This window comes from Dendrobates tinctorius, unplaced genomic scaffold (genome assembly GCF_039654945.1).
Source record: "Dendrobates tinctorius isolate UK_male_01 unplaced genomic scaffold, ASM3965494v1 ptg000021l, whole genome shotgun sequence".
Classification (NCBI taxonomy): domain Eukaryota; kingdom Metazoa; phylum Chordata; class Amphibia; order Anura; family Dendrobatidae; genus Dendrobates; species Dendrobates tinctorius.
This window is the reverse complement of record NW_027361689.1, coordinates 41,919,783-42,152,511: the sequence shown is the minus strand read 5'-3', so window position 1 is coordinate 42,152,511 and position 232,729 is coordinate 41,919,783. Positions and strand designations below refer to the sequence as shown.

Below are 232,729 nucleotides of genomic sequence, written 5' to 3'. Positions count from 1 at the left end.
TTTACGGCCAGAAGTTCCCGATTCCCCACATCACAGTTTTTCTCCGCAGGGGAGAACTTCTTTGAGAAAAAGGCGCAAGGTCTTAAATTGGTCAAAGTGGCGGGTCCCTGGGACAATACCGCCCCCACCCCCACCTCTGAGGCGTCTACCTCAACAATAAATGGTTCAGAGGGGTCCGGTTGGATAAGAACTGGGGCCGACATGAAACATTTTTTCAAAAACTGAAATGCCGCTACCGCTGCGGTTGACCAATTCTTGATATCGGCCCCCTTTTGAGTCATGTCTGTGAGGGGTTTAACCACCTGTGAGAACCCCCTTATAAATTTCCGATAATAATTAGCGAACCCTAGGAAACGTTGCAGACCCTTCAAATCACACGGTTGAACCCACTCGAGAATGGCCTGCACCTTATTAGGATCCATGCGATACCCTTCAGCAGACACGATGAACCCCAGAAAGGACAGTTCCTGAACAAAAAAATAAACATTTTTCAAGTTTAGCAAACAGACAGTTCTCCCTGAGCCTTTGAAGAACTGCCCGAACATGACCAATGTGAGTCTGTTTATCAGGTGAGTAGATTAAAATGTCATCCAAATACACCACCATAAAACGTCCAATCAAATCGGAGAACACATGATTTATGAAATTTTGGAAGACCGCTGGAGCGTTGGTCAGGCCGAAGGGCATGACCAAATTGTCAAACAACCCTTCAGTAGTGAGAAAAGCGGTCTTCCATTCATCTCCGTCCCGGACTCTGATAAGGTTATACGCTCCCTGTAGATCTAATTTCGAAAACCACTTAGCTCCGGACAACTGATTGTATAAATCAGGAATAAGTGGAAGGGGATAAGTATTCCTCACAGTTATTTTATTTAGCTCACGAAAATCGAGGCATGGGCGCAAACCACCGTCTTTTTTTTTTTTACAAAAAAGAACCCTGCCGCCACAGGAGAAACAGAAGGACGAATATGTCCCTTACGGAGGCTCTCGGAAATATATTCCTTCATCGCAGCCCGTTCCGGACCCGAGAGGTTATACAGGCGGGCTTTGGGCAATTTAGCACCTGGAACCAGGTCAATGGCACAATCAAATGGGCGGTGTGGTGGTAAAACCTCAGCCTCTTTTTCGGAGAAAACGTCAGTATAATCTATCAGGCACTCCGGAATGCCTTCTAGACCCACGGACGACACAGACACAGAAACAAGACATTTCTCAGAGCAATAGGGACCCCATTTAACAATCTCCCGAGATTCCCAATTAATCACAGGATTATGCAGCTGTAACCAGGGGAACCCCAACACCAGTCCCGCAGGCAGGTTGTTCATTACAAAACATGAAATACGTTCCTGGTGTAAGGAACTCACTTTAAGGAGAAACTCTTCAGTACAAAACACAATGTCATTCTTAACCAGTGGTGTTTTGTCAATAGCAACAAGGTGAATCGGAGTTTCCAACCTAACTGTCCCTAACTTACACCTGGCCACCAAGTCAGAGTCAATAAAGTTCAATGATGAACCGCAATCCACGAAGGCAGAAGTAGATGTGGAGACACCGTCACAACAAAGTTCCACTTGAAATGACATTTTAGAAAATGCAGAAAAGGGTACCTGAGAGCCTGGGTGACCTCCACGATAATCACCCGGGCTCAGTCGCTTGCTGGTTAGTGGCCGGGAGGGGCAATCCTTTTTCCAATGTCCAGACTCGCCACTGTGAACACAGCATTTTCTCACGTGCCGTTGTCTCCTTTCTTCCTCCTTAAGGTTGATGGTTCCCATCGCCGTGATTTTCAATGAAGAACTGGCTCCCCTTCCTTGAGAGAATAATGATGTCTCGGTTTGTATCACTCCCCTTGCCCGTAACCTGCGATCCATTCGGACGGCCTGTGTCATAGCTTCCTCCAGGGCATCAGGTGGGGGGTGGAGAGCCAAGGCGTCTTTCAGATGCTCAGACAGGCCTCTACGGAACAACCCCCGGAGAGCGGCGTCGTTCCAGCAGACCTCAGCAGCCCAGCGTCTGAACTCTGAGCAAAACCACTCAGCTGAGTGTTTCCCCTGACAAACATTCATCAGCCTGTCCTCAGCTATACGCACCCGATCAGGCTCATCATAAATATGCCCCAGGGCCTCAAAAAATGCATCCACAGTCATACGCTCAGGGGCCGTGGTAGGAAGGGAGAAAGCCCAAGCTTGGGGGGCTCCCCTTAACAGAGACATAATGACCCCCACTCTCTGACTTTCATCCCCAGAAGAGTGTGGTCTTAAGGAAAAAAAAAAAGCTTACAGCCTTCCTTGAAAACTCTGAAGTCATTTTTATCTCCAGAAAAGGTATCTGGTAACTTCACTGGAGACTCAGGGGAAATTAATGTAACATCCCGAGCCCCCAATGAAAGAACCCCCTGCACAGTGTCGGCGATCAGCTGCTGAGACTGAGCCAGGACTCTTTGTTCTCCAAAGAGTTTGAGACATCTGCGTCAGATGCTTAACCTGCTCAGAAAGAGGGTGCACAGGATCCATCACACACACAGGTGAATGGGAGCAGAGAAAAAAAAAAATGGTATGGGTCAGTTATAATGTCAGAGACACCGCACTGCACTTGCTCAGAGCCAGTGCGTGTGTCCTGAGAACAGAAACAGTGCTAAAAGATACCTGTAGAGACGGGCAGCAAAGGTGACCATGCGTGCTTCTGGCTAATAGTGTCAGGGTCCAGTCAGCGCTGGAAGGTAAAGAAGCATAGGACCTGCGGACACTGAAACTGAATAGTCTGCACGGACCTATGGTCATGTGACTGCAAGGAGGCGGGGCTTAGCGTCCTGTATTCAGATAGGACAGGGCACCATACAACAACTCAGAGTCAGGCAAAACTGTGGTCACAGCAGTACGGGCAAACGAGGTACAGGAGGGACAAACAGACGGGTAGTCAGACAGAGCCAAAGGTCATACACAAGAGGGCGACGTGGTACCAAGGGGACGAGCAGAGAGAAATCGGGTCACAAGCAGAGAGTCATACATGAGAGGTAGCGCAGTACAAGAGGGTCAGGCAGAACTCGTAACAGGGACAGAACCAGATCACAACCGAACAAGCAAGCAAGATATCAGGCACAAGGCACACGTATACAAGAGGTCACTTAACTCAGCCGAGGGCAGGAGTATAGCTGACACCGGACCCAGGTCCAGTGAGCACTAAATAGCCTCCTGCTGCCAGAGAGAGGCAGCACAATTAACCCATAGTCTAACCAGGACGGGTCAAAGCGAAATCCCGTCCTGGATCATGACACTTTTCACCCTCAATTCTTATTTTTCCAAGGGTAACAGGTCCCTAAAAGTTATTTTGCAATTTGTCCTGAGTACACTAATACCCCACATGTGGGGGTAAACCACTATTTGGGCGCATGGCAGAGCTCGGAAGGGAAGCAGCGCCATTTGACGTTTTTGGCTGGAATTGAGATCAGACACCATGTCGCGTTTGGAAAGCCCCTGATGTACCAAAACAGTGAAAACCCCCCACAAATGACCCCATTTTGGAAACTAGACCCCCTAAGGAACTTATCTAGATATGTGGTGAGCACTTTGAACCCCCCAGTGCTTCACAGAAGTTTATAACGCCCGGGAGTGAAAATAAAAAAATCGTATTTTTTCCACAAACATGATCTTTTAGTCACCAATTTTTTTATTTTCCCAAGGGTAACAGGAGAAATTGAACCCCAAAAGTTGTTGTCCAATTTGTCCCGAGTATGCTGATACCCCATATGTGGGAGAAAACTACTGTATGGGCACATGTCAGGGCTTGGAAGGGAAGGAGCACCATTTGACTTTTTCAACGCAGAATTGGCTGGAATTGAGATCAGACGCCATGTTGCGTTTGGAGAGCCCCTGATGTGCCCAAACAGTGGAAACCCCCCAATTATAACTCCAACCCTAACCCCAACACACCCCTAACCCTAATCTCAGCCCTAGCCCTAACGGGAAAATGGAAATAAATACATTTTTTAAATTTTATTATTTTTCCCTAACTAAGGGGGTGATGACGGGGGGCGGTTTTTATGTTTGGCAGCTGTCGCACGCTAAAAGACGCTTTTTATTGTAAAAATAGTTTTTGCATCACCACATATTGAGAGCAATAATTTTTTCATATTTTGACCCACCGAGTCATGTGAGGTCTTATTTTTTGCGGGACGAGTTGACGTTTTCATTGGTACCATTTTCGGGCACGTGACATCTTTTGATCACTTTTTATTCTGATTTTTGGGACGCAGAATGAACAAAAACCAGCGTTTCATGAATTTCTTTTGGGGGGGTGCGTTTACACCGTTCCGCGTGCGGTGAAATTGATAAGACTTTTTTTCTTCGGGTCAGTACGGTTACAGCGATACCTCATTTAGGTCTTTTTTTTAATGTTTTGCTGGTTTTATGCAATGCAAACAATTTTATATAAAAAAATAATTATTTTTGCATCGCTTTATTCTGTGAGCTATAACTTTTTAATTTTTTTGCTGATGATGCTATATGGCGGCTTGTTTTTTTGCGGGACTAGATGTCGTTTTCAGCGGTACCGTTATTGCACTTTTTGTTCGGCGGTATGATAATAAATAATTATTTTTTGCTTCGTTTTTTATTTTTATTTTTTAAGCGGTTCGCTAAAGGGGTTAACTAATGGGACATTTTTATAGGGCGGATCGTTACGGACGCGGCGATACCAAATATGTGTACTTTTGTTGTTTTTTTTTTTTATTTCCAAAAAATGAATTTATTTGGGAATATTTTTTTCTTTTAATTTATTTAGCGATTTTTTAAAAATTATTTTTACACTTTTTCTTAACTTTATTACATTGTCCCAGGGGGGACATCACTGTCCTGTGACAGATCAGCGATCTGTCACATCACTGTGACAGATCAGCGATCTGTCACAGGCACTGTATAAGGCTTCCTCGTGCCTGCGCTTTGCAGGCACTGAGGAAGCCAGCTCCCTGCAGGCCCCCGAAGGTCCCCGTCGCCATCTTGGATCCGGGGACCTGCAGGGATGGAGCCCCCCGCAGCAGCGCTGCACATTGCGCTGCGGTGAGGGGCTCAGGGAAGCACGGAGGGAGCCCCCTCATGTTTGATCGCGGTGTGCAAGGGGTTAACGTGTTGGGGGCGGTCCGTGACCGCCCCTGACATATTGTGCCGGGTGTCATCTTTATTTCACTCCCAATCCATTCGAAGCCATCGTTCTCCTGTAAAAAAATCCAAAATAAAAAACAACAATCTCCCATACCTGTCCACCGTACAGTCATGTCCCACGCTGCAATCCATCTCAAGGGGTTAAATAGTTTACAACCGGGAGTGGTGCTAATGCGACTGGCCCGGCTGTAAGCCACGGAGGAATGAAGGAAAAGCTGCCTGAGCAGCCTCCACGCCTGACAGAACATGAACTCATTAGCGTGGGAAAGTTTCTGAATATTTTCCCGTGCTGTTAATTTACCGCGGGTCAGGTGGGGAGTCTGCGCAGCCTCAGTGACTACTAAGGGGGTCAGATCGGGAGACCTTGGGTGTCATTCAACTGGCCCACGACGACCAATCCACTTTCCAGGAAACTGTTCATGTAGGAATGCTCGGACCTGACACCCATAATTGAGGGTAAGGTGTGATATATGGTGTGCAAAAATAGTGGGGCCATTCTTCATCAATGGAAACCTCAATGCCACTGGATATCTGAAACTGCTACATGATGATGTGTTGCCCTCTTTATGCACTCAAGATGGCACGTTCCCTGAGATTTTCCAGCAAGATGGTGCACCACCACATTATGGGTCTCAGGTCCGAGCATTCCTACAAGGAATCTGACCCCCTTAGACTAGCATTTCTTCTGCGGTGTTGCTATCAGTGTGTCAAGATGGGAGAAGTGGGTTGCATTGACAATCCAACACAATGACCCTCTTCCCATTGGAAAAAATAAAGGTGGATTAAAAATGGCCGACTTCAAAATAGCCGCGAGGGTCACCACCTATCTTGAAAAGTTTCCCCCCTCCCATATAATAATGTGCCACAAACAGGAAGTTGATATCACCAACCATTCCCATTTTATTTAGGTGTATCCATATAAATGGCCCACCCTGCATACATAGTGAGTGCAGATACCAGTGCATCACTCCATTTGCCTCACATCAGGGGATGACTCTGTAGGGGCGCTGGAAGGGCTCATTCTCACCTCCGATTTTTTTCAACGTATGTTATTATTCTAGTCAGACTATGAAGGGGTTGTCCAGTCCAAAATGATAAGTCTGCAGTCTCTCTGTGTGACTGCAGACTTATGAATCCCCCCAGTGCGTGCACTGTGCTCTGCGAGGATTCGCCGGTTTCTGAGCCAGGATCGGAGAGTATGTATGTGTTATACCTACTCCTGGCCATGGCCCATCTAGTGGGCATGGCTTCATTCAATACACTTGTATAGTCGGAGGCTGCACTCACTGGCTGGGAGTATGTATAACTCATACATTCCCTTCTGGTCCTGGCTCAGAAACCGCTAAATCACACAGAGTGACTGCAGACTTATCAATTTGGACCGGCCAACCCCTTTAATCAGTGTGGTACGAGGGTCATACATGGAGAAATAAATCAAAATGTTTCTCCTTTCTGACAGTCCGTGACAATCAGACACACTTGGATGCCAGCCGAGTGCAGTGCCATTTTTTTTACGGACCCATAGACTTGCATTGCTGATTTTGCTACCACACTTGGATCAAAAATCAAACACATCTCTGTGATTTTCCATTTACCTCTTGGTCTGTGAAAAATCATGGGCATGTGAACGGCCCCATAGACCATCACAGGTACGAGTGATCAGCCATCTGAATGAGGCCTAAGGCTGGAGTCACACTAACCTGCGTAAAATACGGTCAGTATTTTACCTGCGTAATACGGATGACAGACCCCTAAACAGTGCTCCGTATGTCATCCGTAATCAAGGTGTGGTCGCGTATTTTGCGCATATCAGCATCCGTATGTAATCCGTATGGCGAGATTTTCTCGCAGGCTTGCAAAATGGACATATAATGGAGCCCTATGACAGTTTTAATAAAGAAATGAAAGAATAGATATAGACACATAGAATGCATATATATATATATATATATATATATATATATATATATATACACACACACACACACACACACACACACACACACACACACACACACTCTCACTGGCCACTTTATTAGGTACACCTGTCCAACTGTGTGTTAAGACTTAATTTCTAATCAGCCAATCACATGGTGGCAACTCAGTGCATTTAGGCATGTAGACATGGTCAAGACAATCTCCTGCAGTTCAAACCGAGCATCAGTATGGGGAAGAAAGGTGATTTGAGTGCCTTTGAACGTGGCATGATTGTTGGTGCCAGAAGGGCTGGTCTGAGAATTTCAGAAACTGCTGATCTACTGGGATTTTCACGCACAACCATCTCTAGGGTTTACAGAGAATGGTCCGAAAAAGAAAAAAAATCCAGTGAGCGGCAGTTCTGTGGCCGGAAATGCCATGTTGATGCCAGAGGTCAGAGGAGAATGGGCAGACTGGTTCGAGCTGATAGAAAGGCAACAGTGACTCAAATTGCCACCCGTTACAACCAAGGTAGGCAGAAGAGCATCTCTGAACGCACAGTGCGTCGAACTTTGAGGCAGATGGGCTACAGCAGCAGAAGACCACACTGGGTACCACTCCTCTCAGCTAAGAACAGGAAACTGAGGCTACAATTTGCACAAGCTCATCGAAATTGGACAGTAGAAGATTGGAAAAACGTTGCCTGGTCTGATGAGTCTCGATTTCTGCTGCGACATTCGGATGGTAGGGTCAGAATTTGGCGTAAACATGAAAGCATGGATCCATCCTGCCTTGTATCAACGGTTCAGGCTGGTGGTGGTGGTGTCATGGTGTGGGGAATTTTTTCTTGGCACTCTTTGGGCCCCTTGGTACCAATTGAGCATCGTTGCAACGCCACAGCCTACCTGAGTATTGTTGCTGACCATGTCCATCCCTTTATGACCACAATGTACCCAACATCTGATGGCTACTTTCAGCAGGATAATGCGCCATGTCATAAAGCTCGAATCATCTCAGATTGGTTTCTTGAACATGACAATGAGTTTACTGTACTCAAATGGCCTCCTCAGTCACCAGATCTCAATCCAATAGAGCATCTTTGGGATGTGGTGGAACGGGAGATTCGCATCAGGGATGTGCAGCCGACAAATCTGCGCCAACTGTGTGATGCCATCATGTCAATATGGTCCAAAATCTCTGAGGAATGCTTCCAGCACCTTGTTGAATCTCTGCCACGAAGAATTGAGGCAGTTCTGAAGGCAAAAGGGGGTCCAACCCCTTACTAGCATGGTGTACCTAATAAAGTGGCCAGTGAGTGTATATATATTGTAAGGATTCGGACTCGCTTAGGTGCGGCGGGAGTCAAACATGAGGCACGTTCCTTTAAAATTTCACATGGTTTATTACTCCATAAACCAGAGACAGCACATAAACAGTCCTTAGCTGGGCTGTGTTCCCTCAGGTCCTGTGCACACAGGTCAGGGCAATGTCCAGAGCAGCGCTCTATCTGCAGCCGCAGACACAGGAAGGCTTCTCCTTCCTTGGAACACAGACCACTCTCTGTAGTGTCGCACCTGGACACATGGAAGTCTGTCCACACTCTGCCAGACTTCCTCACAGTCTCTCTCACATGTGCCAAACACCTTAATTACATAGCCCTGTAACCACACCCATAGGTGAGGTATGGACCACATGAGCTGGTCACATGGTCAGGACTTCACCACAGGTCCTGAACATACACATCTTCAGGCAAAACGGAGTACATTCCGCACCCAGTGCACTAAATGACATCTTTAGTGCTCATGTACACTATAGGCAAAATACTCCGGGTTGCATCGCAGGGAGCATCCCTCCATGTGACATATCTCCCATTAACCACGCGATCACCTGTCACACCACATATCCCCCTCCTCTGCCTAAAGCCGTGGGGCTTGGCACTTTCTATTACTCGACCAGAGATCCTTCTCGGTCGTCTCTGCCAGTCAAATCGTCTATCAAAGTCAGGCCCTGCTAGTGAACTCTTCAGTAGGCGTCCCTTATCCGACTCTGTCTTGTTCTTTGATAAAGATGGGCCCACGTCAGACCACCCGCATCCCTGGCGGTCAGTATGGTGTTGCGACTCCCTTGCCCCCATACCTCTTGTCTGGACTGACTCTTTGTCACCACGTCTTCTACAGGGTCTCCTGCCTAGGTCACTCAGCTCTGAGCTAACTGAGGCATCACTACTTCCTCTTCCATCAGGCCACCTACTGTCCTCTCTCTGCTGGCCATTTCTCCTAAGGTCTATAAGGTCCCGAGAGCAGCCCTTCCATTTATCTCTATGTACTCTCTTATCTCCATCTTTAGGACTTCCAGTCTTAAGTGAACCTCTTTGTCTTTCTATACCACGAGTTGAAGGAGGCGGCCATCTTCTTTCCATTTCCTCCAGCTCTCTACTGATCTGCTTCCTCTCAAGTCTTAGCTGCTCTACTTCTTTCAGGTATGACACGCGATACTCCAGGAGCATCCGGATATTCACAAGGCTCTCCATGGACCCAACAATGAGGAATGGAACCATCCCATCTTCATCCTTGTCCTGGGCTTCGTCATCAGCCGGAATCCTCACTCTCATCACGCCAGACCTGTTCACCATGTCCTGCATCACTTTCCCAAACCTTCCGATGACTTTCCTCACCAGACCTCCGGGCACTTGAATGATGTCTTCTGCAATGCCCTGCTGACTTTGAACTTTCCTCGCACACTCTAGACATCGAGCGGCTTCTTTTTTTCCCCAACAGGATCATCTGCCTTGTGCGGAGGCATTGTAGATGCATATCCCTCAGGATAGTAACCCGCTTCCTTGTGACTTCCTTAGATGACAGTATGACCAGCTGCTTCGTCTCTGGTGCCCAGATCACACTACATGCTTCTATAGCCTTCCTAAAGGCCTCATGCACACCTTCCTCAGCACAGGCTTCCTGCATGTCTTCTGGTACTTCAATTACAACCTTGAAGGTCGTGGACTTGCTCTCATCCTGAACAGATGGCTCTGGGTTCCCTACGGACACTTCCCTCAAGATATCTGTCACGATTGGATGACTGTCTTGTGCAGCCCTTGGCTCACCATCTTCCTGAGATTTACAGTCTTCAGGACCCTTTTCCAAGATGGGCTTTGGCAGTTCTGCCTTGCTATCAGGCGGGCACGGCTGCTGTACGTCTTTGCCAATCCACTTCTCCCGTAGAAGACCTTTTCCTACTCCACTGAGTTCTTGCAGAACTTTATCTCGCTCCTCTGCCAGGTAGCGACGCTCATCCTCTCTCCTGAGAATCTCCTGTTGATACTTCTCTTGGGCCTCTCTGAGCACCTCCATATCTTCCAACAGGGTCTTGTTCATGGTTTTACACGCTGACAGGTGACCTCTGAGCTCAGAGACTTCCTTCTCCAGCTCATCCACTCTGTGCTCAGTCACTTGTCTCAGTGCTTTGCCTGCCAAGAGCTCGGACTCTAGGTGGTGCAACCGCTCCACCTGCGCGGAGTTGGCGACTTCCAGACTCGCCACCTTCAGACACACCCTCGCCAGCTGCTGACACATCTCTTCGCGCCCTTGCTCCAAGTCTCGTAGGTGCGCTTCTACCTGGGGCAAACTGTCATTACACTGGATTCGTGCTTCTGTCTGACAAACACTGTCTTCAGCCCTAGTGGTTGCTACTGGCAATAACATATTACAGTCACGCCTGGTACCTGTGTCACACCCCACCGCATGGGAAATGTTCATGTTGCTCTCTGTTCGGGTGTTAGGTCCACTCTTTTTAATTACCACACCACTATCAGTCTCTCTCTGGTACCCGTCAGGTGACATCATGTACGTAAGTGGGGCCGACGCACTGTTCTCTCTGGTCATGTTTAACTTAGGCCTGTCAACTTTAGGAGGCGGACTTTTCACACCATTACCTCCCATACACATTATATCAACAGACACTTCTCCTTTTGTCCACCAGTCCCACAGGGCTTCTAAGTCCCGCCCTATTACCATAGTATACTGTAAGTCTGGGTCTACTGTCACTACATGGTACGTGGAACTCTCAGTCGTGTCAATGTAGAGGTATGCTGTCAAAAGTTCTTTATCGTCCCCACCAAAGCCATTCACTCTCGTCACCGTCCCAGGCGACACAGAACGTCCAGGAGTGGTTTTTAGCAGATACCGGACTCCCAGGGTCTAACAATCCCATCACCCGTTCTCCATCCAGCCAGAAGGGGCACTGTAGTGTCGGTTCACTGACCGAACTACTCACAATCGTCTCATCTCCCAGCCCACCATCCGTCATATCACGAGACGTCAAGTCCTTAAGTTGGGCAGTTGTACTTTTTCTTCTGGTCAGTTCTACCTCTGACCTGTCCATGTCAGGAGCCATCACTATCTCAGTGTCCGCTGGCCCCACAGTCGAAGCATCTCCATCGTCCGACAAAACATCATCAAACAGAACAAAGTCCCGGCCCCTCTCCCAGGCATAGACTAAGTCCCGTGGTATCCCTCCACCTTGGCACTCACCACCCTTGGTCCCCTCAAACACTACTCTGTCTACTGCGTAGTTCACCGTGACCCCGTGTTTACAGCGAACCCTGACGTTTTTCTCCGACAGAGAGAAAGTGAGAGGAGTTCCTGTCAGAGTCACCTGATTCTCTGATTCCAGCCGACCAAAGGCTCCTTCCCGGTGCAGCATCACTGTACACATCTGTGGCCCGTCATTACTACCTGGAAAGGATATTCCACATTCTGAAAAAGACCTGCACATACACTGCGGTACTCCAGACGTACCTACTGAGTCACCCAGTGCTGTCACTTCTTCAAACTTGGCCCCTTTCTGGACCACCACCCCGCTTTGGGTTGCCGCCCCCTCCCGGGACTCCACCCCATTTTGGGTTACCACCCCAATTTGGGCCACCGCCCCCTTTTGGGACTCCACCCCTTTACGGGCTACCTCCCCGATTTGGGCCACCGCCCCCTTTTGGGACTCCACCCCTTTTCGGGATCTCCCCATGTCTGTCCTGCAGAACCTCTTAGGCCACAGTTCACACAGTACAGTTTTTTTTTTTCCTTCAGGCTGGTACTGGCCCTTTAAGCACGACACCACTTCTTTCTGGCACTGCCTCAGCTCCTGCCGTCGCTCACAAGCAGCTGCTGGTGTCTCTGCAGCTCCTGCTGCGTCGTCTTCGTGGACCCGCCGATCCACCGGAAGCCACTTGTTGCCCTCAAAAGGAAGAAAAAACCACAAAAGCGCGCCCATAGGGCCTTACCAGTGCAGGTATAATGGGTATAACAACATAATACAGGGTACTCACCCTTTATAGTTGTGTAAAGCCACAACTACTGTATCCGCTTAGATATATGTAATAAAGCTGCAGCAGGATGGTGTAGACAGACAGCGTCTGCTACCAATGCTCAAATAGGAGATTCCAAAAAGAAAAAACATCAGGTCCCCGCGCTGCGAGACCTTCGTGACGCCCTCACCACAGCAAGCACTTTCGGGGTTTTTTTTTTTTTTTTCAGAGAAACGAGGAGAAAAAAAACAAAACACATGCACAGTCTCTCACTGACTCTGGTCAGTGCAACACGGATTCCTGTCCGTTACCTGCTGGTGTCAGCCACACAGGTTCTCGGGTACCTCTTCTCCTCATAGGCATCCCACAAATCTCCATACAGTCATTTCCTCTGACCTCGGTCAGTATTACTCACGATTTTCCATACCGTCTGTGCTCCTGGGAATCGCTGCCCGCAGTCTGTCACCAATTGTAAGGATTCGGACTCGCTTAGGTGCGGCGGGAGTCAAACATGAGGCACGTTCCTTTAAAATTTCACATGGTTTATTACTCCATAAACCAGAGACAGCACATAAACAGTCCTTAGCTGGGCTGTGTTCCCTCAGGTCCTGTGCACACAGGTCAGGGCAATGTCCAGAGCAGCGCTCTATCTGCAGCCGCAGACACAGGAAGGCTTCTCCTTCCTTGGAACACAGACCACTCTCTGTAGTGTCGCACCTGGACACATGGAAGTCTGTCCACACTCTGCCAGACTTCCTCACAGTCTCTCTCACATGTGCCAAACACCTTAATTACATAGCCCTGTAACCACACCCATAGGTGAGGTATGGACCACATGAGCTGGTCACATGGCCAGAACTTCACCACAGGTCCTGAACATACACATCTTCAGGCAAAACGGAGTACATTCCGCACCCAGTGCACTAAATGACATCTTTAGTGCTCATGTACACTATAGGCAAAATACTCCGGGTTGCATCGCAGGGAGCATCCCTCCATGTGACATATCTCCCATTAACCACGCGATCACCTGTCACACCACAATATATATATGTATTCTATGTGTCTATATCTATTCTTTCATTTCTTTATTAAACCTGTCAGTGTGAGTTTACTGTATCGTGCACTGAATTGCCGGCTTTGCTAAAAGACACCGGGTGCGTATTTCTCGCAGGTCACACGTGTGGTCCGTGTGTAATCCGTATTTTTTGCGCACCCATAGACTTGCATTGGCGTATTACGGCCGTAGTACGCTGACAATCGCAGCATGCTGCGAGTGGCACGGAGCGTAGGATACGGATGAGAAATATACGGCTGGTGCGAGGGACCCCATAGAGAATCATTGGTCCGTGTCTAATGCGTGCTTTTTGCGCCTCTCACGCACCCGTATTCCTCGCCAGTGTGACTCCGGCCTAAGGCTTTCTGTCGGAATCCCGGTTGTGGAGGATTCCAGTGGCACCATCAGCAGAGAGAACCGGGTAGGTGTGAACACAGCCTGAAGCACCATGATGGCTGTGATCTTCTAGGTTCCCACCATCACTGCCATTAACGGGATGGAAGGGGACGGAAGGGTTTTGGTTGGGTCGCGTTCACACATTCATTATTTGGTCAGTATTTTAGCTCAGTATTTGTAGCCAACTCCGGGAGAGGAACAATCAGAGGAAAAGTCTAATAGAAACTCGTCACCACTTCTGGTCTTACAAATACTGAGGTAAAATACTGACCGAATACTGAATGTGTGAACGTGGCCTTACTGGAAAAAATGGTAGCAAACCTTCAGCTGTGAGAAACATTCATTGAGGGTAAGCAGGGGAGAAATGAACATGTCAAAGGGGTTGCTGGTGATACCTTACTGATCACTGGGGTCCGGCTGCTGGGACTCCCACCGATCGGCAAGGCAGGGGACTTTTTTACCAACAGAGCAATTTTCCCCACATGGAAACTTAGGCCTGGATCACACTTCCGTTTTTTGAAATCCGCCTAAATCCGTCGTTTTACGTTAAAAACCGGATCCGTCATTTTTTTTGAGGATCCGTTTTTTTGTCCCATAGACTTCCATTAGCGGCTACCGCGGATCCGTCAAAAAAACGGATTCGTTTGTGGCAAAACGGAAACGGATCCGTTTCTTCACACTTTGACGGATGCATGCGGATGCCAAAAAACGGATGTGTGAAACAGGGCTTATGAAAATTTGTAAACACTTTGTGTGCACCGGAGAACAGCTGATGGCAGTGCCAGGCTCAGCCCCTGGGGATGCGCTGCTGCAGGAGGACACAGGCGCTGACCCTAGGGTCCACAAACTAGTACCTGGACCCCTCCACTTTTTGCAGGAGGATCAGTCTAAGGCTGTGTGCCCACGTTGCGTTTGTTAAGTGTTTCTGCAGCACTTTTAGACGCGCGTTTCTGCTGCGGAAACGCTTAAGAAAAGCATCTAATGTAACAGAATGGAAAACGCACATGTTGTGCTAATGGTGCGTTTTTTTCCGCTGCGGAAACGCTTAGCGGAAAAAAACGCAGCATGTTCATTTAATGTGCGGAATCGCATGCGATTCCGCATACATACACTGTAATTGCAAAAACGCATGTCAAAACGCGCATGCATTTTCCCTGGCAAGGGCATGCGTTTCTGCTCAGGAAAAAAACGCTTGAAAAACGCTATGTGGGCACAATGCCTTATATTGATTAGTCCTTACAAATTGTTCAGCTCTGCAGCCAATCAGTGGTTGCAGCACTGACATGTCCTCGCTGCAGCCAGTCAGGAGCCACTGATTAGCTGCAGCGCTCAGGTGACATAACACTCTCACAGGAGTGCTGGCAGACGCTGCACCGACATCACTAGCAGCTGCGGGGCAGGAGGTGAGTAGAAGGTGGCTTTTTTGTATTTTCTATGGGGTTGCACAATCCCTTTAAGTCTTTGGTCCCCAGTATAAATCTCCTCTGCAGGAGAGTAGCCCAGGATAACCCCGTCCTGGAGTGTTCCGGTGGTATCTTGCACTGTAACCTTAGCTATGCTGTGTGGCCGCTTCTCTCCAGTCTCACAACCTTTGCCGCTTATCTCAAGGAAACTGGGTCCGGTGAAAATAAATGGGGTGGCTGGCACTACGGACATTTTTTTTTCTTAGTTAAAGGCATGGATTTGCTGCTAAAAATCATAATTATAGTAAAAATGTTGCCCCATTTGCCTCCTATTGCCGCAGTGCTGCAGACAGGGCCAGTTTTAGACAAAGTGGGGCCCTAGGAAAAAGTTTAAAGTGGGGCCCCAAATGCTAACATTGTAAAATCATACATTTAGGTTACATTACATGAGCAGGATGTGGATACAGGTGGCAGAGGGGCCTGTGCTGGCACTGTGGCCCCCATATTCAGGGGCCTTATATCAGCCAACGGGTCTGCCACTATTAGCATTACACAGGAGCGTTGCTAGGGTCAGAAAAGATTGGGGGGGCCCAAGCCCCAAGACAAAGAGTTGTCCCCCAACCCCCTCTTAATTTTTTTTTTAACACTGCAGATAACACAGCAGGGCTCCCAACTGTCCTGGATCCAGCGGGACAGTCCCGATTTTGACACTCCCACCCGCTATCCCGGCCGGGATTGTAGTTTTCCCGCACTGCGAATCAGCCCCCACGCCCACCTGTCATTTCAGAAGGGGCTGTGTACCGATCGCCATACAATTCCCTCTATGCACAGCACACTCCAGAACAGAAGCCCTCCCGGCTCACGTGACCAGTCACATGACTGTGACCTCATCCTATGTAACACCAGAAAGAGCAGTGATAACTCTCTGAGAACAGATATTGTAGTAGATGTCACCTGCAGTCCTATGTAACACCAGAGATAGTCTTACTCTGAAACGCTATGGCTCTGTTCACATACATTTTTTTCAGTAGCCAAAATCTGTTCTATTGGCAGTAAAAATGTTGTGTTCAAAACACCTGTTTTTCAGCTTGTTTTCTGGTGTTCTTTACACTTTTTTCAGCTTTTTTAAAGTGAGGATGTTTGCTTTGTCTACAGTATGTTTAAGGCCACGTTCACATGTTGAGTATTCGGTCAGTATTTCACATCAGCATGTGTAAGTCAAAACCAGGAGGGTGAGAAATCCAGAAGTGGTGACGTGTTCCTATTATATTTTTCCTCTGATTGTTCCACTGCTGTTTCTGCATTACAAATCCTGATGTGAAGTCCTGACCAAATCCTGAACATGTAAACGACACCTAATAGTTTAATTCAGCAAGACCACTTAAAAAATTGCAGCGAAAATTGCTGTGGCAATAGCTGCAGCTTTCTTTCTTATATTCTTTCATTGCTTTCTACGGGTGAAAACACACTGAAAGAAGTGATGCCGCAGATTTTAAAAAGCGCCACAGTCCTGAAATTCAGTCAGAAGAAAAACAAGCGCATGCAGGAGATTTCGGAAATCTCATATGTTCTGCTGGCACTTTAAAAAGCCGCTTTTGGCGACGTTCATAGGCAGAATTTCTGCAGCTTTTTCTTCTGCAAATAAGAAGTTTACAGCAGTTTACAGCACAAGCAAAGACTGAGATTTTCAGCGATCTCCTCGCACCCTTTTATTGTCTCCTGACTGTATTTCACAACGGCAGCGTGTTTTTAAATCTGCAGCCTGTCATTTCTTTCAGCAATTTTTTTCACCCGTAGAAAGCGATGAAAAAGTTTTAGAAAAGCTGCAAATGTCGCAATGTTGTTTTTCACTGTTTTTGGTGAATAAAACAAACTTTATTAAACATGTAATGTAGACAAAATGCATATTGTAAAAAAACCAAACAGCAAAAGCTCTAAGGCTGGTTTCACATTCGCGTTAAAACAATGCTGCGCCCTGCGTCGTTAAGCCCCGCCCCGATCCGGCTCCCTGCCCGCCCCATCCGGGATTACCGCCTACTTTCGCATTTGCACGCATGCGATCGGCGCACCCTATCTTTAGCATAGGGTGCGCAGATCATGCGCTGCCAGTGTGAAAGTAGCGTGCTGCGCACTTTTGACGGTGCGCCGTGCGCGCCGAAATGCAGCATGTTGCATTTCGGCGCGCACGGCGCACCGTCAAAAGTGCGTCAAAAGTGCGCAGCACCAAAAACGCTGATTCCTATGCACACCTGTACTATATGTGTATGGTTTACCCTTATTATGTCACAGGGGAATTCATTTATTTCTATATCACAAATCCCCGGATTCAGCAGACAATATCCCTGTCTTGTGTCATCCAGACAGCAGTGACAGGAGGTCGCCCTGTCACATTACAAGCAGGGATTAGTGATCAGAGCTGATGCTGATCGCTGCTGTATGTGGCTGTGAATCCTGATCCTACAGCGATCAGCACAAAGCTCCGGACCACAGAGAGGAAATCACTGCTCTCTGACCTGTTATTGCTGCTATTACCAGGTTCTGTGGCTTCACTTAGGCATATCCATTCTCAGGACAGTGCTAGGAGCAGCCATGATCAGGACTCGGGAGGAGACACACAGAGCTTCAGGCATCTTCCTGCGCTGTCACTGTGCTGTAATCGGCCACTCCCCCTCTCAACTTTTAACCTGACAGCAGGGAGACAGAGACAGGGGGGCTCAAGGGGCTTTGTGAGATAGACGCTCTGGACTACAGAGCAATGCACAGCATTATTCACTGCTGTACACCCTCTGGGCACTTCATAAATGGGCTGCAGATGCTGGGGGCCCCCTTTGTAGGTGGGGGCCCCAGGCATCTGCCTGGTGCAAACGCTGGCCCTGGCTGCAGAACGAGGTAACTGGGCTCCATCAGTGAGCTGAGTCTGAGTCACACTTTGTAACACTTCTTTCTTTGTCTCTAGCGTCTTTGCTGGTTTCTGGCCACAGATGACAACAAACTTGAACGTGTCGGGAATCAAGGAGCCTGTAAAAGCCGAAATAGGGCAAACTTGTTAATAAAACTCAAGTGTAAAAATGATTTTATTTTCCACCAAATAAATTTATTTTTTTGTTTAAAATAGAAGAATAAAAAAACTCCCCACCTGCCCCAGTGGTGGCTGATAGGAACTGAAGGAGTTAAATTGAGTTCTGTCTATGTTGTATTTTCTTATTTAGACTCATCTTACCTGTTCCCTTGAGAACTAAAACCAGATAACAGATGAATTCCTGTTTTTCAGCCTACGTGGCTTCCTCTGTCTTGTTGAAACCAGTTGTGAAATTGTTTTATACTACGCATGTCTGTAAATGTTTAACTTCTTTGCTATAAAGAATGGAAACCTAACTGATAAGCCAGAGGCGTCTCAGCAGGCTTCCCGAGTTGTACAATACAGCGTAAGTCTGTGTTATTCTTCTCGACGGAGCAATCAATTAGAGACATATGGTGTCTCACACCCAAGAACATCGGTCCTTCAGGTGAAAGAGGTACTCTGAGGGATCCCGACAGTTTCCTGGCGCCCGAACAGGGACCTGATATAGGCACCTCTCCAAGACTACCCGATCTACAGACCATTCCAGTTACTGATGAAATTGTGAACAGCAGACCTAAACACCTGGCCAGGTAAGAGATAAATTCTTCTCTTCTCTGCTCTTCATAATCTATCATTGTAACTAAGGTCCGTATAAAGGGGAATCTAGTAGAGGAGGGGGCCGTAGGATCAGGTCTATATAAGAACTTTGAGGAAATCGGGTGTGATACGCATATGTAATTTTTGCTCGAATGAGAGGTCATTGCAGATTCTGTCTGTGTACTGCTATCTTCAGGAGAAGAACTGATGCAAATCATAACGGGTATGGTGATTGGACATTTGCAGGAACAACCCCAGACACCAATATAAGAAAGTTTCATTATGCCAAAAAGGGAGATCAGTGGTGGATACTGTTAGCATTGAATACACATATCCCATTGAGTAATACGTTGAGAGGTCAGACATTACGGAATATAAGGCTAGGTGAACAGTTCATATTACAAAGCCCAGACGGACAAGTTTTCCACAATAGAAGATTCCGTGTTAGGAATCAGGGAGGTTGTTGAGTGGCTGCTCTGAGTTGAAGGATTGTGGAAAGTAGAAAATAAGCTGCACAGCAGGTATTCGTTCAAAGAGTGGTGATATTGCCTAACTGGGTCATGTGACAGCGTCCTTTCGGGGAGGTCACCGCCTAAGCTTAAATCAACACCCTTTACGAATAAACCTTGTGACAGATAAGAGTGTGATTGAATGAGCACAGGATAACAATATAAGCCTGTGACAAGATATGACTGAAGAAACCCAGTGAATGGATGTCCTGTTCACATCCCTGTGTATCGTGGGAGTGCTTCTGTTTGCAGTGTATATAGCGTATAAGTATACGAAACATATAATACAAAGAGGAACAGAAACTCCATTCAGTCTGTTAGCACCTTAGGAAGAAGGTAACGAGGTATAGTAGAGCTGAGTCTTGAGCTTACCCAATACACCACCTAAGGCAGGGGACTGACAGAAGGGATAAGTGATACGGGACAAGAAAATGGGAAACAGTCAGGGGAAAACAGTGGTAGAAGGAAAATTGTTAAGTGAGATAATAAAGGACAGATGTGGAAGTAGTGCAGCAAAGGACCTAAAAGCAGTATTAAGAGAGTTTAAGTTAAAAGGTAAAGAAGCTCTAGATAAAGAAAAGTGGAAGGAGATAAAAGACATAAAATCAGGAAGAATTGCAGACAATGAGTGGGGGGAACAAGTGGAGGCATGCATTAAAGTATCACAGGTTGCTAAGCGAGAGAACTGGGCATATAATGAGAAAACAAAACGATGGATTCGTCCCAAAGAATTTAGCCCTGTGTCAGAGAAGCAGGAACCACCACCATATCCTGCCCCAGCCCGTATAACAACCCCACCTGCAGCACCGGTTATATCACTGCCCACCGGACTGTGCCCTGATGTACAATCACCATTACCTAGCAATGGCGATCTAGGATGGACTTGTAATAATTGTGGTCAACAAAATCCAGACTGGAGAGAGACGTGTCTAGCCTGTGGAGCACCCCGTTACCATCACCCTAGCAGATTAGCCCCCGTTAGGACCCAAACACGCCCTTTCAGGGAAGGTAGAAAGAATGAATGGGACACTAAAATTAAAAATACAGAAAACCATGGAACAGACCCATAGACCATGGCCAGAGTGTCTTCCGTTAGCATTATTCTCAGTAAGGTACACACCCACGGGGAAAACTAAACTGTCACCCTTCGAGATATTGTTTGGAAGACCACCAAACACAGGGTTGTACTACCCACAGGTCTTAACACTCAATGTGGATAATTTGACAAGTTATGTAATCCAGTTGCAAAAGCATTTAACTCAAATGCATTCTCTAGTTTTCTCTTCCATTCCAGATCCAGATAGTGTGGAAGGAACTCACTGTCTACAACCCGGTGATTACGTATATGTCAAGAAACACTCCAGAAAGACCCTTGAACCCCGATATCAAGGACCTTACCAAGTACTCCTAACAACGCCTACTTCTGTTAAGTTGGAAGGACGACCAACCTGGATCCACGCATCGCATTGCAAACTAGCCACAGGAGTTAACAAAGCATAAGAGTGCATAATGTTTTGGTTTGGTTTTGTTGCATTATCTGTAATAATGGTAGCTGCGTGGGACAGTCTAAATTCTCCAATGTCCTTGAATAATAAGTTTATACAACATCATAAAAAATTACTGAATGATTGGTCAAATGACACTCAGTCTCCAGCAGATTGCTGGATCTGCACACATTCACCAGTATCAGCCACTAGTATTCCGTTCCTTGTTATTCCTGTGCCACCCAAGGAATTATTTGCCTGGACCAGTTGTTCTGATACACTTGCTAATAATGCCACAAATAATGTGAAGTTATGGAACACAACGGTTGGTATACCCATTGTGGGATGGGTAGGATATCCCTGGTGGCAAGGTAACCTTTCAGGAAGTAGTACTCACCTTCAATATCTGGCATATAAGGGGGGGGCTTGGGTACCTAGGAATAGAACCCGGTTAACCTACTTGGGACAAGTTCCAACGTATGGTTTACAAGTTAGCTTTAATGTAACTTCCCATTCTACTGATGCCTTCAAACCAATGTTGCTAGAAAGAAAGTTACATAATATGTCATGGGAGTACTCCAATTTATTTCCCCAGGGCACTAACGAAACTTGTATTAATATTCCTGGTAATATGCCTTGTAACGAGTCCTCGGAATATAAGAAGGGAACCTCCCCTTGTGGAAACCCTGATGCAGGTTATTGTAGTCCTTTAGGACAATTTTCACCTTGGTGCATGCTCCAGAATGCATCTGCGTTCATAGATTTAGTTCATAGACTGGTACTACAACATTCAGCCCTATGGGACCTACCTAGTGACATGTACTGGGTATGTGGAGACAATGCATATAAATGGTTGCCAGTAGGGGTAAAAGGTGCTTGTACTCTGGGTCGTTTGACTCCAGCTACCTTTGTTATTCCGAATGACCAGTTGAGTACTCAGAGCATACCTAAACACACGTTGTACAAAAGAGCTGCTGACAATACACCTCGCCTCTCTGGAAGACCACACATAGTGCAGATGAGTGTGGCCAATAAAATTGTTAGCTCTATCTTTATCTACCCTATGATCACTCAAATGTGGGATAAATTAGTCAGGGCTACAGATTATTTAGATGACCAAATATGGGATATATTGGATATACTGAACACCACTGTTGCTGTTCAAAATCAGCTTATCATAGTCACTAATCAGCATACCATAGTACTAGATTATTTAACTGCAGCACAAGGAGGTATGTGTCAAGTCATCGGACCGGCTTGCTGTCATTATATAGATCCTGACAAAACTTTAAGATTAAAACTAAAATTAGAGGATGTTCAAAGACTCGGAGATCAGTATGATGAAGACAATGATCGCAATAAAGATAGTTGGTGGTCAGATACCTTCTCCTTTTTGAATCCAGCCAATTGGTTTAAAGGTATAGGGGGTTGGATAGCTGGAATTATATTAAGCCTACTACATATCTTTGTTTGTCTTTTCGTAATAAATGTATTTTTAAAATTCGTTTTTTGGTGTTTAACTGTGAGTAAGAAAAGATACAGAAACAGATGAGAAAGATGAATTAATGACAGAACCCTTACCAAAGTTGATAATTGTTTCCTTTAAGTCTTAGGTTGACATCTCATTTCTGACATGAAGGAGCGTACTCTTGTGATGACAGACGTGGCCTTAGTAACTGGGGGATGGAGAGGGTAAAAGAAGATATCTGTCTCCCTCGGGCAACCCGTCGGCCTGGGATAGTACCTGGTGAATAGGACACTATCAGCTGTCATTACAGGATCCAGTGTTCCAGATTGTGAAGAATGAAGATGTCAAAGGGGGGACTGATAGGAACTGAAGGAGTTAAATTGAGTTCTGTCTATGTTGTATTTTCTTGTTTAGACTCATCTTACCTGTTCCCTTGAGAACTAAAACCAGATAACAGATGAATTCCTGTTTTTCAGCCTACGTGGCTTCCTCTGTCTTGTTGAAACCAGTTGTGAAATTGTTTTATACTACGCATGTCTGTAAATGTTTAACTTCTTTGCTATAAAGAATGGAAACCTAACTGATAAGCCAGAGGCGTCTCAGCAGGCTTCCCGAGTTGTACAATACAGCGTAAGTCTGTGTTATTCTTCTCGACGGAGCAATCAATTAGAGACATATGGTGTCTCACACCCAAGAACATTGGTCCTTCAGGTGAAAGAGGTACTCTGAGGGATCCCGACAGTGGCCAACATCTCCTTACACCTTATCTAAAATAAATGGGAGAAAATACACTGTTTGCCCGAAACAAAAATGGCGACCTCTGGTGTCACGTGACCTAAGGACCCAGAGATCATAGAGTTAACCCTAAGTTTGGCGCCCCCTGGTGACTGGTGGAAGCAGCTGCGGCGGCTGTGAGTCTGACTGAGCAGAGAAAGGGAAATGGCGGCCGGCGGCGGCGGCTTACCCTGATCCGGAGGGACGAGTGTGCGGAGCTGCCGGGCGGTACATGCCGGAGGACGAGCCGCGGACAGGAGCAGGGACAGGGGCGACAGCCGGAGCCTGAGAGCCCCAACCGGCCGCCGCCAACAACATGGTGAAGACTCGGCTCAGCTCCCGGCAGGGCCCGGACGGGAAGTTCATCTCATCCCGGACCCGCTCCGGACAGAGGCGGCTCACCGGCAGGACACAGCCGGCCGAGGTGAGAGGAGGAGGCGGCGGAGGAGGAGGCAGACGGCGGCCATTGTGTCTGAGCCTGTCTGCTGCTGCTGAGAGGAGAAGCTGCACACTGTGTGGAGAGAGAGATGACACTGTGTGTATATATGCTGCACACTGTGGAGAGAGAGATGACACTGTGTGTATATATGCTGCACGCTGTGGAGAGAGAGATGACACTGTGTGTATATATGCTGCACACTGTGGAGAGAGAGATGACACTGTGTGTATATATGCTGCACACTGTGTGGAGAGATGACACTGTGTGTATATATGCTGCACGCTGTGGAGAGAGAGATGACACTGTGTGTATATATGCTGCACGCTGTGGAGAGAGAGATGACACTGTGTATATATATGCTGCACACTGTGTGGAGAGAGAAATGACACTGTGTGTATATATGCTGCACGCTGTGGAGAGAGAGATGACACTGTGTGTATATATATGCTGCACACTGTGTGGAGAGAGAGATGACACTGTGTGTATATATGCTGCACGCTGTGGAGAGAGAGATGACACTGTGTGTATATATGCTGCACGCTGTGGAGAGAGAGATGACACTGTGTGTATATATATGCTGCACACTGTGTGGAGAGAGAGATGACACTGTGTGTATATATGCTGCACGCTGTGGAGAGAGAGATGACACTGTGTGTGTATATATATGCTGCACACTGTGTGGAGAGATGACACTGTGTGTATATATGCTGCACGCTGTGGAGAGAGAGATGACACTGTGTGTATATATGCTGCACGCTGTGGAGAGAGAGATGACACTGTGTGTATATATGCTGCACTCTGTGGAGAGAGAGATGACACTGTGTGTATATATGCTGCACGCTGTGGAGAGAGAGATGACACTGTGTGTATATATGCTGCACGCTGTGGAGAGAGAGATGACACTGTGTGTGTATATATGCTGCACGCTGTGGAGAGAGAGATGACACTGTGTGTATATATGCTGCACACTGTGGAGAGAGAGATGACACTGTGTGTGTATATATGCTGCACGCTGTGGAGAGAGAGATGACACTGTGTGTATATATGCTGCACGCTGTGGAGAGAGAGATGACACTGTGTGTATATATGCTGCACTCTGTGTGGAGAGAGAGATGACACTGTGTGTATATATGCTGCACACTGTGGAGAGAGAGATGACACTGTGTGTATATATGCTGCACACTGTGGAGAGAGAGATGACACTGTGTGTATATATGCTGCACACTGTGGAGAGAGAGATGACACTGTGTGTATATATGCTGCACACTGTGGAGAGAGAGATGACACTGTGTGTATATATGCTGCACGCTGTGGAGAGAGAGATGACACTGTGTGTATATATGCTGCACGCTGTGGAGAGAGAGATGACACTGTGTGTATATATGCTGCACGCTGTGGAGAGAGATATGACACTGTGTATATATGCTGCACACTGTGTGGAGAGATGACACTGTGTGTATATATGCTGCACACTGTGGAGAGAGAGATGACACTGTGTGTATATATGCTGCACACTGTGGAGAGAGAGATGACACTGTGTGTATATATGCTGCACACTGTGGAGAGAGAGATGACACTGTGTGTATATATGCTGCACACTGTGGAGAGAGAGATGACACTGTGTGTATATATGCTGCACACTGTGGAGAGAGAGATGACACTGTGTGTATATATGCTGCACACTGTGGAGAGAGAGATGACACTGTGTGTATATATGCTGCACACTGTGGAGAGAGAGAGATGACACTGTGTGTATATATGCTGCACACTGTGGAGAGAGAGATGACACTGTGTGTATATATGCTGCACACTGTGGAGAGAGAGATGACACTGTGTGTATATATGCTGCACACTGTGGAGAGAGAGATGACACTGTGTGTATATATGCTGCACACTGTGGAGAGAGAGATGACACTGTGTGTGTATATGCTGCACACTGTGGAGAGAGAGAGATGACACTGTGTGTATATTTGCTGCACACTGTGGAGAGAGAGAGATGACACTGTGTGTATATATGCTGCACACTGTGGAGAGAGATGACACTGTGTGTATATATGCTGCACACTGTGGAGAGAGAGATGACACTGTGTGTATATATGCTGCACACTGTGGAGAGAGATGACACTGTGTGTATATATGCTGCACACTGTGGAGAGAGATGACACTGTGTGTATATATGCTGCACACTGTGGAGAGAGAGATGACACTGTGTGTATATATGCTGCACACTGTGGAGAGAGAGATGACACTGTGTGTATATATGCTGCACACTGTGGAGAGAGAGAGATGACACTGTGTGTATATATGCTGCACACTGTGGAGAGAAAGATGACACTGTGTGTATATATGCTGCACGCTGTGGAGAGAGAGATGACACTGTGTGTATATATGCTGCACACTGTGGAGAGAGAGATGACACTGTGTGTATATGCTGCACACTGTGGAGAGAGAGATGACACTGTGTATATATATGCTGCACACTGTGGAGAGAGAGATGACACTGTGTGTATATATGCTGCACACTGTGGAGAGAGAGATGACACTGTGTGTATATATGCTGCACACTGTGGAGAGAGAGATGACACTGTGTATATATATGCTGCACACTGTGTGGAGAGATGACACTGTGTGTATATATAATGCACACTGTGGAGAGAGAGAGATGACACTGTGTATATATATGCTGCACACTGTGTGGAGAGATGACACTGTGTGTGTATATATATGCTGCACACTGTGTGGAGAGATGACACTGTGTGTGTATATATATGCTGCACACTGTGTGGAGAGATGACACTGTGTGTGTATATATATATGCTGCACACTGTGTGGAGAGAGAGATGACACTGTGTATATATGCTGCACACTGTGTGGAGAGATGACACTGTGTGTATATATATGCTGCACACTGTGAGGAGAGATGACACTGTGTGTATATATGCTGCACACTGTGTGGAGAGAGAGAGATGACACTGTGTGTATATATGCTGCACACTGTGTGGAGAGAGAGAGATGACACTGTGTATATATGCTGCACACTGTGTGGAGAGAGAGATGACACTGTGTATATATATGCTGCACACTGTGTGGAGAGATGACACTGTGTATATATATGTTGCACACTGTGGAGAGATGACACTGTAGATATATGCTGCACACTGGAGAGAGAGAGATGACACTGTGTATATATGCTGCACACTGTGTGGAGAGATGACACTGTGTATATATGCTGCACACTGTGTGGAGAGATGACACTGTGTGTATATACATGCTGCACACTGTGTGGAGAGATGACACTGTGTGTATATATATGCTGCACACTGTGTGGAGAGATGACACTGTGTGTATATATATGCTGCACACTGTGTGGAGAGATGACACTGTGTGTGTATATATATGCTGCACACTGTGTGGAGAGATGACACTGTGTGTGTATATATATGCTGCACACTGTGTGGAGAGATGACACTGTATATATATGCTGCACACTGTGTGGAGAGAGATGACACTGTGTGTAGATATATGCTGCACATGGTGGAGAGATGACACTGTGTATATATGCTGCACACTGTGTGGAGAGAGAGATGACACTGTATATATAGAGAGTACACTGTGTGGAGAGAGAGATATCACACTGTGTATATATACAGTTGTGGCCAAAAGTATTGACACCCCTGCAATTCTGTCAGATAATACTCAGTTTCTTCCTGAAAATGATTGCAAACACAAATTCTTTGGTATTATCTTCATTTAATTTGTCTTAAATGAAAAAACACAAAAGAGAATGAAGCAAAAAGCAAAACATTGATCATTTCACACAAAACTCCAAAAGTGGGCCAGACAAAAGTATTGGCACCTTCAGCCTAATAGTTGGTTGCACAACCTTTAGCCAAAATAACTGCGACCAACCGCTTCCGGTAACCATCAATGAGTTTCTTACAATGCTCTGCTGGAATTTTAAACCATTCTTCTTTGGCAAACTGCTCCAGGTCCCTGATATTTGAAGGGTGCCTTCTCCAAACTGCCATTTTTAGATCTCTCCACAGGTGTTCTATAGGATTCAGGTCTGGACTCATTGCTGGCCACCTTAGAAGACTCCAGTGCTTTCTGTCAAACCATTTTCTAGTGCTTTTTGAAGTGTGTTTTGGGTCATTGTCCTGCTTGGAAGACCCATGACCTCTGAGGGAGACCCAGCTTTCTCACACTGGGCCCTACATTATGCTGCAAAATTTGTTGGTAGTCTTCAGACTTCATAATGCCATGCACACAGTCAAGCAGTCCAGTGCCAGAGGCAATAAAGCAACCCCAAAACATCAGGGAACCTCCGCCATGTTTGACTGTAGGGACAGTGTTCTTTTCTTTGAATGCCTCTTTTTTTCTCCTGTAAACTCTATGTTGATGCCTTTGCCCAAAAAGCTCTACTTTTGTCTCATCTGACCACAGAACATTCTTCCAAAACGTTTTAGGCTTTTTCAGGTAAGTTTTGGCAAACTCCAGCCTGGCTTTTTTATGTCTCAGGGTAAGAAGTGGGGTCTTCCTGGGTCTCCTACCATACAGTCCCTTTTCATTCAGGCACCGACGGATAGTACGGGTTGACACTGTTGTACCCTCGGACTGCAGGGCAGCTTGAACTTGTTAGTCGAGGTTCTTTATCCAACATCCGCACAATCTTGCGTTGAAATCTCTTGTCAATTTTTCTTTCCCGTCCACATCTAGGGAGGTTAGCCACAGTGCCATGGGCTTTAAACTTCTTGGTGACACTGCACACGGTAGACACAGGAACATTCAGGTCTTTGGAGATGGACTTGTAGCCTTGAGATTGCTCATGCTTCCTCACAATTTGGTTTCTCAAGTCCTCAGACAGTTCTTTGGTCTTCTTTCTTTTCTCCATGCTCAATGTGGTACACACAAGGACACAGGACCGAGGTTGAGTCAACTTTAATCCATGTCAACTGGCTGCAAGTGTGATTTCGTTATTGCCAACACCTGTTAGGTGCCACAGGTAAGTTACAGGTGCTATTAATTACACAAATTAGAGAAGCATCACAGGATTTTTCGAACAGTGCCAATACTTTTGTCCACCCTCTTTTTTATGTTTGGTGTGGAATTATATCCAATTTGGCTTTAGGACAATTCTTTTTGTGTTTTTTTGTTTAAGACAAATTAAATAAAGATAATAATACCAAAGAATTTGTGTTTGCAATCATTTTCAGGAAGAAACTGCGTATTATCTGACAGAATTGCTGGGGTGTCAATACTTTTGGCCACAACTGTATAAGCGCTGCACACTGTGTGGAGAAATATTACACTGCGTTTATCTAATATATAAAGCTCAAGTGTGTGTGTGTGTGGCCGGGATTGGCATCCGTACCGTCGCAGCTACAGCCACAAAATTTGGCACAGCCACACGTCTGGACCCCGAGAGCGTACTAGGCTATGTTGTGAGGCGACATTTTAACCCTGCGCGTTCCAATTCACCAAACAATTTTGCCCCTATCTACATAATGGGGAAAAAGTGTGTGTGTGTGTATCAAGCCACGCCCCTCATTATGATGTCATAATGGTTGCCATGGTGACACTGGTGTCATAATAGGTTGCAAGCCTCGCCGCTCATTATGATGTCATAATGATTGACTATGGGATGGAGGATGTGTGATGGGTATATGGGCACTGGACTATGGGATGGAGGATATGTATGACGGGTATATCGGCACCGGACTATGGGATGGAGGATATGTATGACGGGTATATCGGCACCGGACTATGGGATGGAGGATGTGTGATGGGTATATGGGCACTGGACTATGGGATGGAGGATGTGTGATGGGTATATGGGCACTGGACTATGGGATGGAGGATATGTATGACGGGTATATGGGCACGGGACTATGGGATGGAGGATGTGTGATGGGTATATGGGCACGGGACTATGGGATGGAGGATATGTATGACGGGTATATGGGCACGGGACTATGGGATGGAGGATGTGTGATGGGTATATGGGCACGGGACTATGGGATGGCGGATATGTGTGATGGGTATATGGGCACGGGACTATGGGATGGCGGATATGTATGATGGGTATATGGGCATGGGACTATGGGATGGCGGATATGTATGATGGGTATATGGGCACGGGACTATGGGATGGCGAATATGTATGATGGGTATATGGGCATGGGACTATGGGATGGAGGATGCGTGATGGGTATATGGGCATGGGACGGATGGAGGATGTGTGATGGGTATATGGGCACTCGACTATGGGATGGAGGATGTGTGATTGGTATATGGGCACTCGACTATGGGATGGAGGATAATTATAATTTTCTATAACTAACCACAGTTAGTTAATATGCCCGGGCAGCGCCGGGCTCTTCAACTTATATATATATATATATATATATATATATATACACTGCACACTGTGTGGAGTGAGATACCACACTGTATATATAGAGAGTACACTGTGTGTAGATATATATGCTGCACACTGTGTGGAGAGATGGCACACTGTGTATATATATGCTGCACACTGTGTTGGGAGATGGCACACTGTGTTTATATATGCTGCACACTGTGTTGGGAGATGGCACACTGTGTATATATATGCTGCACACTGTGTGGAGAGAGATATCACACTGTGTGTATATATATATATATATATATATATATATATATTAATATTACACGGGGTGTAGAGAGATTACACTGTGTATATATATATTACACTGTGGGCTGGTAGATTATTACACCACAGACTGTTATATACAGTCATGGCCAGAAGTTTTGTCGCCTTTAAATTGTTCCAGAAAATTACCACAATTCCATATTTTTTGTCGTGCACTTTATGGATTGGAGCAACACAAAAAAGATAAAAAGGCAAACGGGACATAATTTCCCACAAAAGGCCAGAAGAAATTGCTGGTGCCCTCCACTTCATATCAGGTTGCACGCCCTTTGGAATAAATAACCACAACCAGTCGCTTCCTGTAATCATCCATTAGCTTCTTACTCCTCTGAGCTGGGATTTTGGGTCACTCTACTTTCACAAACTTCTCCAGGTCTCTAATATGTGATGGCGCCTTCTCCCAGCAGCAATTTTACAATCTCTTCACATGTGATCGATGACATTTAGATCTGGACTGCTGACCACTTCCGAACTCTCCAGCACTTTGTTTCCATCCATTTCTGGGGGGCTTCTTGAAGTGTTTGGGGTTATTGTCCTGTTGGACCTAGGACTCATGACATAGGATGCACCACCCAGCTTTCTGACACTGGGCACTACATTGTGACCCAAAATCATTTGGTAATCTTAAGGTTTCTTGATGCTTTGTACCCGGTCAAGGCACCCAGTGCCAGAGGCAGAAAAGCAACTTTGAACCTCCACCAGTTTTGACTGTAGGTACTGTGTTCTTTTCTTTTTGGGCCGCGTTCTGTTTTCAGTAAACAGAATGATGTGCTTCCACAAGACACTTTCCCAGAAGGATTTTGGCTTACTCACATACATTTTGGCAAACTGCAGTCTAACCTTGTGTCTCTGTGTCAGCAGTGGGGTTCTCCTGGGTCTCCTGTCATAGCATTTCATTCACATATCAATGGACAGTTTGTGCTGACACTGATGCACCCTGATCCTGCAGGACAGCTTAAATTTCTTTGGAGCTTGATCAGGGCTGCTTATCCACAATCCTGCATTACAATCTTTCATCATTTTTTCTTTGCCATCCAAGTCCAGGTTGATTAGCTACAGCACCATGGGTTGTAAACTTCATGATTGTTTCGCGAATGTGGACAAAGGAACATCAAGATCTATGGAGATGGACTTGTAACCTTGAGATTGTTGATATTTTTCCGCAATTTTGGTTCTCAAGTCCCCAGACAGTTCTCTTCTCTTTCTGTTCTCCGTGCTTAGTGTGGCACACAGACACACAGTGCAAAGATTGAGTCAATATCTCCCTTTTTATCTGGTTTCAGGTGTGATTTTCATATTGCTCACACCTGTTACTTGCCACAAGTGAGTATGAACAACCATCACATGCTTGAAACACAGTTGTTTACTCATAGTTTTGGAAAGGTGCCAACAATTTTGTCCATACCGTTTTTGGTGCTGTGTGTGATTATGTCCAATTTGCCTTTTTCCTCTGTTTTTTTTTGTGTTGTTCCAATACACACAAAGGAAGTAAACGTGTGTATAACAAAACATGAGTAATTGCAATCATTTTTTGGGACTAACACTTCATTTTCTGGAACAATTTCAAGGGTGCCAACACTTTTGGCCATGCCTGTATATATTATGACACTACAGACTGTTATATCCATTACCGCAGGGATGGTCGGTATATAAGATGTCATCTTGCCATGTGTAATGTCGTGTGATAGCTCGCACTATTGCAGTACAGGCTGTTCATACTGTATTACGCTGGGTTGTGACGTTACTGTACGATGTGTTGTGTGATGCCCTGTAGTGTTCGCTGTTTGGAGGACTGCTCTAGAGGTGCCATACATTTTCCAACGTTCTTAAACATTGTAATTGAATTTGATGAAAATATCTGGAAATCCCAAACTGCGCCCACAAAGGCGAATATAAGAGAAAAACAGGCGACGGACGTTAGGGTGCAAACTGCAAGAAGGAAAAGCAGTAAGGCTGGTCTCACATTAGCGTTTTTTTGTGCAGCGCATCTTGCGCGTGTGCATGGTCTTGCGTTTGCACGCGTTCGTATACGTTTTCATGCGCATGTGTTTTTTCAAGGTATGCGCCAGACGCAACCTGTTGCATTTTTGGGTCCGCCGGAAGGCGTAAAAAAAAATGCTTGCGCATGGAATGCGACAAAATAACACATTACAGTCTATGGGAACGCAGGCGTGCGCATGGACATGCGTTAGTCTGCGTTTTCGTGCGCATGCATTTTTGGCATAAACATGTGTAGACACTGGTTTTAACCCCTAGAGAATGAATGCGCATAACAAACGCAAACGCGTGCAAATACGCATGATGCGTTTTTGCATGCGTATCTACTTGCGCACGATACGTAGCGCACAAAGACGCAAATGTGAAACTAGCCTAACTGAGCTGTGGATGGAAAGGTGGCACGAACGGGTGTTGTTGCCGGGCACAGAGGTGGCAAGAAGGGGCGTTGTTGCCGGGCACAGAGGTGGCACGAAGGGGCGTTGTTGCTGGGCACAGAGGTGGCATGGAGGGGCATTGTTGTCGGGCACAGAGGTGGCATGGAGGGGCGTTGTTGCTGGGCACAGAGGTGGCATGGAGGGGCGTTGTTGCTGGGCACAGAGGTGGCATGGAGGGGCATTGTTGCTGGGCACAGAGGTGGCATGGAGGGGAGTTGTTGCTGGGCACAGAGGTGGCATGGAGGGGCGTTGTTGTCTGGCATGGAGGGGCGTTGTTGTCGGGCACAGAGGTGGCATGGAGGGGCGTTGTTGCTGGGCACAGTGGTGGCATGGAGGGGCGTTGTTGGGCACAGAGGTGGCATGGAGGGGCGTTGTTGTCGGGCACAGAGGTGGCATGGAGGGGCGTTGTTGTCGGGCACAGAGGTGGCATGGAGGGGCGTTGTTGCTGGGCACAGAGGTGGCATGGAGGGGCGTTGCTGGGCACAGAGGTGGCATGGAGGGGCGTTGCTGGGCACAGAGGTGGCATGGAGGGGCGTTGTTGCTGGGCACAGAGGTGGCATGGAGGGGCGTTGTTGCTGGGCACAGAGGTGGCATGGAGGGGCGTTGTTGCTGGGCACAGAGGTGGCATGGAGGGGCGTTGTTGCTGGGCACAGAGGTGGCATGGAGGGGCGTTGTTGCTGGGCACAGAGGTGGCATGGAGGGGCGTTGTTGCTGGGCACAGAGGTGGCATGGAGGGGCGTTGTTGTCGGGCACAGAGGTGGCATGGAGGGGTGTTGCTGGGCACAGAGGTGGCATGAAGGGGTGTTGTTGCTGGGCACAGAGGTGGCATGGAGGGGTGTTGCTGGGCACAGAGGTGGCATGGAGGGGTGTTGCTGGGCACAGAGGTGGCATGGAGGGGTGTTGGGCATAGAGGTGGCATGGAGGGGCGTTGTTGTCGGGCACAGAGGTGGCATGGAGGGGCGTTGTTGTCGGACACAGAGGTGGCATGGAGGGGCGTTGTTGTCGGGCACAGATGTGGCATGGAGGGGCGTTGTTGCTGGGCACAGAGGTGGCATGGAGGGGCGTTGTTGCTGGGCACAGAGGTGGCATGGAGGGGCGTTGTTGCTGAGGGCCGAGCGGAGAGACTTTGTCACTGAGCGCTGGGTATAGAGGTGGCGCGGAGGCGACATGTCGCTGAGTGTCGGGTGCATGGGGGGGGACTTGTTGCTGAACGCAGAGGTGGTGTGGAGGGCAGCTGTCGCTGAGCACCGGGTGCGGAGGTGGCATGAAGGGGACTTGTTGCTGAGTGTGGAGGAAACTGTTGCTGGGTGCGGTGGTGGGCTGTCGCTGGGTGCGATGGTGTGGGGGCTGTCGCTGGGTGCGGTGGTGTGGGAGCTGTCACTCAGCACCAGGGAGACCTGTTGAGCCAGGTGGCACAGTTGAATGTTCTTATTTTTTTCCTGTGCCTTTTTATACAGGACATCAGGTAAAAACTAACCCATTTCTGTAGCGCACGGAGGACACTTTCCGCTCCACTACACCAGGTAGAGCAGAGTTGAGCGTGTCCAATGGCAAAGTGCAATGTTTTGCACTTTCTTCATCATGACAGCGTCTCCTCTGCTACATCTGCCTCTACACTTGGCTTTTCTTTATGACTTGCTGACCACTCTGATCAGTTGCTGCGGCTTTGGGTGTTGGGTGATGCAGCCGCTGATCTGTCTCCATTACGTCTGTGTTCTTTCTGGGTTCCGCAGGGCTTTGTGCCCATTGTGCTGTGGGTGTAGTGCGGGCTCAGCAGGTGCTTGTCTAGATTGTGAAAAAGAACAAAAGTTTTCTCGGAGCGGAGCGCCCTCTCTGGTGGATGACTCCTGCATCTGTCAGGCTGTCACTCCTGGTGTAACATGTTGCTGCAGCTCCTGGAGCCTCCCTGTAGTTACTGTACTCTCTGCAGGACGTACTGACACATACTTTTCCTTTTTTCTCTCGTGTTCTTGCTTTTCATCCTGCGTTAGGGTGTGGGCAGACGCTGCGGAATCCGCTGCGGATTAAGCCGCACGGATTTTGCAAAAACCGCGGATAAACCGCAGGTCAAAAGACCTGCGGATTATCTGCGGTTTTGACTGCGGTTTGGTCCTGCGGATTCACCATCTCCACAATGGTGGAGATAGGAACCCGCTGCGGATTCCGCAGAAAGAATTGACATGTCACTTCTTTCTGCGGTTTCAAAACCGCAGTAAATCCGCGCGGATTTTTCCGCAACGTCTACACAGCGTCCGCGGATCAGCAGAGCTGTGTGTGTGTAGTATCTGGCGGCCGTCTGGTTACATTCCCTGCTCTCCCAGTACAAGTTCATTTGGGGCCGCACAGAACTCTCTGCTACCTCCTCCATGTAAACAAAGAAGCAGCTGGTGCGCAGAGCAGCCTGCAGTCATGTGAGCTGCCTGCACATACTGTATGTGTTGCCTGGCATATGAGAGGGGCCCCCCCATCCCTGGCACATGAGAGGGCCCCCCCATCCCTGGCACATGAGAGGGGCCCACCCCCATCCCTGGCACATGAGAGGGGCCCCCCCATCCCTGGCACATGAGGGGGGCCCCCCCATCCCTGGCACATGAGAGGGCCCCCCCATCCCTGGCACATGAGAGGGCCCCCCCCATCCCTGGAACATGAGAGGGCCCCCCCCCCCATCCCTGGCACATGAGAGGGCCCCCCCCCCCATCCCTGGCACATGAGAGGGCCCCCCCCCCCCATCCCTGGCACATGAGAGGGCCCCCCCCCCATCCCTGGCACATGAGAGGGCCCCCCCCCCCCATCCCTGGCACATGAGAGGGCCCCCCCCCATCCCTGGCACATGAGAGGGCCCCCCCCCCATCCCTGGCACATGAGAGGGGCCCCCCCCATCCCTGGCACATGAGAGGGCCCCCCCTCCCTGGCACATGAGAGTTGGCCCCCCCCTCCCTGGCACATGAGAGTTGGCCCCCCCTCCCTGGCACATGAGAGTTGGCCCCCCCATCCCTGGCACATGAGAGGGGGCCCCCCCCATCCCTGGCACATGAGAGGGGGCCCCCCCCATCCCTGGCACATGAGAGGGGGCCCCCCCCATCCCTGGCACATGAGAGGGGGCCCCCCCCATCCCTGGCACATGAGAGGGGGCCCCCCCCATCCCTGGCACATGAGAGGGGGCCCCCCCCTTCCCTGGCACATGAGAGGGGGCCCCCCTTCCCTGGCACATGAGAGGGGGCCCCCCCCTTCCCTGGCACATGAGAGGGGGCCCCCCCCTTCCCTGGCACATGAGAGGGGGCCCCCCCCTTCCCTGGCACATGAGAGGGGGCCCCCCCCTTCCCTGGCACATGAGAGGGGGCCCCCCCCTTCCCTGGCACATGAGAGGGGGCCCCCCCCTTCCCTGGCACATGAGAGGGGGCCCCCCCCTTCCCTGGCACATGAGAGGGGGGCCCCCCCCTTCCCTGGCACATGAGAGGGGGGCCCCCCCCTTCCCTGGCACATGAGAGGGGGGCCCCCCCCTTCCCTGGCACATGAGAGGGGGGCCCCCCCCTTCCCTGGCACATGAGAGGGGGGCCCCCCCCTTCCCTGGCACATGAGAGGGGGGCCCCCCTCCCTGGCACGAGAACCACCCCCCCTAACATCCCCGGCTCACGAGAGGTGCCCCCACATCCCCGGCTCACGAGAGGTGCCCCCACATCCCCGGCTCACGAGAGGTGCCCCCACATCCCCGGCTCACGAGAGGTGCCCCCACATCCCCGGTTCACGAGAAGCGCCCCCCCCATCCCTGACAAATTAGAGGCGACCCCCCCCCCCCCCCCCCCATCCCTGGCGCAAATCTCCATTGCAAATTCTTCCATGGTTTTTACAGCAGTTTTTGACCCATTCCTATGAATGGGACATAAACTCCTGCATATTTTACTCAGCTCTTTTCTTGCCAACACTTGTGTTTCTCCAACAGGAAAATCTGCAGATACGCTCAGCGCATGTGCCCACCTGCAGATACGCTCAGCGCATGTGCCCACCTGCAGATACTGAACGCTCAGCGCATGTGCCCACCTGCAGATACTGAACGCTCAGCGCATGTGCCCACCTGCAGATACTGAACGCTCAGCGCGTGTGCCCACCTGCAGATACTGAACGCTCAGCGCATGTGCCCACCTGCAGATACTGAACGCTCAGCGCATGTGCCCACCTGCAGATACTGAACGCTCAGCGCATGTGCCCACCTGCAGATACTGAACGCTCAGCGCATGTGCCCACCTGCAGATACTGAACGCTCAGCGCATGTGCCCACCTGCAGATACTGAACGCTCAGCGCATGTGCCCACCTGCAGATACTGAACGCTCAGCGCATGTGCCCACCTGCAGATACTGAACGCTCAGCGCATGTGCCCACCTGCAGATACTGAACGCTCAGCGCATGTGCCCACCTGCAGATACTGAACGCTCAGCGCATGTGCCCACCTGCAGATACTGAACGCTCAGCGCATGTGCCCACCTGCAGGTACTGAACGCTCAGCGCATGTGCCCACCTGCAGGTACTGAACGCTCAGCGCATGTGCCCACCTGCAGGTACTGAACGCTCAGCGCATGTGCCCACCTGCAGGTACTGAACGCTCAGCGCATGTGCCCACCTGCAGGTACTGAACGCTCAGCGCATGTGCCCACCTGCAGGTACTGAACGCTCAGCGCATGTGCCCACCTGCAGATACTGAACGCTCAGCGCATGTGCCCACCTGCAGATACTGAACGCTCAGCGCATGTGCCCACCTGCAGATACTGAACGCTCAGCGCATGTGCCCACCTGCAGATACTGAACGCTCAGCGCATGTGCCCACCTGCAGATACTGAACGCTCAGCGCATGTGCCCACCTGCAGATACTGAACGCTCAGCGCATGTGCCCGCCTGCAGATACTGAACGCTCAGCGCATGTGCCCGCCTGCAGATACTGAACGCTCAGCGCATGTGCCCGCCTGCAGATACTGAACGCTCAGCGCATGTGCCCGCCTGCAGATACTGAACGCTCAGCGCATGTGCCCGCCTGCAGATACTGAACGCTCAGCGCATGTGCCCGCCTGCAGATACTGAACGCTCAGCGCATGTGCCCGCCTGCAGATACTGAACGCTCAGCGCATGTGCCCGCCTGCAGATACTGAACGCTCAGCGCATGTGCCCGCCTGCAGATACTGAACGCTCAGCGCATGTGCCCGCCTGCAGATACTGAACGCTCAGCGCATGTGCCCGCCTGCAGATACTGGACGCTCAGCGCATGTGCCCGCCTGCAGATACTGGACGCTCAGCGCATGTGCCCGCCTGCAGATACTGGACGCTCAGCGCATGTGCCCGCCTGCAGATACTGGACGCTCAGCGTATGTGCGTGCGCATCTTCAGATACTGAACGCTCAGCGTATGTGCACGCGTTGAGTATTTGCAGCAGATTTGTCTGCTCTAAAAAAAAAACTTGTTTTGTAGTGTGCAATGTGTATGTCTTTTATGCATTTATTTGGGAGAAAAAAATGCTGAAAAAAAATTGACAGGTTGCAGATTTGATCAAGTCTATTGATAGTTAAAACATGTAAGGAAAAAGCGCATGCGTAAGATTTCAGGAATCTCACTCATTTTGCTGGAGCTGTAAAATGACAGGGGTTTTATGCACTGAATGAAAGCTGCAATTAATCGTGTGCACATGTCCTAAAGGTGACGGCCCATGCGGACGGCCATAAACTCTCTGTCCGATAGCGCGGTCATCTGCACCTGCCCTAGTGGAAAGAAGAGAGAGAGAGACAAAAACTGCAACTAGATAGTCACCTGGGAACAGATCTGTGTTGCATGGTGCTGATAAGCGGTCTGAATGTGGCACAGGCAGCGTAAATGAACGACCCCATCACTTACTGTTGATGTATAGCAGGTCAGGCAGCTATTAGGGATCTATTGGGAAATTCCCCCTCCCCCCCCCCCCCCGTGTTAGCACTATATTATTGACTTTATGAGGTTAATACCAGTTTACATTTAGGCATTTGCACTTTAGGCTGTAGTGATTTTATATCTATCGTAGAGATGTTATTTCTACTACCTTCCCACCTCTGTGTATATATCTAAGGCCCGGTTTACATATTTGTTTGTTTGTACCTCCCCCTGAATTGAATCCTGTACTGTATGTTTTTATGAATTTTGTGTGAAGTTTTCTACATATGAATAAAATATTGATTTATTTTTTCATCTACATATACTCTTTTTGGGTCTACACTCTGTTGTTTTGTATACTTGTCATGATCCCAGTGCAGGTTTTTGAGCTGCACGTCAGGGGTTACTGTTTGGAGCTCAGTGCAGGTTTTGACCTGCACACCTGAGGTTAATGATTGTGGCCTCTCTATGGTTCTGGGTGAGCTTCTTAAACCCCTGGGAAGCTCCAATCCCTGTCAGTTATACTTTTGCCTTTGGCCGAGTGTGGTGACCTCTGTGTGCCTGGGCCTGTTCGTTGTTATAGCTTGTTTATATAGTTCTGACCCGGTTCTGTTCCCCGTTGTGAGTTTGCCTGTTGATTCTGTACTTCACTACTCTCCCTGTGTATGACTCATTGCCTGTGATCTGACTACTCTCTGCTCGCCCCTCTTGTACCTTGCAGCTATCTCTGTGTATGACTCATTGGCTACGTCCTGACTATCCTCCCTGTCTATGCCCCTTGGTAACTTTGTCTCGCTGTTACCCTGCTAGGAGTTCTTGTGCAGCTCCTAGCTCTCTGGAGTTTAGGCCATGCCCCAGCAGTCACGTGATTCAGGTCCTGCTGTTCTGAAGTACACACCTACTCGGCTGCTGCCCGCTCCACAGGTATCTTTGAGCGCAGTTCGCTTTACTCAGGACACGCGCACTGGCTCAGTGAGCAAGTGCAGTGCAGTGTTCTTGACATTATAACTGACCATGAACTTTTTTTTTTTTCTCCTCACTTCTGCAGCATGGACCCAATGCATGCCTTATCTGAGCAGGTGAAATGTTTGACTCAGTCGCTGCAGAAGCTAAGTATGGAACACCAGGCTCTGGCCCAGTCCCAGCGGCAGGTTGCGGACTCGGTTCAGGGGGTGCTTTCCGCAGGCTTTCAGCAGGTGGGGAATAGAGATGTCATTTTAGTCCCACCCGAATCCCCGGTTAAATTGCCAGATACGTTTTCTGGTAACAAAGATGAATTCAGAGCATTTAAGGAGGGCTGTAAGCTCTTTTTCTCCTTGAGACCCCGCTCCTCTGGGGATGAGAAACAGAGGGTGGGGGTGGTTATGTCCCTGCTCAGGGGGTCCCCACAAGCCTGGGCATTTTTGCTTTCCTCTTCTGCCTGTGAGAGAATGTCTGTGGATGCGTTTTTTGAAGCCTTGGGGCTTATTTATGATGAGCCTGATAGTGCGTTTGGCTGAGGACAAGGTGCTGAGTGTCTGTCAGGGGGAGCACTCGGCCGAGTGGTTCTGTACTGAATTCAGACGTTGGGCAGCCGAGATTTCTTGGAGTGATGCCACCCTTCGGGGGCTGTTCCGTAGAGGCCTGTGTGAACGGCTGAAGGATGCCCTGGCACTCCATCCTCCACCTGACTCCCTAGAGGATGCCATGACCCAAGCAGTTCGCATGGATCGCAGACTGCGGGCTAGAGGCGTTATGCAACTGGAAACACCATTATTCTTCAGTGGAGATAAGACCCGGACTCTTCCTGTGGCTATGGAGGTGAGCGCTGTCACCTGTGAGGAAAAGGAAAGAAGACGCCGCCGGGAGAAGCAGTTGTGCTTCTATTGTGGGGAATCTGGACACTGGAAGAAGGGCTGCCCCTCCTGTCCGTCATCCTCCAAGATGGCGGGAAACGACTTGGTCTGGGTAGTAGTCGAGGAGGCTACCCAGACCTTCAGGTACAATTTTCCTCACGTGCAAAAATGGTGCTGCAGATGGAACTGGAACTTGGTAATGGTCCGGTTCAAACTACTGCTTTTGTTGACTGTGGTTCTGCCGTGAACCTGATTGATACCAAAATTATGACTCTTAATAAGATAGGGACAGTCGGGTTTCAGGATCCTGTTAAACTTGTGGCAATTGACTCGTCCCCTCTTACCCAGGACGGTATCTGTTGCAGGTCTGAATTTTTTTCTCTAAAAGTGGGTTCCACTCATGTAGAAAAACTAAGTTGTCTTGTGCTAGATAACTTGCCTGCAGGACTGGTACTGGGGATGCCTTGGCTTCAAGCCATAATCCTACCATTGATTGGGTGACAGGGGAGATCACTCAGTGGGGATGTAAAGATAAATGTGGTAACCTGGGACATCTTGTTAACGCTGTTAAATCCGTATCTGTGTCGTCTGTCGGTCTGGAAGGTATTCCGGAGTACCTGAAGGATTTCAAAGACGTTTTTTCCGAAAGTGAGGCTGAGGTCCTGCCACCACATAGACCCTATGATTGTGCCATTGATTTAGTACCCGGAGCCAAGTTACCTAAGGCTCGATTGTTCAATTTGTCTGGCCCTGAGCGCCAAGCCGTGAAAGAGTACATAGCTGAGAGTCTCCGCAAAGGGCATATCTGGCTTTCAGTGTCACCTGTGGCAGCAGGATTCTTCTTTGTGAGGAAGAAAGATGGTGGTTTGAGGCCGTGCCTCGACTTTCGGGAACTGAACAAGGTAACGGTTAGGAACACTTACCCGCTTCCCCTCATCCCAGACTTATGTAACCAGTTAGCTGGGGCCCAATGGTTCTCCAAGTTAGATCTCCGGGGGGCCTACAATCTGATAAGGGTTTGGTAAGGGGACGAGTGGAAAACTGCGTTCCTCACATCAGAAGGACTCTTTGAAAACCTGGTAATGCCGTTTGGGTTAACTAATACACCCGCTATTTTCTAGAATTTCATCAATGTTTTGTTTTCTGACCTGATAGGCCGTTTTGTTATTATTTATTTGGATGGCATTTTGGTGTATTCCCCGGACAGCCAATCTCACTTGCAACATCTACAGACAGTTCTCCAGAGACTCAGGGAGAACCAATTGTACGCTAAATTGGAAAAATGTTCGTTTTTTGTACAGGAACTGTCTTTTTTGGGGTTGATTGTGTCCTGTGAGGGGTTTCGTATGGATCCTAAGAAGGTGCTGGCGATCACTGACTTGGTTCAGCCTCGAGATCTTAAGGGGCTCCAGCGTTTCTTAGGATTTGCAAACTATTATCGGAGATTCATTAAAGGTTTCTTACAAGTGGTTAAACCACTCACGGATCTTACCCAGAAGGGCGCTGATGTAAAAAATTGGTCTGTACTCGCTAAGGAGTCCTTCTCAGCTATTAAGATATGTTTCATGTCCGCCCCGGTGTTGGTACAACCAAACCCGTCCAAACCATTCATTGTGGAGGTGGATGCTTCTGAAGTGGGGGTGGGGGCTGTGCTGTCCCAGGGTCCGGCCACCTTTACCAATCTCAAACCCTGTGTCTTCTTCTCCAAGAAGTTCTCTTCAGCCGAGAGAAACTATGACGTAGGCAATAGAGAACTTCTTGCGGTAAGCTGGCGTTTGAGGAATGGAGGCACTTTTTGGAAGGGGCGGCTCACCCTATCACGGTTGTCACGGATCACAAAAATTTGGCATACTTTGAATCTGCTAAGAGGCTTACTCCAAGACAAGCCCGTTGGTCACTTTTTTTTTTTTTTTTTTCACAATTTCAATTCTCCATTAATTTTCGACCGGGGTCCAAAAATGTTAAAGCGGATGTCCTGTCCAGAAGTTTTAACCCGGTGTCTCCCCCCGAGCAGCCATCCTCCATTCTTCCCCCAGGGGTGGTAGTGGTGGGGGTCTCATCTGAGTTGGAACAAGAAATTCTAAGGGCTCAGGCCCTAACTCTGGCAACCAGGCCAGGGGATAAATTGTTTGTTCCAGATTTATTGCGGCCTAGATTTCTGCAGGAGTTTCATGAGTCTAGGTTGAGTGCTCATCCAGGTATCACGGCCACTAGAGAGGCAGTAGCCAGGGGTTTTCGGTGGCCTTCTCTAAGGTCCGATGTCAAGAAATTTTGTTTCTGCTTGTGGTTTGTGTGCCCGTTCCAAAAAGCTCGCATAACCGGCCGGCTGGGGAACGCATACCTTTTACCGGTTCCTGATAGGCCATGGACTCATCTTTCCATGGATTTTATTACCGGCCTTCCAAATTTCAGGGGCAATACCGTGATTTGGGTGGTGGTGGATAGGTTTTCTAAACAGGCCCATTTCATTCCATTGGTAGCATTACCCTCAGCAGAAACAGTGTCAAGGTTGTTTGTGTAGCATGTGGTCCGATTGCATGGGGTACCCCTGAATGTTGTGTCTGACAGAGGTGTGCAGTTTGTGGCCAGATTTTGGAGGGCGTTCTGTATGAAATTGGGCATCTCACTCTCCTTCTCGTCGGCATATCACCCGGAGAGTAATGGTCAGACAGAACGCACCAATCAATCCCTGGAACAAATTCTCAGGTGTCTGACCTCCGCCAGACAGGAGGATTGGTGTAATGCGTTACCGTTGGCTGAATTCGCTTTTAACAACCGGGTGAGTCAGTCCACCAACATGTCCCCATTCCTGACTAACTATGGGTTCAATCCGCATTTTGGGGAGTTTTCACGGGTGGATTCCGGTTGTCCAGGGGTAGAGGAGTCCGTTCAACGGTTAAAAAACCTCTGGGCTGAAGTCCAGCGTTATATCTCTCGGGCCCAGTGGAGGTACAAATATTTTGCTGACAAAAAGAGAGCCTCGGGAGACGTTTCAGGTGGGAGAGAAGGTTTGGCTTTCCACACGTAACATCAACTTGAAGGTACCATCAGCTAAATTGGGACCAAAGTTCATTGGTCTGTACGAGATTATGGAGATAGTCAACCCAGTGGCATATAGGTTGCGTCTCCCCGCCTCCTTAAAAATATCCATTGTGTTCCATAAATCTCTGTTGAAATCCGTAGGGTCTGTCAAAGAGGACTCCGAGCCTGTTGTTCCTCCAGTGCTGGTGGAGGGTCAATTGGAGTATGAGGTAGGACATATTGTGGACTCTCGGCGGGTGTTCCGCTCTTAGCAGTACCTGGTCCACTGGAAGGGATATGGACCAGAGGAGCGCTCATGGGTCCCTGCTCGCTCTGTACATGCAGATCGCCTGGTTCGGGCTTTCCATGCCAAGTACCCGGGGAAGCCTGTGGGTCCAGAGGCCCCCCATTGAGAGGGGGGTACTGTCATGATCCCAGTGCAGGTTTTTGAGCTGCACGTCAGGGGTTAATGTCTGGAGCTCAGTGCAGGTTTTGACCTGCACACCTGGGGTTAATGATTGTGGCGCCTCTATGGTTCTGGGAGAGCTTCTTAAACCCCTGGGAAGCTCCAATCCCTGTCAGTTATACTTTTGCCTTTGGCCGAGTGTGGTGACCTCTGTGTGCCTGGGCCTGTTCGTTGTTATAGCTTGTTTATATGGTTCTGACCCGGTTCTGTTCCCTGTTGTGAGTTTGCCTGTTGATTCTGTACTTTGCTACAATGTGTATGACTCATTGCCTGTGATCTGACTACTCTCTGCTCGCCCCTCTTGTACCTTGCAGCTATCTCTGTGTATGACTCATTGGCTACGTCCTGACTATCCTCCCTGTCTATGCCCCTTGGTAACTTTGTCTCGCAGTTACCCTGCTAGGAGTTCTCGCTCTCTGGAGTTTAGGCTACGCCCCCAGCAGTCACGTGCTTCAGGTCCTGCTGTTCTGAAGTACACACCTACTGCTGCCCGCTCCACAGGTATCTTTGAGCACAGTTCGCTTTACTCAGGACACGCGCACTGGCTCAGTGAGCAAGTGCAGTGTGGTGTTCTTGACAATACTATTATTCAGTGAGTGTTCCAATTTGGAAATTTCCCTGGTCCCTTCATGACTTTAAATGAGGACCGATTATGATACAGTGATGTATTCTGTTCTAATTTGTATATGTGAAATTGAAGGATGCCTGAACTACTCAGTGGCCCTGACCATTCAATGGCTCAAACCAACATCTGAAAGTAAACATTCCTCATTCCCTGACCAATGTGTGAAGAATGTGACACGTTGTATCAGTCAAATCTTCAGTGCTGTCCAATGAAAAGAGAATAAAAGATTTATAAAATTACCAGGGGTGTACTCGCTTTTAGGATACATCGTACGTTGGAAAGTGAGTCGTGGGGACCAAAATTTTAGATAATTGTAAGTAGGATAAGTAATGAGGAAAGTAAGGTGGAAAGAAGGAAAGCAAGGGGGAGGAAGACATTGGAAGATGTGCTAAGCTGTGGTGGTCTTTTCTGAATCGGTTTGTCCGATCGTAGATTCCATACGGTGGATACGGTGGATTGTAACCATTTCAGCAAACAACTCTTCCAGAGAGGGGGGTATGTCGACCTCCAGCGACATGAAATTATTGTTTTGGCAACCTGTCTTAACAGGGATTTTTTTTTAATAGGCGTATTTGGACGTAGGGAACATGTATAATGGTAGTGCTACCGGAGAAGGGGGAATTGCCACCTCTGTTACTTCAAGAACTCCTTCCCAGGCTCTTAAGAGTGGACATGACCACTAGATATACATCATTATAGCATGCCACCATGGTGGATTCTGCCTGAATAAGATACTGTGTGCACACAACCTTAAAGTTGTATTTGAATGAACATAGGAAATAACTAAATCGCATCAATCTTTGTTGACCGCCCTTTGCCTTCATCACTTCTAGGTACGTGCAGGCAGTTTTTGAAGGAACACAGCAGGAAGTTGTTACAACCATCTTGGAGAACTGACCTCAGATCTTCTTGTATTTGAGGCTTATGCAGATACTTCTATCTCTCCGTGTAGTCTCCAGCTGGACAATGTGAGATCTGGGATCAGTGTGGGGTCCATATCATCACTCCTTGTTCTTCTTTACCCTCAAGATGGTTCTTAATGACATTGGTTGTATGTTTGGGGTCTTTGGCCCACTGCAGAATTACTTGGGAGAAAATCTGATTCCTTCCTGTGTTTCTCAGTATGGAAGACCCCATTATAGAGGACCTGCCACCATGAAAATACAGTCCAGCCTTCAGGCACCAAGTGATCAAGAGCACCTGCTGCCATTTTTCTGCACCCCAGTTCTATGTTTTTATGTGTAGTTTAGTCACTTGTCCTTGTTTTCATCTGGAAGGTATTGTTTTTGGCCACATTTCTTACATGAAGACCACTTCTGGACAGACTTCTTCGAACAGTATATGAGTGTAGCTTGGTCCCACTGGTTGTTGCCAATTCTTAGCTGATATCACTGCTGGAAATCTTCCGATTTGAAGGGAAGTAATCTTAAGGTGTCTTACATTTGCTGCGCTCAGTTTCCGACCACTGCATCTTCAGTCCTCAACGTTGCCCATTAGTTCATGCGTTTTCAAAAAAAGCTTGAACATCACACTCTAAACCACTGTCCGCTGTGAAATCTTTGCTTGGGAGACACCTCACTGAGGTAGTACAACTACCTTATGTCTTTTTGCTGTGCTCACTATTGCCATGGTGTATGACTTGTGACCCAAAACTGTCTTCCACAACCTCACCTTCATTTCTGTTAATGACCGTGTTACATCCTGTTTATGAAAATCGTGATCATTATCAAGTCTGGAATAAATGGTTTCTCGCACACCGGACTATAAGGGTATGTTTTCATGGTCAGGATTGGCTCAGGATTTGACGCAGGTGAAATCTGCACCAAATCTGCATCTGAGGTCACCTGCGTTTTGGATGCGTTTTTGCATTTTTTCCGCTTGCGTTTTGTCATTGAAATAAAGGTAATTGAAAGTTGGTTTCTGGGAAGGAAAAAAGTGATTTCCTATTTGCAGATACAGTATATTGGGGGTAAACGCTGCGGGTTGGACGCTGCGTAGATCTGCAGCGTCCAGCTGTTACAGCATATCGGATGGGATTTCAAGAAATCCCATGTCCACTATGCGTTCAAAGATGCAGGCGGCAGACCTGTGTAAACGGACATGCGGCGCGTCTTTCCAGAACGCATTTCAGTCCCTACAGCGTAAATTTCCCATAGACTATCTTTAGATGCGGTAAAATTGCATCTAATTACCTGTGTATTGTCCGGTGATATCAAGCCCTCGGCTTAGTATTGGAGAGGCGTCTATAAAGACACCTATCCATTACTAATCCTCTAGTTGTTACATGTTAAATAAAGACACAACCAGAATAAAGTATTTTATGGAAATAAAACACAACACCGTTCTCCCTTTTTATTATACACCTAATCCATGTGACGCCCTTGATCTCCTGAAAAAAAATAAACCAACACAAATACTTCCTGTCCGACATAGTCCTAAATAACGAGTGTCCCACGCCGACTCTAGCTCTGCTACATCTGGATGTCTGGCTCAGCCTGACATCCAGACACAGCGGAGCTTGTAGATGACCACCGGAGATAACTCGGTCTCCGGTGCTCACCTGCACTACAGTTCTCGCAGTCAGCTGACCGTGAGAACCAGCCTAGTGACCAGAGATATCACCGGTGGTCACATGCAGGGGAGTTCTCGCGGTCAGCTCAGTCATCGCGAGTACTGCATTGGACGCAAACTTAATGCTGGCCCTTTTGGCACCTAACCCACGGCGGTGCGGATATGAGATTACACCAGTAAGCCTCGTTCACATTTCAGGACTACGTACATAGTACCCACCTGTAAGGTTCCTGATATAAATGCCAATGTGGATTGTGCGCCTGATTATGATGCAGCGGTGCCTGAGCTCGGCCTTGTGTGGAGCCTTACAGCAGATTTCCATTGCTGATCAGTGTCCCGGAGCTCCAGAGATCTCCTGTAATCTACCGTATGTGAATCTGTCAGTACATGTCGAAACATACACTGCACAAATGCGTGCCCACGTGTCCGGATCTGCTGGCCAATTCCTTCTGTTCAGCCTCCGCTACTTTCAACAAAGAATTGTTGTCCTGTCCCAAAACTTCAGATGGCCAGTGACCCTTTATGGAGGAGAGGGGCACGGGAAATTACACGCAACATCAAGCAATTACAGTTCTTTTACACGGGCCAATGATCTGCAGAACTGACGCTTCCTACCAGTCGTTGCCCATTGTCTGGCCATATTTTTACGCAGTCGTAAATAATAATAAAAAAAAATCCAGTTATTGGCACACATTCCTGTTTAGACGCCGGGTATGTGCTGCCGGTAAGAGGATTTTTTATTTGATGATGCATACTGCATGGGGGCGATCGCTTGTTCTGAGTCGCTCTTTTGCCAATACTGGCTGTACGTTGCGTCATGATTACTGTGGGGGAGTTTAAGAAGCACCAGTCGAATTTCTTTATAGACGACTGTCCCACCCTACAGGCAGAATATCAGCCCATACATTCAGATGTCTTTTTTTAATATTTGTAACTTTTTTTTTTCTGTTGTGCAAAAATTTTACCATTTCTTTTTCATCCTTTTTTGAGCTGTCCATTTTATGCTTTTTTTTTTTTTGCTTTTTTTTTTTTTTTTTACGTTGTGATATTAGATTTTTTGTTGTATGTTTTAAATCCACAAGCTGTCGATTCCTGTTGCAGAAACACGTCTTTTTGGTTTGTATTTTGCCTGTTCATTTCAATGAGGAACCTTAATTTGCCAGGCAGTCTTTCTTTCGTTTCGTTTTTTAGACGTAGTGTGACCTCAGCCTTAGGGTCCAGACGTGGGAGAAATTTTCTACTAATGATCTTCAAATTGATATTAAAATTTACACATTTTCCAGTTTAAACCATTCTTTCTTTAAGAAGGGGAAAAATTCCTAGGCTGGAAAAAAACAAAAATGTTTCTCACCCTCCCCTGGTCTAGCTTAGAATCTCCACTGCTTCTCTCAGTGTCTGTTATTTATTGCCAATCACTGCGCTCGGCGACTCTGCTCGAGTTGACGACACGTACCGCTGAGAGGTGCTGAACTCACTAGCTGCAGTGCTGTCGATGTGAGCTTTTATATTTCATAGTGTACAGCTGGTTACCATGGAGCCTTTTTTATTTTATTTTTTGTCTTTACAGAAGGATGCCTGCAGTGACGCCAGCTTGAGTGACAGCCAGTTACCCCCTCCTGCCAAGCGGGCTTGTAACCATGCCGAGCCTGTCCGGAAGGAGAGCCCTAAACCCCGTGCCGCCGCCAAACAACGGGAGGGATGGAGTATGTCAACCAGGAGATCCAGGTAACTGCCACCAGCTGCCTCTTCACACTTGTCACAGATCCTGGCAGTGCAGGAGGTATTGGAGCAGCTGACAAAGTTCTGGTAATTGACAAATATATTAAGGGTTTTCTCATATTCAGTGATCAGGAGTGCACCGTTTCCCTGGCTCCTGGCTTCCTGCTTGCCATGGAGTGGTGCTCCTGATGACTGACAGGTTGGAGTATGCTGTGCTGCTCATGTGACCAGTGTCCTTTCTCATCCAGCGATCAGAGGCAGCGTTACCTCTGCAGCATGTACGGAGCGCAGGGCACTGATTCTGGCCAGAGCTAGCAACACGACCAACCTCAGAGCAGCACTCTTTGCTTAAGAGACCGGCAACCTCTGATAGGACTGCAGCATCGTCCGATACCCTACACAACGATCAGTAAACTATTAAATTACAAATCCCTCTGTGCTTGATAAGCGAGAGGGTTGTTAGGAAGAAGTAAATTGCAAAGTTGTATGTTTTTTTTTTTTCATAAACATTTTGTAATTTTACACATTTAAGGCTAGTTTCACACTTGCTTTTTTTTGCAGCGCGTTTTTCCCGCAAAAAAACGCATTGAAAAAACGCATACAAAAGCATACAACTGCTGCGTTTTTTTCAAGCATTTTTATGAGCATGCATGAAAAAAACGCAGCGTTTTTATGCGTTTGTATGCGTTTTTAGTGCGTTTTTACCGCGTTTGCGGTTTTTTCCAACATTTTTAGGTGGCCCCTCACACTACCCAAACCATGACTTTACTAACCCTAACCCTGACCCTGACCCTAACCCTAACCCTGACCCTAACCCTAACCCTTAACCAAATCATACTTAACCCTGACCCTGACCCTGACCCTAACCCTGACCCTAACCCTGACCCTAACCCTTAACAAAACCATACTTAACCCTAACCCTGACCCTAACCCTAACCCTAACCCTTAACCAAACCATACTTAACCCTAATCCTGACCCTAACCCTGACCCTAATCCTTAACAAAACCATACTTAACCCTAACCCTGACCCTAACCCTAACCCTAACCCTGACCCTAACCCTTAACAAAACCATACTTAACCCTAATCCTGACCCTAACCCTGACCCTAACCCTTAACCAAACCATACTTAACCCTAACCCTGACCCAAACCTCAACCCTAACCCTGACCCTAACCCTAACCCTAAACCCCCTTAACTAACCCTAACTCTAACCCAAACCCCTAAATTCCATGGTTAAAAAAAAACAACGCATATGCAAAAAAACGCATACATGAGCATGCCAGTGCGCACATATGCGCATCCATAGGCTATAATGGCCATTTTTAGCGCAAAACGTGCGCATATGTGCGCATGCGCTTTTTTGCAGGGCCAAAAAATGCAACATGATGCGTCTGGAAAATACAAACGCACACCCCAAAAAAACGCAGCGCATGAAAATCGCATACATGCGCTTACAAGCGCGCAGGTATGCGCACCCATGTTAAATATAGGGGAAAAAACGCATGCGCACATATGCGTTTTTTTCCAGCGCTAAAAAACGCAAATGTGAAACCAGCCTTAGATGATACGAATGACGCATTTTATTGCCCAACTTGACAGCTTTTTATATACTAATAATTGAAAGGTTTTGCATTTCGGATCAAAATTCTTTTAAAGAATGTGATATATATTTTGCATTTAAAGTGAACCTGTCAGCAGTTTTGGCCGATATAAGATGCGGCCACCTCCTTTCAGGGCTGATCTACAACATTCTGTAATACTGTAGATAAGCCCCTGATCCGATCTGCAAGATAAGAAAAATAAACCGGTGTCACATGTCCAGGTTCGGCGCCTCCCACCTACTGCATGCTTCATCGCACCCCGGCATCGCACTTCTGCGCAGGTGTACTTATCTTTCCTGTTGAGGACAGACCAAAGTACTGCAGTGCACAAACGCTGGGCATCTCTGACCTTTCCCAGCGCCTGCGCACTGCAGTACTCTGCTCTGCCCTCAACAGGGCAGAGAAGTACACCTGCGCAGGAGCGCGATGCCGGGGAGCGATGAAGCAAGCAGGAGGGCGGCATCGCAAGAAGATGGGAGGCCCCGGACCTGTGACACCCATCGGACCGGACCTCCCCCTGTTGAGTATAATAAAACTTAATTTTCTTATCTTTCAGGTCAGATCGGGGGCTTATCTACAGCATTATAGAATACTGTAGATAAGCCCTGAAAGCCAGCGGCCGCATCTTATATCAGCCAAAACTGCTGACAAGTTCACTTTAAATGCAAAATATATATCACAGATAGATATATCCATACAGGTGCACCAGTAGCACGTACTGTTCAGTCTGGTGTAGGCGTAGAAACAGGTTGGATACATTGGTTAGTTAAGTTCTCAAATTGCTTTAATAATTTGTTGAATCGACATTAAAAAAGCCAGTTTGAGATTGCCTTGCTTTTTCTATCTGCTGTCATTATCCTACAATTAGAGCTTTTATCTTTCATCGTGTACAGCTGGTTTCCATGGAGCTTAGCCGGATAGCGCAGTAGGTACATTAGTACCAACACTGACACCAGATTAATCCTTGCACTGTTGTGTTTCTGTCCTAGGTTATTATCCCAGTCTGGTGCTTCTTTACCAAACAGCCACAGCAGTCTATGTGAGTATTTCTTCTGACCTAGCTTTTGCAAGTATATATATTGTGATGTAGTGATCACTGGGAGGTTGGGGTGTACTCGGCAGCAATATAACATCCAGGAGGACTGGATTTCTTTAAAAGTTCACTTTGGTTTATTACTCCATAAACCCAGCAGCATAAACACAAAGTAAAGCAGCCTTTTGGTCCTGCAAAACAAAATAACAGTATCCATAAACAGAGCTTGGCTCCGTCAGACCTGTGTTCACACAGGCCTGGTTATTTGTCCAGGATTCAGGCTCCAAGGGGAGCCAAACACACACAGTTCCCCAGGCTCATGGTTACCTGTTTCCGAGGTCCTCAGGTTTCCCAGCCTGGCTTCATATAGGTCCTGTTAGCCCGGACCCTCAGTACCTCCTGAACTCCACAGGCGCACTTGACCACTCCAATTTTACACATGGGTCTCTCCATGTCGTGCAACCAGGAAGACATATAGGACCTTACTGACGTCATAGGAGCACACCCCTTGGGAGGTGTGTGGTTAACCAGTCCCACCCATCACTTCTGGTTAACCCTAAATCCAGCCCTTTAATAGAAATACAGGTGTGTGGGACTACAGACCCCAGCAATCTGCCCTGGATTCAGATTGCAACAGACCTCGGTCTGTGTGATACACACCACAATATATGTAATTACTTTAGCCCTTAATAATGGATATATACATGGAGCGGGCTCAGGAGGGCACACAGGGCAGATACCGGCTGTGTCATACAGCCAGCATCTGCCTCTAAAAGCTTTGATGGCTGCATTCAATGCCCCGTATGCCGCCGCTGTGTATTACTTTATCCAGCAATGCTGCAGTATTTCAGTATATAGTAAAATACATCAATCACGAGTTCCTTACAAGACAAAAAAAAAAACTATACAAGTTTGGTATCACTGTGATCATATTGACCTTTAGAATTGTTACCTAGTCGTTGGTACTGCACAATGGACTCTGGTGAAATGAAACCCAAAGAAACTATGGAGGAATTGTTTTGTTCTTTTTTTTTACCACTTTTTTTTTTAAAAACTTTTCCCCATTTTTCTCTTTTCCCCCATGACGGCACCACGGAGAGAGAGGGATCCGCCCTCAGGGACAGGAAACCTACCGATGAAAAAGGCGGTACCTCTCTCCCACATAAGTTGGTTTCCTGTCCCTGACGGGAAACCTACAGCACGTACCTGCAGTCGACGCGGGATGCCAGGGACCGAACCAGTCCGGTAATAGGCAGCGGGGCTCCCTGCCTTGGCTGGGTCGAGGCCTTGTGCTGGCTTCCCCCGAAGCACCACCACCGCAGTCGGCGGGCCTTGAGGGTGAGTGGGAAGAGGCAGTGAAGATCGGAAAAGTCTGCTGATCCCACAAAGAAAAAAAAAAAAAAAAAGAGGGGGTGCTGCCTCCTACAAGTAGTGGCGGCGGTCACTAAAGGAGAGCCCCCCGCCAAGCGCCGGACTCAGAGCAGCCTGTGGAGGGTAGCGGCGGCCACCGGGAGCCGCAAGATACAGGGCCACTGCCCGACCTCGGAGCGGCCAGGGGGAGGGGTGGCGGTGGTCACCGGGAGCCGCGAGATGCAGGGCCTCGGAGCGGCGGAGGGTCGTGGCGGCCACTGGGAGCCGCGGGAGACAGGGCCTCTGCAGGCGGGCGCAGGACGCCGGCACCGGGCGCGCGCATAGCGCCCTTGAAGAAGGGAGGCGCAGTGCACTGCTGGGAAATTTGCAGTGGGCATGCGCGGGCGGCCACTTCAGGCGGGGGCGCGGGGACCACTGGGTAGAGGGCGGCGCCGAGCTCAAAAAAGAAGAAAGGAAAAAAAAAGGGGGGTTCCTATTTAAAACCCCACTAAAGGGGAAAGGAGCGATCTCCATGAGTGAAAAGCCACAGAAAGAGGAGATGCGGCGGCGGTCCCCGAAGCAGGGGATGGCAAACGCAAGAACAGCGCCAGCATTTACAGCTCCAGCGCAACTCTTCCCAGCAGCGCAGCAGCAGCGGTCATGCAGGATCGTGGCGCAGCCAAAGCTCCACCATGGCGGCACAGCCAGAAGTGGATTCAGTGGTGGAAATAATCCCTACGCCCGAGATGGTATCTCTCGTTCCACAAGGAAGGGTGCGTGATCTTCGTGAATGCCCGCTCGCTAATGTGGGATTATTAATTTTTTCTTTTTCAGGGGCGTAAATGCACAGCCAAATCCAAACACATGGTATGTGGTATATGCACGGAGGAGCTACCCCCTACGTGGGAGAAAAAGCTCTGTGCGGCGTGCATAGAGCAGACAATACAGGAGGAATCCCCGAGGTTGGCTTTAGACCTCAAAACACTAATAAGGACCCAGGTCGAAGACGCCCTTAAGGGCTTTAGAACCTCAAAGAAAAAATGTAGGTCTAGACATAGATCTCCAGAGTCCAGTGTTAGTGAGTCAGGAAGTGAATTATCTGACTCAAGTAATTCATCATCCTCCCAGTCCTCTTCGTCATCCTCAGAAGGGGGACGCAGCTGCTTCCCCATTGAAGAAACGGACACCCTGGTAAAAGCTGTGAGGACTGGTAGATGACCGCCCTAAGAAAACGGCCCAAGATCTAATGTTCGGTGGGCTAGAACAAAAAAAACGGAGGGCTTTCCCGGTCAATGAGAAAATCCACTCCCTAATTTAAACGAGAATGGAAAAAGCCAGACAAAAAAGTCCTCCTAACACCCAAGAGGAAATACCCCTTTGACGATCTGGCCTGCTCCCTATGGAGTAAAGCACCTAAATTAGACGTAGCGGTTGCAAAAGCTTCTAAAAAATTTGCCCTGTCCTTCGAAGACATGGGCACCCTGAAGGGCCCAATGGACAAAAAAGCAGAAACTTTAAAAAAAAAATGCTTGGGAGGCGGCAGGAGGGGGGCTAAAGCCTGCCATAGCAGACACGTGCACGGCACGCGCCCTAATGGTCTGGCTGGATCACTTAGATTCACAAATAAAGGAAACAGTCCCAAGAGAAACAATGCAAAGATCAGTTTCTGTAATGAAGGGAGCAGCAGCTTTCCTGGCGGATGCGTCAGTAGACTCGACCAGGCTGGCAGCCAGGACAGCCGCCTTCTCGAATGCCGCAAGACGTGCCTTATGGCTGAAATGCTGTCCGGGAGACTTGCAGACAAAAAACAAATTGTGCGCAATCCCGTGCGAGGGGGAATTTTTATTTGGCCCAACGATAGACGACATCTTGGCAAAGCAGGGGACAAGAAAAAAATCCTTTCCGGGTTCCCTAGTCAGGCATACAAATGGCCTTTTCGGAACAGAAGGTTCATGCGACGAAAGCCCCCAAAAGGGAACAAAGAAGGATGGGAGGATGGAAGAAATAAAAATATATGCTTTATGTTTAACAAACCCCCCGACAACAAAAAGCCACAATGAAGGTACTCCCCGGGTCGGGGGAAGATTATCCTACTTTCTCCAGGCCTGGGAAAAAATATCCGCGAGTTCATGGATACTGAGCATAATAAAGGAAGGTCTAAGGCTAAAATTCAATACCCTCCCAAACAATTCTTTTGTGATATCGCCCCAAAGGACATCACACGAGCAGTTGGCTCTGCAATAAGAAATTGCGAATCTAAGGGAGAAGGACATACTACAAGAAGTCCCCTACCAAGACAGAGGCAAAGGCTTCTACTCCCCTCTCTTCCTTCGCAGGAAGCCAGACGGATCGTACAGGGCGATCATAAATCTAAAAAGACTTAACAAGTTCCTGGAAATTCAGCAATTCAAAATGGAGACAATAAAATCTTGTGTAAAAATGCTTCCCCCATCTTGCTTCATGGCTGTATTAGACTTGAGAGACGCATATTACCATGTACCTATTCACAGAGACCACAGGAAATACCTCAGGGTGGCGGTGATGATCCAGGGGGAGATAAAACACTATCAGTTCAGAGCCCTCCCCTTCGGGCTAGCTATTGCTCCAAGGGTATTTACAAAGATAATGTCAGAAGTAATGGCTCACATAAGAGAGCAAAACATCCTGATAGTCCCATACCTGGACGATCTCTTAATAGTAGGCGTCACCTTTCACCACTGCAAACAACAATTGGACATGGTCATGATATCTCTACTGAGTCTAGGATGGATGCTGAATTTGCCCAAATCCAGACTTGTACCAAGTCAGGTGCAGGAGTACTTGGGGATAATACTGGACTCAACCGAACAAAAATGTTCTCTTCCGCAGACGAAGATTCAAAAGATGACACTGATGGTGTCACAAATGATAGCTTCCCCAGTCACTACCCTGAGAAAAACAATGTCTCTATTGGGGTCAGTGACAGCCTGCATGCCAGCAGTACAGTGGGTACAAAGCCATTCTCGAGACTTACAGTTGGAAATATTAGACGCAAACGTTTCCCTACACGGGAATTTAGACAGGCAATTGGACATCTCACCAAACACAATACATTCCTTAACATGGTGGACAGATCCAGCTAATCTAACCAAGGGGGTTCCCTGGGCGTTACCAGCGACAAAGATCCTAACTACGGACGCAAGCCCCCCTGGGGGTGGGGTGCACATCTAGGCAACCAGATGGCGCAAGGGCCCTGGACTCAGGGAAGAGAGTCAGCTTCCTCAAATATGAAGGAGTTGCTGGCAGTAAAGCTAGCTCTCGTTAATCTTCTGGATTCACTCCGCTCCCAACATACAAGGGTCTTCTCAGACAACCAGGTAGTGGTAGCATATCTAAACCACTAGGGGGGCACCAGATCTCGAGCGCTGATGGAGGTAACGAAATCCATCTTTCACCTAGCAGAACACAATCTAGAGTCCCTGACAGCCCTTCACATAAAAGGTTCGGAAAACCGAACAGCGGACTTCTTAAGCAGAACACGCCTAAAACAGGGGAAGTGGGAAACTAAGCCAGTCAGTCTTCAGCCAAATTGTGAAACTCTGGGGCCGGCCAGAAATACTTATTTGCAAACAGTCAAAACCGGAAGTTGGAAACCTTCTGCTCGATCGATCTCCTGGGGGGCCCAATAGCTCTAGACGCCCTCACGATTCCCTGGGATTATCATCTGGCTTACGCTTTCCCTCCAGTATCTCTCATCCCCTTAGTACTGAGGAAAATACGGGGGGACAAGGCGACGGTAGTGGTAATAGCACCCTTCTGGCCACGGAGAATATGGTTCCCCTGGCTGAGAAGAATGTCCATAACAGATCCCTGGGTTCTACCAGAAACTCCAGACCTTCTATCCCAGGGACCAGTGTACCACCCCCATATAAGAAACTTACACATGACAGCTTGGCTTTTGAGAGGGAACTCCTAAGCAATAGGGGCTTCTCGTCAAACTTGGTAACCACGCTACTTCAAAGTAGAAAGCCAGTAACCACTAAGGCATACGGGAAAGTATGGAAAAAATTCATGTCAGTATCAGGCTCTGACCCAACGGGAGAAATCCCAATAGACAAAATCCTGTAATTCCTACAGAAGGGGCTTGAAAAAGAGTTAGCGGCCAGCACCTTAAAAGTACAGGTGGAGGCCTTAGGAGCTTTGTATAACCATGATTTAGCCAAAAATCGGTGGGTTAGGAGATTCATGACAACCTCAAGTAGATCCAGACCGATCCCCCTACGCACCACACCCCCCTAGGATCTAAACCTAGTGTTAAACGCACTGACCAAACCTCCCTTCGAGCCCCTAGCGGAGGCCCCCTTAAAAATATTGTCCCTTAAGATCTCCCTCCTCGTAGCCTTAAGTTCTGCCCGTCGCATTAGTGATATGCAAGCCTTGTCTGCCCACTCGCCCTTCACTCAAGTACTGGGTGATAGAGTAATTCTCAAAACCGACTCGGCCTACCTCCCCAAGGTTCCATCACAGTTTCATAGGACCCAGGAGATCTCCCAATCCTCCTTCTGTCCCAATCCCAGGAACAAAACAGAAGAAGTACTGCACACTTTAGACGTAAAGAGGTGCCTAGTTGTCACGTGGACCTGTCCTGTGTGACACGACCCGCAGGTCGGTAACTAAAACAAAAAGACACGGGGGAAGGGGAAACAGTTACAACGGTGGGCCCTGCGATAGGGAACGGGGACGTGGAGACCTCCTGCACTCCCCTGAGTCAGTGTCCCTCACACTCCTAACGTTCCCTATACAGGCTCCTCACCTGTTGCCGAGCCAGAACCTGTCACCCTAGCACACCCTAACCCTATCCCATGCTAGGTAGCTGGGTGGTGCAGGCACTGGCCCCACCACTTTACTAATACACACCAGGGAAAAATACAAACAGGGAAACACCACTTAGCTTTGCTCTGTTGCTGTTGCTCCCAGCAACAGAGTCCACCACCAGAGTGCAGCTTTCCTCCAGAATAGCTGCTACTTCTCCAAGCTTTGTCAGAGCTGCAAGGAACACCTCTCCGTAATTCCTTCCTTCACCAGACTTTACACCAGAGCTCAACAGTGACTGCAACCACCTGACACTCTTTTATAGGTAAGAGCCAGAGCAATCACACCTGTTGGTGATTCCCGTGTAATAACGCTAACCACCACCAGGGGCAAACTGGAACAAAAGACGCCACAGTGTAATGACCCTAATGGCCACCGGGGGCAAAACTACTTTAAGCATCCAGCTTAAAGAAAAAAAAAGATTACTAGTGCTTTTATCTGTCATAATCCAGCCTGGATCATGACAGTACCCTCCCTCAATGAGGGGCCTCTGGACCCTCAAGACTGCTCCTCATCAGGGAACCACCTACAGAGGGGACGCCCAGATCCAGAGTTCACCCCTGCAACTACCTGCACGTCAGGTTGATGACAAGCGAGCACCGCTGGTATTGGCAATGTATGTTCTGGAGGCACCACACATCTCCGAAGCGCCGACCTGGGGAACGAGTTGTGTATGTGCATGTTTGGGTGTAACTCGAGCTGGTAAGACTCTGCAACACACTTCCACTGGATGTTTTTTGGTGCCCACCCATACATGCTCGTTCACACACAGATCCGGAACTGAACGTTTATTGCCACACATTCGTTTGTCACAATTCGGTGAACTCTTTCTGGGATTGACAACAGAGGCGTCCCCCTGTGCAGGGCTGTGGAGTCGGTAAGCCAAACCTGCGACTCCGACTCCGACTCCTCAATTTCCCTTACACCGACTCCGACTCCAACTCCGACTCCACGACTCCGACTCCCACACATATTGCTTATATTTAAGTGAAAAATTTATTGTAGTACAATGTGAACCTCAGACATTTAATCATTTCTATGATCCAATAATCAAGATATTTAGATAGAACAGAATATATATTGGTGTACTACCCGGTTTTCATTCTTTTTGGTACAGATACGATATGGATAGACAGATATGGATAAATGGATAGATAGAGCAGATTTCTAATCTGCTTTTGCTATTGAAAACATTATCTATGAGCTCAAAAACCTTTCAGGTGATGCGGTTTTTTAAAAAGATGATCAGCTTTTGCAGCTGAAAAACGTATCCTCAAAAAACACAGGAAAAACGCTGTGTGTGAATGTAGCCTTAGATCAGGAATAGAACAGCCATTTATAGGACATTTCATAACTTTCCCAAACTCCTATGAAAAAATATTCAGCACATCCTGCATTGAATTACTGTACCCAATTTATTATATATTTTAGGAGTCGGAGTCGGTCCATTTTATACCGACTCCAACTCCGACTCCGACTCCACCAAAATGAGCTCCGACTCCACGACTCCGACTCCACAGCCCTGCCCCTGTGTCACCAGACTCACACCCCCGCAATTCACCACGGGGTACACCACCCTTCCACCACGAGGTCTGCGCCTCCCAGGGTTGGCTAATGGCGAGGGTTGAGACTTGCCCCTACTCTCCTCCAGAACATCTGCTGCTCTCACTGGAGAGAAAGGGGTCGGTTGAAGAGAGGCGGCAGAGACAGTAGCCCCTAGGCAGCAGCCCTCACACGACTGCTCCCAGCTGACTACTTCCCTAGTCCGCCAATCTAAGATCGGGTTGTGTTTTTTAGACCAAGGGAGGCCCACAACGATAGGTGCTGGATTTCCCTCCAAGACGTAGTATGGCTGGGACGCATCCTGATGTCCGCTATGCAGCTCAATGTCTTCTACGACTTAGTTTAACCCCCCCCCGGCTCAGTGGCACAGAGATAATCCCCTGGATGCTTATGGGTTTGTCCAGCGTCTTACACCTCGGACTGACTTCTGCTCCACTGTCCACAAGCACCGGTATGCCCTCAGGTACCTTGTCAACCATCACCTCTGTTGTCATAGTACCTTCTGAGGGCGAGGAGGAAATATACACTCCCAGGTTGTCTTCCTCCACATGACCAGGGGAACACTGCTTCTCTGACAGTACAGAAGTTTCAGCATCAGTGCCCTGGACTAAATCATTAGTCTGCTCCCTACAGGGACGTACCCCTTCACCTTGGGGAACACCAGGCAGCACCATGGGGACACCGACTCCACCCACCTGCCTGGGTACGTCCGCCTGTATAAGCAAGTCCTGCTCCCCAGCAGGGACTCCACGGCACATCCTCGCCAAAGCCGTATATGGACCCTCTAGTTGAGGCAGAGGATAGGCCTCAGACCCATAATTCCGCTGCAGGTGCTGCTGAAACACATCATTCTGCTCCTCACTAACCTCAGTGAGGGCCAGCAGCAACTGCTCACCGGTGTGCATTTGGCCCATGGCTCAACAGAGAAAAATGTTATGGTTGGTGATAATGTCACGTGGACCTGTCCTGTGTGACACGACCCGCAGGTCGGTAACTAAAACAACAAGACACGACACGTGTAACTGTCCTGTGTGACACGACCCGCAGGCCGTTAACTAAAACAACAAGACATGGGGGAAGGGGAAACAGTTACAACGGTGGGCCCTGCGATAGGGAACGGGGACGTGGAGACCTCCTGCACTCCCCTGAGTCAGTGTCCCTCGCACTCCTAACGTTCCCTATACAGGCTCCTCACCTGTTGCCGAGCCGGAACCTGTCGCCCTAGCACACCCTAACCCTATCCCATGCTAGGGAGCTGGGTGGTGCAGGCACTGGCCCCACCGCTGTACTAATACACACAAGGGAAAGATACAAACAGGGAAACACCACTTAGCTTTGCTCTGTTGCTATTGCTCCCAGCAACAGAGTCCACCACCAGAATGCAGCTTTCCTCCAGAATAGCTGCTACTTCTCCAAGCTTTGTCAGAGCTGCAAGGAACACCTCTCCGTAATTCCTTCCTTCACCAGACTTTACACCAGAGCTCCCCTGAGCTGCTCTCTGTAGTTCCTTCCTTCACCAGTCTTGGTTGGAAATGAGCAATATCACCAACAGTGATTGCAACCACCTGACATTCTTTTATAGGTAAGAGCCAGAGCAATCACACCTGTTGGTGATTCCCGTGTCATAACGCTAACCACCACCGGGGGCAAACTGGAACAAAAGACACCACTGCGTAATGACCCTAATGGCCACCGGGAGCAAAACTACTTTAAGCAACCAGCTTAAAGAAAAAAAAAGGTTACTAGTGCTTTTATCTGTCATAATCCAACCTGGATCATGACACTGGTCCAATACTTGCTAACCACAAGGGAGTTTAGGAAGGATAGGGCTCTGTTTGTATGTTTTCAGGGTCCTCGGAAGGGTCAAAAGCATCGAAGGCCACACTGGCAAGATGGATAAGAGAGGCCATTACCCTATCCTGCTCCTCTTGCGGGGCGGCCATCCCGGAGGACGTAAGGGCCCATTCAACCAGGGCAGTGGCATCATCCTGGGCAGAGAAAGCCAGCGCTTCAATAGACCAGATATGTAGAGCTGCCACTTGGTCTTCTCCCTCTACTTTTTTCAGACATTACCGTCTAGACTTGACCTCCTCTTCAGATCTCACCTTTGGGAAAAGGGTTCTGGAGGCGGTAGTCCCTCCCTAGATGTACAATCTTTGTAATTCTCTCCGTGGTGCCGTCATGGGGGAAAGAGAAAGTCGTAGTTACTTACCGATAACGATATTTCTCTGATCCCATGACTGCACCCGTACATCCCCTCCCTTTCACACACAGGTGTGCACATTAGAATGAGTTAGTTAGCTTTAGTACTTAGCCACGCTGTGCCTCTATTAAGCTTAATTTGATTAATTTTGGATTTTTTATAACCATTTGAGTTGCAGCTGTTCTGTGTAATGCTCTGTAAACCAACTGATGTGGGAGAGAGGTACCGCCTTTTTCATCTGTAGGTTTCCTGTCCCTGAGGGCGGATCCCTCTCTCTCCGTGGTGCCGTCATGGGATCAGAGAAATACCGTTATCGGTAAGTAACTACGATTTTCTTGTACATTATATGCCAAAGTGAATGGTGTCATTCAAAACTAGAACTTGTCCTATGTGTAAAGAAAAATAAGCGTGCAGTTCTTGTGAGGGGCTTCAGCTCGTCTGTGTGCCCCTCTGTAATAAAATCCAACTTGGATGAAATGAACCTAAAATAATGACCAATCGGATGTTCGCTGCTCAGAGAAGCGGAGCATATACAGATGGAGGTAATTTTGGCGTGGGGTAGAAAATGAGGAATCGCCAACTTTTTGGAGAAACTGCAACTTCCTTCTGATCACAGCGGTCAGAGCATGCTAGGAGTTGTAGTTCCCCTGCAGTAAGGGATGACAACCCTTTTTTAATTCTCTAGACCCAGTGGAATAATTTCCCTTATGGTTTTCCCGTAGCTCTTAAAAGCCGTCGCGCGGAGAAGGAGGGTAACGTTGACCACACCTGCATTAATGGAAACCGTGAGGTCAGGAGAAGCTGCAGATCCAAGAGTAATCGATTCGAAACCCTGAACCAGAGTCTGCTGTTCGATCAGCTGGTGAACAGGTGAGCGGAGCGATCGCTGGCAGCTGTAATTTCTGAGCAGTGGCTGCCCTCTAGTGGCGCACTTTTATTATGACACGTACAAGCATAAATAACCTGACGCTGTAACTAAGGGGTAATTGAATTCTCTTATGGTTGACCTATCACTTCCTGTATACTGGAATGTTATGAAACCCCTCTACCTTCAGATGACACCCTATCCAATTGCTCCTTTGACCACTGGCTGTGTCATAGCCACTAGTACAGCCTGTGTGGGTCAGGAGAGAACATTTTGTAATTTTGTAGGGAAAACAGCTTCTAAGATTCTGAGGATATTCTACTCCTTGATTATAGTGAGGCAAACCCAAATAAGACAAATAATGAGCTGAGGGTTTACGCTTAAAGGGAACCTGTCACCTGTTTTGACAGCTATAAGAACTTTTTGCATGCACATTAATATTAATTTACTTTTTCTGCTCAGACCCAGTTTCTCAGCTATAAGAACCAGCAGCTACCGCCTTTCAGGGCTTACACAGCATTCTATAATGTTGCAGATAAGCCCCTGATCTGACCTGAAGGATAACAAAAATAAATTTTATTATACTCACCCGGGGGGCGGTCCGGTCCGATAGATGTCACAGGTCCGGGTCCAGCGCCTCCCATCTTCTTGCGTTGCCGACCTCCTGCTTGCTTCACAGGCTCACCGGCATCGCGCTCCTGCGCAGGCTTACTTATCTGCCATGTTGAGGGCAGAGCAAAGTACTGCAGTGCGCAGGTGCTGGGAAAGGTCAGAGAGGCCCAGCGCATGCGCTCTGCAGGAATTTGCTCTGGCCTCAATTGAGAGCAGATAAGTCCGCCTGCGCAGGAGCGCGATGCCGGGGAGCCTGTGATGCAAGCAGGAGGGCGGTATCGCAAGAAGATGGGTGGTGCCGGACCTGCGACACCCGTCGGACTGGACTGCTCCGCCCCGCAGGTGAGTATAATAAAACTTATTTTTCTTATCTTTCAGGTCGGATCGAGGGCTTTTTTACAGCATTATAGAATGCTGTAGATAAGCCCTGAAATGCAGTGGTCGCACCTTATATTGGCCCAACCTGGTGACAGGTTCCCTTTAAAGGGATTCTCCAAGAAAGTGATAAAAATGGCCTCTGCACATATTTCAAACTGAAACCCATCCTAGTCACATGTTAGGACAAAAGCCGCTCAGGACATGTCTCAACTATCAGAGGAGCAGAATCATGTACAAACTTGCCTGGTATGCTCACTCAGCCTTGCAGTAGGGATTTGGAGGGAGAGAAAAAAACAAATCATGTCCTCAGCTTAGTGAGCAAAAGCAGCTATTTTTCTCCTACGCCTCATTGGGGGACACAGAGACAGTGGGTGTCATGCTGCTGGCCACTAGGAGGACACTAAGTAAACCAGAAAAAAGTTAGCTCCTCCCCTGCAGTATACACCCTCTCACTGGATAAGATTTCCCAAGTTCTTGCTTAGTGTCTATAGGAGGCGTTTGGGTCTGGTTTCAGACCCCACCGTTTTTATTTTATTTTTGAATTTTCTGTAAATTTTTATTTTTTAATTAACGGAGTGAAGGGGGCGACGGTTCCTTTCTACGGCCCGCTCTCCCCCAAACCAACAACAGGCAAGCACGCGGAGTATACCTCCCCGTACACTTTCCTGCGACGAATGGGGCTGATTCCTCTGACAATGATTCCTTACGGTGGACGGATATGAGGGCAAGCGCAGCATGGAGGAGGACCTTACCTACAGCGCTCCCGAATGCCCTGAATAAGCCCCATCGCTCTTCATCCCCCCATCTATAGGGTGGATCGATTGAGCATACCCCTTTAAGAACTCCTCCAGCTCTGCTACATCAGCCCAGGAGGATGAGAAGACCTGCATGGATGGCACGCCTGAGCACTGGAGTAGAGGTATGGGGTCGGGTCCGGTGCCCCATCGCGGCCCCCCCGCTCTCGGCGCTTATTGAGGGTAGGCCAGAAATTTATCCCCCGGCCTACTAGGCTGCAATTTAAATAGCGCCGCCCCCTCCCCGCCCTCGGCGCCTACCGCAGGTAGGCTAAAAATCTAGTCCCCGGCTTTTCTGGCCTACTAGTCTGCAATTTGAATAGCACCGCCCACGCTAGCGCCGCCGCCCCCCCCCCCCTCCTTGGCGCCTCTCGTCTCTTACGAGAGGCGCAATCCTAGTCTCGGGGGCCATGAAATTTACCTCAGCCTGCTCTGGAAATAGGCTGTGAGGCGCGCACTCTGCCGGATACTGGGTGACACCACAGGGCCACCGCTATTATTCCCAGGGACACAGCACAGGACCGGGGTAAGCTGCATCTGCCCTCAGAACAAATGTCCCCATATTTTAAATGCATAAATAGATTGGTTGTATCTTTTTAAATTTTATTGAATAAAATTTGTATTTTTATGGCAATATGACTTCTTAATTTCTTTATGAAATGATTTGATATTTGGAGTTTGCCATTGAACTAGGCATTTTTTGAATTTTGATTACCTCAGAACAAAGCTTAACCCCCTTCCCGGCACATTCCCTGCAGCTGCAGTCCAGAATCTGCCTTTAACACTTTCAGGAGCGCTATGTCTCAATCTAAGGAGGCTAAACGGGCTGCTAAGAAGCTCACTGCGTTTTTTTGCAGTGTGTACCACTTGCAAGACTGCCTTGCCCAGTGCCCAGACTAATCTGTTATGCACGGACTGCGACCTGGCCTGCGACCTGGCCTGCGCCCCTGGCCTGCGCTCCAACGCCCCTCGCCGCTGCTGCTGGGCTTCCTGCGTTTACTCCCCTTGAGTGGGCTGCGTCCCTGTCACGGTCAGTGGAGTCACTGACCCAGGCCATAGACTCCCTCCGGGAGGCTTCTCTAAGTCAGAAAGCGTCTTTATCGCCCGAGCAGGGTTCTGGCGACGGCGGGGAACCGTCCACCAGCAGGGGCCGTACTCGCTCAAGGTATGGTCAGGCTAGAAAGCGGGCCCATGACGTGTCCCCTAGTCACGCTTGCGCTTCAGCACCGGCAAGTTCTGTCTCTCGCTCTCCCTCTCCTATTGTTTGCAGCGTGCACGACTCTGAATTCGAATCTGACACGTCAGCCCCTCAGAAGCCTCCAACTGACCAAGAGTCGCTTGATTCTCTTATAGAGTCGGTCAACAGGATTCTGGAGTTGGATGAGGAAAATATTCCCGCTTCAGCACATGCTATCTCATTTAAGAGGACCAAACATGTACGCAGGTTATTTGCCAGCCATCCGGAGTTTAAGGACATTGTCCAGAAACATAGGGATCTGCCACATAAGCAGTTCACAGGGCAAAAGTCTAATGAAACTAAATACCCTTTTGCTTCAGACCTAATGAAGGATTGGTTACAGTCCCCTTCGGTGGACCCTCCTGTATTGCGTCTTACTTCTAAAACGCTCCTATCCGTCTCTGAGGGCTCCTCAGTAAGAAACCCCTCCGATCGTCAAATTGACTACCTTGCCCGCTCAGTTTTTGAAGCTTCAGAAGCGGCGCTTTTTCCATCATTCGCGGCGACTTGGGTCACTAAGGCAATGGCCGCTTGGGCAGAAGTCTTAATTACTGCCTTCCAGGGTACCAATCTTCCTCCGGAGGCAACCAGGGTCACCAGGCAGATAATTCACGCAGCGGACTTTGTAGTGGACGCCTCTTTAGATGCCGCCAATTGCGCTGCTCAAACTGCCGCTAATGCGATCTCCATTAGAAGAGCTCTATGCCTCCGCGACTGGCGGGCGGATGCCACATCTAAAAGATCGTTGACTTCCCTGCCCTATCAGACTGGTCGTCTTTTTGGAGAGAAACTGGACCAGCTCATATCTGATACTACTGGGGGAAAGAGTAAATTCCTTCCTCAACAAAAGGTTGTTTGGCCGTTTCGGAGCCAACAGCCGACGCATTTTCGACTTTTTCGCAACAATTCTGGTTGGTCCTCCACTACTTTCTTTTCCGGATCAAGTCGGTCCCCGCGCGGAGACAGAGGCTCCCAGGTCTCATACAGACCTAACCGCTCTTGGAAGCCCAGGCCAAGGGCATCTGGATCTAGGGGAGCCAGACCCCATAGATCTTCTACACAATGACTTGTTGCGGCGGACACCGACAAAGTAGGCGGTCGTCTACTTTCCTTCAGTCACACCTGGCTCGCGGTCGTCCATGACAAGTGGGTCAGGGAGCTGGAGTGCTCCGGATACAAGATAGAATTTTCGTCCCAGCCCCCCCCCCCCCGACACGTTTTTTCCGGTCCTCACCCCCCAGGAAAAAGGTAAGAGCCTTCCTTCGGACTGTTCAGGCTCTGCAGAGGGCCGGAGTCATCATTCCGGTCCCTCATCACAAAAGGTTCAGGGGTTTTTATTCAAACCTTTTTTGGTTCCAAAGAAGGACGGGACGATGCGGCCCATACTGGATCTCAAACTGTAAATCAGTTTGTCAAGGTACGGCGATTCCGAATGGAATCTCCAATCAGTTGTCGCTTCCATGGAAAAAGGAGAGTTCCTAGCATCCATCGACATCAAGAACGCTTACCTTCACATTCCGATCTGCCCATCCCACCAGCAGTTCCTGCGTTTTGCAATTCACGAGGAACACTTCCAGTTCGGTGCCTTGCCCTTCGGAATCGACACCGCCCCCAGGGTCTTTACCAAGGTCATGGCAGCTGTCATGGCCATTCTCCACTCTCGGGGAGTGGTGGTGTTACCGTATCTGGACGACCTGCTCATCAAGGGTCCGTCCCTTCCAGCCTGCGAGGAATCCGTGGATATCAGTAAATACACTTTCTCGCCTGGGCTGGAAGATAAACTTCGAAAAGTCTTTCCCAAAACCGGCCCAGCAGATTTCCTTTTTAGGAATGATCTTGGACACTTCCTGCGGGTTGGTCATTCTCCCACCAGAAAAGATACAAGCCTTACAACAGGCAGTGCGGACTCTTTCCCGACCGGTTTCTCACTCCATTCGTTTCAGCATGAGAGTTCTCGGAAAGATGGTGGCAGCGATGGAAGCAGTTCCATTCGCACAATTCCATCTCTGTCCCTTACAACACGCGTTGCTGTTAGCTTGGGACAAGAACCCGTTCTCCCTGGACTTTCGGTTCCTTCTGTCCCTGCGGGTCAGACAAGCCCTCAAGTGGTGGACACTGAAGTCCTCACTGAGTCTTTTTTCCAAAGACATACTAATAGGGAATTTTAGATTGTGAGCCCCATCGGGGACAGTGATGAAAATGTGTGCAAACATAGGTTAGCGCTATATAAAAATAAAGAAGATTATTATTATTATTATTATTATTATTATTATTATTATTTTTCTCCCAGTAAGATAGTTGGTAGTAACCACCAACGCAAGTCTTCTGGGCTGGGGTACGGTCTTTCGTCACCACACGGCACAGGGTCGTAGGTCAACTTGAGTCACGTCTCCCCATCAACATCTTGGAGATACGTGCGATCAGATTAGCTCTACGGAGTTTTCACCATCTCCTCGCAGGTCACCCCATCAGGATCCAATCCGACAACGCTACAGCTGTAGCGTATATCAACCGCCAGGGAGGTACTCAGAGCAGGATGGCCATGCGCGAAGTGAGTCACATCCTCCACTGGGCCGAGACCAACCATTCGCCCATCTCAGCAATCCACATCCCGGGCGTAGAGAATTGGGCGGAGGATTTTCTCAGTCGCCAGGGCCTTGCCTCGGGAGAGTGGTCTCTTCATCCGGAAGACTTTCAGCAGATTTGTAATCGTTGGCGGACTCCGGATGTGGATCTCATGGCCTCAAGACTAAACAACAAGGTTCTTCGATTCATTGCCTGATCGTGCGATCCATGTGCCATCGCAGCGGACGCCCTGGTTCTGTCGTGGCATCCGGCTCCCGTACATCTCTTTCCCCCCCTTTTCCCTTGCTTCCGAGGGTCATCAAGAAGATCAGAACAGAGGGAGTACCAGTGATCCTAGTCGCTCCAGATTGGCTGCGCCGGGCATGGTAAGCAGAACTGATACAACTGGTCGCCGACGTCCCCTGGCGACTTCCAGATCGCATGGATCTACTCTCTTGGCCCGATTTACCACCAGAATTCCGGGGCCCTGTTTTTGACGGCGTGGCCGTTGAATCCTGGATTTTAGCACAGGTTGGGTTCTCTCACGACGTGATTTCCATCATGATTAGTGCGAGGAAGCCTGTGTCCATGCACATCTATCACCGCAACTGGAAAAACTTTTCATGGTGCAAGGATCATGGTCGTTCTCCTCTGGTGTTTTCCTTTCCGGCCATATTGGAATTCCTTTAATCCAGATTAAAGTCAGGCCTCGCAATTAGCTCACTCAAGGGCCAGATTTCGGCCTTGTCAGTGCTATTCCAATGCAAAATTACCACCAAACTTCAGGTCAAGACGTTCATTCAGGGAGTCTCCCATGTGGCGCCTCCTTATAGAAGGCCATTGGAGTCATGGGATCTTAACCTGGTTCTCGGGGCCTTACAGGAAGCTCCTTTCGAACCGCTACAGGACGTGCCACTGACCATCCTCTCTTGGAAGGTGGTCTTTCTAGTGGCAATTGCGTCAATCAGATGAGTTTCAGAATTGGCGGCCCTGTCCTGCCGCCCTCCATTCCTGAACTTTCATCAGGACAAGGCAGATCTCAGGACGTCCCCCGTCCTTCCTGCCCAAAGTCGTATCCTCTTTCCATCTCAATAAGGAAATTGTTTTGCCTTCCTTTTGTCCGGCACCAGTCCATCGCATTGAGAAGGCCCTCCACACACTGGATGTGGTTAGGGCTCTGAGACGGTACATCTCGCGGACAGCTCCCTTCCGCAAGTCAGATGCCCTGTTCATACTTCCAGAGGGGCATAGGAAGGGTCTAGCCGCTTCAAAAGCAACGCTAACCAGGTGGATTCGCTTGGCGATTCAAGAATCCTACCGTGTCAGGAACCCGCCTGTCCCAGTAGGGATTAAGGCGCACTCTACCCGCTCAGTGGGCGCCTCTTGGACCATTCGGCACCAGGCCTCGGCAGAACAGGTCTGCAAGGCTAAGACTTGGTCCAGTCTGCATACTTTTACAAAACATTACCAAATTCATTCTCAGGCCTCTGCGGATGCAGCTCTCGGCAGACGCATCCTGCAATCGGCAGTACCACAGTGTTAAGTCAGTGGTACATGGGGTATTAGCAGATGTATGCTCCCACTGTCTCTGTGTCCCCCAATGAGGCGAAGGAGAAATAGGGATTTTTGTGTACTCACCGTAAAATCCTTTTCTCCGAGCCAATCATTGGGGGACACAGCACCCACCCTGTTTAGCCTATTGGCTCACTGTAGCATTCTTAGGTTTTGACATAGTTATGGTTATTGTTGACTGTTCTCTGTTTAATGCTCCTACTGCTTTTTTCACCGACCTGGAGAAATCTTATCCAGCGAGAGGGTGTATACTGCAAGGGAGGAGCTAACTTTTTTCTGTGTTCACTTAGTGTCCTCCTAGTGGCAAGCCGCATAACACCCACTGTCTGTGTCCCCCAATGATTGGCTCAGAGAAAAGGATTTTACGGTGAGTACACAAAAATCCCTATTTCTCCAGCGTCAGTCCTGCTGCTTTCTCAGTCAGCCTGACAAGCTCACGGCAGGTCATGAAGGCTGACTGAGCAGGACTCCGAGAGAAAGAGAATTTTCTCCTTCGCCTCATTGGGGGACACAGAGACTGTGGGTGTATGCTTCTGCCGCTAGGAGGCTGAAACTAAGTGAAAAAAAGAGCTTAGCTCCTCCTCTGCAGTATACACCCTCACCCCTATTGCAGACGGAAATCATTTTTTTGCTTAGTGTCCATGGAGGCACACATCTGTTTTTTTTCTCCAGACCTTTTCTTCGTCTTTTTCCCATGAATATGTGACAGGGGCAACGGATCCTATTGATAGGGTCCGATTTACCCAAACCAACAACGGGCGAGCACGTGAGTGTGTCGCCTCCACGTATCCTCTCCCGCGACGTGGGACACAATGCCGGACTTAGCCCTGACCACCCCTAGGTATTGAAACCATGGGCTGTACAGAGGCACAAGACTCCGTGCGGCCCCCACTGACCCACCAATGCTTAGACTGCGGTGCTTAAGGGGTTAGATGGAGCTAGGGTGCCTTCACCGTCCTATCTGTTTTTTTTTTTTTTTTTTTTTCTCTGTCAAAGACCCCCTCACATACTTGCGCTGCAGGCGGAAGAGGATCATTGGAGAGAGGGTCTGGGAGAGTGCTACTGGAAGTCTTCGAGCCCACTGCGCTAGCCATGCAGAGGATACGTCAGGCGGCAACCTGTAACGGCGCACCGGTCAGTAGTGCCATAAAGCCCAATCCCCCCGCGGGTCGGGTAGGGGGAAAAATCGAGGCCGCGGTTTCGGCCTGAGCTAGACCGAGGCCGGAAGTCCCGCCCCCGGGACCGCGCGTCACTTCCACCCGCCCTGCACTGGGCGACGATAGAAATCGAGGCCCCGGCTTCGGAGCGCGGCTAGGCCGCAAAGCGGAAGTACCGCCCCTAGGCTCATTTTCACAGGCTGGCGCGCACCGCAGATGCCGGCGCGCGATTTGAAGGAAGATCCACATGGGGGGCACGCTACAGGGAAAAACGAGGTGCTACCTCCTCCCCATAGACCCAGCAGCGGACGGATGCAGCATGTCCGAGAAGGAAAAGACGCACACGTTCTTTTACGCTGCATGCATCTCTTGTCGGGCTGCGTTTCCGCTGGCGCAGAGCAAGCGTTTATGCGAAGCCTGCGAATCCGAACGCGCCCAGGAGCCCTCCCCTGCGACTGCGACCAATGTGTCAAATACCCCGGAGTGGGCCCGATCACTGTCACAATCCATGGTGTCGCTTACGAGAGCAATAGAGTCCCTTCAAGCCCCAGATAAGGGCAGGGACTGTGGCTCGCTGTCTTTAGAAGGAACCTCCACCTCACTAGAGCCTCCAGCCTGCAGGGGCCGCTCTCACTCCAGGCAGACCCGGAGGAAACGAATCCACACGGTGTCGCCCAGCCCATCCGTTGCCTTGGCATCCGTAAGCTCTGCTTCTCGCTCCCCGTCACCAGTGGTTGATAGCGAGCAGACCTCGGATTGCGACTCAGATGACCCCCTTGACCTGGATACTCCATGGTCACGTGAAACAGTGGACAGCCTCATAGAAGCCGTCAATCAGACCCTGGGGATTGAGGATGATCCCGCAGCGGCTACGGGGCATAAGGTGGCATTTAAGCGCCCGCACAGAATTTTTTCCTCTCACCCTGAGTTTGAGGACATAGTGCAGCGGAATAGAGAACGTCCAGACCGGCGTTTCTCGGGTCAAAAGGCACTCGAAACAAGGTATCCGTTTGCTCCAGACCTCCGTAAAAAATCCGATAGTGGATCCGCCGGTTTCATGCCTGGCCACTAAGATCCTGTTATCTGTCTCTAGTGTTTCCTCGATTAAGGATCCCACGGACCGCTTTATTGAGAGCTTTGCTCGGTCAGTATATGAGGCATCAGGGTCTGCACTCGCTCCCTCGTTCGCAGCAACTTGGGTAGCTAAGGCCATGATATCATGGTCAGAAACATTAAACTAGATCGCGCAGGAACAGGATCTACCTGCAGAGATTTCGGAGGTCGCAGGTCAGGTGGCGATGGCCGGAGACTATGTAATTAATGCGTCTTTGGATGCGGCCGATTGTTTGGCATTTGCTGCCTCTAATGCAATCCCTATCAGAAGAGCCCTGTGGTTGAGGACATGGCGAGCCGATTCTACTTCTAAGAAGTCTTTGACTTCCCTGCCTTATCAGTTCGGCCGCCTATTTGGGGAAAAGTTGGACCAACTTATCTCCGACTCCACAGGAGGAAAGAGCGGTTTTCTCCCTCAACAAAAGGTCAAATCGCTTTTTCGTCACCCTTTTCAGGCACGTTTTCGGGCCTTTCGCAACCCCGGGTGGACTACAGGGCCCAATTCCGCCACCTCAGGCCGCCCCATCCTGGATAGGGAGCAGCATGTATCATGTAGAGCCAACCCATTGGGGAGAATGCGTGCTCAACAGGCCAGATCGAGAGGATCCAGATCCCAAAGATCATCAGCCAAATGACTTGAGGCCTTTACCAGACGACACCAGCAGGGTGGGCGGCCGCCTTCTCTGGTTTCACCACGTCTGGGCCAACGTCGCTCACGACACATGGGTAGAAGAATTGGTGTACTCAGGTTGCAAAATAGAATTTGTCAGATGCCCTCCTAGACTGTTTTTTCTTTCCCGGCTTCCCAGGGTAGATGCCCAGGCAAGGGCTTTATTGAGAGCCATCAAATCGCTCCAGCACAACAGAGTCATTATTCCAGTGCTGGAATACGAAAGAGCTCAGCAATTCTATTCCAGCCTCTTTGTGGTTCCCAAAAAGGACGGGTCGGTCAGGCCTGTGTTGGACCTGAAGCTTCTGAACAGATTTGTCAGGATCAGACATTTCCGGATGGAGTCTCTCCGTTCAGTCATATCGGCCATTGAGCAGAGAGAATACTTGGCCTCAATAGACATCCAAGATGCATATCTGCATGTTCCCATTTTTCCTCCTCATCAGAGGTTCCTACGCTTCACCATTAACGATCAACATTTTCAGTTCGTAGCACTACCATTCGGGCTAGCCACGGCTCCCAGAGTGTTCACTAAGGTTATGGCAGTTGTCATGGCCATACTGCATTCTCGAGGCATAGTCGTCTTTCCTTATCTGGACGACCTCTTGGTCAAAGGCCCTTCAATACGGGCATGTGAGGAAAATGTCAGCATCACTCTGGATACTCTTGCCCGCTTAGAGTGGTTGGTCAATGCGAAGAAGTCATCCCTTGTGCCAGCTCAGAAGATCTCTTACTTGGGAATGATCTTCGACACTTGCTGAGGGTTGGTGATTCTCCCTCAGGTAAAAGTACTGGCTCTCCGGCACTTCGCCAACCAGTCCCTCATACCATCCGATCTGGAATGAGGATTCTAGGAAAAATGGTGGCAGCAATGGAAGCAATACTTTTCGCCCAGTTCCATCTTCGCCCCTTGCAGCACGCCCTCCTGTCAGCTTGGGACAAGAACCCTTTCACGCTCGATCGGCAGTGTCGTCTGTCCTCTCAGGACAGACAGTCTCTCGGATGGTGGATAACCAGTTCCTCTCTGTCCCAGGGGAAACCATTTCCCCCAGACCATTGGCTGGTGGTGACAGCCGACGCCAGTCTCTTCGGCTGGGGAGCGGTGTTTCACCACCACACAACCCAGGGACGGTGGTCGCCACAGGAGGCACGCCTCCCGATCAATCTATTGGATATACGAGCAATTCGGCTGGCACTCCAGAAGTTTCAACACCTCCTAGCAGGCCGCCCTGTCCGAATTCAATCGGACAGCTCCACGGCGGTGGCTTACATAAATCACCAAGGGGGCACTCGCAGCAGAGCAACCATGCGCGAGGTAGGGCATGTTCTTCAGTGGGCCGAGCAAACCACTCGGTGATTTCAGCAGTTCACATCCCGGGCGTGGAAAACTGGGCAGCAGACTTTCTCAGCCGGGAGGGTCTTGCGTCCGGAGAGTGGTCTCTACATCCCCAAGTCTTCCAGCAGATTTGTCAGCGGTGGGGGAACACCGGATGTGGACCTGATGGCTTCCAGAGTGAACGGCAAGGTGCCCACATATGTCGCTCGGGCCAGGGACACGAAGGCAATTGCGGTGGATGCGTTGATTCTGCCATGGAACCAGTTTCGCCTCCCGAATCTCTTTCCACCGCTGCCAGTACTTCTGAGAGTCGTCAAGAAGATCAAGACGGAAGGTGTGCCGGCAATCCTGCTGGCCCCAGATTGGCCCCGTCGAGCGTGGTACGCAGATCTAATGCTGCTACTCGCCGACGTCCCTTGGCATCTACCAGAGCGCCCGGATCTACTTTCTCAAGGGCCGATTTGCCACCCAAACTCAGGGACCCTGTGTTTGACGGCGTGGCCGTTGAATCTTGTATTCTAACCCAGGCAGGGTTCGGGAGCGAATTTACCACCACACCTGGAAGGTGTTCTTCGCTTGGTGTCGTGGCTGTGGTGTTTCTCCGCTGAGATTCTCGATCCCCAACATCTTGGCTTTTCTCCAGTCGGGCCTAGACTCGGGCTTGGCCCCGAGTTCCCTCAGGAGACAAATATCGGCCTTATCCGCTTTGTTTCAGCGCAGAATTGCTACCAATTTGCAGGTGAAAACTTTTATCCAGGGAGTCTCCCATTTGGTACCTCCCTATAGGGCGCCTATGGACGCCTGGGACCTTAACCTGGTACTAAGTGTTCTGCAAGAAGCTCCATTTGAACAACTGCAGGATGTGTCTTTGAGGTACCTTTCGTGTCCTCATTTCAAATTAATGAGGATGTTGTCTTGCCTACTTTTTGTCCAGCACCGGTGCACCGTGTGGAAAAGGCTCTTCACACGTTAGACCTGGTAAGAGCCCTCCGGAGGTACGTGTCGAGGACGGCGTCCTTTCGTCAGATGAACACACTGTTCGTGCTCTCCGAAGGGCGCAGGAAGGGACTCGCCTCAAAATCGAGCATAGCCAGATGGATTTGTTTGACTATTCAGGAGTCCTACCGCATTAGAGGCACGCCGATTCCAGCAGGGATTGGAGCGCACTCTACTCGGGCTGTGGGCGCCTCTTCGGCGCTTCGGCATCAAGCTTCGACGGAACAGGTTTGCAAGGCAGCAACCTGGTCCAGCCTGCACACATTTGCCAAACATTACAATATCCATACTCAGACCTCAGCGGATGCGAGCCTGGGCAGAAGGATTCTCCAAGCAGCGGTGGCACGCCTTTAAACAAGAGGTGCATGTAGCTTGGATCGGTGAGTCAGTCTCCCACCCAGGGACTGCTTTTGGATGTCCCACAGTCTCTGTGTCCCCCAATGAGGCGAAGAAGAAACATGGATTTTTGTGAGAACTCACCGTAAAATCCTTTTCTCCGGGTCGCTCATTGGGGGACACAGCACCCACCCTATTAGCCAGTTGGCTCTTGTTTTGTTAAATTAATATATGTTTACTTATTTGATATAGGGGTGGTGTTATTCGTTGGACATGTTGTACCTGTATTAAGGCTGATTTTGTTATCCTCCTATTGCTTTGGCACCAAACTGATTTCCGCCCACAATAGGGGCGTGGGTGTATACTGCAGAGGAGGAGCTAACCTCTTTTTTTCACTTAGTGTCAGCCTCCTAGCGGCAGAAGCATACACCCACAGTATCTGTGTCCCCCAATGAGCGTCTCGGAGAAAAGGATTTTACGGTGAGTTCTCACAAAAATCCATGTTTTAGTACTAACAATAGCCTTCATTGGGGACTCAAGAAACCATTGATGTAGTTTTCGAATTCTTCTTACTTGGCCAAGAACAAGCTGTGTTTTTCTTTTTTCCTCGCTACAGCTCTGGCACCTCAGCCGAGAAAGCAGACCGGGTCAGTTCTGCTCCTCTGGCAGTTGAGACGCATGTGGCTAGAATAGGTTGCCACGTGCAATATGTGCAGCAGCCTTTTTTTTATGACGTTCATGGAGAAACCCCATTAAGCTCCAATTTCCAGTAGATGCACTCGCTATGCTGCATTTGTTTTCTCATGCTTAATTGGCATGAGAAAACAATGGCACATCCGCACTGCCTCATAATATAACATTGGGCCTAGTGCGATTCGATAAAACATCGCGTAACACTCTGCCGTATTGTACGCTTATGTGTGAGCAAGCCCTAAGACATATACTGATCGGCAGCATGTTTTCTTGTCGGTGGGTGTTTTATAGCCTAGTTAAACAGGCCGCAGTGGCTTCAGTTAAGCAATGAACGATCTGCACAGGAGAGTTCACAGTGAATTGGGCTGTCGTTGTTCTCGGCAGCACAGGTCTACTTTAAACAGGACGATGTGCTGCTGACAAACCAACAGATCTTTTCATCGGAAGAACGAGTGTTTTGTCAATCAGCAGCTTGTTCACACTGCATTGTTATCCTGAGATGAGCGTTTCTGTACTTTGCAGTAATTCTCCAAATCTTATTCTCCGCTCCAATTGACAAACACACGATTTCTCCCATAATCAATACTAATCCGAGATATACAGAAGTGATGTGCCACTGAGAATCACGTATGAACATGATAAAATAACCCCCCAGTACATGACGGGAATATTCCCTTTCATGTCCTCATCTGTTCGCTTTTTGTTAATCAAAGCTCTGATGAAGAGAGAACAGAGCTGAATCAATGGCGGTAATCTCTGGGGTCTCCGTACATTCAGAGAGTCACGCGGTGGGATGTTGAGCAGCACAGGCTCGGAAGATCCATCCAGGTCATTTGAAGTGTTCGCTCCACCTAGGACATCTGGAAACCCCAGAGCTCTGAAGTTAAGATTCAAGTCTATGGTTTACAAAAGTTATTCCAGGGATCACAGACTTAAAGTTATTGAAGAAAATATAAAACTTTGTAACTTCACATAAAAAAAATTATATATATTATTATTTATATATATATTCGTTATTGACCTGGTGCAGATGTATGGCGTCAGCTTTGTTAGCTGCTGAGGCATGCCAGAGACACAATTTTTTTCCATCAAAAGATAAATAAAAACATAAAAGGGGAAAAAAATGAAAATTCACGGAACGGGGCTCAGAAAAAGCCCATTAGGATGGAGAGCGGTGCGAAAACATGAAAGGAGCATTTCTGACTTCATGTCCCCTAACCATTGAGATCTCTAATGATACTAGTATAAAGGTGCTTATTAAAAAAGTGCTAAAGTGTCATGAGTTGTGTTTTATTTACTTTAATTTTTTTTTTTTAGCACTGCTGAGGCCGTACTCCAGGAAATGGACAATATCAACATCCGGAGGGGTAGTAAATCACGAGAGGTGGAGCGGCTGCGCATGTGGGCAGACACAGAACTAGTGAGTGTTTCATGTAATAGAGCTACACCTTTAGACAGCCCTTCTATTAACCCCTTTCTAACATCGGGTGTATATTTACGCCGATGTCTGACTCCCTCCATTTGATGTGGGCTCCAGCGGTGAGCCCACATCTTTCCCGGGACTTGTCAGCTGTTTTGAACAGCTGACATGCCCGTAATAGCCGCGGGTGGAATCGCGATCCACCTGTAGCTATTAACCAGTTAAATGCCGCTATCAAACTCTGACAGCAGCATTTAACAAGTTCTTCAGTCAATCGTGCTGGAAAAACGTACACCGGTGACAGTGTCACGTGATTGTGGGTCACTGGTTTGTCGGCATGACACCCAGAGGTCTCCTGGAGACCTGTTTGGTTGTCAGTGCTGGATTGCTGTGACTGCCACCCAGTGGTCAGGGCTCATAGCAAGTCAGCAATTCTACTACATAGAGGCGATCTGACCATTGCCTGTATGTAGCAGACCCGATCGGGTTATGGCAGCTTCTCGTCTCCAATGGAGGCTATTGAAGCATGCCAAAAGTAAAGAAAAAAATGTTTAAAAAAAAAAATTAAAAGTTCAAATCACCCCCTATTCAAAATAAAACAATAAGCATGAAATCAAACATACATATATTTGGGGTCGTCGCTTTCAGAATCCCCCTATCAGTAAAAAAAAAAAAAAAGGATTAACCTGATCGCTGAACGGCGTAGTAAGAAAAAAGTCAAAACTCCAGAATTAATTTTTTTTTTTTTGGTTGCCGCGACATTGCATTAAAATGCAATAATGGGCGATCAATAGATTGTGAATGATTCAGAAAAAAGGATGCAGCACTCACCATGACAGCTTGAATGAAAAGTCCTTTATTTCGTGACTATCACCTTAGATGGTAAGGTGTATCATCGGGCAGAGGCGTGAGAGAAGAGAGTACGACGGCCGTTTCGTGTTAACATTCTTCAGCGGGTCCAGGTCCGCACAAAGGATTGTCTTAACACTGGTGCCTCTATTCACATTTCTTTGTGGCTTAGAGATCAAAGATCGTATCTGCACCAAAATGGTTTCATTAAAAACGTCAGCTCAGTACGCAAAAAAATAAGCCCTCACCCAACCTGAGATCGCGAAAAATGAAGACGCTGCGGGTATCGGAAAATGACGCAATTTTTTTTTCCTTTCTTTGTAGCAAAGTTTGGAATTTTTTTTCACCACTGAAATAAAAAAGGACTTAGACATGTTGGGTGTCTATGGACTCATAATGACCTGGAGAATCATAATGGCAGGTCAGTTTCAGCATTCAGTGAACCTGGTAAAAAAAGCCAAACAAAAAACGGAAGTGTGGCATTGCACTTTTTTTTTGCAATTTCACCGCACTTGGAATTTCAATTTTTTTTTTTCCCGTTTCTGGTACACGACATGCTAAAACCAATGATGTCGTTCAAAGTATAACTCGTCCCTCAAAAAATAAGCGCTCACATGACCATATTGATGGGAAAAATAAAAAAGTTATGGCTCTGGAAAGAAGGGGAGCGCAAAAAGAAAGCGAAAAATTGAAAAACCTCTGGTCACGAAGGGGTTAAAGATAGAGGTGGCCACCTTTTGAGAACTTTTTTTTTTTTTTTAAATTCATGTATTTTAGACTAAATACCATATATTTGGGTTTCATTAAAAATGTTGCACCGTTTGCCTTCTATAGACCTCTTTGTTGCACTGTCTAATGCTGACCGCAGAAGGGGTTAACTGAGAACCATCAGTGAGCTCATTCATACTGTCAAATGCATTGGGTTTCTAACACTCTCTAAATTCTCCTTCTCAAAAACTTGAAATTTCTGCTCGAAATACCCCCAGTCTAATGTCTAGCACCCCTCTATCCTGTCCTGGAGAAGCCGACACGTCTGGAGTGACCACCTCCAATCTTACTGCTCACTTGCGGTATTATATATCCGAGCATTAGAATTTAGTTTATCATCCGCCTGTTTTATAGGAGAACATGGACATGTACTCCCGTGTCAAGAGAAGGAGGAAAAGCCTGAGGCGAAACAGCTATCCCATCAAGACTCGGCACGAAGAGTCCTCGGAGGGAGAAGAGGAGGAGGAAGAGGTTTCTGAAGGTCTCTTGCATATTTTGGTTATGGATATGTTTCCACTTTTTTTTTGTTCTTGTCCCCTACACATGTTTGTGTTCTCTCTCTAGTCCTCGTGGAGAAAGTATTAAAATTGCACCAGTGATTTAGGGGGACGGCCACAATGGAGCAACAATAGTATGGTGTTCAATCTGATGTGATGGCATCCCCCCAATTAATAAATGGAGTGGAAGCGGCCTCACCAGATGGTTGCTGTTTTTCTGAATATTACTGCGGTTTGAGAAACTCGCTACGCTGTGTTTTACCTTCATTCTGTTTCGGCCACCCCAGTGTCGCTTACAGTGGCCGCATCCTAAGTGTATCTGGCCATTGTCGTTGCAAATGGGCTTACCCATGATAGTCTTTGGCTGCCTATCCTTGGGATCGCCCGTCGATTCTTGATTTGGAGGATTTCAGATTTATTTAGAGGGCACTGTCTCTCTTCCTGATCTGATTTTTGCTGTGAAGGTCTCAATCTGCTACCTTTTCTATCTGCCTTTCTGATCCCTTTTCTCTCTGCCTTTCACTCTGCTCCCTTTTCTCTCTGCCTTTCGCTCTGCTCCCTTTTCTCTCTGCCTTTCGCTCTGCTCCCTTTTCTCTCTGCCTTTTGCCCTGCTCCCTTTTCTCCCTGCCTTTTGCTCTGCTCCCTTTTCTCTCTGCCTTTCGCACTGCTCCCTTTTCTCTCTGCCTTTCGCACTGCTCCCTTTTCTCTCTGCCTTTCGCCCTGCTCCCTTTTCTCTCTGCCTTTCGCCCTGCTCCCTTTTCTCTCTGCCTTTCGCCCTGCTCCCTTTTCTCTCTGCCTTTCGCACTGCTCCCTTTTCTCTCTGCCTTTCGCACTGCTCCCTTTTCTCTCTGCCTTTCGCACTGCTCCCTTTTCTCTCTGCCTTTCGCACTGCTCCCTTTTCTCTCTGCCTTTCGCACTGCTCCCTTTTCTATCTGCCTTTCGCACTGCTCCCTTTTCTCTCTGCCTTTCGCACTGCTCCCTTTTCTCTCTCTTTTGCTCTGCTCCCTTTTCTCTCTGCCTTTCGCACTGCTCCCTTTTCTCTCTGCCTTTCGCTCTGCTCCCTTTTCTCTCAGCCTTTCGCACTGCTCCCTTTTCTCTCTGCCTTTCGGTCTGCTCCCTTTTCTCTCTGCCTTTTTCCCCTTTCGCTCTGCTGTTTGCTCTGCTCCCTTTTCTCTCTGCCTTTTGCTCTGCTCCCTTGTCTCTCTGCCTTCTTTCCCTTATACAGTCAGCTCCTGTCTGTAAGATGGAGGCGCATGTGACGGAACCTGCTGTTCCGCGGTCTCTATTTCAGCCCCCTTTATCTCCGGACGTCCTGATCCCGCTTAGGGACCATGTTTTTTAATAGAGGAGGTGAAATGATATCTTGTCGCATGCATCTCAATCATCTTATGGAGTGGAGTGGCTTGCAGAACTGGAAGAAAGAGAACTGTACCGAAAAATGATGCATTAGTAAGTTACATGTGTCCGTTATTAAGAAGGGTTTATACCAAGACCATATTGTACTGGCTGCAGCGTTTCCCGGTCTCTGGTGATCCTGTATGAGACTGCACAGGCTGGAAGTGTGGAACAGTGCATGTATGGCACATGACGGTTGCACCAAAGTAATCTCAGTGGGAATTTTAATTTTACATTTTGATATCTTCCCTTTTTGTAAATATGGTTAAAAAATAAAGTATCCAACGCCCTTGCGTTGGGTGTCATCTCTGCCAACCGCTTAGCTGGCACCTGGCGATGCATGCACAGCTGCCAACTGACATTAATGGAGGAGAAACCTAACAGTGTGCGGAGTCTGTCACTTACTTTCCCCACACATGGACATCGGGCCCCGGAGGAGCCGTCGGAGGACGTTAGCCAGAAGCTGCCTGCTCTGCAGCGATCATCGCCACAGTTACGTAGTCTGCAGAGCGCCTCTCCAGACTGGCATTACTTGCTGGGGTTTGGCATTGTGGGCATCCAACCAACTGCAGACTGCTGCTTTCCCATATTACTGTAGGGTCTTGTGGGCTTGGACGATGAGACCTGTGTCCATGCATGGTCACCTGTGTGCAGAGAGATCCCGACCTGTTAGATACCATGGCGTATAGAATAGAAATTAACCAACGTATTCTTTGTTGGGAACGGTCGCATTGTAGAAATCCCAGATAAATAATGTTTGTCACCTGCAGAATCCCAAGAAGAAGGTGAAGATGGGGATGAAGAAGCCGAGGTAGAAGGAGAAGAAAACGATCGGCCTTATAACTTAAGGCAGAGAAAAACTGTGGAAAGATACCAAGCTCCTCCTATTGGTAAGTGATGTGTTCTGTCGTTCCCATTGTCTATGTATGGATTAGTGCACTGTTCGATGCCATACATTGACAAACTGAAAACCCTGCCGTATATTGGAGGGCAGTCTTCTGGCCTCCATCCTGTTAACAGATCCTTGTACATTTGAGTTTGCACGTTGCATAAGGCAAGCGCTGCGGGTAAAGAGCCCAACCTGATTTACACGGGTTTCCGCATGGCCAACAGTCTCCGTAGGATAATTACGGTAAAGTAACACGGGCGCTACCTATCCAAAAAACTCAGATGCAGCTGGTGAAGAGACAGGACTGTGTCGGCTCCTGTTATAAAGTCTGAGCGAAACGTATATTTGTGTGATTCACCGCGCTATGCTGAGCAGATGTATACAAAAAAAAAAAAAAAAAAGGAAATAGTACTTAACAGCAGTTATACATACTTAAAAATGAAGTTGATGTAGAATATTCTGTGTAAGTTGAGATGTCTACGTGGTAAGTAGTTTGCAGGTTTTCTGATGGTAGAGATCTCGTTTTTATAGCTGCTGATGCTATTGGAACAATGATATATTAAGGTACCAATAAAACATACAAAAGGTCACACCACTCCTTGCATGTCCACCATACTCACTGGTTGTATCTTAACGTTTATATTCTCTTCGGGGTGTTCCCTTTATGGTGGATCAATTGATACAATACTAAATATGAAGAGAATTTCAATTATTAACAGTGACCACAACCTTGATATTCAGTCCCAGTTCCTGGGGTACATATGCACGCACTTGTGCTAGATTTGTTATGCTACCCAGGTGTAAATCCTGCTAGACTCTCTATAATGGTCTTTGTTGGCTTTATTTAGAGCCAGTGTAGGGACGATATCCACTGTTGAAAAAAATGACAAAGTGCTGGGTAAGGAGGGATCCACTAAACCCACAAATAGTGCTAGCGTTCCAGTAGCCAGTTAGTCCTGGTAGGACTTCTATGCACTTACTTCTGGTAATTGCTCTGTCACAGTCTGGCTGAGGCAGCAGCTGCTGATAGAGTGATAAGCGATGCAGTGTAAGGAGGGATCCACTAGACACCCTAATTATGCTAGCGTTCCAATAATCAGCACTATTTGTGGGTTTAGTGGATCCCTCCTTACCCAGCACTTTGTCATTTTTTTCAACAGTGGATATCGTCCCTACACTGGCTCTAAATAAAGCCAACAAAGACCATTATAGAGAGTCTAGCAGGATTTACACCTGGGTAGCATAACAAATCTAGCACAAGTAAGTGCATATGTACCCCAGGAACTGGGACTGAATATCAAGGTTGTGGTCACTGTTAGTAATTGAAATTCTCTTCATATTTAGTATTGTATCAATTGATCCACCATAAAGGGAACACCCCGAAGAGAATATAAACGTTAAGATACAACCAGTGAGTATGGTGGACATGCAAGGAGTGGTGTGACCTTTTGTATGTTTTATTGGTACCTTAATATATCATTGTTCCAGTAGCATCAGCAGCTATAAAAACGAGATCTCTACCATCAGATAACCTGCAAACTACTTACCACGTAGACATCTCAACTTACACAGAATATTCTACAACAACTTCATTTTTAAGTAAGTATGTATAACTGCTGTTAAGTACTATTTCCCTTTTTTTTTTTTTTTTTTTTTTATACTTCTGCTCAGCATAGCGCGGTGAATCACACAAATATAAGTCTCCGTAGGATGTCGTGGGTCCCTTTTTGGAGAGAAGCAGTAGTTTAGATCTGTCACTTATATAGGGCTCTGGTAGGTCACACACATGACCGATAGTCCCATAGATTGGGAATGGAGCGGTGGCCGTGCATGGTTGTGCGTTATTTATCCATTCACATGGGGCGCTATGATCATGTTTCATGGTGGTCCCAGTGACCAAATCTATGACCTATGTGGTGATAAATGTTGTTGGTAGGGACAACCCCTGTCACTGCAATCAACCCATTAGTGATTTACAGGGTTTTTATGGTTTCGAAAAACTCTTATCCTGCGTCTTAAAAAAGAAAAAAAGAGGGGGCGGATTACTTGCCCTTCCCAGGTCCAGCACTAAATATCCGCCGCTGCTCCCGTAGTGGTGTTTGCAGCGCTTATAAGCAAGTCGGTGAGCTCATCAGCTCTGAGAGGCCTGCGTTAGAGCCACCGAGCTCAGTGATTGGCTGCAATGTTGATGCCGTTTTTTCGAGAGGCCGCAGTTATTACTCTATGACTCGAGCACATGTGACTATTGCAGCCATTCACAGGACTCCAGCGGTCTCGTGCCATCTACCTCGGCATCATTGGTGAGCCCATTGATTGGACCAGCGGCAGGGAGGCGACGTCATTAAAGCCATAAGATATAAATACTGGGAAAACACCTTCAAACTACAATTCTCCATACATTGCCTGGAGCAGTGGTCTCCGACCCTGGGCTGGCCATAATCTGTATGTTCTACTGCACAATATATCACAACGCTGGTATCAACCTGTGTAGGGACATAAAAGGGCCAAGGAAACGCCCAGTTGGCAATTTATTCATATATTTCCAAGAGGATTAATGGGTGACAACAGACAGTTGTACTAATTGATGATTCTGAATTGTTGTACGGAGCTTACACATTATTTTTTGATGTCGGGAGAGCCGAGAGGTTCTGGTGGGTAATACTGGAAGAATGACTGTATTTACTGTCTCGTCTCATGTGGCCATGAGCTGCATTCACTTATAAAGACCCCCCCCCCCCTGTTTTTTTTCTTTTAGAGCCAGCCCATCAAAAAAAACGACAAAGCACTTTGTTTGATACACACAGATCTCCTGCAAGAAGAAGCCATATCCGGTATGTACCTGAAATGGAGAGTGACATACACACAGGTCCAGAAATATTTGGACATAGACCGAATCTGTGATTTCAGCTCTGCAGGCCACTATTTGAGTTAAGATGAAAAAAAACTGAGATGCAATTGAAGTGGAGACTTTCAGGTTTTGCTAAAAGGGTTGAACAAAAATATCCTGTGAAATGTTTAGGAATTGCTGCCATTTTTCTACAAAGCCGCCTCATTTCAGGAGCTCAAAAGTAATTGGTCAAATGAACTTTTACCTTAAATAAAAAGTTCCTTTGTGATGCTTTGCCACCTTTACTGTAGCTGCCTTCAGTTGTTTCTTGTTTCTGAGTCTTTCTACCTTAAGTTTTGTCTTAAACCTGTGAAAAGCTGCTCAATGGGGCTGAGATCTGGTGATGACTCGGCCATTGCAGAATATGCCACTTCTTTGCTTTCACAGTGTTTTGGGTCATTGTCCATCTGTGCTGTGATGCGCTGTCCAATCCACCTTACGGCATGTGATTGAATCTGAGCAGAAAGTATCTCGCTGTACACACAGAAATAATCCGGCTGCTTCTGTCTTCAATGAGAAACAATTTCAGCAGACAGAAGGGTATCATTATTCATATAGAAAGTGACATATCAAAATTATAGAATCGTATATTGATACCCCAGATGGTGGACAGATATATGGACTGATAGCAATATAACATGAAAACCACAAAGGAAGAAAAAACGATCATCAAGTCCAAAATGCTCAAATATATAAATTTTTTATTAAATTAGTTACAAATATAGCAGCAAGTGTAGGGTGGTACAAACCAAAGTGCTATGTGCAGTTAAAAGAAAAAACAAAAAACAAACGGGACTCAGGCGTGCTGTCTAAATAATACAAAAATTATATCTAATGTTATTGTATATAAGAGGTAACATGACCCCACTAGGGTTAATATAATATATCACAATTCCCTCAAGGATATTAGAATACCAATCCTAATTGTAACACCCAAGCAGCAATCATTATAATGTGATTTCATATAGTATGAACAAAATATTGTATGAGCCTATTGAGTCTAAATATCCTTTTGCTCCGGATCTAATGAAGGACTGGTTACAGTCTCCTTCAGTGGATCCTCCTATATCGCGTCTTGCTTCCAAAACGCTCCTATCAGTATCTGATGGATCCTCAGTCAAAAACCCCTCTGACCGTCAAAGTGACTACCTTGCTCGCTCAGTCTTTGAGGATTCCGGAGCGGCGTTCTTCCCTTCTTTTGCTGCAACTTGGGTGGCTAAGGCTATGGCCGCTTGGGCAGAGGTGTTAGTCACAGCCATTCAGGATAGCAATCTTCCACCGGAGGCAGCCAACCTCGCCAGTCAGATATCTAATTCCGGAGACTTTGTAGTTAACGCTTCATTAGATGCGGCTAATTGCGCTGCATAGGCAGCTGCGAATGCGGTCTCCATTGGAAGGGCCCTATGGCTCCGGGACTGGCGGGCAGATTCCGCTTCCAAGAAATCGTTAACCTCTCTGCCTTATCAAACTGGTCACCTATTTGGAGAGAGTGAATTCATGGGAGATCAACATCCAAAATGCGGAGACACCATCACATGTTTCTCAACGCAGTGATTCTAGGGCAATGCCCTCACCCTTATGGGAAATATGTAAATATATGCAAAACTTCTAGTCTTCTACTAGGCATTGCTTCTACTGGCCAGTTTCCTACTCCACACTGATGAGGGGCAATACCCCGAAACAGCTGTCTGTGGATGGATACCATGTTTTGGCATAGGTGGTTTCCTTCATTGGAGACTGCCCTTCCCGTGGTTGTTCCCTCCCGGGGAAAGACCTGGCTAGTCATTGCTTGCATTGAGAAACATGTGATGGTGTCTCCGCGGCTTGTGTTTTGCATATATTTACATATTTCCCATAAGGGTGGGGGCATTGCCCTAGAATCACTGCGTTGAGAAACATGTGATGGTGTCTCCGCAGTGTTGGATGTCGATCTCCATGAGTTCATTCATCCTCATTTTTCACAGTCTTCTACTAGGCATTGCTCCTACTGGCCAGTTTCCTACTCCACACTGATGAGGGGCAATACCCCGAAACAGCTGTCTGTGGATGGATACCATGTTTTGGCATAGGTGGTTTCCTTCATTGGAGACTGCCCTTCCCGTGGTTGTTCCCTCCCGGGTAAAGACCTGGCTAGTCATTGCTTGCGTTGAGAAACATGTGATGGTGTCTCCGCGGCTTGTGTTTTGCGTATATTTTACCTATTTGGAGAGAAACTGGACCAGCTCATTTCTGACGCTACTGGAGGGAAGAGTAAGTTCCTTCCCCAACAGAGGCCCGTCTGGCCGTTTTGGAATAAACAACCGAATCGGTTTCGTGCCTTTCGCAACAAATCCAGTTGGTCCTCCACAACCTTCTCTTCTGGATCAGGTTGGTCCCCACGTAGAGACAGAGGTTCCCAGGTCTCATACAGACATAACCGCTCCTGGAAACCCAGACCAAGGGCATCTGGAACTAAGGAAGCCAGATCCCATAGATCCTCTACGCAATGACTCGTTGCGGTATCCGGCGGACACCGTCAAAGTAGGTGGTCGTCTGCTTTCGTTCTGTCAGGCCTGGCTCGCAGTCGTCCGAGTGGGTCAGAGAGCTGGTGTCCTCCGGGTACAAGATAGTTTCCTCCCCTCCCAAAACAAGGACAACAGCTTTTCTTCAGGCCGTACTTGCGCTGCAATGGGACGGAGTCATTATTCCGGTCCCTCAAGACGAAAGGTTCAAAGATTTTTACTCCGAAGGACTGTGCGATGCGTCCTATACTGGACCTCAAGCTGTTGAACAGGTTTGTCAGGGTACGACGATTCAGAATGGAATCTCTCCGTTCAGTTGTCGCCTCCATGGAAAAAGAAGAGTTCCTAGCATTCATCGACATCAAGGATGCTTGCCTTCACATCCCAATCTTTCCGTCCCATCAACAGTTCCTACACTTTGCAATTCACGAGGAACATTTCCCATTCGTTGCCTTGCCTTTCAGCCTCGCCACCGCCCCCAGAGTCTTTACCAAGGTCAAGGCAGCTGTCATGGCCATTCTTCACACTCAGGGAGTGGTGGTACTTCTGTATCTGGACGACCTGCTCATCAAGGGCCTTCTCTTCCAATCTGCGAGGAATCTGTTGGTATAACTGTGGATACACTTTCTCGCCTGGGCTGGAAAATAAACTTAGAAAAGTCTTCTCCAGTACCGGCTCAGCAAATTTCCTTCTTGGGAATGATCCTGGACACTTCCCGTGGGTTGTTCATTCTCCCTCCAGAAAAGGCCTTGGCCTTAAAACAGGGATCACGGAGTCTTTCCCACCCGGTTCCTCACTCCATACGTTTCAGCATGGGGATTCTCGGAAAGATGGTAGCAGCGATAGAAGTGGTCCCGTTCGCACAGTTTCTTCTCTGCCCTTTGCAACATGCACTTCTCTTTGCTTGGGACAAGAACCCGTTCTCCCTAGACCGTCGGTTCCTTCTGTCCCTGAGGGTCAGACAGACCCTCAGGTGGTGGATGCTGAAGTCCTCCCTGACCCAAGGGAAGTCCTTTCTCCCAGTTTGTTGGTTGGTGGTGACCACCGACGCCAGTTGTCTTGGCTGGGGTGTGGTTTTCCGCCACCACACAGCACAGGGTCGTTGGTCCAATTGAGAGTCACGTCTTCCCATCAACATCTTGGAGATACGAGCGATCAGGCTAGCCCTACTGAGTTTTCAACATCTCACAGGTCACCCCATCAGGATCCAATTCGACAACGCCATGGCTGTGGCGTATATCAACCGTCGGGGGTAACCGCAGCAGGATGGCCATGCACGAAGTGAGTCACATCCTCCGTTTCATTCGGCCATCTCGGCGATCCACATCCCGGGCGCAGAAAATTGGGCGGCGGATTTTCTCAGTCGCCAGGGCTTCGCCTCGGGGGAGTGGTCTCTTCATCCGGAAGTCTTTAAGCAGATTTGCCGTCGCTGGGGGACTCTGGATGTAGATCTCATGGCATCAAGATCACGCGATCCATGCGCCATCGGAGCAGATGCCCTAGTTCTGCCGTGGCATCGGGTTCGTCTCCCGTACATTTCCCCCCCCTTCCCTTGCTCCCAAAGGTCATCAAGAAAATCAGAGCAGAGGGGTACCAGTGATCTTGGTCGCGCCGGGCATGGTACGCGGAACTAGTTCAACTTGTCACCGACGTTTCCTGGCGACTACTGAGCCGCATGGATCTACTTTTACAGGACCCGATTTACCACCAGAACTCCAGGTCCCTGTCTTGACGGCGTGGCCGTTGAATCCTGGATTTTTGCTCAAGCTGGATTCTCTAAAGAAGTGATCTCCACCGTGATTAGTGCTAGGAAGCCCGCATCCATGTGCATTTTTCATCGCAATTGGAGAACCTTCTTCTCGTGGTGCAAAGACCATGGACGATCTCCTCTGGTGTTCTCCATTCCTTCCATATTGAAATTCCTGCAATCCGGGTTAGTCAGGTCTCGCTCGCTCAAAGGACAAGTTTCAGCTTTGTCAGTTCTATTCCAACGCAAGATTGCTACCAGATTGCAGGTGAAGATGTTCGTTTAGGGAGTTTCCCACATGGCGCCTCCCTATAAAAGACTGTTGGAATCATGGGGATTTTAACTTGGTCCTCGGAGTCTTACCGAAAGCCCCTTTTGAACCACTGCAGGACGTATCACTAACCTTTCTTTCTTGGAAGCTGGTTTTCCTAGTGGCGATTACGTCAATCAGATGCGCTTCGGAGTTGACGGCCCTGTCCTGCTGATCTCCGTTCCTGAATTTTCATCAGGACAAGGCAGTTTTGAGGACGTCCCCGTCTTTTCTGCCCAAAGTCGTGTCTTCCTTTCATCTCAATGAGATTGTTTTGCCTTCATTCTGTCCGGCACCAGTTCATCGTATTGAGAAGGCCCTCCACACCCTATATGTGGTTAGGGCTCTTATACGGTACATCTCACGGACGGCTCCCTTCTGCAAGTCCGATGCCCTGTTCGTGCTTCCAGGAGGGCATAGGAAGGGTCTAGCCGCTAGGCGCACCCGTCCCCCCTGTATACTGCAATTCACGAATAACAATTTTTGATGATGGTGGTGGAGATCTTTTGAAGGTAGGCATGTGCTTGGCTTCAACATCTTCATCAAGTAGCCTTTTGATATCGGGGCAGAGAAGAGCAGGGGCAACGACGCCTTTGGTATCATCATTAGCTGTCTTAGTACAGAATTTCCTAATATATACAGAAATACGCCAAAGAACAAGTTCTAGTATCACATATACAGCAAGGATACAGGCAGCAATGTGAAACAAGCTTTGTAAGATCCCAGCTACCCAGCCAATCAATTCCCTTAAACCAATTGGCTGGATTGAGAAAGGAGAAGATTTCTGACGACCAACTGTCCTTATTACAATCATTATCTTTATTGTATTGATCTCTGAGTCTTAGAAGATATTCAAACTTTAACTTTTAACTTGTACCAATAATAATATGGAAAATGTGAAAAACCAAAACATTATGCCCCTTTATTTGCTATTGGCTTGTTGTGTGATGAGGAGAACTTGATAGGGACCGTCAAGGGTTCTAGTCCGTGCTTCCTGACATGCTTCTTCATGACTACCAAATCACCAGGCTTCAGGTTATGACAGGTGTCGGTTTCTGCTGAATCTGGAAAAGAAGAAACAGCTAGAGCATGGGTGTTAGCAAGATTTTTACTAAGCTGAATAACATATTGAACAGCACGGACAGTTTCTTCTGATAACTGCTGAGGCTGGAAATTTACAACTGGGGGCCTAGTACCAAACTATATCTCATATGGGGACAGGCCATGTTTTGCAATAGGGGTAGTACGAATGTGGTATAGTACAATGGGTAGGAGCTCTGGCCATGGAGCCGTAGTCTCCTGCATCATTTTGGTCAATTGTCCCTTCAGTGTGCCGTTCAGCCTCTCAACTTTCCCACTGGATTGTGGGTGATACGGAGTATGGAGGGCTACAGTGGATCCAAGCATTGTCAGAACTTCTTGGTACACATGAGAAGAAAAGGCCAGATCTTGATCACTTTCAACAACTTCTGGAACCCCATATCTGCATATAACTTCCATCACCAGTTTCTTCGCTGTGGTCTTTGCAGTCATATTGGTAACACGGAATGCTTCCGGCCAACTGGAGAACATGTCAACAACAACCAAACAGTATTCATACCTTCCAGACTTAGGTAACGTGATATGGTCCACCTGGAGCCTTTGGAAAGGATAGTCAGGCTTAGCAAGATGCTTCGGGAGTACATGTTGAAGTTGACCGGGATTACAAGTCTGACAGATATTACAGGCACGGTTGAGTGCTGTCAAAACTGTGGAAATTCCCGGGGCCCAGTTGAATTTTTGCACCAGTGCGAGGGCCTGATTCTTTCCTCGATGTGTAGGTCCATGTGCCCATGTGGCAATAGCAGGGTACATCCGCTTAGGGAGGCACACGAGTTGGTCCTTTTTCCAGAGACCATTATCCATTCGTGCCCCATCAGTCTTCCATTGCTTCACCTCTTCCTTTGGAGACATTCTCTGCATCGTCATTAAGCAGTCTCGCGGGCTCCGACAGAAAACTTCAGTCTGTTGTAGATCATCAGGTTCTTGTAGGGTCAGTGCTGCTTGTAACTGTTTATGCTGAGAGCGTGTGGTCACCATAGCTGGCATGGTTGGTTCAACGGGTAAAAGAGCGGCGGCTTTTGCTTGCATATCCGCAAATGTCTTGCCAACAGTCTATGGACTGGTCCTAGGACCGTGCGCCTTAACTTTGATAATGGCCACCTGAGTAGGTAATTTGATTGAGTCCATGAGGGTTTTAACAGCTTCAGCACTTTTCACTGGGGTTCCGGCAGTAGTAATAAACCCTCGATTGGCCCATAGAGTCCCCAAATTGTGAGCAATACCAAATGCATACCGTGAGTCCGTGTATATATTAGCCCGTCTGTTCTTGGCCAAAGTACATGCAGTAGACAGAGCCTGGAGTTCTGCTTCTCGTGCTGACTGTGAGGGCGGGAGCGCAGCTGCGTGCACTACAGTGTCCTCTGTGGTAACAGCATATCCCTTGTGGAATCTACCAAACTCATCAGCATATCTTGAACCATCCGTGTACAACACCAGATCAGGATTTGGGAGTGAATTCTCACTGACATTTGGTGGAGTAGCTGTTTCTTCAGTCAGAAGTTGGGAACAGTCATATTGGAGGTAATCCTCATCACTGCCATCTTTCCTTATAGTTCATTATACCGTCTTGCAAGGCATTGTAAAGGGGTTGCATTATGCGGGATGCATCCGGTATCCACTGACAAAAATAAGTGCATAGTCCAAGAAAACGCTGGAGTTCAGTTTCATCTAGTTTAATCTTTTGGGAAAGGAAGGGAGCTGACAGCTATTTTTCTTTCTTCTGCGAGGTGTTTGACACCCTGAAGGAGACAGTGACCCAAGAATATCACTTGACCAAGGCAGATCTGAAGTCCCGAGGCCGAAACCCGACAGTTCAGTGCTGCCAGATGCTTGAGGAGGCTAACAGTGGCAAAAGACACTCATATTATTTTTTTTTTTTTTTTGCAAACTGGTTGGGACTGTTTTGGCCCCTTGTGGCATCTGTGGGAAAGGCATGAAAAATACAGATTTCCTCACTGTCTTCGTCTACATAGGGATTATATAACGTAAGAGCCATCTGACCATCATCTTGGAATTGTATTCTGGAGCGGAACTGTGATAATAAATCTACCCCCAGTAAATTTACTGGACATGTGGGAGAGATTACAAACTGACCAGTAACCTCAGGGAAGGGTCTCACAGGGATGGGGTTTATAAAAGTATGTTAATTGGGAGTATTTAGATTACGATTAGAAGAGGGAACTTGAGGGTAGCATCTATCAGCGGGAGTATGACAGTCTCTCTCTGAAAGTGACCGAGTCGGCCACAGCGCCAACATTGCTGAGGAGCAGGGTTCCTAGTCATAGGATTAGGAGCTGAAGTCTGGGGGGGGGCCAGAGTTTGCTGTGTGCTCGCAGCCGCGCTGGGCGCGATGGTGGGGGCTGCTCTTAGAGCAGGGGCGGCTGTCACAGCTGCCGCTGTTGATTTATTTTTCTGTTTCCTTGCTGCTGCAGAACGGGTTAAATTCTTCTGAAAACTTTATTACTTTCAATGCATTGTCCGGAGTGGAATTCTCAATGTCAGGTCTAACTGAAATTATTGCCTCTTGCAATTCGGGTCTGAGGCCGGACATCAAAGCTGCCACAAAAAGATGTGTATGGGCTTCATTATACAGTGAGAATCCCAGATCTCTAAATACTACCATAAGACGCCCATAGAACTTCTTGGCAGTCTCCCCCTTGTCCTGTGTGACATCTGTGAGAGAGATAGCTTGGTCCACTAATCTATCTTGTGCCCAAACCTTCAAAGCATTGCAGAAATCAACACCACTCTCATAGGTTTCCCCATCCAGATTCACATTATACATTATGCCACCCTCAATAATTGGAAAATACCCCTCCCCAACTTTTACTCCAAGTATGTGTAATAGATCTCTTCGGGGAGTGGAATATATCTCTCGATTTGCTGCCATTTGCCTGTAGAAAAGCCATGGGGGAAGTCTCTGGATTGGGTAATTGATTGCAAAGGGTGTCTATTTGGGATGGGGTGAAGGGAGTATACTCATAACCACTAGCAATACAATTATCATCTAGCAGGGAGACCTCTTCTTTCAAATCATTCTTAACTATTTGCCTGACACATCAGTCTCGATATCAGTTTCTTCTTTGATCACATCCTCAATTCTCACACCACAGTCACTTTCTTGAACCACAATACATCCAGTCCTTGCCATAATAATAGACAATTTTTCCTTCTTCAACATAGCAGTAACAGAAACAATCAGAATTCACTTTCTCTGTTCTTCCTAACACCTTCGTCACACAATTCATGTGCCAAGCCACAAAATTCTTCTTTTCCTTCCACGGATTCTCTCATTTAGAGCTAAATATCCACATGTTCCACAGGGTCAATAATCCCCCTCTGGGATACCCAAAATTCAACGCGGTACTCAGTGAAAGGAGGAGGGCGTCTCAGACTATCCCTCCGGACACCTCTGGTTATATATATATCTATATATACCTGAGTTACGTATCCTACCCAGTCTTCGATCACATCACCACGCCTGACTCTAACAGTGAATTCAGGATTTCAGGATATTTTGACTATAAAGAGAGCCACAATCACTGGTCAATCCGGGGTGTCCGTCCCTTATGAGGTACGGTTCGAGCACTGGGCCCCCAACTGGACTGCACCTCTATATGATTCCACCCATGAATCACCCCACCACGTGGACAAACCTCAGATCCTCTTTGCAGCAACAAGCACAGGAAAACCACACCAACGGTCAGTCTGAACAGTGTAACTGCCAACTTACCGTGGTTGTTGTGGGGGATGATCAGTCCCAATTTTCCAGCACCTGTGTCCACTCCGAGGGTCCTTTGTCTTGTTGTCCTCCGGGGGCAGAGGCGTCCCTATTCGGGGGCCCCACGTTGGGCGCCAGCTGTCGGGGTAGCTATTGAGGGAAGGCTAAATAAACCTTTCACGGTTGAGCCAGTGATGTCCAAATTATTCCACAGAGTGTTGCTAGCAACTCAAATGACCACTCGGAGACGGGGGTCTCTGTACGGGAGGATCTAGGCACATCACCAGTCCCCTTTATTTTAGTCACTTCTTTTATAATCTTTTGCTTATTTATGCGACGTTCTCAACTACCAATAGCATCATGGTAACACTTCACATTATAAGCCAATAATATTGCAAGAAAACCGGAAACTACGTATATGTCCGTATCCAAATAGCATAGAAAGTAATATAATGGCATTTTCTTCAGAATTCTACACCCCCGGTTCCCTTATCTTGCACCTGATGGGAACAGTCTGGTTTCATGACAGCCCATCCCAATTACAAAAATTTTTCTTACAGCAACAAAAATGGAGAAACAAAACCTTCAGAGAATGGATAAAACGAAACTTCAGCTTTGACTTTAGTTTTAACCCTTCATAGCAGCTATAGTTGCCACAAAAGGAGGCTCTACAAAGTACTGACTTTAGGGGACTGAATTTTTATGCACACAAGTTTTCACTGATTTTGTCCTATTTGTTGTTTGCATCACAATAAAAAGAAAACCAAATGTTCTCAGTTGTAGGCATGTTCTTTACATGAACTGATGCAAACCCTGAAAAAAACAGTGAAATTCCAAGTTCTAAGGTAGCAAAACTCCAAAAATGCCAAGGGGGTGAATCCTTTTTTTTGCAAGCCACTGAACATATTTAAGAACTGTGATTCCTAAGCCCTTACTCGAACTAGCATGTGAATACTCTGTCTGTCACTCACTCATTAATGATTAAGAAGTATATTTTAAGAATATATAAAAGGTTAAGTCACCTCCCACTCATCCTTTTTCCAAATTTTAAATCACAAAATATTTATAAAATTTTTTTTTTTAATTTATTGTCCAAAGTAACAAAATGTAATAGTATGTATTCCTTGCTATGAATACTGAAATGAGAGAAATAAAATATAAATTGCAGAATTGCTCTTTCTGGTCGCTTCTCTTTCACAAAATTGAATAATAATAATAAAAAAAGTCTTCTGGCGCCCAAAGTGTTAAAGCTGGTACTGCAAACAAAGTGCCTTGATACAGCTCTATTTTTTTTATTCCATCCCATTTGGAGTGTAATTTTGTTTTTCTGTTTTTATTTGATTTAATGGCAAAATGATTGGTGTAACTTAAAACTACAACCTGCCCTAAAAAAAAATGGTTCTTGGAAGATAAAAATGGGCACATCTCCGTGAGGGCAAGAAAAATGTTTAAAATTGACAAATTTGATATATATTTTGTTTTTAACCCCTTCCCGACATCCGACGGTATATCCCGTCCATGGAACCTGGGCCCCTATGCCCATGGACGGGATAGTACGTCGGGCACGATCAGCGGCGCCCACGTGGTGAGCGCCGCTGATCGCGGCCGGGAGTCAGCTGATTATCACAGCTGACACCCGGCACAATGTGTCAGGGGCGGTCACGGACCGCCCCCGACACGTTAACCCCTTGCACACCGCGATCAAGCATGATCTCGGTGTACCGGGAGTTAAAGGGAAGCATCGGCAGGGAGGGGGCTCCCTCCGTGCTTCCCTGAGCCCCCCACGGCAGCGCAATGTGCAGCGCTGCTGCGGGGGACTCCTTTCCTCCAGGCCCCCGAATCCAAGATGGCGACGGGGGCCTGAGGAAGCTGGCTTCCTCAGTGCCTGCAAAGCGCAGGCATGAGGAAGCCTTCTGCAGTGCCTGTGTCAGATCGCTGATCTGTCACAGTGATCTGTGATGTGACAGATCAGCGATCTGTCACAGGACAGTGATGTCCCACCTGGGACTATTTAATAAAGTAAAAAAATAAATAAAAAAAAGTGTAAAAATAATTAAAAAAAAATCGCCAAATAAATTAGAAAAAAAAAAAAAATATTCCCCCAATAAATCCATTTTTTGGAAATAATAATAATAAAAAAAACAATAAAAGTACACATATTAGGTATCGCCGCGTCACTAACGACCCGCCCTATAAAACTGTCCCATTAGTTAACCCCTTTAGCGAACCCCTTAAAAAATAAAAATAAACGAAGCAAAAAATAATGATTTATTATCATACTGCCAAACAAAAAGTGTAATAACGCGCGATCAAAAAGACGCATATAAATATCCATGGTACCGCTGAAAACGTCATCTTGTCCCGCAAAAAACGAGCCGCCACACAGCATCATCAGCGAAAAAATAAAAAAGTTATAGCTCGCAGAATAAAGCGATGCAAAAATAATTATTTTTTATATAAAATAGTTTTCATTGCATAAAACCGACAAAAACATAAAAAAAACCTAAATGAGGTATCGCTGTAACCGTACTGACGCGAAGAATAAAACCGCTTTATCAATTTTACCGCACGCGGAACGGTGTAAACGCACCCCCCCCAAAAGAAATTCATGAAACGCTGGTTTTTCTTCATTCTGCGTCCCAAAAATCGGAATAAAAAGCGATCAAAAAATTTCACGTGCCCGAAAATGGTACCAATAAAAACGTCAACTGGTCCCGCAAAAAATAAGACCTCACATGACCCGGTGGGTCAAAATACAGAAAAATTATAGCTCTCAATATGTGGTGATGCAAAAACTATTTTTACAATAAAAAGCGTCTTTTAGCGTGCGACAGCCGCCAAATATAAAAACCGCCATAAATAGTAAATCAAACCCCCCGTTATCACCCCCTTAGTTAGGGAAAAATAATAAAATAAAAAAAAATGTATTTATTTCCATTAGGGTTAGGGCTAGGGTTAGGGCTAGGGGTGTGTTGGGGTAGGGTTAGGGCTAGGGTTAGGGTTAGGGCTAGGGGCATGTTGGGGTTCGGGTTGGAGTTAGAATTGGGGGTTTCCACTGTTTGGGCACATCAGGGGCTCTCCAAATGCAACATGGCGTCTGATCTCAATTCCAGCCAATTCTGAGTTGAAAAAGTCAAATGGTGCTCCTTCCCTTCCAAGCTCTGCCATGCGCCCAAACAGTGTTTTACCCCCACATGTAGGGTATCAGCCTACTCAGGACAAATTGCAAAACAATTTTTGGGGTCCAATTTCTCCTGTTACCCTTAGGAAAATAAAAAATTGGGGGCAAAAATATCATTTTTGTGGAAAAAAATGATTTTTTTATTTTCACGTCCGAGTGTTATAAACTTCTGTGAAGCACTTGGGGGTTCAAAGTGCTCACCACACATCTAGATAAGTTCCGTGGGGGGTCTAGTGTCCAAAATGGGGTCACTTGTGGGGAGTTTCAATAGTTTAGGTACATCAGGGGCTCTCCAAACGCACATGACACCCGCAGACCAATCCATCAAAGTCTGCATTCCAAAACGTCACTACTTCCCTTCCGAGCCCCGACGTGTGCCCATATAGTAGTTTTCTCCCACATATGGGGTATCAGCATACTCAGGACAAATTGGACAACAACTTTTAAGGTCCAATTTCTCCTGGTACCCTTGGGAAAATAAAAAAATGGTGACTAAAAGATCATGTTTGTGGAAAAAATACGAATTTTTTATTTTCACGCCCGGGCGTTATAAACTTCTGTGAAGCACTGGGGGGTTCAAAGTGCTCACCACACATCTAGATAAGTTCCTTGGGGGGTCTAGTTTACAAAATGGTGTCATTTGTGGGGGGTTTCCACTGTTTAGGTACATCAGGGACTCTCCAAACGTAACATGGTGTCCGATCTGAATTCCAGCCAATTTTGCATTGAAAAAGTCAAACGGCGCTCCTTCCATTCTGAGCTCTGCCATGCGCCGAAACAGTCGTTCCCCCCCCACATATCAGGTATCTGCGTACTCAGGACAAATTGCACAATAACTTTTGCAGTCCAATTTCTCCTGTTACCCTTGGTAAAATAAAAAAATTGAACCTGAATTATTTTTTTATGAAAAAAAGTTAGATGTTCATTTTTTTTTTAAATATTCAAAAAAATTCCTGTGACGCACCTAAAGGGTTAATAAACTTCTTCAATGTGGTTTTGAGCACCTTAAGGGGTGCAGTTTTTAGAATGGTGTCACTTTTGGGTATTTTCTATCATATAGACCCCTCAAAGTGGCTTCAAATGTGATGTGGTCCTAAAAATAAAATGGTGTTGTAAAAATGAGAAATCGCTTGTCAACTTTTAACCCTTATAACTTCCTAACAAAAAAAAATTTTGGTTCCAAAATTGTGCTGATGTAAAGTAAACATGTGGGAAATGTTAGTTATCAAGTTTTTTGTGTGCCGTATCTCTGTGATTTAAGGGCATAAAAATTCAAAGTTGGAAAATTGCGAAATTTTCAAAATTTTCGCCAAATTTCCGTTTTTCTCACAAATAAACGCAAGTTATTTGAATGAAATTTTACCACTAACATGAAGTACAATATGTCACGAGAAAACAATGTCAGAATCACCGGGATCCATGGAAGCGTTCCAGAGTTATGACCTCATAAAGGTACAGTGGTCAGAATTGTAAAAATTGGCCCGGTCATGAACGTGCAAACCACCCTTGGGGGTGAAGGGGTTAATGTAGGTATATTTCACATAAAAAAATAAGTGATGGTTAGAAGAGAATTTGTTTCCTTCAATTTCATACTTTTACCCCATTTATAAAAACAGGCCCCAAATATTGTAGCATCTTATTTGAACTTCTTGATTTTACATCTTTATACATTATTAATTTTATTATTAAGGCCACTTTTTTCCCCTGGATTTGTTCTATAGACGAAAGAAGCATGCCATTCACAGCAGTGATACCACCTCCTCCTCAGATGAAGAACGGTTTGAAAGGAGAAAGTCAAAGAGTATGGCCAAAGCAAGGAATAGGTACTCTGCGTATATTCGTGCTTGAACTTCATTCTGTAGAAATGTGGTTTAGACAGAGTAATACATAATGGCTTCCACCTTCTGCTTAAAGACTATGGATACCTTTTAACGTGAACAAATGATTTTTAAACATGTTAGTGCAATTGTATTGTCTTTTAAAGGTGTCTCCCTCTAAAATAGGATGGATGTGTGTTTTGTCTTTTCCTGTAAATTAGGCTGGAAGGTAGATCTGAGTGTCTCTCTCATTCATATAGGCTGGATGGCAGGTCTGTGTGTCTCTCCCAGTCATATAGGCTGGATGGGAGGTCTGGGTGTCTCTCCTAGTCATATAGGCTGGATGGGAGGTCTGGGTGTCTCTCCCAGTCATATAGACTGGATGGGAGGTCTGGGTGTCTCTCCCAGTCATATAGGCTGGATGGGAGGTCTGGGACTCTCTTCCTGTCATATAGGCTGGATGGGAGGTCTGGGTGTCTCTCCGTCTGAAAATAGGCTGGATGGGAGGTCTGGGTGTCTCTCCCAGTCTTACAGGCTGGATGGGAGGTCTGGGTGTCTCTCCCTGTCATATAGGCTGGATGGGAGGTCTGGGTGTCTCTCCCAGTCATATAGGCTGGATGGGAGGTCTGGATGTCTCTCCCAGTCATATAGGCTGGATGGGAGGTCTGGGACTCTCTTCCTGTCATATAGGCTGGATGGGAGGTCTGGGTGTCTCTCCGTCTGAAAATAGGCTGGATGGGAGGTCTGGGTGTCTCTCCCAGTCATACAGGCTGGATGGGAGGTCTGGGTGTCTCTCCCTGTCATATAGGCTGGATGGGAGGTCTGGATGTCTCTCCCAGTCATATAGGCTGGATGGGAGGTCTGGGTGTCTCTCCCAGTCATATAGGCTGGATGGGAGGTCTGGGTGTCTCTCCCTGTCATATAGGCTGGATGGGGAGGTCTGGGTGTCTCTCCCTGTCATATAGGCTGGATGGGAGGTCTGGGTGTCTCTCCCTGTCATATAGCCTGGATGGGAGGTCTAGCTGTCTCACTGTTATATAGGCTGGATGGGAGGTCTGGGTGTCCTCCCTGTCATATAGGCTGGATGGGAGGTCTGGCTGTCTCACTTTTATATAGGCTGGATGGGAGGTCTGGGTGTCTCTCCCAGTCATATAAACTGGATGCGAGGTCTGGGTGTCTCTCCCAGCCTTATAGGCTGGATGGGGGAGGTCTGATTGCTGGGTGTTCATGTTTTCATTAGCTCACATTCAGCACAGCTTCTATCCTGGACTAATTTCCTCTTCTTGTGCTTTCCTCCTTTTCTGATGCCTGATTTCTATGCCCTCCCTGCAACCGAACATGCATAATCTCCACTCTACACAAAAGATATGTACAGTCCACTCCCTTCTATCTCGAACACTGAGAGAAGGTGAAATGGAGAGAATCCTTTAGAAAGCGAAGCAGGGTTTCTGACCGTTGAGTAACGTTTTTGCAGATCATTAACTATTTAATGAACTTAATTTTTTTTAATGAAGATCCTTTTAGGAAGTTGATCAATTGCTTCCTAATTGCAAAGTTATGTTACAAAAAAGTTTAGTGCATAGAGGTGCAAAACTTTTAAATTTGGCGGTAGATGTTGCAAAATATTAGAAATCTCCATGATTCTAATATATCTTAGCGCCTTTCCCAAGGCTAGAGACCCTGCTGTATTTTTGTACCGTCACCGAATTTAAGACCCCTATGGGTCTCCTGACATAGCTACCTCCAGGCACAACAAATATATACAATTTCTTTTCATTACAGGTGTCTACCCATGAACCTCCGACCTGAGGATCTAGCCAGCGGCATCTTGCGAGAACGGGTAAAAGTTGGTGCCAGTTTGGCTGATGTGGACCCAATGAGCCTAGATCGATCGGTGAGTGTTAATAGGTGACGGTGCGCGTAATGTGCACTTTTTTTTTTCAGTTCCATGACGTTACATGATGGGCAGCAAAGTTATAGTTCAGGCATCCTGCGAACAAGGCAGGCATACAAGTAATGGAGAGCATAATCCAGTGCTTTCCCAGGCAACACCCAATACAAAGAATTTGGGAAAAAAGGAGGTGGCGAGAGGTGTTATACCATTACCGGATCTGCTCACAGTGCAGTTATGAAGTCATATATATTTACTAAAGTCTCCTTGTGCCACAGATGTCTCTTTTGTAGCCCAAGGAAGCAAAACAAGTTAGTTCAAGAGATTTTTTGTTTTTTTTGCTCTTCTGTTTTTTCCTTTCTTCCCAGAGCCCTAACTTTTTCTTTTTATTTTTCCATCAATGTGGCCTTGTGAGGGCTTTTTTTTTGTGTGGGACGAGTTGTACATTTGAAGGACGCAATTTATTTTACCATATAATGTACTGGAAAGTGGTGGGAAAAAATCCAAGTGCGGTGAAATTACAAAACCAAAAGTGCAATTCCAAAATTTTTATTTTTTTTTCTACCATGTTCACTAAATGCTAAAGGTGACCCACCGTTGTGATTCTCCAGGTCGTTATGAGTTCACAGATACCAAATTTGTATATAGGTTCTTTTTTTATTTAAATATTAGAAAAAAAAAACCCCCTAATTTGTATTAAAAGAAATTACACCATTTTCAAGACCCGCAGCGTCTCCATTTCTCGTGATCTGGGGCTGGGTGAGGGCTTATTTTTTGTGCACTGAACTGATGTTTTTATTGATAACATTTTGGGGTAGATGCTATGTTGTGATCGCTTGTTATTGCTTTTTATTACAATGTTGTAGTGACCAAGGAAATTTAATTCTGGCGTTTTAATTTTTTTTTCTTTCTCACTTCATTGGGGGACACAGGTTACCATGGGTGTATGCTGCTGTCGCTAGGAGGCTGACGCTATGCAAATAAGACAAAGTTAGCTTCTCCCCAGCAGTATACACCTACCGACAGGCCCAAATTACCTCAGTTTTTTCCTTAGTGTCTGAAGGAGGCGGACCTGGATCTAACACCAGATCCGCAGTGTTTTTTCCTTACAGGTTTTGTGTGTGTTTATTAATCATTTCACCTTTGTTTTTCAGATACAGCTCTTCGGGTAACAGGGTGCAGATTACTCACCCTGTTTCCCACATTTGTGCGACCGAGAGAGCAATGTGGTGTCACCCACATCGCCCACTCTCGGACCCGCAGGCAGCACTTGTCCCCTGTCACCCTTATGGGTGTTTCAGGGCGACTATCGGTGGCCAGTCCTTGCTTTTTCCCCTCTTCACCCCTCTCCTCGGAGAGGGCTGAGAGGAAGACGTTGGTCACCGGTGGTGGCCTTCCCCCTTATTTCTAAGGGGTGACACCGTCTTCTGCACTGTTCGGACACAGTGCGGGAAGGAGGATCTTCATCCCAGGACCCTCTCTTTCCCGAGGGATCCTGACGCGATCCTCAGATGTGAAGAGGAGCTGGGCTCTCGTAGCAAGTAGTATAATTCCTCCCCCCCCCCCCCCCCCCCGGTGGCAGCGGCGGCTGCAGCAGCAACTCACCGGTTACAGGCGGTCGGTCCCTGCACTCACACTCGTCAGGGCTCTTGGTTTTCAAATTTTGCGCCCTTTTTTGCTTCACTCGTGAGCGGTCTCCGCCATTTTAATGCTTCGTCTTGCCCTGGCTGTGTTGCGTCCAGGCCACGCCCCCCGGCTTTCTGACAGCCCCTCGCTTGGCACTCTCGGCGCGTCCCTTGTCACGGTCACGCCCCCTTCCCTTAGGCCAGCCAATCACCGCGCAGATTTCACTTTCAGCGCCGGGCATCCCCCCTGGCCTGTGCTTTTCTCCCGGCGCCGGCATTGGGCCTACTTTCAGGTTGTCACGCCCCCTCTAGGCGACTCAGGACACAAGTTTCACTTTTGCAGGCCGGGCACGCCCCCTTCCTGCGCACCCGGACCGACGGACCAATTACAGGGACTCCCTTCTACCCTGTCTGCCCTGCATGTTAAACTCCCCATCCACGCTTCCTTCAGCGCGTCTTGTGGCCACGGAGAGACAGCCTCCATCTTGACAGCCGAAGCTCCTGCAGAGTCGTCAGTCATTCAGTGCCTGCATCCCTGCGACGTACATCGGGGGACACGGCTACCTGCGCTCTTCAGCCGTGTAATCGCCGGGTATCAGGTAGGCCTTGCTTTCATTCCCTGGCCGCTTCTTATCAGCCCCTCAGCAGCATCGCCTCCTGGCATCCTGCTGCCCTGTCGCACAGGCTCTTCCTATGCCCAACCTCACAGGGGCCACTGGTTACAATCCTATGGTGGTTCACTACTCTTGTGCCCGCTGTAAGAGAAGTGGGCTTCAGGCCAGCCGTCTCCCTTCTGCCCATCTTGCAGTCCTTCCAGGATGTATGCCCCTCAGGAGTACTCTAATGGTGGAATAAGGGCACACACCCCCTCTGGAGTGGGCTGTTGCCATGTCCCACTCGGTCTCAGGTCTGACTGTTGCCATGTCTCAGTCGGTTTTCAGACCTCGCCAAAAGATCACAGTCCCCGATACAAATCCTGGAAAGATACCGCATCTCTCTGTCTCCACCAGTGCTCCGAACACCTTACACGGTGATTCGCACGCACCTGAACATGACCTTCACAGGGACGGATCAGAAGAAAGGTCTAGGAAGCGGACTCTGTCTAGCTCCTCTTCAGATTCGACAACACCAAGGGTGCCCCTTTCTGCCGGTTCCCTCTCCTCGGTGGCGGACGTCGTGTCAGATGTAGCCTCTCTGTCAGTGTCTGACTATGATGCAGGTCAGACCTCTGGAACGCAGGACAGGGTACATAGCATCATTTCGGCTATCGTTCAAACCCTCAAAGTAAAAGAGGAAAATGCGACTGCTCAGGACCAACGAGTTCGACGTCACTACTTCTAGACTCTGGGAACATCCCGGCAACTGCTTCTCGGAAGGAAGCGGCTAGACATTCTTTATTCCATTTAGTTCAGACCTTATCAGCAAATGGTCGGAATCTCCTAAGGTGGACCCGCCGGTCTCATGCTTAGCATCCCCCTCAGTCCTGTCCATTCCCGATGCGACGTCTCTCAAGCTCACTATGGACAAACAGATCAAGGCTCTAGCCAAATCAGCCTTTGTGGTATCAGGCACTTATTTCTGCTCAAATTTTGCCTCCACATGGGTGGCAAGACCAATATCTGCCTGGACCAAGATACTTCGTCGAAGCATTGTGGCGGCAGCTCCCATGGAAGAGTTAGCAGTTTTGGCAGACCATTTTGCCCATGCGGGTAAATTCCTGTTGAATGACTCCCTGGACGCTGTTGCTTGCTCAGCAAGAGCAAACAGCAACATTTATTGCTATTCACCGCATCCTTTGGTTGAAGGCGCGGAACGCAGATCCAGCTTAAAAAAAAAAACACTCACTGGCCTACCGCTCCAGGCTCCTTGGGGCCAAGCTGGTCTGGATCATTTCGGACCCCACTGGAGGCAAAGGTACTTCTCTGCCCCAATCTAGGCCAAAACGCCCCTGCCGCAGAAAGGGCACCCAGCCTTTTCGGCCCTTTCGACCTTTCTCTTCCTCAGGCGGATCCTCCCAGCAGAACCGTTGTTCCGCACAAGGGGAAAGAAGGAAAACTTCTTTCAGACCTACCCCTCGTTAGGGGTCTAGGAGCCCCCCTCTTAGCTCTCCGGTTCCCACGGTCACAGATTCTCTTCAAAATGTCTGGTCACCCCACCTGGGAATCTTTCCAGGGTGGGAGGTCAGCTTTTCTTTTTCAAGGACTCTCGGCTGGTGGCGGTCGATGACGCCAGGGTCAGGGACATTGTCACATCAGGCTACAAAATAGAATTTATCCTCGCTCCAAAAGGACGTTTCTTCCCCTCTCGTCCACCAAAACAGCCCTTTCATGCCCCAGGGCTTTCCAATCCTGTCTTTTCCCTGCTAAGCTCAGGAGTATTTGTACCCGTTCCTTGGCATGAACGGTTTTCCGGGGTTTGGACCTCAAGCAGTTGAATCTCCACCTTCGGGTTTGCCACGTTAAAATGGAGTCCTTGCGCTCGGTTATCGCCTTCCATGGAGCCGGAAAGATATCTTTGTTCTGTGGACAATCGGGTTGCTTTTTGCACATTCCTGTTTGTGTGCAGCATCAGAGGTTCCTCCAGTTTGCCTTACAGGAGTACCATTATCTGTTCACGGTTCTCCCATTCGGTTTGACGTCCACCCCCAGGGTCTTCACGAAGATCATGGCGGCGGTCATGGTCACCCTTCGTCCAAAAGGGATTCTTAAAATCCCTTATCTTGACGATCTCAAGGTCAAGAGTCGATCTCGCCGGGACTGCGTTCACAGCCTCCAGATTACTCTGGACACGTGCCGTCTTGGCTGGATAATCAACAAAGAGAAGTCGACCCTAACCCCAGCTCAGCGTCTCATATTCCTGGACATGGAATTCGACACCAGCCAGCTCGCCGTATGCCCACTTTCACTCCCGCCCTCTCGGCCAGCCCTCCTATCTGCCTGGGGCAAAACAACGTTTTTCCTTGGACCGACCAGTGCTTCTGCCTCTCAAGGTGAGGCTATCCCTTCCAGTGGTGGACGCTTCCCACCTCGGCCCTGCGCAGCAGATCCTTCCTTCTCATTCGGTGGCAAGTCATCAGCACCGGTGCCAGTTTCCTGGGCTGGGGAGCGTTTTTTTCCTCCACCTCACAGCGCAGGGCTCCTGGGATGCTCAGAAGGCTTTCCTACCAATCAATCGTTCGGAGGTCAGGTCAATTCCCTTTGCCTTCATCCGCTGGCAGTCCATCCTCGCGGGACATCCAATCCAGTCGGACAACGCCACGGCCGTGGCATACATAAATCACCAAAGGCAGAACTCGCAGCAAGCAGATCATGCTGGAGGTGGCAAAGATTCTGCGTTGGGCGGAAAGCCATGTTCCCGCCAGTTCGGCCGTCCACTTTCTAGGGGTGGATATCTGAGAAGCCGATTTCCTGAGCCGTCAAGGGCTCGGGTCAAGTGAGCGGTCCCTCAACCCGCCGTCTTCCACCAAATTTGTCTGAGGTGGGGCGTTCCATATGTCGACCTCATGGTGTCTCGAACAAACCACAAGGTTCCCCAATACGTTGCCAGGTCTCATGATCCGATGGTCGTCGGTTGCGACGCTCTTGTGATTCCGTGGTCCCAGTTTCGCTTGCCTTATCTGTTCCCACCCCTTTCCCTGATCCCAAGAATCGTAAAGAAGATAAAGGCAGAAGGGGTCCCTATTCTGTTAGTAGCTCCGAACTGGCCACGGAGGGCCTGGTATGCCCAGCTAGTGAACATGCTCTTGGATGTTCCCTGGAGGCTACCAGACCGTCCAGACCTTCTATCGCAAGGGCCCCTCTTCCACCCGAATTCTCGGTTTCTGAGTTTAATGGCATGGCCGTTGAGGCCGCACTATTGGGGACGCAGGTTTTTCCCTCAAGGTCATACAGACCATGACTAAAACAAGGAAGGAAACGGCGTCATCATGCATCTGTCACAGATGTTGGAAAGCCTTCTTTGGGTGGTGTGTGGTCAACAGTTTGTTTCCTATGACCTTTTCTCTCCCCTCCGTTCTGGGTTTTCTGCAGACGGGTCTCGACTCCGGCTTTTCTCTCACTACCTTAAAGGGTCAAGTGTCCACTCTGGCTATCCTCTTTCAAAGGGATCTGGCTTCCTTCCTCAAGCAAAGTTTTTTCTTCAGGGTGTCGCTCACATAGCGCCTCCTTACCGGTCTCCGGTCGACCCATGGGATCTGAATCTTGTTTTGAGCGCCCTCCAGCGTGCGTCTTTTGAGCCGATTCAGGATATTTCCTTTTCCCTCCTCTCGTAGGAGGTAGCCTTCCTGGTCGCCATCACCTCGATTAGGAGTGTGTCAGAGTTGGCAGTTTTGTCCTGCCATTCCCCTTTCCTGGTTTTGCACCATGATAAGGTAGTGCTCAGACCGGTTCCGGCCTTTCTGCCTAAGGTGGTCTCTGCTTTTCACATCAATGAGAACATCGTCCTGCCCTCTGTGTCCCTCTCCAACTCATCCCTTGGAGAGATCCCTGCACAAGTTGTACTTGGTGAGGGCAATTCGAATCTACCTTGCTAGGACTGCTTCTTTTCGTCAGTCCGACTCCCTGTTTGTCGTCTCGGATGGTCATCGGAAAGGGTTCCCAGCCTCCAAATCCACCATTGCTCGTTGGATTCGTTCAGCGGTTCTGGAGGCATTTTACGTCCAGGACAAACAGCCTCCTCCAGGGGTGAGGGCTCACTCTACCAGGGCTGTAGGAGCTTCCTGGGCCGTTCTTCACCAGGCTTCGGCTTTGCAGGTTTGCAAGGCCGCTACCTGGTTGTCACTCCATACCTTCATGAAATTCTACAAGGTAGATACTGACGCTTCTGATGATGCAGACTTAGGAAGGAAGATACTGCAGGCGGCGGTCTCACACCGGCCGACCTAAGTTCCTTTCTCTCAGCATTTCTTTCCCACCCTGGGGACTGCTTTTGGACGTCCCATGGTAACCTGTGTCCCCCAATGAAGCGAGAAAGAAAGGGGGATTTTTGGTACTTAACGTAAAATCTCTTTCTTGGAGCCTTCATTGGGGGACACAGCACACTCCCCTTAATGTTGTACCGTGTTGGCTAATGTGCCTTGTTTGGTTGGTACATAGGTTGAGTTCTTACGGTTGAGTTTCTTATAGTGGCTCCTTATACTGCTTTAGCCCCAACTGAGGTAATTTGGGCCTGTGCGTAGGTGTATACTGCTGGGGAGTAGCTAACTTTTTCTTATTTGCATAGTGTCGGCCTCCTAGCGACAGCAGCATACACCCCTGAAAGAGATTTTACGGTAAGTACCAAAAATCCCCCTTTTCTCTTCATGCCGTTTACCGATTGGATTAATTCTTTTTACATTTTGATAGATTAGACATTTCTGAACACGGCGATACCAAATATGTGTAGTTTTTTTAATTGTTTTATTTTGAATGGGGCAAAAAGGGGGTATTTGAACTTTTTATATTTTTAAATATTTTTCTAAAAAAACATTTTTAATTTTCTGTTAATTTTTCAGTGGCTTTAATAGTTTCCTTATAAGACTTAGAGCTGCTTCAGCCGTGCTGTGTGTAGCAGAAATGCTCATCCACTATGAACGCCGCCCACAGGACAGCGCTCATGGCAGATCGACAACCACAGATCTCCTGCAGACCCCAGGTTGTCATGCCAACCCATTGGTGCCCTGGGATCATGTGACATGGGGTGCTGATGGGCGGTATTAGTGATGCACTTCCGGCACAATCATATTAAATGCTGCTGTCAAAGATTAACAGTGGCATTTAACATGTTAACAGCTCCGGGTGGATTGCGATTCCAACCGCGACTGTTAGGTGCTCATGACAGCTGATCAGATCAGCTGTTATGTGCCTGAAAACATGCCGACTCAGCACTGCAGGAGGTGACCTATGGCATACCTATAAGTCATAGGTCGTAAAGGGGTTAATTGATTTATTTATTTTAATATTCATTTTACTGCTTTTTATTAAGTAGATAAACATCATATAATTTACAGATTTTTATAAACCTTTAATAAACTCAGTAAATCATACCGATTCTGTTATTCAGCCCTGGTACTATGAACAGCTTCCCTCCAAATAGTAACATGTCCCCACATTGTATAATGGCTAGACACACTTTGTAAGGACCATGAAATGATTGCCCATATGATCTCTCAGTAGGATGCCCTACCGTCTACCCAACACAGTATGATGGCCCCCACCGGTCCCCGCACAGTATGATGGCCCCCACCGGTCCCCGCACAGTATGATGACCCCCACCGGTCCCCGCACAGTATGATGGCCCCCACCGGTCCCCACGCAGTATGATGGTCCCCATGCAGTATGATGGCCCCCACCGGTCCCCACGCAGTATGATGGTCCCCATGCAGTATGATCGCCCCCACAGGTCCCCGCACAGTATGATGGCCCCCACAGGTCCCCAAACAGTATCATGGTCCCCACACAGTATAATGGCCCCCACCGGTCCCCACACAGTATGATGGCCCCCACCGGTCCCCACTCAGTGTGATGGCCCCCACAGGTCCCCACACAGTATGATGGCCCCACTCAGTATGATGGCCCCCACCGGTCCCCACATAGTATGATGGCCCCCACCGGTCCCCACATAGTATGATGGCCCCCACCGGTCCCTACACAGTATGATGGCCCCCACAGGTCCCCGCACAGTATGATGGCCCCCACAGGTCCCCGCACAGTATGATGGCCCCCGCAGGTCCCCGCACAGTATGATGGCCCCCACAGGTCCCTATATACAGAATTTTTACTCTCTCTGTATGAACACCCCATAGCCCACCCACACATTATGATGGGCATCCACACCCCTCTATACACAGTGTGATGGGCCCTACATTTTGCTCACACAGTATGATGATCCCCGTGGTCTCCCCATGCAGTATGATGGCCTCCATGGTCCCCTAACAATGTATGACCCCCAACACAGAATTATGACCCCCCCCCATATATTCCTCCTACAAGTGATTGAAAAAACGAGCACTGTCGCCCCCGTTCACCCGGTGTGCAGCTTCGCTCCTTGCTGTGCACACTGGAGATCCACAGCAGGCGCGATCTAATGAGACACTTAGTTGCCCTAGTTGGATGATGGAAGACGGAGCTGACGGCTCCACCATTGTATCCATCGGTATCCCGAAGATGCAGATAACGGTAAAATTGTAACTTGGAACAGAGGTGTGGAGGGAGGCCTGCAGGTCACTGCTTCTAGCCCTGTCCCTGGGCCGTATAGGAAGAACCAAAGGGCCATAGTATGCCCAGGTCTGTTCTAGATAAATGTAATGCATGAGGAGATGATACGTGACTTGTGAGCGGTGTTTTTTGCTTCTGTCTCCGCAGGCATAATACAGCGCATATCTCTTTACCTGCTGTGTTCCTATAAATACACTCGCACATTGTGATTTTTTGTGTTCTGCTCTCCCCGCTCAGGTTCGCTTTGACAGTGTAGGAGGTCTAAGCCAGCACATTTATGCATTGAAAGAAATGGTTGTTTTCCCTCTTTTGTATCCGGAGATTTTCGAAAAGTTCAAGATTCAACCTCCCCGGTAAGTTGGGCCTTTATTATAAAGCTGCGTACACCTGGGGGGCCCTAGGACCCTTGTGCTAGTGTGGTGGATGCATAAGACTTTGAATATCCCTCTGTGACACTGGTCCTGTTGCACATTCTGCTGCTATCAGTACTTGACACTAGATGGCACTCATACGTGGAAGTAGGGCGGTGTGATCAGTGTTAGGCCTGTTTCACACATCCGTATTTTACCATCAGTCAAAATCCGCCGTTTTGCAAAAAAACGGATCCGCCATTTTTCCTTTTCTTATTTTTGTTTTCCTTATCTTTCAGGTTACATCGGGGGCTTATCTACAGTATTACAGAATGCTGTAGATAAGCCTCTGATGTCAGTGCCGGCGCAAAAAAAAGGGTGACATTCCCTTTAAACCTAGAGATAAATGACACTTCTGACTTCCTGCAGCCTCCACTAGGGGGAGCTCACTGCATACACCATGCATTGAACCCTATAATACAGCATTATGGTCTCCCTCTAGTGTTGTCAAGGAGAAAGGCGGCTGAATTTTTTTTTTAACTTAGTTTATACAGCAGATTTGGAGCTCTGTATGGGAATTTATTACTGCTGGTGATTAGGTTACATTAATATATAGTGGCAACCATCTTTTTTTCTTTACAGGGGATGTTTATTTTATGGCCCCCCAGGGACAGGAAAAACCTTGGTTGCCCGAGCTCTCGCCAATGAATGCAGCCAAGGTGACAGGAAGGTCTCTTTCTTCATGCGCAAAGGTGCCGACTGCCTCAGTAAGTGGGTGGGCGAGTCTGAGCGCCAGTTGCGACTCCTGTTTGACCAGGTAAGAGCACTCCTCACCTATTTGCTAGGGTAGTGATATTGATATGTCCGTACTCCGGTCTTGCGATAGAGACTGGTCCCGTTGGTTGAAACTGCATCTACTATACATTTTTATTGCTTCTCCTTGGGATAGAACATAAATGTATCAGATTGGAAAATCTCTTTAAGACATTATTAAGCCATGATAAAAGTGATAAATGTAGTGTTAGTCAACTTACTGATCCCACGTTGCTCCAGTTTGTATACTTCCTGGATCCTTCGTGTTTCTGGCCCGTGGGATGAAGTGGCAAGATAAAAGCCTTTTATTACGGAGAAAAACATCCAAGGCCAGCTATGTTTTGTCAAAACCTACATAAAGGATGAAAACGTGTTATGTCTGAACTTTTTTGGCTTTCATTCCAAAATGTATGTGTGGTGCAAAGCTAACACTGAGCATCACCAAAAAGAACACCATACCCACAGTGAAGCATGGTGGAGGCACCAAAGCCCCCACACTGGGGCTTTAATCTAGGTGAAGGGAATTATGAACAGTTCCAAATATCAGTCAATTTTGAAACAAAACCTTCAGGCCTCTTCTAAATAGCTTAGGAGGAATTTCACCTTTCGGACCATCAATAACTAAGAGACCTCCCAAATCGGCGAAAGAATGTCTTCACCAGAAGGTCAAAGTTTTGGAATGGGGCAGCCAGAGCCCAGATCTACACTGTGTTCCAAATTATTATGCAAAAAATATTTCCTCATATTTTCTCTAAATTACCTATATGAATTGCAGTCATTGTTATTTTCCAGTCATCTAATATGCTAGTATAATTGCAATGTTTTTGAACAAACTGCCTATGAAAACAGTATATTTTTAAAAATAAGAAACACTCAAAATGCATGTTCCAAATTATTATGCACAGCAGAGTTTTCAACCTTTTTTATTTTTATTTTGAACAAAAAAATGGTCAATTGTGAAATTATAAGCATTATCAGCTTATTACAAAATGAAATCAAACCGTTTTCAAGTCAAAACTTTCTTCTCGGTGATGTTACATTTGCACATAGGACCCCTTGTTCGAAAGAAGCTTCTGAACTCTCTCGTCCATTGAATTTGTCAGTTTTTGGATGGTTTGTGCTTCAATTGTTTTGCATGTGGACAGAATACCCTCCCAGAGCTGTTGCTTAGATGTGAACTGCCTCCCGCCATCATAGACACTCCTTTTGAAGATGCTCCAGAGGTTCTCAATGGGGTTGAGGTCAGGGGAAGATGGTGGCCACACCATAAGTTTGTCCTCTTTTATGCCCATAGCAGCCAGAGATGCAGATGTGTTATTTGCAGCATGAGACGGTGCATTATCATGCATGAAAATGATCTTGCTGCGGAAAGCACGGTTCTTCCTCTTGAACCATGGCAGGAAGTGCTGTTTTAGAAACTCCACATAGATTATGGAGTTCATCTTTACCCCTTCAGGGATCCTAAAGGGGCCAACAATCTCTCTCCCCGTGATTCCAGCCCAAAACATTACTCCACCTCCTCCTTGTTGGCACCTTAGCCGTGTTTTCATGGGGTGTCCATCAACCAGCCATCCTCCACTCCATCCATCTGGACCATCGAGCGATGCACGGCACTCATCGGTGAACAAAACAGTTTGGAAGTCAGTCTTCATGTCTCGTTTGGCCCACTGGAGCCGTTTCTGCTTGTGTGCAGTGGATAGAGGTGGTCAGCAGGATGGCTTACGCACAGCTGCAAACCTCTGAAGGACCCTGCATCTTGTTGTTCGAGGGACGTTGGAGGCACCAGCAGCTTCAAAAACTTGTCTGCTGCTATGACAAGGCATTTTTGCAGCTGCTCTTTTAACCTGATGCAATTGCCTGTTGGAAAGAGTCCTCAATTTTTCCTTATCAGCACGCACACGTGTGTGCTGGGAATCAGCTACATACTTCTTGGTTGTGCGATGATCACGATGAAGTGTCTTGGCAATGTTGATTGTAGTCATGCCTTGACCTAAATACTCCACAATTTGTTGCTTCTCAGCAGCCGACACATCCTTTTTCTTTCCCATTTTGGCAAAAAATGTAGGCTGCTTAATAATGTGGAACAGCCGCCTTAAGTAGTCTTGCCTTTATTTGGACACACCTGCCAAACTAATGTGCACAGGTATCTGCAATTGCTTTCAGTGATATAAAGAGCCCTGACACACATCAACATCAATGAGTTTAACCCCTTCACCCCCAAGGGTGGTTTGCACGTTCATGACCGGGCCAATTTTTACAATGCTGACCACTGTACCTTTGAGGTCATAACTCTGGAACGCTTCCATGGATCCCGGTGATTCTGACATTGTTTTCTCGTGACATATTGTACTTCATGTTAGTGGTAAAATTTCATTCAAATCATTTTTGTTTATTTGTGAAAAAAATGGAAATTTGGCAAAAATTTTGAAAATTTCGCAATTTTCCAACTTTGAATTTTTATGCCCTTAAATCACAGAGATATGGCACACAAAAAACTTGATAACTAACATTTCCCACATGTTTACTTTACATCAGCACAATTTTGGAACCAAAATTTTTTTTTTGTCTGGAAGTTATAAGGGTTAAAAGTTGACCAGCGATTTCTCATTTTTACAACACCATTTTATTTTTAGGACCACATCAAATTTGAAGCCACTTTGAGGGGTCTATATGATAGAAAATACCCAAAAGTGACACCATTCTAAAAACTGCACCCCTTAAGTTGCTCAAAACCACATTCAAGAAGTTTATTAACCCTTTAGGTGCGTCACAGGAATTTTTTTGAATATTTAAAAAAAAAATGAACATCTAACTTTTTTTCACAAAAAAAATACTTCAGGTTCAATTTTTTTTATTTTACCAAGGGTAACAGGAGAAATTGGACTGCAAAAGTTATTGTGCAATTTGTCCTGAGTACGCTGATACCTGTTTTGTGGGGGGGAACGACTGTTTCGGCGCATGGCAGAGCTCAGAATGGAAGGAGCGCCGTTTGACTTTTTCAATGCAAAATTGGCTGGAATTCAGATCGGACGCCATGTCACGTTTGGAGAGTCCCTGATGTACCTAAACAGTGGAAACCCCCTACAAGTGACCCCATTTTGGAAACTAGACCCCCCAAGGAACTTATCTAGATATGTGGTGAGAACTCTGAACCCACAAGGGCTTTACAGAAGTTTATAACTTACAGCGGTACAATTAAAAAAATCATATTTTTTCCACAAAAATGATCTTTTCACCCTCACTTCTTATTTTTCCAAGGGTAACAGCTCCCTAAAAGTTATTGTGCAATTAGTCCTGAGTACGCGGATACCCCACATGTGGAGGTAAACCACTATTTGGGCGCATGGCAGAGCTCGGAAGGGAAGCAGCGCCATTTGACGTTTTTGGCTGGAATTGAGATCGGACACCATGTCGCGATTGGAAAACCCCTGATGTACCTAAACAGTGGAAACCCCCCATAAGTGACCCCATTTTGGACACTAGACCCCCCACGAAACTTATCTAGATGTGTGGTGAGCACTTTGAACCCCCAAGTGCTTCACAGAAGTTTATAACGCTCGGACGTGAAAATAAAAAAATCATTTTTTTCCACAAAAATGATATTTTTGCCCCCAATTTTTTATTTTCCGAAGGGTAACAGGAGAAATTGGACCCCAAAAATTGTTTTGCAATTTGTCCTGAGTAGGCTGATACCCTACATGTGGGGGTAAAACACTGTTTGGGCGCATGGCAGAGCTTGGAAGGGAAGGAGCACCATATGACTTTTTCAACTCAGAATTGGCTGGAATTGAGATCAGATGCAATGTTGCATTTGGAGAGCCCCTGATGTGCCCAAACAGTGGGAACTCCCAATTCTAACTCCAACCCGAACCCCAACACACCCCTAACCCTAATCTCAGCCCTAACCCGAGCCCTAACCCGAGCCCTAACCCGAGCCCTAACCCGAGCCCTAACCCGAGCCCTAACCCGAGCCCTAACCCGAGCCCTAACCCGAGCCCTAACCCGAGCCCTAACCCTAGCCCTAACCCAAGCCCTAGCCCTAACCGAAAAATGGAAATAAATACATTTTTTTTAATTTTATTATTTTTCCCTAACTAAGGGGGTGATAACGGGGGGTTTGATTTACTATTTATGGCGGTTTTTATTTTTAGCAGCTGTCGCACGCTAAAAGACGCTTTTTATTGTAAAAATAGTTTTTGCATCACCACATATTGAGAGCTATAATTTTTCCGTATTTTGACCCACCGAGTCATGTGAGGTCTTATTTTTTGCGGGACGAGTTGACGTTTTTATTGGTACCATTTTCGGGCACGTGACATTTTTTGATCGCTTTTTATTCCGATTTTTGGGACGCAGAATGAACAAAAACCAGCGTTTCATGAATTTCTTTTGGGGGAGTGCGTTTACACCGTTCCGCGTGCGGTAAAATTGATAAAGCGGTTTTATTCTTCGGGTCAGTACGGTTACAGCGATACCTCATTTAGGTCGTTTTTTTATGTTTTGTCGGTTTTATGCAATGAAAACTATTTTATATAAAAAATAATTATTTTTGCCTCGCTTTATTCTGCGAGCTATAACTTTTTTTATTTTTTCGCTGATGATGCTGTGTGGCGGCTCGTTTTTTGCGGGACAAGATGACGTTTTCAGCGGTACCATGGATATTTATATGCGTCTTTTTGATCGCGCGTTATTACACTTTTTGTTTGGCGGTATGATAATAAATCATTATTTTTTGCTTCGTTTTTTATTTTTATTTTTTAAGGGGTTCGCTAAAGGGGTTAAGTAATGGGACAGTTTTATAGGGCGGGTCGTTACGGACGCGGCGATACCTAATATGTGTACTTTTATTGTTTTGGGGGTTTTTTATTTTCATAAAATGAATTTATTGGGGAATATTTTTTTTTTTTTTTTTTTTTTTACTAATTTATTTGGCGATTTTTTTTTTAAAATTATTTTTACACTTTTTTTTTTTTTACTTTATTACATAGTCCCAGGTGGGACATCACTGTCCTGTGACAGATCGCTGATCTATCACATCACAGATCACTGTGACAGATCAGCAATCTGTCACAGGCATTGAAGAAGACTTCCTCTTGCCTGCACTTTGCAGGCACTGAGGAAGCCAGCTTCCTGCAGGCCCCCCGAAGGCCCCCGTCGCCATCTTAGATTCGGGGGCCTGGAGGAAAGGAGTCCCCCGCAGCAGCGCTGCACATTGCACTGCCGTGGGGGGCTCAGGGAAGCACGAAGGGAGCCCCCTCCCTGCCGATGCTTCCCTTTAACTCCCGGTACACCGCGATCGTGTTTGATCGCGGTGTGCAAGGGGTTAACGTGTCGGGGGCGGTCCGTGACCGCTCCTGACACATTGTGCCGGGTGTCAGCTGTGATAATCAGCTGACACCCGGCCGCGATCAGCAGCGCTCACCACGTGGGCGCCGCTGATCGCGGTAGACGTACTATCCCGTCCATGGGCATAGGGGCCCGGGTCCCATGGATGGGATAGTACGTCGGATGTCAGGAAGGGGTTAAAGGACAAACAAAAAAATTCTAACCTTATCACTCCGAAACTCTTTTTGCATAATAATTTGGAAAACAGTTTAAGTCCAATAGAAAATCAGTGGGTGACCAGAAGAGGGCGCTGTACACAAGAGATGGGAAGAGTCGGCAAAGTTTGCCAATTCTAGATGTGTCATGCTGATAGACTTCTGCCCAAAGAGACGGAGTGCTGTCATCAATTCAAAGGATATTTCAACAAAGTATTATTTTAAGGGTGTGCACATTTATGCCACCACATTCTTAGGGTTTTTATTTTTCTAATAAAAAAAAAAGAAAAAATTGTTTTATTTTTCAATGGATTTGTACAGATTATTGGCAACGTTAAAAGAGGAAAAAGTTCTGAAATGAATCTTCTTGATTTTTCATTGGGAGACACAGGAAACGATGGGTCTATGCTGCTGCCTCTAAGAGGCTGGCATTTTTCAAAAATAAATAAAAAAAACACTCATTTTGCGGTAACTTTTTTTTTTTTACTCCCTTTTCCTCCATCTCTGGAAGTTTTGCTGACAATCATAGCCGTGCACAGCGTGTAGTTTTACTTTGTTGCTCACAAAAGTAATTTTGCAAAGTAGATGTAAAAATGTTATATTCAGAAAAACATTTAGCATATTTATAATAATTGGAAGTAATGTTGTTCCTTAAGTGCGTTCTTTCCTGTAAGAAGCCATTTAGGATATTATGAGCAATTTGTGCCACCTCTTCCATTTTGCCGAGTATAATTATGTCGCTCGCGCTGCATATTGATGTTTGTTTCTCGTGTTTTACATAAGAAATCAAACCTGCTCGAGAATTCTCAGAAGGAGGTTAAAGGAACTTTCCAGTGGAAACTGGTCTACTGAGTTATGGCTGAGGTGGCGGGACATGATACAGGGGGTTGTAGAATATCCGTAACAAGTCTTGCACCCCTGCTCCTAGACCCTTTGGTCTGAGCTGCCGGGAAAAGCGAAGGCGTTTTGTGCTGCCGGGAACAGTGAAGGCGTTTTGTGCTGCCGGGAACAGTGAAGGCGTTTTGTGCTGCCGGGAACAGCGAAGGCGTTTTGTGCTGCCGGGAACGGCGAAGGCGTTTTGTGCTGCCGGGTACGGAGAAGGCGTTCTGTGCTGCCGAGGAAGGGGGAATACTGTAAAGTGGTCTCTGATGCTAGGGAGGGGGGAATGCTGCGAAGCGGTCTTGGCTCCCGGGGGAGAGGGTAAGACGGTCTTGGCTGCTGTGGGGAAGAGAGTAAGGCGGTGTGGTCTGCCGTGGGGAAGAGAGGGTAAGGCGGTCTGGGCTGCTGGGGAATAGGGTAAGGTGACCTGGGCTGCCGGGAGAGAGGGTAAGGTGGTCTGTACTCCTGTACACTGCTTATTCATTATGCTCTGCCTTTCTCCTGACCGCTGTTTTCATTCGCAGGCATACGTGATGAGGCCATCCATCATCTTTTTTGATGAGATAGATGGTCTGGCTCCGGTACGCTCCAGCAGACAGGATCAGATACACAGGTAAGTTTCTGCTTGCACCATAGATGACGTTCATGTATGTTGTGTCTTCCGCTATGAGGATAGGGGGGCCCTCTATATACAGCCAGCTTGGTAATCATGACCTGGTATTTTGGGTTCCTTATATTTATCTGATTATAGAAGATTGTAGAGGTTTTCCATTTTCATTAAAAAAAAAAAAACCCTCCTCAGGCTGCAGTTTGTTCTTTACTTTCCCTTCCCAAGTCTGGAGCGGAGTCTCCGCGGCTCATGCCATCAATGTGTGTGCAACACTGTCTGTGTGACGTAAGCGCTGTGGACAAAGCAGCAGCGGATACACAGCAACGCCGAACCTGGGGAGGATGTGAAGGGCTTCGTTTTATTATTTAAAACAAAAAAAAAATAACTACAGCCGTGGGACTGATTTTCAGAAATTTGGAAAACCTCTATAAACAAATAAAAAGGTCCCAAAATGAACTGGGTTATCACTACCATGATATCGGTGTGCATGTGACTGAGCTCTGTGATTGTCTGCAGCTACGGTAAAAGACGCCAAGCATGTGACATCAGTGCGTAGACACCGGGAGCAGCAGTGGAAACGTTGTGCTTTACTCAGCTTTCCTGGTCCAGCGTGGTCTTCATTTGCACCTGGAGACATGTGGTTTTCTGAAGCTAGGAAACCCCTATAATTCAGCTCTTGTTCCAAGAGGAGAATTTTAGCAAGGGGCTTGATAAGGGTAGAGTGCCTTGGGGGAACGTCTCGAGTCCCCAGCAGCACAGAGTATTTGTGGACATTGACCTATGAACTTGTTATTGAGGATAGGACTACATGGCACAAGTACAAAATAATTAAAGGGCTTTCCCCGGCCACTGTAATAAAACTTTTCTTGCTGGTCGTCTTCTGCTCTCATGCCAATGCTTTCAAAATTCCCTGGCAGGTCACTGTATGTTCTGCTCCTTAGGGATGGGCATGTGACCGCTGCAACCAATTTCTGGATGCAACCATGACCAACACATCACCGCTACAGCCAGTGATTAGAAGCACAGGTCACTTATCCATCCACATGGAGCAGAGACCGTCAGGGGACTCGTCGATACGGGAGAAGCGAGGAAGCAGTAAGGGAAGTCTTACCACTTTTGGTATTCTGAACGGTTTTGTTTTTGGTGGCCGGGCAATCCCTTTAAGTAATGCAGGTAATTGGAAGATCAGAGTTTAACACAAGGCTCAAGAGTTTCCTGAGGCTCGTTGTACTGCTGTGCTCCCTCCTTAAGGGGCTCTGTACATTTTGTTGTACTATATGTCTTGGGGTTACATTTTCTCCTTGTGAAGAGTTCCAAGTTGGGATTACAGGCCATGTAATGGTCCGTGTGGAAATTAAGTGTGTCAGTTGAATTTTTGGGCGCCCCCTATTGGACTTAGCAATTCTGTTAGTCAATATTTACTTTATAGCATGCTTTCACACATGACTTGGGACAAGAAGCCAAACCAGACACTGTTTGCAAACACGTTTTGTTTTTTTTCCCCTCCTCAGTGCAAACCAGGAAAACTGACTTGTCACCACTTACCTTAAGTCAATTTGTCAATCTCCACAAGGAGAAACATTCCCCCTCAAACCTACTTTCAGAGGCCTCTCACTCTGCCAATCAAATCGGACATTTTGTTTTGCCTTGATGAGAGGCAAATACCCCGAAACACGTGTCTGCAAATGAAGTGTCTGGTTTGGCTTCTTATAAGTCTCAGCCCCGTTAAAGGGTTGATATTGTTATTTTTCTGATTACTATATCCAATAGTTGGCAGTAGAGGTCCTGTCCAGTTTCCTAAACAGGCATATTTTATTTACTAGTAATTTTCACGCTGAGATCTCTGCCCCCCAGGAGAGGACACACTTTTTTTTTTTTTTTCTATGCCGTAATAAGGATGACAGGTCGTTATAGAGTGTGATATATAATATGTGAAACAGGAGGTGTAGCCACAACCCTGGAGTCTCATGTGGTGGCCTCCCAGGACCGCTGCACAGGGCCCGTTTACTAATCCATGTGTATTCTCTCCTCTTCTCTTCTGTGTTGCAGTTCCATCGTGTCGACCCTGCTGGCACTCATGGACGGGTTGGACAATCGCGGCGAGATAATAGTTATTGGTGCTACAAACAGACTTGATTCTATAGATCCCGCACTCAGGAGACCTGGTCGATTTGACAGGGAATTTCTTTTCAGTTTACCTGATCAGAAGGTGAGACCGCCTCCATGAAGGAATACACACTGGGGGAAAAAAATATATATATATAGGCACGTGTAATCCTCAGGACTCTGACATTGATGGTTTAGTGTAATTATAGCTCATCAGTATCAGATTGGTGGGCATGCAGACCCCCCGATCACACAGTGGCTGGATGTACGGTCGGTACTTCGCGGCCCCATACGCTGTGTAGTGGTCATTCTCAGGTGCTGCAGCTTGGCTCCTATTCACTTCAATGGAAGCTGAGCTACGTTACTTAAGAGGGGCCGCTGTGAATGTACTGTTCAGTATACGGTGTACATCCATCTTACTGGGGACCTGCAACTGATCGGTGGGCAGTGCCCAGAGTTGGCCCCCCACTAAAATGCTGTGAAGGTCGACCTTACTTACAGTGCCTTGAAAAAGTATTCATACCCTGTGAACTTTTCCATATTTTTCCACGTTACACCCACAAACTTATTTTTTTAAATTAGGATTTTATGTGATATACCAAAACACTAAGTGGCAAGTATTTCTGAATTATTTAGAATAATTTAATATAGATAATTGGGTATTAATGTTATAAAATACATCATTTTACAGATAATTAGAATAATAGCACCACCTAGAGGATGGGGCTGAAATTGCATGTAAACCAATCGAGTCCTATAAACACCGCATAGTCAAATAATAAGGAATTAGTTTCCAGGTAATCCACATACTATAAAAGTCAGTCTATAGCCAGAGACCAGCACCTGTAAGCCTAGAGTCAAGGTTCGGTTGTGCTGATGTGAATATTGGAAGGTTTCATTGTAAGCACATATACCAAACAGTGCTAAGTATAAAAGCTAACTAATGTTATATAGCAGAAAAGGAGGCAATTTTCTCTTTTAGAGGATATACAAATCTAAGAGTAAGTTTACCACTGATCCCTTCAATGCGCGTTTCACCAAATGGCTTCTTCAGAAATTGTATGGGTGATCAGATCCTATGCACAATTGGGTTGTAACAAAAAAAAAAAAAAATGGAAAGGCGTATGGCACAACTGCAAACCTACCAAGACATGGCCGTCCACCTAACCTGACATCCCAGGCAAGGAGAGCACTAATTAGAGAAGCAGCTGAGAGGCTCGTGGTCACTGGAGGAGCTGCAGAGATCCACAGCTCAGGTGGGAGAATATGTACACAGGACAATTATTAGTCTCATACTCCACAAATCTGGCCTTTATGGAATAGTGGCAGGAAGAAAGCCATTTTTAAAAGCAAGCCATAAGAAATCATGTTTGCGTTTTGCAAAAAGTCATGTAGGGGACACAGCGACCAACTGGAAGAAGGTGCCCAAATAAAACTTTATGTATTAAATGTAAAACTCTATGTGGCGAAAAACAAATACTGCACATCAGACTGAAAACACCATGCCCACCGTCACACATGGTGGTGTCAGCATCATTGCAGCAGAGATGCTTTTTTTCAGCATGGACAGGGAAGATGGATGGAGTTAAATCCAGCGTGTTCCTGGAGGGAAAACCTGTTAGAGGCTGCACAAGACTAGCTACTGGGGCATAGGTTCACCTTCCAGCAGGACAACAGCCCTAAACATCCTGCCAGAACTGCAATGGATGGTTTACATCAAAGCAAATTCGTGTGTGTGAACAGCCCAGTCACTGTCCAGAATGAAATTCCATTGAGAATCTCTGACAAGATGTGAAAATTGCTGATCACAGATGTCTCCATCCCATCTCACTGAGCGAGTGTGCAAAGAAGAAGGGGCAAAAATATCACCTCTAGATGTGCAAAGCCGGTAGAGACAGACCCAAGAAGACTTCCGCAGTAATTGTAGCGAAAGGTGGTCCTACAAAGTATTGACTCAGGAGGGCTGAACACAAATGCACTGTGTCATCAGTGGGTGTCATGAAAGGCAGGGGGCAGGCATGGTTTAGGCTGGTTTCACATTTGCGTCTGTGCGCGCAGTGTTTGTTCCGCATGCGTCACGCGTACATATATTTAACATGGTGTACGCAGGGACATGCGCTCCCATGCTTTTGCGTACGCATGCATCGTTTCGCAGTGTGCGGCGGTGTCCGGCAAACGCAACATGTTGCATTTTTTGAGGCGTCAAAAATCTGTCAGGTACGCGGATGAGTGCGTCAAAAAAACTCATTACTGTCTATGGGAACGCATTGGTACCCAAGGACTTGCGTACGCACTCGTTCTTCAAAATGTAATCCCATGAGACATGCCCATTTTTGTCTGGTGTCATATCGAACGCATGCGCATAAACAATGTACACACCTGCAAATACGCATACAAACGCATGCACACACAGCGGGTTTTTTTTTCCGTCATGCGTAAGATGATGCGCATAAACGCTGCGTAGACATGCGTTTTGCTTGCGTGTGCGGATGATACCCTGCGGACTCAAACGCTTATGTGAACCTAGCCTTAGTCTTGCCACTTCGCTGCCCATTATGAATGGAAGAGGACTGGAATTTGAGGGGCAGAGGAGGAGGCAGCGAGGAGAGAGGAGGGTCGCTGTAACTTCTGCTGTCAGGTATAATAAGCTTTGGGCAGGTTAGATAGGCTGAGATGTCTGGTCCTCCCCGTTTATTAAAATAATGCGCCTGTTTTCATATACTATATATTTGTTTATCAGGAATTATAAAGTTGACCGCTTTGCTCCAAAAACTGCACCGTGTCTTTTGGTAGGGTGTGTGTAATATAGCAGAACCTACGGTGGGGTGGGCAGCCATGTTTTTCTAATCCTACACAACCCCTTCATTGTATGTCCACTGTCTGTCGCATGAGAGGTTCTCTTCTACCTGAACTATTACTTTAGTATCCTACTCATGGATCTTTACCCCTCAAACCTTAAAGTGAACTAAAATATGATGTGTTTATTTCCCAGGCAAGAAAGCACATTTTACAGATACACACCAGGGACTGGAATCCCAAACTGTCCGATGCGTTCCTAGATGAACTGGCAGAAAAATGCGTTGGTGAGTCACATAGCTCTGTAGATCAGTCGTGTCATTCATACATACATGCATACATACATTTATACATTGTGGCCCCATAAAAGCTCTGCAGATCAGTCGTATCGGGGTCTGGAGACTTAGGCTATGTGCACACACTGCGGAATCACCTGCGGGTTTTTCCCCGTGGAACCACAGGTAAAACCACAGGTAAAGTGACCTGCGGTTTTGCTGCGGTTTGGCCTGCGGTTTCACACTTCTGCTATGTTAAAGGTGTGAAACCGCAGCGGAATCCGCAGCAACAATTGACATGCTGCGCTTTATAAACCACAGCAAAACCGCGCGGAAAAAAACGCAGTGTGAGCACTGCGGTTTTGAAAACCCGTAGGGTTACGTGGTACTGTACCATGTCTGCGGAACTGCTGCGGTTCCGCAGGGCCGGAACCGCAGCAAAAACCGCAGCGTGTGCACATAGCCTTAAAAGGGCTGCAATACATAAAAAAAAAATATAGAAAAGTTTATTTAGGCCGTAAGCCTTTGGCATGACCTTGCTTTTTGTTAGCAGGCACAGGAGGGTGGTTTATGGGTTTGTTTTGTATGTTTGCCATTTTAATATCTGAGGTGGCCACCCACCACTTCACTTTTATAGTGTTTTGATCGTTGCATTAGTAAGGGATTTGCTGTACCGAACCATTATCCAAAATACAGAATTATTTGCCAAATGGTTCTGATTAGCCGGAGGCAAAGTTGTACATGACTTTATATATTGTGTGCAAACATTTTTATTTCTGAAAAATAGACGTTTTACATCAGTAGCTAAAACCGGTTTGCATTAAAGCTACCTTTTGGTTTCGAGACGGTTTTCTCTGAGACCCTGTAATCGTCTAAGATGGCCAGAAACATAATTGTGTAGATCTTTCTGGACGCCGTTGCCTTTGTCGTCTGTTTGCACGGATGACTGCTGTCGGAGCTGTGGCACCATGGATTGTACTCGCTGATAGGTTTCTTCTTCTCTCCCTTATGTGTCGCGTTTCAGGCTACTGCGGAGCTGACATTAAAGCACTTTGCACTGAGGCTGCCTTGATCGCCCTTCGCCGGCGCTACCCCCAGATCTATGCCAGCAGTCAGAAGCTACAGCTGGACGTCTCTTCAGTTGTTCTTGGTGCTTACGATTTCTACCATGCAATGACAAACATTGTGCCTGCTTCTCAACGTGCTGTGATGTCTCCCGGGCACGCGCTTACGCTCGTCATAAGGCCCCTGCTCCAGAGGACGTTCACGGACATAATCCTTGCCCTGCACAAAGTGTTTCCTCACGCTGAGTTTAGCAGAGACCACAAGAAAGACGGTAATGATGGTCCTCACAAACATTACAGTCTCCTGCTTCACTTTAATACTATTTTATCTATACAGAGTCGATATATAACTTGTGTGCCCCAGAACATCAGCAATGTCCTACTCCTCGTCATTGTCTTGTGACTGGTTGTAAGACAACTGGCTGCAGCAAGAGCCCCTCCCTTTGCCTAGTCTGCAGTAGTACATAAAAGATTAAGCACTTTCTGCCAAAATTGGGACAGATCATCATCAAATTAATCTGTAGGATTTTTGTAAGACTTAATGTTCGTGCAGCTATGGCTGCCTGGCACTGTGAGGGGATTTCTGGGGTTCCCACCACCTTCACCAGCTATTAAAATGGAGGAGGGGCACTTGGCTACCTCAGTGCACAGCTACAGTAAGGAGGAGGTGAATAGGGCAATGGTTGATCCTTGACGCCTTATTTAAAGGAGTATTTCCTAACATTTATAGAAGAGGTGAAAATGTTTTAAACAGGTGGTCCGACTGATAGGACCCTCAACGATCCTGCTCAGAAATGAGCGGAGGTGCCCATGCACATTTCATTGTTGGTGGGACAGCTGGAGAAATTTAAGTCTGCCATCTTCGGAGAAAGAGTGGAGCAAGCATGCCACTCCTTCATCCATTTCAGAGCCGGTAGGGGGGCTGCAATAATTAGAAAGGTGATAATGTCCTCTGTGGGCAAAAATACCCTTTAATATGACAGGATAACTTACATTGTATGCTCTCATATGTACAAAGGCAATGTCCAGCTCATATCTAGTGTCTTATGTACCGAGATTTGTTCTAATACCCGCGTTCTCCCATCTGCAGACGAGCCCAGTCTCCTTCTGAATGACAGCGAGGATGAGAGCCCGTTGTCCATATTTGATGTGAGTTCTGCCTCAGGATCACCAAAGAAACAGCCTGCTGCTCCCCACAAGCCCTTCCTCCACTTTACAACGTGAGTGGCCGGGAAAGGGAGGGTACACAACGGCTGTCATGTACGGCTTGGTAATCGGACCTATGTATGTGCTTAGTAATGATCTCTGGCAAAATATATATACATTTTGCATTATGTAACATATCGTATATCTTTTTTTGCAGATCAGCTTGTCACCAGCCCACCTCTTATCGGCCCAGGTTTCTCTTATCTGGGGAGCCGGGCTCAGGGCAGACTTCGCACCTTGCTCCAGCTGTGTTGCACATTCTTGAAAAGTTCTCTGTGCATAGACTGGACTTGCCAGCACTTTACTCAGTCAGCGCTAAAACTCCTGAGGAGTCCTGTGCACAGGTTAGTAGGAAGCTGCTGAGCCCTGGGGAAATGCTTCATGGGCTGACCTGCATTTGTTATGCTCGTAGTCTGGGGCCACAGACTGAGTAACTTCTCTGCACAGAGTATTAGTAATTTACATCTCGGGAAGTGTTAATCTTTCTCTCTCACTTCATTGGAGGGACACTGGAACCACAGTTGTTGGGTGATGCCTTTAGGAAGCTGACACTGAGAACTCAGAAAAAGTCAGCTTCTCCTCCACAGGCGACACCCTTTGCTGGAACAGAGCAAAGCCACCTTAGCTTCGTGTCATGTAGGTGGTAGACACAGCTCTGGGTTCTCCAAAATTCTTTCTTCCTTAGGAATTACCTTATTTTCTTCTAGGCTGGCAAAAGGACAGAGTTTTTCTTTGGGAAGAAAGAACAGTGCTGAAGCAGTGACACTGTCTCCCCTCTCTCTGTGATTTCAGGCAGGTGCCTTCATGGCCTCTAGGTCCTCAGGTAGTTGGTCCATGCCCCATACTTTTGCCTGCTCTCCTTCCAGAGCAAGGCACGTACCAACGAGTGAGGAAGAAGTTGAAGACTGGACTAAGAGGATGGAAACACCTTGTGGAACGCTTCCAGATGACCAAATTTCCAGACACTTTATGAAATTTATTTTTTTGCCTGATCTCATTTTTAGTGGTAGGTCATCAAGTCCTCTTCCCATGTGGATGCAGTGGCTATTTCCGATCTCACTGACAGACGCAGTGAACCCCTGGCGGAGTATGCCTTTGAGGTGGCGAGCCCAGCCTATTAGTTGGTCTTTACCTCGTCCACTCAGTTACGCCATGGAATTCTTTCCAGTACCCTGGAAATTTGTGATGTAGCCAATCAGATTGTCCACTCCGGCACATGGCTTTACTCGGCCTCTTTAGAAGCTAGAAGTCGTTGTCTACCGGAGTCGTTGTCTAAACTCCACATGACCTTTTTCTGAATCCCTGGTGTGCCGATGTCGCTTCTACACAAATCTCTGGGTGGTTTACCATTCTCAAGAATTTTGTCTGTTTGGTGCCACATCATCCGAGATCACCTCTGAGACAACCAGGGGTAAATGTTCATCCCTCTCGCAGTCAAGTGCCAGACTTTCCAGTCAGGCTTCAACTCCTCAAGACTTGAAGAAACCTTCCTCAAGCCTTCTCCTTCCTGGCACCACCACAATCAACCTGGGCAGACTGCTTCCAAACTCTGAAGTAGCCAGTTGTCCAAATCATGGGACACCTTCAGGTGGGAGGTAATCTTCTCTTTTATGAAGTCTAGCGAGCTGAAGTTAATGATGTCGGAGAGGTTGTCTTCTCTGAATACAAGAAAGAATTCTCCATCTTTTCTTTCCTCTGTGAGGGATAATTTATCCAATTTCTTCTTGGGTGGATTCCCAGGTTTGTATTAAAATTGACTTTTGGTTACCAAGAAATATGTATTGTTTCACCTTATACTGGTTCTGAATCATCTCCACAACTGTGTCCAGCTTTGTCACTTCATGGGTAGAATTTCTGTGCTCCTTCATAGTTTCAATGGGGTCTGGCAAGTTCCTGTTAACAGTGGACACAAAAGACGCCTACCTCCACATATCCATCACCCTCCCCAGAGATTCCTTCACTATGCAGTTCATGCCACACAATTTCAGCTTGTTCCTCTCCATTCCTGGTTGGTCATGACACTTCTATTCTCCAAGTCTTCAAGATATCTTTTTCTCAAGAGTACTCTCTTCCTCCCTAATTTACAGCGACTGTGTTTTAACATCATAGTTGTTGAACTGCTATTGTCAAACCCACTTGACCGCTGATCAAGTCCAATTCCGGGAAGCCCTCGTGATCCCACATACATCATTGCACATGAAAAAACCCTCTCCTCTCCTTTTTGAAATGCTGCGAATCCAACCAGTTTTCTCTCCTTCTGTTTGACCTGTAGGATCTTTCTAAGGTTGTTTCAACCTTCTAAATTCTAGTTCAAAACCACTTGTTTTCACACATCTCAGGTCAAGACTTCCTCCAGGGGGTCTGTCTTGAAACCCGGTCATTCCCCTTTGGTATATTAACTTTTGTGCCAGACACTTTTGTCTCCTCAAATCTAGACCGTAATGGAAGTGTCTCTACTGTCCGTCTAGTTTGTGACTTTCCTCATGAGTCAGGTGCATTAGAAGGACCTTTTTGCCCTCTCTCTCCTCCTTTTCTCCTTCCTTTCCCCTTTTTGCCCTCGCTTTCCCATTTTTAGACATTCTGACTCTTTAGCCCTATGTATGAAGGAGCCCAGCAAGGTCTAATCACCTTCTAGGTACCCATCTCTGGCCAGAGTCGTTCTTGGTCTGCAATGCCCAGGAGATAACCGGCATATTTGCAGACAAACCCCAAATTAAGTGGATCCACACGCCACATTTGTCAACTGGCAGAAAATCCTGTCTCTTTTAGTGAGCTGTTAAATGGTTCCAGATGTTAAATCTGTTGTTGTGACTGCGCAAAGAAGAAAATGAGGATGTTTTATCCATTCCAAATGTTCTCTGTTTCATGCTCTCGGAATGTAAGTGTAATCTGGAAATTCTTGGCTAAATCTTTGGTATATTTGGGCTGGTTGTACGCGGCCCCATACCAGTTTTAAAAATCTGTGTAAATCAGGTATTTTTTTTATCAATGTTATGGGGTTATCTAGTCTTTAGGTTCTCAGAGCTGCACACAATGCTGCCACTAGAGGGAGCCGACTGTACATGGATGTATACAGACTTATTGAGTTGGTGGGAATTGGTCACCAGGGTTATTCTGTCCTTGAGGAACTTTGATTTAAAGTCTTGGGACAAAAGCTTGCAGTGACTTCATATGATTGCTTCTCTCAGCAAAGGAAGACTGGTGTATTCGTGAGATGCCGTAGCTCTGGTCTTTCCCTTTATCACCACTGATTGAAAACTTTTTCCTTATGTACAGTAATAACAAGCGGGCATTTCACAAATTTATCTGACTCCTCGCCTGCTGCATGCTGGGTTTATTTCTTCTATTGTGAAAATTGTGAGACTTAACTTTAAATCGTTATGTCAAATTAAAAAAAAAAAAAATCATACGGGTTCAAATGGTCATTGTTGTATTCATAAACTTGGCTCCATTTGGTAGCCAGCATATTAAAGAGCAAGGTTGTTTAATCGCCTCACTGACCGAAAAAGTAGTTTTATCTCTGTAAAATGCCAGCCGCTAGGTGGCTCCCTTCTCTGTAATTAGTCGTCCACTGCATGTTAGGTAAAATCCATTTCTAGTTAGAGGCCGCTGTCGCTTCGACCTCCTCTCTGGCTCTATCCAAACCCCTGCCACCTCGACGACCTCTCTGGCTCTCTACTGACCGCTGTCGCCTCCTGTCTAGCTCTATCCAAGCCCCTGCCACCTCGATGACCTCACTGGCTCTCTTCTGACCGCTGTCGCCTCCTCTCTGGCTCTTGCGGCCCCTGCCACCTCGACAACCTCTCTGGCTCTCTACTGACCACTGTCACCTCCTCTCTGGCTCTCGCGGCTCCTGCCACCTTGACAACCTCTCTGGCTCTCTACTGACCACTGTCGCCTCCTCTCTGGCTCTTGCAGGGCCGTTGTCGCCTCAACCTCCTCTCTGGCTCTCGCTAGGCCGCTGTCTCCTCGACCTCCTCTCTGGCTCTCTACTGACCGCTGTCGCCTCCTCTCTGGCTCTCGCAGGGCCGTTTCGCCTCGACCACCTCTCTGGCTCTAGCTGGGCCGCTGACTCCTTGACCTCCTCTCTGACTCTCGCTGAGCCGCTGTCCCCTCGACCTCTTCTCTGGCTCTCGCTGGGCTGCTGTCCCCTCGACCTCTTCTCTGGCTCTCGCCGGGCCGCTGTCCCCTCGACCTCTTCTCTGGCTCTCGCCGGATCGCTGTGTTTAAATTCCAGCTTTTCCCTATCCACATCTCAACCAAGAATATATAGCGGAGAGGTTTCTGGTTAGGCCAGGCACCTAATTTTAACAGCAATGTATCAGTATGCTCCTGGGAGAGTGTTTAGGATAGGTAACCTCTCAAAGGAATCTGTCAACAGGTTTTTGCAATTTAATCTAATGTAAGGACAGAGACCCTGATTCCAGTGTATTTGCTGTTTGAATTCAATCAGTGTTTTAACAGCAGGAGTCTATCACTGCAGGACATAGAGTTTTGTGTCTTGTAGTCCCACTCCTCCTGCAACACTGGCAGATTTCTGTGTACAATTTATATTGACGGCTTCTAATCAGTGCTTGGATCGTGGCTGGACTACAAAGCATGAGGCACCTAGTCCTGTAGTGATAATCTCCTTGTGATAAAACAATGATTGTATTGAAACAACAAAACACAGTCCAGTAAGTGATACATCCCTGGAATCAGTCTCTCTTCTCCTACATCATGCTGCTTTCAGATTACATAGCAAAAACCTTCTGACAGATTGACTTCAAATATAGTGGATGACTGGTATCTGTGCAGCAGTTTACGGGTTCTGTGTGTGAGCATAACCCTGGCATGTGCGCCAGAACAAGTCTGGATATAGTGAGAAGCCCCCGAGTTACAAAGCAGCGCATTTATTTCATATTATGATGAAATGTCAGATACGGCTTACATAAAAGGATTTTCTGATGACACTTTTCATTTAATGGTCTTGTTCTTCAGGTGTTCCGTGAAGCTCGGCGGACAGTACCCAGTGTTGTTTACATGCCACATATTGGCGACTGGTGGGAGGCTGTCAGTGAAACTGTGAGGGCTACCTTTCTGACGCTCCTGCAAGATATCCCCTCGTTCTCTCCTATATTACTACTGTCTACCTCTGAACTTGTGTACAGGGAGCTGCCGGATGAGGTAAGAAGCTGCTCGTCACGTGTGTGTGTATCTGTGTGTGTGTGTAATATATATTTACGTAAAGCTAATAAACATAAAATAGAACGGACTTCTAGCCTGGTTTTTATCAAGCAAAATGGAAAAAATGAGTTGGTTCACTGGCTAAATTAAGCATATTGACTCCTCCTGTGGAAACTGCAATGGTGGCCATGGTGGACTCTTTGGTACATGTAAACTCGTGTAAAATTTTGTTTGTAAGATTGATATTCACCTTTGTGAGCCATTTAGATGTAGCATTGTTCTACATGAATAGTGGTGGTGTAGGTGCCTTAAGAATGTCAACTATGCTTTGGTCCTAGAACAACTCCTTTAATATCATATAGGTTTCTGTCTCCTTGAACCCTAAAATCCATAGCCCTTTTTGGGGTCCCTGTATGGGCGGGCGGCCTCTCTGGGGCGCCAGCATAGCGGCCGGCCTCTCTCTGCCGCCCTTGTCATTAATTTTGCTCTTGTACCGATGCAGTAGAATCACATCCATAACTTCTAGGTAAATGGAGAAAGATTTCATAATGTAAATGGTGCTGTATCGTGACCCACAAGTTACTGAGATAAGCTTAGTGCGCAACATTTTATTTTTAATAAAGTGTATGTGTATATACAGCGTGTGAAATAATTATTCAACACGTCACCAATTTTTTAAATAAACCTATTTTCTCCTACGCCTCATTGGGGGACACAGAGACAGTGGGTGTTATGCTGCTTGCCACTAGGAGGACACTAAGTAAACCAGAAAAAAAGCTCCTCCCCTGCAGTATACACCCCCTCGCTGACTGAGATTTCTCCAGTTCTTTGCTTAGTGTCTGTAGGAGGCACTTGGGTCTGGTTTCAGACCCCACCGTTTTTATTTTATTTTTGAATTTTCTGTAAATTTTTATTTTTTAATTAACAGAGTGAAGGGGGCGATGGTTCCTTTCTACGGCCTGCTCCCCCCGAACCAACAACAGGCAAGCACGACGAGTATACCTCCCCGTACACTTTCCTGTGACGAATGGGGCTGATTCCTTTGACAATGGTTCCCTTACGGTCGGTACCCAACAGATACGAGGGCAAGCGCAACAGGACGAAGCACAGGAGTGCATGGAGAAGGTCTTGAGCAGCGCCCTGAATCAGCCCCAGAGCTCTGCATCCCCCTACCACAGGGTGGGTCGATTGAGTAATACCCCTTTAAGACCTCCTCCAGCTCAGCTACATCGCCTGAAGGATGAGACACACCTGCAGCTGGAAGACCCCGGACAGCGACGACCTGCCTGAGCTTAGGAGTGGAGTTATGGGGTCAGGTCCTGCCCCCCGGGAGAAGCGCTGACTTAACGTCAGCGGCGGTGCACCAGCGCCCCATTGTGCCCCCCCCCCCCGCTCTCAGCGATCGGGAAGGCCAAAAATTTAGTCCCCGGCTTTTCCGGCCTGCTAGGCCGCAATTTGAATGGTGCCGCCCACTACCGCCGCCCCCTCCCCGCCCCCGGCACCTATCTCGGGTAGGCCAAAAATTTAGTCACCAGCTTTTCCGGCCTTCTAGGCCTCAATTTGAATAGCGCCGCCCGCGCTATCGTCGCCGCCCCCTCCTCTTGGCGCCTCTCATTACTTACGAGACGCGCAATTCTAATCTCAGGGGCCATGTCTTCAGCTGCCGTTAACCCTTTCAGGAGCGCTGTGCCTGCTCTGGACAGCCGGATACCGGGTGACACCACAGGGCCACCGTTTTTCCTCCCGGGGGAAACAGCACAGGACCGTGGGTAAGCTGCATCTGCCTCAGATTAAAGCTTAACCCCTTCCCGGCACGTTCCCTGCAGCTGCAGACAGACTGCCATTAACCCTTCAGAAGCGCTATGTCTCAATCTAAGGAGGCTAAACGGGCTGCTAAGAAGCACACTGCTTATTTTACCGTGTGTACCACTTGCAAGTCTGCCTTACCCAGTGCACAGACTAATCCGTTATGCACAGACTGCGACCCAGACTGCGCCCTGACCTGCGCCCTGACCTGCGCTCCAACGCCCCTCGCTGCCGCTGCTGACGGGCCTCCTGCGTTTAGTACCCCTGAGTGGGCTGCGTCCCTGTCACGGTCGGTGGAGTGTCTGACCCATGCTATATTCTCCCTCTGGGAGGACTCTATAAGTCAGAAAGCGTCCTTACCTCCCGAGGAGGGCTCTGGCGTCGGCCGGTAACCGTCCACCAGCAGGGGCCATACTCGTCCAAGGGATGGTCAGGTCTCTAGAAAGCGGACCCATGACTCGTCCCCTAGTCACCTTCGCGCCTCAGCATCGGCGACTCCTGTCTCTCGCTCGCCCTCTCCTGAGGTTCACAGCGAGCACGACTCTGAATTCGAATCTGACACGTCAGCCCCTCAGAATCCCCCAACTGATCAAGAGGCGATTGATTCTCTTATAGAATCAGTCAACAGGATTCTGAGGTTGGATGAGGAATATATTCCCGCTCCAGCACACCCTATCTCATTTAAGAAAACCTAGCGTGTGCGCAGGTTATTTACCAGCCATCCAGAAACACAGGGATCGTCCACATAAGCGGTTCACAGGGCAAAAGTCTACTCAGGCTAAATACCCTTTTCATCCAGACCTAATGTAGGATTGGTGACAGCCCCCTCCGGTGGACCCTCCTGTATCGCGTCTTGCTTCTAAAACGCTCCTATCTGTTTCTGAGGGTTTCTCAGTCAGAAACCCCTCCGATCGTCAAATTGACTACCTTGCCCGTTCAGTTTTTCGAAGCTTCAGGAGCAGCGCTTTTTCCATCTTTTGCGGCAATTTGGGTCACTAAGGCAATGGCCGCTTTGGCAGAAGTCTTGATTACTTCCTTCCAGGGCACCAGTCTTCCTCCGGAGGCAACCACTGTCGCCAGGCAGATAATTCACGCAGCGGACTTTGTAGTAGACGCTTCTTTTGATGCCGCCAATTGCGCTGCTCAAACTGCCGCTAATGCGATCTCCATTAGAAGAGCTCTATGGCTCCGCGGCTAAAAGATCGTTGTCTTCTCTCCCCTTTCAAACGGGTCATCTTTTTGGAGAGAACCTGGACCAGCTCATTTCTGATACTACCGGGGGAAAAAGTAAATTCCTTCCTCAAAAAAAAAAAAACGGGCTGTTCGGCCGTTTCGCAACCAACAGCCAACGAGTTTTCGATCTTCTCGCAACAATTCCGGTTGGTCTTCCCCTACCTTCTCTTCCGGATCAGGTCGGTCCCTGCACGAAGACAGAGGCTCCCAGGTCTCATACAGACCGAACCGCTCTTGGAAACCCAGGTGTTACAGAACCCCCCCAGCACCCCGAATAGGAGATGTATGCCCTTAATGCAGCAACCAACCGGCTGCGACCCCCTGGGCGAGGTAAACAAGGTTTGATTGTCCTGCCGTCTGTATGTGTATATATATTCTGAGACCGATGAGTAAAATGTTGTCATACTGGAAATACATGGAGTAGCAATGTCTTTTATATGTTCCCATATTACAAAGCCTTTCGAGCCAGCACCCTTCATTCAGAAGCGAGGAAAAGTAGAGTGGACCTCCTGAAGCACGGGGTGGTAATGTAAGGGGTATTACAGCCCAGAGGACCCCGTTACACCAGGCCTAGTGCTTCTGGATCTAGGGGAGCCAGATCTCATAGATCTACCAAATGACGACATGTGGGTCAGCGAGCTGGTGTCCTCCGGATACAAGATAGAATTTTCTTCTCCCCCTCCAACTCGGTTTTTCCTTTCCTCTCCCCCCAAGAAAAAGACAAGAGCCTTCCTTCGGGCTGTTCAGGCTCTGCTAAGGGACGGAGTCATCATTCCGGTCCCTCATCACGAAAGGTTCAGGGGATTTTATTCAAACCTTTTTGTGGTTCCATAAAAGGACGGGACGATGCGACCCATTCTGGATCTCAAACTGTTAAATCAGTTTGTCAAGATACGGCGATTCCGAATGGATTCTCTCCGATCAGTTGTCGCTTCCATGGAAAAAGAGTTCCTTGCATCCATCGACATGAAGGATGCTTACCTTCACGTTCCGATCTGCCCATCCCACCAGCAGTTCCTCGCCACCGCCCCCAGAGTCTTTACCAAAGTCATGGTGGCTGTCATGGCCATTTTCTCGGTGAGTGGTGGTGCTGCCGTATCTGGACGACCTGCTCATCAAGGGTCCGTCCCGTCCAGCCTGCGAGGAATCCGTGGATATAACAGTAAATACACTTTCTCGCCTGGGTTGGAAGATAAACTTCGAGAAGTCTTCCCCAACACTGGCTCAGCGGATTTGCTTTTTAGGAATGATCTTGGACACTTCCCGCGGGTTGGTCATTCTGCCTCCAGAAAAGACCCGAGCCTTACAGCAGGCAGCGCGGACTCTTTAGTTTCAGCATGAGAATTCTCGGAAAGATGGTGGCAGCGATGGAAGCAGTTCCATTTGCACAGTTCCACCTCCGTCCCTTACAACACGTGTTGCTGTTAGTTTGGAACAAGAATCCGTTCTCCCTGGACCGTCGGATCCCTCTGTCCCTGCGGGTCAGGCAAGCCCTCAGGTGGTTGACACTGAAGTCCTCCCTGAATCAAGGGAGGTCTTTTCTCCCAGTACGATGGTCAGTGGTGACCACCGACGCCAATCTTCTGGGCTGGGGTGCGATTTTTCTTCACCACATAGCACAGGGTCGTTGGTCAACTCGGAAATCACATCTCCCCATCAACATCTTAGAGATATGAGCGTTCAGATTAGCCCTACAGAGTTTCTACCATCTTCTCGCAGGTTACCCCATCAGGATCCAATCTGACAATGCCACGGCTGTGGCGTATATCGACTGTCAGGGGGGTACTCGGAGCAGGATGGCCATGCACAAGGTGAGTCACATACTCCATTGGGCCGAGACCAACCATTTGCCCATCTCAGCGATCCACATCCCGGGCGTAGATATTTGGACGGCAGATTTTCTCAGTCGCCAGGGCCTTGCCTCAGGAAAGTGGTCTCTTCATCCGGAAGTCTTTCAGCAGATTTGCCATCGTTGGGGGACTCCGGATGTGGATCTCATGGCCACAAGATTAAACAACAAGGTTCCTCGGTTCATTGCCCGATCGCGCGATCCATCCGCCATCGGAGCGGACACCCTAGGTCTGCCGTGGCACCAGTTCCGGCTCCTGTACATCATTCCTCCTCTTCCTTTGCTCCCGAGAGTCATCAAGAAAATCAGAGCAGAAGGAGTACCAGTAAGGCTACTTTCAGATTTGCGTTCGGAGGCGCAGGGACGCCGCTAAGCCCCGCCCCTGGCCGTGCCTCCGTCCGGTCAGCTCCTCCTCTGATCGCATGACGCTGCATGCTATCAGCATACCTGCTGGTCGTGCGCTAGTACACTTTTGCCGGCGCGTGCGCCAAGCGCGCAAAAATGCAACACGGCACGTTTTTGTGCGCTCGGCGCAGCGCCAAAAGGGCGCAAGCGCCAGCAAAAGTGTACCAGCATATGCTACGCTAACTATAGGATACGCTGATCGCATGCAGTGTCGTGCGATTAGAGGAGGAGCTGACCGGAGGAGGCGCGGGTGTGGCTTAGCGGCGGCCCTGCGCTGCGCCTCCGAACACAAATCTGAAAGTAGCCTAATCCTGGTCGCGCCAGATTGACCGTGCCGGGCATGGTACGCAGAACTAGTACAACTGGTCACCGACATTCCCTGGCGACTTCCAGATTGCATGGATCTACTCTCTCTGCGCGATTTACTACCAGAACTCCGAGGCCCTGTCTTTAACGGCGTGGCCGTTGAATCTTGGATTTTAGGACAGGCTGGTTATTCTCCCGGCGTGATCTCCACTGTGATTAATTCTAGGAAGCCCGTGCCCATTCGCATTTATCACCGCACCTGGAAAACCTTCTTCTTGTGGTGCAAGGACCAAGGTCGATTCCCTCTGGTGTTTTCTATTCCTTCCATATTGGAATTCCTACAATCTGGATTAAGGTCAAGGCTCGCGCTTAGTTTGCTCAAGGGACATATTTCAGCCTTGTCAGTGCTATTCCAACTTAAAATTGCCACCAAACTTCAGGTGAAGACATTCATTCAGGGAGTTTCCCATGTGGCACTTCCCTATAAAATACCATTGGAATCATGGGACCTTAAGTTGGTGCACGGAGCCTTACAGAAGGCTCCCTTCGAGTCTTTGCAGGACATACCGATGACTGTTCTTTCTTGGAAAGTGGTCTTTTTAGTGACAATTGCGTCAGTCAGATGTGTCTCGGAATTGGCAGCCATGTCCTGCCGCTCTCTGTTCTTGAATTTTCATCAGGACAAGGCAGTTCTCAGGACGTCCGCGTCTTTCCTGCCTAAGGTCGTGTCTTTTCATCTCAATGAGGAAATTGTTTTGCCTTCCTTGTGTCCGTCACCAGTCCATCGCATTGAGAAGGCCCTCCACACTCTGGGTGTGGTTAGGGCTCTGAGACGGTACATCTCGCGGACGGCTCCCTTCCGCAAGTCACATGCCCTGTTCATACTTCCAGAGGGACATAGGAAGGGTCTACCCGTTTCAAAAGCCAGGCTATTGCTTGGCTATTCAGGAATCCTACCGTGTCAGGGGCACACCTGTCCCAGCAGAGATTAATGCGCATTTGACTCACTCAGTGGGCGCCTCCTGGGCCATTCGGCACCAGGCGTCAGCAGAACAGGTCTGCAAGGCTGCGACTTGGTCCAGTCTGCATACCTCTACAAAACATTACCAAATTCATTCTCGGGTCTCTGCGGATGCAGCTCTTGGCAGACGCATCCTGCAATCAGCAGTACCAGTGTTAAGTCAGTGGTACATGGGTTATTTGCAAATGTATGCTCCCCACACAGGGACTGCTTTAGGACGTCCCACTGTCTGTGTCCCCCAATGAGGCGTAGGAGAAATAGGGATTTTAGTGTACTCACTGTAATATCCTTTTCTCCAAGCCAGTCATTGGGGGCACAGCACCCACCCTGTTTAGCCTATTGTCTTACTGTAGCATTCTTAGGTTTTGACATAGTTATTGTTATTGTTTAATGCTCCTATTGCTTTTTTATGAAGCAAGCAGGAGGACGGTGTCGCAGGAAGATGGGAAGCGCGGACCCGGACCTGCGACACCCATTGGACCGGACCGCCCCCTCCCGGGTGAGTATAATAAAAACTTATTTTTCTTATCTTTCATGTCGGACCGGGGGGCTTATCTACAGCATTATAGAATGCCGAATCTTGTATCGGCCAAAACTGCTGACAGGTTCATGTATAATAATGAGGGAGAAACATCTTGGTAGAGTTTCACGTCAATAGCACCTTTAGAAAAAGATTTACTTAATATATTGAACAAGTCAGCAATTTTCTAAGAGTCCACTCACTCGGAGCACTTCAGGTATTCACCAGTAGCAAGTTCTTAAATCTTGCAGGAAGGTTTATTAAAACTTCACAAACCTTCCACAAAGCAAACATAAAAGCAGCCTCTCTGCATAAGGAAAACAAAATAAATAGTTTGTGCAAATAGGCGCCTACGTGACAGGCCGGACTCACTCGACAGAGTAATGTGTCCAGCTCTAAGTCTTTGAAAGGAGACTGACCCCACTGAAGGTCTGCACACAAAGCCACAACGATACAGCTGGACTTCCTTATATCTGCCATACCACACCCCAGGGTGGGGATATCTGAGCACCCAGTCCCACCCATCTTTCTGACTGCTCATAAATCCTGCTCTTGACACTGCCTATAAACTGTTGCTGCACTATATGTGCTGGAGCCTGCTTTTCCAGCTTATATCACTGAGGCTACCAACCTCGATGATACACATCTTCCCTCGAGGACCTGTCCAGCAGCCATCTTACAATATACAATGTGTGTGTATATACTTTTTTTTTCTTGCAGATGTGGTAATTTGCGAGTCACAGTGCAGCCCCTATTTACATGACGCTGTAAATCCACGGCTGCATAGCGCGATCCAAGCCTACAGTCTTATAAAGCCAAATCACACATATTTTCCAATGAGAGATTATTTATGTAGGGTTCACTGTACACTCTGTAATTATTGTATAGTCCAAGCGTATCGCTACCATGTCCAACACTCAGCTTTGGAATTAGTGTTTTGCATTTTTTATTTATTTATTTTTTTTAAATACAATCATTTTCCATTTTAAGCCAGTAGTTTGTTCTTCCAGGATCGTGGCGCACGTTCTCCGCTCATTTCAGTACTTTGGAACAAGTCGTGTTTTCTGATCTTCTGATTTTGTTTTTGCTGCTAAAATGTAGTTATGAAGCCAAACACAATGAGCTCATAATGACTTTTTATTCATCTTTTGTGCCCCGGTAAAGCACTTAAGTGAATCAAGTTGTTCCATCGCTCTCCTTGTTTACTGATGTTTATGGCTTCTCACCATCACCTCCCGACTCCGTGTCTTTGTCTGAATTCCACAAAGTAAAACAAGTTCAGAACTTTCAGTAAAATTAATCTTAACTTGGTTTTGTTCTTTTTGCCATCTACCGTATTTTTTTTTTTTCTTATCCTGCAGGTGAAGTGTATATTCAGGGCTCAGTACGAAGAGGTTTTTAACATTTCCAGACCCAGTGAAGACGATCGATGGAATTTTTTTCAAGATTTAATTCTTAATCAGGCTGCTATGCCCCCTCCAAAAAGGAAAAAGACTGGTAAGTGTCAAAGGAAAGGTTTTTCCAAATGTGTTACTGCAGTGTTTCCCAACTCCAGTCCCATGTTTCTTAGTCAGGAGTCTTAACATAATATGGCACTGAAGTCATCCAGTGTGGTGGGGGGATGGACACACCAATCAATAATGTTGGCGGTACTAGCCACGTGCCCTAGCTGCTGTAGAGTGGGGGGCAGCTCTTTACCTTTCCCTTATAGATGATGTCGGGGAATAGAAGGACTGGGCATGCTGAATCCCAGTTCCCTACCTTTTTAGGTCTCGGGCGAGATATCCTGCCTTTATTTAATAAAATGTGTTTGCATGGTCACCTAAACCAGGCCTTACATGGACAAGTCAGTCAACTCTTCCTTGGCTCAAGCCAAGCAGATTTATTCCACTGGCTCAATCCTTTATAGTGCTTTTTCCTAGCTCACATTTAGCGTGCTCTTTCCCAGCTCAAGCTTGGAGTGTTCGCTGCTCCCTGACTCAAGCTTAGTGTGCTTCTTCCCAGCTCAAGCTTAGTGTGCTTCTCTACCGCCCACCATCATCCTTCAAAACAAAAGTTTAGTGTGTTTATCCCCTCCCTTTATTCCCGGCTCAAACGTCTCTGTGCTCCTCTTTCATCCTTTCTGCCATCTCCTTGGCATGCTCCCCTCCGGCTCCTGCTTAGCGTGCTCCTGCTTGGCGTGCTCCCCCGGCTCCTGCTTGGCGTGCTCCCCCGGCTCCTGCTTGCCACGACCTTCCCTCCATCCACACCAGTTTAAGCTTACCATGTACCCTGACGCCCGACCCAGCTAAGGCCTCTTTCACACTTCAGTTTTTTGCATCAGTCAAAATCCGCCAAAAGGACGGATAGCGGATCCGTTGTAGTACTGATGACAACGGATGCCACCCGTCCGTTTTTTTGACGGATCCGACAAATGAAGAATTTTAAAGGAGAGAGAGAGAGAGAGAGGTTTTTTTTTTTGTCCGACAGCCAGAAAGAATTTCGGGTTAAAACAGTGCCTGGAGGATCCGCCAGAGAAAAAAACGTTGCAAGCTCCGTTTTGAAATCTTTGAGGATGGTGACGGACAGCAACTTTTGGCGGATCCGCAAAAAAAAGGATGCAACGGACGACAATCCGCCAATAATTGAAGTCAATGGGGAAAAAAACGGATCCTCAAAAGAAAATTGCGGATCCGTTTTTTTCAAAACCTGGCAGATTGTGACTGATTGTAAAAAACTGAAGTGTGAAAGAGGCCTTAGTGTGATTTTTTTTTTTCTCCCTCACTCCACTCAAGCTTCGTGTAATTCTCCCATTTCTCCATGCTCAAACTTATCATGCTCCGCACCTCAGTTCAAACCTAATGTGTCTCTAACCCAGCCAGTTCCTAGCTGACCCCTAGCAGCTTGAGATTTCATCACTTCTGCAGGAAGTAGTAGAACAGGAGCGTTGAGATTATTATCCCTTAAATGTACCGATAAGCACATGGACCTATACTCTGCACCCTGGGACACTGCCTAATATACTCACCGGTGCTACCAATCCATGCAGGTTAGCACAGTTTATAATTTTGCAACATTTCAATCTAGCATTAATGTCCAATATGGCTTCTTTTTTTCCCCCAGTAATACAGTCTTTGGAGGTCCTACCTCCTGCCCCATCACCGCCACCGCGCCAGCTTTCCGAGGTGGAGAAGCAAAAGATGGAAGACAATGAGGAAAATACTTTGAGGGAATTGAGACTCTTCCTCAGGGACGTCACCAAGCGACTGGCCACCGATAAGCGGTTTAACATCTTCAGCAAACCGGTGGATATTGAAGAGGTCTTGTTTCAGTAATGCACAAACAATGAAGCGGATTGTATCATTAGTCTTAACTCGTTGGATGCGGTCACAGTCGTGAGCCAGTGACCGGACAATCTCCTATTAATCTGAGCTTTGTTACGTATTTGGTCAAATTCTCTGGTTTTTGGGTTTTGTTTTTTCTTGCAATAATGAAAACACAAATTTTAAGATTAAAAATTACTTAATCTGCACACTGAGATCCTGCAGAGGAAATGGGGTCCGGTTTCACGCTCATTCACGCACTGTGTGTGCATCGCAAAGTCCAGACTGCCTACGGGTTTCCTAACCTGGAATCCCATCAGGGTCTGTATTAGGACCTCTAAAGCCTGCCTAACTCTGCTGTCCCCTGAAGACTCCAGGGGCAACAGGATAAAGCTACATTTCCGTCATGTGAAGCAGGTAGAGATGTAGCATTATCAAAGGCAACTTTCCAATATACTTTTGACGGCAGAGTGAACCAGAGGCGGATTATGTCTGCAGCACTTTAAGAAAAGGGCGCTGCCACGTTTGTGTTTTTATTATGTGCGACCAGAGATGAGACAAGTGAGTTAAGGCTTTACACGTGTAAAACAGTTCTCAGCGAAATTCCAAATTTTTGAGACCAAATTGACGGTTTTCATACGATCAAAGCAGCGAAATTGGAGAAGAAAATATTTATTGACTATAAAAGTCCGCTTCTGTGCATGTCCGTGCAAACTGGGATGCCCGGCTGACTCCAAGGACGGCAAGGGGAAGGTATTGTCAGCCAGTCTTCTCTACAGTGAATGACCATTATAGGTAACATGTCACCAACACATCTCTGTCTTTGCATTGGGCAGTAAAAAATACTTGGACGTTACTCAGGAGGAGTCATTCAGCAGCCCGAGCATGCATAGCAAAATGAGGCGCTCTGTCCTCTGCTCCATCGCTGCTGCCGCTGGACTCCTCTTCCTGACCCCGTTTTACTATTAACTACCAAAATATACTTGTTTGAAACGGGCATGTTTGGCCCTCTGGATGGACCCCCAAATGACGGGGCTTCATAGTCTCCTGACTGTTGGATTTGTTCGCCTCCAAAATTCTCTGTGTGAACATTACCTGGGTTTCGCCGTGAACAGCGGCATTCTCTACTACCCAACTGTTCACAAAACTGCAGGACGATTGCATTCACTTATTGCAGCTTATTGCCCAGAGACACCTGGCTACCTACAGTGAAGAGGCTGCGGCCCTAAATCAGTGCAATAGCCTCCTTTATTCTCAAGAGGTCGCAGCAGGACCCCAGTGATCAGAAAGTAATGGCATAGTTACTGTATGTGACTGTGTTGTGAATTGCGAGGTCGCCTTGGCGGAGTTGAGGATGGTGCTCCTGTCCGGCAACGGATAACTGACCTGCGAAACAGTTCACACCTGATTGTAAGACGTTACTTGTTAATGGCTGGGTAGGGGGAATATTGTCAGACGTTTAGGCAGCCCCCCATGATCATATATGATAACCAGGGCAATGTTCATCAATTCTGCAGATCATTACATGGCTCACATTGACTTGTGTGGTCCCCCTAGAAGGACAGACGCTCTGTACTGCAGCACATGGGGGGTCTAGCTTAACTCTCATCCAAATATATAGCCCCCAAAACACTGGTACAGTACAATGGTTTTCGGTTTACTTATTTATATCTGAGGCTCCTTGCCTATTCTGTAAATCCCCAGGGTCCTGTGTTTTTGAGTTCCATAAGGTGTTCACAGATGTAATCTCACTCTGCCTCCATCTACAGTCCCGAATTATCTCCATTCACCAGTGATCTATGAAGATTTTCAATACCTTGGAGTCAGTCGGGCGTCTTGTGCACGGTTTGTGTTGTCTTGATGCCTGTGTTTAAAAAAAAATAAATAAAATTATGTTTGCTCATTGGATAGCAGTTCATCCGCTTCTCATAATTTCCGTTTAATCCTTGCAGCATGCCGTTTTATGACGCTCTCATAATTTCTGCTCGTAATCTTGTGTCCATGAGGTTTTTCTTTTGCATGGTGACTTTTGGAGAGGTAATGCCCCCACTTCAAGCCAGCATTCAGAGATTTGTCTGACCGCCATCGCTTTTGTTATTTTGTAGGTTTCCGATTACCTTGAAGTCATTAGAGAACCCATGGACCTCTCCACTGTAATGACCAAAATCGACAAGCACCGCTACATGACCGTGCGGGACTTCCTAACGGACGTGGACCTGATTTGCAGCAACGCCTTGGAGTACAATCCTGATAAAGAGCCGGGAGGTAATGACACTCAGGCAGAAAAGTGCTCTCACAATTATTATTTCTCTCCCTCTCCAGGCTATATTGATTTTAAGCCACTTTCTGCCAGAGGGGAGATGTGTCGAATAGCAGCTCATAATTACTCCTCTCGCTGCCCGTCACCGGGAAAATAGAGAGAGAAAACAGGTGCCATGTTTGCCATTGGAGAAAAATAGTTTGTAAAAAAAGACTGCCATTGTTGTATGTGTGTATGTGTATATATATATATATATATATATATATATATATATATATATATATATATATATATAATAAAATTTTTATATTATTGATTCTATGAGATGTCGAGTGGATGAGATAAAATGGTGCCTTGGGATCCATAAAGCTATGTTTTCCTCGCTGTTTGCTGAACTGCAATGTGCAGCACAATTGAGAAGAGTGGCACAAATCCTCTCTGCCCTTGTACAGGACGTGTTTAATGCATTTCCCTGTAGTTCGGCCCCTCGTTGTTTTATGTTATGCCTGCTACTTGTGAAGTGTGCGGCCTCTTTTATCACAGAGTCCAAAATACTTGCCAGCCGTGTTGCAATAAAAGGTCCTAATTGCAGATTTATGACGTCCTATGAAATGGGAAATTGCAGCATCAGCACATTTTCTACCAATGTGCACCATGTTTTAATGTATCCATATATAAACACCCCCCATTCACATTAAATGGCTGTTGGTCGATCGTTCAGGCCTCTGTTATCTCTCCCATACACAGCAGCACTTGCCTGCCTCTCGATTGTTTGGCCTGCGGTTATCTCTCCTATACACCGCAGCACTCACTTGCCTCCGATTGTTTGTCCCGTGCCCATCTTTCCCATACACCGCAACACTCACTTGCCCCCAATCTTTCGGCCTTCAAATATCTCTCCTATACACCGCAGCACTCGCTTGCCCCCAATCTTTCCCCTGAATTTATCTGTACTATATACCGCAGCACTCACTTGCCCGCAATCTTTCAGCCTGCGGTTATCTCTCCTGTACACCTCAGCACTCACTTGTCCCAATTGTTCGGCCCGCGCCCATCTTTTCCATACACTGCAACACTCACTTGCCCCCAATCTTTCAGCCTGTGGTTATCTCTCCTATACATCACAACACTCTACTGTCCCGAATCTTTCAGCCTGTGGTTATCTCTCCTATACACCGCAGCTCTCACTTTCCCCCGGGGTTATCTCTCCTATACACCGCAACACTCACTGGCCCCAATCTGTCAGCCTGTGGTTATCTCTCCTATACACCGCAGCTCTCGCTTTCCCCCGGGGTTATCTCTCCTATACACCGCAACACTCACTGGCCCCAATCTGTCAGCCTGTGGTTATCTCTCCTATACATCACAGCACTCTACTGTCCCGAATCTTTCAGCCTGTGGTTATCTCTCCTATAAACCGCAGCACTCACTTTCCTCTGGGGTTCTCTCTCCTGTACACCGCAGCACTCACTTGTCCCCAACTGTTCTGCCCACGGTTATCTCCTATACACCACAACACTCACTTGCCCGAAGTGCTCCCATGTTCATTTTCTCTATGAGAAATCGAACATATTCGTCAGTGGTTTATCTCCGTGAGAACAAAGCGATAGGGCTGTTCCCAAACCGAACATGCCCAATCAATATCTCCCCCTGATGATCAGCTAGCCCGCGCCCCCATACACATTAGACTGTCGATATCTGAGCTTTTGGCCGATATTAGTATAATGTGCCTGGGGGGCCTTATGTAAAACGAGAAATGGCGCTCTGAGTCTTCTGTTCTTCAGACATACGATCCACGAGAGGCTTTTGGTGCGACACCGTGTGACTCATAGAGAATGTCCTTCTGCCGTTATCTCCCATACAGATAAAATTATCAGACACCGCGCCTGCACTCTGAAAGACACGGCGCACGCCATCATCGCCGCCGAACTGGACCCGGAGTTCAACAAATTGTGCGAGGAGATTAAAGAAGCGCGAACCAAGCGAGGTACGTTGTAATCCGCTCTCCTAACCTCCATTCAATTAAATCTGTGCACGGTGCGCCAGCTGATTAACCTCTGAAATTATACTGACAATGTGCAAAACACAAAACCAGCTCAGAGATGATCTAGAATACATTGTAATTACAGAAATAAATAGTGCATCAAGTCATGTCAATTCTCCAGATCTGAACTATAACTCCCAGCATGCGCTTATAAATAGGAACATGCAGTCTGGGAATCCCTTCAGTCTAGATTTCTCCATCCGAATGGCCAGGCCTACCTAGAGGCCTAGGAATGGACAATATACCTCATCCCCAGAGAAGGAGAAACCGCTACTTTGGCATGAAAACCCGGGATCGCAATACAGAGGAAATGGGCCCTCCAGCACCAGATTGACAAGTTTCACTTAAATGTTATTGTTTCATTTACTTGCCTTTCTATTTGTTCTCCTGTCCTATGTAAGGGGTTTACAGGATTAACATAGAAAAATGGGGTTTCCTGAAAAAGGCTTTAGTAGAGATTCTGTGCGATTAATGCATTCTGGGATTTCTACTTTAGTTGATTCAGCAATATATAGATACACCTATATACGTTCTGGGTGCTCAAGATTTGATGAAGTGATATGTGTTTCACATGTTAGTTATTTTACCAGTTTAATGTGTTATTGTGGGTCTGCTGTTTGATCCCAGGGGGAGCTACTCTCTATGGAAAGCGCGCTTCCACTAAGGGGATCGACATTCCGCTAGACGGGTGTGGAATTTTATATTTCCCCCTATCATTCCTTTTCTCTGAGGTTGGGAAAGTCTCCCATCCGATTGTTTATATTTTTATTTTCTTAATTTTCCTGCTCCCCCCCTCCCCCCCCCTTTCTTTTTTCTTTCTTTTTTTTTTTTTTTTTTTAAAAGGGAATTTTCCTTCTTTACCGGTCTTTTCTCAAACCCTATTTCTGGTCTGTGAAATGAACTCTGTCAGATTCTGTTCACTGAATGTTAGAGGTCTTAATATCCCTCAGAAGCGTTCTCAGATTCTTTACTCTATGCATAAACAAAAAGTCCAGATTCTTATGTTACAAGAAACACACTTTAAATCTGATCACGTTCCTAAGTTAAAAGGTAGGTACTTCAACACCTGGTTCCATAGCACAAATCCTGAATCAAAGTCCAAAGGTGTCTCCATTGCAGTCCATAAGTTATTAGCATTTTCTCTTATTGATACACTTGTAGACATACAGGGTAGATATATCTTTCTCAAGATAAAAATTGCAGACTCAATATACACAATTGCTAACTGGTATCTTCCTAATAAGGGCCAGATTTCAGCATGCCGTGCGTTCCTAACCTCACTTTCTAATTTCACAGAAGGTACACTGATCGCAGGTGGAGATTTCAATTTTACAATGAGCCCAAAGGTAGACTCTTCTTCTGGGAGGGAAACTGTTTCAGTGAGACAGCTGCGTTCTCTTGAAGTGGTTCTCCACGCCCTCCGACTGACCGATGTTTGGCGGATAATGAATCCTCAGGGGAAGGATTACACATATTATTCTCATATACATAATTCTTATAGCCGCATCGACCTCTTTCTCTTGAGCCACCATGCTTTGTCCTGGCAACCCAAGGCCACAATCGGAGACATTCTGTGGTCGGACCACGCTCCGATTTTTCTGTCCTTATCTCTGCCATCTCTGGTCCAACGTTCTTGGACTTGGAGATTAAATGATAACCTTATCAAGGATACTTTATGTGCTTCAGAGCTGAAAGAGTCTATTGACTCCTTTATCCAAATACATGCCTCTGACCAAACTTCAGCTCCCTTGCAATGGGAGACCTTGAAATGCGTTATGAGACGGATTCTGATAAAGCATGGTTCTAGGTTAAAGAGAGAGAGAGCTCAGAAAGTGGATGAATTATTACAGCAAATTCATTCCCTTGAAATTTCACACAAACAAACTCTATCTTCTTCCACACTTGCTGACTTGACAAAAAAAAGAAATGAATTAAGAGAAACTTTAGATAAAAAATATTTTCAATACATGGAAAATCTAAACGTTTTTTCTATGACCTATCGGACAAGTGCGGGAGACCATTATCCAGACTTCTCCATCCACGTGCGTCAGCTGCATTTATTCCGTTTGTTAAAAAACAAAATGGCAGGGATACACACAACCCAAAAGAAATTGTGGATCTCTTTCAGTCTTACTATGAGAATTTATACAACATTAAGAACCAATTCGCAGATATGCCCCCATTAGACCTCTCCTATAAGATAAAAGAATACATTCAAGAAACATCCCTACCTGTGTTGAGTAGTTCAGCTCTGAAAGCTTTAAGGAGGAGATTTCAATAGAGGAGATCGATTTGGCAATATGGTCCTCTCCGTCGGGTAAATGCCCTGGTCCAGATGGATTCACACCGGCGTTTTATAAAAACTTTAGGGAACAACTCTCTCCAATAATGGCAAAAACTTTCAATGCTATTGATGAAAGTACTTTATTTGTTCCCCAGTCTCTAGAAGCACACATTAGTGTGCTCCCTAAGCCAGGTAAAGACCCTTCAATAATTGCCAACTTTAGGCCGATTTCTCTCTTAAACATGGACATTAAATTATTTTCAAAAATCTTAGCTGAGAGGCTAGCCCCTTTACTTCCTTCCCTCGTCAATAATGATCAGGTGGGATTCGTCAAAGGACGAGAAGCCTGGGATAATATTAAGACATTACTTATCATCTCCAAGGCAAAAACTAGCTCCACACCACTAGGTCTTTTAACTGTAGATGCAGAGAAGGCTTTCGATAGAGTCCATTGGGGGTTTATAGAGGAAGCCTTGAGACAGATAGGTCTAGGTCCTCACTTTCTACAGAAAATCCTAGCCTTCTATAATGGTTCAACAGCGCTGGTTAGAATAAATGGTTCATTATCCAGCCCAATTAAGATCAACAATGGAACCAGACAGGGCTGCCCACTTTCTCCATTACTTTACGTAGTGGTAATGGAACACCTAGCCAACGCTATCAGAAATAATATCAATATTCATGGATACACGATAGGACCTACCTCTTATAAAACAGCACTGTATGCAGATGATTTACTCCTTTATATCTCACAACCACAAATATCGTTTCCAATGATTTTAAAAGAATTTGATAGGTTCGAATCACTTAGTAATTTTAAAGTCAATTATTCCAAATCAGAAGCCTTAAATATATCATTTTCTCAGAATGAGGTCCTTCAAATCATGAATAAATTTCCATTTAAATGGCAAGGAGAGTCATTGAAATATCTAGGGGTCGTGGTCCCTTCTGATCCTAATAAATTGTTCGAGCTTAACGATCAAGCTTTATTAAGCAGAACATACAGAGACCTAGCGAATTATAGTAAATTTAAACTATCCTGGTTTGGAAGGATGAATGCTATCAAAATGGACATTTTACCCCGTTTCTTATACATATTCCAAACTATACCGATTTCCCCCCCTCATAGTTTCTTCTGTAAATTACGATCAGCTTTAACCAAATTCATATGGGGTAAACTCAAACCTCGCATAAGCATACAGACCCTTTCTCGACCTAAATCTATAGGTGGTGCTGGTTTTCCCAATTTTAAGAGGTATTTTCAGGCTACGACATTACTTAGGATTCTGGACTGGCACTTTCGGGCTGATGCTAAACAATGGGTGGGGGTGGAACAGGAGGGTTGAGATGTCCCTTTAAGACATCTGCCGTGGTGTTCTGGGGAGTCATTGACTATTGTCAATTGTAATTTAACTAGAGACACACTTAAAATATGGCACACTCTGAGAAAGAAGGGTTCCCAGATAGGAATATTAGCCCACTTACATAATTGTTTTTCAATTCATCCTTTCTCCCTGGATACTTGCGCGGATCTTTTCTCGGTCGGAAGGCACTGGAGGATACCCGATTGTTTCAGGTGCTAGAAAATGGGGAGTTGCCTTCTTTTGTCTCCATACAGGCTCAGTTTCCAAATGAGAAAATTAGGTGGTTTGAATATTTGCAATTACAATCCTTCCTAGTAACACATAATTTTGATAAAATTTAGATTTCAAACTTCACCTTTTTTGAGAAATTGTTCGTAGAGGAAAATAAGCCTTCACATGCTATATCTGTGATTTATGGGGGATTAAGCAGAGAGGGTGAAGTGGAGAAGTTAACATTTCAGCAGGCGTGGGAGAGAGACTTGGGGATAAGCTTGTCTCCTGAGGAATGGGAAAGGGGGTTTCTCTTCACTCATAAACTTGCTAGTGCTGGGATTGCACAAGAGAAGAACTATTAAATACTTATGAGATAGTGTCATTACCCTTCTAAACAACATGCAATATATCCAGCAGTTTCAGGGGTTTGTTGGAGATGCGAGAGGGAGGTGGGCTCTATGATTCACATTTGGTGGGAATGCTCTAAGATCAAGCCATTCTGGGAGAAGGTTTTCGACAATTATCAACGAATCACGGGAAACCGTATAGCAAGGTCCCCTCAAATAGCTCTTCTGTCAATTTTACCTTCTTCAATAGGGACTCAGAAGAGAGATATTCTTCGGTTTTGTCTAACAGCAGCACGAATGGTAATCCCGCGGTTTTGGAAACTTACAAACCCCCCTGACATATTAGACTGGTATAAGGAAATGGCCAATCTGAGTAGAATGGAGGAGCTGTCTGCAGACTGCAATGGTACAAACGATAAATTTAGAAGGATTTGGAGTGGATGGATTTTGTTTCAGGACTCATCTGATTTCCATAATTTGTTCCGCTGAATGTTTCAGTTACATAGGAATTTGCACATTAATATATATACATGATTTTAAGGACTGCTTTATCCATAACCCTTTTTTTTTTCCCTTTTTCCCCCTCTTTCCTTGTCTTTCTTTCCTGCTTTTTTTTTACCCTATGTCTGTCCTCTGCATGATATAGAGGATACTTCCTCTCTTGAATACCTTGTTGCCGTTCGCCATACGGCTACTGTTATTGTCTACCATGGTATGTTTGATTTACTGATAGATGGTTGTATTCTCATTTTTGAATACTAGATATTTTCTATGATTCTATATATTATCTGTTTGCATATAATATATTCTTTGTTTGTAAAATGCTCAATAAAATAGACTGAACATAAATAGGAACATGCAGATGAGATCTTGCAGAGAATCTGACTGCTTTCCCAGCAAGTTTTTGTTTGGCCGAATTCCTATATTCCTCATGAACAATACTTTGTGGTATGCTAACAGGTCCTCTATATACTACACCACACAGGAGCTGACATATCCTCTATATACTACACCACACAGGAAAGCTGACAGATTCTCAATATACTACACCACACAGGACAGATCCTCTACTATATACCACACCACACAGGAGCTAACAGATCCTCCATAAACTACACCACACAGAACAGATCCTCTACTATATACCACACCACACAGGAGCTAACAGATCCTCTATATACTACACCACACAGGACAGATCCTCCATATACTACACCACACAGGAGAGCTGACACATCCTCTATATACTACACCACACAGGAGCTGACAGATCCTCTATATACTACACCACACAGGAGAGCTGACAGATCCTCTATATACTACACCACACAGGATAGATTCTCTATATACTACACCACACAGGAGAGCTGACAGATCCTCTATAAACTACACCACACAGGAGAGCTGACAGATCCTCTATATACTACACCACACAGGAGAGCTGACAGATCCTCTATATACTACACCACACAGGAGAGCTGACAGATCCTCTATATACTACACCACACAGGAGAACTGACAGATCCTCCATATACTACACCACACAGGAGAGCTGACAGATCCTCTATATACTACAACACACAGGAGAGATGACAGATCCTCTATATACTGCACCACACAGGAGAGCTGACAGATCCTCTATATACTGCACCACACAGGAGAGCTGACAGATCCTCTATATCAGGGTTCCCCAACTCCAGTCCTCAAGGCCCACCAACAGGTAATGTTTTCAGGATTTCCTTTGTTTTGCACAGGTGATGCAATTATCACCTGAGCAATACTATGGAAATCCTGAAAACATGATCTGTTGGTGGGCCTTGAGGACTGGAGTTGGGGAACCCTGCTCTATATACTACACCACACAGGAGAGCTGACAGATCCTCTATATACCACACCACACAGGAGAGCTGACAGATCCTCTATATACCACACCACACAGGAGAGCTGACAGATTCGCTATATACTACACCACGCTGGAGAGCCGACAGATCCTCTATATACTACACCACACAGGAGAGCCGACAGATCCTCTGTATTCTACATCACACAGGAGAGATGACAGATCCATATACAACACCACACAGGAGAGCTGACAGATCCTCTATATACTACACCACATAGGAGAGCTGACACATCCTCTATATACTACACCACACAGGACACGTCCTCTATATACTACACCATACAGGAGAGCTGACAGATCCTCTATATACTACAACACACAGGACAGATCCTCTATATACTACACCATACAGGAGAGCCGACAGATCCTCTATATACTACATCACATAGGAGAGCTGACAGATCCATATACTACACCACACAGGAGAGCTGACAGATCCTCTATATACTACACCACACAGGACAGATCATCTATATACTACACCACACAGGAGAGCTGACAGATCCTCTGTATACTACATTACACAGGAGAGCTGACAGATCCTCTATATACCACCACACAGGACAGATCCACTATATACTACACCACACAGGAGAGCTGACAGATCCTCTATATACTACACCACACAAGAGAGCCGACAGATCCTCTATATACTACACCACACAGGAGAGCTGACAGATCCTCTATGTACTACACCACACAGGAGAGCTGACAGATCCTCTATATACCACCACACAGGAGAGATCCTCTATATACTACACCAGACAGGAGAGCTGACAGATCCTCTATATACTACACCACACAGGAGAGCTGACAGATCCTCTATATACTACACCACACAGGAGAGCTGACAGATCCTCTATATACTACACCACACAGGAAAGCTGACAGATCCTCTATATACTACATTACACAGGAGAGCTGACAGATCCTCTATATACCACCACACAGGAGAGATCCTCTATATACTACACCAGACAGGAGAGCTGACAGATCCATATACTACACCACACAGGAGAGCTGACAGATCCTCTATATACTACACCACACAGGAGAGCTGACACATCCTCTATATACTACACCACACAGGACACATCTTCTATATACTACACCATACAGGAGAGCTGACAGATCCTCTATATACTACATCACACAGGAGAGCTGACAGATCCATATACTACACCACACAGGAGAGCTTACACATCCTCTATGTACTACACCACACAGGACAGATCATCTATATACTACACCAGACAGGAGGGCTGACAGATCCTCTATATACTACACCACACAGGAGAGCTGACAGATCCTCTATATACTACACCACACAGGAAAGCTGACATATCCTCTATATACTACATTACACAGGAGAGCTGACAGATCCTCTATATACCACCACACAGGACAGATCCACTATATACTACATTACACAGGAGAGCTGACAGATCCTCTATATACCACAACACAGGACAGATCCACTATATACTACACCACACAGGAGAGCTGAAAGATCCTCTATATACTACACCGCACAGGAGAGCTGACAGATCCTCTATATACCACCACACAGGAGAGATCCTCTATATACTACACCGCACAGGAGAGCTGACAGATCCTCTATATACCACCACACAGGAGAGATCCTCTATATACTACACCAGACAGGAGAGCTGACAGATCCTCTATATACTACACCATACAGGAGAGCTGACAGATCCTCTATATACTACACCATATAGGAGAGCTGACAGATCCTCTGTATACTACACCACACAGGAGAGCTGACAGATCCGCTATATACTACACCACACAGGAGAGCTGACAGATCCTCTATATACTACACCACACAGGAAAGCTGACAGATCCTCTATATACTACATTACACAGGAGAGCTGACAGATCCTCTATATACCACCACACAGGAGAGATCCTCTATATACTACACCACACAGGAGAGCTGACATATCCTCTGTATACTACAACACAAAGGACAGGTGACATATCCTCTATATACTACACCACACTGGAGGGCTGACAGATCCTCTATATACTACACTGCACAGGAGAGCTGACAGATCCTCTATATTCTACACCACAGAGGAGAGCTGACAGATCCTCCATATACTGCACCACACAGGTGAGCTGAGAGCTGACAGATCCTCTATATACTACACCACACATGAGTGCTGACAGACACTCTATATACTACACCACGCAGGAGAGCTGACAGATCCCTCTATATACTACATCACACAGGAGAGCCGACAGATCCTCTATATACTACACCTCACAGGAGAGCTGACAGATCCTCCATATACTGCACCACACAGGAGAGCTGACAGATCCTCTATATACTACACCACACAGGAGAGCTGACACATCCTCCATATACTGCACCACACAGGAGAGCTGACAAATTCTCTGTATACTAAACCGCATAGGAGAGCCGACAGATCCTCTATATACTACACCGCACAGGAGAGCTGACAGATCCTCTATATACTACACCGCACAGGAGAGCTGACACATCCTCTATATACTACACCACACAGGAGAGCTGACAGATCCTCTATATACTACACCGCACAGGAGAGCCGACAGATCCTTTGTATACTACACCGCACAGGAGAGCCGACAGATCCTCTATATACTACATCACACAGGAGACCTGACAGATCCTCTGTATACTACACCACACAGGAGACTTGACACATCCTCTATATACTTCACCACACAGGAGACTTGACACATCCTCTATATACTTCACCACACAGGAGAGCTGACAGATCCCTCTATATACTACATCACACAGGAGAGCTGACAGATCCATGTACTACACCACACAGGAGAGCTGACAGATCACCACACAGGAGAGCCGACAGATCCTCTATATACTACACCACACAGGAGAGCCGGCAGATCCTCTATATACTATACCACACAGGAGAGCCGACAGATCCTCTATAAACTACACCGCACAGGAGAGCTGACAGATCCCTCTATATACTACACCACACAGGAGAGCTGACTGATCCTCTATATACTACACCGCACAGGAGAGCTGACAGATCCTCTATTTACTACACCACACTGGAGAGCTGACAGATCCTCTGTATACTACACCGCACAGGAGAGCTGACAGATCCTCTACATACTACACCACACAGGAGAGCTGACACATCCTCTATATACTACACCGCACAGGAGAGCTGACAGATCCTCTATATACTGCACCGCACAGGAGAGCTAACAGATCCTCTATTTACTACACCACACAGGAGAGCTGACAGATCCTCCATATACTACACCACACAGGAGAGCTGACAGATCGTCTATATACTACAACACACAGGAGAGCTGACACATCCTCTATATACTACACCGCACAGGAGAGCTGACACATCCTCTATATACTACACCGCACAGGAGAGCTGACACATCCTCTATATACTACACCGCACAGGAGAGCTGACAGATCCTCTATATACTACACCGCACAGAAGAGCTGACAGATCCTCTATATACTACACCGCACAGTAGAGCTGACAGATCCTCTATATACTACACCGCACAGGAGAGCTGACAGATCCTCTATATCCTACACAAAACAGGAGAGCTGACAGATCCTCTATATACTACACCGCACAGGAGAGCCGACAGATCCTTTGTATACTACACCGCACAAGAGAGCCGACAGATCCTCTACATACTACATCACACAGGAGACCTGACAGATCCTCTATATACTACACCACACAGGAGACCTGACACATCCTCTATATACTTCACCACACAGGAGAGCTGACAGATCCCTCTATATACTACATCACACAGGAGAGCTGACAGATCCATGTACTACACCACACAGGAGAGCTGACAGATCACCACACAGGAGAGCCGACAGATCCTCTATATACTACACCACACAGGAGAGCCGACAGATCCTCTATATACTACACCACACAGGAGAGCCGACAGATCCTCTATAAACTACACCGCACAGGAGAGCTGACAGATCCCTCTATATACTACACCACACAGGAGAGCTGACAGATCCTCTATATACTACACCACACAGGAGAGCTGACAGATCCTCTATTTACTACACCACACTGGAGAGCTGACAGATCCTCTGTATACTACACCGCACAGGAGAGCTGACAGATCCTCTACATACTACACCACACAGGAGAGCTGACACATTCTCTATATACTACACCGCACAGGAGAGCTGACGGATCCTCTATATACTGCACCGCACAGGAGAGCTAACAGATCCTCTATTTACTACACCACACAGGAGAGCTGACAGATCCTCCATATACTGCACCACACAGGAGAGCTGACAGATCCACTATATACTACACCACACAGGAGAGCTGACACTTCCTCTATATACTACACCACACAGGAGAGCTGACAAATTCTCTATATACTAAACTGCACAGGAGAGCTGACAGACCCTCTATATACTACACCACACAGGAGAGCTGACACATCCTCTATATACTACACCACACAGGAGAGCTGACAGATCCTCTATATACTACACCACACAGGAGAGCTGACGGATCCTCCATATACTGCACCACACAGGAGAGCTGACAGATCCTCTATATACTACACCACACAGGAGAGCTGACACATCCTCCATATACTGCACCACACAGGAGAGCTGACAAATTCTTTGTATACTAAACCGCATAGGAGAGCCGACAGATCCTCTATATACTACACCGCACAGGAGAGCTGACACATCCTCTATATACTACACCACACAGGAGAGCTGACAGATCCTCTATATACTACACCTCACAGGAGAGCTGACGGATCCTCCATATACTGCACCACAAAGGAGAGCTGACAGATCGTGTATATACTATGCCACACAGGAGAGCTGACAGATCCTCCATATACTGTACCACACAGGAGAGCTGACAGATCCTCTATATAATACATCACACAGGAGAGCTGACAGATCCATATACTACACCACACAGGAGAGCTGACAGATCACCACACAGGAGAGCCGACAGATCCTCTATATACTACACCACACAGGAGAGCCGACAGATCCTCTATATACTACACCACACAGGAGAGCCGACAGATCCTCTATAAACAACATCACACAGGAGACCTGACAGATCCTCTATATACTACACCACACAGGAGAGCTGACAGGTCTTCCATATACTGTACCACACAGGAGAGCTGACAGATGCTCTATATACTACACCACACAGGAGAGTCAACAAATCCTCTATATACTACACCACACAGGAGAGCTGACAGATCCTCCATATACTGTACCACACAGGAGAGCTGACAGATCCTCTATATACTACACCACACAGGAGAGCTGACAGATCCTCTATATACTACACCACACAGGAGAGCTTACACATCCTCTATATACTACACCACACAGGAGAGCTGACACATCCTCTATATACTACACCACACAGGAGAGCTGACAGATCCTCTATATACTACACCACGCGGGACACATCCTCTATATATTACACCACACGTGACACATCATCTATATATTACAACACACGGGACACATCCTCTATATACTACACCACACAAGAGCTTTCCGGGAAGTACACAGTTAATATAGGCTGTGTCCCCTGGTTTTATGTTAGTGATTTTCTATTTAAAAATAAAAAAAATTGCCAGTGCCGTGCTGTGAAGTGACGTTGGACTGAATGGGCAGATATGGGGTATCTTAATTGATTTCAACCTTCTAAATTTCTGCTGACCTGAAGGAAAGCTCAGCGATGAGGTGTTGAAAATACAGCCAAAAATATTTTCAGGTGTCGTCCAGGATTAAATTAAAATTCCCCTGTTATCTTGTATTTGCAGGTTTGTCGGTGACCACAGAGCAAATAAATCCTCAGAGTTCATTGGCACGGAAGATGGAATCCGGAGCTGAGGACATGTGCCGGAATAAGCACAGGATTGCACTGGCCATGGGGAATCATTCTGCAATCAAATATAAATGTAGGTATTTTCTTACAGGTAGGAAACCATTCACCTGTAATAAGTCCGTAATGTCTTCACGCTACACATTGTACCATTACGTTGTCGGGGTCGTAAACGACAATAAATCCTCATTCACCAGTCATTCCAAATCATTGTGCGAGCGCAAAACATCTGGTACCAATTAAGAATGACTCAGACACGCAGCTGATTCAGTCTTAGCTAATGTCCCGCATCCACACCTGTCAGGAGCAGTACAACAACTGGCTTTATTTGCAAATACACAATACTATATTGAGTGTTAGGGGAAGGCGTGCATTAGGCGGGGTTTATGCAGTATACATCTAGTGTCCAGTCTCTCTCTGATTCGTCAAAAAGTCTCCCGATGGTTACTTCTTCTTCACATTCCTGAGTTATCTTTTTTTAGGAGAAATGAAACTTAACTTAACTCTTTAGACACTGAATTTAAGTGAAAGTGAACACTGGCAGCCATCTTTAATACAGTTACATTTGCATTAGCAAGCAATTAGGAAAAACTTATTGTTTCACAGTATAAAAGTTATATAAGAAAATATATTTTCACCTTGACAATCCCCCCTAAACACTAAGTTTTTCCCTTAATGAAAGATCCTTCGAGACTGTCCATGCGATGGGAAAAGGGGAGGTGGATTTCTTCATCCAGACACCTCAGAAGCTCTCCCCTAGCGAGAGGCCTCCAGGCAGCTGAACCCTTCACTAACCTCACATGGAGTTCTCCCGCTGTCCCTAAACTAAGTCTCTTAACATCATCTGAGAATGGGGGGTTTTGTCTACTCTCTTGAGGGAATATACTTAGGGATCTCCCCTAGATCAGTACCATCGTACTCTGGTGGGTCTACTTCTTGATTGAGGAAGGTGCCAGTCGGAGTTGCTTTGGCAATAACCTTTTTATACAAGGGAATAACACAACAAAGAGTTATCGATCCAATTACAAGGAGGGCAATCAGTACTATACAAGCTTGTTGAAGGAATCCCTTGAGTCCACCCAACCAGCCGGAAAAGAAAGATGTGTCTACTCCAGCATTAGTTTTCAATTCTGCTGCTAACCCAGTTATCTTTTTAAGGGCTATCATGGTTTTTCCATTCACTCCAGAGTTCTGAGGGATATAGGTACAACACTCCTCTCCCACCATCCCACAAACTCCTCCTTTCTCAGCTAATATATCAAGGGCTAGTCGATTTTGGAGTGTCATTCTAGTGTTAGGGCCCAATTCTTCAACTATACCTTGGAAGGCATCTTGGCTGAAATTGACAAACCTTTGTTCACTGTAATATATGTAATTGATCCATTCAACATTTTTATTAATCTGCACCTGTGGGATTATAGAAGCAAAGCCAGCATAGATCTGGTTCTGGGCTTTAAATTGGTCAGGCACCCCCCTTGGCACTCCAATAGCATCAATATATACTAGTGGATCTTCTTCATAACTCATATGGAGCTGATCGAGGCTTCTCCTTTTCCTGGTAGGTTCATCAGGTATCTTTGGATCCCAGGGTAGAATCTTGAACTGCATAGCTAGTTTAACAAGGGTGCATTGGCCTGTCCAGGCATTTGGCAACCTAGGGCGGAGCTTACCATCTCCACATAACCAATAAATGTCATACATATATTGTGTATGTTTGATTAACAAGTCAGTATCTAGAGAACTATTCTCTTTGCAGAAACCTGTCTCGAAGATCCCTACTGGTGTACCTGTGGTGTTGTGGGAATTATAGCAGGTGTAATTGTCAGCTAATACAGTTACTTCTCCTGGGACCTTTAGTTTGGGTTCCTTATGAATTAGTGGGACGTAATCTGGGCAATCAGTGGGCTTCAAACCTTTCAACAAATTCATGACACAGGCAGTGGTGTTGTCATCAGGGAAAAGCAATGCATGTGTGTATAGGTGTGTATTCGCAGCAGCACAAGCAATACATCCTACAGAGATATTCTGGACTTTTACATTGTACCTCACCCATTCTAACCACAAATTTTTCCTTGGGGCTGTTTGTGTTTCTATGGAGAAAACCTCTTGCCAACTGAGACCTGGAATGGGGATCACTTCATTAACTACATTTTGCAAACGCTCACCTGGGCCTATTTTAGGTGTACTGGTAACGGGGGCCTTGGTTGGTCTGAAGCTAATATCCTGAAGCCGTATATGGCCTAAATACGCATAAGGTCCAGCACTAAATACATAATTATAATGCCTTCCTAGTACGAACGTCTGCAGATCAGCAGATTGAGGGCTTTCAAGATTTAGGAGAAGGGGGTGACAGCTTCTACCCCATTTACAGCCCCTAAATGGTTGCAGAAGGGCTGTTAGATGCATTCTCTCACGAAGACTCCTACCCGTCCCATCCTTGGGGAACATGGCTTCGCTAGGTTTATATCCCCAATCATTCCCCGTACTCCAGGCAGCATCTGTCCAATAATGACAATTATTGTTGTCTTGTCTGGTAACACACATATAGAACTGGATGATCCCCTCTACCACCCGTTCAGTCTCAAGGCACTTGACTACATCACAGAAATCAAATCGCCAGATATTCACCGGGGCTGTCAGGTTTACCCAGAGAATAAAGGGACCAGAATTCTTATTTACAATAGGGGCCGAAGAGGTAGGGGCGAGGATGGCCCCCAGTCCCAAGGTCAAAAACAACAGCAACATTTCCCTTCAGTCACTACTGTGACTAAACACTGGTTCGGTCTCTTTTACAGTGTGAAGCATGAATCCAGGTGCTCTTTCCTTCAAGTTTTACTGCAGTGGGGGTGACCAGGATCACCGTGTGGGGTCCTTCAAATCTCGGCTGGAGACAATCTCTGCGCACAAACTTTTTCACATACACCAGGTCTCCTGGCACAAAGTCATGGACCACGTCACCTGTGGATTCTGGAAGAGAAGCAGAAACTGTAGAGTGGGTGTTAGACAGTTCCTTAGACAATGCAATCACAAATTGTACAACTTTATCATTTGTCTCAGACAACTCTTGTGGCCTAATGTCTCCTATTTTAGGTGGAGCACCAAAAAGAATCTCAAAGGGAGTCAGGCCGTGTTTTCCCTGTGGGGTGTGTCTGATATGGTATAGGACCACGGGGAGCAAATCTGGCCATGGGAGTGGGTGGTCCTGGCTCATTTTAAGCAACTGGGTCTTAATTGTGGAGTTCATTCTCTCAACTTTGGCTGAACTGGAGGGGTGATAGGGGGTGTGCAGACCCAAATCTGTCCCTAACATGTGCCACAATTCCTCGTAGACATTGGCAGTGAAGGCTGGGCCTTGATCTGATTCAACAACTTCGGGAATTCCAAATCTGCACGAAATTTCAGTGATGAGCTTCTTAGCTGTAGTTTTGGCAGTCATGTTGGTCACTGAGTAGGCTTCGGGCCATCCTGAGAACATATCCACAGCCACTAGGACGTACTCATACTTTCCTGACTTGGGCATCTGAATATGATCAACCTGGATTCTCTGCCAAGGGTAGTCTGGTTTGGCAAGATGCTGAAGTGGAACCTTGGCGGTGGCTGTTGGGTTACAGATGGCACAGACTGGGCAGGCTCTTGAGTAGGCTGTGACAGTGGTAGAGATTCCTGGGGCCCAGTAGAGCTTCTTGATACAGGCCAGAGCTTGGTTCTTTCCTCGATGAGTTGATCCATGAGCCCATGCTGCAACGGCTGGATACATTCTTTTGGGTAGACAGGGTTTCCCATCCACCTTATAGAGTCTAGGAAATTGGTATTGTCCGGCAGAACTACGATTCCCATGAATGGCTCCTGCAGCTTCCCACTGCTTCTTTTCTTCTTTAGAGGTCAACTTTTGTTCTTCCCACAATCTCTCTTCAGGTGGTCGGGCTGGCTTCCAGACAGATCTGGTGGCAGGGTATTCCATTTCCATGTCTTCTATCAACTCCCTCTTCTTTCTTCGGGCTTCGGACTTCTCAAAGTCTCGTTCTTCTTCGGCTTGGGTAGCTTCTTTGGTTGCCTGTTCTCTTGTTTGTGCTCTGGTAAGCACAGGCATCACAGGTGTATCAGTGCCTTCCCAACAGGGTTTTTCTGGTGCTGTTTCTTCTTCTTCCCACTTTGCTGAGACATTCTTTATGGCAGCAGCTTTGGCAGCTTGATTTGCTAAATGGTTTCCTCTAGTCTCCTTCGAATTGACTTTCCCGTGAGCTTTGACCTTGATCACCGCAATTTGTACAGGTAGCTCCAATGCCTTCATCAGGGCTTTAATCCTTAGTGCATGTTTAACAGGGGTTCCTGTAGCCGTAATGAACCCTCGGGACTTCCACAGGAATCCAAAATCGTGACAGATTCCATAGCCGTATCTTGAGTCAGTGTAGACATTGGCCGTCTTCCCTTCTGCTAGATAACATGCTTGTTGTAGGGCCACAAGTTCGGCTTCTTGAGCCGAAAGGTGAGGTGGCAAGGCTTCAGCCAGAAGGACTTCTGTTTCAGTGGTGACCGCATATCCAGTGTGGAACTTGCCATAAGAGTCTGCAAATCGAGATCCATCAGTCCATAGTTGCAAATCAGGGTTGAGAAGTTCTTGAGTTACCACATTTTGTGGTGCAGAGGCTTCTTGTTCCAGTGCTTTTACACAGTCATGCGGGTCATCAGGTGACCTCCCGTCTGGTAAGTCCTTATACCCGTCAGGGAACTCCCCCCTAGAATGTGGAAGCAAAGTGGCTGGGTTGATGGTAGTACATTTCTGGAAGGTGATGTTGGAGGGCAGAAGTAGAGAGCACTGAAGTCTGAGATGTCTTTGGCTCGTTAGATGCTTAGGAGATGTTTGTTGGAGGACAGCAGAGAGATCATGTCCAGCTTGAATGACCAAGTCATGACCAAGTGCTATGTCAGCAGACTTATCCAGAAGAACATGGGCTGCATGCACAGCCTTGAGGCAGGAAGGAGCAGTTCTGGCAACAGGGTCTAGCCTGGCTGAGTAGTAGGCCAGAGGACGGAAACGATCAGCATGTTTCTGTGCCAGCACACCAGAGGCATGTCCTTCAGATTCTGAAACAAAGAGATGAAACGGCTGAGTGTAGTCAGGGAGACCCAGAGCAGGGGCGCTGACAACAGCTTCCTTGAGAGCCAGGAAACAGTCCTTTTGCTGAGCATAGATATACGGATTTTCAGCATGATCCCAGTCCGGTCCTCCAGTCTTGAGGCAATCATACAAAGGTTGCATGAGTCTTGAAGCATCCGGAATCCACTGTCTGCAGTAGGTAATGAGTCCTAAGAAAGACTGCATAGCAGAGTATGTCTTTGGATAAGGGATATCCTCGATTGCATGTTTTCTGTCCTCGGTGAGGTGTCTCGAGCCTTGAGAGATGCAGTGTCCAAGGAAGACGACTTTCTCTTTGCACCACTGGACCTTGGCCTTTGAGACTTTGCAGTTGGCAGAATGAAGAAAAAGGAGCAAGGACTCAGAAGCAGCAAACAGATTCTCTTCAGTTCCACAGAGGAGTAGGTCATCAACATACTGGAGAAGCGTGACATGAAGATTCTGTAACACCCACGGATCCAGGGTCATCTTCATAGCATGAGTGAACTGGTTAGGGGAGTTCTGGGCACCCTGTGGTGTCCTGGTCCAGGTCAGCTGAGATCCTTGAAACGTGAAGGCAAATAAAAACTGTGAGTCTTCATGAAGCGGGACACTGAAGAAAGCATTAGCCAGGTCAATAACGGTGAAGAGTGTTGCTGAAGTAGGCACTTGAGAAAGCAAGGTGTTTGGGTTGGGTACCACAGGAGTTTCCAAGATGGTGGCTGAATTGACTGCTCTGAGGTCCTGTACAAGTCTGTACTTCGGAGGGTCTCCAGGAGCTGTCTTCTTCACTGGAAACAGGGGTGTGTTACAGGGTGAAACACATCTGATTAGCACTCCAGAATGTAAGAGGGAGGTAATCTGAACTCCAAGGCTCCGCTCTTGGGCAGCCTTAAGCGGATACTGAGGTAGTCTGGGGCATGGGTGCCCAGGTTTGAGGTGGACTTTTACTGGAGGCACTTTGAGCAGACCCACATCCTCAGGTCCAGTTGACCACAGAGTGGTAGGTAGATTGGGCAAATCCGGGGAAGGTGTCGTTTGCAGAGTCATCATCATCAGAGGGAAAGCCTTAAGGACACAACGATCTTCAGTGCCTTGTTGTGAGGCAGGATCTTGTAATTGCAATTCCATCCCTTGATCACCGAAGATGATGGTAGCGTGAAGCCTTTGAAGGAGGTCAGCTCCTAGAAGGTTGACGGGGCAGGTTTCAGACACCAGAAATTTGGCAAAGACACCAGAGAATGGGCCAGCTGGGACGGGAACAGTGAGTGGTGATGAGGTTTGTTGACCTTCAACTCCAATACATGTGAGGAAATCTGAAGACGGGGAGATTGTAGGAGGCAGCTGAGATGAAGAGATAACAGAGGTGGCCGCCCCAGTGTCCACTAAGAACTTGAGAGGTTGATTGTCCACTTCCAGGGTCACTGTACCACAAGACGAGGAAGTACAGGTGGCGGGAAAAGTGGGCACCGGTTGGCCTGAACTTCATGAGTGTGGAGGAGGAAGAGGTCTCTGAGGGTGCCCCCTGCGAGGACAACTTCTTCTCATATGACCAGGGCTGGCACACTCCCAACACAGAGGTCTCCCTTGGTCATCACGAACTGGTCTGTCCCTGTAGTTTTGGCCCTGGGACCCTCTCGGCCTCAAGCGTGGTGATCCATACCGATCCTGAGCCTGATACACCATAACAGGTACTTCTGAGGCTTCTGCCATATACATGGCTGGTTTCTTCTTGCCTTTGTCCTTCTGTGCTTCCTTCTCTGCTTCCTTTTCTGCTTTTTCTTCCCTTTGAAGCATTTTCTGATAACTCTTCACAACAGTGAGGGCCTGTTTTAGGGGACCATCAGGTAATTCGGGACGAAGCTTCATGACCTTATCCTTCAGTGGATCTTCCAGACCATCAATAAAAGCACGGACCAACAAGGCTGCCTGCGTCTTCACATGAGTTGAATAACCCAAGTCTTCAAACTGCATAGTTAGTCTGGCAGCGTATTTCTCCACAGCTTTACCAGATTCTTGTTGTATATCCTGTATTGATCCTGCTTCGTCACAGAGACGATCCTGGGCCCACTTTGTGAGTTGAGCGATAAACTCCTTTCCAGACTTGAACTTGTTGAGAGGTCCTGCTTTAGTGGGGTCCAATTCCTTCATGATGGTGGGGAGAAAATATTCGGAGGCTTTGATTGAGGTGATGCCTGATAGATCAGACCATGTAGCCCCGTAGATGCTCCTAGTCTGTTCCAGTTTCCTTACATACTGCATGGGAAATTTGTCCGGGTCAGGTAACTTGTTAACAATAGCATCAATTTGTACCGGAGTGAAGGGTTTGTATTTCAGCTTCAGCCCTCCTTCTTCTTCGTCATGTGTCACTGCCTCATCCTTCGGGGCAGTTGGGGGTGCTGTGGGTATTACCTCATCCAGGGGCTTTATACCTGTGTGCATCAGTGGTATCATGTATTCAGCTACCAAGGGCATGATGCCCTCTAATCCGGATTCATGGTAACAGACGATCCTAACTTCTTGTAAATCGAGATCTGGGGTTGATTGGAGACAATTCTTGATGACTTCAACGTGTTCCTTCATACAGGGGCCCAGTGGGTATCCAAAGAGTCCTGAAGATATCAATGGTATAGCCAAAGTTCTACGAGGAAGTGTATCTCTCCCTAGCCGTCCTGCAAAGATAAGCACTGTCTGTAAGGCGGTCTGCAATATTGTACGGCAATGCTCGGGTGTCCTGTAATCATATATAGGGCCTACAGTGTGTAACACTATATCACAGGGCAAATTCCCTCCCTGGGTGGACATAGCGTCTCCTGGATGCAAGGGGCCATAATTGGTAAGGTAGGCCTGACACTCTTGGGTTATGGCTGGGCCTCCCTTTTTAGCTATCTGTTGGGCCAAACCACCTCTATGCGACAGGGTAGAGTTAGCTGGGTTCACTATGGCTCCTACCTGGTGGGTAACTATGTCCCCATACCCCACTGAGAAAAGAACCTGGGAGCCCTGAGGTGTGATGTAATAGCGTGAATGACAGGGGAACCAGATTTCAGGGTCATGGGGCAACCTAGAGGATTTGTTGAGAGGGGTAGGTAGTGGGCTCCTTCCGGGCCGGGGGGATTCGAACGGACCTAATAGCAGTGGCGGGGCAGGGGGAATTGTAGCAACCTGATTGTCAGAATCTTCTGATCCCTCATCATCTCCGATAGCTTGGCGCCTCATACGCATTACGGACCGGAAAGCCGTACTGCCGGTCAGGGCATCAAGAGTGAAGGGACCTTGACCAGGTGTATTTACAAATATCACAGTGGGTTGCACCGGGAGACTAGGCCCAGAGGCCGGAACAGAAACAGGAACATTAGAGGTGGGAACAGCATCGGTCGGTGCCGGAGGTTTCTCAGGAAGTGGTGGTCCCTGATAGTACTCGCCGGAAAGTGTTACCAGCGGACATAGTGGCTGGGGAGGAATTCCGGGTGCACCAAGATGGCTGCCGGTGGAGGCGTGGCATGCCCTACTTCCGTCCATGGTCTGGGCGGAACCCCAAGGACGGCCCGCCCCACACACACGGCAGGTTTCCACCCAGGTTGGATTCTGCACGCCACAAACAGGACACACCCACGCTTCTGGAGAGCTCGTCTTGTCGCCATTATAGGGCGGTGGTTGGGACTGCATTTTCATCATCAGTGGCACGGCGGCCATTTTACAATCTATAAGATCACAGTTCAAAGGCATTTTATAACCAAACACAGGTTCCGCATTGTCTGATCCTCCTTCCCCATCAATCTCTTTCCATCCTTCATTCTTAAAGCCTCGCCCAACTCGCAGATGAGCTTGTGCTTGTTCTAACAATCCTTTATCTTTCAACATGCCTCGTTTGTTCTCTATGAGATTATGCCACATAGCCGGCTGTAATCTCCCTGACGAGGGCAATCCTACATCCTTATACAATCTCTCAACATTCTTGACTGCCTTCTTGCCTTCCCGTGACGCTACTATTGCCTTGACCTCCACAGCATCCTCATCTAACTTGTGGGGCACAGACTTCTTCTGCTTTAAGATACGCAGCATGACTCTTACAGAATACTATGGTTCTCTGCAGAAAAACCACTGGTAGCGATATCAACACTGATGTTCCACAGTACGGAGCCTCACGTTCGACGTACTAGGAAAAGAGCCTCGCGCTCAATATTTCCTTTCCCTAACCTTGAACAGCAGTGATTAACAGATTATCCTGCCACGATATTCCAACAGTCGGGAGGCGGTCTCCTAGTGAGAGCCCTCCACAGAAATACAGGTGGTCCCTTCTCGGGACGTCTTAATTACCTAGCTGGTACAATATCACAGAGGCTGCGTCTCCTATCCCTTCCTCTAAGTTGCCCCACAATCTGCAACTAGCTCAATTTATCACTCCACTTCACTACTAGACAATAGTCACGGGTAGGGTGGTTAAATGGAGTACAATGACCGGTGGAGGAGGTGTGGTGTACACGAGGACGCGCAGAATGCGACGTCTCTCAGTTGCTGGTTCAGAGCGTGGCACAGGATCGCACTCAGTCTCACCACTCGACCGGTCACCCCTCAGACCCAAGGAGACCACAGACAAACCAATAACGGCTGAGACACTAGCAAGTGTGACACATACAGTGTATATGATCTCACTTACCGTGTTTTGGAGGGTGATCAGTCCTCGAGGTCAGCCACTACAGGTATCATCCACAGACATCCAGGCATGGGTCCAGAGGAGCCTCGGATCACTGTCCACGCCCCCCGTTGGGCTCCAAATTGTCGGGGTCGTAAACGACAATAAATCCTCATTCACCAGTCATTCCAAATCATTGTGCGAGCGCAAAACATCTGGTACCAATTAAGAATGACTCAGACACGCAGCTGATTCAGTCTTAGCTAATGTCCCGCATCCACACCTGTCAGGAGCAGTACAACAACTGGCTTTATTTACAAATACACAATACTATATTGAGTGTTAGGGGAAGGCGTGCATTAGGCGGGGTTTATGCAGTATACATCTAGTGTCCAGTCTCTCTCTGATTCGTCAAAAAGTCTCCCGATGGTTACTTCTTCTTCACATTCCTGAGTTATCTTTTTTTAGGAGAAATGAAACTTAACTTAACTCTTTAGACACTGAATTTAAGTGAAAGTGAACACTGGCAGCCATCTTTAATACAGTTACATTTGCATTAGCAAGCAATTAGGAAAAACTTATTGTTTCACAGTATAAAAGTTATATAAGAAAATATATTTTCACCTTGACAACGTCATGCAGCGGGTGAAGGTGTATGGCGTCAGCTCAGGAAATCAACCTGCATCATAGTCGGCAGGTGCTGTAAACCACTGAAATGACACGCTGCGTGAAAGTGACATGTAAGGTGCAGTTCAGGTGCATGTTGTTCTGGGCGCCCATGTATTTTAGCTACAACTGCTTCACACAAAAGGTATTGTGGAGTGATGAGACCAAAATTGAAATAAAATTCCATGTGTGGAATATTCAAGTGCTTCTAAGAAAATTAGAATATCATCAAAAAGTTTATTTCAGTTCTTCCATACAAAAAGTGAAACTCATATATTATATAGAGTCATTACAGAGTGATCTATTTCAAGTGTTTATTTCTGTTAATGTTGATGATTATGGCTTGCAGCCAATGAAAACCCAAAAGTTATATCAGTAAATTAGAATAATTAACAAAAAACACCTGCAAAGGCTTCCTAAGAGTTTATAAAGGTCCCTTAGTCTGTTTTAGTAGGCTCCACAATCATGGGGAAGACTGCTGACTTGACAGATGTCCATAAGGCAGTCATTGACACAATCCACAAGGAGGGTAAGACACAAAAGTAATTGCTAAAGAAACTGGCTGTTCAGAGTGCTGTATCCAAGCATATTAATTCTTCCCTCTTTTGACAAGCCTTTTGGAGATGGAAATATCATTCTCCAGCAGGACTTGGCACCTGTCCACACTGCCAAAAGTTCCAATACCTGGTTTAAAAACAACCGTATCACTGTGCTTGAATGGCAGCAAACTCGCCTGACCTTGACCCCATAGAGAATCTATGAGGTATTGTCAAGATGAAGATGAGAGCCACCAGACCCCACAATGCAGACGAGCTGAAGGCTGCTATCAAAGCAATCTGGGCTTCCATAACACCTCTGCAGTGCCACAGGCTGATCACCTCCATGCCACGCCGCATTGATGCAGTAATTAATGCATAAGGATCCCCCAACCAAGTATTGAGTGCATTTACTGAACATACATTTCAGTAGGCCAACATTTTGGATTTTAAAATTATTTTTCAAGCTGGTATTATAAAGTATTATAATTTACTGAGATAATGATTTTTGGGTAGAGAGGGCGAGCCCGAACAGTAAAGTTCTCCGTCCGTACTGAACACCTACTGTTTGGGCACGGTCATTGAACACGGACTTCACCAGGAAGTCTATTCAGTTTCTTGTGGTCAGCCAGCCCCGGCTGAGGCTGTGTTGAATTTCCATTCTTATGTTACTGTTTGTGCCAGTTTGCTTTTTGTCCCTTATTAGATTGGCCTCTTATTACTCTGTTTTCAGAATATGCCAGAGTGCTGATATAGTGCGTGAAGTCTAGTGACTTCAGGGTTTTTTTTGCTATCAGAAGTGTTGGACATTTTTGCAGGGTTTTTTTGGCGTGATTGCAGACAGTATCTTTACTTTCCTGTCCTTTCTAGTTAGTGTGGGCCCCATCGTTTGCTCAGCCTATTTCTCTACCTGTGTTTGTGTTTTCATCTTGTCTCACCGACAATACATGTTTGTGGGCTATCTATTCCTTTGGGGTCTGCTCTGGGGCAGTTTAGATTTCCCCTTTTCTTGCTTTAGGCTTATTTAGTCCTCTGGCTGTGTCGAGGCGTCTAGAATCATCGTGGGTACGCTCCACGGCTACTGCTAGTTGTGTGGATAGGATCAAGGGTCTGCAATCTACTTAGTTTCCAATCTCTCTGGTTTTCTGTGGCTTAGCTTGGTCTTGTTTTCCTCCTCGGTGACCCAATCATAACACGGACCCATGATGCGTTCCCTAGTCACGTTCGCGCCTCAGCATCGGCGACTCCTGTCTCTCGCTCGCCCTCTCCTGAGGTTCACAGCGAGCACGACTCTGAATTCGAATCTGACACGTCAGCTCCTCAGAATCCCCCAACTGATCAAGAGTCTCTTGATTCTCTTATAGAATCAGTCAACAGGATTCTGAAGTTGGATGAGGAAAATATTCTCGCTCCAGCACTCCCTACCTCAGTTAAGAAAACCTAGCGTGTGCGCAGGTGATTTACCAGCCGTCCAGAAACATAGGGATCGGCCACATAAGCGGTTCACAGGGCAAAAGTCTACCCAGGCTAAATACCCTTTTCATCCAGACCTAATGAAGGATTGGTTACAGTCTCCTCCGGTGGACCCTCCTTTATCGCATCTTGCTTCTCAAACGCTCCTATCTGTTTCTGAGGGTTCCTCAGTCAGAATCCCCTCCGATCATCAAATTGACTACCTTGCCCGTGCAGGTTTTTTTTTTTTTTTGAAGCTTCAGGAGCAGCGCTTTATCCATCTTTCGCGGCAATTTGGGTCACTAAGGCAATGGCCGCTTGGGCAGAAGTCTTGATTTCTACCTTCCAGAGCACCAATCTTCGGAGGCAACCACTGTCGCCAAGCAGATAATTCACGCAGCGGACTTTGTAGTAGACACTTCTTTTGATGCCGCCAGTTGCGCAGCTCAAACTGCCGCTAATGTGATCTCCATTAGAAGAGCACTATGGCTCCGCGGCTGGCGGGCAGATGCCACATCTAAAAGATTGTTGACTTCTCTCCCCATTCAAACGGGTCGTCTTTTTGGAGAGAAACTGGACTAGCTCATTTCTGATACTACCGGGGAAAAAAGTAAAATCCTTCCTCAACAAAAGGGCTGATCGAACGTTTCGCAACCAACAGCCGACGCCTTTTCGATCCTCGCAACAATTTCGGTTGGTCCTCCTCTACCTTCTCTTCCGGATCAGGTCGGTCCCCGCGCGGAGACAGAGGTTCCCAGGTCTCATACAGACCTAACCGCTCTTGGAAACCCAGGCCTAGGGCTTCTGGATCTAGGGGAGCCAGATCTCATAGATCTACCCAATGACGACAAGTGGGTCAGGGAGCAGGTGTCCTCCAGATACAAGATAGAATTTTCTTCTCCCCCCTCCAACTCTGTTTTTCCTTTCCTCTCCCCCCAAGAAAAAGACGAGCCTTCCTTCGGGCTGTTCCGGCTCTGCTAATGGACGGAGTCATCATTCCGGTCCCTCATCACGAAAGGTTCAGGCGATTATATTCAAACCTTTTTGTGGTTCCAAAAAAGGACGGGACAATGCGACCTATTCTGGATCTCAAACTGTTAAATCAGTTTGTTAAGGTACGGCGATTCCGAATGGAATCTCTCTGATCAGTTGTCGCTTCCATGGAAAAAGGAGAGTTCCTAGCATTCATCGACATCAAGGACGCTTACCTTCACATTCCGATCTGCTCGTCCCACCAGCAGTTCCTGCTTTTTGCAATTCACGAGGAACACTTCCAGTTCGTTGCCTTGCCCTTCGGACTCGCCACCGCCCCCAGGGTCTTTACCAAGGTCATGGCGGCTTTCATGGCCATTCTCCACTCTTGGGGAGTGGTGGTGTTACCGTATCTGGACGACCTGCTCATTAAGGGTCCGTCCCTTCCAGCCTGCGAGGAATCTGTGGCTATAACAGTAAATACACTTTCTCGCCTGGGGTGGAAGATAAACTTCGAAAAGTCTTTCCCAAAACCTGCTCAGCAGATTTCCCTTTTAGGAATGATATTGGACACTTCCCGCGGGTTGGTCATTCTCCCTCCAGGAGAGACCCAAGCCTTACAACAGGCAGTGCGGACTCTTTCCCTACCGGTTTCTCACTTCATTCGTTTCAGCATGAGAGTTCGCGGAAAGATGGTGGCAGCGATGGAAGCAGTTCCATTTGCACAGTTCCACCTTCGTCCCTTGCAACATGCGTTGCTGTTAGCTTGGGACAAGAACCCGTTCTCCCTGGACCGTCGGATCCCTCTGTCCCTGCGGGTCAGGCAAGCCCTCACTTGGTGGACACGGAGGGAGTCAAGGGAGGTCTTTTCTCCCAGTAAGATGGTTGGTAGTAACCACCGACGCAAGTCTCAACGGCTGGGGTGCGGTCTTCTGTTGCTGTCATTCAGGGAGTTTCCCATGTGGCACCTCCTTATAGAAGGCCATTGGGATCATGGGACCTTAACCTGGTTCTCGGGGCCTTACAGGAGGCTCCTTTCGAACAGCTGCAGGAAGGTGGTCTTTCTAGTGGCAGTTACGTCAATCAGACGAGTTTTGGAATTGGCAGCCCTGTCCTGCTGTTCTCCGTTCCTGAATTTTCATCAGGAAAAGGTAGTTCTCAGGACATCCCCGTACTTCCTGCCCAAAGTCGTATCTTCTTTCCATCTCAGCGAGGAAATTGTTTTGCCTTCCTTTTGTCCGGCACCAGTCCATCGCATTGAGAAGGCCCGCCACACCCTGGATGTGGTTAGGGCGCTGAAACGGTACCTCTCGCGGACGGCTCCCTTCCACAAGTCAGATGCCCTGTTCATACCTCCAGAGGGGCATAGGAAGGGTCTAGCCGCGTCAAAAGCAACGCTAGCCAGGTGGATTCGCTGGGCGATTCAGGAATCCTACCATGTCAGGAACGCGCCTATCCCAGCGGGGATTAAGGTGCACTCTACCCGGTCAGTGGGCGCCTCTTCAGCCATTCGGCACCAGGCCTCGGCAGAACAGGTCTGCAAGGCTGCGACTTGGTCCAGTCTGCATACCGTTTACAAAACATTACCAAATTTATTCTCAGGCCTGTCCGCAAGGCTGTGACTTGATCCAGCCTGCATACCTTCACAAACATTGCCTAATTCATTCTCAGGCCTCTGCGGATGTAGCTCTCGGCAGACGCAGCCTGCATTCGTTAGTACCTCAGTGTTAAGTCAGTGGTACATGGGGTATTAGCAGATGTATGCTCCCCACCCAGGGACTGCTTTTAGACGTCCCACTGTCTCTGTGTCCCCCAATGAGGCATAGGAGAAATAGGGATTTTTGTGTACTCACCGTAAAATCCTTTTCTCCGAGCCAATCATTGGGGGACACCGCACCCACCCTGTATAGCCTATTGGCTCACTGTAGCATTCTTAGGCTTTGACTTAGTTATGGTTATTGTTGACTGTTTATGCTCCTACTGCTTTTTTCACCGAACTGGAGAAATCTTAGCCAGCGAGAGGATGTATACTGCAGTGGAGGAGCTAACTTTTTCCGATTTACTTAGTGTCCTTCTAGTTTCGGGGTAGCTATTTAGGGAGGGCTAAATTAATCCTTCACGGTTGAGCCAGTGATTTCCAAATTATTCCACAGAGTGTTGCTAGCAACTCAAATGAACACACGGAAACGGGGGTCTCTGTATGGGAGGGTCGAGACAGATCACCAAGCCCCTTTATTTTAGTCACTTCTTTTATAACATTTTGCTTAATTATGCAAAGTTCTCAACTACCAATAACATCATTTCACTTTATAAGCCAAAATTTTTTTTTTTTTTTGCAAACTGGTTGGGACTGTTTTGGGCCCCTTGTGGCATCTGTGGGAAAGGCATGAATAATACAGATTTCCTCACTGTCTTCATCTACATAGGGATTATATAACGTAAGAGCCATCTGACCATCATCTTGGAATTGTATTTCGGAGCGGAACTGTGATAATGAATCTGCCCCTAGTAAATTTACAGGACATGTGGGAGAGATTGCAAACTGAATAGTAACCTCGGGGAAGGGTTTTATGGGGTTTATAAAAGTATATTAATTGGGTCTGCCATCTACCCCGATTAAAACAGCGGCCTGTATGACAATCTCTCTGAAAGTGTCCGAATCGGGCACAGCGCCAGAATTGCTGACGAGAATTAGCAGGGTTCCCAGTCATCGGATTGAATTTGTGTGTGCTGATAAGGAATGAGCCGTGTGTTCGCAGCTGCGGTGGGGGCGAAGGGGGATATGGTGTGAGCTAAGATGGGAGGGGGTACTGAAGCAGCTGCTAGCTTGCTAGTTTGCTTCTTTTTTTTTTTCCCTCTCCCTGGTGAACAGAGCGGGTTAAATTCTTCTGAAAACTTTTTATTACTTTCAATACATTGTCCGGAGTGGAATTCTCAACGTCAGGTCTAACTGAAATGATTGCCTCTTGCAATTCGTGTCTGAGGCCGGACATCAAAGCTGCCACAAAAAGATGTGTATGGGCTTCATTATACAGTGAGAATCCCAGATCTCTAAATACTACCATAAGACGCCCATAGAACTTCTCGGCAGTCTCCCCTTTGGCCTGTGTGACATCTGTGAGAGAGGTAGCTTGGTCCGCTAATTTATCTTGTGCCCAAACCTTTAAAGCATTGCAGAAATCAACACCTCTCTCATAGGTTTCCCCATCCAGTTTCATATTATATATTATGCCACCCTCAATAATTGGAAAATACCCATCCCCAACTTTTACTCGAAGTATGTGTAATAGATCTCTTCGGGGAGTGGAATAAATTTCTCGATTTGCTGCCATTTGCCTGTGGAAAGCAATGGGGGAAGTCTCTGGATTGGGTAATTGATTGCAAAGGGTGTCTATTTGGGATGGGGTGAAGGGATTATACTCATAACCACTAGCAATATTAGACATAGCGGGGACTGAGGCTAGCGGTGGATGATAAAAGGTACCGTCAGCGTCTCCCGGTCTCCTTGTTTAATTATCTAGCAGGGAGACCTCTTTTTTCAAATCATCACTGTTAACTATTTGCCTGCCTGACACATTAGTCTCGATATCCGTTTCTTCTTTAATCACTTCCTCAATTCTCACACCACAGTCACTTTCTTGAACCACAATAAATCCAGTCCTTGCCATAATAATAGACAATTTTTCCTTTTTCAACATAGCAGTAACAGAAACAATCAGAATTCACTTTCTCTGTTCTTCCTAACACCTTCCGTCACACAATTCATGTGCCAAGCCACAAAATTCTTTTCCTTCCACGGATTCTCTCATTTAGAGCTAAATATCCTTACTTTAGTTGTGCACAGATCTGGAGCGGCCGTATCAGTCTGTTCCACCGGGTCAATAATCCCCCTCTGGGATTGCCCAAAATTTGCGGTACTCAGTGAAAGGAGGAGGGCGTCTCAGACTATCCCTCCGGACACCTCTGGTTATATATATCTATTTATACCTGAGTTACGTATCCTACCCAGTCTTCGATCACATCACCACGCCTGACTCTAACAGTGAATTCAGGATTTCAGGATATTTTGACTATAAAGAGAGCCACAATCACTGGTTAATCCGGGGTGTCCGTCCCTTATGAGGTACGGTTCGAGCACTGGGCCCCCAACTGGACTGCACCTCTATATGATTCCACCCATGAATCACCCCACCACGGGGACAAACCTCAGATCCTCTTTGCAACAACAAGCACAGGAAAACCACACCAATGGTCAGTCTGAACAGTATAACTGCCAACTTACCGTGGTTGTTGTGGGGGATGATCAGTCCCAATTTTCCAGCACCTGCGTCCGCTCCGAGGGTCCTTTGTCTTGCTGTCCGCCGGGGGCAGAGGTGTCCCTATTCAGGGGGCCCACGTTGGGCGGCCAGCTGTCTGGGTAGCTATTTAGGGAGGGATAAATTAACCCTTCATGGTTGAGCCAGTGATTTTCAAATTATTCCACAGAGTGTTACTAGCAACTCAAATAACCACACGGAGACGGGGGTCTCTGTACGGGAGGATCGAGACAGATCACCAAGCCCCTTTATTTTAGTCACTTCTTTTATAACATTTTGCTTAATTATGCAAAGTTCTCAACTACCAATAACATCATTTCACTTTATAAGCCAATAATATTGCAAGAAAACCGGAAACTACATATATGTCCGTATCCAAATAGCATAGAAAGCAATATAATGGCATATTCTTTTACACCCCTGGTTCCCTTATCTTGCACCTGATGGGAACAGTCTGGTTTCATGACAGCCGATCCCAATTACAAAAATTTATCTTACAGCAACAAAAATGGAGAAACTAAACCTTCAGAGAATGGACAAAACGAAACAACAGCTTTGATTTTAGTTTTAACCCTTCACACTAGTGGCCAGCAGCATAACACCCACTGTCTCTGTGTCCCCCAATGTTTGGCTGGGAGAAAAGGATTTTACGGTGAGTACACAAAAATCCCTATATTTACAGCGTAGGAGCTGCTTATGAATCCTCCCATCTGCCGCTCCTGCTCTCGCTGTTAGCGGGTGTCGGATGATGGGAGCTGTAGTCCCATCAGCTGACAACAGTGACCGGAGGTAAATTTTATACCTCCGATCACAGCAGTTGTAGTCTCATCACTCCAAATTACCTTGTTCCAGAAGTTTTGAGGCTTGTCTCTGCTGGTTTTGCGTATTGTAGGCGAGATTCTTGGTGGCATTTGCGCAGTAATTGTTTTCTTCTGGCGACTCGACCATGCAGCCTATTTTTCTTCAAGTGCCTCCTTATTAGGGTATGTGCACACGTTGTGGATTCTGCTGTGGAATTTTCTAACGCGGATTTTGCTTAATCTGCAGGTAAAATTACCTGCGTTTTACCTGAGGATTTAGTGCAGATTTACTGCGGATTTTAGTGCAGATTTTGTGTGGATTTCCCCTGCATTAGAAGTGACATGCTTCAGATTCAAATCCGCAGAAAATCCGCAGCATGTGCACTGTGTTTTTTGTTTTACATTGGCTAGAATAGTTCTGTACATCACTTGCAAATCTGCTGCGGATCCGCATGGCCAAATCTGCTGCGGATCCGCAGCAGAATCCGCCAAGTGTGCACAGACCCTTATGCATCTTGAAACATCCACACCTCTAGTTTTCAGAGAGTCCAGTATTTCAGCTGATGTTGTTTGTGGGTTTTTCTTTACATCTCGGACAATTTTCCTGGCAGTTGTCACAGGTGAGGTTGTTACCTTTTGTAGCCAGTCAAACCCATTTGTGTCAACTTCTGTGCGTGTTATCAGGCCAAAATCACCAGGGTAAGTAAACTTTCGATCAGGGTCATTTGGATGTTGTGGGTTTTCATTATGATTTAAAAAGAGAAAAAACAGAAGTTTGACAATAAATGGCTTCACCCAACCACTAACCATGAGTGGAGAAAAGGTTTTGATGTTATCTTTCATATTCTCTGAAAAAAGGCCAAGAAAGCAAAAATCCTGCAGGGTATGTAAACCTTTGAGCACAACTGTATGTAATTAGTCATTGATCACGACTGAGACCTTATGGTAGGTTGCCCTCACGTGTTTGGTGCAGTGGAGCTGTCTTGTTCTGACAGCCGGTACCTCCAGCATTACATACCAGGGCGTCTAGATGACCACAGACCAGCAGAATGTGTAAAATGAAACTGCGCACACCACGTGTAGTTTTATAAATCTTGCTATAAATCCTGTGCATCGACTGTGGAAATGGATGCGAGCAGCCATGCATAGCTAGCAAACAGCTGCGAAGAAACTCTGCGTCTCTCCAGCTAACACCACACAGGAGAAAAGAGATCCTACATGCAGCACCAGCAGCAAGGCGCCATGGTAAGGCGTCACTTGGCGGGCGCTGCTGGTCCGGTTCTATGTCTCTCTGTAACGACGGCATCAGTTCCCGTGTTTAATTAGAATACTCGGTGTTAATCTTCTCCATTATTTATAACTAGCTGAAGAGCCCGGCGCTGCCCAGGCATAGTAACTAACTGTGGTTAGTTATAGCAAATTATAATTATCCTCCATCCCATAGTCCCATGCCCATATACCCATCATATATATCCTCCATCCCATAGTCGAGTGCCCATATACCCATCACACATCCTCCATCCCATAGTCCCGTGCCCATATACCCATCACACATCCTCCATCCCATAGTCCCATGCCCATATACCCATCATACATACAGTCATATGTTAAAGTTTGGGCACCCTTATTAATGTTAACCTTTTTTCTTTGTAACAATTTTGGTTTTTGCAACAGCTATTTCAGTTTCATATATCTAATAACTGATGGACTCAGTTATATTTCTGGATTCAAATGAGGTTTATTGTACTAACAGAAAATGTGCAATCTGCAGTTAAACAAAATTTGACCGGTGCAAAAGTATGGGCACCCTTATCATTTTCTTGATTTGAACACTCCTAACTACTTTTTACTGATTTCCTGAAGCACTAAATTGGTTTTGTAACCTCATTGAGCTTTGAACTCATAGCCAGGTGTATCAAATCATGAGAAAAGGTATTTAAGGTGGCCACTTGCAAGTAGTTCTCCTATTTGATTCTGCTATGAAGAGTGGCATCATGGGCTCCTCAAAACAACCCTCAAATGATCTGAAAACAAAGATTATTCAACATAGCTTTTCAGGGGAAGGACACAAAAAGTTGTCTCAGATATTTAACCTGTCAGTTTCCACTGTGAGGAACATAGTAAGAAAATGGAAGAACACAGGTACAGTTCTTGTTAAGCCCAGAAGTGGCAGGCCAAGAAAAATATCAGAAAGGCAGAGAAGAAGAATGGTGAGAACAGTCAAGGACAATCCACAGACCACCTCCAAAGACCTGCAGCATCATCTTGCTGCAGATGGTGTCACTGTGCATCGGTCAACAATATAGCGCACTTTGCACAAGGAGAAGCTGTAGAAGGCTCAACTTTATTCTCATTTGCACAAGGAAAGACTAGAAGCAATGGGATGAAACTGAATGGGAGGAGACACAGATTAGATATTAGAAAAAACTTTTTGACAGTTAGAGTGATCAATGAGTGGAACAGGCTGCCACGAGAAGTGGTGAGTTCTCCTTCAATGGAAGTCTTCAAACAGAGGCTGGACAGACATCTGACTGGGATGATTTAGCGAATCCTGCTTTGAGCAGGGGGTTGGACCAGATGGCCCAGGAGGTCCCTTCCAACTCTACGATTCTATGATTCTATGTATGGGAGAGTGATGCGACAGAAGCCGTTTCTGCAAGCACGCCACAAACAGAGTCGCCTGAGGTATGCAAAAGCACATTTGGACAAGCCAGTTACATTTTGGAAGAAGGTCCTGTGGACTGATGAAACAAAGATTGAGTTGTTTGGTCATATAAAAAGGCGTTCTGCATGGAGGCTAAAAAACACAGCATTCCAAGAAAAACACTTGCTACCCACAGTAAAATTTGGTGGAGGTTCCATCATGCTTTGGGGCTGTGTTGCCAATGCCGGGATCGGGAATCTTGTTAAAGTTGAGGGTCGCATGGATTCAACTCAATATCAGCAGATTCTTGATAATAATGTGCAAGAATCAGTGACAAAGTTGAAGTTACGCAGGGGATGGATATTTCAGCAAGACAATGATCCAAAACACCGCTCCAAATCTACTCAGGCATTCATGCAGAGGAACAATTACAATGTTCTGGAATGGCCATCCCAGTCCCCAGACCTGAATATCATTGAACATCTGTAGGATGATTTGAAGCGGGCTGTCCATGCTCGGCGACCATCAAACTTAACTGAACTGGAATTGTTTTGTAAACAGGAATGGTCACAAATACCTTCATCCAGGATCCAGGAACACATTAATAGCTACAAGGAAGCGACTAGAGGCTGTTATTTTTGCAAAAAGAGGATCTACGAAATATTAATGTCACTTTTATGTTGAGGTGACCATACTTTTGCACCGTTCAAATTTTGTTTAAATGCAGATTGCATATTTTCTGTTAGTACAATAAACCTCATTTGAATCCAGAAATATAACCTGAATCCAGAAATATAACCTGAGTCCATCAGTTATTAGATGTATGAAACTGAAACAGCTGTTGCAAAAACCAAAATTGTTATAAAAAAAAAAGGTTAACATTAATAGGGGTGCCCAAACTTTAACATATGACTCTATCCTCCATCCCATAGTCCCGTGCCCATATACCCATCACACATCCTCCATCCCATAGTCCCATGCCCATATACCCATCATACATATTCGCCATCCCATAGTCGAGTGCCCATATACCCATCATACATATTCTCCATCCCATAGTCCAGTGCCCATATACCCATCACACTTACTTCATCTCATAGTCCCATGCCCATATACCAATCATACATATCCTCCATCCCATAGTCCCATGCCCATATACCCATCTTACATATCCGCCATCCCATAGTCCCATGCCCATATACCCGTCATACATATCCTCCATCCCATAGTCCCATGCCCATATATATACATCATACATATCCGCCATCCCATAGTCCCGTGTCCATATACCCATCACACATCCTCCATCCCATAGTCAACCTTTATGACATCATAATGAGCGGTGGGGCTTGCAACCTATGATGACATCAGTGTCGCCATGGCAACCATTATGACATCATAAGGAGGGGCGGGGCTTGATACACACTTTTTCCCCATTATGTAGATAAGGGCAAAATTGTTTGGTGAATTGGAACGTGCGGGGTTAAAATTTCGCCTCAATACATAGCCTAGGACACTCTCGGGGTCCAGACGGTGACTGTGCCAAATTTTGTGGCTGTAGCAGCGACAGTGCAGATGCCAATCCCGGACATACAAATATACACACACTTGAGCTTTATATATTAGATGAGGAGCCGTGAGCATTGTAAAACATTGTCAGCAATTCCCTGGAGGCCGAGCCATAGATGCTGGTGCGTGCCACTATACCGTGCCAGTCTTGTGCATGTGCCAGCGCCAACTGCAGATAAAAAAAAATAATTTCCTTTTTTGGGGTGGGTTTCCACCGTTTTACAGTATTGCCCAGCATCTTGGTCTCATGGATACATCTGGTGCAAAAAATTAAAAAGTTTGGACGCCGAATCCATCGTAATAGCGAACATCCTGTCTGCCCAGACCCCCACTGAAGTGAATCGGAGAGATGGATTCATTTTTATGGCACCATCGGAGATCACCGAGTGCAGCAATCGGCGGCTCTCCCATAGGAATGATCGACAGCAACGCATTCACGCGGAGCTCTTCAGAGCCAGGGCTATTGAAATGGGTGGCGGCCAAAACAATCTAGACTTTATATCCCTTATCCCATAGTTAGGGCACAGATAGGGCATAACTTCCAAACTTGATAATACCCCTTTAAATATAATGTTCAAAAATATCAAAATAAATCCATAAAAAAAGTATTAAAGAAAAAAAATCTTTCTATTCATTATATGTGCCTCAAAATGGTGGAATTGATAGAAATACAACGCATCCCAGATTTTTTACTTTTTTTTGTCACTTTTGCATCTTTTCATAATAGTTTTAACTCCTTTAGGAAACGGCAATCATGGTTAAAAACAAAAGTACGCAAATGAAGCTGGATCATTATCCGAGAACTTTATCTACTTGCGTTTCCCCCCATGACCAGCAGGTGGTGCCCACGATATTCCGATCGCCCATTTTCCTGAACGCCCGCTTATTTACTTCTGTGTCGCTGTACTTTATTTTTATTTCCCTTTCTAATCAGCGGTGGCTCCGTGAATGAACCACGTACCGGGGTGCAGACGAAGAAGTAATTATAGAAGCGGTATCGTCTTGTTGATATCTCCTGATAAATTGTTTACTCTTTGCATTCACTAAATAAAAATAAATAAATAAATGTTAGCACCATGTACTAATGATGACGGCTCAGAAGGAGAGAATTGCGCATTAACCCAGCAATCGAGCTTGTTAGCGGAGCCGCGGCATCGGCAGGCGGTCAGTAAATGGACCCGGTCATGTCAGTGTGATACCAGCTGATCACTTTGATGGTTTATTTTTTCTTTTCTTTTTCTTGGATCGATGAAGTCTTTGTATCCTCTGTGAGCAGCACACTGAAGAATGTCAGCCTGCCCTGATGCGTAATAACATTATTAGCGCTGCCCTGTAACGTATCAGGACCGTTATAATGCAGGGATACCAGGGTCTGGGCTTCATAAGTGTCTCCTCCATTCTAGTAAATATTGATTCATGTACAACCACAGGTATAACGACCTGGCGGGCCCCTGCAGAGCGGAGCCCAGTGCTGGTTGGGGGCATCACTTATTTCAGTGTTGGGAATAAAACAAAGAGTCAAGGAGAGAAGCTTGGGGAGCGATGTAAATGGACGTAGTCTGCTCTGCCATCCATTTATTCTATTATCAGATGCAGCCTTGCCAAATGACTTATATATTTTTTTTGGGGGGGGAATCACCGACATCCTTAAATTTTTGTGGGCAAAGCAAGCCCAAGAATAGCACAAAAAAAATAGAATTAAAAGGTTATTTAGTGGTGTACTGTTAAGTTGTGTATAGATGTTTCTTGCAGCTCTGGATGTGGCTAGAAGATAATACCTGAATATCTATTGCAGCTCTGGAAGTGACTAGTGCAGAGCTGGGCAAAATGCAGACCACCGGCCACGTTCAGCTGTTCCAGTCCATCCCACGGACCCAGAAATCTGAAGGGTTGAAACAGTGGCCCATGGGCCGCACCATGCCCTCGCCCACTATCTGTCTGCTGCCGCCACCAGCCATCATCGCTATCCACGTCCTCAGGATGCAGACAGCAATGAATACATTGGTGGAGGACAGGGCCTCCGGCTCCACCTTCCACCAATTGGCATATCAGAAAACCGTCTCAATGATGTCATTTCATCGTTTCAGCTGTGCACGGTGGAGAGTCAGTACATCTCGGCGAGGCAGAATGCCGCGGGAACAGGAGCAATGGGAGTACTTGTTTTTATGTGCATGGGATGTTTGTATATAGGAGGCTATGTGAGGCTCATACTGTATATATGAGACTATGTGAGGGCTCATACTGTATGAGGCTATATGGGGGCTCATACTGTATATATGAAGCTATATGGTGGCTCATACTGTATATAGGAAGCTATGTGGTGACTCATACTGTATATATGAAGCTATGTGGTGGCTCATACTGTATACAGGAAGCTATGTGGGGGCTTATACTGTATAAAGGGGGCTATTGGAGGGCCATACTGTATATAGGAGGCTATGTGATGGCTCATACTGTATAAAGAAGGCTATGTGGGGCTTATGCTGTATTTAGGAGACTGTTTGGGGCTCATGTTGTATCAAGGAGGTTGTGTGGAGGCCCATACTGTGTATATACGGGGCTCACACTATATAAAAGGCTATGTGGAGGCTCATGTTTGTTAGGTTATATGGCTGCTTATACTGTGTATAGGAGGCAATGTGTGGCTTATGCTGTTCATAAGCGACAATGTGGGGCTCATGTTGTATATGGGAGGCTGTGTGAGGCACACGCTGTGTATAGGAAGCTGTGTGGGGCCTCATGCTTTATATGGGAGGCGATGTGGGGCTCGTGTTGTATATAAGAGGCTATGTGGGGATCATGCTGTATATGAAGCTGTGTGTGGCTCATACTGTATATAGGAGGTTGTGTTGGGGGCTCATATTGTATATAGGAGGTGATGTGGGACTCATGCTGTGTATAAAATGCTATGTGGGGATCATGCTGTATATCAGGCTATGTCGGGTCTCATACTGTATATAGGAGGCTATTTGGGGCTCAGGCTGATTATTAAAGGCCATGTGGGGTCATGCTGTATATCGGGCTATGTGGGGGCTCTTACTGTATATAGGAAGCGATGTTACTGTATTAGAGGCTATATAGGGCTTATGTTGTATATGGGAGTCTGTGGGGCACACGCTGTATGTAGGAGGCTATGTGGGAGCTCATATTGTATATATTAGGCTATGTGGGGATCATGCATATTAGATATGTGGGGGCCTATACTGTAGCAGGCTATGTGGAGGCTTATGCTGTATTTGGTAGGTCATGCTGTATTTGGTAGGCTATGTGGAGGCTCATGCTGTGTATAGTAGGTTATGTGGGGCCTCATGATGTATATACGAGGTTATGTGGGGCCTCATGATGTATATAGTAGGCTATGTGGGACCTCAAGATGTATATAGCAGGCTATGTGGGGCCTCATGATGTATGTAGGAGGCTATGTGGGGCCTCATGATGTATATAGGAGGTTATGTGGGGCCTCATGATGTATATAGTAGGCTATGTGGGACCTCAAGATGTATATAGCAGGCTATGTGGGGCCTCATGATGTATGTAGGAGGCTATGTGGGGCCTCATGATGTATATAGGAGGTTATGTGGGGCCTCATGATGTATATAGGAGGTTATGTGGGGCCTCATGATGTATATAGTAGGCTATGTGGGACCTCAAGATGTATATAGTAGGCTATGTGGGGCCTCATGATGTTTGTTGGAGGCTATGTGGGGCCTCATAATGTATGTAGTAGGCTATGTGGGACCTCAAGATGTATATAGTAGGCTATGTGGGGCCTCATGATGTATGTAGGAGGCTATGTGGGGCCTCATGATGTATATAGTAGGCTATGTAGGACCTCAAGATGTATATAGTAGGCTATGAGGGGCCTCATGATGTATGTAGGAGGCTTTGTGGGGCTCATGCTGTATATAGTAGGCTATGTGGGGCCTCATGATGTATATAGGAGGTTATGTGGGGCCTCATGATGTATATAGTAGGCTATGTGGGACCTCAAGATGTATATAGTAGGCTATGTGGGGCCTCATGATGTTTGTTGGAGGCTATGTGGGGCCTCATAATGTATGTAGTAGGCTATGTGGGACCTCAAGATGTATATAGTAGGCTATGTGGGGCCTCATGATGTATATAGTAGGTTATGTAGGACCTCAAGATGTATATAGTAGGATAAGAGGGGCCTCATGATGTATGTAGGAGGCTTTGTGGGGCTCATGCTGTATATAGTAGGCTATGTGTGGCATCATGATGTATGTAGGAGGCTATGTGGGGCCTCATGCTGTATATATTAGGCTATGTGGGGCTCCTGCTGTATATAGTAAGCTATGTGGGGCATCATGATGTATATAGGAGGCTATGTGGGGCCTCATGCTGTATATAGTAGGCTATTTGGGGCTCATGCTGTATATACTAAGCTATGTGGGGTCTCATGATGTATATAGGAGGCTATGTGGGGCCTCATGATGTATGTAGGAGGCTATGTGGGGCCTCATGATGTATATAGGAGGCTATGTGGGGTCTCATGATGTATATAGTAGGCTATGTGGGACCTCATGATGTATATAGGAGGCTATGTGGGGCCTCATGATGTATATAGGAGGCTATGTGGGGCCTCATGATGTATATAGGAGGCTATGTGGGGCCTCATTATGTATATAGTAGGCTATGTGGGACCTCAAGATGTATATAGTAGGCTATGTGGGGCCTCATGATGTTTGTTGGAGGCTATGTGGGGCCTCATAATGTATGTAGTAGGCTATGTGGGACCTCAAGATGTATATAGTAGGCTATGTAGGACCTCAAGATGTATATAGTAGGCTATGAGGGGCCTCATGATGTATGTAGGAGGCTTTGTGGGGCTCATGCTGTATATAGTAGGCTATGTGGGGCCTCATGATGTATATAGGAGGTTATGTGGGGCCTCATGATGTATATAGTAGGCTATGTGGGACCTCAAGATGTATATAGTAGGCTATGTGGGGCCTCATGATGTTTGTTGGAGGCTATGTGGGGCCTCATGATGTATATAGTAGGCTATGTAGGACCTCAAGATGTATATAGTAGGCTATGTGAGGCCTCATGCTGTATATATTAGGCTATGTGGGGCTCCTGCTGTATATAGTAAGCTATGTGGGGCATCATGATGTATATAGGAGGCTATGTGGGGCCTCATGCTGTATATAGTAGGCTATTTGGGGCTCATGCTGTATATACTAAGCTATGTGGGGTCTCATGATGTATATAGGAGGCTATGTGGGGCCTCATGATGTATGTAGGAGGCTATGTGGGGCCTCATGATGTATATTGGAGGCTATGTGGGGTCTCATGATGTATATAGTAGGCTATGTGGGACCTCATGATCTATATAGGAGGCTATGTGGGGCCTCATGATCTATATAGGAGGCTATGTGGGGCCTCATTATGTATATAGTAGGCTATGTAGGATCTCATGATGTATATAGTAGGCTATGTGGGACCTCATGATGTATATAGAAGGCTATGTGGGTCCTCACGATGTATATAATAGGCTATGTGGGGCCCATGCTATGTATGGGAGGTTATGTGGCTGCTCATCTACTATATAATTGTCTAATTCTGTCTGTCTGTAATGGAAATCCCGCCTCGCTGATTGGTCGCAGCCTAACTGCTGCGACCAATCAGCGACAGTTGCTTAGTCGTTGCGGCAACACGGCCGCATCGCTTATTGTACAGGCACATTACAGCTGTTAAAGGCATCACTGCTGCGTCGCTCCACAGGCACAGTCCTGTACATATACTGGAGTACAATACATTAAGTAACAGCAGAACAGTGACTGCAGCTCTGGGTGTAACTGGAGTACAGTACATTAGGTAAGATCTGAACAGTGACAGCAGCTCTGGCTGTAACAGGAGTATAATACATTAGGTAAGAACGGTGACTGCAGCTCTGGGTGTAACTGGAGTACAATATATTAGGTAACAGCAGAACAGTGACTGCAGCTCTGGGTGTAACTTGTGTACAATACATTAGATAACAGCAGAACAGTGAAAGCAGGTCTGGGTGTAACTGGACTAAAATACATTACGTAAAAGCAGAACAGTGACTGCAGCTCTGGGTGTAACAGGAGTACATTAGGTAAGAGCAGAACAGTGACAGCAGCTGTGGGTGTAACTTGCGTACAATACATTAGGTAACATCAGAAAAGTGACTGCAGCTCTGGGTGTAACTGGAGTACAAAACATTAGGTAAGATCTGAACAGTGACTGCAGCTCTGGCTGTAACAGGAGTATAATACATTAGGTAAGAGCAGAACGGTGACTGCAGCTCTGGGTGTAACTGGAGTACAATACATTAGGTAACAGCAGAGCAGTGGCAGGCTGTGGGGTCTCATGCTTTATATAGGAGCTATGTGGGGGGATCACATTGTTTATAGGGGGCTGTGTGGGAGCTCATATGGTATTTAGGGGGATGTCAGCATTCTTAAATCTGCTCAATATTAAGTGATACAATTAAAATAATTACAATATGTCTGTATTAATATTGAGCAGAATTAATTTCAGCTTATTGGTTCAGCCTCCACAACATTCAGTCTCTCCTGTAGCCCCTCAGGAAAATAAATTACCCACCCCTGGTCTAGAGAATAAGACCTGATGTAACAGGATAGTGGCTGTAGCTCTGGATGTGACTGGAGGATATGACCTGTTAGAACACCAGAATAGTGACCTCGGCTTTGGATGTGACTGGAGGATATCACATGTTGGAACACCAGAATAGTGACCTCGGCTTTAGATGTGACTGCAGAATGACATGTTAGAACACCAGAATAGTGACCTCGGCTTTGGATGTGACTGGAGGATATGACCTGTTAGAACACCAGAATAGTGACTTCAGCTTTGGATGTGACTGGAGGATATGACATGTTAGAACACCAGAATAGTGACCTCGCCTTTGGATGTGACTAGAGGATATGACATGTTAGGACACCAGAATAGTGACCTAAGCTTTGGATGTGACTGGAGAATATGTCATGTTTGAACAGCAGAATAGTGACCTAAGCTTTGGATGTGACTGGAGAATATGACATGTTTAAACAGCAGAATAGTGACTGCAGCTCTGGACGTGACTGTAGGATACGTTTTAGGTGAAGGCAGAAAAAAGTACCTGTTTTTTGCAGACTTTCTGTGAACTGATTGATAATTGGCAAACCAGATCATGAGGATCTCTGCCGATTAGACAGATATGGCTAAAGTAACCTCTGTAGCGGGAACTTGCTAATTAATGAGATCCTGTGATCACAGCAACATCAGCGAGGTTATAAGCAGTAATATGGTGTCTGCAGTGCGAGGATGGGAATGTAAAAACTGTAACCCACAACAGCCCGACTGTATCATGGCAGACCACCATCTTTTGTTGTTGGAGAGTTGGTGGAGAATAGGTTTACAAGTGGTTGAGATCCTCACTGAACCCAAAAATGGGGCTCCCAACTGCTCCGTGACGACGTGTGAGCTCCATTTCTGGTCCATGGGACCGCAGCCGAGCATGGTGGCCCATGGGACCTTAGAGTTTCCTGCCCATATGATTAGATATAAAACGTCTCATCTTTCGGTGACTATCCTGTAATTTCTTGACGTGTTTGCAGCTCTCCGGTGCAATGTCTGGCTGCTTCTGCACCATCTACTGTTAGGCTTAAAAAAAAAAAAAGCCTGCAGCTAATTTCAGACATTTGCATTGTCCCTGGGATTTATTAAGTAAGCCCGTCTGCCTAAAGCTCCGTTTGTGTGTCAGCTCTTGAAGAGGACTACGCCTGGGCTGCTGTCCCAGCTGCGGGGAAATGAAGGCGCCTCATCTGTTGATGTCTATCACATCATTTTTGTTTGTTTTGATCATTTCACATAAATGTGATAATTGACATTTGTTTTGTTTGCTTTTCAATAACAGTTCCCATTCGGAAGAGGCACCGCCGAAGCTCGCAGTGGGGCAGAGGGATAATTAGGAAGAAAAAACCTACCTACTTAAAAAAGGAGGACGATGAATCCAAGTTCCAAGACGATGACGACGAGAATGAGGATCCCTTGGAGAACGGAGATTGCCTTGAGGAGAACGGGGATGAGACCGGAGACCACTCTGTGACCAATGACGAGTCCTCCTGTGATATCATGGACGGAGAGGTGGACCACCAGAATGGGACCCTCGAGAAGGGCAGCAGCTTTGTGTCAACGGAGGAGGACAGCTCCAACGAATCCATGTTGGTCAATAATAACGTAGCGCCGACGGAGAGAACAGTCCCTTGCAAGGATCCTCCGCTTACCGCAGACTATGTAAATGGCTGTGCATCAATGGACAGTATAGAAAGCACACCAGTATCCGATATTCAGAACGGAAATGTTAAATCCGATAACCTCGAAACCACAGACAAAGACTCTGAACCTGGAGCCCCTCACAATGAACTAGTGAATTGCTGTAGTGCAGGAGATGATGCCGTGCCGCAGCAAACGGCAGAGGCCGACAACCTTCAGAAAGAGATGGGCAGTGTGGAAGTATTAGATGTACAAGAAGGTGAGTGTGTTCTAAACCCTTTAAGGTTAAGTCTTACGATTTAATGCTGTGGGTTGAGGTTTGTTTTTTTTAATTTTTTTTTTTACTCTTTTGTCCATTTTTAACTTCTAGCCTTTCTGCTACTTTGTAGGAGTTTCTGCATTAGAAGGGGTGCAGAGTGTACATTAATGAGAAAAAAAAATGAACTTTTTTGAATTTACCAAATGGCTGCAATGAAGCAGAGTGAAAAATTTACAGGGGTCTGAATATTTTCCTTACCCATTGTAGAATAGCATAGAAGGCTTAAATCAATGGTAACCCATTTATTTCTGATGTGTCATACAGCAGCTCCCATCATCTTTTCTCTGTAACAAAAAGTGATTGGAAGTGCCTACAGTGGGCCGTGACTCCATTCTGCACGTTTCCCTCACCTGTTTTTAATCACCCAGGTGATTTTTGGGTCTGAATGACAATATCCAAACTATATAATCCGTTTTAGTTAAATGGTCCCTGTGACTTTCCATAAATCAATAGTACAAGTGACTAGAAGAAACTTTCTTATCGGAGAAATCTGCCTCCCCCCCCCCCCCCCCCAACAACCCCCCCACCCACTTATGAGCCACTTCAAACCTCCTCCCCTCAACTTTATCATTCACTCTAGAAATAATTAATTTTTAACCAAACAGATTAAATGATGATGTACTGGAAGCTCACAGAGGTATCGCGTTACAGCTGAACAGTAAAGTCTGAGAAGAAGGGGAGAGCAGAGTGAGAAAAGTAAAAAAAAAAAAAAAAAAAGAGCAGGAGGAGTCACATCTAGACCATGCCACAGCTTGCTAGTAAATGATTCTCACCCCAGTGCTGGATTCACGAGTACAGCACTCTGTATATTTTCCTCCATGCTGTTGCTTTCTAATAAGTGTTATATCTCGCCCAAATGCTGGATTCACAGTTGCACTGCTCAGTACTGCTGTAGTGTGTCCTGCATGCTGCAACTTCTGGGCAGCAGGAATTCTTCATGTCTGCGTGCTGTGTCTGAGATACATCCTAGCACTTAGCCTTCCCCCATTAGCAGACAGAGAACTGATACATGGGAACAGTCGCATAATAGTCGGATAGTATTATTACTCATGTGCACATAAAGGATTAGTAATTCTGAAAAGTTATAATGGGTAAGTTTTAATATCTAAAAAACAAAATTACTTTTTATTTTTCTTTATTTTTCTTTTCTATTGTGTCTGCAAACCTCCCATCCCTTTTTATTTGTATATTTTTTTATTTTACTCCCATTTTGGCTGTAATATTCCTCCAGTCTGTAATATATTGAGAAGTGTTGGGATTCAGCCAGTAAACCTCTCCCGTGCACAAAGCGTCTGTTTAGTAAATGCTCGAAGCTCCGCTTTTAGGATGCCCCCAATTCAGGAAAGCTTTAGAAGCCGGTCTCATCGGAAATAGCTGATCAAACATCCTGGAAGACGGAGGAAGCTCGGTACCGCCTGGTAAGGTTATGCCTGAGGAATCGGGCCGGTTTCTAAATGTTGAGCAGCTGCTTAATCAAAAGCGCAACCACTTCTGGATCCTTAGTCAAACATCATCTTAAAATATCAAATATCAGGAGCCGGCTGCCTGGCGACACCATAATTATTGCTGTCGTATAGACAGGAGCTCGTATTTATAGATGGCACATGCTGCTGCGTGGGAAGAGCGCGAGACTGCTGGTGTTTATATAGATGGGGCTTCAAGAATCGAGCCCCGGGGCCTCCGGACCAGGTTTATCTGCTCCAAGAAATATGCGCGAGTCTGTGTCTCCTCAAAGAGCACTAAGTCCGTAGTCCACAAGAGAGCTGCTTGTAAGACGAGCTGATAACCTCTGTCACGTGTAGTGGTCTCTGACCATATTGGGGTAATCACTGGGGCAAAGATTTTTCTGGTCAATCACAAATTGAAGAATTTTAACACTGTCCCTCCTCAAGACATATTACTTCATGGTGTGAGTACGGCGTGGATTAAGGTGTTGAACCCACGTTCTCCTTCGCCTCATTAGGGAACACAGGACCATGAGTTGCTTGGAGAAAAGGATTTTACGGTGAGTACACAAAATCCATGTTTTAACGGACAGGTAACGACATTACTCGACAGCCGTCTCCTGTCTCTAAAGGCAGTGATCAGAGCTGAAGCCGATCACTGCTGTTTATCCACTTATATATCGCTGCGCCTGTTCAGGTGGCCACCGCTCCCTACCATCAGGATTACACTGTGCCGATGAGTTGCCATGTTATTCAAGGTTTCACTGAAGGCCACCCATAGCAAATGTGAAGCCAAGCCTGTGGAGAAGTTTTGCAGGGAGACTTAAAAAAAAGTAGTAAACGTTCAAGTCACTTCCTTTTTTTTTTTTGGCCATCCAAAAATCTAGAGATTGGGAGGAGAAACAGATTTGCTTTTTTTTTTCTTTTTTTTTTTTTTTTCTCTTCTCTACTTCTTGCATCTCCCCTTAAGCAATGCAATACAAAACGATCAAAATGTTTTCTCTATCGCTTCATTGTGGGACACAGAAACCATGTGTATATGCTGCTGCCACTAGGAGGCTGACACTATGCAGAAAAAAAAGTTAGCTCCTCCTCCGCAGTGTACACCCCACCAACAGGAAGTAGGATGTTCAGTTCAGCTTAGTGTCAGTAGGCGGTGGACATGGGTCTTTCATTAGACCCTTATCTACCTCGGTGTGCGTTGTTACCTTTTAGGTTTTCCGGAGGGATACAGAGTGAATAGTCACATCTGTACTCCCACAAAGAGACTATGAGTACGGCGTGTACTGCCACCCAGTATCCTCATAGCTCTCCTCAGCAGGACCAAGAGCCCCTAACACGGATGTGTGTCAGGCAATCCAGAATGGTCCTGGTCCCCCGTCTCCCACCCACTTGCCCACCAGAGCCTGTCGGTTTGCAGGAGGCGCGGACGTCCAACGAAAATTCACGGACGTCTTTACTTCACCTGGACGATGAGGTACCTCTCTTTCCCCAGGTTCCCTCTTCAGAAAAGGGTGAGGAATCACGGATCAGTATTCAGCTCCCTGTGGCAGCCTCCCTTTAGGTGTAAGGCCTCCATGCTGGCTCCCCCCATCCTCTCCCCGCGCCTTTCCTTACTAAGGGCTTCTTCCCCCGGCTGTGCCTATCTTATTCATCTCTGCAGCTGGGCTTCATGCAGGGATCCATGTCGAGAGCGTTCGCCGCGGCGGTACAGCGACGCTTCCGTGCCGCCCCACGTTCCCGGCGGCCGCCGCATTTACTCCAGGCCCCAACTTGGGCCTAGTTTGGCGTCGCGGCCACGCCCCCCGCTTTCATCCTCGGGCGGGCTTCTCTCCCGCCCGTTTCGGGCCCGCCCACCGCTCTCTCCCTCTGTTATGCGCCCCTGAGACGGCGCACAGCCCCGCCCACTCCCCCTAGCCTGCCTATTGTCTTCGGACAGCGCCATCTTGGGCCTTCTAACAGTGCGGTTAATTCCGCCCATTCCTCCGCCCTCGGCCTCCCAGTGAAAGCGCGCGTTTTTCTGCCCTGCTCCCCTCAGGCTGCCCCCATTTTCTCAGTCCCCCGACCTTCCGGCACTGCTTAAGGGGCGGTCGTTTGCTCCCAGCATGGGACCTGTTAGTGCCTTCACCTGGCAGGACCAGCCTTTTCCTGCCCATCTCAGCTCGACCTAAACAGGTATGGTGCGGAGTATATTCCACGTATAGTAAAATCAAGCAGGGCCACACTATCCGCAGGTCCAGTGATCGGGCATTGAATCCACCCTTCCTATGGAGACTGATGGGAATTGCGCTATAGCGTGCAGTCTCGCATGCAGGCATGGCAGTCATTAGTGTAATAAGTACTCCTCAGCCGCACAATCATTAGTAGCAATATGACCGGGCAGTCACTGGCGTAAGGGTGCTCTGGAAACGTGCGTTCCCCAACGCAACAGTGCTCCAAAGACGTACAGTCGCTAACGTAATACCTGGGCGTCGTGTAGTCACTGGTGTTCTAGTGACTTACAGCCGGTAGTACTCTAGAGCCGTGCAGCCCTAGTGCAATGTAACCTACAGCCGTCCATTCACTGGTGTAATAGTAAGGTTCTGCCGCTCAGTCTCTAGTGGAAAAGTACGTCCGGTGTCATAGCACACAAGAGCCATGCCGTCGATGGTGTAATAGTTACCCCTTGCGGCTGTCTTTTGTGACAGATCCACTCTACATCCGCCCACGTATATTGGACATAATAAAACTTGCCGTATGGCGTTTGCCTGGCAGAAGTTTTCACTTGCACGTTTGCCTTGGAGATCTGATTTTGTCACACGGCGGTTGTGGTTTCTGCTATCGCAGATCTGTACCTTGATTCTCGGCGATGCAGGACTCGACACATAATGATGCGGGAGACTCGGCATAGCAAATGCTTCCATATCTCCTGCTCATAAGCACTCGTCATTCATTTTCCTGCAGCCTCCCTCTGGACGCTGGCATCACACTACTCTAAGCAGAATAATGAGCTGCTTCTGTCCCTTCACGTCTGCAGTGTTTGGGCCGGATTTCCAGATGGATAGAAGTCAAGTTTGTGTGACCCGACAGTTTTCTGCTGTGGCTCAGTGGAAGCTGACCACAACTCGCAGATCCAGTAGTTGGAACCCTGTCGCACAACAGAGAGTTGAGTTTAGTCTCCCTCTGATTCCAGGCCTACTGTTCTACTGTCAAATGGATGCTTGCGATCTGCGCACCCTATCTTTGGCATAGGGTGCGCAGATCGTGCGCTAGTAGGATTTTGGCGTGCGCTGCGCACTTTTGAAGGTGCACCCGTGCGCGCCGAACGCAGCATGTTGCATTTTGGTGCGCACGGCGCACCTTCAAAAGTGCGCAGCGCACGCCAAAATCCAACTAGAGCACGGCCAGCGCACGATATGCGCACCCTATGCTAAAGATAGGGTGCGCAGATCGCAAGCGTCCATGTGCGATAGTAGACGGCGATGACCGTATGGGGCGGGCAGGGAGCCGGCAGGGGGCGGGGCTTAGCGGCACCGTGCGCTGCGTCGAATAAACGCTAGTGTGAAACTAGCCTTAGGCACGCAGTTCTACACACTGCAATCCCCTCCCTACTCCAGAGGGTTCGGGATGGATTCGGCAGTTTACATCGTCATGAGGATTGGCCTTCCTTTCATCAGCCTAGTTGTCTTTCTGGGGTCTATCTGATCTACCTAGAGCCAACTTTCTTTAAGTTGACATACTTCATGTTTTGCCATGGACTTTCCTTGCTCGACTATTCACTTTTATAAGTCCAGCTAGACTATTTTTTCCCATATTCACCCTCATCCATGTATGTTGGGTTTATCTTCCTCTTGATCTCAGTCTGAAGGGTCATCCAGTAGTCTTCAGTCTACCTGCCTATTGAGCAATCAGTTGTCTATTCATAGCCAACCTGTGCCTACATCGCAGCGATGAGATCCAGGTCATCCCCAGGTTCCATTCAGTATGTTTTTCAGTGTTCGGTTCTTTAGCAGGTTCTCAGAGCCAGCTCTCAGGACTTGTCATATTCTCATGGAATGGACTTCAGCCACTTCCAAACAAAGGGGGTGCCTCGGTATATCCTTTTTTCTACTGAGCGCTTCACATATTAGACAACTTCTGCGGCTACGGACCCTCCGGTTCCAAGTTCTCCGCTACGGTCTTTCCTCGCCCAGACGTTCATCCCTCAAGGATACCAACGTCGAAGTCACACAGTAGTTTGCAGGGTCAATCTTCAAAGCACCCGCCGCTATAGCGTGTCCTGCCTTAGCCCCCACTCGTGTTGCGAAGTTCTATAGACGCGTGGCCTAGCTTGCTCAGAGCATTCCTTCTGGAGACCGGTCGGAAGTTTTGACCGTCCTTACTGTCCAATAATTTTTCTTGTAGGGAGACATGGATTTTCGCCTAATCGTTCCCATCTACGGATCCATTTGGCTTTCTGTTTCACGAGCGAAATTATGCCCAACGAGGTCCCTCACCAACTTTCCGTTCCTTCCGTGTGGCTCAAATAGGCTAAATTATTAAGAGCTCACAGGAAGGACAAACGCTCCCCTTCCTCAGGCTCCGCCTCGTTGTTCTTCAGTACTTCTTCCTCAGCATGACATTTGGGGATCTAGGTTTGAGTCCATCTTTGTTTTTTTCAGGAAAGAAATCTCTTCGTTCAACGTTTACCTTCTGTGAATCGCATGATTTTTTTCCTTGTTCAATGAAGCTCTTATCCAGGTCCTGATTCTTGACGGCTTTGGCGATGTCTGCTTCGGCAACGAACGGGTTCATTTCCCTTTTTAGTTGGTATCTTTCTCTTTCAGATTCTCAACCACTCCTGGGGTCTTACAGAGTCTGTAGCAGCTGTGGTACACTTCCTGTGGCTCAACGGTCCACTATCCATCATTCTGAATTCCCTTTCCTTCATCCGCCTCGGACTTTTCCTTCGTGACGCCCTCTCATCAGGCTACTTGGCCACGGCACAGTACTTCTCAAGCTCAGGCTTGAAGTGTAGAGTTCCTCTGGCCTTCATGTTAAAGTTCTGTTCCAGGAAACTGGTCGGCATTAGTAGGGTTGCCGGCTCAGGAAGGACTGCGTTCCTTGAGTACGACGCACTCTGCCCGAACAGTGTGTGTCCTCCTGACGGTACTCTTGGGGCCTTGGCCGGGCACCTTTGCAGTGCGATGGTGTGTCATCCACAGGTCCATAAGGTTTTCAAAGCCCATGCCTAGCTTCAGCAAGTGCTGATCGGGGTAAAAAAGACCTCGCAGGTTATTTGCTGTTCCCGCCCCTTGAGGACTGCTTTGGGACGTCCCATGGTTTCTGTGTCCCCCAATGAAGCGATAGAGAAAACAGGATTTTTAGTTGCTTAACGTAAAATCTGTTTCTCTGAGCCTTCATTTGGGGACACAGCACCCTCCCAAGTTGAACAGCTCGGTTACTGTATAATATTGTTACAGTTTGGATTTGTGTTTTCTGTGGTTTTTATCTCGTTTACAGATTGCTTCTCCTACTGCTTTCTCACTAACTGAACATCCTACTTCCTGTCGGTGGGGTGTACACTGCGGAGGAGGAGCTAACTTTTTTTCTGCATAGTGTCAGCCTCCTAGTGGCAGCAGCATACACCCATGGTTTCTGTGTCCCCCCAATGAAGGCTCAGAGAAACAGATTTTACGGTAAGCAACTAAAAATCCTGTTTTATGTTCCCTGAAATGGCTCTTGGAAAATCGTGTTGCTGTGTCATTTTTACTGCACAATAAATGCTATAAAATTGAAACAAAAAAAGTGCAAAATATCGTGATTTTCACTATTTTGGAATTTTAATTCCTTTTTTCAGTACTTTATTTGGTATAATGATTGGCGCCATACCAAACTACAACTGGTGCACAAAAAAAACAAGTCTTCCTATGGCTACATGGGCAGGGGAAAAAAATGACTTGTAAGAAGGGCAGGAAAAAAAATAAAAAGTTAAAAAATGAAAATTATCTGCAGCATTAAAATGTTGATCAGCCGTATCCCGCAGAGGAATCTGAAATTACATGTTAATCCCCCTACAGTGCCACCACTGGTGAAGTGAAGAATTACTCCGTTCCTATTGAAATCTTTGGGAACGGATATGACGGATCCAAAATTATAAACTTTTTGGATTAGATTTGTTTTGTTTTTGTCTTACTTTCAATAAAAGTTGTAGCTTAGCAGACTTTTTTTTTAACTCTTTTAGGCATTATTACAGCGGACGCGGAGGACACAATACCACTGAATGATCAGCCCCCCGAGGAAGTGCTGGACCCGGAGCCACCACTGCTTGTTGATCACAAGAGACTCGAGGTAAGTGCCCCCTTAGGAGCTAATACACACCTTGTCCACTTGGCATCTGCGCTACGTCTCCAGTTATGACGGGCAGAGTGCTTTGACATGCTATGACGTAATGAACATGTACGGTCCATTAACCATTTGCCTCCATGCTGGCACTATATGATGGCACAGGGTTCATTATGGAATAATGAAAGAAGAAATGCGTCGTCCATTACGTGGCTACTGTTTAATGTTTTTGTTTTGCATAAAGCGCGGGGCTTTTTTTTTTTTTTTTTGTAACCTATACGTTTTGTTTTTACTTTCTTTTTCTTGTAGAGATTTCTTGACAATGTGGTCAAAAAAAGCAACAATTTAACAGTAGATGAACTAGAACGGTGGTACTCTGTTCTGAGCCAGTGCATCTACATACACAGGACGGACTATGATAAAACAAGTCTAATGGAGGTAAGTGAGGGAGCCATCTATAATGCCTTTCATCTGAAGGAGGGGGAGCCCCGGGAGCTGCAGACGTAGCCGGGAGATTAGCAGGGTGGTTTTATCATCACGGAGGGTGCCGATCCAGCTGGTGAATACAGCCACATGGAGAAAAGCTGGAAGGATGAGCTCAGCACTTCCATCCTGATAAAATGGTAACGTTTATTAATTCAAATAAAAAAGTATAAGAAACCTGATGCATTTCTAGCACAGAAAAGTGCCCTTGGTCATAGGATAGTGAACAGAAAATAAACATGGACATACTGTATATAAGAAACATTGACCGATCCTGGAACGCAAAATGGGGCAAATCACTGTTTGGTCTCTGTTCCCAACAGTTTTTTGTCCCATTTTGAGTTTTTTGGGATGGAAAGGTGTCATGTCCCAAACGTGGCAGTAAGAGAAGCATACTGGATCTTACATCTGAATACCAAGTTTCCTAACGGAATGAACTACAGAAATGACTTAGATTTATTAACTGAGTTTAACATTCTGTTGGTTGTCGGTCACTGCCGTATGTTCCAGTCTCACCTGTTCGCTATGCTATAACTAAGAGCACTTTTTTGTGCCAGAAACGCATCAGGTTTCTTTTATGTTTTTTATTTGAATTAATAAATGTTACTATTTTATCAGGATGGAAGTACCGAGAAAATCCTTGCTAAAATTGATCCGAGACTAGTGTACTTACTGTAAAAATCCAGTTTCAGAATGGCTATATACAACTTTTCTGAGTTTAAGCGCCATCACTGTTCACCTACCCTGATTGCTAGATCTTCCTTATCCTCTTCATTTCTGCAGCGAATCTCTACCCACCTAGCTTGATTGACAACTCCACATGGTTCCTCATCCCTGCTGCACCTGAATCTCCACCTGTGTAGATTGGTTGTCAGTGCCTCAGTGTTCCTTCTCCTTGCTGCTGCTGATTCTCCACCCATCTAGCTTGCTTGACAACGCCTGAGTGTTCCTACTCCCTGCTACTGATGATCGTCTACCCATGTAGCTTGGTTGACTGCTTCCTCCCTGCTGTTCAATCTCTGCCTATGTAGACTGATTGACCCCTTCTCCTTGTCACTCATCCCTGCTGCTTTATTTGTTTCTACCTAGCCTGATTGGCAGTCGCTCTTTACTTTTGCTGAATCTCCACCCACCTAGCCCGATTGGCAGTCCCCTTTTCCTCCTGCTGAATCTCCACCCACATAGCCTGGAGTTGTTAAAAAAAAAATCATAGCAAGAATCATTTCAGAACTTTGTCCACCATTAATGTTGCCCATAACCTGAACAAATCCATAATTCTGCACACTCTTAACCCAATAATTTGTTTAAGTACCCTTTGAGTTGATGACAGCATTGTCTTTTCGGGTAGGAGTCTATCAGCTTAGAACATCTAGAATTGGCAATCTTTTCTCACTCTTCCTAGCAGTGGCTCCAAATCTGTCAGATTGCGAGCGCATCTCCTGTGTACAGTGCCCTCTATAGGTCACCCACAGATTTTCATAAGGTTTCTGGCTGGGCCATTCCAAAACTTCGATCTTCTGGCAAAGCCATTGTTTTGTTGATTTGGAGGTTGTTTAGGGTCTCTGTCAAGCGGACAGAGACCCTAATATTTGGAAATATTCATAATTCCCTTCATTTTGACTAAAGTTCCAGTTGTCTCCACCATGCTTCACTTTGGGTATGGTGTTCTTCTGGTGATATGCATTGTTGACTTTGTGCCAAACATACCTTTTGGAATTATGGCCAAAAAGTTCAACCTTGGTCTTATTTTTTTATTTATTTTACTCATTTATATATTGCCATTAATTCCACAACGCTTTACATACATTATAATCACTGTCTCCTTTGGTGCTCACAATCTAGAATCCTTATCAGTATGTCTTTGGAATGTGTGAGGAAACCAGAGGAATCCCACGCAAACACGAGTAGAACATACAAACTCCTTGCAGATGTTGTCCTTGGTGGAATTTGAACCCAGGACCCCAGCGCTGCAAGGCTGCATTGCTAACCACTGAGCCACCGTGCTGTCTTATCAAACAAAAACATGTTTTTCCAGGTCACCACCTGACAGCACATTGGAGGACATCCTTCTCATCCGCAGTGGGACAGGAAACCACAAGAGTTCAAAAGGATCCTCCCCCTACCATCCGTCAGTGTTTTTCCTGTCCCACTTCGGATAGGAACGACGAGAGGAATGTCCGTTCCATGCAGATGGTCAGGATCGGGGGGCCCAGCCTTTTCCCTTCCTACCTGGAGAAATCTGCAGCTGAAACCCGATAAAGGGTCCCTCAGCTATCCCGGTGTAGCGCTGCTCCCGGATGCAGAATCGCTTCCTCCTGACGGGGGCTCTCGACTCTGGACGCCACCACCGCCAGACCGCCTCTGGGAGCCGACTGAGCCCACAAGCGGCTCACCGACAGTGACCACACCTGCCTGCCTGGAGAACCTGTTGCTGGTACCCGGAGTCAGAGGAAAGCCGAGGGCGCCGCAGCAGTCGGCCCCATCCACGGGGCGCGCTACACAGAACGGGCGCGTCATTTCGGCAGGAGCAGTGCGCATCGCAGGCCGGGGGGGCGCGTCATCAGCGGGGACGTGTCACTTCCGGTCGCGCCATCGGCCGGGGACGCGTCACTTCCGGTCGCGTCGTCAGCCGGGGGACGCGTCACTTCCGGTCGCGTCGCCAAAAGCCCGCTGTCAGCCACCGCCCGGTCCCACAAATCACAGTGGTATAGGCCCACCAGGGAAGTGGGCAGGCATCTGTAGGAACGGACCAACGGTGCCACCAGCCAGTCTAGGCCCAGTGGGACTGCTTTGTCGCAGACGGCACAGACAAGGTGGACGCAGGCTCTGCTCCGGGGGGCCAGGGGGAGACCCATCGCCACTTACAGGTCTGTGTCTCCACAGTGGCTGACAGACAGCGATCCACCATTACCAATGGAGGACCAGAAGACGGAGACGGGAGCAGAGAGCCAGGGTCACGTGAGTAACCTCTGAAGAGGTCACTGCAGAGCCCATAATGATAGACCCCACAGAACCCGTATTTTATATGTTCTAGGGGGGAGCCTCCAACTCTGAGAGAAAGGACCCTAAGCGGAAGGATAAGAAGTGTCTGGTTTGCTCTAAGAAGCTAAAGGACATGTGGCAAAAGACCCTCTGTGGCGCTTGTGCAAAGCGTATAGTGGGGAGGAGCAGGATACTTTCATGTCTAACATGAGAGCGATAATCAGAGAGGAAGTACAGGCCTCGGTATCCGGTCTAGCCGATTCCCAGACCCCGCAGGCGAATCCCCACTTATCCAGAAAGAGACAGAGGGAATCGGATACGTCGTCTGAAGACATTCTGTCCGAATCAGATGCAGAGGAGGAGGAGATCAGAGAGCACCCGGAAAGGGGAAGGAAATATCTGTTTTCGTCTGGGGATACAGACGAACTATTAGGGGCGGTACGGCAAACTATGCAGATCGAGGAACACCCTCCTTCCCGCTCAATTCAGGACGAAATGTTTGGAGGGTTGCGCTCCCAGACTTCAATGGTCTTCCCAGTAAATACCCACATACGGGCAATGATACTGGAGGAATGGGAGGAGGCAGAGAAAAGATTAACTATCCCCAGAGACTTTAGGCTTCGTCTGCCGTTTGACCCTGAGGAGGTCAAAGTCTGGGAGGAGGTCCCTAAGATAGACATCCCAGTGGCAAAGGTATCAAAAAAGACAGCAATTCCGTTCGAGGATTCCTCAAGCCTGAAGGAACCCCTAGATCGGAAAGCAGATGGGCTCTTAAAAAGGGCCTGGGAAAGCTCAGCAGCGGTCATAAAAACGAATATAGCTGCAACGTCAGTAGCGCGCTCCATGCATCTATGGATAGATGACCTGGAGGAGCATCTATCAGATAGAACCCCAAGGGAAACCATTCTGAAGTCCCTCCCTTTACTGAAGTTAGCTACTGGGTTTTTGGCCGACGCCTCGGCAGAATCGGTTAGGTTCACGGCCAGGAGCCAGACCTTGTCCAACACAGCCAGAAGGGCTATCTGGCTTTAAAAGTTGGGGAGGCGACATGCAATCAAAAAATAAGCTGTGCTCAATTCCCTTCTCGGGGGGCAGGGTCTTCGGGCCCGTGCTCGATGATATCCTGGAAAAAGCCTCAGATGAAAAGAAAGGGTTCCCTGAAGAGAAGCGTAAGAGATATCAGCCCTTTCGTAGACCCCGTTACAACCAGAGAACGGACTACAGGGGGAAGGGCAAGTCGGGTCGATGGAGCTACCCCAAGGGGGGCGAGGGTAGAAATAGGAACAGAGATAACATCTTTTCCGGCCCCGGGTCCAGCTCCCGAAAAAAATGACGCCACCAGAGTAGGGGGGCGATTGCTCAAGTTTGCAGGAGAGTGGCAGAAAATTACCTCCAGCCCCTGGGTACTACAGGTCATTTCTCAGGGGTGCAAAATAGAATTCAACTCCCTGCCCCCGAACAGGTTTCTAGTCACCAATTCGCGTCTCAGTTCCGCTTCCCCCATGTGGTTGGACATTCAAGATCTCCTACTCATGGGAGCGATTGCTCCGGTTCCCATCCAGGAAGAAAGCAGAAGACACTACTCAAGCCTCTTCGCAATAAAAAAACCCTCGGGGGAGAACAGAACCATAATAAATCTCAAACCCCTAAACAAATGGGTAACATACAGACGCTTCAAAATGGAATCAATAAGATCTACGATTCCACTCCTGGGGAAGGGAGCAGTAATGTGCACGCTAGATCTAAAAAACGCGTACTATCATGTCCCTATCCACCCGGATTACCAAAGGTACCTCAGATTCGCGGTCGAAAAAGACGGCACGATTTACCATTATCAGTTTCGCTGCTTACCTTTCGGCCTTGCGTCAGCCCCGAGAATTTTCACAAAAATAATGATAGAGGTAGTGGCCTACGTAAGAGTTCGGAACATCTTGGTGGTCCCGTATCTAGACTACTTCCTAATTATAGCCGATTCGGCAGCCCAGCTCGGGGCCGACTGTCAGTCTGTGATCTCAACGCTGCAGAGTTTAGGATGGATCGTAAATTGGTTGAAGTCAGATCTTGTACCCAAGCCCAAAATAAAATTCTTGGGGGTCATGCTAGACTCGGAAAGAAGAATGTCTTATCTTCCAACCGAAAAGCAGACCTTGATGCCGAAGAAGATCCGGCAATTCTCAAAGAATCGAGTATCGATCAGCGACGCAATGAGAGTCCTGGGGCTGATGACTTCATGCATTTCCTGTGTCAGATGGAGTCAGTTCCACTCCCGCGACCTGCAACGCGCAGTCCTAGCATCCTGGGACAGAAGGCAGAGCTCACTGGACAGCAAGAAACTGTTGACCCTCCCCGAGCCAGAAGATCGCTATTGTGGTGGACCATTCCGAGAAACCTAAAGAGGGGTGTCTCATGGGTTCAGTCACCGGAGGTTGTAGTAACAACGGATGCGAGTATTCGGCTGGGGCGGACATGTCGCAGGGAAGTACTACCAGGGACGATGGAGTCCGGAGGACAGCAACAGGTCCTCCAACGTCTCAGAATTGCATGCAGTCTGGAAAGTACTGCTCGTCGCCGGGTCTCACATGAAGAATAGACATGTAAAAATTATGCCAAGACACCCAGCACTTCAGGGCTTGGCGGATCAGATTTTCAGATGGGCAGAAAAGGAGGTCCTCTCAATCTCGGCCGTGCATTTGGAGGGTTCCCGGAACCAGATCACAGACTTCCTCAGCAGGAAAAGGATAACTGCGACAGGCTGGGAGCTCAACGACGAAGTGTTCAGCAGCCTGTGCAATCGTTGGGGACAACCGACAATAGACCTGTTCGCGGACAAATGGAATACAAAGCTCAGGACCTTCTACTCCCTGAACCCCCTGGGAGATCCGGCGGGAATAGATGCTCTATCACAATCCTGGAGCAGGGGTCTGTTGTACGCCTTCCCGCCCCTAGCCCTCGTGTCACGGGTCCTCAGAAAGATCTGCGAGGACAAAGCCAGGGTCATACTGGTGGTTCCCTACTGGCCAAGAAGAAGTTGGTTTCCCCTACTCAGGAAACTAGCGGACGAGGAACCCATTCTCCTGCCAAGAAGAGAAGACCTCCTCCATCAGGGCCCGGTCCTACATCAAAGACCAGAGGCTTTCCAGTTGTCAGCCTGGATCCTGAACGGCAGGTCCTAAGAGCAAGAGGTCTATCGGACGAAGTTATTTCCACCTTACAAGCCAGCAGGAAACCCGTGACCGCGGCGATATATAACAAAATCTGGAAGAAGTTCTGCAGCTTTCGTGGAGAGGCGACAGTCGGAACTGACCAGCCCAACATCCCGAAAATACTTGATTTCTTGCAGGAGGGGTTCAGAAAAGGCCTTAGGCCCAGCACGCTGAGAGTGCAGATAGCAGCCTTGAGCGTGTTCTACGACACAGCTCTATCATCACACCCATGGGTAGCACGGTTCTCGAGGGTGGGGAAAAAGGCTAAAACCCCTAATTAGAAAGAGCATACCACCCTGGGACCTTAACCTAGTCCGATATACGCTATGCAAACAGCCATATCAGCTAGGGGCAGAGATAAATATCGGTAATCTCTCTCTCTCTCAAAACAGCCTTTCTAGTGGCAGTCACCTCGGCAAAAAGGTTAGGAGAACTGCAGGCTTTATCAACCCAAGACCCCTACTTACAGGTGTTTAGTGACCGTTTAGTCCTAAGACTCGACCCGGCTTTCCTGCCCAAAGTTATCTCGAGCTCTAACATGAACCAGGAAGTAGTACTCCCTTCCTTTTTCCAGTCTCCCAAGAATAGCAGGGAAAGAACCTACCATAATTTGGACGTAAGAGAAACTGTACTCAGGTATCTGGATGCAACCAGACCCTGGAGGCAGGATAGCAACCTCTTCATGCAATACAGAGGCCCCAACAAGGGGAAGAAAGCGTCAAAATCAACAATAGCAAGGTGGATTAGATCCACTATTAGCATAGCATACAGATCACAGGGTCAGATTCCCCCGGAGAACCTTAGAGCCCACTCAACCAGGGCCATGGCCGCTTCATGGGCAGAAAGGGGGGGAGCCTCGGCAGAACAAATCTGCAGGGCAGCGTCTTGGACCAGTCTTAGTACTTTCTCCAATCACTATAAACTAGACATAGCATCCACACAGCTTACTTTTGGGAGAAACGTACTCCATGCAGTAGTCCCACCCTAGGACCAATATACTTTGGTACTACTCCAATGTGCTGTCAGGTGGTGACCTGGAAAACGGTAATTAGACCTACCGGTAATTGTGTTTCCAGGAATCCATCCTGACAGCACTGTTAGATCCCTCCCGATAATACTTTCCATACAACTGTGATGTAACATGTGTATGAAGAATGTTGGTATAAATAAAGACTATGTTTGCATCCATCCAGATGTGTTACTTTGTGAGATCACTGAGGGATGGTAGGGGGAGGATCCTTTTGAACTGTCGTGGTTTCCTGTCCCACTGCGGATGAGAAGGACGTCCTCCAATGTGCTGTCAGGATGGATTCCTGGAAACACAATTACTGGTAGGTCTAATTACCGTTTTCCACATGTTTTTGGCACAAAAGACCTTTGTCATGCCACCTTGCCCTATAGGCTGGACATACAGTACATGCAATACACAACCAGTACTTGTCACAAATCCTGCAACTCCTTTAATGTTGCTGTAGGCCACTTGGCAGCCTCCTGGACCAATCCTCAGTGTTTGAGGAACTTAAAATTCTAGGTAATATCACTGTTAAGCCACTTTTTCACAGTGTCTTCACAGTGTCCCATGGTATAGCTAATGCCTTGAATATCTTTTTCTATCCTCCTCCTGACTGATAACAATGAGACCCTTTTGCTGTGTTGTAAGCTGATTATTGACCATAACTTTTGCTGTAAATTGCACCTTAAAAAAATACTTTTAGAACAGCTAAACTTTATATGGGGTGAATCGGAATCCCAGTAAATGATTGCAGCTGTGTACTGACTACTATGTTACATGAGGGTAAATGCGATTGCCTAATTCTGAAAACTACCACATCCCCAATTATACAAAGGTGTTTACACTTAAGCAGACACTTTTAATTTTGTTGTTTTTTATTTTTCCTTTCAGAATTATTTGTTTGTTTCTCAATTAATCTGTACAGATTATGGGTGACATTAAAGGTAGAAAAAAGGTCTGAAATTATTCTTGGCATGATTATTTTCTTTCTTACATGACCAAAAATTTGACATTTTAACAGAGCTGTGTAGACTTTTATATCCATTTTCCCCAATTACTAGCTCTTGGTAAGCAAAAACAAAAAACACAAATATCCTAAAATTAAAAAGTAAACTGCAAATAATGCATAAAGTTAATAATAATAAGGGTTTTTAGTAAACATAATTTTGATCAAAAGAATGTACAAGCCATCCCACCACGTCAAGGCAACCCTTGTGGGACAGTCCTAACTCTAGTATTTAAAACCTTTCCACTTGCCAAGTGACGTGAATGTGAACAAGGATCGAGGGTCTAAACCACTAGTAAAAGCATAGGCCAGACAGGATGTTTTTTTTTACTAGCTCTTAGTGTAGAGAATCCAAGTCTAGCTGGCCATGAGTCAAGTCGATGGCTACATTCACACATCCGCATGACATATCCTAGTGCTGCTTGTTTTTTTTCCCGGACAGCATACGGACCATAGAGTTTAATCAACTCGTACGTACATCCGTTTGATCAGTATGTTTAGTCCAGGAGACTCGTCCTATTCTCATCAGTTTTGCGGAGTCTATGGGGACCCATATGAAACGGATGAAAGATAGAATTTGTACTTCAACTTTCTATCCAAGTTTATTATGTTTTTAATAGACCATTTACTTAAGTGTCAATGGATAAAAAAAATAGTTCAGACAGTCTACCTGCTTTAGTGATGAGGAAAAAAAATGGATGCAACTAGGTAGACACATGAGAAAAAAGTTGGTCTGTTTCTCCTGGATGGTAAAACTTACATGAATGTGTGATTCTAGTCTAAGGTTTAATACGTGCATCCTCAGGTCATAATTCCTGTCACGAGCACAGGTCCTATCGGGCTGTTACTGTTGGTCAGTAGTCCTGTGGTCGGGCCGGGTTTTGCTGACCGAGTGCAGACAATGTAATGTGGACCTGTCGGTTCTGTTTTTCTTCAAAGACTATCACAATTATGACAAAAAAGGAACACTTTGGGTTATGCAACTCTGTTGATTTGATCTCCTTGTGAGTGCACCGCCAGGGATAAATATTGGACAGTTTGGTGGAATTTGGTGATTTTGATAGCCGGCATCGGCTGTAATTTTCTTTCTAAATGTTTTACTCTGGCATGAGGTTTTCTTTTTTTTTTTTTTTTTTTTATAAATAATCCGATATTCTCTGCTTCTTGCAGGCGATGGAAAGGACAGTTGATAGGTTTTACACATTCCTGTGAAAGTTGTTGCCAAAAAAAGGCAACATCAATTCTGTGACTCCTCCCGAGAGAGTGCAGTCCTCTGAGCGATTTTATTTATTCCTAGTGGCACCAAGTTCTGCTCTGAGCCTCGCTCTCCAGTATTCAACCTCTTACCATCTGCTGTTCAATGAGATTGGTGCTAATGTCTCAGGTACCTGATGCCAACCAGCCTACTAGAACCAAACATAACTTCACGTCGCAAGTGGACTAATGAAAAAAAAAATACACAAATAAAAAAAATAAAGCAAAAGAAAAAAAATACACCACAGCTTGAAGATTTGAGGTGCTAATGGCAGATGGATGACAAGTCCACCTTTTGTCTACACTTTCTGATGCTAGAAAGCCATTTGCACCAACTACCTTCTTTTCATCCTAGAAGATGGAGGGGGATCAAATCCATTCGCTGGGACATAAAAAAGAAAAAAAAAAAGGAAACTGAAAACTGGATCATACAGGAGCCAGGAACTTGTATTTATTTATTCTTTTTCATCTTGTGTTTTTATGTTCTCACTTTTCTCTAAAACCATCGATGATGTAGTCTTTTCTCTAGTCTCTCGTGATTCTTGGAAGTAGTGTGGGAACCCGGTTTGCGGCAGCTCATTGGTAAACTCGAAGCTCGCCCCTCTCTGTGCCTTGTTTTAACACTATATTTGGGGTATTCTAATTATTTTGGTGCATTTCTTATAATGATTGAAAGAAAACAAAACACGTTTGGTTTGTTCATTCACTTTTTAAGTAACGGAGTTATTCTGCCTCCACATTGTGATTAAGATTTTTATGAGCTGCAAGAGGGTTTTTTTTTTATTTTTTTTTTTTATATACAAGTACTACAAAGTATTAAAGCCTCACTCTAACCCATCCCCATCGTCCATGCTCTTGGATACCTCTCCCTATTTACCAATACTTTCTTTGGGTGGAGGTGTTTTGTTTTACGGTTGGGATAAATGTTACAAACCGAAGTATGTCGTGACGAGCAGAAATATTTTGGACGCTTCTATGCATTATTACATTTGGCAATCATGTGAAGACCCCCCCCTACTTTCCATATTGGCCATCTCCATCAAATCTAGTGATCAGACTCGATGTCTTTGAGGTAATCAATGTCTACGAAGATGCCACACCTGTCCTCAATGGTTTCTGCCAAGGGTAAAAAAAATTTTTAAGGCCTGGACTTTTTTTTATTTCCTCTGTCCTGTTTTCCCTCCAGAATATCTGGTCCTGGAGTCAATTGACATTCCCATAGATCTGTTTCATAGAGCCTGTTAATAGCATGGGTGGACACTGGAGATCGTAACCATTGCTCAAAAAAATCCTTCATCTACCATTGCTGAGGTTTGTCGTCTTGTTTGTTAGTTGTGAGACTTTCGAGATGCTCAGCGCTGTTTGGCACTATAGTGTTGGGTGTGATAAGTTGGGTTTATTTTTGCCTCTTGGTGTAGGTAGAACCTTTTTTTTTTTTTTTTTTTTTTTTTTTTTTCCTGTTCAATATGGCGAAATATCAAGCCAACACATGTGCTGCTCCTTCGATTGCCAGTAAATATCTTGATAGACAATTTGCTTATTTGTCAGATTTAACCGTTGGCTTTTCCCCACAGATGGTTAAATGGCACTGGAATTTTTGGTTGTATTTTCTTTGCAATTTTGAGCTAAATTTGAGTCCTTTAATTGTCCTAGCCATTACTTTAAAAGGGACACTTCAGGAAAACCTAAGTTGCAGTGTTATGTTTCGTACAGTCCCATAATGGGTGTTACATGACTTTAATATACCACTTCTATAGGCCCATGACTATGCATACCATTCTTCCTGGACAGTTCCTTTTTTTTTTTTCTTCAGTTCAGTATTAATTTTGTGAGAACAAGTTACTATAGTTTTTTTTTCCATGTAGCAGTGTTACATCCTGAACAGGAGCTGTGAATTCAGTCTATCATTTTACTCCCTCTCTTTTACCAATTTGGTAGCTGTCCCTACCTACGTTCACCATTGAAATTGTGCTGAAAATCTTTTTTTTTGTCAAAGTTAAGGGCCTTTTACATACTTTTATTATTGCGAGATCGCTAGCGATCTCGCTTTGTGTGACACGTACCTGCAACCGGCTCCCCCGCTGGATATCGCTGATCCCGCTCGAATGTCCTGGGCCATTTTTTCCTCTTTGGCGTCCCGCTGGCGCCGACTAGCGACGCATGGACACAGGCGGAAGTCGTTGTCATCACTGCAGTGTGAAAGGTAACAGCGACCACCGACTGATCGCTTATCGCTGCTGCGTTGCTGGTGAGATCTGCCTGTTTGGCAGCTCACTATCGACCATTTAGCGATGCACCAGCAATCCTGACCGGGTCATATCGTTGTCGGGATCGCTGGTGCATCGCTAAATGTAATGGGACCCTTAGAAATGAGGTCTGGGTTTACAGTAAAAAAAAAAAAAAAAATCAAGTACTTTCTAAAAAAATATAAATTCTGTTATCTGGAGACCTAAGCTCAAGATCTTTTTTGTTTTTTCACACTAGGGCCAGTTTAACATATCCATGACCGCGATGTCCCAGCAAACCACAGGCAAACATGAGGCTGTTCGGCAGACCCATGGCCAGTCCATACTCGAAATATGAAACCAGCTTAATAACTTAAATACATTCTGGTCTTTTAAAGGCCCTGACACTTTTTAATATATCAAAAGTTTGGTATAGTGCTGCAAACAAGTGGGCTATGGTTCAGAGTAACTCCCGGAACAGAGGATTGGTCTGTGTTCTGTATTTCTTCAGCCCACATCAGATTTTTGTTTTCTAATTGCAGTATAATATGTTGAGAAATTGCACACAAAATTTGTGAAAAGAACCTAATTTCAGAGGGGCTATTTGTCCGCTATACCCCGCTGCTGTCTGTAACTTCAGGATGGCACAACTCGTGGCCGAGCTGGTGCTAAGCCGAGGGTGGACAGTGGAGGCTTGACTAATAGTCATATTAATCAGATTTATAATGTCTGGTTTGGACAGAGAGCCTAGACGTTGTCTTATTGCACTCCATTTCATACCTGAAGAAGAGCTTTGAGGCCACCAAGCAAATTTCCTTAATTTGATATAAAAAAAAAATAAGTTTTTTTTTTAAAGTTTTATATTAACATTTTCAGCATAGTATTTGTAAATTCATGAAATTGAAATTTCATTAACTTTTTTTCTTTTTATCACCTCTCCTGACGAGTCTGATTTAGGATCACTATGTATTCCCCATGAAATAACAATTTTGGAGCATCTTTTCTCTCTCAAACATTTGCAAAAGCATTTCTACTTTTAATATTTTTGGGTCTTTCATTTACTTGTAGATCAATGTTAGTCCGGGCCATGGGACCCCCATCAAACGCTCAAAAAACCCCTTGAGACTTGCACGCCTCAGACAGGAGCACAAAGCTCCTGTCTGAGCGGAGTATGGATTCAATAGAAAGCACAGATTCTGCTCAGTGTATGTTCTCTCGTCTCATGGGTCTTTGGGGTGGGGGTCTCGACCCAGACCCCACTTATCTGCAGGAAGTTAAAGGGGCACAAAAATGTTTGTTTTTTTACTTGTCACTTTTTTGTATCTTGTGCTGTTCCTGTTATTACTCCTGAATATTTTTTTTTTATAAATTGTGACAATGGGGAGTTTACGTTCTGGTTTTCAAAGAGTTGTGTCCGTACGTAAATTGCCACGGTCAGCAGAGATTAGACAGTGCATGGAGACACCGTCCCAGTTGGTGACACCCTGTTGTCAATCTTCACCCATTTTTAATTTTTTTTCAAAACAAATTTAACTACTAAATGTGACCAATTTTTGTACTAAGCCAAAAAAAAAAAATCTCTTCTGCCATAATTGGTTTTCCTCATATGGTATTATGTTTGGGGGGTTTTTTTTGTTGTTTTTTTTTAACCTGTAGTTTGTAGGATTTTTTTTTTTTTTAATTGTAGACTTGCAAAAGTATCTCAGATGAACAGGTACAAACTTTTGTGTATTAATAGCATTTTTTTTTTATTAAAGCTGACTCATCAACCTTTTCATTAAAACAAAGTTGGCTTTATTAAAATAATAAAAAATGAAAAAAAAATTGGTTTGCTGCTATTTGTATTATTGGGTAGGTTTGGTTGCATTACTCCCCCCAATTTTTGGAAATAAATAAATGGCACATTTGTACAATGTTTGTCACCGGTCACCAAACCATAGATAACTCGAAAATAGGTATATACGGTAATATACATCCGTGTACTAACCTCCCTATACTGTACATAATTTTTATAGCTGCAGATCGGTGTGATATTTTTGTGGGTTTTTTTTTTCCCGTCGACCTGTAAGGTGTTAATGCTTTCAACTTTTCCTTTCTATTTGTACACAGGTTACAGTGGGCAAATTTCTATGTATATAAGAGGTTTATTTTGTATCGTAGTTTACTTTTTATTGTGTTTTCTCTTCCTTTTTCTGCATTATTATCGAGGGGCCAGAAAAGTTAGAATTTACAAAAAAAAAAAGTAGTGTTTACTTTATATAGAAAGTTGGCTATGAAAGGATTCATACTGTGTTTTTCTCTAAAATTCGCCATACTAGGTAGCAGGAGTAGTAGGTTCCCGATGCTGGAAAGAAATGAGAGCGGCTCCAAGCCTCTCGTTCTCAGCAGAAGCGCTCAGTCAACCGTAACTTTTCCAAGAGACTAAAATCCATAGCGATTAGTTATTTTACAAGAGCTCTGTCACCCCCTACTGCGGGAGCACCGCCACTCGGTGCAACCGGCAAGATTATTGAATCAATGACCTCATCCCTCACAAAGCACCATGGGATTTGAGAGCAAGATGGCAGTCAGACCAGATTTTTGTTTTTTTTCACAGCTTATTTCTGAAAAGGCAGTAGTAATTCTCTGAATTAAAGTGAAAGCTTTTTTTTTTTTTACCTTTTTACATTGAACTTCTTGTTTGTGTAGCGTGAAAGTGAATTGTTTACATTACTATATGGCAGTGATTAGTCTATACTATATGTTGAAACTTTACAAATACTTTGCTTTACCTGCTCCTTTAATTTTTTTTACTTTGTTACATTATGTTGAAATACTTGGTTCATGTTCAAACCAGTTGTGTTGCACATACGGTACTTGGCATCCCCTGGTGTGTTGCACATGCTTGGCATCCCCTGGTATTGTGTTGCACATGCTTGGCATCCCCTGGTATTGTGTTGCACATGCTTGGCATCCCCTGGTATTGTGTTGCACATGCTTGGCATCCCTCTTGTATTGTGTTGCACATGCTTGGCATCCCTCTTGTATTGTGTTGCACATGCTTGGCATCCCTTTGTATTGTGTTGCACGTGCTTGGCATCCCTTTGTATTGTGCTGCACGTGCTTGGCATCCCCCTTGTATTGTGTTGCACATGCTTGGCATCCCCTTTGTATTGTGTTGCACATGCTTGGCATCCCCTTTGTATTGTGTTGCACATGCTTGGCATCCCCTTTGTATTGTGTTGCACATGCTTGGCATCCCTTTGTATTGTGTTGCATATGCTTGGCATCCCCTTGTATTGTGTTGCACATGCTTGGCATCCCCTTGTATTGTGTTGCACATGCTTGGCATCCCCTTGTATTGTGTTGCACATGCTTGGCATCCCCTTGTATTGTGTTGCACATGCTTGGCATCCCCTTGTATTGTGTTGCACGTGCTGATCTAACAAATTTATATTTCTTGTAAACTTTTGTAAAATAAAAATCTTGCAGAATGCATCTTGGCGCGAGTGCACTCTGCTGCCAGACCGCCAAGTGATAACTTGCAGGATATCGATTGTCTTTTTGACCGTGACTGGAGAACAGCACGTTTAAGAAGTAAAGCAAAGTACTTGCAAACTTATTGAATATATGTAGATTTATACATGTAAAAAATAAAAAAATGGTTTTCCGAAGAGGAGCTCCTCTTTGACGAAGCAGGTGGCCAACATCAATATTGGACTGTCTGCCAGCTTTCATTTCAGCGCTCAGTAGACCAGGATCTCACGAGAGAGGACCATTATCGCTGCAGCGCTGCCTGGGTTATTTTACTGTATAATAAAGCAGGACCGCAGGCTATAAAACTGGATAGAAGCACCTGTGTTTTCATATTACGCCTTGGCATAGTCCTGAATGTTTGTGACACAAAAGCAGCACTTGTTTGGTGTGTGAAATCATTGGTTATGCCAAAGGATTGACCATGCGACTCTACATCGCACCCAAAACTACCTATGTTATTATGGAAAAATTCATTCATTGTAAATAATTTTAAAGAACACAGCGGCCTTCTTCTTGCCCTATCTGAAAGACGTCTTTGAGGATTGATGGTGATGAGCGAATGTGTTCGGATAAGTTGAAATTCGAGCATGCTCGGGTGCTAAACGAGTGTCTTCAGCATTCTAGAAAAATATGTTCGGGTCCTCTCGGCTGTTCGACGGCAGCAAACATGCAGGGATTGCCTAACAAATGTGCAATCCATGCATGTGTTGCTGCTGTCAATCACCCGTGGGGACTTGAACATAATATTTGAGCCCTCCGAAGACACTCGGTTAGCACACGAGCATGATCGGAGAGAACACCTTGTCTGAGCACATTCGCTCATCACGAATAGTGGAGCTTCTTGTTGACTGAACGCTGGTGCTCAGGGACCCTGTCCTTATGAAAGGAGCACTTTGGGGAAAATTAATACACTGTCAGCAGATGAGGGGTCCTAACCATCCCCAGTCACTGTCCCCCGTAAGCCATACAATATGCATAACAAGTGGTGTCTGTTTTGGCCAAGATTCCATAAATTGTTCCAAAATGGTCAGGTCTGTCTATTCTTTGGCGTCAAGTGGATTTATGCCATACAACATACAATTTTGTAGTTCGCTTGACCCTACGGTGAGATCCTAATGTCACGGTTATCACTTTCTCTTGCTTGGTGCTATCACATACCCAAGACCCTACTAATTGTATTTTACTGTGTAATCAAAATTGTCTGTTTAGCCCAAGATTTATGGTGCATAGCGAAACACGTAGATTCAGCTGACAGCACACAGATTATTCAATGGGATGCACGTTCCAAAAGTCCCAGGACCCAATAGGACCAGTAACTCACAGAAACCATGAAGGAGGAACAGCATCCAATCCGGGTGAAAAAATTCAATTCCTTTATTCTGCCATCAATACATCAGTACTGATGGCAGAATAAAGGAATAGAATTTTTTCACCCGGATTGGATGCTGTTCCTCCTTCATGGTTTTTATGGTGCATAGCGGTCTTGGACCTCAAGAAACCTACTTTATCAAGGGCCATATATATCACAGAAGTAACCTCAAAGTCTTAGGAGAATTCGGAACGGGATGGCGCAATGTGATGGTTGCATTACTCTTTCTTTTTCTTCTTTAAACCCCTCATTTTTGCTATATTACTCAGTGTCATTTTTATAAATGACTTTGCTGTCTACTTACAACATACCACGATGTATATACGGTTGTGTCCTTTCATGCTTGAACACCATCTTAAAACCTTATAGTTACTTGATATTATTTTTTTCCCTTTTATTGCCAATGTGTTTTCTAGGTTATTGTGTTACTTTTCTGTCTTTTTGTGGTTTTTTTTTTACTATGTTTGCAATAGCTTGTCTGTTGGAAGCTTGGTTCAGGAGCTGAACATCCTGTTTTTTATTGTGATCACAACATAAGCTTGAATTTGTCGGGAATTTCCCTGTACATTTTTTTTTTGCATTGTTATTTTTTGTTTTCTTTAATTCTGTTATGTGCATATAGTTCTCATTAACCCATATTTTCTGGATTGTGTAGCGTTTTTATCCTAAAAGAAAAGCTTGTATTTACATTTGATGTCTTTTCTTTTTTTTCCTTTTCTGGCTTTTATTTTCTATTTAGCTTTTGAAGTAAGTTATTTAAAAAAACAAACTAAAAAAAAAACAATTTTTTGAACTTGTTGGATTTTTTTTGGAAGAAATTACTGTAATTTGTAATATAACTGCTGTGACATACTTGAATAAAGATGAGATGGGGAACTTTGTGTTATTTTACTGCTTTTGTAGCTTTCATCATAAACAAAATGTATAAGATGAATCTTCTACAATTTTATGACTTGTCTCGACCAAGGACAAAGTACACAACAAATCGGGTTACTTTTGCAATTTCAAGGCCCCTGAGATGTACATTATGATGTTACGTGAGATCTAGAAGTGCCTAGGCTTCACACAACGTCATGGGAGCGGCCATGTTTAGTCAAACCAGGATGCCAGTTTAGGAATTTCGTCCTGCTCTGGTCAACTTGCCACGGCGCACCAAAGTGGATACCACAGACCAGAGTCATTCAATTATTCTTCTTATCTCTACAAGATAATCAATCCTCATAGGAAGATATTCCTGATAAAGACACAAAGGGGTTGCCCACTACTTAGACATCTAGTGATGAGCAAACGTGCTGGGATACGGTGTTCTCCGAGAATGCTCGTGTGCTAACCCAAGTTTTTTCGGCGTCCTCGAAAAATATGCCCGAGTCCTTGCGACTGCATGTCTCACATCTGTCCGACAGCCGCAACGCATGCATGGATTGACTAACAGCTGCGAGACATGCAGCCGCGGGGACTCAGACATATTTTTCGAGCACGCCGAAGTCACTCGGCACACGGGCTTGCTCGAATAACACCTTATCCAAGCATGATCGCTATCAACCCCTTCTCAATCACTATGTTGTAAAATAGCACCTATACTCACCGCCTCTGCTGTTCCAGCGTTATCGGCACTGGCTCTCCCGAAGATCACGTGAAATTGGCTGTAGAAATTGCGCACATCACAGTCAGCCCCGGCATCATTCCACCTTCAGACAAATCACATACATCAAGAGGATACGCTCAACTGATGGGGATGTGACAGACAAAACTCCTATAGAAGCATGTACAGGTTGCTGCAGTATCACCAATGAGATACGACGCAAACATTTATTTTATTCCGTTTTCAATCCTTGTATCTGCTAAAATGATGTGGTCTCATATGGCCTCAAAGGTTTGTTACTGTGTGCTTTTTTTTTTTTTTTTTTTTTGAAACATTGTCAGTATATTCCCACACTTTGAATTGTATTTTATCATTGTGGTTTGGTCCTGATGAAGAGGTTTCAAAACCTTGAAACGCGTTGACATAAACTGCATTCATGCTTCACCTTTGTGTGTGATCGTACCTTTTGAACCTTGAGCAGTGCGGACTGTGAACCACTGAATTCCTCAATTATTAAAAAAAAATAAACATAAAATTTAAACTTTTTTAAAAAATTTTTTAAGTTTTATAGCATTTTTTTAAACATTCTGCATAGTGTATGTGCTCCAATCTGGTCAGGATTCCGGGTGAACAGATATCAGAATTCATTTACCTAGTCTTTTAAATTTGCAAGTATAAGTGTGGTGCATTAAGGACGAGGCTGATTCTAAAGGGTTTGGCTGCAGGAGGACAAAGCTGCTTCTAAAGACAAATTAACTGTTACTTGTGAAAGGTTGATCTTTTGTTACACACCGTAGCAGAACTAAAAGGACACTCACAGTTAACTTTTGTTGCAGAGACTAGCTTTTTCCTGCCGTTTCTTCATCTACAATATACACCGGAATCCATCTTACATTGCTTCTTATGTACTGAGCCAAAATGAGGCTGAACTAGTAAAGAGTAAAGGACGTATCCTACTAGCTTGTTCGATTTGAAACTTAAAGATCTGTTCTCGCCCAAATCAAACATACTGTACAGGTTGGATCTGGACATATATGTGCACTTCTTGCGTATATTAAACATTTTGATTTTTGCTCGCCATTTGACTTAAGGATTCCTTCTCCCGATATTTCATTCTTTCCCTGCACAGATTATCATGGTATAACGAGTCAGCAAAGGCGATTTATAGCACCTGTACGGAGCCATTCAATCTATTCACACTCCAGCTAATTTCTACCCAACACAGCAGAAGAGCCAATATCCTCCGAGGTTTTATGCTAATAGAATAAAAGTGAAGATTGTAAATCACTGCAGGACAAATATTAGATGTCACTTTTCCCCTGACTCGTCCATCGCCCTCAGCAAAAGCTGTCTGCCTTCTGCTTCTGCAATGCTCCATTATTGCTGTGCCTGAACTGTCACTCAAGTGCTACATTGTGGCATGCAAGATTGAAGAGCTGCAGTAACCAAGCGCCACATGTACCTTAAAGGGACATTTCTTTTTAATGGGATTACAGGCTACAGTGTAGAAATCGTTTAGGAATTAATTGCATTTAACCCCTACATGACCTAGGACATATAGGTACGTCATAGAGCCTGTACCCCCCTTTTGATACGAGCTCCGGTGTTGAAGAATCCTCTTTTCCGTCACATGGCAGTTAATTTGATCAGTTGACCCCCCCTTGCCTCTCATTGCAGATCTCCTATGGACATACGTTATACATAATCCTGGCCAGTGACCGCGGCCTCTCTCTCCATACACTATAGTATAGTTATAAACCCAGGAAAAAATGGAGCCAAGAGCAGTAAAATAGAATTTATGAATTTTATTATTCAAATATAATACAAAAGTAGTGAATAGTTAGTAAAAGATTTTTTCATAAATAAGGGAATCGGCAACACCTAGGTTGCCACGCACAAAGGAGGTTGGAAGGAAAAGTGGCAGCGTAGTACTTAATCACATATACCAATAAAATTGGCCTTGAAAAATACAACAAAATTAGTATTCAAAAGATATTACCCACCAGAACAGGGAAAATGTGCAGAAAATGAAAAAAAAAGACACAAATCTCTCAATGGTCCTATAAAGTGCAACAGTGCATAATTAAGTGATCCAAAAGGACCTACAAAATAGACCACGGACAAAGAATATTGTAGCCTGATGTGAAATGTGACTGCTACCATTATTTTCCCATAGTAATGTGATCATAAACCCAGACCTACAAATGAACCACGGGCAAGGAGTGCTTATAAGGTGTTAGCGCTGCTGTTTAGAGATGAGCGACTTTGCCTTTTATCGGGTCGAGTCGGTTTTCATGAAACCCGACTTTCTTAAAAGTCGGGTCAAACAAAATCGTCCGACTATAGGGAGAAGTCGGGGTCCGACTGAAACACAAAACCCAATGCAAGTCAATGGGGAAGCAAAGTCGGCAGGCAGTGGAGGACAGTAAACTACAGTGCCCATTTCAATGCCAACAACATCAATTCTTATTACTGAAGCTTGTCAACCTTAATTTACTTCATAATAATAGTTACGCATTGAAAACGGGGTTATTTGGCTAAAGTTGTGGGGGGATTGGGCTGGCTCAAGGTTTTCGTGTGCCCTGGGCCAAAGAGTGCCAATGCGCCCCTTTAACACATACCACAACTCATGATGCTCCGATACGGCACAGAACTATAGGTATAGTACAATGACAAATACACTGCTTACATGACATGACTGATCTATTTTAAATTCTACAATAGCTCAAAAAACGAACAGTATATTACTCCATACAGTATTATGGCCACCACCTAGTGTGCCATACAGAATAATGAGCACCATATATTTCTCCATACAGAATAATAGGTCCCATATTATGTTCCCTACAGTATATGATGAGCTCCACATAATGCTACAGTATATGTTGGTCCCCATGGATGATGCTCCACTGTCTTATGGGCCCAAATAATGCTCCATAGAGTCCATATATAATGGGCCCCATTTCTAATGCTCGAGTCCAGTGTATAATGGGCCCCGTAAATGCTACTCCAGTGTCTGATGTCCCCCATTTGGAATGCTCCAGTATATGTTGGTCCCCATGGACGATGCTCCAGTGTGTTATGGGCCCAAATTATGTTCCATATATAATAGGCCCCATTTCTAATGCTCCAGTGTATAATGGGCCTCGTAATTGCTGCTCCAGTGTCTGATGTCCCCCATTTTGAATGCTCCTGTATATGATGGGCCAAATGGATGATGCTCCAGTGTATGATAGGCCCCACATATCATTCTCCAGTGTATATTGATCCCCCAAAAATCCTCCCAACATTTAAAAAAATTAAATAGCTCTCCTCGCTGGGCACTGCTCTACTCTGGAGTCCTCAGCATTGCCATCTTCAAGCTCTCTGCACTTGTACTGTTTCGGTAGAGGGCATACAGACGTGATGTCATCGCGCTCTCTAACCTGAATGTCACTGTCAGGAAAGGTGGAAGACGTCACGGCGGTGGAGCAGGGAGAGGTAAGTATTGCAAGTGCTGTGGCCCTGAGCAAACAAGGGGGGCCCACTCGTGGGCGATGGCACAGGGACCCTCAGTACGATGGTATGTCTGACGGCGAGTGGGCCCTCCCACCGGCAGAGACTTTATTGTACTATGAGGGGCCCTGTGCCACTGCCGTCGCCCACGAGTAGGACCCCCCACACCTGCTTAGGGAACCGGCACTTTCATCTGCACCTTCCTCTGTGTCACTGTGTAAGGTGGTATAGTATGCGGGAAGGGGCACCTGAGTTTCATCAGTGTCACATTCTGGCTCTGTAGAGTGCGAGGGGAATGTAGTGCTGTGGGTCAATGTACCAGCAGAATCATCTAGCAGTGGCTGTGCATCAGTGCACTCCATCTCTGATTCATGTTGGACTGGGGAATTCAGAATTTCACTTGATAACACAGGCATGGCATGTGTAAAGAGCTTCATGGAGTAATCTAAAGTGTGGGCTGCCGCATACATCACTTTTAGTGGGAGTGAAGGAGACAAGGAAAGGGGTGGTTCCTGACCAGAAGCCTGCACTGACGACTCAGTGCTTGCATTTTTTTAAACTTCAGAAGAGGAGGCAATAGAGCTGGAGGCTGTTTCGGCAATGTAAGGCAATACCAGTTCCTGATGCTCCGGCTTTTAAAACAGTTTACCTACTCCCAGAAAAGGGAGCCTTAAAGGCCTTCTTGTGCCAGACGATGACGCAGGCTCAACACCTCCTGCTTTAGCTGCTATTGTGCTTTTGGCACTACCAGCAGATGCACCACCACCATCAGTACCAGCTGGCCCCTCCCACCATACAGTTGTGGCCAAAAGTATTGACACCCCTGCAATTCTTTCAGATAATACTCAGTTTCTTCCTGAAAATGATTGCAAACACAAATTCTTTGGTATTATTATCTTCATTTAATTTGTCTTAAATGAAAAAAAACACAAAAGAGAATGAAGCAAAAAGCAAAACATTGATCATTTCACACAAAACTCCCAAAAATGGGCCAGACAAAAGTATTGGCACCCTCAGCCTAAAACTTGGTTGCACAACCTTTAGCCAAAATAACTGCGACCAACCGCTTCCGGTAACCATCAATGAGTTTCTTACAATGCTCTGCTGGAATTTTAGACCATTCTTCTTTGGCAAACTGCTCCAGGTCCCTGATATTAGAAGGGTGCCTTCTCCAAACTGCCATTTTTAGATCTCTCCACAGGTGTTCTATGGGATTCAGGTCTGGACTCATTGCTGGCCACCTTAGTAGTCTCCAGTGCTTTCCCTCAAACCATTTTCTAGTGCTTTTTGAAGTGTGTTTTGGTTCATTGTCCTGCTGGAAGACTCATGACCTTTGAGGGAGACCCAGCTTTCTCACACTGGACCTTACATTATGCTGCAAAATTTGTTGGTAGTCTTCATACTTCATAATGCCATGCACACGGTCAAGCAGTCCAGTGCCAGAGGCAGCAAAGCAACCCCAAAACATCAGGGAACCTCCGCCTTGTTTGACTGTAGGGACCGTGTTCTTTTCTTTGAATGCCTCTTTTTTTCTCCTGTAAACTCTATGATGATGCCTTTGCCCAAAAAGCTCTACTTTTGTCTCATCTGACCAGAGAACATTCTTTCAAAACGTTTTAGGCTTTTTCAGGTAAGTTTTGGCAAACTCCAGCCTGGCTTTTTTATGTCTCGGGGTAAGAAGTGGGGTCTTCCTGGGTCTCCTACCATACAGTCCCTTTTCATTCAGATGCCGACGGATAGTACGGGTTGACACTGTTGTACCCTCGGACTGCAGGGCAGCTTGAACTTGTTTGGATGTTAGTCGAGGTTCTTTATCCAACATCCGCACAATCTTCCGTTGAAATCTCTTGTCAATTTTTCTTTTCCGTCCACATCTAGGGAGGTTAGCCACAGTGCCATGGGCTTTAAACTTCTTTATGACACTGCGCACGGTAGACACAGGAACATTCAGGTCTTTGGAGATGGACTTGTAGCCTTGAGATTGCTCATGCTTCCTCACAATTTGGTTTCTCAAGTCCTCAGACAGTTCTTTGGTCTTCTTTCTTTTCTCCATGCTCAATGTGGTACACATAAGGACACAGGACAGCGGTTGAGTCAACTTTAATCCATGTTAACTGGCTGCAAGTGTGATTTAGTTATTGCCAACACCTGTTAGGTGCCACAGCTAAGTTACAGGTGCTGTTAATTACACAAATTAGAGAAACATCACATGATTTTTCGAACAGTGCCAATACTTTTGTCCACCCCCTTTTTTATGTTTGGTGTGGAATTATATCCAATTTGGCTTTAGGACAATTCTTTTTGTGTTTTTTCATTTAAGACAAATTAAATGAAGATAATAATAACAAAGAATTTGTGTTTGCAATCATTTTCAGGAAGAAACTGAGTATTATCTGACAGAATTGCAGGGGTGTCAATACTTTTGGCCACAACTGTACTTAATAATTTTTGGGAAAATGGACTCAAAATACCAGCAGATATATGGTACTGTTTCAGAAGCGGACAGCTCTATACAGTCTAGGGATAATTGTAACTCTCCGTATATATTTCATGAGTCAGACACAGACGGTCACAGGCTCATTATGGATTAGACAATAATATAAAAATTTGCAAAAGGGTACAGTATCACTAGATACAAGGTATATATAGTATAGTTTAAACATACTGAATCTCTCTATACATTTCAGGCGGCAAACACAGACGCTCTCAGGCCCAGCATGGATCCGACAACAATATAGAAAGTTGAGAAAGGGTACTATGGTGCCCCTGAGGGTACGGTCGCCACAGAGGTACTGCAGTTCATCCAAAGGTGTGGTATCCCACCCTCAGGTAAGAAGGGATCACCACTCAGGACTCCTAACCCTGCACTCAACACACACACTAGTTAGTCAGTGCTTTCTGGGTGTACTCCGCGGGAGGATGGCCTCATCCCGTACTGACTAGGAAAGGGTGTTGGGGGTTAGTGTGGAAGGTAGGTACAATGGGAGGAGCTTAGGTAGTGGAGTGATTGTGGGCATCCAATCAGAGAGAGCAAGGTGAAAGTTGGGTGGAGCTAGTCTGAGGTAAATGGATCTTTCTAGAGAGTTGCCAGTCGATGACAGGACAGAGTAAGAGCAGGATTGCTGTGAGAGGGCTGAGGGTCAGAGAAGAGAGAAAAATCTTGTCCAAGCTCCTAGACTGGAAGGAAGGGGTCCTTGGGGCACGGGAAGTGCAATAAGCCACCTGTGAAGACCGTTTCTGGAGAAGGAAAGACCAGGCCTCGTTGAGGAAGGTGGCTCCTGAAGGTAGTGGAGAAATACAGGGCTCAGCTAGAAAGACGGAGGCTGAGGTAACTAAGTGCCTCAGTCGTAGCCGCATTCAATACTAAATAAGGCAGCAGTTGGAATAAAAGACCCCGGAGCCTGACCCACGTCGCCCGGTGTGATCCGTGGCTGCTGGCTTGGGACACTGCGAAGGCGCACAGCAGGAAGGAAGGGAGAGATCAGCGCAGAGACATGGCCTAGAAAGGATACACAAGGAGGAGTCTTGAACAAGTGTTTCTGATCTACCTTGGAGTTTGCCGGACCCCTCCCTCGGATGACACAGTACCAATCGGGTCATCTTGTGCACAAAACTTTTGAGGAAAAACTCAGAAACTGCACCCAACTGTGTCTTTTACAACTCGCCTGCTACACACGCTACACTCACCATCCCCGTCAGCGGCTCACAAACACCATCTCAACTGCCCTGGGATACAGCTCTGCCCGTGGAGAGCTTCATCATCTTGTCTGCTTTAACACCGGCCAAGAGGATCTGCATTGCAGCGTCGGCTGCATTGCAGCGTCGGCTACCCTAGCCGAGTACCACGGGTGGCGTCACAATCCCCCCTTTCCAAATTAATTATCATACCATCTTCCCCCTCATCTGAACTGTCATCTTCTTTATTGGACACCCAGGGCCACGGACCGGGTCCCAATCACCACCGTGACATACTTCCCCCTTAAAAGAGCCTGAAAGGCCCGGTACTGAGTAAACCCCGGCCCTGCATGGCGTTTCATTTTAACACCAGGTAGCAGGGATATAGTGTATAGTTTCAACATATTTGAGGAGGCAGACACAGATGCTGTCATGGCCAGTATGGATTCAACAGCAATCTAAAAAGTTGAAAAAGGGTACAGTATCACCAGATGCAAGGTATATATAGTGTAGTTTCAACATTCAAAATCTCCGTATTTATTTCAGGAGGCAGACACAGACGCTCTGAGGCCTAGTATGGATTACACTACAATATAAAAAGCAGTAAAAGGGGAATGGATCCCAAGCTTACTACTGTATACTGTGTTGGGGTCATTTGGCGATCTACATATATATTTCAAGAGTAACACACAGCCTCGCACAGGCTCAGTATGGATCACACCATAATATAAAAAGAAGATCCGCAAGAAATAATCACACTTGTGGACCAATGTTCCAGATGTCAATGATGCACTTTGAGTGGTGGGTGGAGGATGAATTTCGGGCACAAAGGCTACTGGATCAACAGATACAAGGTATATATAGTATACTTAAATTACAAAAAATCTCCGTATGTATTTCTTGAGGCAGACACACATGCTCACATGCTCAGTATGGATTACACAATAATCTAAAAAGTTGAAAAGGGTACAGTATCACCAGATACAAGGTATATATAGTATAGTTTAAGCATTCTAAATCTCCGTAGACATTTCAGGAGGCAGACACAGACACTCTCAGTCCCAGTATGCATTAGCCAAAAATATAAAAAGGTTACTGTATCACCAGATACAAGGTACATATAGTATTGTTTAAACATTATAAATCTCCTTATTTGTTTCAGGAGGCACACACGCGCTCTCAGGGTCAGTATGGATTACACAATATAAAAAGCAGTAAAAGGGTAATGGATCATAAGCGTACAGCTGTATACAGGGTCATTGTAAATCTCAGTATATATTTCCAGAGTCAGAAACAGACTCTCACTGGCTCAGTATGGATTAGACCACTATATAAAAAACAGTAAATAGGTAAGGTATCACAAGCATACAGCTGTATACGGTGTGGGAAATAATGAACGTTCTTTCACTGTGCTGAAAAAAAGAATAAAAGTATTAGTGCTGTGTAAAAAGCTGTCTGCACAGCACTGTACACACTCAGCAATACTGCTATAAGGCAGACTAGTACTCGGTGCTACTGCACACAAGAAAATCCTCCCCTGTGACTGCACCCTAACTGTACCCAACAATTGCGTTCAGCATAAGCACATCAGAACTTCTGTTTACAGGCCTAAGTGTCTCCCGAAAGACGGGCCAGAGCGAGCCAAAACCCCCCCTCCCCAGAGGCGTAAGTGGAGGCCCACATGACAGTGGGTTGGAGGGAGGGAGTTAACTGTCCCTGGGGGGTGGAGTATGGAAATAAGGGGGGGCTTTGAAGTCGGCTTATGGGGCGGTTACCTCAGTTCCCGCTACGGAGCCGCAGAAACTGTCCCATGCCCAGACGGCATGGAGTCCTTATCAGCTGGATTGGAGAGGCTGCGCGCTGCAGCGCAGTTGCAGCCTGCCAGAGTGGATCGAGGAGCAGGTCGCAGGGATCATCGGTGGAAGCAGCGGGTCAGCCGCTGGTGTCTCTTCCCGTCCGAGTCGGCGGTCAAGGGCCACGGAGCGTTTATCCCTCGACGCAGATCCCAGGGTCGGGTGCCTGCTGGGAAGCGTGCGGGCAGTCCCCGGGCTGGAAGGAATCCACGAGCCGGGCTGGGTCCAGTGGCGGTTGCAAGTCCTTCTCCCCGAGCAGAGCGGGTGGCGGGGCCTGCACTCGCTGGGTCGGCGATGAACAATTACATCACGGCAGGCAGTCATGGAGCCGGGCTGTCTGCCTCCTCTTCTTGGGGCGGCGGTGGGAGTTACCCGGAGGGGGGGTCGTCGGGCAGCAGCCCCCATCGCCCGAGGCTGTCAGCTATGCCCAGTACCTCGGGCACCCTGACTGGAACGTGAATCAGCATAGACGGTGCATCAGGCAGTCGGTGAGGGTTGCGGGGAGTGGGTGTCCGCAGGCGGAAGCCCCCGTGGCTGTGCATCCCGCTTGCCTCAGCGGGGGGCCGGAGAAGCAAACAGCCCTGAACGGAGTTCCCCGTGAGGGCGTCAGCGTCGAGAAAACCTGTTTCACAAGGTGGCGGATCTCTGGGGACAGAGGGTCTGAGGGGAAGCTCCATAGTTGACGCACAGCTGGATACGGGATTGGCGGCTGGAGGAGTCACAGCGTCATCGCAGCCCGGTGCATATGGCTTCATGTCTTGTTTGTCCTCATCTCTAGTGAGGTCCCCTGCGGTCAGGAGAGGGTTGGGGGCCGGCCGGTGGCGTTAGGTCAGGGAGTTGTGGACCAAGTTCCTTCATGGATTGGGGGGCTAGGGGAGATGTTGACTTCCATGCGGGATTTGTTTGCACGGATGGAGGGATTTGGAGCGCCCCGGCGCATTTAGCCACTTGGGTGGAGTCGCAGGAGCGAGGGACCAGTTTGTCGGGGGCGGTTACCGAGGTGTCAGTTGGCCGAGCTGACCCTGTGTCTGTTTTGGTTCAGACTGAGAAGTAAAAGGAATGTCGGATCAATGTAGATGACAGGGCGCATGGGGAGGTATATGTATGCTTTGAGGGCCCACTGGGCGCTCATCGTAAGAAGGAGGTGCAGGAAAAGATATAGAAGGACGAATATGTCATGATTTTGTCACTGCTTCCTTTGGAAAAGTTGAAATTTGACAAAGGGAAGAAGGATGATAGCCAAATAGAGGAGGAAAAATGGAGATGGCGATTGATTCCGCACAGATTATCTAATTGGCTACAGGCATTTGATATTTATATATATATATATATATATATGAATTTGCACCCCCTATAAATAGAAAATCACAACACAGACGGCGACAACCCTGGCACACCCTGCAAACACGTTTCCTGCAGCGGTTCCCAGGTGCGCCGAACGTCTGAGGAGAAAATCCAATCTACACGAAGATTTCATCCATTATAAGTTTATGCTTAGAACATACAACACTGCCCTTCACCTCTCCAAACAAACCTATTTCAACACCCTCATCACCTCACTGTCCAATAACCCTAAACATCTCTTTGACACTTTTCATTCTCTACTCAACCCAAGAGTACAGGCCCCAACCACGGAGCTCCGAGCTGACGATCTGGCCAATTACTTCAAAGAAAAAATTGACCAGATCCGACAGGAAATTATCTCCCAATCACCTCATACCATGCACTGTCCTCCCTCACCCACTGCATCTAGCTCACTCTCTGATTTTGAACCAGTCACAGAAGAAGAAGTAAGCAGGCTCCTTGCATCTTCTCGCCCAACTACTTGAACCAGTGACCCATTTCCGTCACATCTCCTCCAGTCCCTTTCCCCTGCTGTCACCCCTCACCTAACTAAAATATTTAACCTCTCTCTCTTCTGGTATCTTTCCCTCCTCATTTAAGCATGCAATCATACATCCACTACTTAAAAAACCATCCCTCGACAAAAAACTGTGCCGCTAACTATAGACCTGTCTCTAATCTTCCCTTCATCTCTAAAACTCCTGGAATGCCTGGTCCACTCCCGTCTTATCCGCTATCTCTTTGATAACTCTCTTTTCGACCCTCTCCAATCCAGTTTCCGCTCTTTACACTCTACTGAAACTGCCCTCACTAAAGTCTCTAATGATCTACTAACAGCTAAATCAAATGGTCATTACTCCATGCTAATTCTCTTGTATCTCTCTGCAGCATTCGACACTGTGGATCATCAGCTCCTCCTCACTATGCTCCGTTCCATTGGCCTCAAGGGCACCGTTCTCTCCTGGTTCTCCTCCTATCTCTCTGACCGCTCCTTTACTGTATCTTTTGCCGGTTCCTCCTCTCACCTTCCCCTTACTGTTGGGGTTCCTCAAGGATCGGTTCTAGGCCCCCTCTTCTCCTTGTACACTGCCCCTATTGGTGAAACAATCAGTAGATTTGGTTTCCAGTACCATCTCTATGCTGATGACACCCAATTATACGCTTCTTCTCCTGACATCACGCCAGCCTTTCTAGAAAACACCGGCGATTGTCTAAACGTTGTGTCTAACATCATGTCCTCATATCTGAAACTGAACCTGTCAAAGACTGAACTCCTTGTGTTTCCTCCCTCTACTAATGTACTTATACCCGACATTGCCATTTCCGTGTGTGGTTCCACTATTACTCCCCAGCAACATGCCCGCTGTCTTGGGGTCATACTTGACTCCGAGTTTTCCTTTGCCCTCCACATTCGATCACTGGCTCGCTCTTGTCATCTGCACCTCAAAAACATTTCTAGAATTCGACCTTTTCTTACTTTTGACTCCGCAAATACTCTTACTGTTTCTCTTATTCATTCTCGTCTTGACTATTGTAACTCTCTTCTAATCGGTCTCCCTCTTACCAAACTCTCCCCTCTCCAATCTGTCTTGAATGCTGCAGCCAGGATCATATTCCTCGCCAATCGTTACACCGATGCCTCTACCTTGTGCCAGTCATTACACTGGCTACCCATCCACTCCAGAATCCAGTACAAACTTATTACGCTCACCCACAAAGCTCTCCATGGCTCAGCACCACCCTACATCTCCACCCTTGTTTCAGTATACCACCCTACCCGCGCCCTCTGTTCTGCTGATGACCTGAGGTTAGCATCCTCAATAATCAGAACCTTCCACTCCTGTCTCCAAGACTTTACACGTGCTGCGCCAATTCTTTGGAATGCGCTTCCCAGGTCAATATGATTAGTCCCCAATCCCCACAAGTTTAAGCGTGCCCTGAAAACGCATTTATACAGACTGGCCTACCGCCTCAACACATTAACCTAATCTATCCCTGGGTAGCACAGTCAAAAGTTTTACCATAACCAGGTTCCCCGCATCATGTTCCCACATGCTTTATGCATCCATTAGCCCTCTGTGTCTGTACTGTTACACACTTAACATTATGGCTGGTCCAAACAATCAGGGCAGTTGTTACCACCCACCTTTCGTGTCTCCCCTTTTTCCTCATAGATTGTAAGCTTGCGAGCAGGGCCCTCATTCCTCTTAGTATTTGTTATAATCTATGTGATTATTGCTATGATGTAATGTCTATTGTCTGTACAAATCCCCTCTGAAATGTAAAGTGCTACGGAATATGTCGGCGCTATAGAAATAAAATTTATTATTATTATTTTGGCTAGCGTGTTTGGAGAGAAGGCGCCTGACAATTCTCTTTTTTGTTTTTTGGATTCGATTGGGGAGGCTTATAGGCTGTACGGGGTTCAGGCTTGGCTCCGTTATGACAAACAGTTTAGGCATAGGAAGGCGGTTTGTCCAGCAATTCGGTGGGAAAAGAAAGACATCCGTTTGTGGTTGAAGGTTATGACGCCGACTAAGTTCGGCCATTCCTTTCCTGGGGGTGCCGGTTCATGCAATGCACAAAGCAGTGGACAAGGGGCAAGGGGGTCAGTCGGGGCAATCGGTCAGTCAGAAGCAGGGTCTCTGTTGGCAATTCAATGATGGCCACTGTAAATTTGGGGCTACAGTGCTGAAAATTCAAGCACCTTTGATCCCATTGCAAAGGAACCTCACATGGTGCTTCCAGATGCTTTAGGAAGCAGAAAGGAGAAGCAGAGTGAGAGTGCTAATTCAAAAGGGGTAAACGCCATTGAAACTGGCCGCGATGGTCCGTTATGTAAGTAGGTTTCCGGATGGGGTTAAGTAGGAACTGTTGTTGTCCGTTTTCAGTGACGTGTTTAAAATTCCCGCCTGTCCTTTTCAGATACCACTGGTGATTAACAATCTGAGGTCAGCTGACCAATATGCTGAGGTGGTGTCGTAACAGTTGGGGAAGGAGGTTAAGTTGTGAAGGATGTCTGTGCCGTTTAGGGATCCTCCGTTTGAGGATTTGGTTGTCTCGCCCCTGGGTGTAGCGCCTAAGAAACAGCAGCATAAGTTCAGGCTCATTCATCATCTGTCTTTCCCTCGTGGTAGGTCAGTGACTGATGGAATTGACCCAGAGCTGTACTCTTTGCTTTATAAGTCATTTGAGGATGCGGCAAAGTTTGTCTGGAAATGTTGGAAGGGGGAACTTTTGCCTAAAACGGATAATGAGTCGGCGTTTATGTTGATCCTTGTTCATCCAAACAGTGTTAAGTTGTTGGTGTGTTACTAGGGTGGTGCTTTTTGGGTTGATAGGTGTTTGACAATGGGTTGATCGGTGTCTTGTGTGTTTTTGGAGGCATTCAGTTCTTTTCTCTAATGGGTTGTCTGTGAAGTATTGGCTTTTGATTTCTTGATTCATTACCTGGATGACTGTTTGTGTATCGGTCGGGCTAATTCTGGTTGTTGGGAGAGGTTATTTAGAGCGGTGGAATGGGTGGCGGAGCGTTTCGTTGTACCGCTTGGTCCCGGTAAAACAGAGGGGCCTTGTACGTGTCTATCGTTTTTGTGAATCGTGATTGATTCGTTAAAATGTGAATTCCATTTGACGGAGGATAAGGTAAAGGCGTTGCGGGATGAGGTGTCTCAGGCAATACGGTTGAAGAAATTGTCGTTGACATAGGTGCAGTCACTACTTGGGAATTTGACTTTAGCTTGTCGCATTATTACAATGGGTTGGGTCTTTTCTCGATGGTTGTCGAGCGCTACGGCGGGAGTGCGGGCTCCGCATCATTTTGTTCGGCTTTACAGTGAACTTAAGGCTGATTTTTAATTGTGGGACTATTTTTTGGAGCTATACAACGGACAATTTTGGCTCATGGAGGAGGCAGTTGTAAATGATGACTTGGAGTTGTTCACAGATGCGTGTGATGGAGTGTGTTTTGGGTCATATTTTAGGGGCCTGGGGTGCGCGGCTGCGTGGCCTGAGGAGTGGTTTCAGCTGGGCCTTGTTAGGAATATTGATTGGTTGGATATTTTGCCTATACTAGTGGCTGTGAACCTATGGATGGGAGTTTCGGGACAGAAGGATCCGTTTTAATTGTGACAACCTGGGAGTTGTGTGTTCCATTAACAGCTTGACAGCGTCCTCACCTCCAGTGATTCGAGTCCTGCGGCACTTAATTTTGACTTGTTTAACGCCTAATGCTCATGTGACGGCTTCTCAGGTGGCAGGTATTAGGAATTCCATTGCTGATTCTTGATCTCGTTAAGAGTGGTAGCGTTTTCGGTAATTGTCCCCAGATGCGGAAGAAGAGGGTTTCTTTGAGTCCTGCCGAGCTTTGTAAGGTGGTCTCAGGGCTGAAGAACCTTTCATACGGGCATCTCTGTCTTCTATTACTTGGTCGATCTATCAGTCAGTATGGATTTAACCGTAATACAAAATGTTGGAAAAGGTACTGTATCAGCAGATCCCAGGTGTTTCCAGTCTAGGGGTAATTGTAAATCTCCATCTATACTTCAGACAAAGACAATCACAGGCGCAGTATGGATTACACAAGAATATAAAAACTTGAAAAAGGGTAAAGTTTTACAAGCGTTCTGCTGCATACAGTGTTGGTGTCATTTTAAATCTCTTTATATTTTACCAGAGTAAGACACAAACTCTCATAGGCTCTGTATGGATTACACCAAAATATAAAAATGAGAAAAAGGGAAATGTATTTGAAACGTACACCTGTATACAGTGTTGGAGTACTTTGAAATCTTCTTTTACACTTCAGTGTCTGTCAGCTAGTCCAGACTCTACGCTAGAGAAGCTAGATGGATAAAAGTACAGACGTAAAGTTGAGTGATTTCAGAAGTGTTGGAATTACTATTCATGGGAAAACCTCCTGGGAGAATTCGCAGAGGAGATGCTGACCCTCAATAACTTTTACTGTGGATACAGATACAGCTAAAACGCAAATTAGTGAAGAAAGGGTTGCTGTATCGCAGTGGCATCGATACCATCACTGTTACTCGTCTCCATCAAATTGTGATCACAGGGAGAACTGTACACATGGTCCTCACTGCCTATCATGATCTGTCTGGTCACTTTGGAGTGCAAAACACAGATGCCACAGGCCGTTGGGGAATCAATTGGATTGCCATGAGAGGAGACATTGAAAAATGGTGGCAGGAATGTCACATGTCTGTGACTATGAAAAATGTGAAAGGGGATCATAAAGCACCACTGCATCCGATTGGGAGTTGACGTCCATTACAAATGGGAGCCATTGGTAATCTGAAGGTAGAGCCCACCAGGACAGGACATAGCTACATCTTAACCATCATCGATCAGTACACCAAATTTGTAGTGGCCGTCCCTGTGAAGGATTTAACTGGCCAGACTACACAGCAGTGGAGCAGGAAGAGGTATTACAAGTGCTGTGTCCCTGAGCAAGCAGGGGGGACCCACTTGTGGGTGCCGGTACTGGCACAGGGCCCCTCATAGTACGCCAGTGTGTCTGATGGTGTCTGATGGTGAGTGGGCGCCCCACCGTCAGAGACACTTTATTGTACTATGAGAGGCCCTGTGCCAGTGCCGTCACACAAGGGTGGGGCCACACACGTGTTCAAGGCAACAGCACTTGCCCGGGTGCAGCAGGTGGTGACCCCGGTCCTGTGGTGGGGGGTGCAGCCCATTTAGGGAGGTTAAAAAAATGGGATATGTTGATGTGTAGGCTGGACTTTCAGCTGCAGCAAATGGAGGAATTGGAGAAGTCAGAGGAAGAGGAGGACAAAAGCGAGCCTTTTTTCTAGCAACCTATGTGTTATCAGGGGAGGATGGGACAAAATCTTTGGAAACCCATGCATGGTTCATTTTAATGAAGGTTAGATCATCAATATTTTGGGTCAACAGACCGGTCCTTTTTTCTGTCAGGATTGATCCAGCAGCACTGAAGACTCTTTCAGATAGCACACTACCAGCAGGGCAAGCAAGCTCCTGTAAGGGTATGTGCACACGCCGCGGATTCTGCTGCGGATCCGCAGCGGTTTTGGCTCTGCGGGTCCGCAGCAGATTCTGCTGTGTTGTACAGTACCTTTATTTCCTATGGAAAAAAAAAACGCTGTGCACATGCTGCGGATTTTTCCGCGCGGATTTGCTGTGGGTTACAATCCACAGCATGTCAATTCTTTGTGCGATTTCCGCTGCGGTTTCATACCTTATCATTATGAGGTGTGAAACCGCAGGCTAATCCGCAGATAAACCGCAGGACTTTTGTCCTGTGGATTTACCAACAAAAGCCGCACAACCAAAAAACTACGTGTGCACTTACCCTAAGGCATATTGTGCCAATTCAGGCCATGTGTTTGCAACCATAGTTGACAACTGCTGTCTCCTGTCACTTGCAATCGATTCTGTATTAGCTGTCGTGTGCGTGGGACTTGAGAAATCTGACCACAACATGGTAAGGAAACCCCTGTCTCCAACGCCAGTTCGGCTGTGTGCACCATACACACCTCTTCCATTTTGCCTACTACGGCTCGTAGGAGAACCAGCTCCGCTGCTGTGTGCTTTGAACGCCTCAAACAAACAGTATACCAGAGTTGCTTGTTTGTTAGCCAATATTAGCTCAAGGTTCTACTGTGGCATGATGTTGTGTAATTTGCCTTTATAGCGTGGATCAAGGATGCTGGCCAACCAGTAGTCGTCATCTCTCATCATTTTGGCAATGCGGGGGTCCCTTTTTAGGATCCGCAAGGCATAGTCACACAAGTGGGCCAAAATTCCAGGTGTCAATGATGCACTGGCAGTGGTGGGTGGAGGAGCACTTTCTGGAAAATCCACATCCCTCCAATCACACACAAACCCTGTACCTGATCTTGGCACGCCCACATTTTCTCTTGCCCCCTGAGAAGCATCCTCCTCCCCAAAATAATCATCCCCCTCATCCTCCTCATCTTCCTCCACCTCGCCCACGCCAGTTCCCTGAACAGACAATGGCTGACTGTCATCAAGGCTTCCCTCCTCCTCCTCCTGTTGCTCCTCAGCTGCAGACGCCTGATCCTTAATGTGCATCAAAGTTTGCATGAGAAGACGCATAAGTGGGATGCTCATGCTTAGGATGGCGTCGTCTGAGCTTACCAGCCGTGTGCATTCCTCAAAACACTGAGGGACTTTACAGAGGTCTTTCAGCTTTGACCGCTGCACACCCGAGAATTCCATGTCTGCCCTCAAACTGCCTGCCCGTGTATCCTCCCACAAATGCATTACAGCCTGCCTCTGTTCGCATAGCCTCTCAACCATGTGCATGGTAGAGTTCCATCTTGTAGCAACGTCTATGATTAGGCGGTGCTTGGGGAGGTTGAGTGATCGCTGCAGCTTCTGCATACAACTGGAGTGGCTGGTTGAGCGACGGATGTGCGAGCACAGTCTTTGCACCTTATGGAGTAGGGCTGTTAACTCCAGATAATTATTTAGGAAGCACTGCACCACGAGGTTCAAGGTGTGAGCCAGGCAAGGTATGTGTGTGAGTAGGGCTGGCTCCAGGTTTCCGT

General features: G+C 46.7%; 1 protein-coding gene across 3 annotated transcripts; it reads left to right on the top strand.

The window, feature by feature from the left end:
* The first annotated feature begins 23,231 nt into the window (after positions 1-23,231).
* Positions 23,232-214,088, top strand: ATAD2B (ATPase family AAA domain containing 2B). 3 transcript variants are annotated; one of them, XM_073568304.1, is made up of 28 exons: positions 23,232-23,545; positions 48,656-48,813; positions 51,399-51,448; positions 62,132-62,279; positions 77,051-77,153; positions 79,128-79,251; positions 81,433-81,552; positions 84,307-84,382; positions 98,721-98,822; positions 100,599-100,710; positions 109,763-109,878; positions 110,518-110,692; positions 117,632-117,720; positions 119,767-119,926; positions 122,816-122,906; positions 123,919-124,230; positions 125,049-125,178; positions 125,322-125,508; positions 130,145-130,330; positions 138,832-138,967; positions 140,573-140,769; positions 142,878-143,037; positions 144,897-145,019; positions 157,059-157,196; positions 187,737-188,354; positions 196,062-196,168; positions 196,472-196,600; positions 206,019-214,088. In XM_073568304.1, exons 1-28 carry the CDS (start codon positions 23,438-23,440, stop codon positions 206,058-206,060), a joined length of 4,197 nt encoding a protein of 1,398 aa, XP_073424405.1. In that variant the 5' UTR covers positions 23,232-23,437; the 3' UTR covers positions 206,061-214,088. The 3 variants fall into 3 exon arrangements, with proteins under 3 accessions (XP_073424405.1, XP_073424406.1, XP_073424404.1); XM_073568305.1 differs by having other exon boundaries at positions 23,233-23,545; positions 79,125-79,251; positions 140,573-140,754; XM_073568303.1 differs by having other exon boundaries at positions 23,233-23,545; positions 79,125-79,251.
* The last annotated feature ends 18,641 nt before the right edge of the window (positions 214,089-232,729 follow it).

Excerpts from the sequence above, each read along its gene's own strand:
- ATAD2B (XM_073568303.1), top strand. The coding sequence starts at position 23,438 with ATGGTGAAGACTCGGCTCAGCTCCCGGCAGGGCCCGGACGGGAAGTTC. Across the intron at positions 51,449-62,131 it reads AAACAGCCACAGCAGTCTAT|CTCTTAAAAGCCGTCGCGCG; the intron begins GTGAGTATTTCT and ends GTTTTCCCGTAG. Across the intron at positions 124,231-125,048 it reads CAGAGACCACAAGAAAGACG|ACGAGCCCAGTCTCCTTCTG; the intron begins GTAATGATGGTC and ends TCCCATCTGCAG.